At 42.7% G+C, this 221,921-nt stretch overlaps 2 protein-coding genes across 4 annotated transcripts; both read left to right on the forward strand.

Moving 5' to 3' along the window:
- Window positions 1–9,517: 9,517 nt before the first annotated feature.
- ZC3H18 (zinc finger CCCH-type containing 18) lies at window positions 9,518–175,920 on the forward strand. 3 transcript variants are annotated; one of them, XM_056525578.1, is made up of 21 exons: window positions 9,518–9,639; window positions 32,147–32,936; window positions 40,994–41,078; window positions 63,707–63,849; window positions 78,596–78,685; window positions 80,513–80,670; window positions 85,037–85,069; window positions 95,856–95,915; window positions 97,694–97,808; window positions 98,757–99,013; window positions 144,917–145,162; window positions 147,059–147,178; window positions 158,590–158,691; window positions 159,888–160,055; window positions 160,864–161,001; window positions 163,193–163,201; window positions 167,310–167,470; window positions 170,753–170,961; window positions 171,530–171,629; window positions 173,503–173,602; window positions 175,138–175,920. In XM_056525578.1, the coding sequence occupies exons 2-21, from the start codon at window positions 32,160–32,162 to the stop codon at window positions 175,334–175,336; spliced, it is 3,270 nt and encodes a 1,089-aa protein (XP_056381553.1). In that variant the 5' UTR covers window positions 9,518–9,639; window positions 32,147–32,159; the 3' UTR covers window positions 175,337–175,920. The 3 variants fall into 3 exon arrangements, with proteins under 3 accessions (XP_056381553.1, XP_056381554.1, XP_056381555.1); XM_056525579.1 differs by having other exon boundaries at window positions 173,506–173,602; XM_056525580.1 differs by lacking the exon at window positions 163,193–163,201.
- A 23,001-nt stretch (window positions 175,921–198,921) lies between these two features.
- IL17C (interleukin 17C) lies at window positions 198,922–200,626 on the forward strand. Its single transcript, XM_056525581.1, has 3 exons — window positions 198,922–199,064; window positions 199,497–199,831; window positions 200,251–200,626. Exons 1-3 carry the CDS (start codon window positions 199,053–199,055, stop codon window positions 200,486–200,488), a joined length of 585 nt encoding a protein of 194 aa, XP_056381556.1. The 5' UTR covers window positions 198,922–199,052; the 3' UTR covers window positions 200,489–200,626.
- The last annotated feature ends 21,295 nt before the right edge of the window (window positions 200,627–221,921 follow it).

Below are 221,921 nucleotides of genomic sequence, written 5' to 3' on the forward strand. Positions count from 1 at the left end.
TCGTTTTTTTTTTGCTGTCCTGGCACCATAGGGGCTTCCTAAATGCGACATGCCCCCCGAGCAAAATTTGCTCTCAAAAAGCCAAATATGACTCCTTCTCTTCTGAGCATTGTAGTTCGCCCGTAATGCACTTCAGGTCAACTTATGGGGTACCTCCATACTCAGAAGAGATGGGGTTACAAATTTTGGGGGGTATTTTCTGCTATTAACCCTTGCAAAAATGTGAAATTTGGGGGGAAACACACATTTTAGTGAAATTTTTTTTTTTTTTTTTACATATGCAAAAGTCATGAAACACCTGTGGGGTATTAAGGCTCACTTAATTCCTTTTTACGTTCCTCAAGGGGTCTAGTTTCCAAAATGGTATGCCATGTTTTTTTTATTTGCTGTTTTGGCACCATAGGGGCTTCCTAAATGCAACATGCCCCCAAAAAACCATTTCAGAAAAACGTACTCTCCAAAATCCCCTTGTCGCTCCTTCGCTTCTGAGCCCTCTACTGCGCCCGCCGAACAATTTACATAGACATATGAGATATGTGCTTACTCGAGAGAAATTGGGCTACAAATTCAAGTATAAATTTTATCCTTTTACCCCTTGTAAAAATTCAAAAATTGGGTCTACAAGAACATGCAAGTGTAAAAAATGAAGATTTTGAATTTTCTCCTTCACTTTGCTGCTTTTACCGTGAAACACCTAAAGGGTTAAAACACTTACTGAATGTCATTTTGAATACTTTGGGGGGTGCAGTTTTTGTAATGGGGTCATTTATGGGGTATTTCTAATATGAAGACCCTTCAAATCCACTTCAAACCTGAACTGGTCCATGAAAAATAGCGAGTTTGAAAATTTTGTGAAAAATTGTAAAATTGCTGCTGAACTTTGAAGCCCTCTGGTGTCTTCCAAAAGTAAAAACATGTCAATTTTATGATTAAAATATAAAGTAGACATATTGTATATGTGAATCCAAAAAAAATAATATTTGGAATATCAATTTTCCTTACAAACAGAGAGCTTCAAAGTTAGAAAAATGCAAAATTTTCAATTTTTTCATCAAATTTTGGGATTTTTCACCAAGAAAGGATGCAAGTTACCACAAAAATTTACCACTATGTTAAAGTAGAATATGTCACGAAAAAACAATCTCGGAATCAGATTGATAAGTAAAAGCATTCCAGAGTTATTAATGTTTAAAGTGACAGTGGTCAGATGTGCAAAAAAGGGCTGCGTCCTAGAGGTGAAAATGGGCTGTGTCCTTAAGGGGTTAAGGAGGTGGATGCAAATAGTTATCTAGATTTTTCTAGTTGTCATCTAAAATCATGGAAAGCCAATATCCCATACGGGCAAATGAGGCGTATACAACGCAATTGTTCCTCTGACCTACAATGTTCTTCCCAATTAAAGACTCTAGAAAATAGGTTCAGGGAGAAAGGATACCCTGAACCACTTATAAAAGATGCTAGTGACAGGATTTTACAACTTGAACAAAATGACTGCCTACAGGTGAAATCCGCCACTCACGGAGACAATCAAGAGAGATTGGATCTAGCCTTTTTGACTCGATTCAATACCTCACATGGCTACATTAAAAAGATCCTTTCTAAAAATTGGGACCTCATCAAACAGGATCCCATTATGGAGAAAATAGTCCCTAAAAATCCTAGATGCATCTTTAGAAGATCAAAGACCCTAAAAAACCTCATTGCACCATCAATACCCACTAAACAACAAAAAAAGAAATCTACCCCACGGAGGGAGGTGGGTACGTTCTTTGGAGGTGAGGCTATCACAGGGGCCTACAAATGTGGACTTAAGAATTGTAAATGTTGTGACATTATTATGCACAGGAGAACCGAAATTCCCGTAGCTGATTGTAAACCCTATCACATCAAGGAATATCTTAACTGTGCTAGTGGTTATATCATATACCTACTGGAGTGTCCGTGTGACCTCAGATATATTGGTAGAACCACTACGAGTTTAAGACGGCGTATCAATGGCCATAGATTCAATATACGCCATGGCTTCAACCTCCATAGTGTATCTAGGCATTTTAACCTTCAACACAATAGAGATCCAACACTACTAAGAATAACACCTCTTGAAAAGATTCCAAATAATAATTACAAACTACTATGTAATAAGGAGATGTTTTGGATCTTTAAATTGAACACCCTAATGCCCCGGGGGTTAAACGAATCCTTAGAACAAGTATATTGATTCTCTTCCTTTATGCATCAAGTAATTGACGCGTATTTTATAGGACATGCATATATTGTGGAATATATTTGAGTTATCCTTTTATATGGAAGAATGTGGATATATGTGTATGTGCACACGCGTGCATCTACGCGTATGTGTGCATATACACATGGATACATGTATATGTGTATATATATATAATTTGTTATTCTCTTTCTTTTTATAATGTTTAATTAATTACATGCCTGTGATTGAGATGTGATATGTTAGAATATGCTTTATGTGTTTAATGTGATATTTATGTGTGATTATATGTGCATGCGTGTATGTATGTACACTGGTATATGTATTTTCTATGTGTGTATGCATGTATTTGTGTAGATGTGTGCTAGTACGTGTATGTGTGTATGTGTATTTCTAAGTATATGTGAATGTGTATGTATGTATGTGTATGTGTATATATATATACATATGAGAATATGGGTGTGTATGTCTACATATGTGTGATTGAGTGTTTTATGCATTGTACATGCATGTGCGTATGTCCATGCACCTGCATGTACATGTGTACGCTATATATTTATATATTTTTACATTTGTACACTTTTTATATTATACCATATTATTATTGTATGTTTTTAATTGAACATGTTTTTCTTAATGTATTACTTGCCTCCCTTTTTGTAAACATGTCCGTAGGATGGGCGTTTTTGGTTCTCTAACAATTTACCGATAGTTATCTCAGTGCGTTCCATTCTGGAGCGCATCGGGTCGCCGACACGTCTGGTGCGCAGGCGTTGAGTGTTCTATCCATCTCCGCCTGCGCATTGGTGCGCTCCAGCGTGGAACGCACCTGTCTGGAGGGCTGGCGTGTCATCCTCGATCACGTGGTGATTCTCGTCACGTGGTCGCGGGTCACACTGCCGGGACTTCCGGTTTTCCTCCCCTTAGGAGGTAATCACTATACCTCTGGGTATCACGTGATCTATGATCACGTGACCCTGGAACACGTGATCTGCAGGTCCTCAAACCATCCTTTCATTAGAACACAGGAACCAATTAACACTCCTCTACCCTGGACATGGTATGTATTTAAGGGGGCTGTTATTACTTTGTTACGATATATGCCTGAGGAAGGAGGCGATCCTGTAAGCCCTCCGAAACGCGTCGCAATAAACCCTACCCTATCTATCCACGGACCTCCGGGCCTTTTTGTCATACTCTCCTGGAAGGGGATGATGTGAAAGGTAACTGTACCTACACATCTCCCCTAGTGAAGTAAGTTTATCTCAGTGACAATCTGCTATATTTTGGTTTGATTGTTATTATGTTTTATACTGCCTCCGAGCGCTGGTTTTTCCATTTGTTCTTTTGATCCATCACTTTAGGTTTGTTTGGGAGCATATTAGTGGTCGCAGAAATGTCGCAGCAGATGCTTTGTCTCGCGGTGACACGACTCGTTTCTTCCAGGTGTGCCCAGAAGCCGACACTGTAGCTACCCTGGCGCCTCATCGCAGGTCATTGATGATGGACTAACACGACACATAATCTCTGCTCAAACACTTGTGGCACAGTCACTCTCCGTCAACACCCGCAGAATATACAGCACAGCTCGGAGATTGTTCGCTAAATTCCAGATAGACCCTCAGTATTTTTGGCTCACCCAGTCCGCGCTATCCTTAAAGGGATTAGCAAACACCATACAGCCTCTGGGGTCAAGCGGCAACCGGTCTCCGGGCAGCTCTTCAGGTCAATATCACAGTCGCTGGATGGTTTGCCATTTGGGCGGGTTCGTAGTTTGATGATTAAGACTGCGATTTACATGGCATACTACGAGTTCCTTAGGCCAGGGGAGTTTGGTAGAGCTAACTCCTCTGCCACCTTCCTGCGTAAGGCTCAGATTGCCTGGAGTGATAACTGCTATGTCCTCTCAATACATTCCTCCAAAACACTCTCTCCCGGTCAGGTAGATTTAGTGAGATACTTCCCTATCGGCAATGTATGGTGCCCAGTGTTAGTCATTCGAGAATGGTTGGGAGTCATTGACAAGCAAGTTCCAGACTCCCCATTATTCTCGATCTTGGGGAGCCCTATGTCAATCACGGTTTTCATGAACCACGTTCGAGTGTTGTTAAGCATCAGCAGCCTCCAAAAATAACATGCCGGTGCACATTATAAAAAGAATGGGTCGGTGGAAGTCCACCTGTTACTCTAGATACATACCAAATCCGCATGTTGAGATGATGTTGGCATTTAAGCTGCTGGTTTTGTAAGTCGCGCAGTTTCAATAAATACTCACTGCACCTAACCTAATGTTGTCTTTGGGCATATCTGTCGCAGCAGTTATGGCACAACTCAGACTGCTTAGCTCAGGTTAGGTAGGTTCCAGGTTCGTTCTGATAGTTGGCCTGACCACAAGTGGTAGGCTAATCATTAGCCGTATTTGTGGGAGGGGCAGCTTGGCTCCATAAATACAGCCCTCGTACTCACTTCTAGCTGACGCTCTCAGTTGGTCGTCCCTCCCACCCTACCCTTACCACATATTCTACTATCAGGGTATGCCCTCTTTTTAGGCATATCTGTCGCAGCAGTTATGGCACAACACAGACTGCTTAGCTCAGGTTAGGTAGGTTCCAGGTTCGTTCTGATAGTTGGCCTGACCACAAATATATATATATATATATATATATATATATATATTTATAGTTATTAAAAGTAATGAAATAGTCAACCTTGTTACCCATAGGAAACAATCAGAGCTAGGCAACCAGTCAAGAGGATAGGAGCCAATAACAGAACAGCTTTCATTTCTTAAAGGAGTTATGCAGAGGGGGGTTCAGAACTGTGTCCATTGTGTGGGATATAAAAAAATAAACCTTTACTCACCTCCAGTGCTCCCACAATGCCTTCGATGTCCCGCCTTGGCAAGCGATCCGCTGAGCGTCAGTATGACACATTGGGTCCTGGTGCTTACTGGATCCAACAGTTACTCTACAGCTCAAAAAGACGATCGCATTGTGGGATCAGAGCAGGACACTGGAGGTGGTGATGAGAGGCAGGGGCCATATTCAAATTCGCAATATTTCACAAATATATGGACAAATATTCGTCCTATGTTTGTGAAATTTGCATATTTGCTATGTGTGTTTTCTTCTTTTCTATGTGAAAATTTGTAATGAAATTTGCACAGTGCACATGTGCAATTATATCTTTCACCTAAAAGAAAGGAGGGATCAGAGTCTAGTCTGGAAGTGCCAATATTCACATAAATATTCGCATAAATTTGCATTAAAAAAACACGAATATTCATCATTATGAATATATCGCTATATTCTAAATATTTGCGAAATCGCAAAGTGCCGATATTCGCTGTAAAAATCCACATTTAAAATATTTGCGCTCAACACTAACTGGAGGCACCACGGGAGCACTGAAGATGAGTAAAGGTTTGTATTTTTATATCCCACACAATGGGCATAGTTTTGAACCCCCCTCCTCTTCCTGTGGGATAACCCCTTTAACCTGCTCAGGTAAAATATTGGTTGTGTGGTCATATTAGATTCATGTAAAGGGAAAAAAATGCAGTTCCCTATAGTAACGAATCAGATTCCAGATTGCTTTTCAGAGGAAATGGGAAATTAAAGCAGAAACACGATTGGTTGCCATGTGTAACAAAAGTTGACAAACTTCCTTCATTGTGTTGAGTCAATGGCTGACATGCAACCATGGAGGCAGAGCCAGAGCCATCAGTCGTGCACACTGAAACGCGCCAGGAGCAGAACATCTTTGCTGATTGACCAGTCGAGTCCTGTGGTGCTAAGTCTAGTACCTTTAGGCTAGGTTCCCACTACGGAATTTCCGCCTGCAATTCCGCTTTGAAATTGCAGGCAGAAATTACGCTTACTAAAATGTATAGTGTAGTGAATGGGTTACCGTTCACAAATTCACACTTCGGAATTTGTGAAGCGGAATTTGTGAATGAATAATCCGCTTGAAACTTTCCACCTGAAGAATGGTGTTGCTCATTCTTCAGGCGGAAATACTTACGGAACACTTTGCAGTCTATTGGAGACTGTAGTGTCTGCGTGATCCTAGCGCCAACTGATTCAGTCGCTGGCCGCACTTGGAATTTCCGGGCGGAAATTTTTAGCCCGGAGATTCTGTAGTGTGAACCTAGTCTTAGTCTAGGACAGAGATACTTAATTACTTTTTAGAAAAGGTCCCCTTACCTGGGTCTATTATCAGGTAAAGGTCTGAGCTGAACATCAGTAGTAAATATACAGTGCTGTCACATCCAAAAGACAGATGATGTCTTCTATAGTCAGTCATTCTATTTTTTTTCTCCATCTGGCCTAAACCACCCTCACAACTTTCACAATCCACGACTTAATCCTGCAGAATTGACTGTGCATGCATCTTAGACCCTCCGGTTCAGCACCCTCCTCACCTCTATACAAACTGCCCATCCCCAAATGGTAATAATTCCCCCCTGGTGACAGGGTAAGTAGGTAGGTAAGTAGGTCTCCCATTAAATAGATAGGTTTCCTATAAAGTATGTCTCCGATAGCCGTTACATTAGGTAGGTATGTCCATAGTTGGGAAGTTACCCGCCCCCAATAGGCCGGTGCTTCTCCCCATTAGGCTAGGTTTCAACTTGGTTATTTTTCTGGCAGTTTTTGGATATCTGCCACTGCAGTTTTTGAGCCAAAGCCAGAAGTGTATTCAAAAGGAATAGGACATATAAAGGAATAGTGTTGCTCGCGAATATTCGCAATTCGAATTTTATTCGCGAATATCGCATATTCGCGAATTCACGAATATTCGCGAATATAGCGCTATATATTCGTAATGACGAATATTCGTGTTTTATTTTATTTTATTTTTTTTCACAGTACACATCACAGTGATCACCCCTCTCTGCTTCCAGCTTATGTGGTGTAAGAAGGCTCTAATACTACTGTGTGAGACTGGTGTGCGAATTTTCGCATATGCGAAACTTTGCATATGCGAATTTTCGCATATGCAAATTTTTGCATATGTTAATTTTGTATATACAAATTTTCGCATATGTTAATTTTCGCATGCGCGAATATTCGTATATGCGAAAATATAACGAGACTATTACGAATATGACGAATATTCGTCCATATATTCGCGAATTCGAATATGGCCTATGCCGCTCAACACTATAAAGGAAGGACTTACACTTCTCCTCCCTTATGGATACACTTCTGGCAGTTCTCCCAAAAGGGAGGTGATATTGAAATATAGGCGGGCATGTGTAACCAATCACACCAATTGCAGAATGGTGACAGCGGTAATAATACCAACCCAAACTCAACTTTCCCATTTCCTTCTACGGAAAGGCAACTCTGGTGAGAAAAACAAACGCGGCTCAATTGCTGTGAAAGTCCTAATGGAAGAGATTTATCAAAACCTGTCCAGAGGAAAAGTTGCCGAGTTACCCATAGGAACCAATCAGATCGCTTCTTTCATTTTTAAAAAGGCCTCTGAAAACTTTTTCTCTGGACAGGTTTTGATAAATTTCCCCCAATATATTTTGAGGTGGAGGGGTCACATGACATCATATTTGACAGGGAATGTTGGGATTAGCACTATTGTATCTTTGTTCCTCCAAATTATACCCCTGGGGCTCTGGTCTAGGAGGCCCTAGGGAAGTGTTTCCCAACCAGGCTGCCTCCAGCTCTTGCAAAACTACAACTCCCAGCATGCCCAGACATCTGAAGTGTTTCCCAACCAGGGTGCCTCCAGCTGTTGCAAAACTACTACTTCAAGCATATGTTCACATGGCAGTAGTTGCAAAACTACAACTCCCAGCATTCCCTGACAGTCAAAGGTGGGGAAATAGTGCCCTAGAGCAGTGGTCTCCAACCTGCGGACCTCCAGATGTTGCAAAAATACAACTCCCAGCATTCCCGGACAGTCAAAGGTGGGGAAATACTGCCCTATAGCAGTGGTCTCCAACCTGCAGACCTCCAGATGTTGCAAAACTACAACTCCCAGCATTCCCTGACAGTCAAAGGTGGGGAAATAGTGCCCTAGAGCAGTGGTCTCCAACCTGCAGACCTCCAGATGTTGCAAAACTACAACTCCCAGCATTCCCTGACAGTCAAAGGTGGGGAAATAGTGCCCTAGAGCAGTGGTCTCCAACCTGCGGACCTCCAGATGTTGCAAAACTACAACTCCCAGCATTCCCGGACAGTCAAAGGTGGGGAAATACTGCCCTATAGCAGTGGTCTCCAACCTGCAGACCTCCAGATGTTGCAAAACTACAACTCCCAGCATGCCAGGACAGTCAAAGGTGGGGAAATAGTGCCCTAGAGCAGTGGTCTCCAACCTGCAGACCTCCAGATGTTGCAAAACTACAACTCCCAGCATTCCCTGACAGTCAAAGGTGGGGAAATACTGCCCTATAGCAGTGGTCTCCAACCTGCAGACCTCCAGATGTTGCAAAACTACAACTCCCAGCATTCCCTGACAGTCAAAGGTGGGGAAATAGTGCCCTAGAGCAGTGGTCTCCAACCTGCGGACCTCCAGATGTTGCAAAACTACAACTCCCAGCATGCCCGGACATCTGAAGTGTTTCCCAACCAGGGTGCCTCCAGCTGTTGCAAAACTACTACTTCAAGCATATGTTCACATGGCAGTAGTTGCAAAACTACAACTCCCAGCATTCCCTGACAGTCAAAGGTGGGGAAATACTGCCCTATAGCAGTGGTCTCCAACCTGCAGACCTCCAGATGTTGCAAAACTACAACTCCCAGCATTCCCTGACAGTCAAAGGTGGGGAAATAGTGCCCTAGAGCAGTGGTCTCCAACCTGCGGACCTCCAGATGTTGCAAAACTACAACTCCCAGCATTCCCTGACAGTCAAAGGTGGGGAAATAGTGCCCTAGAGCAGTGGTCTCCAACCTGCAGACCTCCAGATGTTGCAAAACTACAACTCCCAGCATGCCCGGACAGCCAACTGCTGTCCGGGCATGCTGGGAGTTGTAGTTTTGCAACATCTGGAGGTCCACAAGTAGAAGACCACTGCCCTAGAGATTGTCTTGAATGTTAGTATAGAAAGAAATGTTACTCTTTCTGATCTGGGAGTATTATTTACTTCCTATATGGTTCCTAACCCTATACATGACCCCAGCCGGTTGTATTGAGAGGATATATGCCTAAAGCTGGACAATGACCCAAAGCTGCCCCTATCCCACCGTACACAGAGGATCCAGCCAACACGTTGGACAGACCTCGGGGTGACGTCACACGCAGCTGTCGGCACGGCACTGGTTAACGCGTGCAGCGAGCAGACGTCGCCGGGTGATGACGTCAGTGAGGCCGCCTGCGCCAGGAGCGGGATCCCGTCACTTGTTGTCGCCCGTGTGTGAGAGAGGAGCCCGGTGTCGTCTCCGGTCCTCCTGCCTCAGGTAAGGTTTGATGTGACGGGGGGGCTGAGTGCTGTCTACTGGCTGGCGCCGGTTCTCTGTACTGTCATGGCCGCAGTAACAGTCCGTAGGAGCCCTTCCTACTTTGGGGGAGGAGGGCGCCCTGTATTTGGGGGGAGGACATGATGGCGGCCTCCTCTGTGCTCAGGATTATTGTTGGGCTTCTTCCTGTCTTAGGGCCTGCAGGCCGGTATGGGGCCCGGTGGGGTTATCTTTTTATGTTGGGGGAGGAGGTATAGAGGTTTGGGGAGGCTCCTGGAGGTCAGTGGAACCTGTATGAGCACATACGCCCCATATTGTGTCTTCTAGGAAGTCCACATGATGTGACAGGAGGATGGCACCATAGGAATGCATCTCTCCCTCCCCCCACTATAAAGCACCTCAGTGATGCTGGATATGTCTGTTCTGTGCCCCCTGTAAGTGACTTTTACCTCTTTTGGTGACGGTGGCCCAATGTAAGAGTTGCCCTGTAATGCCAGCTTCTTGTATTGCCATCCTCCCCCATCATCCTCCTAGTTTAGGTGCTTCCCATTTGGCGGACTGTTTAATACTTCTAGCGACTAGTCCGGCATAGTGGGAGATGTATTATGCAATGGTTCTGATTAATAGAGGTGATGAGGGGCTCTTAAGGGTCCACAGCCATTGTACAAGTACTGCAGTTCTTTCAACATAGGCTACAAGTCTGTACTTGAATATGCCATTCTATTTTTAGCGGGGGTGCGGGGTGCCCGAGCCCTTCCTACTACTAATAGTAATGCTTTGGCTGGCACAAATGGACTTATAGCCTGTGTAAATATTAGAGGAAGTTTGTTGCAGTGCCAGGAAGGACAATCAGAGGGAAAAACTGGTCTCTATGATGGCATCACAGGGTTAGCTCATTCATCCCAGCAGGGACAGCAAAAGAACACACAAGAGGTTAAAAGCCCCTCCCCATCCCTACATCAGTGAACTATGAATAACTAAGCACCAATGATGCTCAAGGCAGAAACAAATAGTCAAAATGACTGAACCAATTGTCCGTTATTTTATCGGGCATTCTGTCAAAATAACGGATATGTTCCATCTTTTATCACCCGTTATTTCATCTGTTATTTCATTTCCATGTTCTGAACATGCACAGTGCAAATAACGGATCATAACGAACGTTAAAATAACGGGCACTAACGGATGTCAATTGTGAACATCCTTCACCCATAGACTTCAATGTTAACATTTTGATGGCCGTTATTCCACCGTTATTTTTGATGGGACAAAAATTAGCGCATGCACTGTCTTTTGTGCCATCAAAAATAACATCCATTAGTCATAATGGGATATAACTGGTGCTGCAGGATGGTCAAAAATCCCATTGACATGAATGGGATATTTTGACGACTGTATTAGGGACTTTCAGACAGGAGTTCATGATGGAAGATTTAGCAGGGTGACAATGGTAGTGTGAAAGGGGCCTTACTGGTACAAGAACAATGTCCATATGGATTAAAATGCTATCTGTGGGGCCTGTCAGTTCACACCAGGAGTGCCATGTCTTCATACCATCTGTATACCTTCATCTGCAGTCTAAGCAAGGTTCACATCTGCGGCAGAGGTCTGTTCGGGATCTCTGTCACAGACTCCATTTCTGACATATAATCACTGAGCCGGATGGTCTGTTGCACAATGGACATCACCAGATCCTGTTGACTCTAATGGGGTCTTTCTGGATTGACCGCTTGCAATATCTTTTTTTCTTCGCTCATGTCCCGTAATTTCAACAGTTTTTGCAAATGGAGCTCGAATGCAGATGTCAACCTAGCCTTAGGGTGCGTTCACACTGCGGAATCTCCACTCACGAACAGACCTCTGTTGCAGATGTGAACCTTGCCTTAGACTGCAGATGAAGGTATACAGATGGTATGAAGACATGGCACTCCTGGTGTGAACTGACAGGCCTCACAGATAGCATTTTAATCCATCTGGACATTGTTCTTGTACCAGTAAGGCCCCTTTGCGCCTGGCGGCCGCCGCCGATGCTGCTTCAGCGCTAGGGCCGCGGGGCACTGAGCAGTCACCATTGACGGCTATGCAGTGCTCGCGGAATCCGTGCAAAGAATGAACATGTTCTTTCTTTGCACGGAACAATTTCAGCAGCAAAATTGTCTGCCCCTGAAATTCTGCAGTGTGAACAAGTCTCGCGGAGACCCATTCACACTGTAGACAAAAGGGTGGGCAAAAAAGCACGGGCCTCCCGCTGCTCCACAGACGTGAAAGGAAAAATGTATAAAGCTTGACTTTTATTCCATCAGATTAAAAACATTGGATATCCATGGTCATAAAACACAAAAAGGAAAGGCAACCAACGCGATTCGAGACTAATCTGGCTCTTAGTCGTGGCACAAAACTATACGGCATGTGCCCCTTATATAGTGTATAATCTAAATGAGCCCAACGGAACCAGGAGACCTTGGAACCGGAAAGTGAATGACGTGTTCAGTCCGTACTTCGTTTAAACAAAGCCCCAAAATACGGACTGGACACTAGGTAGTGGAGTGTGTGCAGGTGGCTGGGCGTCATATAATATCGCAACTAGTGTGCATATGGCCTAATACACATGATGAAAAAATAGTATAGAACAAAAATAACCAACAAGTACAAAAATGCCGGACATATGCTTGTACACTATACATGATTTTTTGGTAACATTACCATCTATAATGACATTATATGACAGTCTTACGTTGATATATCCATGCCATACATTGCTGGCAGAAACGCAAGAGGGTTAGAACAGAATACAAAAATGATAAAGAAGGGAACAAAGGAAGTATTGTATGTTAGTCAAAATAGCGGAGCCGGCACCGGTACTCGACTTAAATGGGTATTCCAGGCAAAACCTTTTTTTATATATATCAACTGGCTCCGTAAAGTTAAACAGATTTGTAAATTACTTCTATTAAAAAATATTAATCCTTCCAATAGTTATTAGCTTCTGAAGTTTTCTGTCTAACTGCTCAATGATGATGTCACGTCCCGGGAGCTGTGCATGATGGGAGAATATCCCCATAGGAACTGCACAGCTCCCGGGACGTGAGTCATCAGAGAGCAGTTAGACAGAAAACAACAACTCAACTTCAGAAGCTTATAACTATTGGAAGGATTAAGATTTTTTAAAAGAAGTAATTTACAAATCTGTTTAACTTTCCGGAGCCAGTTGATATATAAAAAAAAGTTTTGGCCTGGAATACCCCTTAAAGCATAACTTCACTTGTCACTATTGTGGAAAACCAGGACATTTAAAAGGGAATGTAGGAAGCTGCAGAGGGACAAGCAGAATGGGACAGTGCAGAATCAGCAGTACTCTCAGGCAGCATGGCAACAAATGGTAAATTACCAATAGGAAGCAGGCTACCCCGTCCCCATAATGTCTTCAGCGGGGGAGGGTACCTCAGTCCAGATAAAGGGAAATATCTTTGGTGACAATCTCTCTTTTCTAGTGGACACGGGGGCAGCCACAAGTATAATTCAGAAGAAATATGTTCCACAGCATGCCTTGTCACAAAATACTCAGACAATAGTGGGGGTAGAGGGAAGACCTACACATCTCCTCGAAACACTTCCCACAAAAATCACATTCAGAGATCAACAACTTGTCACAAAACTTCTAATGAGCGAGGACATACCTGTCAATATACTAGGCACTGACATGCTCCATGGTCTACTTACTACTAGATAATTTGTTACGATGTTTTGGTATTATATACCACTACTTTGTATCAGAACATTGTTACATTTTATGACATGGTATATGTCCCGTTTATTATCTCCTTTTAGTTCTGGAGCTACTCAGTACAAATTTTGTAAGAAATATATTGAACCTGGCTGATAAAATTCTGCAGTCAATGAGACCTCTATATACACTCATTTATTCAAGATCTGTAATGCATGACAAAAAGCAATCATCTGTTTACTGTCATTATTATGCCCCTATTCATATGTTCGGAGCTTTCAAATATAACCTATTTTAATCTACATATACTGTGCACATGCATATATATATATATATATATATTTTTTGTACTTGTTGGTTATTTTTGTTCTACACAATTTTTTCATCATGTGTATTAGGCCATATGCACACTAGTTGCGATATTATATGACGCCCAGCCACCTGCACACACTCCACTACCTAGTGTCCAGTCCGTATTTTGTGGCTTTGTTTAAACGAAGCACGGACTGAACACGTCATTCACTTTCCGGTTCCCAGGTCTCCTTGTTCCGTTGGGCTCATTTAGATTATACACTATATAAGGGGCACATGCCGTATATTTTTGTGCCACGACTAAGAGCCAGATTAGGCTCGAAAGTTTTATACATTTTTTCTTTCATGTCTGGAGCAGCTGGAGGCCTGTGCCTTTTTGCCCACCCTTTTGACTACTGGATTCCGGGACCCGGCCCACTGTTTGCCTGCCCTACTCTCTGCACCATATGGGACTTCTGTTCATTCGGTACTGCACAGTGGTGAGCTGAACTTGTCTTCCCCCCCCCCCCTTTTTTTTTTCTTCTTCTACCCATTCACACTGATGTTAAGTTCACGCGGTTTGATGTTCTCCTGACGTCCTCTGCACTGCACTTACTGAGAGCAGCAGCTGCGGCACTGACAAGTGATGTCCGGAACGCCACACGTCAGTACCTGCCGCCGCCGCTTATCATAGCCTTTCAGTGAGTGCAACGCAGAGGACGTCAGCAGAACATCAAACCACTGAGAGCCCCTGCACCTGAGCCTGCTGCCGAGATAAGAAGTATGGGGGGGAGGGATAGGGAAAAGTGATGTGGCACAAGAGGTGAGGGAGGGATGTTTTGGCCCAGGGTAAATAAAGTGCCACAGGGGGATGAAATGGCACAGGTGGGATAAAGGGAGGGGGGGGGGGGAGAGAAATGGCACAGGGGGTGGTAAAGAGGGGGAGATTAATTTGCAAAGACTCAAAGGGTAATAAAAAGGGAATGAAATAGCACGGGGGGGGGGGGTGGATCAGTGGGAAATGATGTGGCACTGAGGTTTATAAAGTCGGGGGGATGATGTGGCCGGCAGTTGTACAGAAGCAGGAGAACACTGTTTAAACAGCGGTCTTCTGCTTCTGTGCTGGGGCTGCTGCAGGGGGGTGCCTGGGCTAGTGCTGGGCGATATACCGGTTCATACCGAATACCCAAATTGTTTTTCTGCATGATATGAATTTTTCCTATACCCCTCAAATTAATGAATTATCAGCCGCAGCGCGCTGTACCCACATCTGGCAACTAATCATATGTGATCCGCGGGCAGCTTCTTACATGACAGTGCGCTCAGCCTATCACCGGCCGAGGCGGGGCATCGCTGCGGCCGGTGATAGACTGATGGCTCTGTGACGTTCCCATCCCAGGAAGCAGCATGAGGATCGCATCGTTGGACCGTGAGGACGGTAACGGGGGAACGTATGAAGGTGAGTTAAAGTTTATTTTTGCAGCCTGGGCACAGGATAGTACAGTACAGCCCAGGGGCTATTAATTATCGGGGTGGGGGCGGAGGAGAGAAGCAACGCCCACGGGTCACATGGTGATGGGAGGGGGGGGGGAAATACCGTGGAACCGCCATAATTTACAAAAAATACCCTGATACACATTTTTGGTCATACCGCCCAGCTCTAGCCTGGGACCCTCACTGGGGTATTGGCTGTAAAAGGTAGGGCCAGAAAATAAGCCTGGTTATCCCCTATTGGGAGTGTCTGCTGTTGGGAGGTGTCCCCTATTGGAAGATTTTAATGTAATACTTTTTCTACAAACCCTCCATGATAGCATTAGGTTATTTTTCTCCCGTTTCTTCGAACATCATTGGCTCCTGAGTAGTTATTGATAATTCTCTGATGGCGGGAAGAAGAGGGGCTTTCAACCTCTTGTGTGCTTTTTCCCCTACTAGGATCAATGAGTCAACCTATGTGGTGCTGTTACCAGTAAAAAAAAAAAACAACTGATAACTGCTAGGGATCGACCGATTATCGGTTTGGCCGATATTCACGATTTTGGACATTATTGGTATCGGCAATTACTTTGCCGATAATGCCCCAACCCGGCCCTGCCTCCCCGGCCAGAGACCACCACCGCCGCTGCCCCATTCCCTCCCCCATCCCCGGTTTTATAATTACCTGTTCCCAGGGTCCGCTCTACTCCTGGCTCCTGCAAGCTGCGCAGCGCAATGACGAGTGACGTCCTCAACGCGATGTCACAGTCAGTGCGCACAGTGACAGCTCAGGACGCCGCCGGAGCCAGAAGTAGCGTGGACCCCAGGAACAGGTAATTATAAAACCGGGGATGGGGGAAGGGCAGCAGCGGCTGTTGGACTAGGGAGAACCCCAGCACAGGTAGGGGGAGAGAAGTGGGCGGCGGCGACAAAGTGCCCGCTTTAAATCATTGATCTGCAGCAGCTTCTGCGGGGGGGGGGGGGGGGGGGGCGGCGGCGACAGTCTGGCTATCGGCCTGAAAGGTCACAGATTATCGGTATCGGCCCTAAAAAATCGATATCGGTTGATCCCTAGTAACTGCTACTAAGGGTCGCATGTGCCGTATATTCTGTTACCTTTTATGCTATGCTGACTTAATACGCATTCAAATGAGACATGTGACGTTACCCTAAAGGCGTTATTTGCCCATTCAAATGCCATTTCCTTTTCATTGCCACCTTCATATTTCTATCATATGCTGAATCGGCATCTCACAGAGATACATAAGGGCATTGCCTTCCAGTCTACGGCAAAGCACTGTGGATTTGAGAGGCAGTGACAAAGTCGTGGGCAGTCAAGACTGGAATGGCATCGGACCAGGCAAATAACGTGGTGCTTTGAAAAATGGATCTGTCAATGTGAGTAAGCCTTGCAAAAAACAGCATTGTGCTGTTTCCACCTACAAAATATGCAATTTTCTTAATTTTTTTCTATGTCCCTCTATTGAACAGTCTCTGACAAGCAGTGCTTATAGGCTGCTGTTTACTGAATGTGACGCCAGTAGGAATGAGGATTCCATAGTTGAGACACTATGTGGACTTGCATCTATGAGGTGTCTGTGCTGGTGACACATTGAAGGACTCATCCGATCTTATAGCAATAACTAGAGATGAGCGAACTTACAGTAAATTCGATTCGTCACAAACTTCTCGGCTCGGCAGTTGATGACTTTTCCTGCATAAATTAGTTCAGCTTTCAGGTGCTCCCGTGGGCTGGAAAAGGTGGATACAGTCCTAGGAGACGCTTTCCTAGGACTGTATCCACCTTTTCCAGCCCACCAGAGCATCAGAAAGCTGAACTAATTTATGCAGGAAAAGTCAGCAACCGCCGAGCCGAGCCGAGAAGTTTGTGACGAATCGAATTTACTGTAAGTTTGCTCATCTCTAGCAATAACATTAAATGGTCACTGCATTTCAGTCAGAAGTTTTTCCAGGCAGAATTGACTTTTAGCCTATCTTCAGGCATAAATAGCTGATCACAGGGGCAGTGTCTGGAGCTGAAAGTCTAAGCTCTGTGCATTATATGTGGGGTTACTGCAGCTATGCTCCTATATTGAGGAGAAGGGGGGGGGGGCACTGCTGAATGGGCCAGCATTCTATTAAAGGATACATTTAGGATAAGGAAGTTCCATCATGTACAGTGCTGGAAGAGAGAACAGGCTAAGTAACTACCCACTGAAAATCATTGGCTGTCAAGGAGGAGAGCAGTGGAACTGGCCCAGTGTATTGCTGAATATCAATGGTCTGTGCAACAGTGGCTGCTGAAAATCAGTGTATGTAATGAGCGCTGAGAGTCCAGACTGTACATTCAGTTATGATGGTATGCTTTATTCATTGGGTACTGAAAACTAATGCACTTTTCTAATAGACTATGGCCCAGATTTATTAAAGTGTCTGAGACAAATCTTATATTTTCCCATAGCAACAAGTTTAGAGCTTAGCTTTCTTTTTTCCAGTGCAGTTTGAGAAATTAAAGCTGAGCTGTGATTGGTTGTCATGGACAAATCAGACAGAAAGGAGAAGCGTTTTTCTGATCCTGGACAAGCCCTTTAACACACAGTTATAAGATCTGTGCCTGCTTTTGTTTAGTGGGGATACTCGCTGTTTCCTTCCAGAGGCTATGAGGGGCTTTCATCAATTCTTGTCTCCTTTTTATCCTATTTTAGTAATGAAAAGTCGCCTTGTTTTTGAACTTCCCGTGCCAAATTCATCAAATGTCACATGCTACTTGATGAATTTACCGGCTCCTACACCCATATTACCCGTTTATTCTGCTTTCCAGGGCTGAAATGACATGATGTGAGTTTGTGTGTAAATCACGGTGCTGCGACTTTATTGAGACTTTCAGAGAAAAATGGATCAGTTCCCTCTCAGGGATGTGGAAATTGTATCGCCAGGGACATACAGTTCCAGGCGCCGGGCAGGTGTATTCTTCAGGCATTTAGCCCTGCTTTGGGCAAGCAGGGGTAAAAGCCTGAGGAATTCACATAAAACAGGGCAATCAATTTTATCCTGTAACTAAACTCCTTTAGACTGCAGCTGTGCGTTGCAGCCTATAGCGAGCTGCGCAGGACGACAGCGTCCTGGTGTAGGCACAACAAGGATGCGGTCCAGTAACAATAGTGACATGGTGACGGAGGACAGGTAGCAGGGGATCAGAGAGGAGGGGAGGTTTGGTAAATAATGTGGTAGAGGAGAGGGGGGTTGAGCTGAAATATAATGACACTGGGGGCATCAGAGGAGGCATAATGACATGGGGCGTCAGAGGTGGAAGGGGGTATAATGGCGCAGGGAGCATCAGAGAGGGGGGGTAATATAATGGCACAGGGACATCAGAAGGGGGAATATAATGGCATTGGGGGACCTACTTGATCCCTACCTGATAAAGGGACATACCTACCTGAAGGGGGGAGTACCTACTTAAAGGAATACTGTAGTGCAAAATAACTTATCCCCATAAGTAATAGATCACGGGGGTCTGACCGCTGGGGCACCCCCGATCTCTTGTACGGGGCCCCAGCAGTCGGTATGAAGGGAATGTTCCGTCCCCGCATGACACGGGAGCTGAAATGCCCCATCCATGTATGTCTATGGGATACGGGGGGAGGGCGTGTCGGCCGCCGCGTCATGCGGACAAGCCACCTTCCTGCCGGGGCCCCTTACAAAAGATCGGGGTAGGGATGGGAAGGGGGGGTTCCCCAGCTCTCGGGTTAAGTTATTTTGCACTGCAGTATTCCATAAGGCGGCCTTACTTATCAGGGGCCCTATCCGCCTAATGGGGGGGGGGGGGGGAATACTGGTCTGCCTATCAAGTTTTTATTAATAAAGACCTTATTTACATACTATTTTGGTTAAAATTATTTTGTACCAGGACAAGTGGATCGTTATGATCTGCTCCGTTTTAGTCCCTTGGACAAGTAGTTTTTTTTTTTTCCACACCCCTGGCCCCCTGCATTATAAAGCACTGCAAACAATAGTTCACTTTCAGATATGATCTATAGCAAAAGTTGCAGGGGAAGAGACTTTTTGTGTGACAATTTTAGATTTAAAGAAACGTTCTAAACAGCTTGATGAATTCCCCTCTATATGCTTTTCCAGCATGTTCATTTTTAGCTCCAGCATTTTATGTGCAAAACCTGTTTAGTCTATCAACTCTTATGAAGAACTTTGCAGGCCTGTGAGCAGAAAACACTATACATATTAAAAAATTACAGGAAAGCAGTAACATTTCCACTGGGTGTGAATATACCTTTATCCCTTTTCACAGTTTGTTATATATATATATATATATATAAATACCAGAGTGGTTGCAGCACTTCCAAAACAATGCATGTGGGTGCCCAGCGTCCTAGGTCTGATCGGGACCCCTTAAGATATCCAACAAAAAATGGCGCAGCACTCCAACGAAGTTTCCAAAAAAAAACTGAGTTTATTCACCACATGTTACCAACAGCAATGTTTCAAGCATGCTTGAAAAAGGCTCTAGTGTTGAGCTGAAACGTTGCTGTTGGTAACGTGGTGAATAAACTCAGTTTTTTTTGGGAAACTTCGTTGGAGTGCTGCGCCATTTTTTGTTGGAGATATATATATATATATATAATCTCTCTCTCTCTCTCAAATGTCAGGTCGGGATGTAAGGATCGGGCTCAGAGGCTGTCTGTTACATAAATGACAGGTGCTGGCTGTTCACTACAGCTGACACATGCATCTGCCATCTTAATACTCCAAATAATCCCTGCTTTTGGCCTTCTAACTGCTGTAAAAGCTCTATTCACTGCAATATAGAAGTATATATTTAAATAACGTGTGTGTGTGTGTGTATATATAAACATTTAAATAGAGGGGGGTAATAGGGAGTTTTAGTTTTTTATCAAATAAAAATGAGCAATTTTGTATCACTGTGTCCTTAACATTTCAAAGCAAATGATGTTATTTATTCCACATAGTGTATGCTGTAAAACTAAAATAAAAACCATTGCAGAATTGCTGTTTTTTTTCCCCTTCTCATATCGCCTCTTCTCAAAAATTGATCAAGAAGTAATCAAAAAGTCACATCTATTCCAAAATAATGTTTACATTTTTAGCCTCTGATGTTAATGTATATCATGGTGCCCTGGGGCTTAGTGCACCATGATGTACATATACGCCATGGACATTTAGTGACTGCAGGAGCTGCCCTCGCTTCGTGCACGGTTCTATCAGCAGCCAGGACCTTGCCGCTAATGGCTAAAAATTAAAAATAAATAAGTAAAATAAGCCCTTCTCCCAATTAAAATGAAATCACTTGTTATCTCTGCATGTGGAAATGTCCGAACTATTAAAATATAATGTTAATGATCCCAAAGGGTAAACAGCGCAAGTGTAAAGAAAAATTCTTTTGTCACAAAAATAAGCCCTCATACAGCTGCATATACAGAAAAATAAGAAAGTTATAGGGAAATGTTAACCCCTTAAAGACACAGCTCATTGGTCCTTAAAGGGGGTATTCCGGCCTTAGACATCTTATCCCCTATCCAGTGGTGGGACCCCTGCGATCTCTGTGCAGCCCCCGGTATTCTACATGGAGAATGGATTGGGGATAAGATATCTAAGGCCGGAATAGCCCTTTAAGGACACAGACAGTTTCATTTTTGCGTTTTAATTTTTCATCCTTGCCTTCTAAAATCCATAATTTTCTCTTTTTATTTTCCCATCCACAGACCCATATGGGGGCTTGTTTTTTGCGAGACCAATTGTACTTGGTATTGACACATTTTATTCTCCCATAAAATGTAAGGCTCAACCCAAAAAATATTGCAAATTTTAGAGTTTCGATTTTACGCAGTGCATTTTATGGTTCAAATTACATGTTTTCTTTAATTTGTGGATCAAAACGATTATACCCATGATGATGCCCATGTTTCCATGCTTTTCTATTATTGTACTTCTTTAACCCCTTAACCCGTTAATGCAGTGTTTCCCAAACGCAGTCCTCAAGCACCCCCAACGGGTCATGTTTTCAGGATTTCCTTATTCTTTCACAGGTGACATAATTATGGTCAGTGAGTCAGACATCACCACCACCAGGAAATAGGGCATACGTGTACGCCCTGACGTCCTGGTAGTTAAGGACATAGGGCATACCTGTACGCCTGTGGGAATTCCAGAACCTGCTGTTCGCCGGGTGGGGACTGGACCAGGATGCCTGGGGGGGGGGGCTCCGGATTCAGATCGGTGATTTGCAGCAATTCCGGGTCAAACGGGTCCCCGGTGACCTGGAAAAAAAGAGCGATAGGTGCCGTCCGACACGGCACCTATCGCCCTATAGCAGCAGGAGTGAGGTGGCACTGGTGAAACCTCACGATCGTCCTGATTCGTCTGCCATTACTGGCTGACGAATCGGGATTCCTGCTGTGGGGACGTCCCTAACGGCACCCGCTCTGCCCCTATTCTGGAGGGCGAGAGCGGGTGCCAGGAGTGAGTACCTGGAGTGGGGGCCCCCGAAGTGGAGACATCAGTGGCAGGCAGGGTCCGGCAGAGCAGCAGCAGGAGGTAAGGCTGGCCTCCTGCTGTTGCTTAGCAACAACTCCCAGCATGCACAAAAGGGCATGCTGGGAGTTGTTGTTATGCAACAGCAGAATGCACTACTACAACTCCTAGCATGCCCTTTGGTAGTTGGTGCATGCTGGGCAACAGCTGGAGGCTCATTTTTTCTATGAAAAGTGTGCCGCCAGCAATTGCATAACTACAACCCCCAGCATGCACAAACTACCAAAGGTCATGCTGGGAGTTGCAGTAGTGTATCTCCAGCTTGCCCTTCAGCTATAAGTTCATGCTGAGAGTTGTAGTTGTGCCACAGCTGAAGGCTCACTGGTTTATTTAACTCAGTGTTTCGCAGCCAGTGTGCCTCCAGCTGTTGCAAAACTACAACTCCCAGCATGTATGGTCTGTCAGTGCATGCTGGGAGTTTTGCAACAGCTGAAGGTTTGTCAGCTGCAGCTCAAACTCTCAGCAAGAAACACTCTGTAAACCCCTGACCGTGTGAATGTACCCTAAAAACACGACACTATGCCTCCAGAAAAACAGCCACTGACTGTCCAGGCATGCAGGGAGTCTTGCAACAGCTGGTGGGGAAACACTGCCGTTGGGTATTGGTGGCGGAAGCAAATCCCCAATTAAGGCCTCAATTGCGCATGCCGCTCTTTCGCTTTGGAGCCCTGTCATATTTCAAGGCAACAGTTTAGTGCCACATATGGGGTATTTCCGTACTCGGGAGAAATTGTTACAAATTTTGGGGGGCTTTTTCTCCTCTTACCCCTTATGAAAAGATAAAGTGGGGGTCTACACCAGCATGTTAGGGTAAAAAAATTTTGAAAATTTTACACTAACATGCTGGTGTTGCCCCATAATTTTTATTTTCATAATCGGTAAAAGGAAAAAAAAGACCCTAAAATTTGTAACGCAATTCCTCCTGAGTACGGAAATACCCCATATATGGACGCAAAGTGCTCTGCAGGCGCACAACATAGCTCAGAAGTGAGAGTGCACCATGTACATTTTAGGTCTAAATTGGTGATTTGTACAGGGGTGGCTGATTTTACAGTGGTTCTGATGTAAAACAACAAATACCCACATGTGACCCCATTTTGTAAACCACACCCCTCACGGAACGTAACAAGGGGTATAGTGAGCCTTAACACCCCACAGGTGTTTGGCAAATTTTCGTTAGTTAAATGTGAAAAAAAAATATTCACAAAAATGCTGGTGTTACCCTGTTAGGAAAAAGCCCCCAAAAATTTGTTACGCCATTTCTTCTGAGTATGAAAATACCCCATATGTGGATGTAAAGTGCTCTGCGGGCGAGCAACAGGGCTCAGAAAAGAAGGAGCTCCATTGGCTTTTGGAGAGAGAATGTGTCCAAAAATGAAGGCCATGTGTGTTTACAAAGCCCCCATGGTGCTAGAACGGCGGAAAACCCCCATGTGACCCCATTTTGGAAACTACACTCCTCACAGAATTTAATAAGGGGTACAGTGAGCACAGGTGTAACAGATTTTTGGAACAGTGTTCCGTGAAAATGAAAAATGCCCACACCCAGTTGGGTGTAAATGCTCACTGCACCCCTTATTAAATTCTGTGGGGGTGTAGTTTACAATATGGGGTCATATGTTGGGGGGGGGGGGGGTCCACTGTTCTGGCACCATGTGGGCTTTGTAAACACACAAGGCCCCAGACTTCTATTCCAACGGAATTCTCCAAAAGCTCAATGGCGCTCCTTCTCTTCTGAGTATTGTAGTTCACCCGCAGAGCACTTTACATCCACATATGGGGTACTTGGGGAGTTTTTTTTCTCCTATTTCCCCTTGTGAAAATGAAAAATTTGGGGTAACACCAGCATTTTAATGAAGAAAAAAAGAATTTTTCATTTTCACGTCCAAATTTAGTGAAAATTTGTCAAACACCTGTGGGGTTTTAAGGCTCACTGTACCCCTTGTTACGTTCCTTGAGGGGTGTAGTTTCCAAAATAGTATGCTATGTGTTTTTTTTTGTTTTTTTGCTGTTCTTGCACCATAGGGGCTTCCTGAATGCGAAATGCCCCCCAAGAACCATTTCAGCTAAATTTGCTTTCCAAAAGTCAAATGTGACTCCTATTCTGAGCAGTGTAGTGCGCCCGCAGTGCAGTTGACACATGGGGTATTTGGTAAATATGTAAAATTTGGGGAAAGACCAGCATTTTAGTGAAAAAATTTAATTCATTTACACATCCAACTTTAGCGAAAAATCTTCAAACACCTGTGGGGTGTTAAGGCTCACTGTACCCCTTGTTACATTCCTTGAGGGGTGAAGTTTCCAAAATAATATATATATAATTTATAATACAAACAAGGAATAAGTTGTCCAGCGCTATTGATTCCAAACTATTATACGGACCTGGCTTACAGGTGCAGGCTGCTGGGCTAAATATACAGCAACAGGAGAATACAGCAGCACACTGCTAGCACAAAGATATAGATAAAACATGAGTATATAGATACAACATGAGAAGCTATTCAGCTATGGTGCAATAGTGAGATACTTAGCTTGCAATTTGGCTGCCAAATAGCTTGGACCGTCCCACCACGGCTGAATAGCTTCTCATGTTGTATCTATATACTCATGTTTTATCTATATCTTTGTGCTAGCAGTGTGCTGCTGTATTCTCCCGTTGCTGTATAATATATAATAAAGATATTTGGTATTGGTACGTACGTAAATGTCCAAAATATTATGTTAATTATCCTGTACAGTGAACAGTGTGAACGTAAAAAAAAAAGTCCAAAATTGCTGCTTTTTGGTCACATCACATCTCCTAAAAATGGAATAAAAAGTGATCAAAAAGTCTCACCTATGCAAAAGTGATACCAATAAAATCTACAGATCACGGAGCGAAAAATCAGCCCGCATACAGCCCCTTATATGGAAAATGAGAGAGTTAGAGGGGTCAGAATATTCTGATTTAAAATATACAAATTTTGTTTAGAAAGTTAGATTTTTTTTTAACCCCTTAATGATACAGCGATTTAAAATTTTTAGCATTTTCATTTTTTCCTTCTTTCCTTTTTAAAATCCTTCACTCTTCCAATTTTTCATCAATTTTCCATCTATATGGCTTGTTTGCAAAATTGGCACAAAAAAATGCCATTAACTTTTAGGGGGTTGCAATTCTACGTAGTGCACTTTTCGGTAACAATTACACATTATGTTTATTCTGTAAGTCTATACGATTACAAGGATACCCAATGTATGTTTGTTTTATTTTGCTAGTGATAAAAAGTATAACTTTTTTAACCCCTTAAGGACCAAGGACGTACCGGTACGTCCTTGGTCCTGCTCTTCTGATATAACGCGGGGTTACACAGTAACCCCGCGTCATATCATGGCGGGCCCGGCGTCATAGTGAAGCCGGGACCCGCCTCTAATAGCGCGCAGCGCCGATCGCGGCGCCGCGCGCTATTAACCCTTTAGCCGCGCGCTCAAAGCTGAGCCGCGCGGCTAAAAGTGAAAGTTCCCGGCTAGCTCAGTCGGGCTGTTCGGGATAGCCGCGGCTAATCGCGGCATCCCGAACAGCTGACAGGACAGCGGGAGGGCCCCTTCCTGCCTCCTCGCTGTCCGATCGCCGAATGACTGCTCAGTGCCTGAGATCCAGGCCTGAGCAGTCATCCGGCAGAATCGTTGATCACTGGTTTCTTATGAGAAACCAGAGATCAGCATAGGAGATCAGTGTGTGCAGTGTTATAGGTCCCTATGGGAAAAGTGAAAAAAAAAGGTGAATAAAGATCATTTAACTCCTCCCCTATTAAAAGTTTGAATCACCCCCCTTTTCCAATAAGAAAAAAAACAGTGTAAATAAAAATAAACATATGTGGTATCACCGCGTGCGGAAATGTCCGAATTATAAAAATATATCATTAATTAAACCGCTCGGTCAATGGCGTGCGCGCAAAAAAATTCCAAAGTCCAAAATAGTGCATTTTTGGTCACTTTTTATATAATTTAAAAATGAATAAAAAGTGATCAATAAGTCCTATCAATGCAAAAATGGTACCGTTAAAAACTTCAGATCACGGCGCAAAAAATGAGCGCTCATACCGCCCCATACACGGAAAAATAAAAAAGTTATAGGGGTCAGAAGATGACAATTTTAAACGTATTAATTTTCCTGCATGTAGTTATGATTTTTTCCAGAAGTCCGACAAAATCAAACCTATATAAGTAGGGTATCATTTTAATCGTATGGACCTACAGAATACATATCAGGTGTCATTTTTACCGAAAAATGTACTACGTAGAAACGGAAGCCCCCAAAAGTTACAAGACAGCGTTTTTTTTTTCAATTTTGTCGCACAATGATTTTTTTTTCCCGCTTCACCATAGATTTTTGGGCAAAATGACTGACGTCATTACAAAGTAGAATTGGTGGCGCAAAAAATAAGCCATCATATGGATTTTTAGGTGTAAATTTGAAAGAGTTATGATTTTTTAAAGGCAAGGAGCAAAAAATGAAAATGCAAAAACGGAAAAACCTCCGGTCCTTAAGGGGTTAAAGAAAATTTTGTAGGCTTAAAATTGTTCTCTTCTGAACCCTATAACTTTTTTTTATTTTTCTGTTACGCAGCTCATTTTTTGCGCAGTGATCTTTAGTTTTTACCGGTTCCATTTTTATTTTTAATGGTCTTTTTGATCACTTTTTATACATTTTTCTGCTATATAAAGTGACCAAAAATGTGCAGTTCTGGACTTTAATATTTTTATTTTACTCCATTGTCCGGTTTAATTAACATTATATTTTAATTCAGTCATTTACGCATGCGGCGATACTGCATATGTTTATTTTTATACATTTTATCTGTAAAATGGGAAAAGGGGTGTCATGATCACACCCTATCGGTCCAGCCAAGACATTAGAGAGAGTGTGATGGTGCAAGGGTTAAAGCCGCCAGACCTCTGGGTATCCACTACTAGTCCCAGCAAGTCACCAAATTAACCCTTAGATAAACGTGTTTCCACCAGAGCTGCCTTCAGAAAGGTGAGCTCCTATATTTAGAGATCAAAGACCAGAGCTGATTAATTAAACATTTAATCTGATAAAAGGTATCACAGTGCTATATATATAAAAAATAAACAAATGACATACAGTTACAAAAATATGAAAGAGTTTAGCAAGGCACGTTCAGAAAACAAAAGATGAAGTTCTTTCAGCATGATGGTATAGCCCTCCTTGGGAGTGAGAGTCCAGCTCTTGTCAGCTTTTTGCTCAGCCTTGAACACCCTCAGTCTAGCATTGTTAAAATATTATATATCTGCCTTTTTGGAGGGCCAGGGGGGCATCTCTGTTCCTGGCCCTCTTATCTGGTTGATTATATGATGGGACCAGAGTACCCCTCACATCCTGCTGCTTCAAAAGAGCCTCTGACTTCAAAGGAGATACAAATAAACAGCCAGACCCCCAATAAAATGCAATACACAAACCCACAGTCTGAATGACCTCTCACCCCCAGGTCTTAGGTTATACACAGATACAATAAAAACACATGTATGTTTCCATAATCAGGCCTTGGGCCTGACAAGGGTGTCATTCAAACTTTTATTAGGGGGAGGGGTTATACACACTTATAACATTTTTTTCAATTTTTATTTTTTATATATTTTTTTTTCCCCATAGGGGACTATAACATGGAATCTTTAGATTCCTAACACTGATCAATGCTATGCTATTACACAGCATTGATCTGTGTTATCTGCGCTCTGTTGCTCTAGCCTGCCAAAGCAGTCTGGAGCCACAGAATGAAGATTGGATGGCACTGAGGCAGGTAGTGACCCTCTGGTTCTCCCGATCACCCATTACCCATAGGTCCCACAATCGCTTTTATCACGGGATCTAAAGGCTTAACAGCCTCTTTAATAGAGGGTTAAAAGACTTCACATCCTAATTAAAGTGGAGTCACAGACAATGAATATGCAAATTGAGCAGACACAGACCCACCTCCTGCACACTATTCACTAAATTCAGCAGAGGATCTTCTGAGGGACAAATTTAAGTAAGTAGTAGTAGTGAGAGTCGGCACTCGTCACCTTGGCGTGGTGCTCGTGGACAGGTGAGCAATAGGTAAGTGGAAGGAATCCCGGCACACACAATCTTGGATGCAAATCACCTGAAGTGTTTATTCATCATAAGCGTACATAGTGATATGGCAATTCACAGAACGCGTTTTGGCCACCTCATGGTCTTCAACAACTGATCAGTTGATGAAGGCCATGAGGTGGCCAAAACGCGTTCTGTGAATTGCCATATCACTATGTACGCTTATGATGAATAAACACTTCAGGTGATTTGCATCCAAGATTGTGTGTGCCGGGATTCCTTCCACTTACATATTTAAGTAAGTGACCCCTCATTGGACTGCTGTTTACCCACACTATAACCCAGTGAATTGAGTTGAGTGTGTGTGAACAGGCTGACAGTTTTCTTTTAACATGGAAAATAAAATACTCCCAGCAGGTCTCCTCCATATTTGTGAGGTCAATTGGCAAGTGGCATGCAAAACACAACATTTTAGTAACAATCCCAAAAAGGGCCAACAGTTAAACACAAACTGCTAAGTGTTGCAGAGAAATAATATGAATAAAGTATACATATAAATTTACAGTTTGTGAAAGGAGACCCAAATCAGTATGTAACATCAGAAGTTTACCTTCTTCCTAGCATGAAGATCCAAAATAGATCCCATTACTCCACCTCATTCTAATGTAGGGGTAGGCAACCTTTTGGTATCTCTGTGCCCCAAATTGTTTTCAAAGCCGCTTAGTGTGCCGACAATTTAGGTGTGGCTTGTTGTGGGTGGGGTTTGTGGGGGTGTGGCTTGTCACAGGGTGGGATTTTTCAGAATGTTCCCTTTATATTGCTGTTAAGACCTTATAGTGAGAACAAGTTTTTGTTCAGCATGGATAACCATTTTAATTCAGACCAGCTAAATTCAGACCCTTCCATAATACAGACCCCAGTATCAAACCCCTACATCAGTGGTCTTCAACCTGCTGCCCTCCAGATGTTGCAAAACTACAACTCCCAGCATGCCCGGACAGCCGTTGGCTGTCCGTGCATGCTGGGAGTCGTAGTTTTGCAACATCTGGAGGTCCGCAGGTTGAAGACCAATGCCCTACATGATACAGACCCCAGTATCAAACCCCACTGCATAATACAGATCCCGGAATGAGACCCCACCATTAGGGATGTCCCGATACCATTTTTTTAAGACCGAGTACTGATACTTTAATTCTAGTACTCGCCGATACCAATCGAGTACTTTTTTTTTATTTAATTTTTTTAAAGGGTATCTGTCACCAGGGTGACCCGGTTTCTGGCGCTGCTTACCGTGCTGATATGTGGGTTCCTTGTTGTGTACAATGGAGGCGTCTGCTGTAGTATGAGCCAAGATTTCTCTCTTCTCCAGTGGCACAGTTGCATTTTTTATTCTACCCCACAAATATATATATATATATATATATATATATATGTGCCGATTTTTCTGTGTTTTTAAAGCACCCAAAAATTGTGTGAATAGTAGACTTAAAGGGGTATTCCAGGCAAAACCTTTTTTTATATATATATCAACTGGCTCCGAAAAATTTTACAGATTTGTAAATTACTTCTATTAGAAAATCTTAATCCTTCCAATAGTTATTAGCTTCTGAAGTTTTCTGTCTAACTGCTCAATGATGATGTCATGTCCCGGGAGCTGTGCATGATGGGAGAAAATCCCCATAGGAACTGCACAGCTCCCGGGACGCGAGTCATCAGAGAGCAGTTAGACAGAAAACAATTCAACTTCAGAAGCTAATAACTGTTGGAAGGATTAAGATTTTTTTTAATTGAAGTAATTTACAAATCTGTTTAACTTTCCGGAGCCAGTTGATATATAAAATAAAGTTTTGGCCTGGAATACCCATTTAAAAAACATCCTATTATAGTACAAAAACCTAAAAATTGCTGTGATAAAAAGGGGTTAATTTTGACAATGGCATGACACCCCCCACCCCCAATCTGGTGGTTCCCCACTGAGCTCTTCTCTCCAGCACAGAGACTTGGTTTCTCTGGTGTTTTACTGATTCTTTGGAATTGTTCCCCATAGGGATCAATTATTTTACACTAGAAATGCACCTGATCAGTTTAGTGACGCCCGGATCTCTGTATGTAAGCTGTTACCCAGCCGATCTCTGAATGGAAAAACCACCTGCCCAATGAATTCTGTGGGTACAGCACCTAATGACAGAAGCACCTAATGTATGTGTATGTTGGGCTGGTTGTGTGTAACAGGAGCGTTGTTCTCCCACTAGTTTAAAGGACATCTGCAGCGTTACAAACACTTATCCCCTATCCTCAAGATAGGGGATAAGTGTTTGATCGCGGGGAGTCCGAACGCTGGGGCCTCCGGCGATCTCCTGTACGGGGCCGCGGCTCTCCCAGCATGACATTGCGGCCGGCACGCCTCCTCCATACATCTCTATGGGAGAGGCGGGGAGGCAGCATTCGTGCCTCCCCGCATTCCCCATAGAACAACTCACCATGAGCGCTTATGGCGGTGCCCCGTTAGGGAGATCGGGGGGGGGGGGGTCCCAGCGGTCGGACCCCCCGCGATCAAACACTTATCACCTATCCTGTGGATAGGGGATAAGTGTAATGCCACTGCAGTTGTCCTTTAAGGCAGTGTTTCTCAAGCGCGGTCCTCAAGTCCCCCCAACAGGTCATGTTTTCTGGATTTCCTTAGCCTTTCACAGGGGATATAATTCTGGTCAGTGAATCAGGCATCACCACAGTTATATCACCCGTGAAAGACAAAGGAAAACCTGAAAACATGTCCTGTTGGGGGGGTCTTGAGGACTGCGCTTGAGAAACACTGGTTTAAAGGGGTACTCCGCCCCTAGACATCTTATCCCTTATCCAAAGGATAGGGGATAAGATGTCTGATCGCGGGGGTCCCGCCACTGGGAACTCCCACGATCTCTCATGCAGCACCCCCTGTCATCTGCTGCATGGAGCGAACTTCATTCATTTTACCTTAACTTTAATTCTTGCAAAAACAGCACCACTCCTGTCCACAGGTTGTGTCTGGTATTGCAAATATGCTCCATTTAGTTGAATAAGACAGAACTGCAGTACTACACAAGACCTGTTGACAAGAGTGGTGCTGTTTATGCAGAAAAAAAAGCTGTTTGTTTTGTTTGTTTGTTTTTTCCCCTTTAATCCTGGACAACTCCTTTTAAGGGTAGGAATAATTCTTGTAGCAGAAATGTTGCAGATTTTCACATTTAACTCCACCACGTTAACAGTAGCAGAATCGTAGACAATTTTTACTCCTTTTAGCCACACGCTCCAGGAGAAAAAAAATCATCACACGATTTTGACTTTCAAAATCCGCATAAGTTTATTTGTTTCTTTATCTGCATAATCTGCATTTTGAAATCCGTAGCAGAAAGTTCACAGACAACTCTGCAGCTTTTCTGTTACATGTATACCTATCCTCAACGCCCCCTTACATGTTAGAAAAGATGGAAGGCTGACTGTCTAATGTGTATGGGCCTCCCCCTGTCAGGGAGGAGAGGGATTGTTGGATTTCATCTGACAGACCCTTTTATTTCTTTGAGAAATAAAACACTGGAGGAGTCTGGCAGCAGTTTACCCCTCATCTTTCCATTCAGCATTCATGAATGCTTGGTTATGCTGAATGTTTAGGCCTCTTTCACACTGCCAATATGCTCTTGCAAATTCAGCCGTCAAACTCCTTCTTTTTTTTTTTTTTCATTTTTTGTAATTTTGCCGGTGTATACAGGCAAATAACGGGTCCCGATGGACCCCATTGTATTCAAGCACAATTTTTTCTCCGGCTTCTCTCGAACCTAAAATAACGGGCTTTACACTGCCGGAGACTGCCGGGTTTGATCACTGTTGGCCGAAAGATAGCTGTCACATGTATATGGGCAACTTTATTCTCTTTGCTACAGTTGCATAGTTAAGTACACTTTGAGATAAAGTAACTGGATTTATACTTGCACTGATACATTGAAAGAAACTACATTTCACCTTCTGGATGTAAACAGTTGTTTCCATTCACAGTCCACAAGAAGAGAACTTGAGAATCGACCAAAAGACATTTGGGGGGGATTTATCATTCCCTGTGCCAGTGCAGAGTGGCAATATTCTTTGCATAAGCTTTATTTATTTATTTATTATTTATTTTTTTAAACAAAAGGAGAGTTTTTGAAACATTTGATTATTCAAAGACTGCGCTGGCACAGAAAAATTGTGCAATTTTGCTAGCACAAGGAATGATACATTTCTCCCATAGTTTGTTTTAAAAAAATTACTCTTACATTATCTAAGGTTTATATGTAAACTAGCTGGCTGCTTTACATCATTATCTTGAGTCATATAACATTTCTGACACTCACACTGTTCTCTTTCAGGTACTTCTGACAGATGGCCTCACCAGATAGTCCTGAACGGGACCCACTGTCTCCTGAAGAAATTTTACCTGAGCTGACAGACGAAGAGGAAGAAGATGATAGGGATCAGTCTTCAGACCATGAGCTGGAGAGAGAGGAGGAAGAGGATGATATTGACCATAATGATCCATTAGAAGAGAAGGATTTATCCACTGACTCTAATGAACCCTTATCGGGCTCAGGAGAACACATTTCACCCTTCTCAAACAATAAACATTCCCCAAAACCTTTTCCAGAGGATAAAGCCATTTCTGGGTCCCTCTTAGAACCCCTCCAAGAGTCTCCAGATTCCCCTACAATGGACGAAGGCATTTTGGACATTGCCGAAAAAAATCAATCTGGCTCAGAAGAACACGAGAGACATTGTATTAAGTCTCCTCATCCCTCTGATGATGATGATCACTTGAGTCAGAATAAATCTCCTGGCTCAGAGAGTGAACCAAATCAAGACATTCAACACTTTACCAAAGAGGAAGATGATGACCACGGACGAGGCAATGACCTTCACGACGAAGCTTCTTCTGTAACAAGAGAACTGGATGAGCATGAACTGGATTACGATGAGGAGGTCCCAGAAGACACGGCAGGACCAAACCAGGAAGATGACCAAGAGAAACTTGTGGGTGATGATGAAGATGAAAAAGAGAAAGAAGGTTCTCCACTCAATGAGAAGAAAGAAAGTGAGAAGACTGAAGAGCCGAAGGATAAGAAGGAGGAGGATGATGGAGAAATCGATGAAGGGGAGATTGATGTAAGTGATTTTGAGTTGTTTGGTTCATTCTATTTTACATAGTTTTGTTGTATTTTATTTAGTTGTTTTTTGTCTTGATAGTACATTTTAATTTGTTGGCTTACCTCAGATATAGAACTGGTAGAAAGATTAACCCCTTAAGGACACAGCCCATTTTGGCCTTAAGGACGCAGCCAATTTTAGTTTTTTTTTTGTATGAATATATATTTCTTTTATATTTCCAACCACAGACTAGTATGAGGGCTTGTTTTTTGTGTGACCAGTTGTCCTTTGTAATGACATCACTCATTTTACCATAAAATGTATGGCAAAATAAATAAAAAAATACTATTTGTGTGGGGAAATTGAAAAGAAAACCGCAATTTGGCAAATTTTGGAAAGTTTCGTTTTCACGCTGTACAATTTACGGTAAAAAATGACAACTTGTTTTCTTTATTCAGTAGGTCAATACGATTAAAATGATACCCATGATTACATACTTTTCTATTATTGTACCGCTTTAAAAAAAATCTCAAACTTTTTAACCAAATTAGTATGTTTAAAATCCCTCTATTTTGATGACCTATAACTTTTTCATTTTGCCGTATAAGCGGCGGTATGAGGGCTAAGTTTTTGCACCATGATCTGTACTTTGTATTGATACCACATTTGAAACTTTGAAATAAATTATTATTTATTAAATATTATGTGACAAAAAGCAGCAATTTTGGCCTTGTTATTAAATTTTTTAATGCCATTCACCGAACGGGATCAATAACATTACATTTTTATCGTTCGGACATTTACGCATACGGCGATACCAACCGCGAGCATCGGAGCGATACTCGGGTCATGCGCACCAGGTCCTGGCTGCTGATAGTAGCCAGGGACCCACTGGTAATGGCTGACATCCGCGATCGTGCGGATGTCCGCCATTAACCCCTCAGATGCCATGATCAATATAGATCACGGCATCTGCGGCAGTACGGACACTAAAATGGACTGCCGCGGTGGTCTGATCATCCAGAACAGCAGCCGGAGGTCCCCTCACCTGCCTCCACTGCCTTCCACGGGTCTTCTGCTCTGGTCTGAGATTGAGTAGACACAGAGCAGAAGATGACAGATAATACTGATCAGTGCTATGCCCTATGCATAGCACTGAACAGTATTAGCAATTGAATGATTACTATAAATAAAAGGGAAAAATCCCCTCCTTCCCCCCCCAATAAAAATGTAAAAATGTCAGTTTTCCCCCATTTTACCCCAAAGAAGTGTAACACATTTTTTTTGAATAAATATATTTGGTATCGCTGTGTGTGTGAATATCCGAACCATTAAAATATAATGTTAATTATCCCGTACGGTGAACGGTGTGAACGTAAAAAAAAGAAAAAGTCCAAAATTGCATTATTTTTTTTTTTTTTAAGCAGTATAATAGAAAAGTATGTAATCATGGGTATCATTTTAATTGTATTGACCCACAGAATAAAGAAAACAGGTCTATTTTTACTATAAATTGTACAGCATAAAAACGAAACTTCCCAAAATTAGCAAAATTGCGGTTTTCTTATCAATTTCCCCACACAAATAGTATTTTTAGGTTGCGCCATACATTTATGGTAAAGTGAGTGATGTCATTACAAAGGACAACTGTCGCGCAAAAAACAAGCCCTCATACTAGTCTGTGGATGAAATTATAAGTTATTATTTTTAGAAGGCGAGGAGGGAAAAATGGAAACTTAAAAATAAAATTGTCCTTAAGGGGTTAAGTATCAGGGCACCAGTACTTACATTTACGTCCTGTGTCGTTAAGGGGTTAAAGGAAATACTCCAGACAAAACTAATACTAGGACATAAGTGCCAAGCACGACACAGGGATTCAAAGAAAATCTGGAGACTCGGCCTGTTTTGGCCCTGCACTTTGCAAACCTTACTTTTGCCAGGGGAGTAGTTTATACTCTTCTACAAATAAATGATTGCGTGAAAAGGATTGTTTGAGTAAGAAACTCATTGGCCATTATTACAAGACCATTCTAAAGACTCCAGAACTCTACTGTTAAGAATGATGATGTAGAGGGGAGTGTTGTAGACCCTTCCTGCCAACCAGACCCAGAATCTTGAAAATGAACACTGCTATGACAAATACTGTAGTTTAGCCCCAGTACAGCTGTAGGATCCGCATGCATAATCAGTGGAGAGGTGATGATGATTTTCACTGAAGCACTGCTTCCCCTTTGTGCTGCGAACCCCTCCGATCACACAATTTATGGCCCCTCATACAGAAGCGCGCCTTCCTGTCTTAGCATTGTTATCTTTACCTTGGAGCAGGAATGATACAGAAATAGTCAGAGGCACTTTAAAAACACCATAATGTTCTAAATGGATGTATCCTTTATAGAGGGGTGTATACGGTGGGCTTAGGGGCGGAGTCTGATCTAGGGTAGGGACACAGGCTGCACGATTTATCGCAATCGAATCACGTTTTTTTTGTGGAATGCCATACAACGATTTCACCCTATGAAAAAACATGCGATTATGCGGTGTAACAGTAAGCCACGAGCTGAAGGTTTCGGGAAGCGCGCTCGGAAGCAGACATGCAGATAAATCCCGGTGCAGAGTCGGTCACTGGGCTTTGGCAGCTGCAGGCTCAGCTCTCGATGGCGTTGCCCGGCCCCTCCAGCCCGCATCTTACTGTCTCTCCTCCGAGCAGTGGTCAGCGCTGGGAGGAGGTGACTTAACCCCACCACGGCTGGTCACCATTTATATACGGCTCAGCCGCGGAGTAGGGGTTTATGAAGCGAGTTCAGGAGCTGAGCTCGCTTAATACTGGATAATGCCGGACATCACCGATCCGAGTGATGTCCGGTATTAACCCTTTAGACACTGCAATCAACGTTGATCGCTGTCTGATCGCTTTTGGCTGTCTGGGCATGCTGGGAGTTGTAGTTTTGCAACAACTGGAGACGCACTGTAGGAAAACACTGCTCCATGGGGATTAAAAAAAATTGTGAAAAAAATTAATGTGAATAAGCCCCCTCCCCTAAATAAAAGTTTAAATCCCCTTATTTTTCAAATAAAATAAACAAAAATAAACCTAAACATACATGATATGCATAAATGTACAAACTATTAAAATATAATGATGAAACCGGACAGTCAATGGCGTAAATGTAAAAAAAAAAAAAAAAAAATACCAAGTCCAAAGTTGCTGATTATTGGTTCCTTCTTATAGCAGGAAAAAATAAGTGATCAAAAAGTCTAATCAAAACAGAAATGGTGCCAATAAAAAATACAGATGACGGCGCAAATAAGCTCCATTACTGCCCCGTATATGGAAAAATAAGAAAGTTTTAGGGGTCAGAACGGGACATTTTAAAGGAGTACGCCAGTACAGTAAAACTTTAGATCGCGGGGATCTGACTGCTGGGACCCACCGCGATCCCCTGCATGGCACCCTGGCAGTCACCAGGAAGAGGGGGGCATGCCGACCCCCACACGAAGCATCAGCTGACACATCCCCTCCATGTATCTCATAGAGCTACATGGAGGGGGGTGTTGGCCACCACTTAATGCGGGGGTCGATGCACCACCTTCTTACGGGACTGCCAGGGCACCGTGCAGGAGATCACGGGGGTCCTAGCGATGAAACTCCCCACGATCTAAAACGTATTCCCTTTCCTTTGGATTGGGGATACGTTTTACTGCACTGGAGTACTCCAATCCCCCCATTTTATGTTGGCTATATGAAATGAGGAGATTGGACATGAAATAGGAGGGATTTTACCATTTGTTTATTATATCACAATTGCATATCGAAATTGCAATATTTACCTCCATAATCGCACGTTTTCCACAAATCGTGCAGCCCTAGTAGTGACCCAGGTCTGATGCTGGTCACTAAGCCATCTAGATTTCTGTCACTAGTGATTGCCACCTCTAGGTGGTTAGACGCCACCTGCTGGTCATCTGAAAACCTCTATGGCTACCATGATTGGCAGTTTGACCGTTCTCTGCTATCCATGTTTATTGCTGTGTACATTTTATGTGATCTACAATGGCACAGAGAAGTCCTTTAGAGGTACAAAACTTTAATACATTTAAAAACAAGATGGAATGAAAAGTGATAAATTGACTACTACCCCAAAATGATACATCACCATGCTAAAAACAAGTCCTCACACAGCTTCATAGATAGAAAATGTTTTAGGGGTGAGTAAATAATGTTGCAAAGTTTGAGATGTGTCCAGTGCTAAGAAATGTATCCCCTGTTCGCAGGATAGGGGATAAATGTGTGATTGGGGTCCGACCGCAGGGACCCCCTGCGATCTCCTATATGGGGCCCCGGTTCGGCCCAGGCTGAGCTTCTATGTGAGACGTTTTGCACACAGCAGGTCAGTACAAACATGCCCCCTCCATTCATCTCTATGGCCGAGATGAATGTCGCGTCTCTTCCTCTCCCATAGAGATGATTGGAGGGGAGAGGGTTTTGACGAGCTGACGTGCTGGGTACAAAACGCGCTCTAGCAGCGCCGAGCTGAGGCCTTGTACTGGAGATCACGGACGGTCCCTGTGGATAAAGGGATAAATGTCTTCACACTGGACATATTCTTTAATTTTTTTCAAAAGTTTTAAAATTTCACAAAGACTATAAATCGGGTATTGCTCTTTCTTACCCACAGACGTAAGTAAGCTTGTCAGATTTACAGCACGATGATTTCCGCCACAATTATTCCCCCATTACGTTTTATAGTAAAATGAATTAAAAAGTGCAATTAGTCCTTCAAAGCAAGTTCTTTATATGACTCTCAAAGTAAAATTTTGCCTCTTAGAAGGCGAGGAGAAGAAACAAAGATGATTTTACAGTTGAAAACATATTAGTGCGAGACATTTTCTAATTGCTTTTCTCTCTGTTTCATACAGTCTTTTTCTTAACCATTGTCTCCTCCTTTACACAAAGCTGCATTGAAAAGTTTACATCTGCGTGGTCTTTTTCTTTGGCGCAAAACAAAAAAATAAACTGATTTGTTACACACTGGTCACCAGGGCACCTGAAGGATCCCATTGAAATAAATGGGGTCCATCAGGTTTTGTCATGGTGACCAGCATTTTACTTGACAAAATAGCACAGCGGGCTGCACTTTATCAGGTTTTGTTAAAGGGGTACTCCGGTGAAAACCTTATTTTATTTTATTTTTAATCAACTGGTGCCAGAAAGTTAAACAGACTTGTAAATTACTTCTATTAAAAAATCTTAATCCTTCCTGTACTTATTAGCTGCTGAATACTACAGTGGAAATTCTTTTCCGTTTGAAACGCAGAGCTGTCTGCTGACATCATGAGCACAGTGCTCTCTGCTGACATCTCTCTCCAGAGTAAAAGGAAATCCCCATAGCAAACATATGCTGCTCTGGACAGTTCTTAAAATGGACAGAGATGTCAGCAGAGAGCACTGTGCTCATGATGTCAGCAGACAGTTCTGTGTTTCAAAAAGAAAATAATTTCCGCTGTAGTATTCAGCAGCTAATAAGTACAGGAAGGATTAAGATTTTTTAATAGAAGTAATTTACAAATCTGTTTAACTTTCTGGCACCAGTTGATTTAAAAAAAAAAAAGTTTTTCACCGGAGTACCCCTTTAAAAAAAAAAAAAAACTGACAATATCGACTCCCAACAGCGCCTCCAGCATAAAGGAGAACCCCGGCTTAACTAATAAAAGGAAAGTATTTTGTGCATTTTAACGTGGATGCAAAGTACATGCAGCTATATGTAAAATATATAGTTGTGCCCTCTATGCTGCACGGTTTCTGTGCTTTCCTGTCCTCCACAGATTTTGCAATGCTTCTGCTGTAATGAATCAAAAGTGCACAGTGGGAGACCCCGGAGGAGCCTGAGTCCTACTGTAATATCTGTAAAAAGCAGCATAAATTCACAGAGATGTACATTGACATTATAGAACATCTAAACCTTGTTTCTCAACCAGTGTGCCTCCAAATATTGCAAAACTACAACTTTCAGCATGCCCAGAAAATCGCTTTGGAATTGTAGATTTGTCTGGGTGCGCTGGGAGTTGTAGTTTTTAAACATGTGAAGACACTGGTTGAGAAGCACTTATCTGGAATCTCTGGTTGCCTCTCTGTATATACAGACAACACGGTCCAGGTACTTCACATGTTTCCAAAAGATTTTTGGATTAAAAAATGTGGATAAAAGAAGAAAATGCAATACTTTATTTCAACAGTAGGGGTTGTGCAACCACCAATATCTGCCCTGAAAACCTTTCTATTCCTTTTGTTACCATTAGGTGTCAGTATTGTAGCCAAGAAAACAGTAATTGTATTTAGCACTGTAAATGTTGCTCAAGTAATACCTTATAATATGTAACATGTTATATAGAAAGGTCGCTATTTATTTATTCTGCTCTTGAACCAGTTCTTTGAGCATGACCCGCTCTATGCATATGGGGTCATCACTTTGCTATACGTTACCTGGTTGTCCCATCTGATGTGAAATTTCACGTTTTATAATAAACTAAGGTGTTATTCAACATAAAATTGAAGGCCTATCCTCCTGATAGGCTAGTGTTTTCCAAACAGTGTGTCTCCACCTGTTGCAAAACTACAACTCCCAGCATGCCCGGACAGCCTTTGGCTGTCCGGGCATGCTGGGAGTTGTGGTTTTGCAACAGCTGGAGACACACTGTTTGGAAAACAGTGATAAGGGTGCATGCACACCACGTTTTTGCAATAAAGTTCCTGTATCAGGTTTTTGATGAAAACAGATTCTTCAAAACCTGACTAAACTGTATCAAAACTTGTGAACAAATTTTAACCCATATACGGTTGAAAACCGTATACGGTTTGAAAAATGATGTCCGGTTGCATCCGTTTTTTTTTTTTTTTAAAGAAAAAAGTATATGTTTGTAACTTTTCACTCCATTTTTAATAAAGTTTCACTTGTTTGATTGAAATTCCAAGAAAAAAAACTGCACTAAGTCAAAAACCGTATGGTGATAACCGTATGGAACCGTACGCACATACAGTTCTGTACGGTTCCCATTGACTCCCATGTTTAACAAAAAATAAAAACATACGGTTTAATACAGTTTTTCACCCGGACCAAAAAATATGGTAGACTGCAGTTTTGGGTACAGGTAAGAAAAACAGACAAAACCGTATAAGACACAAAACGGACTAAACCGGATGATGCGTTTTGACATACGGTTTACAATGTTAAGTCAATGCATACAGTTTTCTATACGGTTCCATACAGTTTTAAAAGGGGTTATCCAGGAAATAACTTTTTTTTTACATATATCAACTGGCTCCAGAAAGTTAAACAGATTTGTAAATTACTTCTATTAAAAAAATCTTAATCCTTTCAGTACTTATGAGCTTCTGAAGTTAAGGTTGTTCAAGTTCTCTCTGATGACACGTGTCTCGGGAAATGCCCAGTTTAGAAGAGGTTTGCTATGGGGATTTGCTTCTAAACTGGGTGATTCCTGAGACACATGTCAGCAGAGAGCACTTAGACAGAAAAGTACAACCTTAACTTCAGAAGCTCATAAGTACTGAAAGGATTAAGATTTTTTAATAGAAGTAATTTACAAATCTGTTTAACTTTCCGGAGCCAGTTGATATATAATTTTTTTTTTTCTTGGAATACCCCTTTAACTTGAAACCGTATACGGGAACTTTATGGCAAAAACGTGTTGTGCGTGCACCCATAGGCCATCAGTATCAGATTGACAGAAGTCACCTGACACCTTTGCCAAGCAGCTGTTTAGAGAGGCCATGTAAAGCCTCTTTAATGTTTGCTGGCAGTTGTCCCTGGCCGCACTATACTCTTTGTAGCGAGGTTGCAGTGTTTTTGAAGGTCCTGCAGTGTTGTTCATTTTATGTGACCCCCTCCCCCCCTGTATTGTTTTTCTTTTTACCTCTATATACCACATTGAGAGAGTTTTACACTTTTCAAAGGCTGTATTCTTACTGTGTAATAAGCTGACTGTTACCTGTGTCCATGGAGTTTGTAGAAATCGCAATCTTTCCTTATATCCAGACTGAGTATAATTTTATCTTACAGGATGATGACCTTGAGGAGGGTGAAGTGAAGGATCCAAATGACAGAAAAACCAGACCTCGGCTAACCTGTCGCTTCTTCATGAAAGGTAAAGATCCGACCAGCTCTTGCTGCAAAGCGTCTCCTCTATTGTCTTCTCAGTTCCTACTAAAGTGACCTGCACGACATAACGCTGATGAGGATGCGCTGCCTCCATGCACCATAAAATGTGTGTAACAGCAGATAGAATCACTGTTATTCCACAGTATATGTGTATATATAAAAAAAATTAAATATATATAATATTATTTTTTTTTTTTTTATAAAATTGCTTCTGGCATGGTAAAAGTTTAATAAAATTCCTGGAATTTTTGAGTTTTACTTGAGATGAATAACAATTACCAAAACATTTTAAGTTTCTCATAATAATTATAATGTTTAATAAACTTTTTGTAAAGTTTACTACAATTTTTAATTATTTGTAGATTGTTGCTAGTCAAAGCATCAAAGAATTACTGAGTTTCAGATTTTGTTAGTGTTTTAGGATAGATGGAAATTTTTTTTTTTGGATGTGAGAGGACAGCAAGGCTTGGTTCACGGAGATTCCGCTTCCATTGCGTTGAATTCAGCTGAATTCTGCTGCTCTGTTCACATGGCGGAATTTCCGTGCCAGATGTTTCCGGCACGGAAATTCAGTTTTTTTGTGTCCGCACAAAGAATTAACATGTTCCTTCTTTGCGTGGAGACTGCGCAGAATGCATAGCCATCTGTGAAACGGCGCATTCCCGTGGGGTCCTAGCGCCGGCATTTTATGCTGCCACCCTCAGATTGCGGAATGTCCGCACGGTTATTCTCCATGCACACATTCCGTCGTGTGAACATAGCCTGAAAATGGCACTTCTGGCTTTGCATGCCCCCATTGATGCCATTAACTGTAAAAGATAAATAAAATCAGAATTTAATACTTAGGAGACTTGTGTTTACAATGACGGCAACTGTCTCCCTTCTGGTCCAGACTGCATTCCGTCTGCTCAAAAGCACAGACTTTGGTCTCCTGGCAGGAGACCAAACCCAAGAAGTGCTGTCTGGCCATAGGCAGTGAATAATGCTCACTCTCTACCTGTGTATGAAACATGGAGAGCGAGTGCTATTCACTGCCGAGGACCACACTGCACTTCCTAAGTTTGGACTCCTGCCAGGAGGGTAAAGTTTATGCTTTTGAGCAGACGGAGTGCGGTCTGGGCCAGAAGGGAGACCCCTAGTGACCAGATTTATAAGGCCATGAAAGTGACGTAAAAATATTTTTTTTTATTTGGCAGGGAGTAAATTACAAATCTTATTTTACCTGTTGTATCATATGCAAATAATAATTTTAATGACAGGGCCCATTTAAGAAAAATAACAAAATTCTTGGCCATTAGGCATCTCTGGTCTGTTGACTGCCTGTTAAAAGACTTGTCTCTAGTAACGAATTGACCAGAACACATGAATTGGGGGCAGGCTTTGTTACTGCTCTGTATATGAGCCTGGGCTGTGGATCTGCCATCTGTACGCTTGTCTCTGTTCTTAGATGAACCAGCACTGTCCCCCAAGTGGTTGGGAAGGCGTTCCAAAGCATTACAGTGCACGCCCACTATAAGACTGTACCAAGAAGTTAGTGCAGGTCATCCTGATGACAGATTCTCTTTAAATAAGCACACGGGGATGGGGGGGGTGGTTCCTGCTCAGTGAATCGCTGGCAGCTTGGCAGTGATTGGCTGAGCAGCAATGTGATGTTCTAATCCCCGGCCCTGGTCTTTTTCCTTGTGCTGGGGCTCAATACGTCACATTGCTGCTCAGTCCATCACTGGTCTAGAAGGGACATTGCGGCGTTCAGCGATTTGTTGAGCCACAACATAATGTATTGACCATGGGTTACCAGTAAGAGTAGCACATCTGAAACTGCCGCAGGACAACGGAGGCATGAGGAGAGTAGTGGGGAGGTAAGTAGGCGTATGTTTGGGTTGTTGTTTTTTCTAATAGCGGGCAGAATGGGAATGTTGCTTTAAAAAAAAAATTAATAAAATAAAAGTTCCTGGAGTAAACCTTCTGTAAAATCCTACCTCTTGGAATCGAAGGCCAGAAGGGTACGGCATGGGGCACCTAACAGCTTTGAGATTTTAGATATTATGGTGGTTCTTGTCACCTAGGAGGTTAAACAGCTGAGATCAGAGAGTTATCTCCACTCAAACTGCCTGATCTAGTAGAAAGTGGGTACATTACAGCTCCCAGATGAAGCGTTTCTTTAGGATTTGAAGGGGTATTCCAGGCCAAAACTTTTTTTTTTATATATCAACTGCCTCCGGAAAGTTAAACATTTGTAAATTACTTCTATTAAAAAATCTTAATCCTTGCAATAGTTATTAGCTTCTGAAGTTGAGTTGTTGTTTTCTGTCTAACTGCTCTCTGATGACTCGTGTCCTGGGAGCTGTGCAGTTCCTATGGGGATATTTTCCCATCATGCACATCACCGGGACGTGACATCATCATTGAGCAGTTAGACAGATAACTTCAGAAGCTAATAACTATTGGAAGGATTAAGATTTTTTAATAGACGTAATTTACAAATCTGTTTAACTTTCCGGAGCCAGTTGACATATAAAAAAAGGTTTTGCCTGGAATACCCCTTTAACACTATTTCTGGCATCCAGCTGGAGCTTTATTTGTAATTTTATGTTGATCTGGATAGCTGGAAATACTTTCAGTATTGCCGATTGGCTGAGAGCTGCTCAGGGATTTTCTCACTGCCCTCCTAAAAACACAAATGTTAAAAAATAAATAAATAAATAAAAAGTAATGTGGTGGTAAATGGGCTTTGTTATCTCAGTACAGTGTTTCCCAACCAGGGTGCCTCCAGCTGTTGCAAAACTACAACTCCCAGCATGCCCGAACAGCCGTTGGCTGTCCGGGCATGCTGAGAGTTGTAGTTTTGCAACAGCTGGAGGCACCCTGGTTCGGAAACACAGGCTAAGTAGCATCTTCAGTAGGAACATTTGCCATGAACATGATGTGGCTTTGGATACCATGTGCGGAGAGAAAAAAAAGCATGTTGTTGTGTTTTTTTGTGTGTTTCTGTATGGAAATTGCATTGAATGACTAATCCCAATTGAATGAGGCTTATTTGTAGAGATGAGCGAATTTACAGTAAATTCGATTCGTCACGAACTTCTCGGCTCGGCAGTTGATGACTTTTCCTGCATAAATTAGTTCAGCTTTCAGGTGCTCCCGTGGGCTGGAAAAGGTGGATACAGTCCTAGGAGACTCTTTCCTAGGACTGTATCCACCTTTTCCAGCCCACGGGAGCACCTGAAGGCTGTTCTAATTTACGCAGGATAAGTCATCAACTGCCGAGCCGAGAAGTTCATGACAATTCGAATTTACTGTAAGTTCGCTCATCTCTACTGCTGAGGTATGTAAAGTAAAAATCTACCTCAGGGGACATACCCTCTGATTTCTTATATAAGCAATGGGTTTTTCCAGCTCCTGCATGGGTCCCTATTCTTGTGGCCTGTAACCGGCCTTTGCATCCTTGCCGAGGGTTACCTAGCAGAAGGAACTCCGGCAGCACAGCGTATCTCCGGAGAAGAGTGCCGATCTTGTGGGAGGTCATTAGCTGAGAGTTACATAGCGGAAGTAGCATTTTGGGTGAAGGGATATTCTATCTGGCAGGCCACAGAGTAAGAGATCTAAAATAGGAGGGGCAGAAACCCCAGCAGCACAGAGCATTTTAGGAGACTGGTCCATTTCTTTGAATACATTATTATACAGCCAGTCACTTTCCGTAGCTCTGGGCAGTGTTTTTCCGCTGTAAACGTGTAACAATGCTTGTAATGATTTTTTCTTTTAAAGAAGGATCGAAGGAAGGTAAAAAATGTGACCTCACAGTTCGGGGATTTTATTGACCTGGCAACAACAAGCATTATTTCATAGCTGTGGGAAAAACCAGAAAGCTAGTCATTGCCCTACCTACAAGCATCACGGCATGGCAGACAGGAAGCCTTAACCCCTTGGGGACAGAGCCCATTTTGACCCTAGGGACCAGAGCATTTTTTGAAATTGTGACCACTGTCACTTTAAACATTAATAACTCTGGGATGCTTGTACTTTTGAATTTGATTCAGAGATTGTTTTTTCGTGACATATTCTACTTTATGTAAGTGGTAAAATTTTGTCGATACGATACTTGCATCATTTCTTGGTGAAAAATGCAAAAATTTCATGAAAAATTAGAAAATTTAGCATTTTTCTAACTTTGAAGCTCTCTTCTTGTAAGGAAAATAGACATTCCAAATAAATTATATATTGATTCATATATGCAATATGTCTACTTTAGATTTGCATCATAAAGTTGACATGTTTTTACTTTTTGAAGACATCAGAGGGCTTCAAAGTATAGCAGCAGTTTTCCAATTTTTCAAGTAAATTTCAAAATCAGAGTTTTTCAGGGACCAGTTCAGTTTTGAAGGGAATTTGAATGTCTTTATGTTAGAAATACCCTATAATGGACCCATTATGAAAACTGCACCCCTCAACGTATTCAAAATGACATTCAGAAAGTTTGTTAACCCTTTAGGTGTTTCACAGGAAAGTGGATGCGAAAATTCAAAATCTTCATTTTCATGTTCTTGTAGACCCATATTTTTTATTTTTCAAGGGGTAAAAGGAGAAAAGGCCCCCCAAAATGTGTAACTCAATTTCTCTTGAATAAGGAAATACCTCATATGTGGATGTAAAGTGCTCTGTGGGCGCACTAGAGGGCTCAGAAGAGAAGGAGTGACAATGGGATTTTGGAGAGCAAATTTTGCTGAAATGGTTTTTGGGGGACATGTCGCATTTAGGAAGCCCCTACAGTGCCAGAACAGCGAAAAACACCCCACATGGCATACTACTTGGGAAACTCCACCCCTCAAGACACGTAACAAGGGGTCCAGTGAGCCTTAACACCCCACAGGTGGTTGACACATTTTCAATAAAGTTGGACGTGAAATTGAAAAATAGTATTTTTTTCACTAAAATGCTGATGTTACCCCAAATTTTTCATTTTCGCAAGGGGTAATAGGTGAAAATGTCCCCCAAAATTTGAAACCCCATTTCTCTCAAGTAAGGAAATACCTCATATGTGGATGTAAAGTGATCTGTGGGTGCACTAGAGGGCTCAGAAGGGAAGGAGAGACATTGGGCTTTTGGAAAGGGAATTTTGGTGAAATGGTTTTTGGGGGGAAGCCCCAATGGTGCCAGAACAGCAAAAAACACCCCACATGGCACACTATTTGGGAAACTACCCCCCTCAACGAACGTAACAAGGGGTGTAGTGAGCATTTACACCCCACTGGCGTTTGACAGATCTTTGGAACAGTGGGCTGTGCAAATGAAAAATTATATTCTTAATTTTCACGGACCACTGTTTCAAAAAATATGGCAGTCACCTGTGGGGTGTAAATACTCACTGTATCCCTTGTTACGTTCCGTGAGGGGTGTAGTTTCCAAAATGGGGTCACATGTGGGTATTTATTTATTTTGCGTTTGTCAGAACCATTTTAACCAGCAACCACCACTGTGCAAATCACCAGTTTAGGCCTCAAATGTACATGGAGCTCTATCACTCCTGAGTCTTGTTATGCGCCCGCAGAGAATTTTACGACCACATATGGGGTGTTTCCCTACTTGGAAGAAATTGTGTTACAAATTTTGGGGGTCTTTTTCTCCTTTTACCTTTTATGAAAATGAAAAGAATGGGGCAACACCAGCATGTTAGAGTTAAAAAAACTTTTTTTTTTTACATTAACATGCTCTTGTAGACCCCAACTTTACCTTTTCATAAGGGGTAAAAGGAGAAAAAGCCCCCCAAAATTTGTAGCACAATTTCTCCCGAGTACGGAAATACCCCATATGTGCATTTGAGGCCTAAATTAGGGATTTTCATAGGGGTGTACCCGAATGCAAGTGTTACACTTGCCTCCTCCACCAAAAATATTGTACGCCAGTTTTCCCCAAACAGGGTGCCTCCAGCTGTTGCAAAGCTGCTAAATACTGGGAGTTATTTTGCAACAGCTGGAGGCTCCGTTTTTTTGAAAAACTGGCATACAAGATGTTTTTATTTGGGGGGGGGGCAGCAACAGTGTAAGGAGGTAGTGTATATGTAGTGTTTTTACTCTTTATTTAGGGTTAGTGTAGTGAAGTGTAGTGTTTTTAGGGTACATGCACACGGGCAGAGATTTACAGTGAGTTTCCCACAGCAGCGGTAAATTAGCCGCATCTCAAACTTGAAGCGGGAAACTTGCTGTAAACCCGCCCGCATGAATGTGCCCTGTACATTCATGTGGGGGAAGGGATTGGGGGGGGCAAAACTACAACTCCCAGCCTGCACTGACATACCATGCATGCTGGGAGTTGTAGTTATGCAACAGCTGGAGGCACACTGGGTTAGGTAACAGACTACCGCAGTGTTTCCGCACCAGTGTCTGTTTCCTAACTCAGTGTTTTCCAACCCATGTGCCTCCAGCTGTTGCAAAGCTACAACTCCCAGCATGCATGGTCTGTCAGCGCATGCTGGGAGTTATAGTTTTGCAACAGCAGGAGGCACACAGGTTGGGAAACTCTGAGTTAGGAAACAGACAATGTTTCACAACTAGTGCGCCTCCAGTTGTTGCAATACTACAACTCCCAGCATGCCCAAGCAGCCGAAGGGCATGTTGGGAGTTGTACTTATGCAACAACTGGAGGAGAACAGTATGGAGACCACTGTATAGTGGTCTCCAAACTGTAGCCCTACAGATGTTGCAAGACTTCAACTCCAAGCATGCCCAGATTGCCCAGACAGGCTGGGAGTTGTAGTTCGGCAACTTTACAGCGATCTTCACAGCTGTATGTGGGAATCTGCCGCCGCCTCCACTTGCCTGCGCCTCCTGTCAGCCGATCCCTGGTCCTCGGTCGCCGCGTGAACCCAGGTAACCGGCGGTCCCCGCAACGCCCCCCCGCACTTCGCTGCCATCTTCCCCTGCTCTGCCCCGACATCCAGGGGCGGGCAGAGACGGGGAAATAAACGGGCCCCTGCGATTCGCCGATTGGCCACATCGGCCAATCGCAGGGGATAGGAGGAGGTGGCGGCACACTGCCACCTTGCTCCTATCCTATAGGATGATCGGGGCTGTTTCTGACAGCTCCGACCATCCCCGTTTTCCGGCCTATTGGGTCATCAGAGACCCGATCAGCCCGGAAAAGACTTGAATCGCCGATCTGAATTAGACCCCCCCAGGGACCCTCCCAGGGCATTTGCACGGGATGCCTGGCGGCTAGTGGCGGGGATCGAAATTCCCACGGGTGTACAGGTACGCCCTTGGTCCTTAAGTACTAGGATGCAAGGGCATATCCATATGCCCGTGGTCCCCAACAGGTTAAAGGAAAACTCCGATGCAGCCTCCCCCCCTAAAAAATGTAATGCCATAATGTAGCCCATTAAAATACCTTTTGATGGAGCCCTCAATCGTGTAGAAGGGCCCAGCCGTTTTCGCATTATGTGCCCGGCCCGCGCTGTAAAAACTACATCTCCCAGCATGCCCGCTCGTCACATCCGGCCTGTATCTCCCCTGCTCGGCCCCCTCCAGAAATTATAATAAATCACGCCCCCTCCGCGTTTGCTGAGCTGAGCCTATGGCAGCTCAGCTCAACGCATATATGAATATATTAGTGAGGGGTAGCCGACTCCGGGCTGGGAGGCCGGCAGAGCCCCCAATGACTCATGGGAGGTATGAGTCACCGGGCTAAGTTGCCGGTGGAGCGCTCGGAATAAGCGGTTGAGCGTCATCAAATGCAGGTAAAGGACCCAGCTTCCAGGCAGCGGAAAAATGCAAGAGAAGACCGGGAAAGGGGCCATATGGAAAGCGCAAGTATATTAGAATGCTATATAACTTTGCTTGATACTTCTTTTGCCCCAGAAAAGATTTGCATCGGAGTACTCCTTTAAAGGGGTAAGCCGGGGAAAACTTTTATTTATTTTTTTTTTATCAACTGATGCCAGAAAGTTAAACAGATTTGTAAATTACTTCTATTAAAATATCTTAATCCTTCCAGTACCTATTAGCTGCTGAATACTACAGAGGAAATTCTTTTCTTTTTGGAACACAGAGCTCTCTGCTGACATTTCTGTCCATTTTAGGAACTGTCCAGAGCAGCATATGTTTTCTATGGGGATTTTCTTCTACTCTGGACAGTTCTTAAAATGGACAGAGATGTCAGCAGAGAGCACTGTGCTCGTGATGTCAGCAGAGAGCTCTGTATTCCAAAAAATAATTTCCTCTGTAGTATTCAGCAGCTAATAAATACTGGAAGAATTAAGATTTTTTAATAGTAGTAATTTACAAATCTGTTTAGCTTTCTGGCACCAGTTGATTTAAAAAAAAAAAATGGTTTTCCACTGGCGTACCCCTTTAAGGCTTCCTTCACACATACTTTTAGCTTAGCCTTTTTTTGCCCTGAAAAAACTAAAAAATGTTGTGTTTTTTTAAACTCTCTGCCCATTGGAGTGAAAATGGTCTGAAAAACTGTCACTGGTCCAAAAAAATGCCACTGAAGGGAGCAAAAAAAGTCAAATAAAAATGCATTTTGCCATGTGTCATCCATGTTTTTTTTCCCTACATTGTTTACTCTAGAGAGACTATCCAATGTCTTGCCCTTGCAATACAGGAATATGGGTGCACTACTGTGGTAGATGTATACAATGACATTGGCTATCCCTCAACACTGAAAATTGAGACATTCGCCAGTGTATCCTTATATGAAGGACACACCAGAGCCCGCACACCAACGCCAAGGTTTCTCAAATGGCGCGGGAACTAACGCTAATCCTACCTGTGCGTGATAAGCAAAGCGGGCCAGTGGGCAATTACGGCAGCATTTGGTCGATGTCTTGCCCTTGCCTACAAATAGTATGGCGATGAAGGGGTGAGCACAAGTAAACATAAGCTCACTCAAGCACCACAGCCCCTTTGCACTGTTAAACCACTAATCTAATATTAATGGCCTATCCAGGAGACACCCCATCATCTTTTGCAGGTTGAATGCCCACTTTATGCACTGAACATATAGTGCAAAATAGATTTCAGGGGAACAAAATTGATATGAAGTTTCTAGTGTGTGGTATCCTGATGAATTTGGTGGGGTTTAGTTTTATTCTTAAATTTAAAGAAGCACTATTTAATTATTTTTCCTATATAGTGCAGCATAGGCTATTATTCAAGGGTAATATAGAGCTTCTTGTCAATGACTTGTGTTTACCTTATTAGATGATGTGGTAGGCATTGGGTTTCAGCCACATTGATCCCTTTTCCATCGCTGAAATGGTTTTGTAGTGCTGTCTCAATTTCACATGAATCGTCTGGCTTTGCAAAGAGGAGCTGGAGTCTCATCACTGCTGTCACTGATTTGGCTACAGTTTCTGGACTTAGCCCGGGTGAACAAATTATCTTATAAGTTAGTGTTTTTTTGTTTTGTTTTTTAACTCTTTTTAGAGAATTATTGCCATTAGAAGAAATGATATTTGACCAATAATCACAATTGAGGTGTTTTATGAATATTTTAAATCTTTACCTGTGTCCGCACATCAAATATTTACAGCATTTTTCACTCATTTTTATTGTTTGGTTTTGCTTTAGTTGTTCAAAATTGCTGTAAAATTGACAAGTTTTCACAGTGAGTTGCACAATTGTGGTAAACAATTTGGGCTTATCACTGAAAAAAAAATGCTTTAAAAAAACACAGCCTCACGGAAAATGTATAACTACTATGTATCATGACTCCCTAGAGATACCAGCAGCATACAGATCAGGGTGGGGAGGGGTCTGATAGGTGATGATGTCATCATGTAGTTCACAGGACAGACCACTTCTGTTGACACGTTAAACATCGTTATTTTCTGTGGGTCAGGCTGGCTATAAAAACCCTCCTCCGGAGCACACAGCGGGATGAATCAGGCGCTGAGACCAAGTAAAGGGTAAGGCTGCATTCTCATCTTGTTTTTACACTACGGTTGCTGTATTGGGCTGGGGGAGGGGCAAACTGGGCTCTCCCGTACCTCAGCCGGACCAGCTCTGAACTCCATTCACTTTAATGAGCCGACCGGAGTCAAACGGTGACTCCGGTCGGCTCATTCTTGACCCATGTCCAGTTTTGTGACCAGACCTAAAACCGTAGTATACATGTGTAAACAAACCCTTAGGGGGAGATTTACCAAAACCTGTCCAGAGGAAAAGCAAATTTGATAAATCCCCCCCAGCCCCCCTTCAGATGTGGAATTTGCAGTGAATTTGTACTGTGGCTTCCACTTCATAAATAGTGTACATGGAAATGCCTTTAAAACCTCTATCCACATGTAGCAGCGGTATTACATAGTGAAAATCGAACAAGCTGTGGATTATCTTTCAAATTGGCAGCATGATCATTTGGTGGCAGTGAATACCTTGCCTCTGGGACTTACACCATTACATCACCTTAAACAGGATGATGCTTTTTTAGCAAATGACAGCAAGTCAGTAATGAGGCTCCTTCCCCAAATTGCAGTCAATGTGTATTTTTAGATGATGTTTTACAACTTTGTGCCTCTTGTCGATATTTAGAGGACATACCTGTGTGATGATGCAATATCCTGTCCCATCCTTTATACACACATATATATATATGCTGCTGTGTAGTAGTATCCGCTCTTGTGGCACTGGCCTATGATTCATCTTTTGTTCTGCTGTTTGTCTTCATACAATGGCAGTGATGTCACTCCTGGTTTTTGAAGAGTCATATTTTACCATATTTACAGTGTTCATCTTTTAAATTTTTTATTGTTTACCTAGAGTATTATTCAATGAAAAAGTTTAGTATGTGCATTCTGTTACTTATTTGCCTAACATATCCTGCTGGCTGTGTCTGCCTAGAGCTTATTCTGGTGATTTGCAGGCACTCTACAGCCTGACTACTGGAACCCCCACTGATCACTGGAATGGTGGAAATCTTCAGCACTGCCAGAGCCCTGCAAAATGACCTCCAGCAGGCCACAAATGTGCATGTGTCCACTCAAACGGTCAGAAACAGACTCCATGGGGGTGGTATGAGGGCCCGACATTCACAGGTGGGGGTTGTGCTTACAGCCCAACACCGTGCAGGACATTTGGCATTTGCCAGAGAACACAAATCCACTGGCGCCCTTTGCTCTTTCCAGATGAAAGCGGCTTCACACTGAGCAGATGTGACAGTCTGGAGGTGCCGTGGAGAACGTTCTGATGCCTGCAAAATCCTCCAGCATGACCTGCTTGGCGTTGGGTCAGTAATGGTGTGGGGTGGCATTTCTTTGGGGGGGCCGCACAGCCTGACTGCGATTAGGTACCGAGATGAGATTCTCAGAGCCCTTGTGAGACCATATGCTGGTGCGGTTGGCCCTGGGTTCCTCCTAATGCAAGACAATTCTAGACCTCATGTGGCTAGAGTGTGTCAGCAGTTCCTGCAAGAGGAAGGCATTGATGCTATGGACTGGCCCGCCCGTCCCCCAGACCTGAATCTGATTGAGCACATCTGGGACATCATGTCTCGCTCCATCCACCAACACCACGTTCCACCACAGACTGTCCAGGTGTTGTAGTGAGGTCATACAGGCACGTGGAGGCCCCACACACTACTGAGCCTCATTTTGACTTGTTTTAAGGACATTACATCAAAGTTGGATCAGCCTGTAGTGTGGTTTTCCACTTTGATTTTGAGTGTAACTCCATATCCAGACCTCCATGGGTTGATAAATTTGATTTCCATTGATAATTTTTGTGTGATTTTGTTGTCAGCACATTCAACTATGTAAAGATGAAAGTATTTCATACGATTAGTTCATTCATTCAGATCTAGGATATATATAGATATACAGTGACCCCCCCCCCCCCCCCCCGACCTACGATGGCCCCGACATATGATCAAATCGACATACGATGGCCTCTCAGAGGCCATCGCATGTCAGCATCGCCATACGATGCTTTTTTATGTCCGGGCCATCGCATTAAGTGCTATCCGGCAGCGCCAAATGCTTAAGCTGCTGCCGGATTGCAGCTTAATGTTCCCCGTGTGGTGCGGTAAGTATTACTTACCCCTCCACGATGCTCCGGGGTGCTCTCCGGGTCCAGCGCTGGTCTTCCGGTTTCTTCTCGGCCCACTCTGATGACGTCAATACGCTGCTGCGCACGTCATCCAATAAGAATGGCGTACGCAGCGGCGTAATTACATCGCTACGCAGGCCCAGTAAGGCCTTGCGGAAGACAGCGGAGGACCGGAGAAGACAGCGGAGAGCCCAGCGGAGGCCCGGGATCACCATCGGGAGCGGCGGGGACAGGTGAGTACAGCTTCCTATACTTTACATTGCACGAATCCCTCAACACACGATGGATTCGACAAACGATGGCTCGTTTGGAATGAATTACCATCGTTTGTTGAGGGACCACTGTATATAGATAGATATATCTATATAAAACTCAATAGCCCTCATTTACTAATGTCAACCCGACTTTTTTTGTCGGGTTGTGCGTCCAAATTTGTGTCGCATAGGCCATGCGACACACATTTGGTCACACAACCCGACAAAATATATAATCACTCCGAGTGTTTTTTAAACCCGTCAAAATGGGCGTGGTTATCACAAAAAGGGCGTGTTCCCAACAAAAAAGAAAAAACACACACTCGGAGTATGATGAAAAACTCACAGGAAAACCTGTGAATTTTTCTTCACCAAAACCCGACAGCTCTGAGCTGTCTGGAAATTACTGAAAGCCGAGTGAATCCTACCCCCATCATGGAACAGGGTCTGTTCCATGTTGGTGGTAGTAGTACAGGGGCTAAGGGGTTGATTGCATCGGGTCTCACTTCTGAGACCCGACCCGATCCGATCAAAAGTTATTAAGCAGGGGAGCAGGCGGCATGGTCGATGTATTTTACTTTCATTTTCATTTTCCCCGCCGGGATCCCTGAATGGCCGGTACTGAGGAGCCATTCAGGGATCCCTGTGGGGTTCTCAAATAGAAGAGCTGTGGTGGGGAAAGATATATAGAATCGCTGGGGGTTTTGTATATGTCCCCACAGCTTCTATATATCTTGTCTCCAGCAGCGCATGTTATATATGCCCCCTGCACAGCGCATGTTATATATACCCCCCCCCCCCCCCCCCCCCGCGCACAGCGCTATCATATGCTCCCAGTAGCGCTATCGTTGACAAGCATTTTATTAGCAGAGCATCTCTCCGGGAAGCCGCTGCCCGATGCTCTGCTAATGCTCTGCTTGTAAGTGATAGTGCTTCAGAGGCATATGTGTATAGAGGTGAAGTGTGGACCAGATATATAGTGTTATCTGGTCCCCACTTTGCTTCTGTACACAATCCTCCTGAGTACAAACACCACAGCTGCCCTATGGCCTTCCCAATCCCCGGTGTTATAATTACCTGTTCTCGGGGTCCGCGGTCCTTCTGTCTCCGGCACTGTTGCTGTGCGCTGTGATGCGCAATGACGAGTGACATCCCCAACGCATGTCACAGTCACTGCGCACAGTGACAGCGCACAGCAACAGTGCTGAAGCCAGAAGGATGCTATATATCTGGTCCCCACTTCGCTTCTATACACTTATGCCTCTGAAGCGCTATCACTTACAAGCGGAGCATAAGCAGAGAATCGGGCAGCGGCTTCCCGGAGAGATGCTCTGCTAATAGAATGCTTGTCAGTGATAGCGCTACCGGGAGCTTATGCTAGCGCTGTGCGGGGGACATGTATAACATGCGCTGTGCGGGGGACATGTATAACATGCGCTGTGCGGGGGACATGTATAACATGCGCTGTGCGGGGGACATGTATAACATGCGCTGTGCGGGGAACATGTATAACATGCGCTGTGCGGGGGGCATGTATAACATGCGCTGTGTGGGGGGCATATGATATATAGAAGCTGTGGGGACATATATAACATGCGCTGCTGGGGACAAGATATATAGAAGCTGTGGGGACATATACAAAACCCCCAGCGATTCTATATATCTTTCCCCACCACAGCTCTTCTATTTGAGAACCCCGCAGGGATCCCTGATTGGCTCTTCAGTACTGGCCATTCAGGGATCCCGGTGGGGAATTTGAAAATGAAAGTAAAATACATTGTACAGTGGTCCCTCAACATACGATGGTAATTCGTTCCAAACGAGCCATCGTTTGTCGAATCCATCATATGTTGAGGGATCCGTGCAATGTAAAGTATAGGAAGCTGTACTCACCTGTCCCCGCCACTCGAGATGGTGTCCCCGCCACTCCCGATGGTGAACCCGGGCCTCCGCTGGGCTCTCCGCTGTCTTCTCCGGTCCTCCGCTGTCTTCTCCGGTCCTCCGCTGTCTTCTCCGGTCCTCCGCTGTCTTCTCCGGTCCTCCGCTGTCTTCTCCGGTCCTCCGCTGTCTTCTCCGGTCCTCCGCTGTCTTCTCCGGTCCTCCGCTGTCTTCTCCGGTCCTCTTCTGTCTTCTCCGGTCCTCTTCTGTCTTCGCCGGTCCTCTTCTGTCTTCGCCGGTCCTCTTCTGTCTTCCGCAAGGCCTTACTGGGCCTGCGTAGCGACGTCATTACGCCGCTGCGTACGCCATTCCCATTGGATGGCGTGCGCAGCAGCGTATTGACGTCATCGGAGAGGGCCGAGAAGACACCGGAAGACCAGCGCTGGACCCGGAGGGCACCCCAGAGCATCGTGGAGGCGTAAGTAATACTTACCGCACCACACAGGGAACATTAAGCTGCTATCCGGCAGCAGCTTAAGCATTTTTAGCGCTGCCGGATAGCACTTAATGCGATGGCCCCGACATAAAAAAGCATTGTATGTTGATGCTGACATCGACATGCGTTGGCCTCTGAGAGGCCATCGTATGTCGATTTCATCATATGTCGGGGCCATCGTAGGTCGGGGGGTCACTGTACATTGCTGGGGAGCGGACCATGCCGCCCGCTCCTCTGCTTAATAACTTTTGATCGGATCGGGTCTCAGAAGTGAGACCCGATGCGATCAACCCCTTAGCCCCTGTACTACTACCACCAACATGGAACAGACCCTGTTCCATGATGGGGATAGGATTCACTCGGTTTTCAGTAATTTCCAGATGGCTCAGAGCTGTCGGGTTTTGGTGAAGAAAAATTCACAGGCTTTCCTGTGAGTTTTTCATCATACTCTGAGTGTTTTTTTCTTTTTTGTCGGGAACACGCCCCTTTTTGTGATAACCACGCCCATTTTGATGGGTTTAAAAAACACTCAGAGTGATGATATATTTTGTCGGGTTGTGCGACCAAATTTGTGTCGCATGGGCTATGCGACACAAATTTGGTCGCACAACCGGACGAAAAGTCTGGTTGACATTAGTAAATGAGGGCTAATATGCGCGTGTGCACGTGCGTGCGTGTGTGTGTGTGTGTGTATATGTTCCAGCATCACGTCCAAACGGCTAAAGATATTCACATGAAACTTGGCACACATGTTACTTATATGTCAACATACATAGGATAGGTAATTTAACCCTTACTCACCCCATTTGCCAGAGTCGGGGTTTTTGTTTAAAGTCCCATACAAGTCTATGGGAAACATATGTTCTGCATAACTTCCAAATGGCTGGAGATATTTCGATAATACTTGTTTCCAAGTACCCCCGTTTCCAAGTCCTTAAGGACACAGGGCGTATGGATACGCCCTGCGCATTTCCGTCTCCAGCCGCTAGCTGGAGCGAAGTCGGTGCCGGATGCCTGCTGAAATCGTTCAGCAGGCATCCCGGCATATTGCCCAGGGGGGTCATTATGTCCCCCCATGTCGGCGATTGCCGCAGATCGCTGGACAATTCAGTCCAGAGATCTGCGGTGGATTCCGGGTCAATCGGGTCTCCAGTGACCCGGAATTACTGGCTGATCGAGGCCTTCAGAGACGGCCCCGAACAGCCATTGCCAGCAGGGGTGAGGTGGCACTGGTGCCACCTAACGATCGCCCTGATCCGTCGGCCCGGTTTCCCGGCCAACCAATCAGGGCGCCTGCTGCGGGTGTCACTCCCGCAACCCGCTCCGCCCCTCTTCCGGAGGACGTGAGCGAGAAGAAGACCCCGGGAGCTGGGGACCCCGATCCCCGGCGTCCCTGTTGGGATCGGGGCCCCAGGAGCGACGTCGGCGAGGGACTGACCTGCGCGGCGGCGTGGAGCAGCAGCAGGAGGTAAGTGACAGCCTCCTGCTGTTGCTTAGCAACAGCTCCCAGCATGCAAAAAGGGCATGCTGGGAGCTGTAGTTATGCAACAGCAGGAGGCAGACCACCACAACTCCCAGCATTCCCTTATGGGCATGCTGGGACTTGTAGTTTTGCAACAGCTGGAGGCACATTTTTTCTATGGAAAAGTGTACCTTCAGCTGTTGTATAACTACAACTCCCAGCTTGCACAATCAGCTAAAGTGCATGCTGGGAGTTGTAGTGGTGCATCTGGTGGTTGCATAACTACAACTCCCAGCATGCCCGTTGGCTGTCGGTGACTGCTGAGAGTTGTTGTTTTGCAACAGCTGAAGGCACACTGAGTTAAGTAGCAAACCAGTGTGTCTCCAGCTGTTGCATAACTGCAATCCCCAGCATCCCCAGCCAAAGTAGTATGCCTCCGGCTGTTGCATAACTACAAGACCCAGCATGCCCTTCCGCTGTCCGTACATGCTGGGGGTTGTAGCTTTTGCAACAGCTGAAGGCACACTGGTTGCAAAACACTGAGTTTGTTACCAAACTCGGTGTTTCACAACCAGTGTGCCTCCAGCTGTTGCAAAACAACTCCCAGCATGCACTGATAGACCGTACATGCTGGGAGTTGTAGTTTTGCAACAGCTGGATATTCCCCCCCCCCCCCCCCCCCCAATGTGAATGTACAGGGTACACTCACATGGGCGGAGGATTACAGTAAGTATCCGGCTGCAAGTTTGAGCTGCTGCAAATTTTCTGCTGCAGCTCAAACTGCCAGCGAGAAACTACTGTGAACCCCCGCCCGTGCGACTGTACCCTAAAAACACTACACTACTACACTATCAAAAAATTTAAAAAAAAGTCAAAAACACTACATACACACATACCCCTACACAGCCCCCCTCCCCAATAAAAATGAAAAACATCTGGTACGTCACTGTTTCCAAAACGGAGCCTCCAGCGGTTGCAAAACTACAACTCCCAGCATGCACTGATAGATCGTACATGCTGGGAGTTGTAGTTTTGCAACAGCTGGATGTCCCCCCCCCCCAATGTGAACGTACAGGGTACACTCACATGGGCGGAGGATTACAGTAAGTATCCGGCTGCAAGTTTGAGCTGCGGCAAATTTTCTGCCGTAGCTCAAGCTGCCAGCGAGAAACTACTGTGAACCCCCGCCCGTGTGACTGTACCCTAAAAACACTACACTAACAAAAAATAAAATCAAAAGTAAAAAACACTACATATACACATGCCCCCCTCCCCTCCCCAATAAAAATGAAAAATGTCTGGTACGCCACTGTTTCCAAAACGGAGCCTCCAGCTGTTGCAAAACAACTACTCCCAGTATTGCCAGATAGCCACTGACTGTCCAGGCATGCAGGGAATTTTACAACAGCTGGAGGCACCCTGTTTGGGAATTAATGGCGTAGAATACCCCTATGTCCACCCCTATGCAAATCCCTAATTTAGGCCTCAAATGCGCATGGCGCTCTCACTTTGGAGCCCTGTCGTATTTCAAGGCAACAGTTAAGGGTCACATATGGGGTATCGCCGTACTCGGGAGAAATTGTGTTACAAATTTTGGTGGGTATTTTCTGCTATTACCCTTTTGAAAAATGTAAAATTTTTGGGAAAACAAGCATTTTAGGTTTTTTACGTATACAAAAGTCGTGAAACACCTGTCGGGTATAAAGGTTCACATTACCCCTTGTTACGTTCCCCGAGGGGTCTAGTTTCCAAAATGGTATGCCATGTGTTTTTTTTTTTTTTGCTGTTCTGGCACCATAGGGGCTTCCTAAATGCGGCATGCCCCCAGAGCAAAATTTGCTTTCAAAAAGCCAAATGTGACTCCTTCTGAGACCTGTAGTGCGCCAGCAGAGCAATTATCACCCCCATATGGGGTGTTTTCTGAAGCGGGAGAAATTGGGCTTCAAATTTTGGGGGGTATTTTCTGCTATTACCCTTTTTAAAAATGTAACATTTTTGGGAAACCAAGCATTTTAGGTAAAAATTTTTTTTTTTTTACATATGCAAAAATCGTGAATCGCCTGTGGGGTATTAAGGTTCACTTTACCCCTTGTTACGTTCCCCCATGGGTCTAGTTTCCAAAATGGTATGCCATGTGTTTTTTTTTTTTTTTTTTTTTTTTTTGCTGTCCTGGCACCATAGGGGCTTCCTAAATGCGGCATGCCCCCCAAAAACCATTTGTCGCTCCTTCCCTTCTGAGCCCTTTACTGCGCCCGCTGAACAATTAACATAGACATATGAGGTATGTGCTTACTCGAGAGAAATTGGGTTTCAAATACAAGTAAAAATTTTCTCCTTTTTAACCCTTGCAAAACTTCAAAAATTGGGTCTACAAGAACATGCGAGTGTAAAAAATGAAGATTTTGAATTTTCTCCTTCACTTTGCTGCTATTCCTGTGAAACACCTAAAGGGTTAATACACTTACTGAATGTCATTTTGAATACTTTGGGGGATGCAGTTTTTATAATGGGGTCTTTTATGGGGTATTTCTAATATGAAGACCCTTCAAATCCACTTCAAACCTGAACTGGTCCCTGAAAAATAGGGAGTTTGAAAATTTTGTGAAAAATGTCAAAATTGCTGCTGAACTTTGAAGCCCTCTGGTGTCTTCCAAAAGTAAAAACTCATAAATTTTAAGATGCAAACATAAAGTAGACATATTGTATATGTGAACCCCAAAAAAATGTATTTTGAATATCCATTTTCCTTACTAGCAGAGAGCTTCAAAGTTAGAAAAATGCAAAATTTTCATTTTTTTTCATCAAACTTGGGGATTTTTCACCAAGAAAGGATGCAAGTTACCATAAAACTTTACCACTAAGTTAAAGTAGAATATGTCACAAAAAAACAATCTCTGAATCAGAATGATAACTAAAAGCATTCCAGAGAGGTCCTTAAGGTGTAAAATGGCCTGGTCCTTAAGGGGTTAAAGTCTAATGCAAATCAATGGGAAACATATGTTCCCACATAACTTCCATACGGCTGGAGATATTTAATTAATACCTGGTACTACATCCCTTCCCCTTATCCCCTTACACCCTTCCCTTCAATTCCCTGGTTGAACTTGATGGACGTATGTCTTTTTTCAACCATACTAACTATGTAACTATGTAATATTACGGGTCAGGATATGAGGACGGGATATGAAGTCAAAAGCTTCCTCCTTTGTTCATTTTCCTCCACTACAAAGATTAGGATGGAAAAACCGGGCAACGCCGGGTACTCAGCTACTAATATATGTATAAAACATCTACACTATCCCCTAGACTAGGCTTGTAAAGCTGCACACACAGTGCTGTAGGGTTTCACAAGCCTATTCAACGCCGGGTACTCAGCTACTAATATATGTATAAAACATCTACACTATCCCCTAGACTAGGCTTGTAAAGCTGCACACACAGTGCTGTAGGGTTTCACAAGCCTATTCAACGCCGGGTACTCAGCTACTAATATATGTATAAAACATCTACACTATCCCCTAGACTAGGCTTGTAAAGCTGCACACACAGTGCTGTAGGGTTTCACAAGCCTATTCAACGCCGTGTACTCAGCTACTAATATATGTATAAAACATCTACACTATCCCCTAGACTAGGCTTGTAAAGCTGCACACACAGTGCTGTAGGGTTTCACAAGCCTATTCAACGCCGTGTACTCAGCTACTAATATATGTATAAAACATCTACACTATCCCCTAGACTAGGCTTGTAAAGCTGCACACACAGTGCTGTAGGGTTTCACAAGCCTATTCAACGCCGTGTACTCAGCTACTAATATATGTAAAAAACATCTACACTATCCCCTAGACTAGGCTTGTAAAGCTGCACACACAGTGCTGTAGGGTTTCACAAGCCTATTCTAGGCATACTTGTGCTAAAAAAGAACAGCTTTGTAATCCCATCCTGGAGTTGTCTGTACAGTCTGAAGTGCCCAGGGTCTTCTAAGCTTTGGGGCCGCACCACCTCATTGGCTACGTTGCGCTGTTGCTTTGCAGCACAAGAGAAGCACTTTGCAAAATTTGTATTTATTAGTGTACACATATTAGGTTGGAGAAGAACATTTATTATATTTATTCATTTATTAAATAAATAAATGAATGAATGAAAACACACACATACATAGACATACCTAGATGGGCTGAAACCAACCATTGTTTAACTCAGGTTGAAAAATGGTTCCCAGTAGAAAGGATGTAATGTCATTTTTCAGAAGCATTGCCACTCTATAGCATGGCCATTTCTGGTCTTGTAAGTCAGCCAGGTTCGCTGAATTGCCAAACACTATTCTGTTTGCTCTGCTGCAGCAGGTCCCCCTTTTCCTCTTTGGGCTTATATATAGATTTAGGATGATAGATCCCTGTACTCCATAGTATCCTCTATGCCTCGGCTCTTATATCTGTATGCCTCTGGCTTTCGAATGGAAATCTTTAGTCACAGTCTCTTATATGATGCGTTACTCAGTGAGCATTGAGGCACATACACTGCAATCTAGGTTTAGAATACAGACGCTCATTGAATTCTTTGGGGGAAATGTATCATACATCTAACCAAACTGGTTTTGACTCAAATTTTCTATAGTTTATGCCGGAAACTGAAAATTAAAGTTAAGTAGAGCTGGCATAGGTTTCAGCATATGGTGTGCAAACAGTGGAAGATGTGTCTACCATATCTCACTCCAGCACATTTTTTGTTTTGTTATCATGATGATCATGTGCATGATGCCGTACATTCTCACCTTTGCTTGGTTAGAGAGGGTTAGCGAAATGCACTTGGGCTGAATGCTGTTGTGTACATTTGACCCTGCCCTAATGTCTGTCAGCACTTTCTTTAGTGCCTCTGTCTCCTGTCTCTTCTTTTATTTGGCTGGCTGCAGTCTATGGCCTCATCACTGGGCATGCTGCTGAATTGCTTTATTCTGGTTTTTCCCTTACATACTGTTTTATTTTTAAATATTGCTCAAGCCTTTTGTATACAGATCAGGTCTTCTGACTGGAATTTCTTTCCCCACAAAGTTGGCAATGAACTATTCTTGGGTTCTAAACTAAAGTCCATGCAAACCATGTGAGCTGTTATATTGCTTTCTGGTCCGCCTTTTGAAATGATGTGCCTTGTCGTAAAGCCTTCAGTAAAAATCAGTTTTTTTCCATGTATTCTTTGACATCTTCTGGTATCTTGTCTGTACTCCTGATAAGTTCTGACCTATACAGGGAAAGCTCTCCAGAAGAGGGTACTCCGCCCATAGCCATCTTATCCCCTATGCAAAGGATTGGTGATAAGATGTCTGATTGCAAAGGTCCTGCCGCTGGGACCCCCTGCGATCTCCAGGCAGCACCCGGCATTCTAAACAGGATGTTAAGAATGCTGTCACTCAAACCCCCCACCATAGACATCGATGGAGGGGGCGGGGTGAGACCCCCTCGATCAGACATCTTATTCCCTTCTCCTTTGCATAAGGGATAGGATGTCTATGGGTGAAGTACCACTTTAACGAAGACCATCTTATCCAGACCAGATTTTGTGTGACAGTTCACCATAATGCCCATTCTTGTTAAGAGTAGTCCCATATTTTACTTCTTATTCCCTATCCTCTATCCAATGTGGGACAAACCCATTATAACAATTTTCATTACAATTCTAAATGATCATCTAGACTTTGTCAGACGTGTCCCTGAGTCTGAACTCAGTGTGCATGCCTGAAGACAGTGTACATACCTTCAAGAACAGGAAACCAGTATGGTTGTAAATTCAGTGCTGAATGTGATTGGAGCATAAGGCTTGATGTAAATAAAGTTCTGTGTGAGTGACAGTTGTGACAATGAGATGGTTCTGGAGTTTCCCCAGTAACTAGAGGCCACCATTACCTGGAAATCTCCCAAATAAGTGTCCAGTGCACAAACGGTTAAAAAAAATCACACAGGTTGTTGTTTTTTTTTTTTGTCTATATCATATACATTCTCCATCACTAGGCCTACAGCAATCTCATGACAATTGTGCAAATCACAGTAAAACAATGTCATTTTTATTTCTGATTTTAGAAAATCGCTTTCACCTCATTGCTATTTTTCTTAAAAATCACATTTGAATAGAAGAACTTATCAAAAGCGTGCATAATGTGAACTGAGCTCAACCCACTTATGAGTCTGAGTTCACCCAGGTGAACTACATCATCAGCAGTCTAAATAAATGTGCAGTGATCAAACACCACACCGAATCTCTAACAGAATGTTTCCAGCTTAGTGCTGCAATACAATGTCAGAAGAGTAAATTGAGAAGGAGCAGAGAGAACCAACAAGAAAATGGTGGGGTGTTTTTATAATTTGTATGATGTTTTTGATAGATTGGTGTTTAATATTTGACTTGACACCTCTTAGGTACAGTTAACACACAAAAGGTATTTACTGTACCCATTTTATGTATTATCTGCTACTAACAACCGCTGTCTCTTAGGGAACTGCACATGGGGAATGAGCTGTCGGTTTATACATCCCGGGATGAACGATAAGGGGAATTATTCACTGATAACTAAACCGGATCCATTTTCTACAAACGGTACCTCTGCTGGGGTGGTTCCCCTATCTCAAAACCCTTGGGTAAGTTCTGTAAATTTGTGTCCCCTACCCTGTTCAGTAAGCAGTCATAACTCCATGTGTTTCAATATAACATGCAACTTAAAGGAAAACTGTCACATGTTCACTCCCACACTAACCACAGGTACTGACGGATAGTGTGGGGGACGCTGATTCATATGATCCCTACCTTGCCCACAATCGTCCAGTCGTTCACCCGCAATCTTGGTTTCTCTAAATATGCAAATGTGGCAGTAACTGGCATGGCACGGGCAAGGTTTTCAGGAGCCTAGTGCACTGTGATGTCAACGCCTCCCGTCCGATTACAAATATCCCTCCGGCTCTCCCACTCCCTGCCGCTCCTAACTGGTCTTCACTGCTCATGTAAGGAAGCAGCACATACGCAGCGAAGACCAGTTAGGAGCGGCGAGAGGGGGGATGAATATTTATAAGCAGGCGGCACACTGGACAGATGATGCTGACATCACAGTGCCACTAGGCTCCTGAAAACCCTGCCCATATATATAATATATATTTATATACACACACACACACACTAAGAGTGCCTGTGAACGGCCGGACAGATCCAGGCAAGGTAGGGGTCATATGAATTTGCGTCCCCTGCACTATCCGTCAGTACCTGTGGTTAGTGTGGGAGTGAACATGTGACAGTTTTCTTTTTTATTTTTTTCAAAACAAACTTCATTTTATTATTCCTTGTTATCTCTATTGCAATAGCTACTTCATCATATATTAATAACCCGTATTAGTACCAATATCTTCACATATCATTGAAAAAGTATAAAAAAAAAAACTAAACAAAAAAAAACCTTTACACTTCCCAAATTTGGGTCCAGTGCCCTGTCCGACCCCGTATCCCCCACATCCATACATATTCTTTATGATAATGAACCCCCTTTTCCCTTTCTCTTCTATTTTCTCTCCTCTTTCCCTCTCTTAATAACACCTACCCATTTCAATTCTACAATAACAAGAGAAAAAAACACACACAAAAAATTCCCCCCCTTCTCTCCCCCCCCCCCCCCAATTTCAATATTTAATTTGCAATTTGGACCCTGCCACACCACTCATCACCACCTCCTTTCATTTTCGCAACTCTTCTTTTTCTCCTCTTCCCAGCTGCTTTGACATTTCCCAAAATATATACCATAAATTATATGTTACCTCATTTAGCTTACGTCTCTTGCTATGGTACCCTTACGTGCCACCATCCGTCCTGACTCTCTCGTGATCTGCTGATATGTTTATTGTACATCCCCAGGGCCAACAAGCTCCAGAAGAAACAAATGCTTAGTCACCTTTTTCTTTTCCTTTTCATTTTACAAACTATTATGCAGCTTCCTCCAATTTCTGGAGGAGGCAAGTTTTCATTCATTCATTCATCCATCCATTAAATAAAAGGGGAGCGGCCCACATCCCCACAGCATACATTCTAATGAGGGGAAGAAAGAGGGAAGGGAAATAGAGGAGAAAAAAAAAAAAGTTTTCTTTCTCTTTAATAGTCGTTCAGAATTCCCATCTTACAATTCCTACATTTCCCTATGATCTATCATTAGGGTTACCTCTGGTCGGACAGAGCACCTCCCCTTACAGAGCAGTAATCATCAACCAACCCCTTCCTCTACCCTTCCCCCCCCAAAAAAAAAATCGCCCCCAAAGCAGAAGGGAGAGAAAAAAAAATCCTCCTTTCTGAGATTGCATGGAATTTTTCCAGACCCCCTGCCTTAACTGCCCATCCAAACTAAAAATGTTAGGGATCGACCGATTATCGGTATGGCCGATATTATCAGCCGATAATCACGATTTTGGGCATTATTGGTATCGGCAATTACCTTGCCGATAATGCTCCGCACTGCCCTCGCCACACCGCGACCACCCCCCCGACCCACCACACCGCGTCGCACCCCCCCACTGTAGTACTGGGCAGTATACCGGTATGAACCGGATACCGTTTTTTTTTTCTCCCACGGTATGCATTTTTGCCCATACCGCTATACCGGTCGGGCCCCACCCTCCGAGTCAATAAATTCTGTCCTTCTTCGGGGGTCCTCTTCTCCACTCCGGGCAGGCTCCGGCCTAGTACGCTGCATAGACGCCGCTACGCCGTGACCTCAGGTGCGTCGCTGCGCAGCGGCGTCTATGTAGCGTTACTAGGCCTGAGCCTGCCCGAAGTGGAGAAGAGGACCCCCGGAGAAGGACAGCCCGGACTGGTTCACCCTCCACCCGGAATGCCGCCGGACACTACAGGAAGGATGGATGGCCCGGACCACCCTCTCCGAATGGTCCCTGCAGCAACTGGGAAGGTGAGTCAGGGTTCTGGGATGGACAGGGGTCTGTATATTATACTATACCTACAGTAGGCCCTCCAGCTGTTGCAAAACTACAACTCCTAGCATGTCCGGAAAGCCAACGGCGGTTCAGGCATGCTGGGAGTAGTAGTTTTGCAACAGCTGGAGGCACCCCTAGGCGCGGTGTGGAAGGGGGAGCGGTAACTTATACTGGAATATCGGTATAAGTTATCGGCTATCGGCCCTAACCTTCACAGATTATCGGTATCGGCCCTAAAAAAACGATAATAGTCGATCCCTAAAAAATTAATTATTTTTCGTACTGTAGCATTAAATTCATCAATATTTGGGACTTCTTTAGACATCCATTTTCTAACCACTAAAAGCCTGGATACAAATTGCACTTTTCCTCTTAGAACCTTATCCATCCTTCTTCCTTCAGATCTTCCTCCTCCTATTAACCAGGTTATTAGTTTATCTCCCTCCTCTAACTCTAACCTTTTCTCAGTCATCCTTATTATCTCAGACCAATATTTCTTAAAGGAGTAGTCCAGTAATGAACAAGTGGTGAACAACTTATCCCCTATCCTAAGGATGGGGGATAAGTTGCAGATCGCGGGGGGGTCTAACCACTGGGGCCCCCCCGCGATCTCCTGTACGGGGCCCCGGCAGCCCGCGCGAAGGGGGCGTGTCGACCCCCGCACGAATCGGCGGCCGACACGCCCCCTCAATACAACTCTATGGCAGAGCCGGAGCGCTGCCTTCGGCAATCTCCTGCTCTGCCATAGCGATGTATTGAGGGGGCGTGTCAGCTGCCGCTTCGTGCTGGGGTCGACACCCGATATCTGGCCCGGAGAGCCTGGCCCCCTTACAGAGAGATCGCAGGGGGCCCCAGCGGTCGGACCCCCTGCGATCTCAAACTTATCCCCTATCCTTAGGATAGGGGATAAGTTTTACACCACTGGACTACCCCTTTAAGTATTGGACAATCAAAATACATGTGGAAACCCCATTTCTTCACGATCACATTTTGGGCACTTATATCTTATTAACTTATCTATTTTGTGCCATAAATTGCAGTGTATAGTATAATCTATGCGTTATAAAAAATTGTGTAATCCTATGCGATCAATTTTTAATAATGTTAGAACTCTCTTCCCAAGTTTCTTTCCATTCCTTCTCTAATACTTGTCCTATATCCTTTTCCCATTCCTTCATACTTAAGTGCCTCAACCCTTGATTTTTAGCCTCCAACATAATTTTGTACATCTTCAAAATTATATTTTTATTTGTGCCTTCCCTTTAAAACCTTCATTATCAAACACTCGTGAATTGTTAATTTCTCTTTCTTATAAATTTTTTTTCACTGCTTCCCTTAATTGTATATATCTAAATAACAACATCATATTATTTGGAATTTTATGTTGTGCGCACAGATCCTCAAAAGATCTGAGTTTCCCACCTTCAAAAAATTGTGCAACATTTTAAATTATACTTATCCCAAAACCTCCACTCTTGTACCTCCAATTCCCTAGATATCATATCCTTAAATAATCTTGTGCACTCTAATGAACCTTCCACCTTTTTATAACTTTTTTCATTTGTGCCCAAGCTCTACCCACCATCCCTGCTATGGGCTTCTTACCATTCAACTTTGATTCAAAAAATTCTCCCATATCATCACACATGTCCTTTTTTCCCTTTATCACTTTATCATATTCACATAGGAATCCGCTTCCTTCCATCTCTTTACATATCTTAATTGCGCCGCTATGTAATACAATCTAAAATCTGGAATAGCTAAAGCTCCTTTCACATTGAGCATTCATCCGCTATTAAACATCCGTTTTCTGTGTAAAAATGTATGTATAATAATGTATGAAATAACAGGTGCTAACGCCTGAATAATGTCCATCAAAATAACGGGCGTATTCATCCTTTAAGACCCGTTATAACATTCTTCATGTACAGCTGTTTTACACCTCTGCCTACAGACTCCCACAGCCAGGACTACTACTACTCCCATCATGGAATATACTAGTTTCCATGATAAGAGTAGTAATTCCCTGGCTGTGGGAGCCTGCTGGTGGCTGGGGAGGCTACATTAGTGTTTATACTACCCCCATCATGGAATAGACTCTGTTTTTTAATCTCCCACAGGGAGCCCTGAATGGCCGGTACTGAGGAGCCATTCAGGGCTCCCAGCGGGGTTTTTAAAATGAACATGAGTCGCAGCGGAGACACTAAGTATATTAAAAGCGCTGTGGGGGCAAGATATGTAGCGTTGCAGGGGGGGGGGGGGGGAAAGACATATAGCCTATATATCTAGCCCCCTAGCGCATTTATAATATGCCCCTGCAGCGCACTAATAAAGATATATACCCCCCGCCGGCGCACTAATAAAGATATATACCCCCCGCCGGCGCATTTATAAATATATACCCCCCGCCGGCGCATTTATAAATATATACCCCCCGCCGGCGCATTTATAAATATATACCCCCCGCCGGCGCATTTATAAATATATACCCCCCGCAGGCGCATTTATAAATATATACACACACCGCCGGCGCACTAATAAAGATATATACCCCCCGCCGGCGCACTAATAAAGATATATACCCCCTGCTGGCGCATTTATAAGTATATACCCCCCGCCGGCGCATTTATAAATATATACCCCCCTCCGGCGCATTTATAAATATATACACCCCCCCCCCCCCGCCGGTGCATTTATAAATATATATCCCCCTCCGCCGGCGCATTTATAAATATATACCCCCCCCCCCCCCCCCCCCCATATGGAGGCCGTATCTCCAAAAGAATTTAGATATTCTAGAGAGAGTGCAGAGAAGAGCTACTAAACTAGTACATGGATTGCAGGATTCAGCTTACCAGGAAAGGTTAAAGGATCTTAACATATATAGCTTTCCAGACCAGTTCTCTTTCCATGGCTTCAATTTCTTAAAAAATTCGTTCTCCCAGCCATACCAAACTATTAGATAATACAAACAAAATCTGTGGCAATACTATCATCTTTAGCAGACTAATCCTGTCTGCCATACTAATTGGCAAACCTAACCAAATTTTTATTTTTGTTTTAATCTTTCTCAGAGTAGGCCAGACATTTAATTCCAGATATTTTTTAACATCTTTTCCAACGATTATCCCCAAATACTTAAATGTTTCTCCCTCTCCTATTTTAAATTTTTTGCTGAGATATTTGTCTATCCAATGGCATCAATACAGTTTTATTACAGTTTATGCTTACTCCTCTATTTCATCTTTAACCTGTTCAGGACCAAGGGCGTACCTGTACGCCCTGAGTCCGCTCCCGTTCTATAACGCAGGGCCACGGCTGGGATCCGTGGCTAATAGCGCGCGGCACTGATCGCGCTATTAACCTTTTAGATGTGGCATTCAAAGTTGAAAGTAAATCATTGCCGGTTAGCTCAGGGGGCTGTTCGGGATGTCTGTGGTGAAATCGTGGCATCCCGAACAGCTATGACAAAGCAGGAGGGTCCCTTACCTGCCTCCTGGTGTCCGATCGCCGAAAAAAGTGTAAAAATAAACATATATTGCCTCATGCGGAAATGTCCGAATAATAAAAATATATTAATTAAAACGCACGGTCAATGGCGTACGCGCAAAAAAATTCCAAAGTCCAAAATAGCATATGTGTGGTCACTTTTTATATCATGAAAAAATCTGAATAAAGAGAAGTGTCATTTTTACCGAAGAATCTACGGTGTAGAAACAGAAGCCCCCAAAAGTTACAAAATGGCTTTTTTTTTTTCAATTCTGTCTCAATTATTTTTTTCCCGTTTCGCCGTAGATTTTTGGGTAAAATTACTGATGTCATCACAGAGTAGAATTGGTGGCACAAAAAATAAGCCATCATATGGATTTTTAGGTGAAAAATTGAAAGAGTCAGGGGTGTGGAAATTGTATCGCCCGGCACATGCAGTTTCAGGCGCCGGGCAGGTGAATTCTTCAGGCATTTCACCCTGCTTCGTGCAAGCAGGGCTAAATGCCTAAAGAATTCACATATAATGGGGCAATCAGTTTTGCCCTGTAACTAAACTCCTTTAGACTGCAGCTGTGCGCTGCAGCCTATAGAGAGCCGCGCAGGATGACAGCGTCCCGGCGTAGGCGAGTGCGATGACGTCACTCATCGCGCACCCCTCCCTCCAGACCGAGGATGCAGTCCAGCAACAACAGTGACCGCTGAGCCCCTGAGCCTGGCGGAGCACACATGGGGGCGGACAGGTAGCAGGGGATCAGAGAGGAGGGGAGGTTTAGTAAATAATGCAGTACAGGAGAGGGGGTTGGGCTGAAATATAATGACACTAGGGGCATCAGAGGGGGGGAGGTGAATATAATGACGCAGGGTGCATCAGAGGGGAGGGGGGGGGATATAAGGACTCGGGGCATCGGATGGGGGGGAGATATAATAATGCAGAGGGGATCAGAGGGAAGGGGGGAATATAATGACGCAGGGGCCATCAGAGGTCCACACTTCTTCTGGCTCCGGCGCTGTTGCAGTGCACTGTGATGCGCAATAACGAGTGACTTCCCCAACGTGACATTACAGTCAGTGCGCACAGTGACAGCGCACAGCAACAGCGCCGGAGCCAGAAGGATCGCGGACCCCGGGAATAGGTAGTTATAACACCGGGGATGGGGGGAGGCGATGGGGCAGCTGTGTTGGTTGGACTCAGGAGGATTGTGTATAGAAGCGAAGTGGGGACCAGATAATGCTATATGTCTGCTCCCCACTTCGCTTCTATACACATATGCCTCTGAAGCGCTATCATTGACAAACAGAGCATTAGCAGAGCAGCGGACAGCGGCTTCCCGGAAAGATGCTCTGCTAATAGAATGCTTGTCAATGATAGTGCTACCGGGAGCTTATGATAGCGCTGTGCGGGGGACATATATAACATGCGCTGCTGGGGGCATATCATAGCGCTGTGCGGGGGGCATACATATATATATCTACATGCGCTGCGGTGGGTATAGGATATCGCTGTGCATATATATCCAAAAATCCTTTAGGTTGTATTTATTCACACATCAGGTGCACAAGTGTGACGTTTCAGCCTCACAATGAGCCTCACCTGATGGGTGAATAAATACAACCTAAAAGATTTTTGGAGTGCCGCTTCTTCACTTGTTTACTGGATTTATCCTGGTTTGGGGTCAAGACCTGAGAGGCAGAGCACCCGCTGCTGGCCCTTTTTTATATACATACATACACATACACACACACACACACACACACACACACACACACACACACACACACATATATATATATATATATATATATATATATATATATATATATATTTTACAACATACATGCGCTGCGGTGAGCTTATGATAGTGCGGCGGGGGACAAGATAAATAGAAGCTGTGGGGAGCCAGACATATACAAAACTCCCAGCGATTCTATATAGATCTTTCCCCAACTCAGCTCTTCTATTTGAGAACCCTGCGGGGATCCCTGAATGGCTCCTCAGTACCGGCCATTCAGGGATCCCGGCGGGGAATTTGAAAATGAAAGTAAAATACATTGTACATCGCTGGGGAGCGGAGCATGCCGCCCACTCCTCTGCTTAATAACTTTTGATCGGATCGGGTCTCAGAAGTGAGACCCGATGTGATCAACCCCTTAGCCCCTATACTACTACCACCAACATGGAACAGACCCTGTTCCATGATGGGGGTAGGATTTAGTCAGTTTTGAGTAATTTCCCGACAGCTCAGAGCTGTTGGGTTTTGGTGAAGAAAAATTCATTTCCTGTGAGTTTTTCATCATACTCCGAGTGTTTTTTCTTTTTTGACCGGGTTTAAAAAAACATTCGGAGTGATGATAAATTTGGTCGCACAACCCGACAAAAAGAGTCGGGTTGACATTAGTACATGAGGGTCATTGAGTTTTTATATGCATATATATATATATCAGGCTCTATATGGGTTAAAGCGCAACCAGCAACTTAATTTCATATATTTATACACTAATAACACTAAATTATTAATTAGTTGTTACAGGTACATTTTAACCCCTTCCCGACCCATGACGATGCGGTATGTCATGGGTCAGGTGAGGGGAATATGGCGCGCGCCCGCGTCATAGACTGCATATGGCTGCTGCTATCAGCATCTGACATCTGGCGATAACTGTTATCGGAGCCGGTGATCCCGGCATTTAAGCATTAAATGCTGTAATCCCTGTGGTCTAGGGGACCCATCGGCAGCTCCGCAGTGTAATCGCATGCTGCTGATGGGTTACTGTGGAAGAATAAGCCATCTATTGATGACTTGTGATAGGCCCCTAGGGGGGCCAAAAATGTGTGAGATTGAAAAGAAAAAAAAGTTGAAAAATGTTTTTTTTTTAAAAACCATAAAAAATATCCCCCTCCATTTCCCATTGTTCAAATAAATCACTGTTAAAAAGAAATATGTAAAGTAATAAACATATTTGGTTTTACCGTATGTGTAACTGTCTGAACTATTATGCACGTAGCACAACGATGTTCCTGATCTTGCACAGTGTAAATGCAAAAAAATTCCACACAAAATTGCAGATTTTTGGTCACATCACGTCCCAGAAAAAACGTAATAAAAAATATGCAAAATATATCTCAACTGGCTCCGGAAAGTTAAACAGATTTGTAAATTACTTGTATTCAAAAATCTTAATCCTTCCAGTACTTATCAGCTGCTGAAGTTGAGTTGTTCTTTTCTTTCTGACAACAGTGCTCTCCGCTGACACCTCTGTTTGTCTCAGGAACTGTCTAGAGTAGGAGCAAATCCCCATAGCAAACCTCTAATGCTTCGTACAGTTCCTGAGACAGACAGGTGTCAGAAAGAAAAGAACAACTCAACTTCAGCAGCTGAAAATACCCCATTAAAATCTACAGCTCATGCAGAAAATAAACCCTTATTTTTCATTCATACCATTTTGGGGTACAATTTTAATAGCCTTTTTGGTATTGGGGGGGGGGGGGGCGTGCAATTCTGTCACTATTATTTTTTTTTTAAATGAGTCATAGTAGCTTTTCTCTCCCCATACAGGCAAACAAGTGCGTTGGGCAGTGCTGAACATTCATATGTATGGGGGTGTTAGGTGAAATAGCCATTGCTCTGTGAAATAACAGTTACTGAAAGCGTAAGGTCACCTTCAATACAGCAATAGTAAGTGTAGCTTCAGTTGCATCGAAATTTTGGGTCCATGGCCAAGAAACTCCTCATATCTCAATTCCATTAAGAACCTGTGGTCAATTTTCAAAAATCGGGTGGACAAACAAAAACATAGAAATTGTGATCAACTCCATAAAATGATTAGGCAAGAATGGGTTGTCATGAGTCAGGATCTGGCCCAGAAACGGATATCCATGCCTGGGGGAATTGCAGAGACCTTTAAAAAGAAGAATCAACAATCTATAGCTTTCGCATAAATGTGATGTATTTGTCAAAACTTATGAAATTATGATAATTGTACTTCAGTAAAAGCACAGAAATATCTAGCTAAAATAGTAAAAACCACAATCTAGCTAAAATAGTAAAAACCCCGTTTGTAATCAGTCCCCGGAGCGTGTTCGCTCCGGGGACTGATTACCGGCGACCACAGGGCCGACGGCGTGTAACACCACGCTTCTGCCCCCGTGTAACGTCACGCTCCGCCCCTCAATGCAAGCCTACGGAAGGGGGCGTGATAGCTGTCACGCCCCCTCCCGTAAGCTTGCATTGAGGATAGGGGATAAGATGTCTAAGCACCTGAGGACCCCTATAAAACCTTTGGCCATGACTGTATTTATTACACCTAGATGAACAGTTATTTACAGAAGAGGGTAAGAAAAACTACTTTATCTCACCCAGAACAATAGGATAAGGCGGTAAAAATCCAATACATTAATCTTCTCTCCATTGACCTCCTCTGTCTGGGGGAGAGTCAGAAGGCCACCATACACTTTTAACAGTGGGTTGATCCCGCTCGGCTGGCTTTAGTATAAGGTGTATAGGCACCTTGAGAAGGAACACCTACCTTATTGTACATGATTATTATAATGTATGATGACCCTGTGCCCTTCTGTTATACACTTAATGGTTGACGGGATTGGATGGGTTTAATTTGTTTGTCAATTTATATGAAGCCTCAACATTAGTCTCCCAGTGATTTTTATGCGAATTAGGGGAATGAGAAACATACTTGGCTTCTATGTAGGGTATTTTTTTTTCAAATTGTAAGGATTTATTTGAGGAGCAGATACATAATACAAAGCAAATAAAAGGAGAATAAAAATGAAAGTATACATGAGGACCAGAATGGTCAGCAAATGCTAATAGAACAATATAACAGAGCTTACATAGTCAAGCATAATCACTAGCGCAATGGTAGTAGAACAAAATGGCAATGAAAGGCTGGAGCAGGGCCTAGGGCAACAAGAGAAATAATGTTGTGCTACATAAACAAAGCCAGAAGCAACTTCTCTAAAGGGCAACACAGATAACCGAAAAAGAGGGCCAATTCAGCAACACAGGTGAGCCAGCAAATGAAAAAGAGGAAGAGAGGGAAGGAAAGAGACCACGGGGATCTTTGAGTGTAAGCTGGTGGAAAGAACATGTTAAAAGTGGGCATCAGTGAGCATGAGAAAATCAAAGCAGTGACATACCCCACACACCCAAGGTGCAAATGAATCCCGTCACTGTACTGTATTGTTGGGAGGAGCAAAATTCCGACCAAGGCTGCCAGGTGGTGGCACAATGATCCACATTACTAGGAGCAACAAACAGTAAATCTTCCAACTGCTGAACATAAGAGACCTCGACATACCATTCCACCAAAGTAGGAGCAACAGAAGAGAGCCAGTGTTGGGGAATAATAGTTTTGGCTGGCTGGAGGAGTTGACTAAGCAGGTACTCAAAAGGGACCCGACGGAGCAAAGATGAAGCACTTAGTATAGTGTCAAGAGACTTATGAGCACCACCTGTAAGGATATGGTAAAAACACATAGGTCAGGAAAGGGATATCCCACTCCCAAAGAACAAACTCTGTGATCTGTAACTAGAAGGTGGGACCCAAACGATCAACCAAGGTATCCTGCAAAGAGAAAGAAAGGAGTATAGTGTCTTGGGCAGAGGGAGACCAGATCCAGGTGAGAATGGACACAGTACGCAGGCATAAGCACTAGATAAATATAGTTTACCACCTGGTAACCCAGGACCCCCCTAAAAGCTTTATGTCTAGACAGAGTGAGCCTATTAATTCTAGGGGCCCTTAGAGAACCAAGCAAAGGTACCAAAACATTGCTGTAACTATAGTTAAGTCACATAAACATCCGGAGTCAGTCTGGAGCAAGTACAACAACCACAGCATCAGTGTAATATTAAGCATATTCTACCAAAAAACTATTTCCCTGCATTCCCAAGAGGCCAAGTGAGTGCGAAAGGGGGCTGATATGGGGGAATCATTTTAATAAAACAGTTGTAATACTATGTGGGTGCCAGGTGAACAGGAAAGAAGAGCAGATCAAGGCTACGACATGTCCAGTCAATGAGACCTTCAGCGCTCCAGATTTAGATTAATTCTTTCATTTTCAAAAGTCCTCTAAAAAATAAAACAAGCAATTTGATTGGTTGCTATTGGTGTCTGGTCAACTTTTTTTCTGCACAGGTTTTGCTGAATCCCCCCCCCCCCAAACACACACCCCCCCCCCCAAAAAAAAAAATATAAAAAAAATTAAATTTGCAAGGGGCAAAGAGGTATATTCATGCCCTCCAATATCCACATCATGAATATCAGGGTCCACTCTTAAATCAGCCAACAAGTGTTTTATCACCAAAACATATAGGAGAACAGATAAGGACCATCCCTGTCTGGTACCATTAGAAATTGTAAAGGGATTCAAAGGGGCACCATTGATTTTAACCCGGGTCACAGAAGACTGGTAAAGGGGGTAGAATATATATATATATATTAGTTAGGAGTAGCCGTCCATCAACAACCATAGAGAAAAGGACTATTGCACCCCAGTTGGACACCATTTCACTCAAACAGGTCACTCCCTACAGGACCTCAAAATCAAGATCCTGAAAGGAAACTTCAAGAACACCCAGGAAAGAAAGACATTTGAAGCCAAAATGATAGTTCTTTATGACTCCAAGAACAGAGGACTTAATGTGGATTTAAGCTTCTTATCCCATTATCAAAATTTCCTATAACCTTTGCTAAACTCTCTACCCTCTCCCTGCTCTAACACCATCACACCCCTGCTTCCCCTCCCCTGTCTAAGTCTTATCTTCAGTCTATGGCTCTGTAGTAAAATTGTCTGTCCAGCGTAACCACTATTCTCACCTCTACTCTCCAGCCCCCCCCCCCCCCCCTCATCCTTATCTGTATCTATCGTCCTATTGCTATACAATTTATGGCCCAACTTAATGTCCATTCTCCACTAATGTTGTTTTAACCCTGCATATTTTGTGAGATAGAACCTGTGTTTTCTCCTTGTGAGCTCAGAAATGCTTATGACTTGATAAAGGGAGGAATCCCGAAAGCTTGTCTCTACATAATCTTGTTAGTCCAATAAAAAAGGTATTACAAGATACTGCAACTACCGATGATTTTGCTTTATATATATATATAAATAATATTTTTATATTTTTTTTTTTTTTTTTTTTTTTTTTTACTGGCTGAGTACAAAGAATAATTTAGAATTATTTAATCAATAATAGTATCATGGTAATGGTAGTTATACCACCCCAATTGTGTGGAATGTGTCTTATGTAGAATGTAGTGTCTTAGAAAAAATTGAAGAAAGGATTACAGGAACAAATGCGGGATGTTGCTAACCGAAATATTTACAGTGTGTCTATGCATTTTAGAACCGCACATGTGCATGTTGTTTCCACAATTGCCCTGGTCTGTTATTTTTGAGTTCAACTCCTTAAGGACTGAGCCCTTTTTCCCCTTAAGGACTGAGCCCTTTTTCCCCTTAAGGACTGAGCCCTTTTTCACAATTCTGACCACCATCACTTCAAGCGTTAATAACTCTAAAACGCTTTTACCGAATATTCTGATTCTGAGAGAGTTTTTTTCGTGACACATTCTACTTTATTTTAGTGGTAAATTTTCGTCTTTTCTTGGTGAAAAATCCCCAAATTTCATGAAAATTTTGCATTTTTCTAACTTCGAAGCGCTCTGCTTGTAAGGAAAAGGGATATTCCAAATAAATTTTATATTTATATATATTTTTTTATTCACAAATACAATATGTCCACTTTATGTTGGCATTAGAAAAAATTAGAGGGCTTCAAAGTAGAGCAGCAATTTTCAAAAATTTCAGAAGTGACAGATGTTACAGAACTACAACAACTCCCAGGATGCCTGGGCAGTCTAGGCATGCTGAGAGTTGTAGTTTGGCAACATCTGGAAGGCTACCGTTTGGGCACCACTGTAACAGTGGTCACCAAACTGTGACCCTCCAGATGTTGCAAAACTACAACTCCCAACATGCCCAGACAGCCTTTGGCTGGAAGTTGCAGTCCGGCCTTCCTAGTGGTTGCCACAGTAAAGATCACTTTACTTTCACTTTCATTTCTCCCCCCCCCCACCGTCGTTTCCCTACAGGCCTCCGTCTTCCCCCAACCCCCCCCCCCGTTCTGCCCGACATCCATGGGTGGGCAGATCGGGGGTTTCCATGGCAACCACCTGTCCTGCGCTGCCATTGGTCAGAACTCAGTTCTGACTAATGGCAGGGGATAGGAGGAGATCGCAGCGCTGTGACCTCACTCCTATCCCTTAGGATGATCGGGGCTGTCACTGACAACTCCGATCATCCCTATTTTCCGGATGATCGGGTCACCAGAGACCCGATCAGCCCGAAATTGGAGAAAATCGCATGTCTGAATTGACATGCGATTTTCTCCGATTGCCGACATGGGGGGGGGGGTCTCAGGACCCCCCTCGGCCATGTGCCGGGATGCCTGCTGAATCATTTCAGCAGGCATCCCGATCCGGTCCCCAACCGGCTAGCGGCGGGGGCGTATGGATACGCCCGTCGTCCTTAACTGGTTAATGTGGTTTTTTTTAAGATAGTGGTGTACTGTGCATCTCATGTTTCCTAGTGGGTGGGTTTTCTTCACAATCGTGTATTTATACCTACTGATGCATCTCTTGTTACCATGAACTGGTGTTGGCTCGAAATGTCAGTTTTTTTTCCCTGTACACCTTTTAAGTGTCATGTGTTTGTTTATGTTTATGATTCCTTTGAAGGAAAGTACCATTAGGAACAAATTTTAGAAACATATTTTACTTTAGTCAAGAGTGCCAGTTTTTGTTTGCTCTCTAGATTGATCATGTGGTCTTTTTCTGTTGTCAAACTTTTATGGCCCTGTGGTCATGTAATGCCATTATATCACCACATAATGCAATTATACAAATTTCTCTTCTACAGGGGGCTCCAGCCTCAGATGAACTGCTTCCTCTAATCCAGGACCCTCCAACAGAGAGCGCCTGGGAAAGGGGTCTCCGGCATGCAAAAGAGGTAACATAGTAGTTAAATGGAATTTGTCAGCTTTATTTGCAAACAGCTGCAAACACCACTGGATAGTTGTTAGGGTATAAATGCAAACTGTAAATTTTTCTAGATCTAATAGTGCTTGCAAAAGTTTTTTTTCCTCAGCCAAGTGTAAAGGAAGCTAGTGCCATAGCCTGGCATGCCTCCCTGCTTGCCCTCACCTCCTAGCCTGTCTTGACTGACATAAAGGGCTCTGCAACAGCTATCAAACATTGTTTGCAGATTCCCTTTAAATGTAGCACATGCAGTCACCTACTTGAGGCACCATCAGTTAAAAACTATTACTTCGATGGAGAAAACCATTAATTTTCCTCTTATGGGGTGCAAATTCTTTTGCAATGTAAACATTTTAGGGTCCATTTTATTTTTATGGCCGCTCTATAGGGAAAGACATCTGATGAACCACCTTTTTACGGCATTGCTACAGAAAAATATTGCAGCACTATGAGCTTGTCAATCCTAATTCCCCAGGCTGCTGATACCTCCTTAGCCCTCAGAGCATTAAATGAGGACCAGTAAAGTGTATATATTATTATTATTATTATTATTATTATTATTATTATTATTATTATTTTAATATGCAGTGCTTCTTGAAAGGGAAGCAGTTTTGCAAACATTCCTGACTGCAGGTGTTTTGTTTTCTGTATACAGATCCTGTGCAGACCTATGGCCCAGACTTATCAATCTGCTGGAAACAAAAACTGAAGTGACTCTACCTTAACCAATCACAGCTCAGCTTTCATATCTTCCCGCTCTTCTAAAATGAAAGCTGAGCAGTGATTGATTGTTATGGGCAAAACCAGTTTTGGTTTAAGGCGGATAAATAAATCTAAGCCAATGTCTTTTTCTCCATTCATACTTTTTTGCCATATGCTATATAAATAGATTTATTTATTACTCATATACATTCAGTAGGTTTTAAGTGTTTCTGGCAAAAAGTTGTTAGCTTTAAAGGAGATATCCAGGATTTAAAAGCTTAACTCCTATCTTAAGGATAGGGATAAGTTTCAGATCACGGGGGGTCTGACCGCTGGGACCCCCTGCGATCTCCCGTACGGGGACCCTGCTCTCCGACTGCCGGGGAAGGGGGATAGTGGATAAGATTTTCAATCCTGGATATCTCCTTTAAAGGGGTACTCCGCCCCTAGACATCTTATCCCCTGTCCAAAGGATAGGGGATAAGATGTCAGATCGCCATGGGATCCCCGCTGCGGCACTGCACTATCATTACAGCACAGAGCGAGTTCGCTCTGCACTTAATGACGGGCAATACAGGGGCCGGAGCATCGTTATGTCACGGCTCCGCCCCTCGTGACGTCACGGCCCGCCCCTTTCAATACAAGTCTATGGGAGGGGGCGTGGCAGTCATCACGCCCCCTCCCATAGACTTGCATTAAGGGGACGGGCCGTGAAGTCACGAGGGGCGGAGCCATGATGTCACTCTGCTCCGTCCCCGGTATCGCCCGTCATTACGCACAGAGCGAACTCGCTCTGTGCTGTAATGATAGCGGGGTGCCGCAGCGGGGATCCCAGGGCTCCCCAGCAGCGGGACAACGGCGATCTGACATCTTATCCCCTATCCTTTGGATAGGGGATAAGATGTCTAGGGGCGGAGTACCCCTTTAATGCTTTCATCTCTATACAACTTGCCTATTGGTTTTCTTCTTAGCTTTTTTTTTTTTAAACCAGAATGGTTAAATCTGCTTAAGGTTGTTTACAGGGAGGATTTTAGGATTACATATTTCTATGATTTTACTTTCTGATGTTTGTGTTTTCTTTTCATTTCTTATTCAGGTGCTTAAAAAAGCCACAATGAGAAAAGAGCAGGAGCCTGACTTTGAAGAAAAACGTCTCACAGTTACCATAGGAGAGGATGAAAAGGATTTTGATAAGGAGAATGACTATTTACGGGACTGGAATTATCGGATCACCAGAGAAGTTCGAGAAACTGGGTGTGTACGTCTGCCACAAAGTCTTGCATTTAAAATCCACACTTACAGATGTTGCAGCATATCCACAGCAAAATCTGCAACAATGAGGATTTATTCAGTTTTTTAATTCCCAATTGAAGCCAGTGAAAAAAAGCCTTAATAAATAATTTTAAATATGCAAATTAAACATATCTCACTGTTTGATTAACATGCATGGCCCTGTGCTAGAAGACAAGCCATGTACATCAAGTTAAGGCAGGGAGTGGTGGAGGAGACTTAATAAGCCTCTTTAGCACTTGAACATTGACCATGCTCTAGAGCTGACAGATTCTCTTTAACCCCTTAAGGACTCAGCGTTTTTCCGTTTTTGCCCTTTCATTTTTTCCTTCTTACCCTTTAAAAATAGTAACCCTTTCAATTTTGCACCTACAGACTAATATGAGGGCTTGTTTTTTGCGCCACCAATTGTACTTTGTAATGACATAATTTTACCAAAAAATCTATGGGAAAACACCCCCAAAAAATTTTTGTGGGAAAAAATTGGAAAAAAACATTTTGTAAATTTTGGGGGCTTCCGTTTCTACGCTGTACCTTTTTAAAAATGACACCTCATCTTTATTCTCTAGGCCCATACGATTGTAATGATACCCTACTTATATAGGTTTGATTTTGTTTTACTTTTGGTAAAAATCATAACTACATGCACTAAAATGAATTCATTTAAAATTGTCCTTCTGACCCTTAACTGTATTTTGAAGTTTTTATCGGAATCATTTTTTTTTGTTTTGATTGGACTTTTTGATTGCTTTTTATTCATTTTTTTATGGTATAAAAAATTACCAAAAATATGCTACTTTTGAATTTTTTTTTTTTTTTTTACATGTACGCCATTGACTGTGCTGTTAAATTAACTATATATTTTTATAGATCGGACATTTACTCACGTGGCAATACCACATATGTTTCTATTTATTTTTAATTACATAGTTGTTTTATTATTTTTTATGGTAAAAGGGGGTGATTCAAACTTTTATTAGGGAAGGGGTTAAATCACATTAACTCTTTATTTTTCTTTTTTTTTTTACACTTATAGCCCCCACAGGGGACTATAACATGCAATACCTTGATTGCCCACACTGATCAATGCTATGCCAAGTAAATAAGTGAATTAACCCCTTTCCTAATAAGTTTTAATCACCAATAAAAAATAAACATAACATAATCATATGTGGTACCGCAGCGTGCGTAAATGTCTGAACTAATAAAATATGAGGTTAGTTAAACCACAGGGTAGCATACATATAAAAAAAAAATACCAAAGTCCAAAATTGCACATTTTTGGTTACTTCATATGCTATTAAAAATGTATAAAAAGTGATCAAAAAGTGGCATCAAAACAAAAATGGTACCGATTAAAAACTACAGATAATGGCGGCAAAAGATTAGCCCTCATATAGCCCCATATGCCGAAAAAAGTGATAGGGGGTCAGAAGATATTTTTAAACACAAGAATTTTGGTGCATGTAGTTATAAGTAGTAGAATAACATAAAACATACATAAATTGGGTATCTATGTTATCGTATGGACCTACAGAATAAAGAATTTTACAGTAAAGTGCACTGCGTAGAAATGGGAACCTCCCTTTTTTTTTTCAATATTACCCCACAAATGTATTTGTTTCGCGGTAGATTTTGCAGTGAAATGATTGATGTAATTACAAAGTACAATTGGTGACGCAAAAACAACCCCTTATATCGGTCTGTAGGTGCAAAATATAAAGCTTTTTGACTTTTAGAAGAGGAGGAGGAAAGAACTAAAGTGAAAAAACTAAAATTGGCCTGATCCTTAAAGGGGTACTCCACTAGAAAAAACATTTTTTAATCAACTGGTGACAGAAAGTTACACAGATTTGTAAATAACTTCTATAAAAAAAATATTAATAATTCCAGTAGTTATCAGTTGCTGTTATGATTAGAGATGAGCGAACTTACAGTAAATTCGATTCGTCACGAACTTCTCTACTCAGCAGTTGATGTGTTTCCTGCATAAATTAGTTCAGCTTTCTGGTGGGCTGGAAAAGGTGGATACAGTCCTAGGAGACTCTTTCCTAGGACTGTATCCCCCTTTTCCAGCCCCCACCGCATCACCTGAAAGCTGAACTTATTTATGCAGGATAAATCATCAACTGCCGAGCCGAGAAGTTTGTGACGAATCGAATTTACTGTAAGTTCACTCATCTCTAGTTATAATCCACAGGAAGTTCTTTTCTTTTATTTCCTTTCTTCCTGACCACAGTGCTCTTTGCTGATACCCTTGCTCCTACTCTGGACAGTTCCTAAAATGGACAGAGGTGTCAGCAGAGAGCGCTGTGGTCAGACAAAGGAAATTCAAAAAGAAAAGAACTTCCTCTGGATCATACAGCAGCTGATAAGTACTAGAAGGATTAAGAGTTTTTAATAGAAGTAATTTACAAATCTGTTTTAACATTCTGGCACCAGTTGATTTTAAAATAAAAAATGTTTTCCAATGGTGGTGTTTATCTGACACTTGTCGTGTGCTTGGTGACAGCATTGGGTTATTCAGGCCATATCATGAAGTTATCGGGTAACAGTTTTTGTGCTTATTGTAATGCCAGATGAGGTTTGGAACTCTGCAGTTAAGCCATCAGAGCATTGGCCACTTTTTTTTAATTGAACCAACTTGACTTATTGTAAAGACCAGTTATACATAAGGCGATAGGCAATCGCCAAACTGCATTGAGGACTTATACACACTATGGGCCTCAGCACTTGGTGGCCATGTTCTACATGTAGCTTTACCAAGCATCCACTTGATGGCTGAATGGCTGTGGTTCCTAAACACTTCCACTTTACAATAACACCGCACACAGCTGATGGTGAAAGATCTAGGTCCCATTATACAGCTGATGGTAAAAGATCTAGGTCCCATTATACAGCTGATGGTGAAAGATCTAGGTCCCATTATACAGCTGATGGTGAAAGATCTAGGTCCCATTATACAGCTGATGGTGAAAGATCTAGGTCCCATTATACAGCTGATGGTGAAAGATCTAGGTCCCATTATACAGCTGATGGTGAAAGATCTAGGTCCCATTATACAGCTGATGGTGAAAGATCTAGGTCCCATTATACAGCTGATGGTGAAAGATCTAGGTCCCATTATACAGCTGATGGTGAAAGATCTAGGTCCCATTATACAGCTGATGGTGAAAGATCTAGGTCCCATTATACAGCTGATGGTGAAAGATCCAGGTCCCATTATACAGCTGATGGTGAAAGATCCAGGTCCCATTATACAGCTGATGGTGAAAGATCTAGGTCCCATTATACAGCTGATGGTGAAAGATCTAGGTCCCATTATACAGCTGATGGTAAAAGATCTAGGTCCCATTATACAGCTGATGGTAAAAGATCTAGGTCCCATTATACAGCTGATGGTAAAAGATCTAGGTCCCATTATACAGCTGATGGTAAAAGATCTAGGTCCCATTATACAGCTGATGATAAAAGATCTAGGTCCCATTATACAGCTGATGGTAAAAGATCTAGGTCCCATTATACAGCTGATGGTAAAAGATCTAGGTCCCATTATACAGCTGATGGTAAAAGATCTAGGTCCCATTATACAGCTGATGGTAAAAGATCTAGGTCCCATTATACAGCTGATGGTAAAAGATCTAGGTCCCATTATACAGCTGATGGTAAAAGATCTAGGTCCCATTATACAGCTGATGATAAAAGATCTAGGTCCCATTATACAGCTGATGGTAAAAGATCTAGGTCCCATTATACAGCTGATGGTAAAAGATCTAGGTCCCATTATACAGCTGATGGTAAAAGATCTAGGGCCCATTATACAGCTGATGGTAAAAGATCTAGGTCCCATTATAGTACCAGGCAAGAATTTGGTCAACCTGAAACAACTCATTCTCTTAATCTCACTTTGTAAAGGCAGACTGCATTGGTAAGTGCAGGATGTTCTACATATGTGGCAATAAAACTAAATAAGAGCCCCAATGCTTGTATTCTTATATTATTTCTCTAATATCCTGTAAAAATTGCATGTAGTATGTTGGACCAAAGGTTTCCATAATTTAAATATAATTGGGGAGATCTATGAAACCTGTCTAAGAGGGAAACTGCCTATAGCAACCTCTCTCGGCTCAGCTTGTATTTTATAAAATCCTTTATAAAAATGGTTGGCAACAAAGTTTTGTTTTGGACAGGTTTCATATATATCTCTGAATACTCAGGGCGGTTTTTCATATTTACACATTGTTTACAAGTTTCCATGGTGATTAGTAGTTTATAATATTCTAGTCAATAGCATTTAGTAAAAATGTCCTGTCCTCTTTGTTCTTTCTAGAGAAGTGGAATTTCGAGAAACAGTGACCCATGGGTAAGAATTTTTTTTACTTCTATTTGACTGCGTTGGGTGTCTTTCTGACTTTGCACAGCTGCCTAAAGGGGTTATCCAGGAGTAGAAGAACATAGTTACTTTCTTACATAAAAACAGCTCCACATATGTGGTATTACATCTTGGCTCAATTAATTTCAACAGAACTGAGCTACACTATCACATACAAGCTGAGAAATAATTGCGCTGTTTGTAGACGAAAGCAATTATGTCTTTCTAATCCTAGATAACCCCTAAAGTAAAAGCAGAACCATTCCAGGACATTCTTGAAAACTGTGTCAAATTGAAACATAACTTTTATTATCCACTAAATAATATTATAAGGTGAGTAATAAGATGATTAAAAACACAGTCCCTATGACTGATTTCAGTATCAGAGGTCCTGTTAGTGACACAACTTCTACAATTCACTGCAGCTCAATAACACGCTGCTTAACCCTTAAGTACCAAGCCCATTTTGGCCTTAAGGACCAGACCAATTTTATTTTTGCATTTTAATTTTTTCCTCCTTGCCTTCTAAAAATCATAACTCTCTTATTTCCATCCACAGACCCATATGAGGGCTTGTTTTTTGCGTCACCAATTGTACTTTGTAATGCCATCACCTATTTTACCAAAAAATGTACAGCGCAACCAAACAAATATTATTTATGTGGGAAAATTGAAAAGAAAACTGCAATTTAGCAAATTTTGGAAGGTTTTGTTTTCACGCTGTACACTTTCCGGTAAAAATGACATGTTTTCTTTATTCTGTGGGTCAATACGATTAAAATGATACCCATGTTATATGCTTTTCTATAATTGTACCGCTTAAAGGAGAACTACGGGATTGAAAAATGTATCGCGGGGGGTCCGACCGCTGGGGCCCCCCACGATCTCCCGTACGGGGCCCCGGCTCTCTGGTTAGAGAGGGCGTGTTGACCACCGCACGAAGCAGCGGCCGACACGCCCCCATACACTGCTATGGGAGAGCCGCAAATTGCCGAAGGCAGCGCTTCGGCTCTCCCATAGCAGTAAATGGAGGGCGCGTGTCAGCCGTCGCCTCGTGCGGTGGTCGACACGCGCTCTCTATGCAGAGAGCTGCGGCCCCATACGGGAGATCTTGGGGGGCCCCAGCGGTCGGACCCCCCGCGATCTGAAACTTATCCCCTATCCTTAGGATAGGGGATAACATTTTCAATCCCGTAGTTCTCCTTTAAAAAAAAATCTCAAACCATTTTAACCCCTTAAGGACTCAGCCCATTTTGGCCTTAAGGACTCAGACCATTTAATTTTTACGTTTTTATTTTTTCCTCCTCGCCTTCTAAAAATCATAACTTTTATATTTTAATCCACAGACTAGTATGAGGGCTTGTTTTTTGCGCGACCAGTTGTCCTTTGTAATGACATAACTCATTATATCATAAAATGTATGGCGCAACCAAAAAACACTATTTTGGTGGGGATATTAAAAAGAAAAACGCAATTTTGCTAATTTTGGAAGGTTTCGTTTTCACGCCGTACAATTTACGGTAAAAATGACATGTGTTCTTTATTCTGAGGGTCAATACGATTAAAATGATACCCATCATTACATACATTTATATTATTGTTGTGCTTAAAAAAAATCACAAACTTTTAAACCAAATTAGTACGTTTATAATCCCTTTATTTGATGACCTATAACTTTTTTATTTTTCAGTATAAGTGGCGGTGTGAGGGCTCATTTTTTGCGCCATGATCTGTACTTTTTTTTTATACCACATTTGCATATAAAAAACTTTTAATACATTTTTTATAATTTTTTATTTATAAAATGTATTAAAGTAGCAATTTTTTTTTTTTTTACGTTCACGCCGTTCACCGTACAGAATCATTAACATTTTATTTTAATAGTTCGGACATTTACGCACGCGGTGATACCAAATATGTCTATAAAGTTTATTTTTTACGTAAAACGGACGTTTTACTTTTTTATTGGGGGAGGGGATGTTCACTTTTTTTTTTTACTTTTACATTTTTTTACATTTTTTTTTTACACTTGAATAATCCCCATAGGGGACTATTCATAGCAATACCATGATTGCTAATACTGATCTGTTCTATGTATAGGACATAGAACAGATCAGTGTTATCGGCTATCTTCTGTTCTGGTCTGCTCAATCTCAGACCAGAGCAGAAGACGCCGGGAGCCGGAAGCAGAAAGTTGAGCGCTGCGGGCGATCCGATCGTTCGTTTAAATCGCGCACTGCCGCAGATGCCGGGATCTGTATTGATCCCGGCACCTGAGGGGTTAATGGCGGACGCCCGCGAGATCGCGGGCGTCGGCCATTGCAGGCGGGTCCCTGGCTGCGATCAGCAGCCGAGATCAGCCGCGCTTGACACGGGCATCGCTCCGATGCCCGCGGTTATGCACAGGACGTAAATGTACGTCCTGGTGCGTTAAGTACCATCGCACCAGGACGTACATTTACGTCCTGCGTCCTTAAGGGGTTAACAAAATTAGTATGTTTGAAATTGTCCTATTTTGACCACCTATAACTTTCTAATTTTTCCATATATGGGGCGATATGAGCGCTCATTTTTTGCACCATGATCTGTAGTTTTTATCAGTACCAGTTTTGCTTAGGATTTACTTTTTTTGTTTTTTTAATAAAATGTGTCAAAAAAGCAGCAATTTTTGACTTCTTAAATTTTTTTTTACATTTACGCCGTTCACCGTACGGGATAATTAACAATATGTTTTAATAGTTCATACTTTTACGCACGCGGCGATATAAAATGTGTATTAATTATTTTTTTTACGCTTTTTTAGGGGGTAAAATTGGGAAAACTGACATTTAACTTTTTTTTTTTTTTACACTTTTTAGGTCCCCATAGGGGACTATTCATTGCAATCAGTTGATTGCTAATACTGTGCAGTGCTATGTATAGGACATAGCACTGATCAGTATATCGGTGATCTTCTGGTCTGCTCGCAGACCAGAGCAGATGACCCTGGGAGACGGCCGGAGCCAGGTGAGGGGACCTCTGGCTGTCATGCTGGATGTAGTAACACAATATGGCACTCTTGATCCAGATGGAGGGTGCACGAGTAGGGTCCCAATCCTTACTTAAATACTATAGATGACTCGGCACTCAAAATAATGCTTAAGTGGGATTTATTTCATACACAATCCAAGTAGATAACGTTTCGGTCAAGTATTGACCTTCATCAGATCTGGATTGCTGCGGAGTATAGTGCTGGTTAGTGCGGCTAGAAATGCCGTGAATGGAGTCCTGTGTGCGGCGACCGTAGTCGCTGAAGCGTCTGTCATGCTGGATGATCGGATCCCCGCGGCAGCGCTGCGGGCGATCCGATCGTCCATTCAAACTACCGCAATGCCGCAGATGCCGTGATCTGTATTGATCATGGCATTGGAGGGGTTAATGGCGGACATCCACGCAATCGCTGATGTAATCGGGTTATTAACCCCTTAACGACAATGGACGTAAATGCACGTCATGGTGACGTGGTACTTAGCACACCATGACGTACATTTACGCGCCGACATTATCGCGAGCACCGGAGCGGTGCTAGCGTCATGCCCGGCAGGTCCCGGCTGATATCACCATTTGTTATTATATTACTTAGATATTGGTGCCTATTAGCGTGTATTTAGTCTAAAGTAGAGTTACACATGTTTGTGCCCTAGTGAGGGCTAATAGATGCTCCTTATATGTCCGCAAAACTGTTGTGCACCACAACAGTCACCTGTATAGCAACCCCCAATGCTTGATTAGTGTATGGTACAAACTACAGAGACCCAGGAACTGTCACATTCCAACGTATTTCGCCAATAACACTGGCAAACTGACAGCTTTGTTCTCCTTGAGAAAGCCACAGTATTAGTGGCGAAACACGGTGGAATGTGTTGGTGTCTGATTTTAGTTCCTGGGTCTCTGTAGTTTATACCATACACTAATCAAGCATTGGGGCTAGTAAATAGGGGACTGATGCCACTGTGGTGCACAACCGTTTCACGGACATAAAAGGTGCATCTATTAGCTCTACATTACACTTTAAGCAAATGCTAATAGTCACCAATATCTAAGTGATATAATAACAAATTGAGAATGTAATCGGGTTATTAAGCCGCGTGTTATTGAGCTGCAGTGAATTGTAGAAGTTGTGTCGCTAACAGGACCTCTGAAACTGAAAATCTCAGACCATAGGGACTGTGTTTTTAATTTAACCTTATAACTTGCTCACCTTATATTATTTAAGGTATGCTTTAATATGACACATGATATGAGAAGGATCCATTAACCCTTACAGGGCTATCTGTTCTATAGAAGCACCTTCACATGTATCAGAGGGCCTGATTTGTTGTTGGCGGCTAATAAGACAATTGAGACAGTGGTCTATAGCCAAAAACTGTCCTAAGATATATCCCACTACAGAATTGAATGATGGCCATTTTTCTCACTGAATTCCTTTGTGGGTCAGTGCCTTTTCTGCTCCATGGTAAGTGAAGCAGTAACGATGTGCCGAAATGTATGATTTGTGGGCTTTTACTGTCCGATTCTGCCTTAGGATTAAGCTTGTTCAATCTTTCACTGGAATTCAAATCCTCATCAGAAGTTCCGACAAGTTAACACACAAGATGAAAACCATTGTAGCCAACGGGAGTGTACTGCAAGGCGGATTTCTTTAGTAGCAATGAGCCTTGTAGTTTCACATGAGCCTTCTGACTGCTTAAAAGGTCTTGCTACAGGCCAGAGCGCATACTTGTTTAAAGTAAGAACTTTGTTTTACTACCTGCAAAAAAAGAAGAAGAAAGAAAAGATAGCCAGCAAAACAGCCAAACTCATGGTGCATGCTGTTATGGCATATACAAAATACACACAAAGAAGTTTGCAGCATTACTCTCTGATCATTTCACTATCTGATTATCTTTTAATGTTGCGGCTTAAAGGGAGCCTGTCACACACACAGGGTAGTCCAATCTGCAGGCTTCATGTTATAGAGCAAGAGGAGCTGAGCAGATGGCCATATAGTTATGTTACATTTCAGATCCTTTATTCATGGAAATCTCTGCTCATTCTATGGTTGGTAGTCATGTGGGTGGTCCTTCTCAGTGATTGACAGCTCTCTCACTCATACACAGAAGGCCTTTAATCACAGAATATGACTGCCCAAATTACATAGGCCCAGAATAAGCAGAGTTTTATGTAAATAAATGACAAGTTTTATTGAATCTTTTACCACTTAACTATATATCAATCTGCTCAGTATCGCCTGCTGTATGTTGTACTGTCTGCAGCTTGGACTGCTTTTTCCCACCTCCACAACAGCACCACATGAGGTTGGACCCATTGACCTAATAGGGACAGGAAGCACAGCGAAGAGGTTAAAATCCCCTCCCCTTTACCAGTGCTTTCATGTCCCTATTAGGGCAAACACTCGAGGGGTCTGCTGCTGTAGAGGAGTGGAGTGAACCTAGTCAGTGGATCCATTGGGGCTCAGGCCTTTTTTCTTCCCAGAACTCCATCCTGGTCAGTTGAGTCCCTTTGTTCCTCCATTTGAGAGAGGGGCACTCCAGAATTTCAGGGGCCGTTATGCTTGTCCCACCATGCCTCCTTGGAAGATTCATTCTAGCTCACGGTCTGTACAGGCTACAAGGCCACTCGGAAACCTAACTTTGTTTCCCATGCTAACACTCTTTCAGTGATGTCATTTTAAAGAATTCTTGGGAAACACTTTTCACATATTTAAAGGATAACATTGCAGCAACATATTTGAGATCTTTGCATGTGTAGATGAACCCTTCGGAGCCACATCTAAAAGAGAAAATTCCTAAGGGGCAGGTTATTTTCTCATCCCTGTGTTAAAACAGGCTACAGGATTCCTAGCAGATGCTTTAGCAGAATCTGTTATGATAGCCGCTAAAACAGAGTCTTTTACCAACTCCACTAGAAGAGCCTTTTTGCTCAAAATGTGGTACGGTATCTTTAAAGCAAAATTATGCAGGATGCCATTTAAGGCACATTATGTCTTCATGTCAGCATTAGAGAAGATCTTAGAAGAATCGTCAGACAGAAAGAAAAGCTCTTTTAGAGAGACAGTCAGGCAGACAATTAAAGGGGGAAGAAGTCCTTTCGTCAACCCGGGAATCGGGACGGCTATACTGTAGAGGTAAAGGAAAAGGTGAAGGAAGGAAAGGAGGAAAGCGGAAGAACATAGGCCCAGATTTATCAAAGTTTGTAGAGCTTATTTTCCCGTATATTTGGCGCAACTCCGCTTATTTGCAACTTTTTTCTTTGTTTTCATCCCACCGCTCATCTTGACATCTTGCTCACATAGACGTTTTTGCACTTTTCACTTTCCAGTGCACCGTGATTTATCAACTGCGACTGTCGCAGATCTAGGCGCATCTGATTAAAAAGCTCCAGGAATCTACACCCGTTTGAACCTTGCTTATGTTTCTGCTTTTCTGAATACCTGATCACAGATCACACTGATTTACATCCCCACCTTGTTTCCCGCCCGCACCACACATCTCCCATCTGTCTGCTACCTATTGCAAGACTACAACTCCCAGCATGCCTTTACAGAGATGGCATGCTGGTAGTTGTAGTCTTGTAGCAGGCTGGAGATGTGCGGCGCGGGCAGGTAGGAGACAAGGGGGGGGGTTGTGCCCCCGTCATTAAGTGAGGGTAGCAGGGATAGAATTAGATTGAGCCCGGGCGGCTTCAGAGTGATGCCAGACGGGTTCCTTTAACATATCTCGGCACCACAGAGTTTTTGGAGTTCCTAATGTGTTTTCACATTCCCCGCTGGGTCCCGTGATTGGCCGGGACCGAGCAGCCAATCACCGGACCTGGCGGGAAATTTGATCTTACGGTACGGACTAAAACTCTGCGGCTCTGTTATATGTTAAAAGGAGCCCGGGCTGGCATCACTCTGCAGCCACACAGGACTCCTGCAGATGGGCAGGGAGATGTGTAGGAGCTGTTCCTGCCATCCCTCAGTGCTGTGGTACTCGCTGAAGGATGGCAGGGATGGCTCCTGCACATCTCCCAGCCCGGCTGCGGAAGTCCCGGGTGGCTGCAGTGTTATGTCAGCCCGGGCTCCCTTTGCTACGGCGCCACAGAGTTTATTGTCATTTCAAATTCCTCACCGGGCCTGTGTCACGGGACCCGGCGGAAAATATGAAATTACAGGGATTTTCTGATCACTGCCGGCCAAGGAGTGGAGCGCATTACCGCCCGGTTGTCACCCGTCCCACAAATACAACTCCCAGCATGCCCTTACAGTAATGACATGCTGGGAGTTGTAGTTGTGCGGTGGGGGTGGTTGACAAGCTTGTCACCTGCCACACAGAAAAAGCGTAACACTGAAAAATATCAGCACACCAAACATGTAATGCAAAGTATGAAAAATCTTTATTAAAGGGATACTCCCGTGGAAAACTTTTTTTTTTATTTTATTTTTTAAATCAACTGGTGCCAGAAACTTAAACAGATTTGTAAATCACCTCTATTAAAAAATCTTAATCCTTCCAGTACTTTTTGGGGGCTGTATTCTAAAGAGAAATCCAAAAAAGAAATGCATTTCCTCTGATGTCATGACCACAGTGCTCTCTGCTGACATCTCTGTCCATTTTAAGAACTTTCCAGAGCAGCATATGTTTGCTATGGGGATTTTCTTCTCCTCTGGACAGTTCATAAAATGGACAGCAGAGAGCACTGTGGTCATGACATCAGAGGAAATGCATTTCTTTTTTGGATTTCTCTTTAGTATACAGCCCCTAAAAAGTACTGGAAGGATTAAGATTTTTTAATAGAAGTGATTTACTAATCTGTTTAAAATCATTTAAAAGATGGGCTATAAAATGAAGCCCAAGCACAAATCTAGGGAAGGGCCATGAACCCCCTCACCTAGAGATTGGCACCCGTCCCACACAGTAGAAGGTTAACAAACTCCACCCAGATGATGTATATAGAATCTAGAGTTTACACACAAGATGAAGGTATAGCAATATATCACAATCATTAATAATGTCTTATTATATTAAAGTTATGCTACCCCTATATAGTTGCGAACTGCAGATGATAAAAAACAAGCATCCCAGACTGGGTGAAGAGACCAGTGCGTAAGGGCACGCTGGGAGTTGTAGTCAACCTTTTATTTATTCTCCCCCCCCATTTCAGATCCGTGTATCCTGTGGACTACTTCGGATTCGGTGGACTGCATCGATGATCAGAGTATTTTTATATTCTGTTTAATGTTAATAAAATGGTTAACGCAAGCTTTTGAGGGAGTGTTTTTTTATTTTTTATTATTTGTTTTTTTATTTACTTGACAGGCTTAGTAGTGGAAGCCGTGTTATAGATGGAGTCCATTGCTAAGCTGGGGCTTAGCGTTAGCCCCAATGGATTCCGTCAATAAGATGGCTTCCACTACTAAGCCTGTAAAGTACATTTTTAAAAACAACACGTTTAAAATAAATTTTATTCCCAAAAAAACACTTCTCCACAAGCCCTTGTTAACCATTTTTATTAACATTGAACAAAAAAAACACTGGTCACCGTACTCCTATGAATCTAAAGTAATCCACAGGATACACAGATCTGAAATGAGAAGTAAAAAGAATTAAACCTGAGTTCGTACATTAAGGGGGGAAAAAAAGTGGTAAAATTTTTTTTTAATAAACACACATGTACTTATGTATGTGTGTATGTATATATTAGGGATCGACCAATTATCGGTATGGCCGATATTATCGGCCGATAATCACGATTTTGGCCATTATCGGTATCGGCAATTACCTTGCCGATAATGCCCCGCATCGCCTCCACCGCACCGCGACCGCTAACCCAAAGAGTTGGCCTACAAACTGACCTACAAATTGCAGTAAAACAATCAAATTTGTTCTCCACACAAGCAGAAAGATATTTCATAGGCACTTTCACCATTTCGCTATAAACATTTAGATGGCGTGTGAACATGTAAGAACAACCTGGTGGACACCTTATATAAACTAGAGGGTCCAGAGGTCCAGATCCCCGAAGAGTGCTTCAGTAAGAGGCGAAGAGAACAACAGTCCCAAAATTCATGGGGGGGGGGGGGGGGGAGAGAGCCTAAGCAGGTCCCATATCTCTAACAAATCGAAAAAACTTGAGTAAACGGGTGGCCTTTTTCAGTCGACACACCTTAAACCCAGGTGAATGGTGTTCAAATCAGAAGATCTTCCACAAGATAACTCTCCGCTGGGGTCAACCAGAGATCAACCTTTTTTCCACAAGATAATCAGAAGATTGTTCCATTCTCTTTTTTTTTTTTTAGCTTAAAGAAAGCCCTCAGTTGGTGGATGCTCTATGGCTTTCCTCCTGTTCCTCTTATGCCGTTAGTTCTTCAGATGGTTTTTCAGGGGAAGACCAATGTTGTCATTCTAATCACCCCCTTCTAGCCAAGAAGGGGATGATTCGGCCTATTGAAAAAACAGGCTATAAACTCACCTAATATTAACTAGATTCTGTTATTTTTTTTCTTAATATAAGTGAGCCTTTGAAAAGGGCCTAATAAAGAAGTAATCATACAGAAACCCAGGGCCTAAGCCTGGGGCACAAGATAATTGTGACTAGTGGTTTTAAAATCACTAGTCACAATTATCTTAATACAATAAAAATAAAAGTTATATTTTAAAGGGGGGTTTATCCAAAAGGGATCTTGTGCCCCGGGCTTAGGCCCTGTGTTTTTGTATGATTAATTGAAATTGCAATTCCTTGCTTACCTAGGGGATCAATTGTGTTTGGTTTAATAACGAAGTACTTTTAAAAGTTCAGTTCTCAGTCTTAATGACCATCTGACTCTTACTTACTTGGCTGAACATAGATGGATAAAAAAAATTATGAAAGCTAATTCCATCCTAAACCCCAAAATTTCTAATCTTCACCCTCCTTAGGACCTAAGCATAGTATTAAAGTGTCTAACCTTACTACCACTGGGTCCTTTTAGCAGAGTCTCATTTAAAATTCCTCTTAATAATGTATCCTCAGCCAGTAGGGTTATTGAGCCGCAGGTCCCTTAAAATTAGGGATCTTTATTGGACCATCTTGGAAGATCATTTTTAATACAGAACTCTCCTTTCATCTCCAAGTAGTCTTTGACTTTCATAGGTCTCAAGATGTCAGAACCCCCAAAATAGCTCTTAGATGTTAAGAGTGCAGTGTTTTGCTATATCTCCAGTGCCTTGCATCTGGCTCTTAACCCTTTGTCATGAATTTGGAGAAGGATATATGGAAGAAAACATCGCCAGATGGATCACAAATGCATTCTCCGAAACTTAGTTAGGTTCTCCCTTTTCTCATAAAAGCTCACTAAACCAGATTAGTTTCTACCACTTTGGCAAAGAGGGCCCCAGCTTCCATTGAACAGATTTGCTGGGCTGCTATATGGTCTAGTCCCAACACTTTTTTTTATTTTTTTAAGCATTCAAGACTTAAGCTTCAAGCCAGCCAATACTTGACTTTTGGTAGGAAAGTCCTAAAAGTGGAAGTTCCTTCCTAGTAACTGAGTTGGCATTATTTCTGTGGTGCTGTCATGGAGATGAGGAGAGAACATTAGGATAAGTCTTGCTGGTTCCCCAGTCCTCTTTGACAGCACCAGTTACCCTCCTATTAAAATTGTATTTATGCATATATTATGTACTAAGGTGTACTTATTTGATGTTGAAAGTAACTGATGATGGAGGGAAGGGGAGGGGCGTGTTACCTCTCATACTGTGCTTCCTGTCCCTATTAGGTCAATCGGTCCATCCTCCTTTGGTGCTGTCGTGGAGGATTTGGAGAAACCGGCTTACCGGTAAGACTAATCCTAGTTTTCAATGTGACAGGTTCCCCTATAAAGAGCCTTATGACATTTTTATATTTAAAGCTTTTTAGTCCTAACATAAGTCATTACATCAAGATTTCTGAATGTGGCCAGAAGTGAAATAAATAGGGATATTCATACTACTGTTATGGCTGCTGTATCCCTGGTCATGAATACCTGTTACAATTTTCTTTAATTTTTATTTTATTTTTCTGTGATTTATAATTTTCTAGCTCCTAAAATAAAAAGTTTACAGCGGCACTCTTCACATGTGCAACAACATCCCCATGTGTGTTTGGTGTCTGATCGGCATCTCTGGCTATTATTTACTGTTTAAATGGATTTTGTTCATTTGGAATAATTTATAGTACTTGTCAAGATCTCACATTTTTTAAAACATGTTCAGAGCACATAACAAACATACCCGTGTGGTTTTTGTTACAGTTTGGCCACTTCTCTGCTCCCAAATAGCCTTTTTTTGGCTGCTCACTGTCCCTGCCATTCTCGAAGGAAGAAAGGTCATACATACCCTTGGGCAAGCCAATGTTCGCCTTGATATCTCATGCTCGATCCCCCGCCCCTTCCCCTTCTTGCTTGACCCTAGATCAGTGTCTCCCAACCAGGGTGCCTCCAGCTGTGGCAAAACTACAACTCCCAGCATGCCCGGACAGCCTTTGGCTGTCTGAGCTTGCTGGAGTTGTAGTTTTGCTACAGCAGGAGGCACCCTGGTTGGGAAACACTGATCTAGATAGACCCGTCAGGCAATCAATGCAGGCTGCTGGCTTTGTGAATCCGGCTCTGAACATGACGATTGTCAGCCCAGGAACACAGAGTCCATCTAGTCCCGCCTGCCCTTCCTGTATGTTGTCTCGTCACAGGTAGTGGCCTAGACAAACAGTAAATGTCTCTAGCACAGTATTGTACAGTGTTTGGCAATTTAGGGGGACCTCAATTTACCGTAAATATAGCATTCATTTTCTCTTAAAATTCTTTTTTTTTATCAGAATACAGTACAAAAATACTTATTAATGTTTACTATTACATATAAAAAATCATGACAAATGACAGTGGCCATTTAATCACACAATATACGATTTTCACTATTTATACTTTAAAGGGGTACTCCGGTGGAAAACTTTTTCTTTTCTTTTAAATCAACTTCTATTAAAAATTCCTTAACCTTCCAGTACTTATTAGTGCATGTATACTACAGAGGAAATTCTTTTGTGATTTCTTTTCGGTCACGACCACAGTGCTCTCTGCTGACACCTCTGTCCATTTTAGGAACTGTCCAGAGCAGCATATGTTTGCTATGGGGATTTTCTCCTGCTCTGAACAGTTCCTGACATTACCCAAAGGTGTCAGCAGAGAGCTCTTTGGTTGTGACAGAAAAGAAATCCAAAAAGAAAATAATTTCTTCTGTAGTATACAGTCGCTAATAAGTACTGGAAGGATTGAGATTTTTTAATAGAAGTAATTTACAAATCTGTTTAACTTTCTGGCATCAAAAAAAAATAAAAATAATAATTTTCCACCAGAGTACCCCTTTAAGATCAGAAATCATCATCCTTTCATAGTGCTATAAATCTTTTCTTGCTGGATGGTCTAGCTTTAGTCATTAGCGTTTATCCATGGCCTTTTACCATAACGGTATGGCACTTATTGTTGCAATGCTGTTGTGTATGGCGTGCCACAGACAAGTGACAGTCTAATCTTACCTTTATAAGACATTGGTTGGCTTGGTCTAACTTTTCTATATATTTTCACAGACCTGATCCCTTTGCAGATCCCTATCATGACCTTGATATGGAGAGATACTGGCGTGGAGGGCAGTATGAAAATTTCCGTGTACAGTACACAGAGGCAGAGCCATATCGCTATAGGGTATGTAACTGTTTTATTATCCGTGTCCTCATAGCTGGTGTCTAGTTAAAGATATAGAAGAAAATGTAAAACTTTTTCTGTATTGATGCATTAAAAAAAAAATGTTGTTCTTTTTTTTTTTTTTTTTAAACAATCATTTCTGATATTAATTACATTACTATCCTGTATTCATCCTGAGTAACATAGTACTCAAATAATAAGTAATATAATCCAAAGCTGACTTCACTATTCTGCTGGCGGAGTCACTGCACAGATTTGTTACATTACTGAGCATTTACTGAATTACATTATACTTTAGAGCTGCTCTGTTTTGACAGGGTCACTGTGTGAGTACAGTTTTGCAAAGACAGTGTCCATAATATAGCTTCTTTGCTTCAACACATTGAAAGTGAAACAAAGGTATTGATATGAAGTGTAGAATTTTAGTTTTAAACATTGTTAGTAGGATATGCACATACACTTTGGTATGATAGAAGAGGGACTAACCGAAAACCTGGAAGTGTGATCACTACAAGCAATTTCAAGACCGTTTATACATTTGGTTACTAAGCCATTTTATCATCTCTTCCATAAGCACTTGCTCTAACTACGAGAGCCATTATGTTGAACTCCTTAGATGCGGTGGTCAATTTGTGATTTACATAATCTAAGAGGTTTCTGGGCATCTGTCCCCCATTGGAACCTGGACGATATGTGTAGGTAATGCTTCCAGATTTGAAGCCTACAGAAATGTAAATGCAGCTTTTGATAAGTGACATCTTGAACTGTGTACAAAAGACACTGGTGATGCTGTTTTCTCTGATCAGTAAATAAGAGTGAGTATTACTTATTAACAATGGAGAGTGTAAGGATTTTTGCCTTTTGTTTTCCAGGATTGTTTCTCATATTTTTTCCTCTTTTCTGTATGTTTTTGCATTTGGCTTACTATTAAGCTCTTCTTTCCTGCAGGACAGAGAACGGGAGCGTGATCGTGACAGGGACAGAGATAGACAGCGAGACAGAGACCGCGACAGAGAACGAGACAGAGAACGCCGCCAACGGGAAAGAGAGCGAGACAGAGAACGGGAACGAGACAAAGACCAACAGAAAAGGAAAGATGAATGGGAAAGGGATAGAAACAAAAAAGTTGAGAAAGACAGGCAAAAAGATAAAGACAAGGAGAAGGAGAAGGACAAAACAAGGACAAAGTCTCCACTTCTTCCTAGGTTAGTGGTCTTTATTTGCAGCAAGAAAGTAGTGGTTGCATTATTTAAATCCATTGTATTTAGGATCCGATGGGCTGATCATTTGAATTTATTTACATAGGTTCAACCTGTCATCAACTGATAACTTTATTAGAAGACAAAATACAGTAGCAGTCCTGCTAGGCTAAAGGTGAGTGAATAGCAATAATTAGAGAAAAAGAAGATGCAAGAAAAATGTCCAGAATTAACGGTGAGTAAATAGCAGAAAGTAGAGGAAAAAGAAGATGCAAGAGAATAAATGCAAGAGAGATGATGTCCAGTATTAAAATAACATTTATTTAAATAATTAGAACTGTAATGTGAGGTCTTTAGCAGGGCCCTTGCTTCAGACGGGTCACAAGATATAAATAATAAATATAAACAGGCTAAAATTAAATGGAGATGATAAAAAATACGTGTAAAAGCATATAAATAGGTGACACTTGTAACAGAGTAATTTGGGACATGGAGTATTATAGTCTCTGCGCTATGGTTGGCGCGGTGTGCTGTTAAGAACTATGTCGATACTTCCCTGCATTGAATGGTAGGCAATATTGTCAATGTTCTAGCATTGCATTTTCCTGGTACGGACAGTGCCGTGCCTGTGTAGTGGATTAAATGCCGAGCTGTAATAAGATTCGTAGCAGCGCTGGAAGTCCCCTATTTGTTTCCCACTCTACCCTGTCACCACAGGGCTACTGTATGAGTGGTTTTGGTGGGGGTTATTGCTAAATGTCAATCATGTGCGCATTGCAGCGCTGGAGTCCTCTGGTTTGGGACCCTCTTTACCCTGACAGCACAGGGACAAAATTATAAGTTCCAAGCAGAATGAAAGTTGGCACAATGTGCCTCTTACCGGCAATGCCGATGGTGAGATTTGCTGGGGCTGGCCAGCGGTGCGGTCGTGCTTGGTGGAGCGTCCCTCCAGTTCTCAACTGAGACTGCAATGGCTCCTGGATTGGGGGTACTCCAGTGTGTTCACGGAGGGGGTATTGGTGGATGCAGTGTTAGGCTAGACTAATTTCGGGGAGCCACGTCCCCTTTTTCAATAGCGATGAAAGTGGTTAGCTGAATCTACATAGTTCTTACCAGCACACACCGCGCCAACCATAGTGCAGAGACTATAATACTCCATGTCCCAAATTACTCTGTTACAAGTGTCGCCTATTTATACGCTTTTATACGTATTTTTCATCATATCCATTTAATTTTAGCCTGTTTATTATATCTTGTGCAAGGGCCTTGCTAAAGACCTCTCATTACAGTTCTAATTATTTAAATAAATGTTATTTTAATACTGGACATTTTCTCTCTTGCATTTATTCTCTTGCATCTTCTTTTTCCTCTACTTTCTGCTATTTACTCACCTTTAATACTGGACATTTTTCTTGCATCTCCTTTTTCTTTATTTCCTGCAATTCACTCACCCTTAGCCTAGCAGGACTGCTACTGTATTTTGTCTTCTCATTTCACTATTGGCACATTGGGTTTGTGCAACGCAGTACCCTCGGCTTAGGTTTTTCTTTTTTATGTAGAACTCCCACACTTTTTTTAATTCTTATATAGATAACTTTATTACACATATGGTGTGGTGGTTATGGGGATTGTGTAAGCTTTGCATAACTTTGTGGTGTATTTTTTATTTTTATTTTTTATATCTTGTCTCACATGTATGCATGCTCATAAATATAATATATATTTTTTTTTTTATGACTGACTAGGCCATAAACTGCATGGGGTGCTAGGACATTTTATGGAATCAAGTGTATTTGCAATTAAGATTGTATATTAAGGGACTCCTTTAATGTTAAAGGGCTTGTCCAGTTTAGGAAACCCTTTGTGATATACCCTATTGGTGAATCCTGAGTTAAAGTGATACTTCGGTTTTAAAACAACCGGTACCATAAAGTTAAACAGATTTGTAAATTATTTCTGTTTAAAAATCTCGATCCTTCCAGTACTTATCAGCTTCTGTGTGCTCCACAGGAAGTTGTATTTCTTTCTGGAATTCTTTTCTGTCTGACCACAGTGCTCTCTGCTGAAATCTCTGTCCATATCAGTAACTGTCCAGAGTACAAGCAAATCCCAATAGCAAACCTCTCCTGCTCTGGACAGTTCCTGATACAGACAGCAGAGAGCACTGTGGTCAGACTGAAAAGCATTCCAGAAAGAAATACAACTCCCTGTGGAGCGCTGAATCCCAGCGATTGTGAGGGATTCAACAGATTTGTTTTTAGAACACTGGTTCTCCTCGTGCACGGTGTGGCGGTGGTTGACATGCCCCCTCCATGGAGGGGACATGTCGCTCTGTGCACGAGGAGAGCCAGGGCACCGAGCAGGAGTTCAGTGGTTCCAGTGGTCGCACCCACGCGATCAGACACTCATTTATCTACCAAAGTTCTCCTGTAAGGGGTTAATTAAAACAATGTTTCATATGCTGCTCAGACACTCCACTTCACTCCCCGGCCACCCGGAAGATCCTACCTTTTCTCTGCATAGACTTTTATGCAGTGAAAAGGTCATATCAGCAGGCTGGGGAGTGAACCACAATCCTGTCTGCTTCCATGGCTTTTACCTCATGATGACACCGGGTCTCAAGAGGGAGACCCAGTGCACTCAAAAACTTTTCACATGTCTGAGCAACATAGTCCAACGAAGTCCAATAAATTCTTAGACCTAAACAGGGCCCAGATCTGTCAATAAAGTACTAAAGGGAAGCCAGTGATGGACCACCAGCAGCCAGGTAACCCAGAATGTCGTCAGCATATAGGGAACCTTATTTCAATGCCTTTTATGGAGAGGGCTTGCCTGCTAGCAGCTAAAAGTGGCCAAAAAGGAGAGAAAGTTGGGGCCCTTGCACCATATGACGTTGTAGGGGGATTAGGACAGAGACATCCAAATTGGGTTTCTGGCTCTGGATTCCGTGTACAAAAATTGAACAAGTGCCAGAAAGTGTGGGCCTACATTAGATCTGTGAAGAACCTCCTATAGATCACTGGATTTGGCTTATGTCACACTCATTTTGTATGCTGTTAGATATAAACCTTGGGACAAAAATCAAAGAAGAATTGCGAGACCACCATGAAACATAGGTACAGACAGTATAATATGAACTACACTAACTTTACAGCCCCTGTAGCATGGTCAAATAAAAAAATAAAAAAAAACTGGAATACCCCTTTAAAAATGTTGCTGAGATCCCACAATCACTTTGCTACACAGCAGATCATGTTAACACTGAATTTGCATTGAGTAGCAATGAAGAGTGTGGTGAGTGTAGTGAGACAACTATTTAGAAGCTAAACACAAACTGTACAAATGGAAAGCACGGAGCACTCACCCAGACTTCTCTTGTCAATCGTAACCCTTTATTTTTATATTTCTGTAGCAACAGGGGAGAGGGAAGGTGGAGTGGGAGAAAGACTGGCAAGCCACCTTCCCTCTCTGCTCCACTGTTGCTACAATAATATGAAAATAAAGGGTTACGTCTGATAGACCAGAGAAGCCTGGGTGAGTGCTTCGTGCTTTCCATTTCTACAGTTTGTCTGTCTACATGTTTAACGTGAGCACCCTGTATCGGAGTCTCTATTCATGACATAGGAGATTTCATAGAATTTCTTTTTTTGTATGGTGGTGCCGAGATGTTCTCAACAGTAACTATTTAGAAGCCTACTTTGACTGTGTAAATATTGCCTGTGCTGTTAACTGTTTACATAAACAAACATAGAAGTTAGGAGTAAAATGTAATGCTGCTTTCACTCTATGAGCATTCATCCGTTATAAAACGTCTGTTTTCCGTGTGAAAACGGATTCATAATAACGGATGAAATAACGGATGCTAGCGGATGAATAAATATTCATCCGTTAAGACCCGTTATAACATCCCTCATGTATGGCCCTAACACCTCTGCCTACAGACTCCCACAGCCAGGACTACTACTACTCCCATAATGGAACAGACATATAACCTATGTATCTAGCCCTCAGCACATTAATAATATGCCCCCTGCAGCTCATTTTTATATATATATATATATATATATATATATATATATATATATATATATATATATATGTGTATATATATATATATATATATGTGTATATATATATATATATATATATACACACACACACACACACACACACACACCCCGCCGGCGCATTAATAAATGTATACCCCCCGCCGGCACATGTATAATGGGCCCTTGCAGCACAGCCATCTATATACATAGATCACCGCTGTGCTATGAATGAAAAGCATTCTAGCAGCAGAATTGGCCGACCAGATGCTGCTGATAGAAATACTTTTCATTCATAGTGCAGCGTCGGCATATGTATATAGAAGCGCTGTGGGGGGCAGATAACGCTATATGTCTGCACCCCCCAGCACTTCTATATACATATGCCAACGCTGCGCTATGAATGAAAAGTATTTCTTTCAGCAGCGCATAGTGCCAGCAGCCGGCTGCTGACAATATGCGTTGCTAATAGAAATACTTTTCATTCATAGCGCTGCTGTGGTATAATATATATATGCTGCAGGGGGGGCATATTAGAAATGCGCCCAAGGGCTAGATATATAGGCTATATATCTGCCCCCCCTGCAGCGCTATATATCTTGCCCCCACAGTGCTTTTAATATACATTTGTCCCCCTGCTACTCACAACGTACATTTTTAAATCTCCTGCTGAGAGCCCTGATTGGCTCCTCAGTACCGGCCATTCAGGGCTCCCTGCGGGGGATTTAAAAATGAAAGTAAAAACACACGATACTTCGCAGGCCGCCCGCTCCCCTGCTTAATAACTTCTGATTGCATTAGGTCTCAGAAGTGAAACCTGGTGCAATCAATCCCTCAGCCCCTGTACTACAGCCCCCATCATGGAACAGGCTCTGGTCCATGATGAGGGTTGTAGTACAACCACTAATGTAGCCTCCCCAGCCACCGGCAGATTCACGCAGCCGAGGAATTACTACTCCTATCATGGAAAAAAGTCTGTTCCATAATGGGAGAAGTAGTAGTCCCTCAGCACTGCAGGAGTCTGCTGATGTCACCTCTTCTGAGCATGCTCAGAAGTAATAACGGATATTATAAACCAGGTGCAAACGGAGGACATAAAGGCTCATCCGTTTGCCATAGACTTCAATGTTAAAAATAACGGCCGTTCATTCACCTGTTTCTTGTGACGTACAAAAAATTAGTGCATGTGCCATTATTTCTCCAGTCACAACTAACGACCGTTATTCATGACGGGCTATAGCGGTTCATAACGGGTAATAAAAAAAATCCCATAGACTTGAATGGGATTGTTTAACAGCTGTTTAACATGGGTTTTCTGATGGACGGTTGTAACGGATTAATTTTTATAGTGTGAAAGCAGCCTTAGAGTGCTCACTTGTTTTGTTACTAGCGAAGTTAAGAAAATTGGAAACTAATGTGTAATGTGTGCACCTGATGTCTCAGGGAACATCTCTGGAGATACGCTTACTGGAAAGGTGAAGGATACGTCTTTTGTCATTGGTCCTGCCGTGCTTTCTGGAATATTTGATGTTTTTCTTCTGGACTTGAGTTTCACAATGTTTTTATTGAATTTTATAAACATAAGAAATGTAACATATAACATATTATGACATCAGATGTGTCAGAGTTTACATATGAACATGCATAATAACCTTGACTGGTAGAGCATAATTGTTCATCCAAACAGTGTTATGCATATTCACAAAGGATATATTAGGTCCAAAGGGACCTTAATTGAAATTTGAGAGCAAGATAATAACAATAGGAAGGAAAACAGTAAAATAATGAGTCTCCATAACTTCTACAAAATGCAGGAGTTTGAATTTCTGATGGGCAGCTGTGAGATTCCTGTGCCTGCCTGCCCACCAGTGACGCACAGGCTTCTCCCTGTCACTGTGCATAGGAAGAAGCCTGCCAGTTGTGGGCAATGCCAAATGAATATAGTGGTATGCACAGCAGGCTTCACACAGTAAGTGTGGCTTCACTGTTTTGCATATCGGAACAATTGACAGACCACTGGAAGTGGCGTGTTTGTCCTGTGCCTCTCTCCACAGGGGAAAGCATGATTTCAATGAAAGGTACCCTTTACCGGGGCCCATTCACACTACATATTGAAAATATGGTGCAGCAGATTTGCTGCACTATTCACACATTTCCATCCGCACCGTCCATTCTGCCACAGAAATTCTGGACCCCAGACTTTACCGAAAATATTAACATGTTCATTCTTCTGAAATGCATTGCTGTAATGTGAAGTTCCATAGTGTGAATGAGCCCTTAAAGGTGAACATCTACTTTAAAGGGGATGTTCAGGAATAATTTTTATTTTCCAAAAACAGCACCACACCTATTCTCTGGTTGTGTGTGGTATTACAACTTGGCTCCATTCACTTGAGTGGAACTAAGCTGCAATTTCACACACAACCTTAGGACAGGTATGGTGCTGTTTGGAAGAAACTATTCAGACGCATTTATGGAGCTGCCTCTTGGCAGATAAAGAGCCTCTGGCTTTGTTGTAACAGTAAACTTTCCCATCCTGTGCATTGCCCTTTGTGTTGTACTTTCCTCTGGTTACCCTGCTCATTGTGAACCCGCTTCTCTCATTGTGTGTTTTCCCTTTTACACATGCTCCTCATTCTTTGACAAGTGATCATGACCTGCCTGGCTTGTTTTCTTTTTTTGTTTTTGTCCTCCACAACACTTCCTGGAGATCACAATGACAAGCTTTACTTACATTTCCTAAAAATTTTTGTTTTTGAAATTTGTGTTTGCTAATCCAAGAACTAAGCCCTCATATTCCTGGATTTCAGTCCTTTACTTTATATATAGTTAGTTTCTATGCAGCATCGGATTTTATCAGCGAGCAGACCCACTGCTGATGGCTTTTGCCCTGGCTTTATTTCAATTGAACTCAGACAATTTGACCCTTAAAGGGGTACTACGGTGGAAAACTTTCTTTTTTTTTTTTGTAAACTAGTGCCAGAAAGTTAAACAGATTTGTAAATTACTTCTATTTAACCCCTTAAGGACCCAGCCAATTTTCACTGTAGGACCCGAACATTTTTTGAACATCTGACCACTTTCACTTTAAGCATTAATAACTCTGGGATGCTTTTACCTTTCATTCTGATTCCGAGATTGTTTTTTCGTGACATATTCTACTTTATGTTAGTGTTAAGATTTTGTGGATACTTGCATCGTTTCTTGGTGAAAAATTCCAAAATTTGATGAAAAAATTGAACATTTTGCATTTTTTTTTTAACTTTGAAGCTCTCTGCTTATAAGGAAAATGAATATTCCAAATAAATTATATATTGATTCACATATACAACATGTCTACTTTATGATTGCATCATGACGTTGACCTGTATTTACTTTTGGAAGAGATCAGAGGACTTCAAATTTCAGCAGCAATTTTCCAATTTTTCACCAAATTTTCAAAATCAAAATTTTTCAGGGACCAGTTCTGTTTTGAAGGGGATTTGAAGGGTCTTCATATTAGAAATGCCCCACAAATGACCCCATTATAAAAACTGCACCCCTCAAAGTATTCAAAATGACATTCAAAAGGTTTGTTAACCCTTTAGGTGTTTCACAGGAATAGCAGCAAATTGAAGGAGAAAATTCAAAATCTTCATTTTTTTACACTGGCATGTTCTTGTAGACCCAGTTTTTGAATTTTTACAAGGGGTAAAAGGAGAGAAATCTTCCTCAAACGTGTAACCCAATTTCTCTCGAGTAAGGAAATACCTCATATGTGTATGTCAAGTGTTCGGCGGGCGCAGTAGAGGGCTCAGAAGGGAAGGAGCGACAATGGGATTTTGGAGAGTGAGTTTTTCTGAAATGGTTTTTGTGGGGCATGTCGCATTTAGGAAGCCCCTATGGTGCCAGAACAGCAAAAAAAAAAAAAAACACATGGCATACTATTTTGGAAACTACACCCCTCAAGGCACGTAACAAGGGGTCCAGTGAGCCTGAACACCCCACAGGTATTTCTCGACTTTTTGTTAAAGTTGGATGTGTAAATGATTTATTTTTTTCCACTAAAATGCTAGTTTTCCCCAAAATTTCTAAATTTTTACAAGGGATAATAGGACAAAATGCCCCCCAAAATTTGTAACCCCAGATTGGAAATACCCCCAGTGTGAACGTCAAGTACTCTGTTGGCGCACTACAATGCTCAGAAGAGGAGGAGTCACATTTGGCTTTTGAAAAGCGAATTTTGCTGAAATTGTTTTGGGGCGGCATGTCGCATTTAGGAAGCCCCTATGGTGCCAGAACAGCAAAAAAAAAAACACATGGCATACTATTTTAGAAACTACACCCCTCAAGGAACACAACAAGGGGTACAGTGAGCCTTAACACCTCACAGGTGTTTGACGACTTTTTGCTAAAGTCAGATGTGTAAATGAAGAAAGAAAAAATGTCACTAAAATGCTGGCTTTCCCCCACATTTTACATTTTTACAAGGGGTAATAGGAGAAAATGACCCCCAAAAATTGTAACCCCATTTCTTCTGAGTATGGAAATACCCCATATGTGGATGTCAAGTGCTCTGCTGGCGCACTACAATGCTCAGAAGAGAAGGAGCGCCATTGAGCTTTTGAAGACAGAATTTGGTTGGAATAGAAGTCGGGGGCCATGTGCGTTTACAAAGCCCCCTCGTGGTGCCAGAACATTGGACCCCCCCACGTGACCCCATTTTGGAAACTACACCCCTCACAGAATTTAATAAGGGGTGCAGTGAGTATTCACACCCCACTGGCATTTGACAGATCTTTGGAACAGTGGGCTGTGCAAATCAAAAATTACATTTTTCATTTTCACGGACCACTGTTCCAAAAATCTGTCAGACACCTGTGGGGCGTAAATGCCCAATGTACCCCTTATTACATTACGTGAGGGGTGTAGTTTCCAAAATGGGGTCATATGTGGGGGGGTCCATTGTTCTGGCTCTATGGGGGCTTTGTAAACACACGTAGCCTTCAATTCCGGACAAATTTTATCTTCAAAATCCCAATGGTGCTCCTTCTCTTCTGAGCATTATAGTGCACCAGCAGAGCATTTTACATCCACATATGAAAAATTTTGGGCAACACCAGCATTTTAGTGAAATTTATTTTTATTTTTTTTCATTTTTCCATTCAACTTTAATGGAAATTCGTCAAACACCTGTGGGGCGTTAAGGCTCACTATACCCCTTGTTACTTTCCGTGAGGGGTGTAGTTTCCAAAATGGGATCACATGTGGGTATTTCTTTTTTTGCGTTTATGGCAGAACCGCTGAAAAATCAGCCACCCCTGTGCTAATCACTAATTTTGGCTTCAAATGTACAAAGTGTGCTCTCACTCTTGAGCCTTGTTATGCGCCCGCCGAGCATTTTACGCCCACATATGGGGTATTTCCGTACTCAGGAAAAAAAGACCCCCAAAATTTGTAACGCAATTTCTCCTTTTAACACTTGTGAAAATAAAAAGTAAAGGACAACACTAGCATGTTAGTGTAAATTTTTTTATTTTTTACACTAGCAGGCTGGTGTAGCCCCCAACTTTTTCTTTTCATAAGGGGTAAAAGGAGAAAAAGCCCCCTAAAATTTATAACGCAATTTCTCCCGAGTACGGAATTAGCCCATATGTGGCCCTAAACTGTTTCCTTGAAATACGACAGGGCTCTGAAGTGAGAGAGCACCATGCGCATTTGAGGACTAAATTTGGGATTGCATAGGGGTGGACATAGGGGTATTCTACGCCAATGATTCCCAAACAGGGTGTCTCCAGCTGTTGCTAAACTCCCAGCATGCCTGGACAGTCAGTGGCTGTCCGGAAATGCTGGCAGTTGTTGTTTTGCAACAGCTGGAGGCTCTGTTTTGGAAACACTGCCGTACAATAAGTTTTTCATTTTTATTGGGGGGAACAGTGTAAGGGGGTGTATATGTTGTGTTTTACCCTTTATTATGTGTTAGTGTAGTGTTTTTAGGGTACATTCACATGGGCGCAGGTTTACAGTGAGCTTCCCGCTAGAAATTTGCGCTGCGGCGAAAGATTTGCCGCAGCTCATACTTGAAGCAGGAAACTTACTGTAAACCTGCCCGTGTGAATGTACCCTGTACATTCACATGGGGGGGGGGCAAACCTCCAGCTGTTTCAAAACTACAACTCCCAGCATGTACTGACAGACCGTGCATGCTGGGAGTTTGTTTTGCAACAGCTGGTTGCACACTGGTTGGAAAACCTTCAGTTAGGTTCTGTTACCTAACTCAGTATTTTCCTACCAGTGTGCCTATAGCTGTTGCAAAACTACAACTCCCAGAATGTACTGATCGCCGAAGGGCATGCTGGGAGATCGTTATGCAACACCTGGAGGGATCGCAACTACAACTCCCAGCATGCCGAGACAGCTGTTTCTGCATGCTGGGATTGGCAGTTTTGCAACATCTGGAGGGCTATAAATAGAGACCACTGTACTGTGATCTCCAAACTGTGGACCTCCAGATGTTGCAAAACTACAAATCCCAGCATGATTAGACAGCAAACTGCTGTGTGGGCATGCTAAGAGTTGTAGTTTTGCAAGATCTAGAGTGCTACAGTATAGAGATCACTGTGCAGTGGTCTCTAAACTGTAGACCTCCAGCTGTTGCAAAACTGCAAATCCCAGCATCTGTCTGGGCATGCTGGGAGTTGTAGTTTTGCAACATCTGGAGCGCTACAGTCTCAGACTGTAGCCCTCTAGATGTTGCTAGGCAACTTACCGGCTTCCGTCGGATCCAGGGAGCCGTCCTCTTCTGCCGCACGACATCGCCGCCCGCGCCGATCACCGTAGCCGATCCCGTCCCGCAGCTTCCACTGACGGGTAAGTGGATCTTCGGCATTGGGTCCCCTTCGGTTTCACGTTCTGCCCCACCTATTGTGGGTGGGCAGAACGGGGAAAACAAAAGTAAACCCCCCCCCCCGCCCCCGATCTGCTATTGGTGGTCGCGTCTAGACTCACTCCTATCGCTACAGCGGGATCGTAGGTGTTTTAGACAACCGTGATCCCCCTTATATTCCGGGTCACCATAGACCCGTATGACCCGAAATCGGCGCAAATCACATGTGTGAATTCACTTGCGATTTGCGCCGATCGCTGACATGGGGGGGTCTGATGAACCCTTGGGCATTTGCACTGGGTGCCTGCTGATCGATATCAGCAGTCACCCCAGTCCGGTCCCCGCCCAGCGTACAGAAGGCATATCCCTGTACGGGTTAAAAATCTTAATCCTTCCAGTACTTATTAGCTGCTGAATACTACAGAGGGAATTCTTTTCTTTTTGGAACACAGAGCGCTCTGCTGACATCACGAGCACAGTGCTCTCTGCTGACACCTCTGTCCATTTTAAGAACTGTCCAGAGTAGGAGAAAATCCCCATAGAAAACATATGCTGCTCTGGACAGGTCTTAAAATGGACAGAGATGTCAGCAGAGAGCACTGTGCTCGTGATGTCAGCAGAGAGCTCTGTTCCAAAAAGAAAAGAATTTCCTCTGTAGTATTCAGCAGCTAATAAGTACTGGAAGGATTAAGATTTTTTAGTAGAAGTAATTTGCAAATCTGTTTAACTTTCTGGTAGTGATCGACCGATTATCGGTTTGCCGATATTATCGGCCAATATTCACGATTTTGGACATTATAGGTATCGGCAATTACCTTGCCGATAATGCCCTGCCCAGAGACCGCTGCCCCGTTGCCTCCCCCATCCCTGGTTTTATAATTATCTGTTCCCGGGGTCCGCACTACTTCTGGCTCCTGTGGCGGCCTGCGCTATTGCTGTGCGCTGCGCAATGACGAGTGACGTCCTCAAAGCGACGTCACCGTCAGTGCACACAGTGACAGTTCAGGACGCAGCCGGAGCCAGAAATAGCGCGGACCCCGGGAACAGGTAATTTATAAAACCGAGAATGGGGGGAGGCAATGGGGCAGTGGCGGTGGTTGGACTCAGGACCGGCAGGAGAAGAGAAGCGGGCGGCGGCGGTCTCTGGCCAGAGATAAGCGAGGGCAGCGGCAATGGTGGTTGGACTCAAGAAGACCCCAGGCAGGGGGAGATAATTGGGCGGCGGTCTCTGGCCCAGCAAAAGCCGCTGCAGTTCATTGATTTAACGCGCCCGCTTTAAATCATTGATCTGCAGCGGCTTTGGTGGTGGTGGTGGGGGGTTTAGCCAAAAACTTATACCGGAATAGCGGTATAAGTTATCGGCTATTGGCCTGAAAGTTCACAGATTATCGGTATCGGCCCTAAAAAAAAAAAATCAATATCGGTCAATCCCTACTTTCTGGCACCAGTTGATAAAAAAAAAAGGTTTTCCACTGGAGTACCCCTTTAAATGGGGTATTCCAAGCAATACTCACTGCCCGGTCCACCACTGATTGGGCCAGAAGCCATTTCTTGTGTGCCAAAAGGGAGGCCATCAAATGATGAAGCATTGGTAAAGCAGAATCATCGAAATATTTCAGGGTCAAATATTTGGCTACATTCTGTATATAGGGGAAGGGAAAAATGCATTTTGCTTTGTTCTGTTGAACATATTGGTACTTTCCTCATATTAAATTATGTGCTGTGTTTCCTTGTGCATGACGTCTTTCTTATGTAACAGCCTCGCAGGTTAATTTAAGTGCAAAGTTTAGACTTAAAAATGTAATTTTTTTTTTTTCTTTTTTCTCTGATGACACCGATTAGTGCTTTAATTATTTGGGGCTTTGCCCATCTAGCTCTTAGCATACGCTATGCACCTGACTCCTCTGTATGTGGTCAGCTGATTGGACTGCCATGTGACTGATGAGTGGTGAAGGTGATGGTGTAATCCTTCACTTTGGGTCCTGCGGTCAGAATCTTATGTTTTCTTTATACAGGGAATTTGAAGCTTTGTCAATAAGGCTCCCACCCGAATAAAGACAATTAAAAGGTTTGTCTGGGATTTTCAATCCTTTCCTTAGAATTACCGTATTTTTCGCCGTATAATACGCACTTTTTCTTCCCCAAAATGGGGGGGGAGTTGGTGCGTCTTATACGGCGAAAATACGCCCGAGGCTGCTGCGGGCGAGAGCGAAAAGTCAGCGGTGAGTACAGCGCTGATTACCTGCTCCCCGCCCGCAGCAGCCTCATGACCGCCGGTGAATTTTTCACCACCCACACCGGCTATGTTTATTGCCCAACGCCTGGAACATACAGTTCCGGGCGCCGGGCAGGTGAATTACTAATAACTGTATACTAAAAACCAGGGTGCCTCCAGCTACTCCCAGCATGCCCGGACCGGCAAAGGCTGTCCGGGCATGCTGGTAGTTGTAGTTTCACAACAGCTGGAGGCACCCTGGTATTTAGTATACATGAATTCGTTTTTACCTGCTCTGGCCGGCCCCCGCCTGCAGCCGCACACAGGAGCCGGCCCGGGCAGATAATCATAGGATTTCCTATGCCGGACATCCCTGTGTCCCGAAAAATCTTTTCGGGACATAAGGATGTCCGCGGGTCACTAACCATTCCCCGGCCGATGCTCGTCCTCCTGCGGTCTTCCTGCGATCCTCCTGCGTCTCTATGGTTGTACGCACGGTAAGTCAGTGACGTCCCGTGCGTACAACCATAGAGACGCAGGAGGACCGGAGGAAGACGCGCGCCAGCCGGGGCCTGGTGAGTGACCGGCGGCGCGTAATCTTCAGTGTTCCGGTCACCGCTCCTCCGTTCCCGCCACCTACTGCTATGGTCCATAGGTCATAGCAGTAAAATGTGACACCGGGCCAGAGGAGCGGTGACCGGAACACTGTGGGGGCAGCATACAGCCTCCAGCCGGACACTGTATATGGCTGGAAGCTGTATGTCTGTGGGGGGGAGCTGCCTACCATTGTGGGGGAACTATACTGCCAACTATTGTGGGGGAACTATACTGCCAACCATTGTGGGGGAACTATACTGCCAACCATTGTGGGGGAACTATACTGCCAACCATTGTGGGGGAACTATACTGCCAACCATTGTGGGGGAACTATACTGCCAACCATTGTGGGGGAACTATACTGCCAACTATTGTGGGGGAACTATACTGCCAACTATTGTGGGTATTTTGAGCGTCTTATATGGCAAAAAATACGGTATGCTGTCGTTAAAAGACCCATTCATTTGAATGTATGCGGAGCAGCGCTACCTTAACTAGACGTTACCGTTCCTTCGGTTGTTCTTGGGTGGCCCATGGCAATGTGAGGCACACCAGTTTTACACTGATGGCCAATCCATTATCTACCGTATATACTCGAGTATAAGCCGAGTTTTTCAGCACGATTTTTCGTGCTGAAAACACCCCCCTCGGCTTATACTCGAGTGAACTCTCCACCCGCAGTGGTCTTCAACCTGCGGACCTCCAGAGGTTTCAAAACTACAACTCCCAGCAAGCCCGGGCAGCCATCGGCTGTCCGGGCTTGCTGGGAGTTGTAGTTTTGAAACCTCCGGAGGTCCGCAGGTTGAAGACCACTGCGGCCTTCGACATCATCCAGCCCCCTCTCACCCCCCTTTAGTTCTGTACAGTACTCACCTCCGCTCGGCGCTGGTCCGGTGCTGCAGGACTGTCCGAAGAGGAGGTGGTCAGGTGGGATAGTGGTTCCAGGCTGCTATCTTCACCGGGGAGGCCTCTTCTAAGCGCTTCGGGCCCGGCCCCAGAATAGTCATGTTGCCTTGACAACGACGCAGAGGTACATTCATTGCCAACATACTTCTGCGTCATTGTCAAGGCAACGCCTCTATTCCGGGCCGGAAGCGCGGAGAAGAGGCCTCCCCGGTGAAGATAGCAGCCCGGAACCACTATCCCACTGGACGACCTCCTCACCGGACAGCCCTGCAGCACCGGACCAGCGCCGAGCGGAGGTGAGTACTGTACAGAACTAAAGGGGGGTGAGAGGGGGCTGGATGATGTCGAAGGCCGCAGTGGTCTTCAATCTGCGGACCTCCGGAGGTTTCAAAACTACAACTCCCAGCAAGCCCGGACAGCCGATGGCTGCCCGGGCTTGCTGGGAGTTGTAGTTTTGAAACCTCTGGAGGTCCGCAGGTTGAAGACCACTTAGGGCGGATGATGAGAAGAGGATGATGAAGGGGGGGGGTGTGGGATGATGAAGGGGGGGTGTGGGATGATGAAGGGGGGTGGGGATGATGACAAGGGGATGATGAAGGGGGGGGGTGGGATGATTACAAGGGGATGATGAAGGGGGGTGGGGATGATGACAAGGGGATGATGAAGGGGGGTGGGGATGATGACAAGGGGATGATGAAGGGGGGATGTGTGGGATGATGACAGGTGATGATGATGAGGGTCTGGATGATGACAGGCGGTGATGATGATGAGGATGTTAATGACGGGTCTGGATGATGACGGGGGGATGATGTATTTCCCACCCTAGGCTTATACTCGAGTCAATAACTTTTCCTGGGATTTTGGGTTGAAATCAGGGGTCTCGGCTTATACTCGGGTCGGCTTATACTCGAGAATATACGGTAATTTTTAATTTAGCTTTCTAAATTCTCATGATAGTTCAAATAAGCTTTATTGCCAAATGTAATACATATTAGATTAAGATGTAAAAGAATAAGGGATATGCACAAGGGTAGAGGATTGGCAGTCCATGGCATATCATGGTCCCCTGTGGCATGCACAAGCATATTGTGCTGCTATGCCCTCTGTATTTTTATCTCACCCAGTGGCACGTGTAACTTCTCTGACTTCAGCTACATGGGGAAGGAAGAAAAACTAGTCTACTTAAGAGATTGTCATTCACTGCTGAGTATTAAGATTATCCTCAGCAGGACATGAGCCTAAGCCTTCAAGGTCTCCTGGTTGCACTGCTGGCACAGTCTGCTCTCCCTCAGCTTGTAGGTCTGTCTGATCTACCCCTTTAAAGCAGACTTTAGAGACACAGTCTGTACAAGCTCAGGATGTCTCTTGTTTGCCAGTTTTTCTAGAAATGAAGCCAGAAAGTTAAACAGATTTATTCATTACTTCTATATAAAAATCTTAAGCCTTCCAGTATTTATCAGCTGCTGTATGCTCCAGAAGTTGTGTAGTTCTTTCCTGTCTGACCACAATGCTCTCTGCTGACACCTCTGTCCTTATCAAGAAATGTCCAGAGCAGGAGAGGTTTGCTATGGGGATTTTCTCCTGCTCTGGGCAATTCCTGACACAGACAGAGGTGTCCGCAGAGAGGACTGTGGTCAGACTGGAAAAAACTACACAACTTCCTCTGGAGCATACAGCAGCTGATAGTATTAGCCAAATCTTTATAACTTTCTGGCACCAGTTGATTTAAAAATGTTTTTTTTCCTCCAGAGTACCCCTTTAATCTTTGTGTCCTGTGACATATATTTACACCATAGGCGTGATTTAGGACCCATCATGTGATCCAAGTAGATCTGCCTCCTCCACATTTGAGAAAAAGGCATACCGTATTTGCCATGAAACGCATTGTTTCTTCTAGGAATAAACTGCTGGAATTCTATTCATAATCCTCCTGTGCTTGGAGAAGTGGTTGGCACTTAGGGATCCTGGTTTTTGTTCACACACCTCACCTGACCCATGGGCATAATAACATTTGGGTGATATGCATTATATTTACAGCTCAGTTATGGTGGATCTGAGCCAGCTCCATGGGCAGCCAGAGCTGACTGTAATATACAGCTGGTCTACCTCTGCAGTAGCCAGTTGAACCCAGCCATTTAACCCTTTAGTTGTTGCGTTCAGTAGTGACCCAAACACCTGTGTGGTTGACCGAGAGATTAGGTCAGTGGTTCACTCTGACATCCAGATGCCTAACAATGTCAACAAAGTCTGCCATGTAGACAAGCCTCAAAGTAGTAAGAGAAGCAAAAAAAATAATAAATCTCCAGGTTGATGGTGCAAACTGCTTCCGATAGAAATCTCAGAGAAACTTGTGAACCCGGAGATTTTTTTTTCTTTTCTTATTACTTTGGATCTACGGATCGAGAAGAGCTTACCCTCGCACATCCCGGGAGGCTGCACTGCTATTTATCAAGGCATATAAGGTTGTTGTGTGCCAGACACAACCTTACAAGGTGAGCAAGGTTTCATATACTCACCATTGCACACCTGCACTATCAAACATACTTCTCTATGGGAAGCTCTGTTTTTTTGTTTACTCCACTTTTAGTATGTAGACAAGCCCGTTAGCCCCCATCATAGGCAGGGAATGGTAGGCTGCTAATCAGTGTAAGACTAGAACACTGGCATAGAATAGGTTAACATGGCTCAGTTGCACTTTTCTTCTTTTGAGTTTGTGGGCAGGTGTAGAGCATCATGGGACAAATCTATTAACTTGAAGACTTGCTATGCAAAACAATAGTTCTTAAAAAAGTTATAAATATGATGTAATAAAAAGATATACACCTAGGAAAACAGTTATTCTTCATTTTATTCCTTGTATATATAACAGGCCTCTTATTAGATCACTGAGAGATTCCACTGAAAACAACTGAAACAGACAGGGATACAATCCTGAGTGTATCTCCTTGGGTCCTATTCAAGCCCCCAGTCATAGAAGGCTAACTATATCAGGACAACATTCTAGCTTATGTCATAACTCTTAATCGGAGGTGCTATGACTGGCAAGTTCCAGGGCATGCTTTCCATGATCTAGACCAGTGGTCTCCAACCTGCGAACCCCCAGATGTTTCAAAACTACAACTCCCAGCATGCCCGGACAGCCTTTGGCTGTCTGGGCATGTTGGGAGTTGTAGTTTTGCAAAATCTGGAGGTCCGCAGGTTGGAGACCACTAATATAAGCCTAAATTCTGTCTAGATCAAAGGGGTAGTCCAGTGGTGAAAAACCTATCCTAAGGATAGGGGATAAGTTTGAGATTGCGGGAGGTCCGACCGCTGGGGCCCCCTGCGATCTCTCTGTACGGGGGCCAGGCTCTTCGGCCAGATAGTGGGTGTCGACCACCGCACGAAGCGGCGGCCGACACGCCCCCTAATGCATCTCTCTGGCAGAGCCGGAGATTGCCGAAGGCAGCGCTTCGGCTCTGCCATAGAGTTGTATTGAGGGGGCGTGTCGGCCGCCGCTTCGTGCGGTGGTCAACACGCCCCCTTCCCGCGGGCTGTCGGGGCCCCGTACAGGAGATCGCGGGGGCCCTAGTTATCAGACCCCCCGCGATTTGCAACTTATTCCCTATCTTTAGGATAGGGGATAAGTTGTTCACCACTGGACTACTTCTTTAAGTGAATATTCTGAGCTTTTCTAGAGACAAAAATCCCTGATCATACATATATAGGTGGGTTTTTTATACATGCATTATGACAGATGGACTTGGAGGTTCCATTTTCCTTTGTACTTGTAGGTGAATCCAGCACTTCAGACGCATTATAACGTTCTTTATAATGTAAGGACCATTCACCTTTCCTCATTAGCCTGCTTATGTGACCTAGAATTCCAGGTGACATTTGTTTTTCCTAGGGAATTTTTCTTAACCCTAATTTAGTTATCTATTTAACCCTTTCATGGCACATCCACTTTTCTTTTCTTTTTTTTCCTCCTCACCTTCTAAAAGCCATAAGTCTAATATTCTTTATGGTTTTAGCCCCATTAGTTTTTTGTAATGGCCTCCTTTATTTTACCATAAAATGCACTGCAAAACAAAAAAAAAATGTTTTTGGGGTGAAAGGGAATAAAAAAAAAAAGCAATTTCGCAACTTTTGGATATGGTGGTTTATCTGTATACCTTTCACTGTGCAGTAAAGCTGAAAGCCGGCCTGTTATCTTTATTCTGCAGGTCAGTACAAATACAGAAATGTGCATATTTATATTACATTTATTTTAATTTTTTGCCATACCACTAAATTGGTCAAATGATTATTAGCAATAATCTAATTTATTTCTTATTTTTTTCCTGTACCAGGGACAGAAAAATTGTGTGGGTTTTCTAACACCTAGCTTTGGCTAACTTAGAAGCTTAAAAAATGGTATTAATATCTTAGTGATTTTTTGCACATCTGGAATCAGACCATTCAATAGACTAATCAAGTGTGGGTGTTATTTTTTTAAATAGTTCCTATCTGAATCTGACAGAAACATTATTGTAAAAATTTAAGGGAAAAAAAAACAGCCAACCCCTATACAAGGGCATAAGTGACTGATTATTTGGGGGGGGAGGAGTAGCACTGTACTTGTGTATCTCTGGCTCTTTCATAGAGATGCACATAGGGGGCTTGTCAACCCCACAAGGAGAGCCACCTTGTGTGTGTGTGGGGGGACGGGGACCCCTGTTGAAATCGACACAATCCAACCCCCCCCCAAATCCCCCAAGGAGTTTACCTTCACTGGAACAAAATTGCTTAGGCCAACCCCTGAAAAACAAACCAATAGCATTACTCCTTTTCCACCAAACCTTTTTGCAATGCAGTCAGACATGTCAGGTATGTTCTGGCATTCAAGGGTGTTCCAGGAAAAAACTTTTTTTTTTTTTTCTGGCTCCAGAAAGTTAAACAGATTTGTACATTACTTCTATTAAAAAAATCTTAATCCTTCCAATAATTATCAGCTTCTGAAGTTGAGTTGTTCTTTTCTGTCTGGCAACAATGCTCTCTGCTGACATCTCTGCTGGTCTCGGGAACTGCACAGAGTAGAAGAGGTTTGCTATGGGGTTTTGCTTCTACTCTGGACAGTTCCCGAGACAGGGGTCATCAGGGAGCCCTTAGACAGAAAAGAAGAACTAAACTTCAGCAGCTCATAAGTACTGAAAGGATTAAGATTTTTGAATAGAAGTCATTTACAAATCTGTTTAACTTTCTGGATCCAGTTGATGTATAATTATTATTTTTTTTTTTTTACCTGGATAACCCCTTTAAACTCTTACTTTTTCCCCCTCTCAGTCGATTTTTCCCTTCTAGAACTTCCCCAAACTGACTTGTTTCAGGGGTGGCGCCGTATTACAGTACTACACAGAATTTCTGGGAGCTCTTCAGAGTAACCCATTGGTAGGGACTGGAATTCATGACAATGGGATTGACTGAAACCCCTAATTTCAATGATAAAGAGGTGGTGCCCTTTACTTTTGTACATTATAGGGCACATTCAAACATACTGTATCAACTGTGGATTTGATGCGGTGTTCAGCGATTTGTAATTATTTTACAGCATAAAATCTGCAACAGTAAATCCGTACAAATACAGTATATGTGCATGTGTACCCATAGTGTTCATGTGTCCCCTACCTATTAATTTACGTATCTTTCATATCCATTAAAATAAAGGAAAAATATATGTATATATTTGTCTTGCACATTCTTCCAGTTGAGGTTGCACATGGAACATTCCTCTGTACACTTATAATCTTGAGTAACATAAATTAATTTTCCTCTGTGGCTATTACCAACCTGCTCTTTCTGCATTCCATTCCTGCACTTCACATGAACACTTTATTTTCCAGGCCCATAAGTAATTCAGCGGTGTGACTATTAATAGCCGGAGTTAAAAATGGCTTAGGTAGCTTCTAATTTTAGATATGTCTGTGTGTAATAGAACTTTTGTTTGCTGTGTCACTTGTGGTGCGCGCTTATTGGCCCCAAGGACGCCTGTGACACTTGGACAAGATTGTAAAAAGCAAACAACGATATGAACAGCAGCAGTGCAGTATATCAATGCTTCTAAAGTAGATACAGCAGTGCTACATGCAAATAACAAGTGACAGGACCTTCAGTACACAGAGAGAGGAAAAGCACAGGAATTTTCCAGGGCGCCACTAACATAACTTTGTAGTGTACATGTATATGGGTCTTGCATTATTGGAATAAAAAACAATTTCTGCAAGTTTAAGCTTACTATAAAAGTAAGCGCTATCTAAGTGCGGTTACTGTGGACAAGTAGATACACACACACACAGGGTAAGCTTTGACAAGAGGTGAGAAGGTATACTCGCCTATTTGTGTTGCGTGTCAAGCACAACCCTGGTAATCGCATATGAGAGTGACACACTCAAAAGTTTCCTCGTAGCTTCCCCGCATCCATGCCCAATCATCAATGATAGCGGTATGTCTGTAGAATGCACTTGCAGAGGGACTCCACCAAGTTGTCCACTCTGCAAGGAATAAAAAGCAGAGGCTCTTGCGGCACTTGAGGGGAAAGACCCGTTCTTCGCAATTTATTGTTTCGAATTTTTTTTAAAGTGGTTACAGACAACGCGTTTGCGAGGGGACCCTCGCTTCGTCAGGTCTTATGCAGTAGTGTCACAAGTAGCTGTTTAGATACATATGTACAAATTGGAAAAAGTGCGGGAAACCGTCAGTGACGTAACAAGAATCAGCTGGCAGAGATATAGAATACTATAAATAAAACACTGATCCGATAGTAATAATGATCATGATGCCGCATTATAAACCCTCAGAACAATGAATGAGGTGATGAATAATGCACTAAGAAATACATTAATGAATACCAGAAATACAATAACTGATGCAATCAGAAAGTACCAAAAAAATTACATTTGTATGAGAATAAAAATATAAATGCAAAATACGCAAAGGACATCATAATGTAGCATATAAGACCATACAATGAAACATAATTGTGTGTAGATAAAAATACATGAATAAAAACTATGACCGATATGTCAGTATTAGAGATGAGCGAACTTCTCCGCTCGGCAGTTGATGACTTTTCCTGCATAAATTAGTTCAGCTTTCCGGTGCTCCGGTGGGCTGGAATATGTGGATACAGTCCTAGGAGACTCTTTCCTAGGACTGTTTCCACCTTTTCCAGCCCACCGGAGCACCTGAAAGCTGAACTAATTTACGCAGGATAAGTCATCAACTGCCGAGCCGAGAAGTTCGTGATGAATCGAATTTACTGTAAGTTCGCTCCTCTCTAGTCAGTATATCTTAAAAATACATAAAAATTAGCCCTGGTGTGCGGGTCACCACATCGGGCCGACGTAGACTTGCTATAAATACGCAGCCCCGGTCTGGGGCTGAATGGGAGTCCTGACCTTGCTACAGTGACTTAAATGTTCCCCCTAGCTCTAAGATTGGACATGGGGAAAAGGGAGCGGATTTGCTAGAGTGGATACTAGATGCTAATTGGTTAAAATGAATGTTATGCTGATGGATTTATGGAAGTAGAATGAATGAAGTATGTGTCTAGTAATAGTAGAATTTATGCGGATAGAGTGAATGGAGTACAAAAAAAAGTTTGTGAACAATAATGGAGTAATTGGATGGTGGTCTTTTACATAGGAGGATGGAATATTTGAATGGTGGTATTTTACGTGAGTGGATTTTCCAATTTGTACATATGTATTTAAACAACTGAGGCTGCAAAGACCTGCCAAAGAGAGGGTCCCCTCGCAAACGCATTGTCTGTAACCACTTTTTATTATTTTCTAAATAAACAAGTGTTATATTTATCTTCAGAGCCACTTGAGGTCTCCTTTCTGAGGTCCCTCCATTGGGAAGAATGGGTCTATCTCCTCAAGTGCCGCAAGAGCATCTGCTTTTTATTCCTCGCAGTGTACAAATGGGGTGTGCACTGCATGATGCATAGAGAGGGCTATTAAGACTCCTGCATTTGCAAGGCTGCATTTCACTTGGCTGTTTTTTAAATCTGCCATTGCAGTTTGAGCCAAAGCAAGATGTGGATTCTAAAGGAATGGGAAATATAAAGTCCCACTGGATCCACTTCTGACTTTGGTTCAAAAACTGCAACTTTTTTCCTCCAAAAAGCTGCCAAGTGGAAACCTAACCATACAGTGGGGCAATGCAATTGAGTAGAACGATAAACAATATGGGTTCTGTTGGGTGCCCATCTCAATATTAGGGCTCTCCAGCCTTCTTGAGGTTCAGAATGTCGGCTGCAAATACGTTTTATATAAATAATAATTGGTTACATTTTTTTTATATTTTTTGGTGAAAAAATGTTGTCTTGTCCCTGCAACCTTTTACATGTGTGTCTATGTGCAGACACAAAATACAGGAAGTGAGGGCAGTACAAGCAGGGCTCTGTGCAGGTTCCTGGCTTATCAATCAGCCTGTTGTGTAAGCCGGGGGCCATGTCACAGAGCCTCATTGTACAGAGCCCCCGCTTGTGCTCGGTGCGCAGAGCCCCCGCTTGTGCTCGGTGCGCAGAGCCCCCGCTTGTGCTCGGTGCGCAGAGCCCCCGCTTGTGCTCGGTGCGCAGAGCCCCCGCTTGTGCTCGGTGCGCAGAGCCCCCGCTTGTGCTCGGTGCGCAGAGCCCCCGCTTGTGCTCGGTGCGCAGAGCCCCCGCTTGTGCTCGGTGCGCAGAGCCCCCGCTTGTGCTCGGTGCGCAGAGCCCCCGCTTGTGCTCGGTGCGCAGAGCCCCCGCTTGTGCTCGGTGCGCAGAGCCCCCGCTTGTGCTCGGTGCGCAGAGCCCCCGCTTGTGCTCGGTGCGCAGCTCGGAGCTGAAGGGACAAAACAGAACCTAAATATAAACACACCTTTTAACTAAGTATTTAGACCTCAAGTATTGATTTAAAATTCCAGTAATCCATGATACTACAGAGATTGCAGATATTTTAAGAAATATCTACTATTTGATGTTTAAACATGCATGAATTGTCTGTAGGAGCTTTGCTACATAGGTCCTAGCTTTGGTATCCACCACTGTGACCTCTCCACACACTGGCAGTGTATGCGCTGAACATTTTTTCTCTGACACCCTTCTGCACGGACCCCTTTGCACATACAGATACCAAACACAATGAGCTAATTGTTATTACTATTACTGCTTTGTCACTTGTGTTATTTTTTGAGATGGAAACATGTTCACCTCAATGGAACACAATTTAGTGTAGAGCTGTATATAGTTTTTGTTTTTTCTTCTGCTCAGCCCGGATGTGAGTCATTTTTACCTGCACACCCAAATTGCATAATCTTCCATACAAGACAATATAACAATATTTTTTATTTGTTGTGATCATCAGGCAATACAAATAAATGAAAGAAGTTGCTTCATACAATTCTACTAGATGCAGAGATACATACTTACCTGCAGGTGTGAGTGTTGATCTGGCTTTTAGGAAATAGTATGAAGATAAATGTCTTAGGCTTCATACACACTTTGTTTTTACATTACGGGTGCCGGATCCGGCTGGGGGAGGGGCAAACCTGGCTCTCCCGTACCCCAGCTGGACCAGCGCTGAACTCCATTTACTTTATTGAGCCGATCGGAATCAAGCTGTGACTCCGGCTCATTTTTTACCCGTATCCGGTTTTGTGACCGGACCTAAAACCGTAGTATAACCAAAAATTAGAAAAGAAAAAGCAGAAAGTGATAGCACACCAAAAAAATATATATCATATATCAAAGTATATCTTTATTATGCAAAAAATAGCCATTAATGTTAAAAACATTTAAAAAGGAGGTCCACAAAACTAGGGATCGACCGATATCATTTTTTTAGGGCCGATACCGATAATCGGTGGAGGTTAGGGCCGATAGCCGATAACTTATACCGATATTCCTGTATAAGTTATCGGCTATTCATCCCCCCTCTACACCGCTGCAGAGCATTGATTTAAAGCGGGCACTTTAAATCAATGCACTGCAGTGTCTTTTGCGGTGCCATAGGCCGCCGCCGCCGCCACCCGCTTCTCTCCCCCTACCTGTCAGGGTGGTCCGGGCCATCCATCCATCGTTCCTGTAGTGTCCGGGGGCATTCCGGGTGGAGGGTGAACCGGTCCGGGCTGTTCTTCTTCTCCGGGGGTCATCTTCTCCACTCCGGACGGGCTCCGGCCTAGTACGCTGCATAGACGCCGCTGCGCAGTGGCGTCCGTGCGCAGCGACGCACCTGACGTCGCGGCGTCTATGCAGCGTACTAGGCCGGAGTCTGCCCGGAGTGGAGAAGAAGACCGTGGGAGAAGGACAGCCCGGACCGGTTCACTCTTCACCCGGAATGCCCCCGGACACTACAGGAACGATGGATGGATGGCCCGGACCACCCCCATTACGGGTAAGTTTAAATTTTTTTTTATTGACTCGGAGGGTGGGGGAGGGGTCCGACCGGTATAGCGGTATGGGCAAAAATCCATAACGGTATACCGCCCAGCACTACGGTAGGGGGTGCGACGTGGTGCGGTGGGTCGGGGGGTGCTCGCGGTGGGGGGGGTCAGGGCATTATCGGCTTATCTGCAAGGTAATTGCCGATACCGATAATCCCCAAAATCGTTATTATCGGCCGATAATATCGGCCATAACGATAATCGGTCGATCCCTACACAAAACATCTCGGACCAACCTAAAGCCATAGGGAGGGATCCCTGACTAGCTCTGGTACTCCCCCCACAAACAAAGACACCCGTCTAATATCTATATGTCTAAAAAATGAGATGCAATAATCCCCCTGTGACTTCTGGCCCCAACACAGTATATTCTAAGGTGCACAAATAGCAGCTCTTATGGGTAAACGATGTATACAGTCTGGCTGCAAAAAGTGCAGTTTCTAAGTCAACCAAGTTTAACAATCCATACGCTGCTGCTGCTGCAACAATAAGTAATTCAAATAACCAAGTCACATAATACAATCAAGGGAACATACCTTCAAGGGAAGGTATTTATTCACGCCTGCAGTGTTTTCACAGTGGGGCTAGAGTGAGCTTGTTCGACTCCCCTGTGCAGGGATTACAAGAGCACAGCTGTCAGTACAATAGCCAGACTTCTGCTGTAACTACAAGGAGCAGGGAAATCCTTTACATGACGCGGCCAAATCAGGACTGCTGTTAAGAATGCCTTCATGCCCCTTACCTGCAGCCTGTTGGGGTCTTCAGCCGCAGCCTGTTGGGGTCTTCAGCCGCAGCCTGTTGGGGTCTTCTGCCATACTGTATGGTGAACAGCATAAATTTTAAATGCCAAAAAAATTACAAAACTACTTTCTTTTTTCATGTGGCCAGCAATAAAAAAGGGTAATAAAAATTAACCATTAAGGTATATGAACCAAAAAATGTTCAAAAGTTATGGCACTTGGAAGGTGACAATGGAAAAACTAAAAATATTGCTTGGGCATTAAGCCCAAAAGGGAAGCGGGGGAAGAGGGTTTAGGCAAGAATGGGTTGTCATCAGTCCTTGGGGGGGGGGGGGGGGGGGGGAGAGAATAAAGGGTCTGTGAAGACTGTGAAGGCTGTGCATAAACTTCATGTATTTACAAATAGAAGTATAAAAACATGAAAGGCTGATAATTATCCTTTATTATAGCATTGTGACAAAAAGATACAAAAACAATGAAACGGCAAGCTTTGTGAAAACCAAAATTTGTGTTAGTTTTTAAACCTTTGGCCACAACTTTGCATCGTGTCCAGATAATTTTGCGGCTTCAGAAGATGGAAAAAATGTTGTCTTTGTATTGTAATTGTGAGAGATGTCTGTACTCATCCGGACTCTACTACCTCTATTACAATCCATACCTGCACTTAATATATACATTGACTATAATACAGGCAGTAACTCAGGATCAGTAAAGGGTAAAGTCATGTATGTACACTGTGGGGGAGATTTATCAAAACCTGTGCAGAGGAAGAGTGGCGCAGTTGCCCACGGCAACCAGTTTGCGTTTCATTTTTCAATAGACCTGTGAAAAATGAAAGAAGTAATTTGATTGGTTGCCATGGGCAACTGCACCACTCTTTTTCTACACAAATTTTGCTAAATCTCCCCCAGTGACTCCACCAGCAGAATGATGAGTTGCAGCTCTGGAGTAATTCTGGACCAGAACAAGACATTTACAACGTGTAAATTCAAAGTCAAAATTCAGCTGTGTTGCAGTGGATGAATGGGGTATTCCAGGAATAAAAATCAGGCATTTTTTCTTTCAAAGACAGCGTTTGGGTGTGGTATTACAACTTGGCTCCATTCTCTTCAATGGAACTGAGCTGCAAAACCACACCCAACCTGGAGACAGACAGCAAGAGATCTTTGAAAGAAAAAAGTTCTGTTCTTGATTCCTGGAATACCCCTTTAGGGTCTATTCACACAAATAGTATTCTGCGCAGGATTTCAAGCTGTGTTCAGTTTACATACAAATCTGCAGCAGAAAATCCTGTGCATCAAATCTGCGCAGAATACTGTAGGTGTGAATAGACCCTTAATGCAGCTTCAGCTTTATACACCTATTCCCCGGCCACTGACCTCGAGTGTAGTCTGTAATGACAGAGGCATGTGAGGCAACAGGTATTATTTTATTGCTGCTGCCACAGCTTGCCCAGCGTATAATATTGGCTCCGGTGACAGCAGGGGTGTGTCACCTATTAAGATTGCAGCGTGTTCCTTGTTCATAGTTGGCCAACCTGGGTTTTCACAGGCTTTTCTTGTTGAGACTGTATGGATAACGTAGGACGCAGGGCCGCTCCTCTGATGTCATTGCTTGGACAGACGTGAAATCCTGTTCTTTCCACTTCCTGTTTTCTTTATGAAATAATTGTTTGCAGAGTTTAAGTCCAGCAGCTTGTTTCCTTTTGTGTAAAATGTGGACTGTGTGTTCCAATATGCGACAACACCTCAGCTCTGACGGTCTGGACCCAGTCACTGAGCTAATAATGATAAAGGACACAACATCACAAAGTGAGGCCACTAATCTCTGCACAGGTGCCCAGCGGGATATTTGTAAAGAAATACAACATCCGTAGTCTATCTTACGTCCATTTACTGTAAAGGGGAATAGATTTTAAGGGTACATTCACACATACAGGATCTGCTGCAGATTTGATGCTGTTCAGTCCACAGCAGATCCTGTATGTGTGAATGTACCCTTATAGGAGAGGTCGATTGTAGGGGTCGTGAATAAGTCCTTTGCTCCCAATCTCCACCCTTTCAGACATTGGTCCTTCCCCAGTTGTGCCCCACTTCAATGATTTACACCTGATAGGCAGCCATTCTGTCCTTTTGACTTTTCCCTTTGTGGAAAACAAGGATCCGACAGAATGGAATACAACTTGTCTAACCATTTGTTTCTCCAAGATAAACATGGCTGGAGGTGTCTGACTTATCACAACCATCTCTGGCTTTGTATTAATATTCAGTAAGAGTCCTTTAATTCATCATTGTCTAGAAAGCCTGACAATCAGACACTTGTTTCCAGCATAGAACCACATGAAAGGCTTGGATGGAACGATCCTCTAATTACCCATTAGGAACCCAGCCAGTACCTTGTCTTCTAAGGATTCTCTTACACACAGCGCTTTTTATTTTGAACTGCAGGTGGACCTGATCTTGCCATTATAAACAGTGACACATCCAGGTGGAGCCCGCAATTGTCAGTCGCAAGCACTAGTGTCTGTACCTAGCGCTGCATGTAAGAGTGCCCTAAGAGCTTTATTATTCCATAGACAGAGACAATCTGCCCTTTTTATTGACACGCTTCATTTCATTCAAAATTGCTTTGCGTTGCCAAATTTGGGCTACAATAAATGTATTTTTCTATGTAGCTGTGTGAGGACTCATTTTTGTTCTTTGATCTGTAGTTTTATGAGTAGATAGGACATTTTAATTGCTTTTTAAAATGCCAGATTACAGAAAATTTGCTATTTCTGCATTTGGTATTCTTTTTTATTTGATGTTTACCATGCAGAATTAATAACATATATAAATAATTCAAACCTTTCCGCATGTCACAACCTAAAGTATCTGTCTTTTTGTAGCTTAGATTTTTATTTGGAAAATAGAAAAAGGGAGGAGGTCGAATTCAATATATATATATATATATATATATATATATATATATATATATATATAAATAATATTAAATTTTTTTTTTTTTTACTTAAATATATTTTTAGTCCCCCTAGTGGACTTGCATAAGCAATTGGTCATCAATGCACAGCAAAATCTATTTATTTTAACAATCTCCTTTTACGCTCTGCCTATAGCAGCCATGACAGTCAATTGACTCCCCACAATTACAATGTTGGAATTGGCCTGCATGCGACTTTTAACCACTTAAATTCTGCGATAACTATTGACCATGGCATCAAGAAGTCTAAATGACTGGTATCAAAGTTAACACCTATCCTGTGTGAATGGAGCAAAAATATCAACAAGGGGTTAAAAACCAAAGCATTGATACTTTGGATTGCCGTCACTCTGGCTCTCTAACCTTACCAGTAGCTTTTTTTTTTCTAGAAGACCATCCAGAGTTGCTCCCCAAAAAGATTGTCAGTATGTGTAATATCTTTTACAGAAAATCTGGTCTAATAAAAGGGGTGGTATTTTCATTAATGTGGCTTCACTGTTCCTATGGCCATCCTATGATCCAGACTATTAATACTATTCCCATTACTACTGAAAATGTTTTTTTTTTTTTTTTTTTTTTTTATTAGAGTATTTTGATTCTTAGGATGTAGTAGTTAACCATTGTCTGGATGAGATCTGGCTTATTCAGTAGGTAAATCCTTCTATAGTGAGATCACCAGATATATAAATATAGAAAATTAAATATAGCAGCAAAACATGAGGTGATGTCAGGTTGGTGTGGCCTGGCACAGTGTTGTTTTCTGGGTCAAGAACACTGAGAGCTCAGTGCCAAGAGACATCCACTCAACTTGTTTACTTAAAGGGATAGTATATTCATTGATGTGTACTCAGTGGAATGTCCAGCAGATTGTAATAATTTTTTTTTATTTTTTTTTTACATGCCGGTTGGACCTTTCAGCCACTGTCTTTCTTTATGTATGCACAGGTCTTGTAAACACAGGATATTTCCCCCTTGAGGAACAAGTTTTGAAAAATCTTATCTTCTTATATGACTTGTGTGACGTCATTGTTGCTATCAGGAAAAACACAGATATAATCTTTCATTATAGGAATATTTGGACTGTACAATCTTTCAGTGCTTGTCGTTAAAATGACGGCGGCAGTAAAGCTAAAAGGCACCTTCCTGCATCTCACAGAACATAATTCTAGTATACAGTTTGTATTGTTTTATACAGATTAAAATATGCTTGTTCGACTTTTAGTTACAGCCCAAACAGTTACAAACTAATACATTTTACCTGCACTGATACATTGTAACAAATTAGTGAGGGATTAGTGCTATGAATTGTCTAAACTGTATACTATTTATTTGTAATTGGTCCTGTAAAAAATAGCAGGGTGCGAATGGGGTCCTGCAAGTCCTATTCAGACGAATAGCAGAGTTGTCAAATTTTTCAGCCTCTAAATTTTAACACCAATGTTCTTGATAATGGTGAACATTTTTAAACAAACAGAGAGGTTTATCAAACTATTGCTCCACTGTTCCTCTGCACAAGGTTATATAAATTTCCTCTTGAGTATATTAGAAAACTTTTTGTTGTGCTATGAGTTTCTTTACTTAAGGGGGTACTCCAGCCCTAGACATCTTATCCCCTATCCAAAGGATGGGGGATAAGATGTCTGATCACGGGGGTCCCGCGCCATGCCCCATTCCCATATACTTGCATTGAGGGGGTGTGGTGTGACTTAACGATGGGGTGGAGCCTTGATGTCACAATACTCCGGCCCCTGTATCGTGAGTCATCAGACACAGAGTGATCTTCGCACCGTGAGGCTAATAAGTCGGTGCTGCAGGAGCGTTTGCGGGGACCCCCGCGATCAGACATCTTATATTCTATTCTTTGGATAGGGGATAAGATGTCTAGGGCTGGAGTACCCCTTTAAAGTGTTACTGTCACTTCAAAAAAAACTTTTGACCTGTAACAGGCATGTCAAAAGTTTTGATTGCATAGGGTCTGGGTGTTCAGACCCCTGCTGATCGTTAAACTGAATGAAGTGCTATGCTGAGGGCTGTCCTTCCTATCTCTACAGGCATCATAGACTTACTACGGATTCAGTCTCCCCTAGCAAGACTGGTAGAGAAACACTCATTCTAGCAATCTGTGGGGGCCACTTTTAAAGGGAATCTGTCAATTCTTGACTGATTGACGTATAGGGCTTATCTTCCGGTACCGAGCGGTGTACATCAGTCAGTCAATGCACGCTGGGGTGGAGAGGAAGCATGCATCCTGCAGCTCAGCACCGCCTCTCGGTCCCTTCTGACAGCTGAGAGATTCCCCTCTTAACAATTGTATATAAATTGTATTTAAATAAGACTATTACCAAATATATACATATATATCTTAGTAATATATTGTTTCAAAAACAAGAGAGTACATGATCCTGCAGCTTTTATATGTCAAAATTGACATACATGTCAAAATTAAGGATTATGGAGTTCCACCATAATCCTTAAAAAGGCATCCAGCCATGGACGCGACGGCATTTCGGGGGCGGGCGCACCAGGTGTGGAAAATTAAATACCTAACCATTAGCCACCTACATAGATAAACCAACATATAACGCATGAGCTAGTTGGACATACACATAGACTGCAGCATGCCATGTCTGTCTTTACTCTTTTGTAAAGAAAATATAAACTCCAAGAAAATAAAGAAGCAGAAACTAAAGATCTTCTGACTCGTGAGTGATTGCCCTGTGGGGTACTATCTATGAACTGATCTGGCCATGAACTGAATTTCCCCTGCACGTGTATATACATAGTAGTATATTATCACAAATTAAACTGGCTTCAGCATGATTTTGGGTGATTAACCCCTGACACGTAGTTGTGATTTTCAGTGTGGTGTTGTCTCCGGCTCCTCCCTCTCTCCCAAGACAATGCTTCATGATTTGCTGTCTCGGTAGGTGTGGCTGGATCTTGTCTCTTTGCTCAAGCCCTGCCCCCTAAGTGATGTCATCAATTCTGACCTGCCCTTACAGCTTCATCACCATCTCCCCGTCATATATACATATATGTGCTGATTAATGCCACAGGTAGAGGAGCAGAAAGGGAATGAACATAAAGGGGCTACAACCTCACAGCGCACAATGTTCATATGTTCTGCTCGGGGTGGGAAACTAGCTGGAGTGCTGTGGGAGAGTAGGCAGGGTGGGAGGACTGTAATGAAGAGCTGAGGGGAATTAATGCTATCTAGGAAATGTAGTACTGAACAACTGCTCAACCAGACAGTACATCCAGGAAGTAGAGGACAAAGACGCCCAAACAAATGGATCTTGGGTGGTTTTAGAACTGGGGCAGTCGGGTAAGCAATGATATATGCTTCTGCAGAATATTTTTTACGTGGAAATACGTTTAAAGTGGAAATACATCTTTAAAGCCTGGAATACTCAATTTAAAATATAACAAAAAGTCTAGTATTTTAGCTGACACCTTGTTATTTGATGCTAAAGAAGAGGAGACACGCAAAACAGCATATTGATTGCGTGGTGGCATTGTGACATAAGACGTAACAAGTAACTAGCCGTAAGCATGGCTCTTGCATTTGATTTTGTAGTAGAATCCTTTTACTAGTTACTTGAGCCCATGTCATATCTCTGAACTTCAGGTGCTAAGAGGAGCCTTTATGCTAGTTACAGTATTCAGGGGTCTTAAACTGGTGGCCCTCCAGATGTTGCAAAACTTCAACTCCCAGCATGCCTGGATATGCCCAGACAGCCATTTGCTGCATCTAACAGCTGTCGGGAATGCTGGGAGTAGAAGTTTTGCAATATCTGGAGGGCCACCAGTTTGAGACCCCTGATCTACATGTAGTGGTGCATCTTAGTTTTCTGTTTGCCAATGTTCTGGTCACCTTCTGTCTTTGCGGCCGGTAAAGTATATAATTTAGTGTAAATATATAATTCACTGATCCCTTCCTATATTGGGGCTTATTTTTCTTGTCCCTTTGTACTTACAATAATAACCACAGCATTTGCTGCAACAGAAATTCCCAATTAAACATTATGAGAAATTCCCAGGATATGAACAGTCTATAAATATCATGGCCTAATAATAGAACATTTATGAACCTTAAAGTAAAGGTTTATGACCTCTAAGGTGGAAAGGGCAGCAAAATAATCTTCACCAAGCAATTCAGCTTCTTATAGGTAAATACTTTTGTGTCACATTGATGTCCATAACATTGGTCAAGGAGAAAAAAAAATGCATGGCATTTAAGATGTTATGTAATTTTGTTTATTTTTGGCAGTGGCCAGACACACTGTTACTGTACATTAACTTGTTGGAGACAAAGGGCGTACAGGTACATCCTGGTCCTGTTACAAGGGTTTGAAGCACGCTCACGAGCTGAGTACACTTCAAACCCTGTGAATCCCGACTGCTGTCAGCAGCCAGGACCCAGGGTTAACTCTGGGCACCGCTGCTCAGGCCAATGCCCAGCATTAACCCTTTAGACGCCACAATCAAAGTTGATTGCGGCACCTGAACCGAAAGTAAGTGTCCCAGCAGCTCAGTGGAGCTGATCGGAACCATCGCAATTCTGATCAGCTGAGAGGATGCTGGAAGGGGGCTTACCTGCCTCCTCGCTGTCCGATCGGTGATCTGCTGCTCCAAGCATACACAGCAGGCAGGAGCAGCTGAGCACCAATTACACTGATCAATGCTATGCTATGGCAAAGTCCAAAATTGTGCATTTTTGGTCACAAAACAAAAATGGTACCAATAAAAACTTCATATTAGCTCTCATATAGCCTTGTATGCAGAAAAATTAAAAAGTTATAGGAGTCCGAAGATGACAATTTTAAACATATAATTTTGGTGCATGTAGTTATAATAATTTTTTTTTTAAGTAGTAAAATAAAATAAAGTCTACATAAATTGGGTATTCCTGTAACCATATGGACCTACAGAATAAAGATAAGGTGTCACTTTTACCGAAAAGTGCACTGCGTAGAAACGGAAGCCCCCAAAATTTACAAAATGGCATAGTTTTTTTTAATTTCACCCCACAAATACATAAAATTTTTTGTTTGTTTCACTTCAGATATTGTTCTAAAATAAGTGTCATTACAAAGTACAATTGGTGATGCAAAAAAAAAAAAAAAGCCCTTATATGGGTCCGTAGGTGCAAAATTGAAAGTGTTATGATTTTTAGAACGAGAGGAGGATAAAATGAAAGTGAAAAAATGAAAATTGGCCTCGTCCTTAAGGTCAAAATGGACTTCATCCCCAAGGTTAATCCTCCCTATAATAGAGAGGGGAACTCCAGTCAACAATGTATATGTTTTCCCCAGTATGTACTGGTAGAGAATGGTTTACACAATGACTAGTCATGCTTCGTGTTACCCTCTGTACATATATTTCCCTGTCACAGCGAAGAATTGTCAGACTCTTTCCCTTTTCTATTTGTCTGTTGTAAATGTGTTTTTAGTACTTCTGTAAAGGTGATGTAATTTCCATACCAGAAAAATCCGCTGCAGAAATGTACACCAGGCATTCCTATGTGTGTGTGGGAACTTCCTCCTCATATTCATTGTTTACATTTCTATGCAGAATTTTTCTCTTGTGGAAATACTTTCTACTACCTACTTTTCATTTCTACTAATACTTTTCTATACTTGTGGCATTTGGATGCAGCATTTCATCCTAGATATTAATGCTATGTGACATTTCACACTGAGATCTGTAAAACATATTGCTTCAAATTATGCAGCCATAATTTTACTAGCATGTTTTGGGGAATTAAGGTAAACTCACACTAGACTGATTTGTTATGGAAATATTTGATTTGACTGGAGAAACCTGCAGCATACATTGGCATGCTGTATATTTTAGAATCCTCACCACAAGTCAGGAAAAAAAAAAAATCACATGTACTCTACTGGTACTGTAATTTGCTACAGTTCTGCTGTGCAAAGTTCCTTGAGGAAAATGCAACTAGTGTGCACTTAAAGGGGTACTCCGGTGGAAAACTTTTTTTTTTTTTTTTTTTTTTTTTAAATCAACTGGTGTCAGAAAGTTAAACAGATTTGTAAAGTAAAAGACTATGTGCAGCTCACAACCTGGGATATTCGAGGTTAATGTGGATAAAAATCGGTCCCCACCGATCAAATAATGAAAAATCAAGTAAACAAATTTAACCACACCTCAAGAATACACAATGAATATAAGATGAGACAGTTGGTTCTTGAAAAAATGCAAAATTTAATAAGAGACAGAAATAACGTTAAAACATAGTTAAAACAATCAGAGCATTAATGGTTATAGACTGTCATTGGGCCCTAATGACAACTACCTATTAAATTCTGAGATGGTCCATAAATGTTGGTCCAGAATGGACCGTTAGTCCGGCAAAAAATAGCACAATAGATGTTTCAATGATGGTAGTAGATGACACAATTTTTTTTTTTTTATTATTTTTTTTTTCATTCATTCAATACCACCTTTAAAAAAAATGTCATCTACTACCATCATTGAAACATCTATTGTGCTATTTTTTGCCGGACTAACGGTCCATTCTGGACCAACATTTATGGACCATCTCAGAATTTAATAGGTAGTTGCTTTATCATTTAATCTGTCATTAGGGCCCAATGACAGTCTATAACCATTAATGCTCTGATTGTTTTAACTATGTTTTAACGTTATTTCTGTCTTTTATTAAATTTTGCATTTTTTCAAGAACCAACTGTCTCATCTTATATTAATTGTGTACCCAGTAGGGTGATATTCTTGAGGTGTGGTTACATTTGTTTACCAGATTTGTAAATTACTTATATTAAAAAAATCGTAATCCTTCCAGTGCTTAGTAGCTGCTGAATAATACAGAGGAAATTATTTTCTTTTTGGAACACAGAGCTCTCTGCTGACATCACGACCACAGTGCTCTCTGCTGACATCTCTTTCCATTTTAAGAACTATCCAGAGTAGAAGAAAATCCTCATAGCAAACATATGCTGCTCTGGACAGTTCCTAAAATGGACAGAGGTGTCAGCAAAGAGCACTGTGGTCATGATGTCAGCAGAGAGTTCTGTGTTCCAAAAAGAAAAGAATTTCCTCTGTAGTATTTAGCAGCTAATAAGTACAGGAAGGATTAATATTTTTTAATAGAAGTAATATACAAATCTGTATATATAAATCTGTATATACAAAAACACAGGCTCAGAGGGCAGGCGATCTGCAAGATTGGAAATTCTCACTCCACAGCACCTGTGATGTCACTGCCATTCTCCCACTGACCACTGGGAGCGCTCTATGCAAACCTACTGCAGGGTTCCCTTACTGCTCAGATAACACGTACGCTTCCTAAGTGTACACTGTGCAGGTCTCTATCCACCTGCGCATTATTTCTGCCCAACAGGAGTTACTGTGACTCAATGGACTTTTTTTCAACCTTACACATAGTCTGTACAAATACTACAAACTCACAATTGCACCAATTACAGTCATTTAAGGAGAAGAGGTCGTTTCACAGTTTATGATTTGATATCCTGTTTTTTTCTGTTGCATCATGTTTGTGAAGGATTATAGGTCAGATGGTCACCTGATAATTGTAATATTACATGACATATATCTGATGGTCTATAATGTGGCTGCAGATGTACAGCTCAGCATGTAAAAAAAATATCTATGCAAAGAACATTTTTTAAAGTTAATTTTTTTTGTAATACAGAACTAAAACTTAATAAATTGTATATTGTTGTAATCGTACTGACATGCCGAATAAAGTTGACATTTCAGTTAACTGTATGGTGTGAGATGTAGATAGATAACACCTTATAACATTTGTAGATTTGGCGTTTATTTCACCCTGGAATTGTTTTGGCTTGGTTTTGCAGGACAGATCTGGTAAAATGAGTTGTGCCATTAAAAAGTACACTTGGTTCTGCAAAAAAATTCACGCTGTTGATAAAAAATATATATATATATGACTCGTGGAATATGAAGAGGAATCAAACAATAATGCCAAGAAGGTAATTGGCTATCCTCAAAGAGAAACTGACAGCTTGTTTACCCGCACTAATCACAATATTCTGGGTTATAGTGCGGGTGAACAGCTTTAAAAAGAGAAGTCACATTTATTTGTTAAGTACTTGGCGAGTTATGTCCATTGATATTTTTATTCCTATTATTCTCATGAATATACAAATGTATTCACTAGCCTGTCAGTGAGGACAAGTGCCGCTGCCTTGCTGCACCCAGACGGCAGCGGCGCCTGCAGACCGCTCGTCCCCACCGGCAGGCTAGTGAAAAGGGGAGACGGGCAGTGAATATGGGGAAGGCAGGGAAGCTGCACAATAGGAATACAAATATCAGTGGACATAACTCTGCAAGTACTACACAGATAAATGTGTGTCACCCCTCTTTTTAAAGCTGATCATCTGCACTATAACCCAGTATATTGGGTTTAGGGCGGGTGAACAAGCTGTCAGTTTCACTTTTAAGGGGAGTTATCCAGGATAAAAAAAAACTGCTGTTTTCTTTGAGAAATGGCACCACTCCTGTTTGTTTGGTAATGCATCTTGGTTCCGTTAAAATGGTGTGGCGCTTCATGGGACCACTAAGAAGGTTTTCAGCTCTGGTTGCTGTCATTCATTGCTCACTTCTAGTGGATAAAAAATTTGCCCTGGTTATGTAACTGGGTAGATTTTGTCCTCTGGGAGTATACTATGTAGGTTCCTATTAAGTGATAGCATCTTTGCATCTATGATGGTAAAGCTCTGTTAACACCTTTTCTTGTAGGTATAATCTCCCAATGGGGGAGCTTGATCAAAAACTGTGCAGAAGAGTGGTACAGTTGCCAATGGCAACCATTCAGATTGCTTCTTTCATTTTTAGGATGTGTTTACACTGCAGAATCTCCATTTGAAATACTTCGGCGGTAGGACCACGCGGCACTGCGCCGCCACCATTGACGGTGCAATTCACACTGATGTTAAGGTTCACTGTGCGGAATTCCGCACAGTCAACGTGCCCTTTAAAAAGACCTGTGAAAAATGAAATAAGCTATCTGATTGGTTGCCATGGGCTACTGCACCACTCTTCCTCCTACACAGGCTTTTATAAATCTTCCCCATCGTATCTCCTACCCCCTTCTTTACCTATATCTGACATACAGTAAATGCGTAAATCAAATGTTTGAAAAAAAGCCAAAAAGATAATGCTGTGCAATATGTATGCCCTACAAAGTAATAAATGGTACAGACGTCCTCCTTAAGGTCCAAGTGGATAGATATGTAGGAATACTACGTACGAGGATGGTCTGTGACAGGACATATCAGAAGAGGGGTGGTAATGGTCAGGTAAATAGATGAGGTAACATGCGAGGCGTTTGCCCCTGTTTATCACTGTTTCCGCTCAGGAGTTTATTCTCCTGTTAACAGCCGTCCAGACGTTTTACAGCTGTGATATCTCCATGCCTTAGATGGTGTTACTCGTGTTCACAAAACAATAAAATGTTGCAGTAAACCTGCATTTTAAAGGGTGTGTTCACACATTCAGGTTTTTTAATTGGAATTATTGAATTCAAGGCCAGGAATGGATTTGAAAAGAGAAGTATCAGGCTAGGTTTATATTTATCGTTTGCATCAGTTTTCGTGCAAAAACCTGACCACAGCTAATGCCTAATTGGGTGCAAAAATGCATAAGGCTAAGGCTGGGTTCACACCACGTTTTTGCAATACAGTTCCCTTATCAGATTTTTTATGAAAAAAAAAAAATTCCTCAAAACCTAACTAAACTGTATGAAAACGTGTGTACAAATTTTAATCCGTATACGGTGTGAAAAATTATGTCCTTTTGCATCCGAAAAAAAGTGTACGTTTTTAACTTTTCACTCCCTTATGAATAAAGTTTTACTTGTTTGATTAAAACTCCAAGAAAAACTGCAAAGTAAAAACCATATGGTGAAAACCGGATGGAACCACAAGCACATATGGTTCTGTACAGTTCCCATTGACTCCCATGTTAAAAAAAAAAAAGTGTATACATTTCAATACGGTTTTTCACCCGGACCAAAAACCATGAAAGGCTATGGTTTTTAGCATGGGAAAAAAAAACTGACAAAACCGTACAGGATGCAAAACGGACACAACCGTATGCGTCATACGGTCTTCAATACAGTTCCGTGCGGTTTTCATATTGAAAAAGTATATGGGAACTATATTGCAAAAACGTGTTGTGAACACTGCCTAAGGGTGGGTTCACGTTGTGTTTTTCCATTACAGTAGGTTTAGTTTTGGCTGCATGCAAAAACATTGATGGGATCCATTGACATCTTCCGGCTCAGTTTTTCTGCAGTGAATGGATTCTATTAGGGTGCATTCACATCACGATTTTGCTATAATGTAAATGTTTTTGTATTTGAAAACCATATATAATTGTATAGCAAACTGTATACACTAACCTCCCATTCAAAAATGTACACAACAAGATGTATCTGGTTGTGTAACTTTTTGTACTTGTAAGCTGTAGTCAACCACGGTTTTGTATCCTGTTCTGTCCTGTTTTTCTGTTTACAAAGGGTTTTGTGTCCTTTATAAAAAAAATAAATAAATAAAAAAAAAGTATACCGTTCTTATAACATTGTAATCAAAGGAAACTGCATTGTGCACACAATTGCATACATTTTTGTCAGTTTATCAAAACAAAAACTGATTCAAAACAGGATGGCAAAATGGTGATGTGAATGGAGCCTTATGGAGGCCCGAACAGAGTCTCTGAAGCAGATGTGAGCTCTGCAAAGTGTAGTTGTCTAATAGTACTTTTACAGTTGCTTAAAGGGGTACTCTGCCCCTAGACATCTTATAAGATATCTGATCGCTGGGAGCCCTGCTGCACCCGGTGTTCATTTAGAGCGTTGGGTGCAGCACAGTAGGCTCATTATGTCACGGTCATGCCCCCTCAATGCAAGTCTATGGGAGGGGGCTAGATGGCAATCACACCCCCTCCCATAGACTTGCATTGAGGGGGCATGGCTGTGACATCACAAGCCTCCACCCCGCATTGCCAGTCATCTGACACGGAGCGAAGTTCACTCTGTGCACCGGATGTCTGGGGTGCCGCAGCCGCAATCCCATATGCTCAGGCTATTATATGAAATGTTTAAAAAACAATCTGTGTTATATGTTATCTGTTATAATATCACGATTACTATGTCAGCCGTTGGGGACCCCTGTGATCAGACATCTTATCCACTATCCTTTGGATAGAGGGTAAGATGTCTAAGGGCGGAGTACCCCTTTAAATAACAACTAGAGATGAGCGAACTTACAGTAAATTCGATTCGTCACGAACTTCTCGGCTCGGCAGTTGCTGACTTTTCCTGCATAAATTAGTTCAGCTTTCAGGTGCTCCCGTGGGCTGGAAAAGGTGGATACATTCCTAGGAGACTCTTTCCTAGGAATATATCCACCTTTTCCAGCCCACCGGAGCACCGGAAAGCTGAACTAATTTATGCAGGAAAAGTCAGCAACCGCCGAGCCGAGAAGTTTGTGACGAATCGAATTTACTGTAAGTTCGCTCATCTCTAATAACAACCCAAAGGTTTGTGTCCGACTTGCTTAGTCATTTCCATATTAATACTTACATAGTAATTATGATATTATAACAGATAACATATAGAACAGATTTGTTTTTTTAACAGTTCATATAATAGCCAGAGTATATGGGATTGCGAGCTAATCATTTTAAAATATTAGTAAATAGGAGATGAGTTAATAAGCGCTGATCATTTTCCTGTGATATTTACAGACTACTCACTAAAATAAATACAATTTTAGAATGAAAATATGGATCTCCTTTGTTAGCAGTTACTCTGAGATTCCATTGGGGATGGTTTTCCTTGAGGCCTTTCCCATCTATAGCAGCCTGCAGATGTTGGTCCAATGGGCATGTGACTAGTTATTGATTTGCTGCTGTGAATAGGATGATAGGTGAAGAGCCCTCGGGTCATACACATAGGCAGGGATATTTAGTGTAATCTCCTGTCTGGTGATAACAATAAATAAATTGCATCTCTTTTCTCTCTCTATTGACGTGCTTGTCTATGTAATGCCGGTATTATTTGTCGTATTTCTGCCGGGTGCTGGGGACATGGACGTCAACCTCTATTGTTTATGAACAAATATCTCAAGACTCAGCATGTTTTCTGCCGAGCGCCTGGAGATAATAATCACCGGCCCCGGGTCTGGCTGCTCCACGCTTACGTAGACAGCCAATGATTGACAGCTATTTCCTCTGCTAACAGGTTCACTTTTATTTTATTTTATTTTTTTATGCTGTTTTCCTTCTCAAGGAAGATAAATGTTTTAGTAACTTTCCTCATTCACTAGAACGTCATAACTGAGCGGAGATGTTCATTGTGCAGAGCGCGGCACCTTCAAAGCCCCACTATATCCTCCTTGAACCCATATAATGCTGGCAGCAATAATGACAAATGATCTTCATATCACCACGTGTATGACTCCAAAGAGCATCTGATAGAGAGGAAAACCTGCTACATCAAATGCCTTTTACTACTCCCTTAAGCACCATAAACATGCTTTTTTTTTTTTTCATTGCAAGACAGGGCCAACAGTCCAGTGACAAATTCATTTTGCATGTTTTATTGCTCAAATAGTAATTTTCCAATATAGCAATGGATCGATGCCTATTATGTTTTCCAATGTTAACCTGCTGTACTCTCAGGTGTGCATTCACACGTGCATATTTTCTGCTGCAAATCTGCTTCATTAGATTTTGCTGCCTATTGACTTCAATGGGCAGCAAAATCTGCAGCAAAAATACGCATATGTGAACATACCCAAGGTGGAGCATTTAGATCAGTGTTTCCCAGCCAGGGCGCCTCCAGCTGTTGCAAAACTACAACACCCAGCATGCCCGGACAGCCTTCGGCTGTCCGGGCATGCTGGGAGTTGTAGTTTTGCAACAGCGTGAGGCGCCCTGGCTGGGAAACACTGGTTTAGATAGATGTAGTAAAGGCTGCAGGTTAGAACAATATATTCAGTAACATTTATGGGAGAGTTGCCATTTAAAGGGGGTACTCCAGTGGAAAACCATATTTTTTTTTTTTTTTTTTATAAATCAACTGGTGCCAAAAAGGTAAACAGATTTGTAAATGACTTCTATTTAAAAATCTTAATCCTTCCAGTACTTATCAGCTGCACAGGAAGTTCTTTTCTTTTTTTAATTTCTTTTCACTCTCACTACAGTGCTCTCTGCTGACACCTCTGTCCCCACAGCAAACCTATCCTGCTCTGGACAGTCCCTGATATGTATAGGCAATTCTATAATAAAGAAATTATATGACCAGTCCTCAAGGATAGTGAAAAAGGAAAAAAAAGAAAATAGCAACGGGAAAAAGATTAGAGGTAAAAAGAATGGAGAATAGTAGTTGACAGAAAAGAAATGCAATAGATATCTCAAATAATTATGATAGTTAAAATATAGATAAAAAAAAAATACCTGCAGAATAAATAGCTTAAACAATGATATATATTTATTAAATAAGAATAGTACTGAAACACCTGGGCAGGGCCCTTGCCCAGGTATTAGACAATTGTGCTTTATAAAAAATAGGTAAAAATAATTGCCAACCTATATAAAAAATATAGAATGTTCATAAAAAATAGAGGAATAGTCGCAATTAGAGATGCGCGAACTTACAGTAAATTCGATTCATCAACTGCCGAGCCGAGAAGTTCGTGACGAATCGAATTTACTGTAAGTTCGCTCATTTCTAGTCGCAAGATCAGCCAATGTCCAGAATCAGTATGGTGATTGTAATCTGATTTAGTAGCCACAAGGATTAGAACTGTTCATCACATACAGCTAGTGTGCTGTAATAGCAGCAAAGTGAAAGTAAAATGTCTATTAGATGTAGCAGATGAGCGATACAGTTGTAACAGTTTTAACATTCACTTGAATTGTAACATTCACTTAAATAGAAGAGAGCCGGTTACTATCAATGTAGATGGTAACAATGTAAGAACGTTCAGAGCGGTACCTCTAGACAGGTGCCAGCAGAGAGCACTGTGGTCAGACAGAAAGTAAATTAAAAAAAGAAAAGAACTTCATGTGGAGCATACAGCAGCTGATGAGTACTGGAAGGATTAAGATTTTTAATTAGATGTAATTTACAAATCTTTTAAACTTTCTGGTCCCAGTTGATTTAAAAGAAATGTTTTTTCCACCGGAGTACCCCTTTAAGCAGTTTTAGTGTTGTCTAAAGCTACCTTGTAGGCAATCCAGCATTTCATGCATCTTTCTATGTACACTGCTCAAAAAATAAAGGGAACAATTAAACAACACAATGTAACTCCAAGTCAGTCACACTTCTGTGAAATCACACTGTCCACTCAGGAAGCAATATTGACTGATAATCAATTTCACATGCTGTTGTGCAAATGGAACAGACAACAGGTGGAAATTATAGGCAATTAGCAAGACACCCCCAATAAAGGAGTGGTTCTGCAGGCGGTGACCACAGACCACTTCTCAGTTCCTATGCTTCCTGGCTGATGTTTTGGTCACTTTTGAATGCTGGCGGTGCTTTCACTCTAGTGGTAGCATGAGACTGAGTCTACAACCCACACAAGTGGCTCAAGTAGTGCAGCACATGGTGTCCAGAGCATGGAGGTGCTACCAGGAGGCAAGCCAGTACATCAGGAGATGTGGAGGAGGTTGTAGGAGGGCAACAACCCAGCAGTAGGACCGCTACCTCTGCCTTTGTGCAAGGAGGAGCACTTCCAGAGCCCTACAAAATGACCTCCAGCAGGCCACAATTTTGCATGTGTCCACTCAAATGGTCAGAAACAGACTCCATGAGGGTGGTATGAGGCCCCGATGTCGATAGGTGGGGGTTGTGTTTACAGACCAACACCGTGCTGGACGTTTGGCATTTGCCAGAGAACACCAAGAATAGCAAATTCGCCACTGGCGCCCTGTGCTCTTCACAGATGAAAGCAGGTTCACACTGAGCACATGTGACAGATGTGACAGAGTCTGGAGACTCCGTGGAGAATGTTCTGCTGCCTGCAACATCCTCCAGCATGACCAGTTTGGTGGTGGGTCAGTAATGGTGTGGGGTGGCATTTCTTTGGGGCCGCACAGCCCTCCATGTGCTTGCCAGAGTTAGACTGACTGCCATTAGATGCCAAGAGGAGATCCTCAGACCCCTTGTGAGTCCATATGCTGGTGCGGTTGGCCCTAGGTTCCTCCTAATGCAAGACAATGCTAGACCTCATGTGGCTGGAGTGTGTCAGCAGTTCCTGCAAGAGGAAGGCATTAATGTTCTGGACTGGCCTGCCCGTTCCCCAGACCTGAATCCGATTGAGCACATCTGGGACATCATGTCTCGCTCCACCCACCAACACCACGTTGCACCACAGACTGTCTCACCACAAGAGTACCTCATCAGGAGCATGCCCGGGCATTGTAGGGAGGTCATATGGGCACGTGGAGGTCACACGCACTACTGAGCCTTATTTTGACTTGTTTTAAGGACATTACATCAAAGTTGGATCAGCCTGTAGTGTGGATTTCCACTTTGATTTTGATTGTGACTCCATATCCAGACCTCCATGGGTTGATAAATTCGATTTCCATTGATAATTTTTGTGTGATTTTGTTGTCAGCACATTCAACTATGTAAAGACAAAAGTATTTCATACGACTAGTACATTCATTCAGATCTAGGATGTGTTATCTTAGTGTTCCCTTTATTTATTTTTTGAGCAGTGTATAAGATCAGCCACACATTCATAGTATTCCATCAGCTTTTAACACAAGCAGCTTTTTCCTGTCAGCCGTATTAGCTTCCATAGCGCCAGTATCTGTCAGTTGGCAAAGTACAGTGCCTGCATGACAGTGCGCCTTATTAATCTGTGAAGGGGTCTGATGTGGTACCCAATGCTAGATTTTAATAAATGAGAAACTACATGACCTATATTTCAGTACACATTTTCAGACTTTATCATTTGATATTGGTGGATTGCAATGGGAGTGTTTCAATTGTTTCACCCTGTCAGACAATGGAAAGGGCAGCAAGGTAAAACCCATCCAATGAGGTCACGTAGTATCAAATTCTTTAGGGAAAGCAGATGAACCATGGCACATGGCTGCCAATTAAAGCTGGTGCCACCTGTCTGAATGTCACATCTAGTTCTTGAGCAACCAAAGCCTCTGTGTCCTACAGTGGTCTGTATGCATGTAGCAGAAAAGACCTTGTGAAGATCCTAGGGATCATTACTTATTATGCTGGCTGTTGGGAAAGCTACCTGTGCGCATACATAATTAGCATTTGCATATTGGTGTTTGCAGAGGAAGCGTCATCATGTGTCATCATACTAGTCCTTGGTAGGTGTTGCATTTCCTGCCTCCATCATTAGCCGATGACGTAAGAACTTTCCAGTGACACTTTCCCATTTCATCACACACTCAGGAAACTGTGACACCTGTGGGATCTGAAGTTCCTCTGAACTGCCATTATACAAAGAGGATTTCTGATGTCACCACTTCCTTTATCACTCAATAGTAAATTCTACTGTTACGCTGAGCACAAAGCTCCATTATGTCCACAGATAAAATGTAAAAAAAAATTCACCGAAACTACATGACAAATTACCAAAGTTGCATTTGTGCACTTTACCAAGCAGTAAAAAGTACTATTGCCTTGTAAAATCCACAGTTAAGGGTCCGCAATTGCGGAGTGTTAGAACACCCTTTAATGGAAATCTTCCAAATATGAAAATTGTTTCTATATACAAACTAGTATTCAAACCACCTTTTGTTGTCTCTTCCTAATTGTATGTCTAATAACAGCTTAATAATGAGATATCATAGTGAACTGAGGCTTCCGCGTCATTGGGGCTCAGTAGTCAACAACTTTGTTGCTGCTGTCTCTGATGTCACTTCTGCTCTTTAGTGAATGGACTTACCGCATTCTCAGTGATGCTATTGGTCTTTACAGTCTTGCATCTTACCATTAAATTAAGAAATGTGTTTTTTTTTTTTTTTTAAGAATACACTTAAGTTCTCTTGCAGAATAAGAAAATACTTTAAATCTGTCTTTTTTCTTTTTCTTTCCCATTTCCTCAGCCGTCCTAATGATGCTTCTAAGAAAGATTCTCCTGCTGCAAGTTTATCAGCTGCTAATCCCACTGCATCTGCCGTGGTCCCAAATTTGTCTGGTTCGTCATCAGTTAAAAGGGCCGATGAATGGAAGGACCCCTGGCGTCGATCAAAGTCACCAAAAAGGAAACCAGGAAACTCTGGCTCTCCCAGCCGTGGGCGCAGAAGACATCGTACCTCAGGATCATCCGATTCTGGATCCAATTCATCCAGGTATTTATATGCCCATTTGCTCTGGTTTGGTCCCCTTTAGATCAGTCATTCTGTATTTATTTAAGTAGGTGTACCTACTAATAAGAGATAATTGTATCTCTATGTATGTTGAGACTTCCATGCCATTGTGATATTTATTCAGCCAACAGTTATTCCTCTTGAGAGAAGGGGTAAGTCGCAGCCTGGCACACACAGCTCTGGCACAGGTTTATCCCTGCCAGAACAATAGGCTAGAGCGGAGAAAATTCAACATGCCTCACCCTTCTCTTAACCTACATTATCTGTCTTTGGAGAGTCGGGAAGCTGCCATACTCCTTAGTTTTGGCGGCTGACTTTAAAGAAACCCTATCTTTCTTTTTTCCCCCCCTATATTATGCACACTCTCTATCACTAGTTCTACAGCCCCATCTGTTTTATTAAGACATACAGAGGAAGTGGTCAGTCCTTGGTCAGCTACAGGATGACATAATCACCTACCAGATCGCTCCTGCTAGATCCCACACCCCTCCCCACCACTCCCAGCTCTAGCTGTATGCTGCTTCTATCTCTATGGAATTTGAATATATTGTTCTGTGCAAATCACGATAAAACCATGTAATTTGTACTCCAATTTTTGCAAAAAAAAAATAACTGCCTCAACTCACTCACTTTGGTTATTTCCTCTTTGGGAAAGGTCATGACACTAAACACTGTACAGGGATCTGATGTTGAACGACTAACCCTTTATTGTAGGAGCGTTAAACAGTCTTCCTACAGTCTTGCTGACTTTTTCCAGTAAAAAACATCAAAATAGTAAGTGTAGCTCTGGAGTATAATGCAGTAGTGTATGTACATAGTGAATCCACAAGCAGAACAGTGAGTGCAGCTTTGGAGTCTAATGTAGGATGTAACTTTGTATCTGTAAAGTATAAGTAATGTGTTTACACACTGGCCCAGAATTATCAAACTGTGTGAGAGAAAAAGTGGAGGGATTTTCCCACAGCAACCAATCACAGCTCTGGTAAAGTGAAAGCTGAGCTGTGATTGGTTGCTGTGGGAAAATCCCTCCACTTTTTCTCTCACACAGTTTGATGAATCTGGGCTAGTGACTTAATCAGCAGAATACCTAATGCAGCTCTGAAGTGTAATTCAGGCTGTAACTCCGAATCAGTACAAGATAAGAAATAATCTGGGGGATTTAGCGTGCTAATGCTAAGAGTCTTTTTGTTGCCCATAGCAACCAATTTCAGCTCAGCAATATAAGGAATGAAAGTTGAGTTGTGATTGGTTGCTATGGGCAACAAAGAGAATCTTACTACAAGACAGCTGGATAAATCATGTGTTTACAGAGTAATATTTTTAGTGGAGGTAAATCTAAAAGGTGATATATACCTTAGAAGCATATGGGCATCTGCATATCAGCATGCCCTCTATATATTCTCTATGGGAGAGTCGGAGTGCTGTAGTCCGCTATCACCAGCGCTCCCATAGTCAGTGGATAGATAAATATGAGTGACAGCTATGAAATATCAGACATTCTCCTACCTGTCACATATGAATGGGATCAGATGTCTCCATTTCCTTAGCACAGAACGAAGTAAGAACTGTGTGTAGCACCTAAAATATTCCCCCAGGGAACTGGTTGCAGTTATCTCTGCCCCTAGCAGGACAATGTGAAAGGAAGAAATTACTGCTTCCTGTCACAGGAGGCTACACAGGAAGGGGAGGAGCCATCACAGCTGTCAGTTAAGACCTGTCTGTGTCATCAACAGGTTAAGGAACATTCCGCCACCCCACAACCAACTTGAAAATGGCGAGGAATTGAAAAATGAAAGTGTTTGAGAAATTTTTCATTAACAATTTAAGTTGTAATCTCCTAAATCATTATGATAATTTGTAATTTTTGTTTACTTTCAGATCCTCTTCTCATTCATCTTCATACTCTGGTTCTGGATCCTCACGTTCTAGATCTTCATCCTATAGTTCTTACTCCAGCCGATCTTCTCGACATAGTTCATTTTCTGGTAGCCGGTCCAGGTAATTTAGAGAAGTCTTTTTTATTTTTCTACAAAATTATAAACACGGGGGGACATTTATCAAGAGATTTAGAACTCTTTTCTTGCTTACAAAATTTGCACAAAAAGTCGCATTAGCACCTAATTTTTGTGCGACTTTTGGCTATAAGCAAAAAGCTACAAAAGGGCCTACAAAAGTAAATTTTATTTTTCACTTTGCAGTGGTCAGGGATTTATCAAGTGCGAAAGTCGCACAAAAAGTTACAAGCCCTCCAAAACAGCCCGGGCCTGGCTTACAAAACTGCTTCAGCGGGAAATATGATATTACATCTTTACAAAGGAGCCCGGGCTAGCATAACTCTGCAGCCGCCCGGCTCAGTCTGATTCTATCCCTGCTACCCTAACTTAATGACGGGGACACTAATTTACATACCCCCTTGTCTCCCACCTGCCTGCGCCACACATCTCCCATCTGTCTGCTACCTGTTGGAAGACTACAACTCTTTGCATGCCCTTACAGTGAGGGCATGCTGGGAGTTGTAGTCTTGTAGCGGGCTGTGACTACCACTATCCAAAGGACAGGGGATAAGATGTCTGACCGCGGGGGTCCCGCCATTGGGGTCCCCCGCAATCTTGCATTGGGCACCCACCTCTTTGAGCTGCATGCCGCGCTGCCAGCTCACAAACTTCCGACTACAGGACCGGACTATCGTGATGTCATGACTCCGCCCCCATGTGATGTCACGCCCCGCCCCGGCTATGCAAGTCTATCGGAGGGGGCGTGATGGCTGCCACGCCCCCTCCCATAGATTTGCATAACGGGGGCGGGGCATGTAAGTCAGTATCCCCTTTGGACAGGGGATAAGATGTCTTAGGGCCGGAGTACCCCTTTAAGTTAGGGTAGCGGGGATAGAATGAGATGGAGCTCGGGCGGCTGCAGAGTGATGCCAGCCCAGGTTCCTTTAACATACCTTGGCGCCGCAGAGTTTTTGGAGTCCCTAATATAATTTCACATTTCCCGCTGGGTCCCGTGATCCCGGGACCAAGCAGCCAATCACGAAACCCATCAGGAAATTTGATCTTACAGTAGGGACTAAAACTCTGCGGGTCAGTTATATGTTAAAAGGAGCCTGGGATAGCATCACTCTGCAGCCGCCCAGGACTCCTGCAGACGACGGGCTGGGAGATGTGCAGGAGCCATCCCTGCCATCCCTAAGCACTGCGATACACGCTAAAGGATGGCAGGGACGGCTCCTGCACATCTCCCGGCTCAGCTGCGGGAGTCCCGGGAGGCTGCAGTGTTATGTCAGCCCAGGCTCCCTTTGCTACGGTGCCACAGAGTTAACTGTCATTTCAAATTTCCCGCTGGGACCCCTGTCACCGGACCCAGCGGGGAATATGAAATTACAGTGATTTTCTGAGCAAGGCTGTCCAGGGAGCAGAGCGCATTACCGCCTGCTTCACTGGCTTGCACGACTACAACTCCCACCATGTCCTTACAGTAAGGGCATGCTGGGAGTTGTAGTCATGCAGCGGGGGGTAGGTGACAAGCTTGTGACTCGCCCGCACATCTCCCGCACAACATGACTACAACTCCCAGCATGTTCTTACTGTAAGGGCATGCTGGGAGTTGTGGTTTTGCGGCACGGGAGATGCGCGTGCGGGTGACAGTAAATGTATTAACCTTTTTTTTTTTTTTTTTTTTTTTTACAGATCCGTGTATCCTGGGGACTACTTCGGATTCGGTGGACTGCGTTGATGACCAGCGTTTTTTTTCCTTCTTTCTGTTTAATGTTACTAAAATGGTTAAAGCGGGCTTGTGGGGGAGTGTTTTTTTGGAATAATATATATTTTTTTAAACGTGTTGTGTTTTTTAAACATTTTTTATTTACTTGACAGGCTTAGTATTGAAGCTGTCTTATATGCCTGGGCTTAGCGTTAGCCCCAAAAACAGCTACGATAACCCCCATTTGTTACCCCGGTACCCACCTCCACAGGGGTGCTGGGAAGAGCCGGTACCAACAGGACCAGAGCATCAAAAATGGTGCTCCTGGGTCTAGGTGGTAACAGGCTGGCGTTATTTAGGCTGGGGAGGGCCAGTAACAATGGTCCTTGCCCACCCTGGTAATGACAGGCTGTTGTTGCCTTGTTGGTATTTGGCTGAGAGAAAAAATATGGGGAACCCTATGCGTTTGTTTTTTTAATTATTTTTTTATTTAATTATTTATGCAAAAAAAGCATAAGGTTGCCCCTATTTTTTTCATTCTCGGCCAAATACCAACCAAGCAGCAACAGCCTGACGTTACCAGGGTGGGCAAGGACCATTGTTACTTGCCCTTCCCAGCCTGTATAATGACAGCCGGTTACTGCCTAGGCCCAGAAGTGCCATTTATGATGCTCCAGGCCTGTTGGTACCGGCTCCTCCCAGCACCCCTGTGGCAGTGGGTACCGGGGTAATAATTGGGGGTTAGCGCTAGCTGATTTTGTGGCTAACACTAAGCCCGGCTTAGTAAAGGACTCCCTCTATAACAGTGTTTCCCAACCCAGTCCTCAAGGCACACCAACATTCCGGGTTTTTTCAGTTACTCCATTGGAATAGAACAGGGAAAAATTTAAATCCTGGACTGTTGGTGTGCCTTGAGGACTGGGTTTGGAAACACTGCTCTATAAGATGGCTTCTATAACCCTGTCAAGTAAATAAAATAAAAAAACACGTTTAAAAAAAAAGAAAGTAATTCCAAAAAAACACTCCCCCCAAAATCCCTTGTTAACCATTTTATTAACATTTAAAAAATACTGGTCACTGTTCTCCTCCGAATCTTAAGTAATCCACAGGAAACACAGATCTGAAATGAGAAGTAAAAAAAATAAAAATAAAAAGTTAGTACATTTAGGAGAAAAAAAAAGTGGTAAAACAGTTTAATAAACACACATACGGTATATATCGCTTTTTTTTTTTTTTTTTTTTTTTTTTGAAAGCTGCAGATTGGTGTTCTGAAGTCATTTATTGGTTTTTGCTTGTGTGCAAAAAAAAATTGTATTCAAAAGTGATTTATTGGATTTTGCTTATGTAAGCAAAATTTATCAACCCCTGTGATAGAATTTATCATACATAAGCAAATACATAAGCAAAAGCAAGAAAAACATGCCTACAGAACTCTTATTAAAGCAACAATAACTATCCCCGAGAATGTCATAAGACTCCAAAGGCTAAAAGCTTTACTGGTCTGTCTGGTTTCTGGGAACTGACACTTCAGGCGTGGAGATTTTGTTGGCTCCAGATTTTATCAGCGTCATTGTGAACTGTTTACTATTCGCTAAAGCATTGTGTTATTTATGCAGGATTGTGTCAATGAAGCGGGGAATAGTGTGCAACTCTCCTGGGACCACTCTGTTACTGAGCCACCACTTTATACACACCTGTGCTATCACAGAACGGCAGAATTATAGCCCTTGAAAGGGGTACTCCGGCCCTAAGACATTTTATCCCCCGCAATCTCTCATGCAGACATGTTCGCTCCGTGTCTGAAGGGTCACGACTACGAGGCCGGAGTTTTGTGACATCACGACTCCGCCTCCTTGTTATGTCACGTCCCCTCAATGCAAGTCTATGGGAGGGGTCTCAGGGATGTGGAAATTCCGGGCATGCAGTTCCGGGCGCCGGGCAGGGGAATTCTTAAGGCATTTAGCCCTGCTTCGGGCAAGCACATCACTCATTGCGCGCACCTCCGTCTGGACTGAGGATGCAGACGCGGTCCAGTAACAGTGACCGCCGAGCCCCTAAGCCTGCCGGAGCACACATGTGGCCGGAGGACAGGTAGCAGGGGATCAGAGAGGAGGTGAGGTTTGGTAAATAATGTGGTACAGGAGAGGAGAGGGGGGTTGAGCTGAAATATGACACGAGGGGCATCAGAAGGGGGAGGAATAAAATGACACGGGGCATCAGAAGGGGGGAATATAATGACGCAGGGGGCATCAGAGGGGGGAATATAATGACGCAGGGGGCATCAGAGGGGGGAATATAATGACGCAGGGGGCATCAGAGGGGGGAATATAATGACGCAGGGGGCATCAGAGGGGGGAATATAATGACGCAGGGGGCATCAGAGGGGGGAATATAATGACGCAGGGGGCATCAGAGGGGGGAATATAATGACGCAGGGGGCATCAGAGGGGGGAATATAATGACGCAGGGGGCATCAGAGGGGGGAATATAATGACGCAGGGGGCATCAGAGGGGGGAATATAATGACGCAGGGGGCATCAGAGGGGGGAATATAATGACGCAGGGGGCATCAGAGGGGGGAATATAATGACGCAGGGGGCATCAGAGGGGGGAATATAATGACACAGGGGGCATCAGAGGGGGGAATATAATGACACGGGGCATCAGAAGGGGGGGGAATATAATGGCGCAGGGACATCAGAAGGGGGTGGAATATAATGGCGCAGGGGCATCAGAGGGGGGTGGAATATAATGGCGCAGGGGCATCAGAGGGGGGAGAATATAATGACACGGGGCATCGGGGGGGGGAATGTAATGACACGGGGCATTGGGGGGGGGGAATATCATGACACGGGGCATCAGAGGGGGGAATACAGTGGCTCGGGGCATCAGAAGGGGGGGAATATAATGTCGCAGGGGGCATCAGAGGGGGGGGTAATATAATGGCGCAGGGGGCATCATGGGGGGGGAATATAATGGCGCAGGGGCATCAGAGGGGGGAGAATATAATGACACGGGGCATCGGGGGGGGGAATGTAATGACACGGGGCATTGGGGGGGGGAATATCATGACACGGGGCATCAGAGGGGGGAATACAGTGGCTCGGGGCATCAGAAGGGGGGGAATATAATGTCGCAGGGGGCATCAGAGGGGGGGGTAATATAATGGCGCAGGGGGCATCATGGGGGGGGAATATAATGGCACAGGGGGTATCATGGGGGGGAATATAATGGCGCAGGGGGCATCATAGGGGGGCATATAATGGCGCAGGGGGCATCATAGGGGGGCATATAATGGCGCAGGGGGCATCATAGGGGGGGAATATAATGGCGCAGGGGGCATCATAGGGGGGAATATAATGGCGCAGGGGGCATCATAGGGGGGGAATATAGTGGCGCAGGGGGCATCAGAAGGGGGAATATAGTGGCGCAGAGGGCATCAGGGGGGGAATATAGTGGCGCAGGGGGCATCAGAGGGGGGGAATATAATGGCACAGGGGGCATCACAGGGGGGGGGGGGAATATAATGGCGCAGGGAGCATCAGGGGTGGGGGTAATATAATGGTGCCGGGGGCCCTACTTGATCCCTACCTGATAAAGGGACATACCTACCTGAAGGGGGACTACCTACTTAAAGGAATACTGTAGTGCAAAATAACTTAGCCCCATAAGTGATAGATCGCGGGGGTCTGACAGCTGGGGCAACCCCCCCCATCTCTTTTATGAGGCCCCAGCAGAAAGCATGAAGGGAATGTTCTGTCCCTGCATGACACGGCTGCTGAAATGCCCCCTCCATGTATCTATGGGATACATAGGAGGGGGGGGGGAGGGGCGTGTTGGCCGCTTTGTCATTCGGACAAGCCCCCATTCCTTACAAGAGATCGGGGGAGGGGTTTTCCCAGCAGTCAGGATAAGTTATTTTGCACTGCAGTATTCCTTTAATTGTGTGCTCTTATCAGGGACCCTATCCACCTAAAAGACCTTATTTACATACTATTTGGGTTAAAATTATTTTGTACCAGGACAAGTGGATTGTTATGAGGGACAAGTAGATTCTGCTCCGTTTTAGTCTCTTGGACAAGTATTTTTTTTTTTATTAATTTCCACACCCCGCCCCCTCCCATAGACTTGCATTGAGGGGGCGGGGTGGGGCGTCACAAAACTCCACCCCCTGTATCGCCCGTCATCAGCCACAGAGCGATCCTCGCTCTGTGCAGCTATAAAACGGGGGGTGCTGCAGGAGAGATCGTGGGGGACCCCAGCGGCAGGATCCCCGTAATCTAACATCTTATCCCCTATCCTTTTGATAGGGGATAAGATGTTTAGCGCCGGAGTACCCCTTTAATGATGGCTTTACTTAGCAACAAATTTATTGATGAATACCTCTCATTCTAAAGCAGGTAGATGGGGGCAGGCTTAGAAGTGCTGATCTCTGTGATTGGCGCTTACTTACAGAGTGTTCCCACAGCTTAATTAATCATGCAGGCAGACCACACAAACGATTGCTGACCACCAACTGCTTCTGGCTCTGTATTGTGTGTAGTGCAGATACCAAATAGTTGATCAGTGAAGATGCCGATCAACTATTGCTGGCCTATCCTGTGGATAGGCCATTGATAGTATATTCCTTGAAACACCTGTAAAAACATGGATAAGTAGATAACAGAAGAATAATATTCAGCAGTATGGAACAGACTACAATTATAACTCTTAACCCCCTTCCCGATCCATGACATACATTTACGTCATGGGTTGGGTGGGTGGACATGACGGGGGTCCGCGTCATGACCGGGTAATGTCCACTGCTATCAGCAGCTGACATCTACCGGTAATGACTGACTTCGGCAATTGCGCCGAGGTCCGTCATTTAACTGGTTAAATACCGTGATCTATACGGATCACGGCATTTAAACAATAAATACCACTATTTCCTGGTGTCAAGTGGTCCCATAGCCATCGGGGGGGAGGGGGGGGGGGGATGGTGGCTTGCTGGCTATGGGTTGCTGGGGGAGCCCGAGGTCTTACCTGCTCCTCGGCGTCTTCCCTGGCTCTTTGATTGCTTAGGGCTCACTTAGGCAGCCCCTAGCAATCCAGCACAGATTTCATAGATCAATGTAATGCAATAGCATTACATTAATCTATGTAAGCCATCTGATGATGGCTTATAAAAAGCCCCTACGGGTGCCAAAAAATTTGTGTAAACAAGTTTGTAAAAATATTTAAACAATTCCTCCCCTAATAAAAATTCAAATCACCCCCCATTTTTTTTTTAAATAAAACACTGTACAAACAAAAAAATACACATATTTTTGGTATTGCCGCATGTGTAATTGTCTGAGCTATTAAAGGGGTATTCCAGGAAAAAACTTTTTTTTATAGATTTATAGATTTGTAAATTACTTCTATTAAATAATCTTAATCTTTCCAATAATTATCAGCTGCTGAAGTTGAGTTGTTCTTTTCGGTCTGGCAACAGTTCTCTCTGCTGACATCTCTGCTTGTCTATGGAACTGCACAGAGTACAAGAGTACAAGAATTTGCTATGGGGATTTGCTTCTACTCTGGACAGTTCCCGAGACGCATGTCATCAGAGAGCACTTAGACGGAAAAGAACAACTCAACTTCAGCAGCTCATAAGTACGGAAAGGATTAAGATTTTTTTTATAGGAGTAATTTACAAATCTGTTTAACTTTCTGGAGCCAGTTGATATATATAAAAAAAAAAAAAAAAAAGTTTTTTTTCCTGGATAACCCCTTTAAATTATTATGTTTCTGCTCCTGCACGGTGAACGGCGTAAACGCAAAAACATTCCAAGTGCCAAAATTGCAGATTTTTGGTTACATTACATCCCCAAAAAGTGATCAAAAAACCAGAACTACACAAAAGTGATACCGTTAAAAACCACAGCTCATGGCACAAAAAGCAAACCCTAAAACAGCTCTGTAGGTGGAAAAATAAAAAAAAGTTATAGGGGTGAGAAGTGTTTTTTATATATTTCAATGTTTAATTTTTTTTTTTTTTCTAATAATAAATCGAAACAAAAATTATTCGTTTGGTATCATTGGAATCGTACTGACCCATAGAAAAGATATTGAATGTCAGTTACCATATTTTGAACTCTGAAAAAAGGATTGCCCTACAAAATTGTGCAATTCCATATTTTTTTCAATTTTGCCCTGCATATAATTTTTTTCTATCTTTGTAATACATTGTATGATAAAAAAAAAAAAAGTGAATCATTGGAAAGTCCAACACGTCACGCAGAAAATAAGCCCTAATACAATTTTGTCAGTCGAAAAACTAAAAAGTTATGGGTCCTAGAATGTAAAAAGGAAAAAAACATGAGCCAGAAATCAAAATTTGCTGGGTCATGAAGGGGTTAAAGTACCTGTCTGCTTTGGCAAGCTAAGTGGACTGAAATTGATGATCATTGGGAGTCTCACTGTGTTGATTTGCATGCCGATGAAGAACTGGGATGTCACTTCTTGACACTGATTATTTCTGAAGAATAGGAAATCATATCTGCTCCAAAATCTACAGCTAGAAGAACTCATTTTCACAGAAGTTCTGTGTTTGAAATTTAAACAAAAAAAAAAAACGTGCACTTAGGGACCATGCACTCAAATGATCTCCCGATAGCCTTATGCCAGCTTAGCTTTTCTTTGTTGATTTTTCTGGATATCTGCAGCATTTGACACTGTAGATCAGTTAAGCCAGGTTCACACTACAGGATTTCTGAGTGTGATTCCATTTAGAATTTGGAAGAAAGACGAGACAGAGAGGGTACTTTTAAATACATAAAGGGAATAAAAGTAAAGGAGGAGAGCATATTTAAAAGAAGAAAAACTACCACAAGAGGACATAGTTTTAAATTAGAGGGGCAAAGGTTTATGCAGCAATATGAGGAAGTATTACTTTACTGAGAGAGTAGTGGATGCATCGAATGGCCTTCCTGCAGAAGTGGTAATACAATACAGGAATGTGGGTGCACTACTGTGGTAGATGTATACAATGACATTGGCTAATCCCTCAACACTGATGTTAAAATTGAGACATTCGCCAGTGTATCCTTATATGAAGGACATACCAGAGCCCGCACATAAACGCCAAGGTTTCTCAAAATTGCGCGGGACCTACGCTAATCCTACCTGTGCGTGATAAGCAAAACGGACCAGTGGGCAATTACGGCAGCATTCGGTCGACTCACAACCTCCTCCCAGATACCCTCCAGCGTGACTGAGCACACATGCAGTGGGAGGAGGGAGGCAAGTTGCAAGCCCCACCTGAGTTGGCTAATATGGGTGCATAGCCTCACAGGTGCTACCCTAATGCTGCCTTGAAGATAGTTAAGGTGCATTAATTATGGAGTTTACACACCTCCAAGTATAAAATTAAACAAACAACAAAAAACGTGGTCTCAAATGGCTGGAGGTGCTCAACCCCAATTGCAGTTGTGCATTTATACTGGGGGAGCAGATCCTGCCCTTGTAGTCCGTTGCTAGGGGCGATCCCCAGCATAAAAATGCATACAATGGAGGATGCCTGCAGTGGACTACAAGTGCCACAATAGAATCCTACACCAGATAAACGGTGTGGATGTGTAACAAGCAGAAGTTGTAGCTGCAAATACAGTGAAGGAGTTTAAAAATGCATGGGATAGGCATAAGGCTATCCTTCATATAAGATAGGAATAGGCATAAGGCTATCCTTCATATAAGATAGGAATAGGCATAAGGCTATCCTTCATATAAGATCGGAATAGGCATAAGGCTATCCTTCATATAAGATAGGAATAGGCATAAGGCTATCCTTCATATAAGATCGGAATAGGCATAAGGCTATCCTTCATATAAGATGGGAATAGGCATAAGGCTATCCTTCATATAAGATAGGAATAGGCATAAGGCTATCCTTCATATAAGATAGGAATAGGCATAAGGCTATCCTTCATATAAGATAGGAATAGGCATAAGGCCATCCTTCATATAACATAGGAATAAGCATAAGGCTAACCTTCATATAAGATAGGAATAGGCATAAGGCTATCCTTCATATAAGATAGGAATAGGCATAAGGCTATCCTTCATATAAGATAGGAATAGGCATAAGGCTATCCTTCATATAAGATAGGAATAGGCATAAGGCTATCCTTCATATAAGATAGGAATAGGCATAAGTTTATCCTTCATATAAGATAGGAATAGGCATAAGGCTATCCTTCATATAAGATAGGAATAGGCATAAGGCTATCCTTCATATAAGATAGGAATAGGCATAAGGCTATCCTTCATATAAGATAGGAATAGGCATAAGGCTATCCTTCATATAAGATAGGAATAGGCATAAGGCTATCCTTCATATAAGATAGGAATAGGCATAAGGCTATCCTTCATGTAAGATAGGAATAGGCATAAGGCCATCCTTCATGTAAGATAGGAATAGGCATAAGGCTATCCTTCATATAAGATAGGAATAGGCATAAGGCTATCCTTCATATAAGATAGGAATAGGCATAAGGCTATCCTTCATATAAGATAGGAATAGGCATAAGGCTATCCTTCATATAAGATAGGAATAGGCATAAGGCTATCCTTCATATAAGATAGGAATAGGCATAAGGCTATCCTTCATATAAGATAGGAATAGGCATAAGGCTATCCTTCATATAAGATAGGAATAGGCATAAGGCTATCCTTCATATAAGATAGGAATAGGCATAAGGCTATCCTTCATATAAGATAGGAATAGGCATAAGGCTATCCTTCATATAAGATAGGAATAGGCATAAGGCTATCCTTCATGTAAGATAGGGCCAGGGACAATTCATAGTATTCAGAAGATTGGGTAGATTAGATGGGCCAAATGGTTATCTGCCTAAACATTCTATGTTTCTATGTAGAAATCCTGCTCAGAAATTCTAGTGCAGTAGAATTCCAAAGCTGTCGATGGTATTCCGCTGCTCAGTGCAGACTGTGGGATTTCGGCCCCGACTTTGCCGAAATTCCGCCACCAAAAGAATGATCCTCCTCATTCTTTCGTCATTATCCAAGCAAAATTCATTGCCGTCTTTGGAAAAGGGCACACTTGTAATCTCCGGCCAGAGATTCTTTAGTGTGAACCCTGCCTAGCTCCAGTCAGTATGACCTACTCTGCTGGCCTTAAGAATACTGCTCTCTCTTGGTTTTCTACCTACTGCTCTGACCACATGTTCATTTTAGCTTTTGAGGACTCTCCTTTTTCTTTTCTCACTGATTAGCTAAACTATGAGCAGACTTGGCGTTCAGTACCATCTAACCGTATACTTCACAGTCCATGCAGTCATGCACTTCATGTCTTTATAGACACTGGTTGGCTAGGTGCTTGGCTCATGCAGCTTTGTGTGTAAAACTGGACCATTGTACAAAGCAAACACTTTTACCTTTTGTTTCACCCCTATTTCCTAAAGTAAGTTCTTGTGAGCAATGTGTTTTTTTTTTTTTTTTTGTCTGTACATATAACCCCTGAATTGTAAGGTGCTACGGAATATGTGAAATAAAATATTTTATTTTAGTACCTCCTGAAGCCAGATGAAGGCTACCTTTTATGTTACCTCCATATAGTAACACTTTGCTTGCATGTTGTGTATGTATGCTAAGGCTTTACTCTTGCTGTTTAAAGGTACAACCTTCACTTTGTCTTGCTTCTTTTTTTTTAATTTTTTTTTTAGGTCAAGGTCATTCTCCTCTTCACCATCTCCCTCACCAACTCCCTCTCCACATAAAGCCTCCACTAAGAGCAAAGGAGAACCTATTGCAGCATCTGGCAAAGGGTAAATAAGAATGAAGGGGTTAGAAGGGTCAAATGTTACGGTCCTTTATGCAGAATACTTAACAGCCATCATCTTGGTTTGGATAATGTTTAGATCATTGTTAATACAAAGCATGAACTAGTCTCCAGCAGATATACTAATATATTTTAAAATGAAGCTTTATTAGTATGTTTGGTTAGGTGTACTTGCATGTATAGACAAGACCCTGGGTGTAGCAGTGACCACTAAAATGAAAACTAGACAGCAGTGCATAAAATTTTTTGCATTCTTGTATATAGTATTATATAATGTAGACAATAGCATATGTGTATATGTAATATACACTACCTCTGTGCAGTGAGGACAAGTGGGGCTCTGTGCAGTGAGGACAAGTGCGAGAGGACAAGCGGGGGGCTCTGTGCGGTGAGGACAAGCGGGGGGCTCTGTGCGGTGAGGACAAGCGGGGGGCTCTGTGCGGTGAGGACAAGCGGGGGGCTCTGTGCGGTGAGGACAAGCATGGGGCTCTGTGCGGTGAGGACAAGCGGGGGGCTCTGTGCGGTGAGGACAAGCGGGGGGCTCTGTGCGGTGAGGACAAGCGGGGGGCTCTGTGCGGTGAGGACAAGCGGGGGGCTCTGTGCGGTGAGGACAAGCGGGGGGCTCTGTGCAGTGAGGACAAGCGGGGGGCTCTGTGCGGGGAGGACAAGCGGGGGGCTCTGTGCGGTGAGGACAAGCGGGGGGCTCTGTGCGGTGAGGACAAGCGGGGGGCTCTGTGCGGTGAGGACAAGCGGGGGGCTTTGTGCAGTGAGGACAAGCGGGGGGCTCTGTGCGGGGAGGACAAGCGGGGGGCACACACAGCAGGATGATTGACAAGTCAGGAGCCTGCACAGAGCCCTCCTTGTCCTGCCCTCACTTCCTGTATTTTCCCTCTGCACCGAGACAAATTATCTACATTTACATAAAAAAAAATGTTCTTACAAATGACAGATACACTTTAAAGAAACATTACCATATATTTAAAAATCTTGTATATAGAATTTTTTTCAATTGTTCTAAGAAGATTTGAATGGTAGCAAGATGTAATGGAGACACATTAGTTGAAGAAGCATTTTTCTCTGATAAGATGTATTACAGAGTTTCTTATATTAATCAGTACTTTTTCTTTATGAAACATTGTTTGTAATGACAGTTACACATAAATATTGCTCTTTTGTGTTCAGAGAGAAACTAAATGTGAAGAAGGTTGCAACTCCCGCTGCAGCAGCTGCTGCTGTTCCAGCCACTGCCGCGCCGGCAAAACCTCCAAAACCTGTCCCGGAGGCGGCTAAAACTGGCGACAAAAGAATTGGCCGAGTAAAAGAAGCAAAGAGGAAAGCGCCACCAAGAAGGTACAGTACTAGACTATCTGAAACCTTCTTTCCTCTAGACGTAGAGGCTGCCCCCTTGTCACATAATTGTACATAATAACGCATCATAACCGGCAGATGACCATTGCTATCAACAGCTGACATCTGTCGGTAAAGACGGCCGTCAGAGATCGCTCCGATGTCCGGCATTTAAATGGTCTGGCTTCCCTGGCTCAGTAATTGCTGAAGGCTACTTTTGGCAGCCCTTAGCAATTGAGTACCAATTAGATGGATCAATGTAATGCAATAGCATTACATTGATCTATGTAAGCCATATACCAGCTTATGATAGGCCCTTAGGGAGGCCAAAAAATGTGTTTGGGGGGGGGGGGGGGAGTAAAGAATTTTTTTTTTTTAATATATAAAATAATCCTCCCCCCTCCAAACACCAAAATTGCGAAATTTTTTATCACATTACTTAAAGGAATAAAAAGTGATCAAAAAGCCAGAACTACACAGTGTTACCAATAAAAACTACAGCTCAAGGCACAAAAAAATAAACCTTTAACACTGCTCCATAGGTGGAAAAATGTCAGAACATGGCAATGAACACATTTTAAGTTTTAAAATTTTTTTAAAATATAAAACGAAACAAAAATTATCCCAGTTTTGAATCCTTTCAATCGTACTGACCAATAGAATAAAGTTTCACCGTATTTTGATAAAGTCCAACTTGTCCCACAAAAATTAAACTCTACTAAAAAAGTTATGGGTCTTAGGTGAGGAGGAAAAAACATAAGCCAGAAATCAAAATTTGGTCATGGGTTAAATTTCTTTTGTTACTCTACAGGAGAACTGTAAGCGGTAGCATCAGTGGCAGCAGCTACAGTGGATCAAGCTCCCGGTCTGGATCTCGCTCACTATCCAGATCCTCACGCTCCTCATCTGCATCTCTCTCACCTTCCCCTTCTGCATCTCGAAAATCCAGGTATTATAGCACTACCATACTGTGTTCGGGTTAAGTGGCATATTGCTAGAATATGCCATCACTTTATGATCTGTGGGGCTCACATTCATGAGAATTAAGCAGTTGCTGCGCTTATTCAGTTGTTTTTTCAGCACAATTTCCAGCCATTTGACTGTGCGATACTGTGCTCGGAAACCCCTGCGATTTCTCAGGTTGTTAGACCCCCTCCGATCATAGTGATGTATGTGATGAGGTGGTTATACTCCTATAGACTAGTCAGACTACTTCATAGCCACATATGTATATGTGGGGTTGCTTGAAAGTTTTTTTTCTTATCCTCGCACACCACAAAATGTAAGTGGTGGTGGGTGAGGGTGATGTGATTATAGCATGCAAAGTGTTGCGACCAAGTACTATTGTATGTAAACATTATCAGGTGTTGCACTATCGCCCTTTTAAAATTGGATCTTCCCTATTTGGAAATTAGGAACATATCCCTGCAATGTAGCATAAAATAGGATGAGCTAGTTGTGTGTAGATCAGTCTAATATGAATCCACATTAAAATGGGAAAACCAGGTGATCTGAGAAATATAGGAAGAACCATTCCTACTAGACTAGCCAGGGCCTGGACTTCAGAAACTGCCAACCTTGTGTGCTTTTCACGATTAATGATGTAGAGAATTAAGGTAACGGAAGGGAATCCTGTAAACATATCATCGATGAATGGAGTCATAAAATGCCAAGTATTGTTTTGACAAACAGCTGATGGACATGCTGCGTGCTGCATCAGAGTACAAGGTGCTTTTGCAGGCAAAATTGGATCACGCTTTCTGTCAGGTGTCAACAGTTCAGGCTGAATGTGGTGTAGAGAGCATTTTTTGCACTCACTAGGTCTTCTATACTTATGGAAGGGCAGTAGAGCTTATCTAAGTATTGTGACAAAGTTCCTAGCTGCTTACCCTATGGCAGAAGGACACTATCCTCAGGACTATGCACTATGCTACAAGGGTCGTATAGCCATGAATTGGTTCCTGGAAAAGAACATTGTGGGAGATTTATCAAAACCTGTGGAGAGGAAAAGTGGTGCACTTGCCCATAGCAACCAGTCAGATCGCTTCTTTAATTTTTTTTTTTTGACAGGCTTCTTTAAAAATGAAAGAAACAGACTGGTTGCTATGGGCAACTGCCCCACTCTTCCTCTACACAGGTTTTGATACATTTCCCCCTTTAAGTTTCATTGCCTTCCTGGCCTTCTTCAGTTTCCAGATCTTAATCCTATGAGATGAGGTAGAGCCTGTCAGGATCTTCAACCAGTTAGATTAGTGGTCTCCAAACTGTGGCCCTCCAGATGTTGCAAAACTACATTTCCCAGCATGCCCGGACAGCCAACGGCTGTCCGGGCGTGCTGGGAAATGTAGTTTTGCAACATCTGGAGGGCCACAGTTTGGAGACCACTGCGTTAGATTGAGAAGCAATTTTCTAGACCTTAGGAAGAAGAATTTTTTTTCTTGTAATAATACAGTGTAATAGGAGTCGATATTAAACTGGGTAGGCATCACACTGAGACTTTGTCACATTAGATCCTTACTTGATTGTATAAATATGGCTGGACCTTAAAGGGGTATTCCAGTCAAAAACCTTTTTTATATATATATCAACTGGCTCCGGAAAGTTAAACAGATTTGTAAATTACTTCTATTTAAAAATCTTAATCCTTCCAATAGTTATTAGCTTCTGAAGTTGAGTTGCTGTTTTCTGTCTAACTGCTTTCTGATGACTCACGTCCCAGGAGCTGTGCAGCTCCTATGGGGATATTTTCCCATCATGCACAGCTCCCGGGACGTGCCATCATCATTGAGCAGTTAGACAGAAAACTTCAGAAGCTAATAACTATTGAAAGGATTAAGATTTTTTAATAGAAGTAATTTACAAATTTGTTTAACTTTCCGGAGCCAGTTGATATATAAAAAAAAGTTTTTGCCTGGAATACCCCTTTAAGACAAATTAAGCACTTTCCTTATTGATTGTAAGCTCTTGTGAGCAGGGCCTGACGTTGGTATAAATAAAGATGATTGTTATTCTTATAATCCACCATTGCTGTTTTTGCTCATCATAAATGATTCTTTTTAATGAAATGTATTATTTTTTGGTTGAATAATTTCTTTGTTTTGTATTTTCTCTCTTCACACATCTGGAAATGCAACAACCAGGAAATCCAGGTAAGTTCAGTATAACATAAGGCAAAGGGAGAATCATGTTACAGAGTTTACTCTAAAATGTTATGTTCTACTTTTCACTGGCTTTACCTTTCCCAAGAAATGTTACCTCCTTCTGCACTTTATGCTGTTGCTATACAGTCATGGCCGTAAATGTTGGCACCCCTGAAATTTTTCTAGAAAATGAAGTATTTCTCACTGAAAAGGATTGCAGTAACACATGTTTTACTATACACATGTTTATTCCCTTTGTGTGTATTGGAAATAAACCAAAAAAGGAAGGAAAAAAAGCAAATTGGACATAATGTCATACCAAACTCCAAAAATGGGCTGGACAAAATTATTGGCACACCCTTTAGAAAAAATAACTGAAATCAGTCGCTTCTTACACCTCTCAGCCGGAATGTTGGACCACTCTTCCTTTGCAAACTGCTCCAGGTCTCCCTTATTGGAAGGGTGCCTTTTCCCAACAGCAATTTGGAGATCTCTCCACAGGTGTTCAATGGGATTTAGATCTGGACTCATTGCTGGCCACTTCAGAACTCTCCAGCGCTTTGTTGCCATCGATTTAAAGATCTGGGACGCAAACTCCGCTTTCTGACTCTGGGCTGTACAGTGCAACCCAAAATCTATTGGTAATCCTCAGATTTCATGATGCCTTGCACACGTTCAAGGTACCCAGTGCCAGAGGCAGCAAAAACAACCCCAAAACATCATTGAACCTCCACCATATTTCACTGTAGGTACGGTGTTCTTTTCTTTGTAGGCCTCATTCCGTTTTCGGTAAACAGTAGAATGATGTGCTTTACCAAAAAGCTCTTATCCTGGTCTCATCTGTACACACAACGTTTTCCCAGAAGGATTTTGGCTTACTCAAGTTCATTTTGGCAAAATGTAGTCTTGCTTTTTTATGTCTCTGTGTAAGCTGTGGGGTCCTCCTGGGTCTCCTGCCATAGCGTTTCATTTAATTTAAATGTTGATGGATAGTTCGTGCTGACACTGATGCTCCCTGAGCCTGTAGGACAGCTTGAATATCTTTGGAACTTGTTTGGGGCTGCTTATCCACCATCCGTCCATGCCCAGGGAGATTAGCTACAGTGTCATGGGTTTTAAAGTTCTTGATAATGTTGAGCACTGTGGACAAAGGCAAATCTAGATCTCTGGAGATGTAACCTTGAGATTGTTGATATTTTCCCACAATTTTGGTTCTCAAGTCCTCAGACAGTTCTCTTCTCTTTCTGTTGTCCATGCTTAATGTGGCACACAGACACGCAATGCAAAGACTGAGTGAACTTCTGTCCTTTTTATCTGCTTCCAGGAGTGATTTTTATATTGCCCACACCTGTTACTTGCCCCAGGTGAGTTTAAAGGAGCATCACATGCTTGAAACAATCTTATTTTTCCACAATTTTGAAAGGGTGACAATAATTTTGTCCAGCCCATTTTTGGAGTTTGGTGGGACATTATGTCCAATTTGGTTTTTTTCCCTTCCTTTTTTGGTTTACTTCCAATACACACAAAGGGAATAAACATGTGTATAGCAAAACAGGTGTTACTGCAATCCTTTTCTGTGAGAAATACTTAGTTTTCTAGAAACATTTCAGGGGTACACACCTTTACGACCATGACTGTATTTATGCTCAGTTTTGTTAATGGTGTCAAATTCCATCTTCATAAGTTTTTTTTTCTGTTAGGATATTGGTATAAATTTAGGTGGTTTTTTTTCCATTACCGGTTTATCTTACTGTTTGTCCTGTATTGGAGGTCTTTTTTTTTTGTTGCATTAACATAGCTGGCTGCATTGAGTAGAACACAGTATGCACTTTGCCCAGGGCATTCCAGTTAAAGTAATTGCATAGAAAGCATAGTATAGTAGCAAGCAGAGGTGTACCTAGTTCTCCCTGGAAAGGTGCTAGATTATTATATTAGGTAGGTTGGGAGCCAAGAAGGTAGCTATGTAGGTATGTAGCAAGCGCCCAAAACCGACCTCTAATCTCAAAAGATGCCAGGATGAAAAAAAATTCACACTCGCCTCCTGTCCCATGCAGCAAAGTCCTTCACAATGCAGCCTGGATACATCTTCCTTCCTCAGCAGTGCAGGCATCGATGAGTGACTCCACTGCCCAAATTGGCTTGGCTGAGGATCCGGGATAAATGGCCTGGATCCCACATTAGAGATTAAGCACACACCTGCGCTGGATGGGACCCCTCTGCCGTACCTACGCTTTGGCAGCCTGAGTTGTTTTTTCTTTTTTTTGTTTGTTTTTTCAAATCTGAATTTTTAATTTCTATTAGTATTTACCATTTTAAATAACAAATGTATCCACAAAGAAAAAGTTGGACAGTGAAAATCATGTAGAACGGCACTAGACATATTAAGCACAGTGGAACACAGGCCACAAGAAGACAGCTAAAACAAAAAGAGTAAATATCGATCGTAGTAACAAAGGTAGGCATTACTTCATGCACTATACAAGTTAGGGAAGGGGAGAGGTGGGGGGAGTGAAGTAATTAAGGGGAGAGATATAACATATGGGGGGCGGTACATCCAGAATAACAAATTGTAGGATGGACCCAACTATTTACATACCAGGCAAGGGTTGCATGATGGAGTATTTCACTAAACGGTGCAGGAATGGTGAAGCTGCAGTGCAGTAAGAAAATGCATGTATGAATATGTGAATGAGATAACGAGAGGCCAGAGACAAAAGATACCTGCAGGTTAAGGGGTGTTGGGGAATATGGATTAGGACCCCCTTAGGAAGGACATTATGAAGGACAAGGTCAGGTAGAGTCAGAGGGAAATATTGGCGATGTGGAATAGGTCAAACAAAATGCTTTCTAAGGGGGCCCATACTTTTTTATGGGAGGCGTGCTTCCTCAGTTCCCAGCTCGCCAATTCTTCCATTCTACATATAGGGTCTACTTTAGCTACCCATGAAGCGAACATTGGTGGCGCTGTGGACTGCCAGTTGGCTGGTATCAGAAGCTTGGCGAGCAGTGAAAGATCTCCTTTCTTGGGGCAGAAGCTAGGGTTTGGAGCCTAGAGTAATATGAGAGATGCAGAGACTGGCATTTTCATCTTAGTGAGAGAGTTCATATGATCTCGCACCAAAAAGGTTTGATTTTAGAGCAGGATAAACAGATGTGGGACAAGTCTGACTTGTTTTACCAAAGCGTAGGTATGTCACTGGTAGGAAGGAAAAACAAGTAGAAAACAAGATCCTGGCCTGTCAATATCTGGGTAAATAAAAACGATTGATGAATCATTTTAAATTTCTGTTGAAAAAGGTTGAAAAAAAGACCAGAGTCCATCAAGTTCAACCTATATCCCTAATGAGTCCCTACTGAGTTGATCCAGAGGAAGGCAATAAAACCCTAATACTAGAGGTAAAAATTCCTTCTCAACTCCAAATATGGCATCAGAATAAATCCCTGGATCAACGTTCTGTCCATATAAATCTAGTATACATAACCAGCGATGTTATTACTCTCCAAAAATGACTGACTAGTGATTTGTACAGCGGTAGAATTATTTCCTTGTCGTGGGCATCTATGCCCCTATTGATGCACCCCAACATATCTGATGGCAGAGGGGTGACAGAATTGGCGGGGGAGACCTCAAAGCAGGACAGTAATGTCCATAAGGATAACCTACTCAGCAGGCAGGTCCATCCTCAATTGTGAAGGACAAGCAGAATAGACTTTCTATTCGTTACAATTTTATGTTCTGCTGCTTACTGACAGCAAGAACATTCTTGTTTACTGGAAGAATCTCAGCAAGCAGATGCCTTGATAATGGTGCGAAAATTAAATACATAGGCCCAGATTTATCGATCTGTCAATCACAGCTCATCTTTAATGATACCAGAACAGTTTGGGAAGTGAAAGCTGAGCTGTGATTGGTTGCTATCAGTCTGAGACAGAAATCAAACAGGTTGATACATCTGGGCCATTGTATATTATAACTCCTTAATGTTATCCAATGTAAGTGAAAGGGCAGTTTTTTTTAAGGAAAAACTAGAGCACATAACTTCTCAGTGCAGAAAAGCATTTCCCTGGATTACATGCAGCCTGGATGTGTAATGCAGCGACTGGTGTCTTTTTGCAGGTCTCTCAGTGTAAGCAGCGTCTCCTCAGTCTCCAGTGTCTCTTCCTCCAGTAGTTCTGTGCGCAGTGCTGATTCTGATGACATGTATGCTGATCTGGCCAGCCCCATCTCCTCTGCTAGCTCTCGATCACCCTCTCCTTCACAGCAGAAAAAGGAAAAAGGTAACCCCCAGATTATTTCTACTACTATTACTGCTGCATTCCTGTATGTCATAATTGTATCAGTACAGCGTGCCACATTCTAGTGTTATTGTGTCATACTATATAGAACTATATCATGTGTATAGTGCATTTTATATTATACCGTACATGTTACTCTGTGCCCTCTCCCGTTTGATAGCACTCCTCTTTGCCCTCTCCCGTCTGATTGCACTCCTCTGTGCCCTCTCCCATCTGATGGCACTCCTCTGTGCTCTCTCCCTTCTGATAGCACTCCTCTGTGTTCTCGCCTGTCTGATAGTACTCCTCTGTGCTCTCTCCTGTCTGATAGTACTCCTCTGTGCTCTCTCCTGTCTGATAGTACTCCTCTGTGCCCTCTCCCATCTGATAGCACTCCTCTGTGCTCTCTCCCATCTGATGGCACTCCTCTGTGTTCTCTCCTGTCTGATAGTACTCCTCTGTGCTCTCTCCTGTCTGATAGTACTCCTCTTTGCTCTCTCCTGTCTGATAGTACTCCTCTGTGCTCTCTCCTGTCTGATAGCACTCCTCTGTGCTCTCTCCTGTCTGATAGTACTCCTCTGTGTTCTCTCCTGTCTGATAGCACTCCTCTTTGTTCTCTCCTGTCTGATAGCACTCCTCTGTGTTCTCTCCTGTCTGATAGCACTCCTCTGTGCTCTCTCCTGTCTGATAGTACTCCTCTGTGTTCTCTCCTGTCTGATAGCACTCCTCTTTGTTCTCTCCTGTCTGATAGCACTCCTCTGTGTTCTCTCCTGTCTGATAGTACTCCTCTGTGCTCTCTCCTGTCTGATAGTACTCCTCTGTGCTCTCTCCTGTCTGATAGTACTCCTCTGTGTTCTCTCCTGTCTGATAGCACTCCTCTGTGCTCTCTCCTGTCTGATAGCACTCCTCTGTGTTCTCTCCTGTCTGATAGTACTCCTCTGTGTTCTCTCCTGTCTGATAGCACTCCTCTGTGCTCTCTCCTGTCTGATAGCACTCCTCTGTGTTCTCTCCTGTCTGATAGTACTCCTCTGTGTTCTCTCCTGTCTGATAGCACTCCTCTGTGCTCTCTCCTGTCTGATAGCACTCCTCTGTGCTCTCTCCTGTCTGATAGTACTCCTCTGTGCTCTCTCCTGTCTGATAGTACTCCTGTGCTCTCTCCTGTCTGATAGCACTGCTCTGTCCTCTCTCCTGTCCTATCAGAGGAGTACTAGCCCGCCCTCACTTACTGGACTTTGACCATACTTGTGCTTCAGCTTGGACAAACCCATGATTTTATAAGCCATGATTTCTATAAAAAGGAAATAAATTTTTCTTATGAAGTATATTAGAAAGGTTAATGTTTTGCCAAGATGTACAAAATATTAAGTTTTCAATCTGACAGTGCCCATTTAAGGCTATGTTCACACAGTGGAAAATTCCACTTGGAAATTTGCTCTAGCATCGTCCCATTGATGTCAATGAGATTCTGCTGCACTTTTCACAGATTAATTTCTGAGGCAGATCTTTCTGGCTGCAGATATAAATATTCAGGTGCCCACAGTAAAATTTAACCTGTTCAATGTTTCAGTGGATTCCGCTCTGAACTACATTGCTGTCTATGGAGACTCAGCATTTCCATGCTGTCCGAATACCGCTGCATCAAGTAAATGTGCAAATTTTCTGATGGACATTCGGCCGTGTGAACATGTGGACCCTAGTTAGGCCACATGAACCTGAAGCGGTCATAGATAAATCTGGTAGCACAGTGGCATGCAAGTCAGTGCATTTTTCAAATGACCTTGAGCTGCAAGCAATTTATTTTATCTGTGTGCCAGTGCGGCTGTGGCATTGTCCATGATGTCTGCTGCCCATGATATGGCCTTAGGTTGGATCTTCACCTGACTCCAAAACTGAATTTGAGTACTCCTGTTTCTATACAGTAATATTTTTATCCCTGATTTTTAAATATATGGAAAGACCTCCACCTTCCTATGCATCCCTCAATCACCACCACAGTCATATGGTCTAAAAGAAAAAACTTGGATAAGATTTAGCAAAACTGTTGTGAGGGGAAAGTGGAGCAGTTATCCCGCAGTCAGATTTTACCTCTTATTTTTCATACGCTACTTTCATGAACGTGAAAGCAGCATCCTTAGCACTTGGCTTATATGTATAGGCGCCCCCAGCCCGCATGCAGATAACAGGCTGGATATACAGGTCACCTTGCAAATTTAGCATTGGTACCTACCCAGAAGAAATTTTATGACATGTAGAATGTATAGGAAGCTAGAAAGTACTGATGCCTTTTATCTTTTCTCTCTGTTCTCCTTCCCCCCCCCCCCCCCTCCTGCATGAAGTTGCTGTGCCCCCGCGCACTACCTGTAGCAATGGTGTCTCCCTACGTGAGACTTGAATATATTTTTTTCTTTTGTGTACAATCACTAAGGGCGTAATAAAAGGGGTAAAGTGCCGGCACATACGTAACTAGGCAGCTGATGTAGCGACACACAGGACAGGACTCCACTTAAAGCCTTTAGCGGAGGTGCGTAGCCGAGTAGATAGAGCAATGCAGGAACAGAAGACAGACAGACGCTGCACTCACCAAGAAGGTCTTTATTGCATTCCGGTCATGCTGACGATGACAACAGGCGGGGGAGGTTAGTGGAGGACAGGGGCCCAAAACAAGTTGTTTTGTGCGGCTAAGCGCACTTCCTCTAGCCGGAATGGCGTCTTCCGGCGTCGCTCTCCTATACATAGGGGTGACGTCAGACAGTCGCTTAGTAACCTGGTAAGCATCAAGATCATGTGATCGTAGCCACGGTCACATGATGGACGCACAACAAGTGCAAGACAGCAAAAACAGGTACAAAACCTTGCTATAAATAATACAATAACAATCAATGAACAAACTAAATATGAGGCATAAATAATCAAAAGTTTCACAGGAATGAACCAAACTCATTACGGTCATTGAGACCTGCCTTACCAGTGGCATTTAACCGCACTATCCAACAGGCTTCACGCTGGAGGAGGAGTCTTCCTCGGTCTCCTCCATTTTTAAGTGGTGGAATTCTTTCTAAGGCCAAAAACTTGAGGTGATCGTGAAAGTTTTCTACCGGAATACCCCTTTAAGTGCTAGTGCTCTTATTTACTGGTACCCAGAGTGTCACATTAATGAGTATTTCTAACGGGAGGCCTTTTTTATATGTCCAATACAGCATTGTAATAAGGGGAGCCTGCCCTGTGTCTTTACAGTTTTCTGCCAACAACTTCTTTGTGTAATATTGTTGTTTGATCTGTTTGTAGCCTCTGAAAAAAACAAAAAGGATGACCAGCGGCTTAAGGAGGACAAGCGGACCCGTGATCCCACAGCTGCACCGCCGCTAAAAGCAGCTCCAACAAAACTGCCAAAACCCATTAGTGGCAGCAAAACAGCTCCTCCGGCCCCGGTTCCGCCCCAGGCTCAGAGCGGCTTCAGCGCCCACAAGGAAATTAAGATAACGCTTCTGAGCAAGGTGATGTAATAAGCCCAGCACTGCCAATAGTCATTTGCAGAAGCTGCTAACATTCCTGCAATTTTCTACCTCCACAGGGTTATGTTTCCTTATATACATTACATCACTAATTTATCATCATCCAAAGCAGAAGTGTTCAGCCCGGGATTATTGATTGATATACAGGAAGGAAACCCCATTAAATCACTAGTCTGATGGCAGTAGCTGGACTTTCCTTCTCCCATCCTCATGATAGACGGGAAAGTTTAAAAAATGCTCCAGTTATTTACCAAACAAATTGTAGTTGTAGTCATCATTTGCATTCAAGAGTTAATTTAAATGACAATAACGCTGTAATACCAGTTTAGAAAAAATGTTAAACCGTTAAAAAACATACATACTGATCTGTCAAAAAGTGGCATAATCTTAAAAAAAAAAAGAAATAAAAGCTGCTTGTGTGTAAAGAAAACACACACACACACACTGCACCTTTTTAACAGGATGTACAGTGACTAGATTTAGTCCATGGCTAGTGACCTCTCCTGCATATTCTAAAAACTCACGACACTGTGTCTCTTTATTCTTACAGGGCACGGATAAGGGAAGCAGCAGAAAGCGGTATGAACCTTCAGAAAAGGACAAGCTGGGCTCCCCCCCTGCTAAAAAAGCTAATGTGTCCCCTGAGCGAGGTAGGTTCTGAACCAATATATTAGAGTTAATGTATCATGATGTGGGGCACCAATGTGTGTATGTATGTCTACCAATATTAGGGAGGACAAAATGATGATGTGGGAGTTAAAAAGGTACTCCACTGTAGGGATCGACCGATTATCGGTATGGCCGATATTATCGTCCGATAATCACGATTTGGGGCATTATCGGTATCGGCAATTATCTTGCCGATAATGCCCCGCACCGCCCCCACCGCGACCGCCACCCCCTCGACCCTCCGCACCGCAGCCCCGACCCACCGCACCGTGTCGCGCCCCCCACCGTGATGCTAGGCGGTATACCGGTATGGATTTTTTCCCATACCGCTATATCGGTCGGGCCCCTCCCCCACCCTCCGAGTCAATAAAAAAATTAAACTTACCTGTAATGGGGGTGGTCCAGGCCATCCTTCCTTCATGTAGTGTCCGGGGTCGTTCCGGGTGGAGGGTGGTCCGGTCTGGGCTGTTCTTCTTCTCCCACGGTCTTCTTCTCCACTCCGGGCAGGCTCCGGCCTAGTACGCTGCATAGACGCCGCTACGCCGTGACGTCAGGTGCTTCGCTGTGCACGGGCGTCACTAAGCAGCGGCGTCTATGCAGCGTACTAGGCCGGAGCCTGCCCGTAGTGGAGAAGATGACCGCCGGAGAAGAAGGACAGCCCGGTCAGGACCACCCTCCACCAGGAACGCCCCCGGACACTTCATGAACGATGGATGGATGGCCCGGAGCACCCTGGCAGGTAGGGGAGAGAAGCGGGTGGTGGCGGCGGCCTATGGCCCCGCAAAAGCCACTGCAGATCATTGATTTAAAGCGCCCGCTTTAAATCAATGATCTGCAGTGGTGTCGCAGGGGGTTAAATAGCCGATAACTTATACCGGAATATCGGTATAAGTTATCGGCTATCGGTCCTAACCTGCACCGATTATCGGTATCGGCCCTAAAAAACTGATATCGGTCGATCCCTACTCCACTGCCCCAGCGTTTGGAACATCTTGTTCCGAACGCTGGGTGCGGGTGTCGTGACGTCATAACCACGCCCCTGATGATGTCACTCCACTCCCCCTCAATGAAAGTCCATGGGAAGGGGCGTGGCATTTGCCCCCTCCCATAGACTGGCATTGAGGAGTGGTGTGACATCCCAAGGGGTGCCCACACCCAGCATTCGAAACAAAATGCTCCGAGCGCTAGGGCAGTGGAGTACCCCTTTAAGGAGCTGTTTCTTCCCTGGTCTAGACATCTATGTGCATGTTGCTGGATTCCTAAGGAGGGGAGAGAAGTCTCATTCCATTATACTTAGTGATTTTTGTGTTGTTTACTCTGCATGCCTCCTATAAGTCATCTGTCGGGGAAAGGGTCACTTACTATTTTTGGAATACAAAGTATGTTTAGATATAAGATGTTTCTATTTCTGTCAATTGTGTTTCCAATCTGACCAGAAGTTAAATAAACTGTAATAAATCTGCAACATAAACTGTATAATGATACATTTTATTATAAGCCGTTCTGCAGGTGGAGGGAAGTGGCAGTCTATGTAGAACTTTCATTACACAGTGTAGGATAGTGTTTCCTCTAGCGCGGTCCTCAAGACCCCCCAACAGGACATGTTTTCAGGATTTCCTTAGTCTTTCACAGGTGATATAATTCTGGTCCGTGAATCAGACATCACCACAGTTATATTATCTGTGAAAGACAAAGGGAATCCTGAAAACATGTCCTGTTGGGGGGTCTTGAGGACCGCGCTTGTGAAACACTGGTGTAAGAGGAGAGGGGATGGCACATTTTATATGAACATTCTGTAGAATTTTCATTAAAGCTTTGATGTATGAACACTTGTTTCTTTCTATTATATCTCAGCAGCTGCACGAGATCGCAAACAAGTTGGAAAACCACCATCACCGAAAGCAGATCGCCAGCGGCTGCCCAATCCTAGGCCTCCCCCCTCTCAGCCTGACAGGTATGTGAAAGGTTAAAGGGGTTATTTAGGATTATAAAAGAAAATGGTGTTTGCTTCTTCCTAAAACAGCGCCGCACCTTTCCACAGGTTGTTTGGTATTGCAGCTTAACCCTATTAATTTGCAATACCAGCCCATGTCTTTGCCTACAGTCTGGCCTACAGATAATCCTAGGGTACAGCAGACCCCAATTATTCAATATGCAATGTAAGATCATTAGCTTCTGCATTTTCAGCGATTCCAGTGAACATGTCCTCCACCCTATTACTAAACTGTAATAAACACTGGCATGGCTGAATATTACACAGCGCGTCTACTATTAACAGAGTGAAATATTTGACATGTAGCATGCCGGCACTGCTGACTCGCTGTTCCTGTACTGATGTTTGGAGTTATGTTAGGGCAGAAGTTCTTAACTACAGATAATATCTCAAAGGGGCAACTGGCTGTGTGTGGGGGGGGGGGGGGGGAAGAGCCTGTTAATACGTTAATGCCGGATGAGCCACAGACAGCATGAAATAGGGCCCAGGGCTCTCTATTACACCCATCTATAGTTCACTCTGAAATACTGCAGTGCTTTATAAAATAATAGTTTAAAAACCATTCAGGAATGGAGCAAAAAGTCACTCAGGTGGTCCCAGCCAATATCCCCACCAGAATTGATTTTTAGGGTACGTTCACACGAGCAGACCCACAGCCTATTTTACACTGTAGATCCGCCACCGAAGGAGCGCTGCATGGTGGCTTTACATGTGCCTGCTCGGAGCGGCAATATGCGAGTTGCCGCACATGCACGGTGTACTTGCACACAACGTGGCTGCTCCCCATGCTCCATGAGCTAGGCCGAGAGCTGCCGCGATGTGCCGAGTATACTGCGCATACGCGCTGCGGCTCGCACATCGCAGTGTGTCTACTTGGAGCGGTGTATTGCCACTCCGATAGGAAATGTGAAGCCACAATGCAGGGGTCCTTTAGCGGTGGATCTGCAGCGTAAAATACACTGTGGGTCCGCTCATGTGATACATGTCCCTATGGCATTGTTTCCCAACCAGGGTGCCTCCAGCTGTTGCAAAACTACAACTCCCAGCATGCCCGGACAGCCTTCGGCTGTCCGGGCATGCTGGGAGTTGTAGTTTTGCAACAGCTGAAGGCACCTGGTTGGGAAACAGTGCCCTACGGTGATATGTTTTAGTTTTTTTCCTTTAAGTGTTTTTTAATAAAACATTTGACATGTCATTGAGAAGACATGTGAAAAGTTTTGATTGGTCTGACAGCAGGTAGAAGCCCTCAGGAAGCGTTTCTCTCAGTGTCTCCTGCAGCAAGGAGAATGAGGAGGAGGACATTGCTGGCTGCCTCAGCACTATTAACTGCTCTGAGAAGGTTTAGATCTGTACAGGTTTTTGGAGTCTGGGTGTAAACAGGTTGATATTTTGTGGAATTGCTGTGAATTGTGGGGGTTCCGATGATGGGAGGGGGACATGGTGAGGTGAGGGATTTCTTGTTGTTCTCATTGTAACTCGCTCATTTTCTCCTTCAGGAAACGTCCTGCTTCTCCTCCACCGAAGAGTTCAAGCAAAGTCACCAGCATCCCAGGGAAAGCCCCAGAGGCAGCCCCCTCTGCCACCAAAACCAGCAAAGCAAGCACCTTATCCCGCAGAGAAGAACTCCTCAAACAGCTCAAAGCTGTGGAAGATGCCATTGCTCGTAAAAGAGCCAAAATACCTGGCAAAGTATAGCAGCAGGGCTACAGGCCCCACAGGAGTCTCTAAGACATTTTTTTTTTTTTTTATTACTTGAGCGATACAAGCATCAGTGTGGTCACGGTTTGGAGCCAATGAATTTGTAAAACAAGGAATTCTGCTGTTGATATGTGAAGAAGGATCTAAGTGGCAGATAAAGTGCAACCAGTGATCTGATGCGCTGTCGTCCGTGCTGAGGATTTATTTAGGGTTCATTTTTATTTTATTTTTATTTTTTTCTTGGTTATTTTTATTTTTATTATTATTTTTTTTTTGGTCATACGCCCTGATTCCATAACTGCTGTAAGTCTTAGACTCTGGCTCTGTCTGAGCCCCACTAAGATGGCACAGTCTGCAGTCTCGATCGTCTGATATCTCAACCCCCTCCCTCATTTATTTGATCTTTGCCAAGAATACAGAGGGTTTTATTTGTATGTATTTGCCCATTTTAGTCAGTAAAGATTAGAGGTGTGGCGCAGTGTAAAAGATGATGCGGCGCTCTTTGGTTGGGATTGTCTACCTGTTCATATTTGGGGAGGGGGTTGGGACAGGTGATTTATCCCTAAAATAAAGTATTTTGATAAAACATTTCCTGCTGTTACTTTGTTTATTCATATAGGGGGAGATTTATCAAAATCTGTCCATCAGATTGCTCCTTTAATTTTTCACAGGTCTCTTCAAAAATGAAAGAAGCAATCTGATTGGTTGCCATGTGTAACTGCACCAATCTTCCTCTGCGCAGTTTTTGATAAATATCCCCCATAGTGTCAAATTAATATGTATGAAAAATGGCAAAATTGACAAGACTAATGGCTAAATAACACAGCCCGACTCCAATCTAATACAAGTGCCCTACATCGCAAACTTCCATCTGTGACACCAGTAAATATACACACAAAAGGTGAGATAAATAAAATGCTAAAATTACAAAATGCCACTAAATAATACCTCACCAAGTACTAATCTCAATGTGATCACTTACAGTATTACAAAAATAAAGGGGAAAAAATGAGTCACTTCACAACACTGTACTGAAAATATACATAAATGTTATTAGGATAAAAACCATTTCAACATCTCAAAATTCAAATGCTCAAAATAAAGTAGAAATCCCACTCGAAAGTGAGGGGCGACATTCCATGTTCACTAAATGACTGTATGAATGAATATTCCGTATCAGGGATAAAGTGCAAGTGCATATTAGGTTATATGCAGGTTACAAACAGCTGATGTGAATACTGATCAGTGGCACACTACACCTATATATTACAGTGCTGGTGAGTCAGAAAACAGGAGTTCATTAACCACTTAAGTACCTGATGTGGAATCCGTTGTATGTTACTTCAGAAGTCATTTTATAGACATGGGATGTCGCCCTCTACTTCTCCCTGAGTGGGATTTCTCCCCTCCTATTTATCATACAAATTGAGAGTCTGAAATTGTTTTTATCCTAATAAAATCTATATTTCCAGTATACTGTTGTTCACACAAAGGAATTTGAGTAGAAATGTGCAAGTTTTTAATGACAAAAGCATTCATTGAGATACATTTAATGGGATTATGCTCCAAAGTGCACAAAAAGTATTGATGTGTATTCTGAAAATACTGTATTGGGCCACATTCCAAAACACCATGTAAATATGACTGTAGGCTGGGTTGTTACATCTTAGGCAACCAAAAAACATAGGTAGACTGTTTAGATTGGTGAGCTCTGATGGAGCTATTTAGGAGATTACAATTAAAGATCATGTTAAAATGCAACAAAAACAGTGGAAGCACTGCTTAAGTTTGTGTTCTAGTGCAGCCAAAAATAGAACCCAAGACCGCACATTCAGAAGGGTGACCGCTGGGCAATAAAGTTAAGATAGATATCTATAGATAGATATCTATAGATATACATCTATATATATATATATATATATATATATATATATATATATATATATATATATATATATTACATATACACATTTATTTGTACTTTTTCCCTAATCACTACTACATTACCCCCACCCCACTTTATTTTTTTTTTTTTTTGGCCTTTACAAAGTACAATTGGTCGTGAAAAAAAATCACGCACTCGTGGCTCTGTGGATGAGAAAATAATTGGGGGGAAATGAATCAAAACCTGCGCAGAGGTTGTAGTTATATTGGTTGTTCTGAGCAACTGCACCACTTTCCCGCTGCACAGGTTTTGAAAATATTTTGTAAATGTCTCTTAATTGTAAGGAGTAAAAAAAAAACACAAAAAAATTTAATTTGGCCTGATCCTTATGGGCAAAATGGGCCTAGTCATGAAGGAGTTAAAGGGCTATTCATGGCACATCCACAGAATATACCATAAATGTCTGATAGCTGCATATCCCACAGGGGCCTGGTGAATTGGCTTGTGCACCCGAACTGTATGAATGGAGAGGTGGCTACACACATCTTTGTGGTTCACCTATTCACTTCTACGAGTGTTCTGCAGGGCACAAATGTGGGTTTGTATAAATAAACTTTCTCCAAGATGGAGAGAAATCAGGTGAGTATTAGGGGTGATCAAATAAACAGTACTAAGCACATGTCCATGCATAATGTTCTTAGTGAATGTTCCATGCCTTACGGAGACCTTTTGCTACCTCGGTAGGGTCACATATAGCCTATATGCAGCGTATTACATGCTGCGTGAAATCTACTATGCAGCGGGAAATACGCTGCATATTATCCTATGCGCAGACACAGAGGGCTGCCTGGTGCAGTGAGGTTTAGAGGCGGGCCACTGCATCAGTCATGTTAGCCCCACCTCCAAACCTCACTGCACACACAGGGCTTCCATGGGTAGCCCTGTGTGTCTGCTTATAGGAGAATGTGCAGCGTATTTCCTGCTGCATATATATTGAGCATGACCCTACCCTTAGGGTGCAGTATGTGTGAATGTATGAAAGTGTACCTGTCAAAAGACAGTGATCTGGACAGTAGAGGGATCCTTATAAACCCAAAAATAGACACGATTTTTTAACCAATGTAAATTACAAATATAATATGTTATTATCTACCTACATTATATAAATAGTGTTTGCTAATTACAGTGCCCATTTAACACCTAGAGGAAACAAAACGTACATTTGGGCGCTGTGCCATGGTACTTAGCACTCACACTATGATCAGAACAAGTCAGCAGCCCGGGACCTCATGGATTATGGCATACATCAGCAGTCATGTTAATATCTAGCATTAACCCATTAGATGCCATGATCAATACTGACATCACGGCATCTAAAGCATTAGGGGGACTTTCTGAGACTCATTTGACCACCCGCAGCATGATTGGAGGGATCCGATGAGTCAAGATGGTGGCTAGAGCTCTGCTTACCTGCTCTGCTGCCATCCACTGATACAGTCTGCCTTCTATGCAAATGCATAGCACTGAAGAGTAATAGCAATCAATAGATTGCTATAAATATATCCATGTGTGGACTTTAGAAATGTAGAGAAAAAAGTAATACTTTTTTTTTCATAATAAATAAATGAATAAGCCCCTCCCCCAGTAAACTAAATCAATGACCCCCTTTTCCCATGTTACAAATAAAAAAATGAATAAATTAACATTAAAACTATTAAAATATGATGTTAATGATCCCATAAGGTAAAAGTAAAAAAATATATATGTTCTATATACCAAAGTCCAAAAATGCTGATTTTTGGTAACAAAACATCCCCCCAAATTTTTTTTTTATAAGAGATCAAAAAGCACATATGCTAAAAAGTGATACCAATAAAAACTACAGATCGCAGCACAAAGAATGAGCCTTCATACCGCCCCGTATGTGCAAAAATAAAGTTAGAGTGGTCAGAATAGGGCAATTTTAAACCTACTTATTTTTTTTAAGAGCAGTACAATAATAGAAAAGCATGTAACCATGGCAATAGTTTTAATCATATTGACCTTGACCTACATGTTAGTTTTACCGTAAAATGCTCTGCGTTTAAACAAAAACCCTCAATATTTTTAACCACAGATAATGTTTTGTGGGCTGTGCCCTACATTTTATGATCAAATGGAAGGTGTCATTGAAAAGTAACATCATTTTTTTAACAAAAAAAAGTCCCCCTATGGGTCCTTGGATGGAAAAATATGAGATGAGGTGGAAAAAAAAATAAAAAAAACGCAAAAATGAAATTCGCAAAATGGGCTGTGTCCTTTGACCATCACCATGAGCATATTATAGGTGTAGAAGTGTTAAAGGAAACCTCTGACATTTAGGATGCAGTCTGAACTGCAGGCACCATGTCCTAGAACAAGAAGGGCTGAATAAATTGATTCATCGTTTTCTAAGAAAAGTTTTAGCTTTTTTTTTTTTTGCACTGACAAAGTGCAGCTTTCTGATATTCTGTACAGATAAGGACACTGCATTTCATTTTATAGTAGTTACCACCCTTTAATTTGTATTTTTTGCCCATCAACCACTTTATTTTGGTTTGACATTAGATGTAATATAAATACTTTGTTTCTGCTGGTGGGTGTGACGGTGTTGTCTAAGCAGGTGCCAGTTACCGCAGTGGTTTGGTCGTCACCCAGCTGGATGCGGAGGACACACCTGTCATTAGAGTAGTATCTCCTGTACTCATTACTCTGCCTTTAGTGTGTGTTCACACATTCAGGTTTTTTATTGCAATTATTGAATACAAGGCCAGGAACAGATCATAAAAGCAAACCAAAAAGTATGGGGGTCGGCACTACCGATTGCAATCCGGACAGGATAGATGGTAGGAGACGTAACAGGTGCACTCGGCTGCTCAATCCAATAGGCAGACAGATCAATCAAAGATATATCTCAGAGAATGAAAAGGATGGCACTTTGCAGTGTGGTTTATTCACTTACGGACATCAGCAGGTGTGAGGATACAGAGGGAGCAGACAAATGGAACAATGTCCGTTTCGCGGTAGCACGCCGCTTCTACTGGTTCCTACGAACCACACTTCATCCACACTGTGAAGTGCCATCCTTTTCATTCTCACAGAGCATAAAAACCTAAACTTGTGACCACAGAATCAGAGGAGCAATGGAAGTGGTCTTAAATGCTGAATGTAAAGTATATAGAGGACCAAAAAGAGCCGGCACTGTAGTAAGGCAATGTTCCTTTTAGTGCTGAGGTTAAAAGGGTACTCCGGTGAAAAACTTATTATTATATATTTTTTTTAAATCAACTAGTGCCAGAAAGTTAAACAGATTTATAAATGACTTGTATAAAAAAAAATCTTAAACCTTCCTGTACTTATTAGCTGCTGAATACTACAGTGGAAATTCTTTTCCGTTTGAAACACAGAGCTGTCTGCTGACATCACAAGCACAGTGCTCTCTTCTGACATCTCTGTCCATTTTAGGAACTGTCCAGGGTAAAAGGAAATCCCTATAGCAAACATATGCTGTTCTGGAAAGTTCCTAAAATGGACAGAGATGTCAGCAGAGAGCACTGTGCTCGTGATGTCCGCAGACAGCTCTGTGTTTCAAAAAGAAAAGAATTTCCGCTGTAGTATTCAGCTGCTAATAAGTACAGGAAGGATTAATATTTTTTAATAGAAGTAATTTACAAATCTGTTTAACTTTCTGGCAGCAGTTGATTTAAAAAAAAAAAAAAAGTTTCACCGGAATACCCCTTTAACCCCTTAACAACGCAGGACGTATATTTACGTCCTGCGCCGGCTCCCGCGATATGAAGCGGGATCGCGCCGCGATCCCGCATCATATCGCGTGGGTCCCGGCGCTAATCAACGGCCGGGACCCGCGGCTAATACCACACATCGCCGATCGCGGTGATGTGCGGTATTAACCCTTTAGAAGCGGCGGTCAAAGCTGACCGCCGCTTCTAAAGTGAAACTGAAAGTATCCCGGCTGCTCAGTCGGGCTGTTCGGGACCGCCGCGGTGAAATCGCGGCGTCCCGAACAGCTGACGCCGCGGACAGCTGATCGGACAGCTCTTACCTGCCTCCTCGGTGTCCGATCGACGAATGACTGCTCCGTGCCTGAGATCCAGGCAGGAGCAGTCAAGCGTCGATAATGCTGATCACAGGCGTGTTAATACACGCCAGTGATCAGCATAGGAGATCAGTGTGTGCAGTGTTATAGGTCCCTATGGAACCTATAACACTGCAAAAAAAAAGTAAAAAAAAAGTGTTAATAAAGGTCATTTAACCCCTTCCCTAATAAAAGTTTGAATCACCCCCCTTTTCCCATAAGAAAAATAAAACAGTGTAAAAAAAAATAAAAATAAACATATGTGGTATCGCCGCATGCGTAAATGTCCGAACTATAAAAATATATCATTAATTAAGCCGTACGGTCAATGGCGTACGCGCAAAAAAATTCAAAAGTCCAAAAAAGCGTATTTTGGTAACTTTTTATAACATAAAAAAATGAATAAAAAGTGATCAAAAAGTCAGATCAAAACAAAAATCATACCAATAAAAACTTCAGATCACAGCGCAAAAAATGAGTCCTCATACCGCCCCGTACGTGGAAAAATAAAAAAGTTATAGGGGTCAGAAGATGACATTTTTAAACGTATAAATTTTCCTGCATGTAGTTATGATTTTTTCCAGAAGTACGACAAAATCAAACCTATATAAGTAGGGTATCATTTTAACCGTATGGACCTACAGAATAATGATAAGGTGTAATTCTTACCGAAATATGCACTGCGTAGAAACGGAAGCCCCCAAAAGTAACAAAATGGCGTTTTTTTTTTCGATTTTGTCGCACAATGATTTTTTTTTCCGTTTCGCCGTGCATTTTTGGGTAAAATGACTAATGTCACTGCAAAGTAGAATTGGCGACGCAAAAAATAAGCCATAATATGGATTTTTAGGTGGAAAATTGAAAGGGTTATGATTTTTTAAAGGTAAGGAGGAAAAAACGAAAGTGCAAAAACGGAAAAACCCTGAGTCCTTAAGGGGTTAAGGACCAGGACATTTTACACCTTAAGGACCAGAGGGTTTTTTGCAAATCTGACCACTGTCACTTTAAACATTAATAACTCTGGAATGCTTTTATCTATCATTCTGATTCCGAGATTGTTTTTTCGGGACATATTCTACTTTAACATAGTGGTAAATTTTTGTGGTAACTTGCATCCTTTCTTGGTGAAAAATTCCAAAATTTGATGAAAAAAATGAAAATGTTGCATTTTTCTAACTTTGAAGCACTCTGCTTGTAAGGAAAATGGACTTTCAAAATAAATAAAAAAAATTTGGATCACATATACAATATGTCTACTTTATGTTTGCATCATAAAATTTATGAGTTTTTACTTTTGGAAGACACCAGAGGGCTTCAAAGTTCAGCAGCAATTTTGAAATTTTTCACAAAATTTTCAAACTCAGTATTTTTCAGTGACCAGTTCAGTTTTGAAGTGGATTTGAAGGGTCTTCATCTTAGAAATACCCCACAAATGACCCCATTATAAAAACTGCACCCCCCAAAGTATTCAAAATGACATTCAGTAAGTGTTTTAACCCTTTAGGTGTTTCACAGGAATAGCAGCAAAGTGAAGGAGAAAATTCAAAATCTTCATTTTTACACTCGCATGTTCTTATAGACCCAATTTTTGAATTTTTGCAAGGGGTAAAAAGGAGAAAATTTTACTTGTATTTGAAACCCAATTTCTCTCGAGTAAGCACATACCTCATATGTCTATGTAAAGTGTTCGGCGGGCGCAGTAGAGGGCTCAGAAGGGAAGGAGCGACAAATGGTTTTTGGGGGGCATGTCACTTTTAGGAAGCCCCTATGGTGCCAGGACAGCAAAAAAAAAAAAAAAAAACATATGGCATACCATTTTGGATACTAGACCCCTCGGGGAACATAACAAGGGGTAAAGTGAACCTTAATACCCCACAGGTGATTCACGACTTTTGCATATGTAAAAAAAATATATATTTTTTTTACCTAAAATGCTTGGTTTCCCAAAAATATTACATTTTTAAAAAGGGTAATAACAGAAAATACCCCGCAAAATTAGAAGCCCAATTTCTCCCGATTCAGAAAACACCCCATATGGGGGTGAAAAGTGCTCTGCTGGCGCACTACAGATCTCAGTAGAGACAGTGTCACATTTGGCTTTTTGAAATCAAATTTTGCTCTGGGGGCATGCCGCATTTAGGAAGCCCCTATGGTGCCAGAACAGCAAAAAAAAAAAACCACATGGCATACCATTTTGGAAACTAGACCCCTCGGGGAACGTAACAAGGGGTAATGTGAACCTTAATACCCTACAGGTGTTTCACGACTTTTGCATATGCTTGGTTTCCCAAAAATTTTACATTTTTAAAAAGGGTAATAGCAGAAAATAACCCCCATAATTTGTAACACAATTTCTCTCGAGTACGGCGATACCCCATATGTGACCCTAAACTGTTGCCTTGAAGTACGACAGGGCTACAAATCGAAAGAGCGCCATGCGCATTTGAGGCCTAAATTAGGGATTTGCATAGGGGTGGACATAGGGGTATTCTACGCCATTAATTCCCAAACAGGGTGCCTCCAGCAGTTGTAAAACTCCCAGCATGCCTGGACAGTCAGTGGCTATCTGGCAGTACTGGGAGTAGTTGTTTTGCAACAGCTGGAGGCTCCGTTTTGGAAACAGTGGCGTACCAGACGTTTTTCATTTTTATTGGGGAGGGGGGCTGTGTAGGGGTATGTGTATATGTAGTGTTTTTTACTTTTTATTTTATTTTATTCTGTGCTAGTGTAGTGTTTTTAGGGTACAGTCGCACGGGCAGGGGTTCACAGTAGTTTCTCGCTGGCAGTTTGAGCTGTGGCAGAAAATTTGCCGCAGCTCAAACTTGCAGCCGGATACTTACTGTAAACCTCCGCCCATGTGAGTGAACCCTGTACATTCACATTGGGGGGGGAGAAACATCCAGCTGTTGCAAAACTACAACTCCCAGCATGTATGGTCTATCAGTGCATGCTGGGAGTTGTAGTTTTGCAACAGCTGGAGGCACACTGGTTGTGAAACACCGAGTTTGGTAACAAACTCAGTGTTTTGCAACCAGTGTGCCTTCAGCTGTTGCAAAAGCTACAACCCCCAGCATGTATGGACAGCGGAAGGGCATGCTGGGACTTGTAGTTATGCAACAGCTAGAGGCATACTACTTTGGCTGGGGATTGTAGTTATGCAACAGCTGGAGACACACTGGTTTGCTACTTAACTCAGTGTTTCACAACCAGTGTGCCTTCAGCTGTTGCAAAACTACAACTCTCAGCAGTCACCGACAGCCAACTGGCATGCTGGGAGTTGTAGTTATGCAACCAGCAGATGCACCACTACAACTCCCAGCATGCACTTTAGCTGATTGTGCAAGCTGGGAGTTGTAGTTATACAACAGCTGAAGGTACACTTTTCCATAGAAAAAATGTGCCTCCAGCTGTTGCAAAACTATAAGTCCCAGCATGCCCATAAGGGAATGCTGGGAGTTCTGGTGGTCTGCCTCCTGCTGTTCCATAACTACAGCTCCCAGCAAGCCCTTTTTGCATGCTCGAAGCTGTTGCTAAGCAACAGCAGGAGGCTGTCACTCAGCTCCAACTCCTGATCCACGCTGCAGGTCAGTCCCTCACCGCTGCTGCTCCTGGGGTCCCGATCCCAACATTGACACCGGGGATCCCCAGCTCACGGGGTCTTCTTCCCGCACCTGCTCACGTCCTCCGGAAGAGGGGCGGAGCGGGTTGCGGGAGTGACACCCGAAGCAGGTGCCCTGATTGGTTGGCCGGTAAACCGGGCGACCAATCAGGGCGATCGTGAGGTGGCACCAGTGCCACCTCACCCCTGCTGGCTATGGCTGTTCGGGGCCTTCAGAGACGGGTCCGATCAGCCAGTAATTCCGGGTCACCGGGTCACTGGAGACCCGATTGACCCGGAATCCGCCGCAGATCACTGGGCTGAATTGTTCAGTGATCATCATGACCCCCCTGGGCGATATGCCGCGATGCCTGCTGAGCGATTTCAGCAGGCATCGGGCACCAGCTCCCCTCCAGCTAGCGGCGGGGGGCCGGGAATGGACAGGACGTACTCCTACGTCCTCGGTCCTTAAGGACTCGGAAACGGGGGCGTAGGAGTACGTCCATTGTCCTTAAGGGGTTAATCCTGGTGATGCGTGTGGACGGATGATGCGGGGGTGCATACATATGAAAAAATGATGCAGCCAATGAGACATTCAAAAAAGAGTACAAAAGACGCACTCACCCGGTATTCTGCCAAAAAGGATGTGTGTTTATTCCAAAAGGTACATGGAAATCAAAGGCTCGGTTCGGGGAGGAAAGAAAACATGAGCTCAGCCGAGCTCGTGGAACGACTGTCCCGTTTCGCGGGTTCTCCGCTTGGTCACGCCCCTTAAATGCTGAATGTACTGTCATCTGGCTATATTGGGCATTTTTTAGGAGATAGCTAAGGAAGAAAACAGTGCTCCATTGGCAGAATTGCTCACACATCGCAGAAGAAAAAGTAAGAGCCTTGTGTCACAAGCTGATCAAAAGGCACAAACAAGGGAAAAGAATAATGGAAATGATCGCCACCTTTCTCCTCTGCGTTTTGGATTCACTCCTAGTTTTTGCTAAAAATAATGACCAAAATACTACATGTGAACCCAACCAAAGGCTAGCCTTTCACACAGGTTTTTACCAGTGTTTTTTGTTTTTGAGCCAGTGTATTCAAAAGGAATGGGAAATATAAAGGAAGGACTTATACTTTTCCTTCCTACTGGATCTACTTCTGACTTTGGCTCAAAAACTGCAGTGATGGTTTTCCCAAAAAAAAAACGCCAGAAAAAAACCTGTGTGGAAACCTAGTCTTAGGCTGTAATCACACAGCAGAATTTCCACATTTCCATGTCATTTGGGTGGTTTCGGGCTTGTGCAGAATCAGCATGCGGAAATTATGAAGTGTGAATGGGAGTGCGGAATCCCATTGAAGTTTACTGGGCTTTAATTTGATTTGTAAGCCACATGCGGAATTCCGCTCGCAGAAATTCTGCCGTGTAAATATAGCCTTAAACACACAGCCCTGAGGGTTTTTTGTTGTGTGGTTCTCGTGTTTTTTTTATGCTCTGTATAACTATGTGAAACGTTTCAGATTAACCTTCATCTCCATAATTAATCAGTAATACATTGTAACAATCCCTGCAGGTTCCAAATGACATCCCTAGTTGTGTTATATCTGTAGCTGCAGACTTATTGTGGTCCTCTTGAGAAGTATTGATAATTGACTGTAAGAGGAGCTCCACCTAGAGGCAGCATGCAGAACATATAATAGAATACTAATATCTAATACCAGAGGTTCATGGTTTTATTTATAATAGGTCCTGTCCAATATTTGAATGGAACATAGATTACAAGATCCAAAACTTGTCTTCTATTTATAGTTAAGCATAAAAGCCGCCTGCAGTGCAGTCCCTCATTATACAAATTACTCTGCCCTTAGGAAGTGTTGTCATGAGGCAGAGGAGGCCTGGCTCCAGGTATGTGGAAATGCCAAGTGGTAGGTCACAGTTATTCCATTGTGTTACTATATGACAAATCCTAATCACTGACATTAATTAAAGCAGCAGCTAGGACTGACACCAAGGAGAACACAGCACGAATAGTGGACAGGGAGTTTTCACAGTAACAGAATACATTACTTGGAATAATTGGAGCAAAAAAAAAAAGCATGATAAGGCTGGGTTCACACTATGGTTTGTCATTACGGTTCCCGTATACGGCTGGGAGGAGGGGTGGGCGGGGTTTAATTGCGGCACCCGCACTCAGCCATATACGTTAACCGTAGTTAATGTATTTCTATGAGCCGACCGGAGTGAACCGCAGCCTCCGGTCGGCTGCTTTTTCGGCCGTATGCGGTTTCCCGCCGCAGGCAAAAACATGGCCTGACACTGGTCACTACAGCTAAATTTACTATTAACTAAGACTCCTAAGTCCTTTTCCATGTCAGTCGCCCCAAGTGTGCTCCCATTTAATACATAATCCCAGCCAGGATTTTTCTTTCCCATGTGCATTACCTTACATTTATCAGTGTTGAACCTCATCTGCCACTTCTCAGCCCAAACCTCCAAACTATCCAGATCAATTTGTAACAGTGCACTGTCCTCTATAGTGTTTACCGATTTACAGAGTTTAGTATCATCTGAAAATACTACTACTTTACTCTTCAACCCTGTACAAGGTCATTAATGAATATATTAAATAGGACAGGACCCAAGACTGACCCCAGTGGTACACCACTATGAACAGTCACCCAATCAGAATAAGTACCATTAATAACCACCCTGTGTTTCCTATCACTGAGCCAGTTACTTGCCCACTTGAACACATTTTTCCCCAGCCCGATCCCTCTCATTTTATGCACCAATCTTTTATGTGGAACCGTATCAAATGCTTTGGAAAAATCCAGATATATACGACATCCAGCGATTGCCCCTGGTCCAGTCTGGAGCTCACCTCCTCATAAAAGCTGATTAGGTTAGTTTGACAGGACCGATCCCTCATAAAGCCATGCTGATATGGTGTAAAATAGAAAAGCAAAAGAAGGAGGACGGCGCCTCGTGTAATTCCGATGATATGTATTAAAGCGAAGGATTAAGTAGTATGCTCACCTTGAGTGAACCTTGGGTTCATGCATGTAACCCCTCCGTGTTGGGGTAGTGAGCGGAAGTCCGGAGCTGCAGCCTGCGGGTTGCGGACGATGTCCTCGCAGGGATCGGCAGAGGTCTTGGAACAAAGTACGGTATGAAGAAACAGGAAAAAACCCTTTTCGTCGGCGCTGCTCGGATGGTGCAAAAATGTGGATGGTACCCAGAGTATTATGTAACAATATTTTATTGAAACACATACAATAGGGGGTACAGACAGGACAAGATGCGTTTCGGGAGTGAGCCCTTCCTTTTTCAATTGTGGACATATGCAGTCACTGCATATGTCCACAATTGAGAAAGGGAGGGCTCACTCCCGAAACGCGTCTTGTCCTGTCTGTACCCCCTATTGTATGTGTTTCAATAAAATATTGTTACATAATACTCTGGGTACCATCCACATTTTTGCACCATCCGAGCAGCGCCGACAAAATGCTGATATGGTGTCACACATTCATTTTTATCAAGATACTCCAAAATAGCATCCCTTGGAAAACCCTAAAACAATTTACATACAATGGAGGTTAAACTAAAAGGTCTATAATTCCCGAGGTCACCTTTTGTCCCCTTTTTAAATATTGGCACCACATTTGCCATGCGCCAGTCCTGGGGAACAGTCCCTGTTACTATAGAGTCCTTAAATATTAAAAATAGGGGTCTGTCTATTACATTACTTAATTCCTTTCTGTCTCTATTTTGCGGCTTTTATCTGTTTTTTTTTTTTTATATGTATTTTACATTTTTCTCTATAGCTTTTTAATGCTTCTTCACTGCTGTCCTGTTTTAGTAGTTTAAATGCTTTATTTTTGTCATTTATTGCCCACTTAACATTTTAATTTATCCATATTGGTTTTCTTTTTTTTTGACCCTTTTATTCCCATAAGGTATAAACATCTTACAGTGAGAATTTAAGATATTTTTAAAAGTCTCCCATTTAGTGTCAGTATTCTTGTTTTTGAGGACATTATCCCATTTTATATTATTAAGGGCTTCTCTGAGTTGATCGAACTTTGCCTTCCTAAAGTTCGTTGTTTTTGTGGCCCCTCGAGAGGTTCCCTTATTAAAGAACAAGTTATAATGTATTATATTATGGTCACTATTTCCTAGGTGTCCTTCTACTTGCACATTAGTTACTCTGTCAGGTACGTTGGTTAATATTAAGTCTAGTAGGGTGCCCCCTCTGGTCGGGCTCTGTACCATTTGGGACAGATAATTGTCTTTAGTTATAGTCAGAAACCTGTTTCACAGGACTCCGGGGGAGATTTTTCAAAACCTGTGCAGAGGAAAAGTTGCTGAGTTGCCCATAGCAACCAATCAGATCTCTTCTTTAATTTTTAAAAAGGCCTGTGAAAAATGAAAGAAGCGATCTGATTGGTTGCTATGGACAACTCAGCAACTTTTCCTCTGCAAAGATTTTGATGAATCTCCCCCTCAGTCTCCCAGTTTATATCAGGATAGTTAAAGTCCCCCATTATTATCACCTCATTCTGATTTGCTGCCTTGTCTATTTGCCTCAGTAATTGATCTTCTGCCTCTTCCATTATGTTTGGTGGCTTACAGCAAACCCCTATCAGAATTTTTTTTATTTTTATCTCCATACATTATAATTTCCCTCCCATATATCCTCCCGTAGTGCGGCCTTCAGATTGGACTTTATATAAAGACAGACTCCTCCCCCTTCCATTTGTCTGATCCTTCCTGAATAGACTATAACCCTGTATGTTGACCTCCCAGTCCTCAATCCGCCTTAGACATCAACCACTCCAGTTCCTCAGTTTTATTGGTCAGACTTCTGGCATTAGTCAACATGCAATTCAAAGGTGTATGTTTTTATCTTCCTTTGAAGCCTATCCCTATTAACTATTCTAATCCCTCCCTCCGCTCCACCCCTAGGAATATTAATAAGTCCCCCCTCTATATCTACACTATGTTCCCCCTCTTTGCTGTAGGTTCCCTCCCCCCAGTCCCTAGTTTAAACACTCCTCCACCCTTCTAGCCATCTTCTCCCCAAGCACAGTAAACATCTCCTCTTGAGTCCAAAAATATGAGCACATTTTTAAGAGGTATTAACCCCTATCAACATGATAAGAGATATGAAGGTTCCCTACTTGGTGTGACAGACACCCCCGTTGTAGTGCGTTGCAGCAAATTATTTCTACTGTAATTTATATATATAAAATTCAACGTGTGTGTGCATATATGTGTGTATGTTCCAGCATCACTTACAACCCGCTAAAGATATTAACATGAAACTTTGCACACATGTTACTTATATGTCAACAACAAACATAGGATAGGTGATTTAACCCTTACACACCCCCAGTTGTGAGAGTCTGGGTTTTTATTTAACGTCTCATACAAGTCTATGGGAAATAATTACTGCATAACTTCCAAAAGGCTGGCGATATTTCGATAATACTTGGTCACATGTTACTTATATGTCAAGTAAAAATATATAATAGTTAAATTAACACCTAACCTGCCCCCATATGTGAAGGAGTTTTTTTTGTTTCAAGTCCCATGCAAGTATACAGTCCGGCTGTTAAGCCACACCTTCCCTGCATGCCATGTCCCATCTCACAAAGACATGCCCACCTTTTAAGCCACACCCCTTTTGTTTTCAGTTTACAATATCTTTACCACAACACAGCCCCACCTGAGGACGGGATATGAGGACGGGATATGGGGTCGAGATATGAGAACAAAATATGAGGTCGGAATATGAGGAGGGGATATGGGGTCAGGATTTAGGGATTAGATATGAGGGCAAAAGCTTCCTCCTTTGTTGTTTTTCCTCCCCCACCCCCACAAGGATAAGGTAGGAAAAACCTGGCAGCGCCAGGGACTCAGCTAGTAATCAAATATACAAATTGTCAAGTGAGGATAAAGTGCTATAGAAGTTTGTACCAGGTGAAATTACATCCTACATGTGACTACAGCACTGATAGGACACAGAATCGACAATATCAGAGACTTACAGATAAGGTCTTCTCTATTGTCTTTCCTTTTCTTCTTTATTTGGTCCAAACTACTGTGACTTCTTCCAGCTACATCTTCCCTCTGCAGACTTATGTGACACCTAGACATCATTGGCTTCTCACTTTGTCAGTAGATCCTTACCCCCTATGTGAAGACAAAAATCAATATAACCATGACACCCACTGTGCCCTGTGAATATAACCCTGACACCCACTGTGCCCTCTGAATATAACCCTGACACCCACTGTGCCCTCTGAATATAACCCTGACACCCACTGTGCCCTCTGAATATAACCCTGACACCCACTGTGCCCTCTGAATATAACCCTGACACCCACTGTGCCCTCTGAATAGAATACTACCAAGTTCTTTACCCTCTTAACATTACACTAACAGTCATTGTACCCTATGAATAGAATACTGTCAAACACTGTATTCTTTGAATATACTACTACTATACACTGTGTCCTCTAGTAACACTGTACCCCCTAATAGTCGACGGGCTGGCATTAATAGCCGACTTGCGGCAATTGCCGCGGCCGACTATTAACCCTTTAGATTGCCACTGTGAAAGCTGACAGCAGCATCTAAATGTACCTTTAACTGCTCCCTGGTGGTCCAGTGGGGTGGATCGCCCCCCCCCCCCGGCAGTGCGATTGCGGGGGGCGATCCACTTCTGAGGTAGCCGGAGGGCTTACCTCTGTTCCTGTGTCGGCTGTTGCCTGGCAGGACCAGGCTTTATCAATCGAACGCAGAGCACACAGATCAATGTGGTTCTATGGAACCACATTGATCTGTATGAGTAATCAAAAGATCCCTCCTAAAAGTGTAAGAATAACACATACATTAACCCCTTCCTTATTAAAAGTTTAAATCACCCCCCTTTTCCCAAATTCCATATAAAAAATATATAAACATAATAAAAATAAACATATGTGGTATCGTCGTGTGTGTAAAGGTCCGAACTATAAAAATATAAGATTAATTAAACCACACGGTCAATGGCGTACACGTAAAAAAAATTCCACAGTCCTAAATTGCGAATTTTTGGTCCCTTTGTATACCCTACAAAATGTATGAAAAGTGATCAAAATGTTAGATGAAAACAATCATGACACCGATAAAAACTTCAGATCACAGCACAAAAAATGAGCCCTCATACTACCTGTATACAGAAAAATAAAAGAGTTTTGGTGTCAGAAGAGGACAATTTTAAACATACTAATTTTTGATGCATTTTTTTTAAAGTAGTAAAATAAAGAAAACCTATATAAATTGGGCATCATTGTAACCATATGGACCTACAGAATAAATATATGGTGTCATTTTTACCGAAACGTGCACTGCGTATGATTTTTAGAAGGTGATGAGGAAAAAATGAAAGTGAAAAAACGGAAAAACCTGTGGTCCATAATACTGTGCGCCAAAAATGAATTATATATGGTGTTCCCATAAATTAATATACTGTCTTAACATATAAATTATATACTGTGCCTCCCACAAATGAATATATACTGTGCCCCATATATGAATTACTTATATACTGTAACCCCACAAATGAATACTTATAATTACTAATAATATAATTACTTATATACTCTGCCACCATATATTAATTGGTTATATTCTGTGCCCCAAATATGAATTAACTATACACTCTGCCCCCATATATTAATATACTGTATATAAAATACTTACCTGCCCTATGTTTGCTCCTGTGGCGTTCTTACTAGGTGCCAATCTGGCCTCAGATTGCCAGGTCTGGTACCTATATATAGACCCAGGCAGTGGGGTTACCTAATCTCACACTATGTGATTACAGAGCAGTGGGTACCGAGCAGTGATGTCGGGAGCCACTAATAATCCAATAGTTAATGTGTCCTAATGATGCACTTACAATAGATTTACAGCCAGGGAACCAGATCATGGATCCTGCTTCTCCCTGGTTCGACCAAACTATTATTTTAACAAATGTTTCCTGTAAAGGGGGAGTAGTGCCTGACCACCACCCCTGGGGATAAGTGTCAGATCACAGGTTGGATGGTGCAGTGTGGCAGCGGCATCTCCACCAAGTCTAGTAACAAATAAAAAATAACAGTTTAATCATGACAACTATAAGCTTCCTGTAGACTATGTATTTTTTATGTAAAACCCCACAATTCTAAACTGATTACATAAGGATGACAGTTGTTTCATAAAAAACACCCTCATTGTGCGGTGTCACGCTTATTATTATTCCACTTCATTAACGCCCTGTTTTGTTTAACAGTGGTATGGAAAAAAAAATAAAAAAGTGTGCACTCCCTAGGGAAATGTTATCAATTAAATCAATAACCTTCCACCAATCACAAAGTGCTCACTAATCCTTTTTTGCTTGTGCAAAACATAGGCACAAATAACGAAAGTAGTATGCAGTCTGCTGCTCAACCCAGGTCCTGTAGCATGGCCTGGACTGGCATGGGCCAATATGTAATGTACAAGAAAACCATGGAAGTGGAATGCTGCTGACCAAGCTAAAAAAAAAACAATCAACGAGTTCTAGAGAATATTCCATACGAGTCTTTTTACTTTCTAACCACCAGCACAAAAAAGGACAACGTACTGCAACAATAAAGCTCACACCTTCCTTAGGTCCAGTTTACCTGGTACATACAGTATAACAACTAAATACTAGTAATACTGTTGTATTACATTTTAAGAGAATTTTACCTAAATTAAAAAGAAATCTCCACAAATGTATAACAAGTCTACAGATTAAACCAGTACTGGAGGCATATCTCCCCAAAACCAGTAGCACTCCTGCTTTTGGGTTGTGTGTGATATTATAATAGCAGATGGGTGTGATGCTTTCTAGAAGAAAGCGTATATATTTGCTATTCTTGTATGATTCCTTTATATACATCTGTATGTAAAAAAGCTGATTAATAATCTACATTTGCCAATAACAGGCCTTACCAGTCTTGTCACCCAGTTCATTCATGGTCTATTCACACGTACAGTATTCTGGGCAGATTTGATGCGCAGGATTTGAAGCTGTGTTCATTTAGTTTACATTGAAATCTGCAGCAGAAAATCCTGCGCATCAAATCTGCCCAGAATACTGTACGTGTGAATAGACCCTTAGGGTCCTGCACAGCAGTGACTAGTCTACAAATGGTGGGTAGAACGGGCCTAGAGGGCTTTGCAGGATACAACAGACACTCTATCCAGTCTTTCCTCTGGACTAAATATCGTATAGGTTTTCCAACACCTAACAGTGTATTTTTATTGACACCAATGTATAATAAACAACACATACTGACCCAAGCAGATGTCAACACAGACAGTCTTAGTCCGGTTTCACAAAGGGGTATTATAGGCTTGTGGGTCTGATGACTTGAACTAGCACCTGTCAGGTTTGGCCATGAGACCTGCAGTGAGGCCAGGACATGTACCTATAATACTTATAATATTGGCATTGGGAATCTGAGACCACCAAGCTCCCTGTAACCTGTATATTTGGGAAGTCATTAACCTTCCCAGAAAGAGAAATAGCTGATAAAAGTTTGTCAAGAAAAAATGTGATGAAAGAAATGGATCCCTTTAATCAACATACTCAATATACTGTACAATGGTAAGGACAGTCCAGATCTGCGAAACATACCTTTTTACTGGTAAAATACCTGTATTACTGAAGACTGACTGTCTGATAGCGCCTGATAGCGCCTGATAGCGCCTCCTAAAGTACAAGGAGGTACTACATGTTCTGTACTCTTTACCTGTGCCACAGTTAGATGCTCCTTTGGACACCAAGTAAGGGCGGCTCCATATTACTTTTATAGGACATTGCGTGTACTGTACACAGGGCCGGCGTTAAGGCGGGGCAATTCGGGCAATTTCCCAGGGCCCCCATCCCCCAGGGGGAACCCTGCGGGCAGGGCCGTCGTTAGGGCGTGGCAAACCAGGCAACTGCCTGGGGCCCCCATCCCCCAGGAGGCCCCTCCTGCTAGCTGCTTTTAAAGTGGCCACAGCGCTGGCTGCTTGTTAAACATCAGCAGCCTGGCCGCGGCCACTATAAACCAGTGACCAGCGGTGGGTCCTGCGGGCCCGGACACTTCTCCTCCTCCTTTTTCTATTTTTCATATTTCCTTACCTGGCCGCGCTTGGCAGACTCAGGTAATGTGGTGAGTCTTGTGGGCTGTGTGGATAATATGACGAGTGACGTCTCCTACGGCTCCTCTGCGTGGCATCAGGGACGTCACTCATCATTCCCTGCAGCTCTGGCTGCTTATGTTTAGCAGTCCAGTGTAATGAAGAAAACTGTGCCCTGTAGCGGCCGCGGCTGCAGTAAATGATGAGTGACGTCCCTGACGCCGCACAGAGGAGCCCCAGGAGACGTCACTCGTCATATTATCCACACAGCCCACAAGACCCGCCACATAACCTGAGTCTGCCGAGCGCGGTCAGGTAAGGAAATATGAAAAATAGAAAAAGCAGGGGGAAAGGGGGGGAGCAATGAGCAGGGGAACTATACTGCCAACCTAATGTGGGGGAACATACTGCCAACCTAATGTGGGGGAACTATACTGCCTACCTAATGTGGGGGAACTATACTGCCAACCTAATGTGGGGGAACTATACTGCCAACCTAATGTGGGGAAACTATACTGCCTACCTAATGTGGGGAAACTATACTGCCTACCTAATGTGGGGGAACTATACTACCAACCTAATGTGGGGAAACTATACTGCCTACCTAATGGGGGGGGACTATACTGCCAACCTAATGTGGGGGGAACTATACTGCCAGCCTAATATGGGGAACTATACTGCCAACCTAATGTGGGGGGAACTATACTGCCAGCCTAATGTGTGGGAACATACTGCCAACCTAATGTGGGGTAACTATACTGCCAACCTAATGTGGGGGAATTATACTGTCAACCTAATGTTGGGGGACCTATACTGCCAACCTAATGTGGGGGAACTACAACCTAATGTGGGGGAACTATACTGCCATACTAATGTGGGGGAACTATACTGCCAACCTAATGTGGAGGAACTATACTGCCAACCTAATGTGGGGGACCTATACTGGCAACCTAATGTAGGGGAACTACAACCTAATGTGGGGGAACTATACTGCCAACCTAATGTGGGGGGAACTATACTGCCAACCTAATGTGGGGGAACTACAACCTAATGTGGGGGAACTATACTGCCAACCTAATGTGGGGGAACTATGCTGCCAACCTAATGTGGGGGAACTATACTGCCAACTAAATGTGGGGGAACTACAACCTAATGTGGGGGAACATACTGCCAACCTAATGTGGGGGAACTACAATCTAATGTGGGGGAACTATACTGCCATACTAATGTGGGGGAACTATACTGCCAACCTAATGTGGAGGAACTATACTGCCAACCTAATGTGGGGGACCTATACTGGCAACCTAATGTAGGGGAACTACAACCTAATGTGGGGGAACTATACTGCCAACCTAATGTGGGGGGAACTATACTGCCAACCTAATGTGGGGGAACTACAACCTAATGTGGGGGAACTATACTGCCAACCTAATGTGGGGGAACTATGCTGCCAACTAAATGTGGGGGAACTACAACCTAATGTGGGGGAACATACTGCCAACCTAATGTGGGGGAACTACAACCTAATGTGTGGGAACTATACTGTCAACCTAATGTGGGGGAACTATACTGCCAACCTAATGTGGGGGAACTACACTGCCAACCTAATGTGGGAGGACCTATACTGCAAAACTAATGTGGGGGGAACTATACTGCCAACCTAATGTGGGGGAACTATACTGCCAAACTAATGTGAGGGGAACTATACTGCCAAACTAATGTGGGGGATCTATACTGACAGCCTAATGTGGGGGAACAGACTGCCAACCTAATTTGGGGGGGACTATACTGCCAACCTAATGTGGGGAAACATACTGCCAACCTAATGTGGGGGGGAGGGAACTATACTGCCAACCTAATGTGGGGAAGATACTGCCAACCTAATGTGGGGGAACTACAACCTAATGTGGGCAAACATGCTGCCAACCTAATGTGGGGGAACAATACTGCCAGCCTAATGTGGGGGAACTATACTGCCAACTAAATGTGGGAGAACTATACCGCCAGCCTAATGTGGGGGAACTATACTGCCAACCTAATGTGGGGGAACTATACTGCCAACCTAATGTGGGGGGAACTATACTGCCAACCTAATGTGGGGGAACTACAACCTAATGTGGGGGAACATACTGCCAACCTAATGTGGGGGAACTACAACCTAATGTGGGGGAACTATACTGTCAACCTAATGTGGGGGAACTACAACCTAATGTGGGGGAACATACTGCCAACCTAATGTGGGGGAACTATACTGCCAACCTAATGTGGGAGGACCTATACTGCCAACCTAATGTGGGGGGAACTATACTGCCAACCTAATGACGGTGAACATGCTGCCAACCTAATGTGGGGGAACTATACTGCCAACCTAATGTGGGGGGAACTATACTGCCAATCTAATGTGGGGGAACTATACTGACAGCCTAATGTGGGGGAACATACTGCCAACCTAATTTGGAGGGGGGGGGGAGACTATACTGCCAACCTAATGTGGGGGAACATACTGCCAACCTAATGTGGGGGAACTATACTGCCAACCTAATGTGGGGGAAGATACTGCCAACCTAATGTGGGGGAACTACAACCTAATGTGGGGAAACATACTGCCAGCCTAATGTGGGGGAACTATATTGCCAATCTAATGTGGGGGGAACTATACTGCCAACCTAATGTGGGGGAACTACAACCTAATGTGGGGGAACTATACTGCCAACCTAATGTGGGGGAACTACAACCTAATGTGGGGGAACTATACTGCCAACCTAATGTGGGGGAACTACAACCTAATGTGGGGAACTATACTGCCAGCCTAATGTGGGGGGGACTATACTGCCAACCTAATGTGGGTTAACTATACTGCCAACCTAATGTGGGGAAACTACAACCTAATGTGATGGAACTATACTGCCAACCTAATGTGGGGGAACTATACAGCCAACCTAATGTGGGGGGAACTATACCTCCAACCTAATGTGGGGGGGGGGAACTATACTGCCAGCCTAATGTGGGGGAACTATACTGCCAGCCTAATGTGGGGGAACTATACTGCCAACCTAATGTGGGGGAACTACAACCTAATGTGGAGGAACAATACTGCCAACCTAATGTGGGGCGGGGAACTATACTGCCAACCTAATGTGGGAGAACTATACAGCCAACCTAATGTGGGGGAACTATACTGCCAACCTAATGTGGGGGAACTATACTGCCAACCTAATGTGGGGGGAACTATACTGCCAGTCTAATGTGGGGGGGGGGGGGGGGTTGGATGCCATTTTTGATCTTCAGAACCAATTACCAGATTTTTATTTTTAAATGTTTTTAAGTTATGTTCTCAACATACAATGGTCACCCTGGAACCCAGTAATATTGTAACTTGTGGGGCCATTGTACACATATACATTTAGAGAGAGAGATTTTTTTCATACTTTTTGGCTTTAGTTTTTTCTTTTTATTGCATCATTTTACAAACCAAAATGTCCTCATCCTTTGTCTTGCAGCAAGAGTCATTTGATAGGAAATTCTCAGTGCTGGATTCCCACGGTCACTACATGGAGGATGGGTAGGGGACAGTGCAACCTGCAGGCATTACAGAGATTTGCAACCTGCTTGTAGAAGAAAGGGAAAAAAAAAGTTCAGCTGAATTATAAATAGACGAGGAGGTTGCAGGCAGTGAATGGAATGCAGTGAGTTCTCTTATCCATAGCTCTACCTGCAAGTGACAAGGAAGTAGGATGAGTGTAAAATCAAACTTCCTTTTACGTAAGGAGGTGGAGACTTTTCTGTCCTTACCTGGATTTTCCAAGGGAGGATTCAGGTTTGTATATAAAATGTCAGCGTGCAAGGACCAAGGCAGAATTCAGCTAAGCAATAAGCATCCAATACCAAGATAGAATATTCCACCTGCTGTACCCAGCAAGACTCAGGGGATAGACAGCAACAACCATGCAAACTCTGGTAAGCAGATCACTGTCCTGCTATTTTATCAGTACAGCTAGAGCAATGCTTAGCAAAATGACCATAGCCTGAAATATATTTGGTTTCTGCACATAAAGCAGATGAAGCCTGTTCAGGAATGATGCTGACAATCTTCTGATACAGTCAAGTCTGTTCTGTTTAGCAAAGACAGCAATATAGCTATATAGACCTCTAGAGGCAGCAGGTTGTATTGCACCATAGAAATATTTTCAGCTAAATATCTTAATATATATTTTGTATAATAAATATTTTAGATTTCTAGTAATGTACTCTGTTCATGTAATACACTTTAAATTGGTAGGTTTGTGGTGTTGAGATGTAGAGAATCCACTGAACTTTTCAACAACAGAAATCAATGTATTTGGGGAAGCTGTTCCTTTCTATTCATTTTATTATTTCTGCTTTTTCCAGTGGGTCTTCCTATTATTGTCAGTTTGCTCTGTCAGTGTCTGCTATGCAAAGCATAAGTTCAACAAGCACCATCCTGTCCGCCATCACCCAGAGAGTATCTACTGCTTTAGTGAAGAAGAGCTGGAAAGTTCCCCATCAGAGGTTGTGAATCATTTCGTTAGCAGCAAAATGCGTTGGGACAAATACTCAGCAGTGAACATTGTGAACCACCTGGAGAGCGCTGAGAGGAGAAGGAAAAGACGCAGAAGAGCATCAGTAGACTCCTGTCCAGATTTTATGACTTTGGAAAGTGGACAAGCTATGAATGAGCGTTCCATCTCACCATGGACCTACCGGTACGTATCCTTCTTGGAATTCAGTATAAACCATGTTCAAAAACATGACTTTATAGTAGAGGGTTTAGTGGCTTGTAGACTGGCATTGGGTAGTAGTATATAGTGTTATTGACATCAATTAGCTTTGATCACAGGATACCTATCTGGTTTTGGGCTTGTCAATGGTCTATTTCCATGCTGGAGGGTCTTCTATGTAAGATTTAGCCTCTGTCTGGTCTATGGCAGGTCATTTACAAGCCTTGATACCCCTGGTGTGTAGACTCAATGAAGTCTGTCAAAGCCTGCTGAGAGCTGTAGCTGAAGAGGTGCCTAAAAGAGAGCAGCTGGGACTAGTATATGTCTATTTTTGATAAAGCTGGCCAGTCAGGTGATCACTGTTTCTCCTACATCTCACTGACCTCCACCTTTTATGTTCACAGGATTGACACTGATGAGACTCGGTATCCACAGAAGTTGGCATTCGCTCACTGTCTCTGCAATCACTGCATCAGTTCCGAAACTGGACAGGAGACGTCCTCCCTGAATTCTGTACTGGTCAAGCAGATGATGCTGGTGCTACGCAAGAAGACCTGTCCGTATGAACCAACCTTGTCCACCTTCACCTTGGAATACATAAGTGTTCCAGTGGCATGCACCTGCTCTGTGCCACGTTACTAGGACTAACCAGCTCCTATGGAGACCTGATCCTACAGCCTAACTAGACACCCTGTCGTGACTATGTCACACTAAGTTTGTTTGTTTTAGAACACTACAAGTCTTATTGTCACTTTCCAGAATGTATTCAGGAGAAGTTGCGTATAAGACAATCACCTAAATATTTTAAATTGACTCTCTACAGCTGTAGGGGCTGATCTCATCAGATTATGTAAGGCCCCCTTGGGAGTGTTTTAATTCACAGCTATATGATTGTTCAAATGGGGAATAGCCAGTAAAGCAATTCCCGCTATAAGTGTTGATCTAACGTGAACCTGTATTTTAAAAACCCTGAGACAAAAAAGAATTCTTATTGTTCTGCCTGTATAGTAGATTTTCATCCCAAATGATTTGCCGGTCGAATCCATTCTACATTGACTCATTATGTATATATCATGTTACATTTATTAACCCCCAGTGATCAGCGCCATTTGTAATAACTCAATTCCCACTATCTGCTAACACCCAAAGTCCCGCAGTGTGATCTCCATTTTAGGAAACACAATGAAAGGATACTTTAATAATGTCACTTATTACCATAATGGGTGTGTTCACACATTCAGGTTTTTAATTGTAATTATTAAATACCAAACCAGGAATGGATCATAAATGGAGGATATACATGAATGGAAAGACTGAGATTGAAATACATTCCTGGTTTTATATCCAGTATTTGAAAATAACAACCTGAACGTGTAAACACACCCTATTTCTTCCCACTCGTCTCATTTGGGGGGCTTGTGGTATTTTTTTTTACTATGAGTTAGATTAATATTTATTTAATAATATTTAATAATATTTAATATTTGAGGCTATAATAACGTTTTTATTATTTATTGCCATTTGTCATGTTGTAATATAAAAAAGATGCAGCGCTGTCTGCTGTCAGTCATGCAGAGTGCCTATGTTTATGTTCATCTGTGCTGTGACCATTGAAATAAAGATTTTGAAACAAAAATATCTAAGTTTGTAGCATGCTTTTATAAGACAAAAACATGGGTGCTGTGCTGCGTCCATACATGTTCTATAAGAACCACTATTAGGAATTACACTCAGCATACAATACAGGAGAAGTGGTACTGTGCAGTATCTATACCTAGAGAATAAGAACAGATTCTGAGACTTAAAAAAAGAAGTGGTACTGTGCAGTATCTATACCTAGAGAATAAGAACAGATTCTGAGACTTAAAAAAAGAAGTGGTACTGGGCAGTTTTCTATAGAACAAAGGAGCTTCTTTGAAACACAGCTACTAGGTAATATACTCTTCTTACTATAGTACTATACACTATGGGGGAGATTTATCAAAATCTGTGTAGAGGAAGAGCCGTACAGTTGCCCATAACAACCAATCAGATTGCTTTTTTAATTTTTAAAGAAGTCTGTGAAAAATTTAAGAAGCAATCTGGTTGCTATGGGCAACTGCACGGCTCTTCCTCTATACAGGTTTTTAAAAATCTCCCCCTATTTTACAATTATTAGGTAAATTAGTATTTTGATCATATCTTCATTATATGCATATTTTCTATTGCCAAGCTGTATAAACTTGAATGTTTATTGGATTTAAAGGTGTACTCTGACGGAAGTTTTTATTATTAATAATAATAATAATTATAAAAATTATTATTAATAAGATGGATAACCTGTTTTTTTTTTTATAAAAGAAAAACAAACCTTTAATTACTTTTCACGCTCCTCTGGTGCATCTGGTCCCTAGGGTAGAGATGAGCAAACTTACAGTGATTCGATTCGTCACGAACTTCTCGGCTCTGCAGTTGCTGACTTTAGCCTGCATAAATTAGTTCAGCTTTTAGGTGCTCTGGTGGGCTGGAAAAGGTGGATACAGTCCTAGGATAGAGACACCAGAGCACCTGAAAGCTGAACTAATTTATGCAGGCTAAAGTCAGCAATGGCCAAGCCGAGAAGTTCATGACGAATCGAATCACTGTAACTTCCCTCATCTCTACCCTAGTGCAATCCTCTTCCTGGTGCCAGGGGTTAAAGCGTTACAGTGCAGCTCAGCAAATTGCTGATGTAACGTATTAGCCCCAGCACCAGAAAGAAAACTGAGGCCAGGGGTCAATACATCACATTGCCACTCAACCAATGACTGGCTGAGGCCGAACACCATTTTGGTCAGTGATTCTCTACGCTGCCCTGTGATGCTTCAACCCCCGTCACCAGGAAGAACATTGCACTCGGGACCGGAACAACGATACCAGAGGCACCGAGTGAGCATGGGAGGTGACTGTTTTTTTTTTTTTTTTTTTTTAAGAAACAAGCTGGGCATCTTAAACACCTTTCCACCACAGTACCCCTTTCAGGTGATGTGCATTTGTGTAATAAGGAAGGGTGTGGACCAAGGATGCATGCACTAACCGTTACTTATGCTTGAACTATGTGCCCTCACCTAACAAATAACCACACTGACAACAAAATCAACGTTGCTGAACATAAGGGGTTGGCCACAGCGTTTCTTTTAGAAACAATTCTACAAATACTCAGAATATGCTTCTCCCCTGCCATGGAGGAGCTCATGTACCACCCTACACTTAACTCCAACCCCCACCTAAGACAAACAGGGCCTGTTCCACAGACAAACTGACAAAAATATGTCTATTCCTATGTCATTCAAATGGATTCCATCATGAGATGACGGTTATCTCCGTTCAGCAGCCTATGAAGATAATCAACCCTGCCCATGCACAGACATACCTAGCCATCCTTGAGTTTATGGTTCGGCGAGCCTTCTCAACCGCAACAGCATCCCAAGCATCCTGCCATGTGACCCTTGGCACAATCACAGACCACACTATCACTACTTCCTGGAAAAAAATTTTGGATTCGTTCCAGGTCTGTCCTCATCAAAGTCATTACCTCCAGCATGTATCACAGGAACCACTGGGGAGGAGACCACTCTGGCAATCTTAATCGTGACATACCTAGCCATCCTTGAGTTGATGATTCGGCGAGCCTTCTCAACTGCAACAGCATCCCAAGCATCCTGCCATGTGACCCTTGGCACAATCTCAGACCACACTATCACTACTTCCTGGAAAAAAATCTTGGATTCGTTCCAGGTCTGTCCTCATCAAAGTCATTACCTCCAGCATGTATCACAGGAACCACTGGGGAGGAGACCACTCTGGAAATCTTAATCGCCTCAGTGAGAACCTGTGCCCCACTTTATCCCACCGATACCACGCCAGTGAACCTCCAAGGCACAAAAGCCAAGCGACTTTCTGCTAAGACAACATTCCGCCCTCTGCGTGGCTCAAAAGATAAAGGAATGGCCCAAGAGATACTCTGACATCACTGGCCCACCAGAGCCCCTGCCGGACACAATGTCAGAAATTCCTGGAAGCAAAAATGAGACAAGGCATCAGCAACACTGTTCTCTACCCCCGACAGCCCATGCTCATGTTATCTGCCCATGCTCATGTTATCTGTCCAAAAACAAACCTTCCTGTCATGAAACCGCTCAACCCATAATTTCACTGTCATTACAATGGAAAAAAGCTCAAGAAGGGCTACATTTTGACAGAAACCATTTTTCCCCCACTCCACCGGCCAAGCCTCTGCGCACCAGTCCCCATCCAAAAAAGCACCAAAACCTATTAAGTGAAGAGAGACAACTCCAAACTACTGACCTCTGTTGCCTGCCGGCAGATGTGTCTGTTAAAAGGACCCAGAAAATCATGCCAAACACACAAGTCCCCTCTGAAGGAAGACATAAGGCGGATCCAATGCTCAGGCCTACAGACACCCCTAGTGGTGAGTAAATGATGCCAGGAGAAAACCCGTACCATTGACAAAATGCGACGCACACCAACAATCCTGAAAGGGGCAATAATTGCACAAGGCTGACCTTGTGGACTGCACCGAAACCCTCAAGCAACTTGAACAACTTACATAATTTAGGGACGCCAACTGGCCCCGGAGAACACTGTTGCCTGACCGCTTTTGGTGCCATTATCAGGCTCTTTCACGTATTTGTGGCCTTTGTGCTCCAAACTACCTCAGGTTGTTAAGACAAACAGCAACTATATTCTTCATTATACCTCCACCACACACTGCCACAGTGCGCCTTATGGGCAACATATATGGAGCCCAGATAAGTAAACAGCTTGCAACAACATTCTGGGTGGCACTGTCCTATAATGCACCCAAGGACCACAAAAGCCTACGACCAAATCTTCATAGTTTTGGCTACCCGGGGCTTGGGGTCAGCAGGGTTTTCAGCGTTGACCGTACACTCCTTATCGACTGTATGTTGATCTACGGACACAAGAGACCATATAGCCACATACTGGTTAGCCCATATCTTCTCCCACACACTGTCCTCTATATGGGCACACAGGGGGCTAATCCCACAAAAGAATGCCTCTTTGTAAATACCCATCCTAACCGTGGAATACAATATGTTTTGTTGCAAATAGTCAACAGGGTTGTAAAAAAACGGGTTGAGGAAAAAAAAGGTGCAAATTAGCTGCCAAAGATTTGGATCAAGATTTGAATCAAATAAAGATTTGAATCAAACGTGCAGCTACTAGGAACCCATTACCCTCCAGTTTTGTCATATTCTAGATCTGAAAACTACCTGGAAGAAGTACAATGGGTGAGATTTATCATACTAACAAGTGTGTGTGTGTGTGTGGGGGGGTGGGGGGTAGTGGTGAACTTGGCGCACATAGGCAAAAAACAATCAATCACTTTGGGATAACCATTTTGTATGTTTCCTCCTCTCCTCTGCGACTTTTCTGCACAAAAAGTCTCAGTTGCTACTTTTTGTGAGACTTTCTAAAAGTGCCCTCCAAAAGCATTTTTGTAAGCCAGGTCTGACCTGGCTTAAGTTTGAAACTCTTTTAAGGGGTTTGTGATTTCTTTTTTATGCCTATGTGTGACATTCGGACTTCATACATTTGTGACCACTGCAAAGTGAAAACTTAAAGTTGCTTAGGTAAGGCTCTTTGGTACTTTCTGCGTACCCACAAAAGTTGCAAGATTTTTGTGCGATAGGCATAAGCAAAAATAAATAAATAAATAAATTTAAATGCAATGATAAATCTCCTCCAATGTGTTCAATGCTCAGAGACATGGTCAAGGAAAGAAAGATTGAAACCCGTCCACTACTAACAAGACACGTAAGTTGAAACATCAAAACTGGACCATAAAATATCTGAAGACAGATAGCTATGCAGTGTAAAACTTTTTTGGCCCATTTAACCTGAGGAAAAGAAGCAGTCTAATAATTATGCAAACCTTGGTGTATAGGGTGTTCATGTCTTCATCTCCTTACCCCAACATACAGAAAGAGAAGAGAAGCAGTACTGAATAGTGTCCATACAAAGAAAATAATAGAAGATATTTAGAATTATACTCAGTATAGAGAACAAAAAATTGTACAGTGCTGTGTTCACATATACAGAATAACAAATATTGAGAACGATACCCTGCCAACAAGTAGCACTGTGCAATGTCCGTATATGCAGAATAAGAGGAGATACTGAGATTTACATCCAGAAAATACTGTGCAGTGTCCATGCATGCACAACAGGATCAGCTATAAATAATTACGTGCAGCATACAGGAAAAAAAGATATACTGTATTACTACTCATTGTCGATACTAGGGATGAGCAAATCGAATCTGATGAATCCAAATTTGTTACGAATTTCAGGAAAAATTTGATCGCACGAATCGCTTCATTAAACTCCATATAGTACTATCCAGGCTCCAGGGCATCTAAGATGGCGGCTCCACATGTCAGGACATGGGGCCAGGTACTCTGGGAAGACGGGAAGATCGGTAGGCGGGATGACCCTGAATCACATGCAGCCTATCAGCAGCCAGCCACCCCTGTGATGTCACAGCCCTATATAATCGGCAGCCATCTTGCAGCCAGTCACATCAGTGTTTTATTGCAGAGAGAGAGAGAGAGAGAGAGAGGGACAGAGAGCAGTGTGTGTTGCACAGAAAAGCATTTTTACAGCAGCGATTCACCTCAAGCCCATATCCAGCCTAGAAGCACTGAAGGGGAAGGGAGAGAGATAGAGAGAGAATGTGCAATTTTGGGTGTGCTGCGGCACTAGTGTGTACAACAACTGAAAAGATAATAGTAGCCAGCCAGTTAGGGTGAGCAGAGCATTTAAAGCCATAATCACCTGCTATTAGTGCCTAATACTGGTTGAGTAGCGGAGCGTATTGTCCTCTATTAAGTGTAACCTGTGCGTACATAGGTGGTGTACGATTTTGTTCCTGTTAAAGTCTTAAGGGCCTAGTTACTGTGAAAGGCCAGCCAAAAGTACACACCTGCTGGTGTTGTAGACAAATATTGTTTTAAGCGTAGTGGAGTGTATTGTACTCCCCTCATAAGTGCACACCACAGACGTACATCTACATGGTGTACCATTTGGTTCCTGTTAAAGTCTTAAGGGCCTAGTTACTGTGCAAGGCCAGACAAAAGTACACACCTGCTGCAGTTCTAGACAAATACTGTTTGAAGTGTAGTGGAGTGTAAGTGCATAAGTGCATACCACGTATGTACATAAGTGCATACCACGTACATACATCTACTTGGTGTACCATTTTCTACTTGCCAAGAAGGGAATTAATAGGGTGAGAGTAGGGCCTTACAGGGGAAGTTTTTACCCCCACCTGCTACAATCGACAATACGTTGTTCCCTTTCACCTTTTCAAGGAAAGTGTTACTCATCTTAAAAAGGGCGGCCCCACACAGGAACCTCTCTCTATTTCCACCTAAAAATCCTGGGAAATGGCAGTGTTTGCAGGTGGAAATAGGGAGAGGTTCCTGAGTGGGGCCACCCTTTTTTTTAGGAAGGGAATTAATAGTGCGAGAGTAGGGTGCTTACAGGGGAAGTTTTTACCCCCACCAGTTACAGTGGCCCATACTTTGTTCCCTTTCACCTTTTAGAGGTCTTTGCATAACATCAATACTTGATGGTGTAGGTGGCACATTGTGTTTTTTGCACACCTTTCCTTTTGTTAAATAAAAATGTTAGGTACATATATTTTATCCTAAGAATATTATTAAAAGTTAAGTTTTACGTACTGCATATCCTCAATAACACTAACACTTTTACAAAAGAGACCATTTTCTTCTGCCTACCTTCCTCAGCTACTATTCTGATCCTGCCACCCACCTGATGCCACACATCTGATGCCAAGTTCTCCTTTTTTCACCCACCTTCGTCACTGGGTACTGGTATAGCCACCCACTGCCCCACTCTGTCACCGGGTCACTTTCAGGACTCCTGATGCGGCTGATGCCACCTGCAGGCTGTCTTATTCTGCCACCATATGTTCTCCTCATGCTGATGCCACCTCCAGGCTGTCTCATTCTGCCACCAAATGTTCTCCTCATGCTGATTCCACCTCCAGGCTGTATCATTCTGCCACCATATGTTCTCCTCATGCTGATGCCAGCTCCAGGCTGTCTCATTCTGCCACTATAAGTTCTCCTCATGCTGATGCCACCTCCAGACTGTATCATATTGCCACCATATGTTCTCCTCATGCTGATGCCAGCTCCAGGCTGTCTCATTCTGCCAATATATGTTCTCCTCATGCTGATGCCAGCTCCAGGCTGTCTCATTCTGCCACCATATATTCTCCTCATGATGATGCCAGCTCCAGGCTGTCTCATTCTGCCACCATATGTTCTCATGCTGATGCCAGCTTCAGGCTGTCTCATTCTGCCACCATATGTTCTCCTCATGCTGATGCCACCTCCAGGCTGTCTGATTCTGTCAACATATGTTCTCTTCATGCTGATGCCAGCTCCAGGCTGTGTCATTACGCCACTATATGGTCTCCTCTTGTTGCCGACAACTCCAGGCTGTGTCATTCAGCCACTATATGGTCTACTCATGCTTCCGCCACCTCCAGGCTGTGTCATTCAGCCACTAAATGGTCTCCTCTTACTGCCGCCAACTTCAGGCTGTGTCATTCAGCCACTATATGGTCTCCTCTTACTACCGCCAACTCCAGGCTGTGTCATTCAGCCACTATATGGTCTCCTCATGCTTCCTCCACCTCCAGGCTGTGTCATTCAGCAACTTTATGGTCTCCTCATGCTGCCGTCACCTCTAGGCTGTGTCATTCAGCCACTATATGGTCTACTCATGCTTCTGCCACCTCCAGGCTGTGTCATTCAGCCACTATATGGTCTCCTTATGCTGCCGCCAACTCCTGGCTGTGTCATTCAGCCACTATATGGTCTCCTCTTGCTGCCACCAACTTCGGGCTGTGTCATTCTGACAGATTATGGTCTCCTCATGCTGCTGCCACCTCCAGGCTGTCACTGTGCTGCAATGTTGTCTCCTCATGCTGCTGACACATTAAATAAAACTTTTTAGGTTCATCTATTTGAAATCTTCAATTTAAATGTTAAAAAATAATCTTTTCAATAGTGAGGCCCTATGGTCTTGTCAGGCTGTTGCCACCTCCAGGCTGTGTCATTCAGCCACTATATGGTCTCCTCATACTGATGCCACCTCCAAGCTCTGTGATTGTGCCACTCTATGACAGTCATTCTAATTTGCATGTCATACTGAATAACAGTATTATTTCACCAACACAGCACACTCCCTATGCATGCTAGGGCAAGACAAAGTGTTCTACACCCCTATTGAGGCCAGAACTAGCCATTTTTAACAGCGATTTTCTAAAATTCGCTCAACTCTTGTCAATACATACAGAATAAGAGGAGTTGCTGAAAATGATACCCTGCATATGGAACAAGAGAAGTGGCACTGTACAATGTCCATATATACAGAATAAGAAGAGATACTAGAAGTTACACCCAGTATACAAAAGTAGAATAAGGGTAGGGTCACACATGCCATATTTTGCTGCTGCGTATTTTCCTACCCATTGAATTAAATGGATAGCAACATACGCTGCAGAAGATATGCAGCAAAAGAGGGCACCTGTTGCCCCAAGTTTTTCAAATATTTTTATGGCCAAATTTGAAGAGCTTTTTTTTCTATTCCTAACCATCTAATTTTTTATGTGAAATTGTAAAAAAAAAATAATAATGGGTAAGATACGTGGACGATGTCTTGTCTTCTTGTTATGGACAGGTCCACGGGACCTCTTGGACAAGTATGTCAAAGAACTGAATGAATGTTATGAGTTAATAGAGTTTACTTTGGAACCATATCTCAAACGGATCCATTATTTGGAAGGAATAATAGCATCTACCTTCATTAGGAATGAAGCAGATAGGAATAATTTATTATTAAGGCAGAGATGTCATGCGCCGCAGACTTTTAAAGGGATTCCAAATAGTCAGTTTATAAGAGCACGAAAGGATATGCAGCACGACAGAGGAATACATTAAGAACAAAGAAATGTTGATAAAGAAGTTTGTTGAAAAAGGGTATAGTGAGGATACAGTAAGAACAGTAGGAGATAAAGTACAGGAGATTCAGAGAGAGATTGAGACAGGGGAATAAGGAGAAGAAAGGTAGAAATTATGATATTGTGTATATTTCTACATATGATAAGAAATGATTAAGAAAATTGTGACAAAATATTGGGGGTTGTTAAAAGCAGATCCCAAATACGGTAAAATGCTTGGTAAAATTCCCCGATTTATTTACAGATAAGGGAAGTCGTTGGCGAATCATCTGGTGAGAGCAGATATAAAGAAGAAGAAAATGTCTAAAGAAAAGTTTTTTGGTGCTAAAAAGAAAGGGACATTTCCATGTTTATCCTGCCGTAATTGTAATAGTATTATTAAAAGTGATCATCCATTGCGTGTTCCATCCATTGCGGGGGAATAAGTTTACTGTTAAAGGGTGGTTTAATTGCGACACCAAGCAAGTTGTATACTTATTAAAATATCCATGTGGCAGGATATACATAGGACAAACAATGAGGAGTATTAAATTCCAGATTAGCGAACATCATAGTGCAATCCAGAATATAATTAAACCACTTGATAAAATGGAAGTTTTAAGTATGGAGAGACAGGGGTAGCCAGACATTTTTCTGAATGTGGTCTTCAAATCAGGGAGTTACGATGGATGGTCATTGAGGAGTAGAAATGAGCGAAGTTACAGTGATTCGATTTGTCACAAACTTCTCGGCTCGGCAGTTGATGACTTATCCTGCATAAATTAGTTCAGCTTTCAGGTGCTCCAGTGGGCTGGAAAAGATGCATACAGTCCTAGGAGAGAGTCTCCAGCCCACCGGAGCACCTGAAAGCTGAACTCATTTATGCAGGATAAAGTCAGCAACTGCCGAGCCGTCAGGTTCGTAACGAATTGAATCTTCACTCATCTCTATTGAGGAGGTCCGCGGCACAACCAAGGAAGGGGTTAAGAAAAGGCTCCTACAGAGAGGTCTATTGGATAAAAACTTTGAATTCATTAAGCCCGGATGGGCTGAATGAAATGTGTAATTTTAGTGTATTTCTGTGAGCTAACATCTTTATATTATTCCGAATGTTATACGGAATGTTACCTTTTAAGAACAAATTGATATCTGTGTGATTTTAAATGTGGAATTTCTCGTTGCAGAAGTCATGTGGTCACGAGGAGTGTCAAACGCGCTTAGTTGGAGCACCCTGGGTGAACATAATTTGTTTTGTACATACTTTTTTGATATCTATGGACACACCCGGGTGCAGATAGGTCACTTCTATTTCTATTGGATTATACCCACAATGCGTTTTTCGTTAGGGGCGGTTTTTCAAAAATGCAGAAAGCTGTATCTATGGCATATTTCACCCAATTTGTGGAATTTTTCCTCCCATAGACCTCCATAGGCTTACAAAATATACATTTATAAATGTGTGTTTTAGGGGTTTTTTTTGTGTCATTTTTTTTTCTGACATTCGTCAATAGAAATCCTTAAACTAGACGATTAAAGAACCACATGACTTGCAAATAGAAAAACTCAGATTAAAAAAATGCCACAAAAACTTGCCCCCAGCAGCCAATCACATCTCAGCTTATACCTTTCCATAGCGGATTATAAAAGCTGAGCTGTGACTGGTTGTTAGGGACAAGATCTCTCCAGTTTGTCTCTCACACATTTTGATAAATCAGGGCCATTGGGTGAGATTTATCGAAACCTGTGTAGAGGAAAGGTGATGGAGTTGCCAATAGCAACCAATCAGATTGCTGTTTTCAGAGGCCATTTAAAAAAATGAAAGAAGCTACCTGATTGGTTGCTATAGGCAACTGCACTATTTGTTCCTCTTCACAGGTACTGATAAATCCCCCCATTTGTGTTTTGGGGAGAAAAATTCAGCGTAAACTGCATTTTGGAGAACAGCGTAGTTTTCTAAAGGCGAAATAACGCTAACAAAAATATGTGTCAAGGAATCCTTACATAGCAGGAGCAGCACTGCCTTCATTATTATGAACTGCATTCACAATACACTGGACTCCCCCTTAGTCCCTGGAAAGCATCGTTTTTTGGAAAGCAGAAGTGATCTGTGTGGACGCCCACATTTCACTGGAATAGAAACAAAGAAAACACCTATTTTTGTTAGAAGTCAGGCATGTTTTTCTAATTCTGTATAAGGGTAGGGTCACACAGGGCAGATACTAAGCGTATTTGACGCTGCGAAAAATCTGTCAAGCAGCAGGAAATACGTTGTGTCTGTGCTAGGAGCAGACACAGGCTTTCCCCAATACAGCCCTGTGTTTGCAATAAGGGTTGGGAGTCGGCTGCGCGTCACAGATATGTCAGTGTGCACGGCTGGCCTCCAAGCCTTATGTGACCCTACCCTAAGGGTATGTTCACATGTTGCAGGTTTTCTGCAACTGATCTGCATCACATTTGCAACTGATTTTAACAAAGTGCGGCTAATTAGCGATTCTGCAGCTATTCAACGCTAGCCTGCTGTGAATTAACAAAGTTGCATTAAAAATGACAACTTGATTGGCATCATATAACTTATTGATAACATTTTATAAAATAAATGTTTGGGGGAGGGTTAATGGAAAAAATGTGATTTTGTTGCATTTTTTTTTGGGGGGGGGGGGCATCTTATGTTTATGCCATTCAACATATGGTAAAAAGTTTTAGTAATTTGGCACAATAGAAAAAAATTTTATTAAAAAAAATAAATAAATAAAAATAAAAGGTTTTGCCACATTCCACGATCGATAACTTTTTTTTTTTTTTGTGAAGGCCACTGACTGACAAGAAAACTCACATTCACCTACAGGGCTACCAATGGGGTAACAGAGTCCCACAGTTCTGTTACATGCCGCAGTCATTTTTGTCAGATTCTCAGTTCCTGGCAGTTTACGTGTATGGGTGGTCACTATGGGGTTAATTGACAATGTCTGATCTATAGGGGCCATGATGGGGAAGAAGACCCCAAGTAATTATAAGCAGCAGGTATCAATTCTTGGGGTGAATCCTTGAGAATACTGTTCAGTGATTTTAATGATAATACATTCAGGTGAAATTAAAACATAAAGTACAAATTTCCCATGAGCACATTGGAGAGACCCCTCTGAGAATCACCCAACAGAAAACTGGTAATTATACTGCTCTAATAATGTTTCCCTGTCACATTTCTCACATTGGGACATCTATTGAAATCCACTATGTTAGGTCATTGCTGGGGAAAACAGAGACTCTGTGTGACTGTGACATCCAGTGACCACACAGGGTTTATGGTTTCACATTCATTTTCAACCCTATAGTATAAAGTGGTCATGATATGGAATTCAGGTCATGTGACATCTAGATAATAATAACCACAACCATCATCATCCTTGTTTTCCTTCCTGCTTTCTACTACTGAGACAAAGTAAAATTAATTATTCCCCATGAGAATACCAGGATACAAGGAGCCAATATTATTACCATCATGCCGTCAACAAACAAAACCCAGAATACCAAGGCCAATACTAATAATGCCACTATACAAGGGACAAGTAACACCACCACACCCTGATCACATATCACTACAGCAAGGTAGCTAATACCGCCATACTGTTTCCAAAGAGAATACATTATACAGAGACCAAAAATACCCCATATAGTAGTAGATACCAGCACTATACTGATCCTGCCGACTGTATTAGGGCTCATTCACGCATGTGGATTTCTTTTTAAACTTGCAGTGTGTTTCCCACTGCAAGTTTGAAGTTAATAGGGTCAGATTTTCAACATCTGCTGTAGCCAGGGCGTAGAGATCCCGCCCCCTTTCAGTGTTTCCCGCTGCGAGTTAAAAAGGAAATCTGCTCATGTGAACAAGCCCTAAGAGACCGTATAAATTCAATGACTCACAGAGGCATGTCCTTTTGAACTCTTCTCCTTTTATTCTCTATTCAGCCTAGACCACCAGGACTACTTCTCCTTGTTACTACTCCCAAATGGTAATAATGCCTCCCTTGGTACCAAGGTCTCCCTTTAGGTAAATGGGTGTTAGCAGTATATAGATAGTTTCCCCAGTAGGTATATAAGTACCCCCTGTAGATACCTAGATCTCTCTGTAGGTAGATATCCCCCCCCCCCCCCCTTTCCTGCACAGGCCGAAATGTCATGTGAGTCAAATTCAAAGATTCTGAACTGATGTAAGTTTTCATGCTCATTGGTCAGTGCCAATGACAGTCAGGTGGACAGTCATTGGCCACTAATAAATGCTGACTACTCACTGCTCCACACACTGGGGGAGATTTATCAAAACCTTTGTAGAGGAAGAGTGGTGCAGTTGCCCATAGCATCCAATCAGATTGCTTCTTTCATTTTTCACAGGCTTCTATAAAAATGAAAGAAGCAACCTGATTGGTTGCTATGGCCACTGAACCACTCTTCCTCTACACAGGTTTTGATAAATATTCCCCACTGTGCCTAAGTTGAACTCATGGCTCATTCACATTGCCATCGGGCTCTGGAGCTCTGTCGGCGAGTCCATCGGAATTATGGAAGTTTAGCGGGGGAAAAAATAGTGCATGCATTCAGCGCTAAAAAAAAGAGGCCTTAAAGGAGTAGTCCAGTCCTAAAAAAACGCTGGGGGCCCCTGTGATCTCCTGTATGGGGCCCCGGCAGCCTGTGGGAAGGGTGGCGTGTTGACCAGCGCACAAAGTGGCAGCCGACACAATACAACACTAAGGCAGAGCCGGAGATTGCCAAAGGCAGCTCTCCGGCTCTGCCATAGAGTTGTTTTGAGAGGGCATGTCAGCCACCGCTCCGTGCGGCGGTCAACATGCCCCCATCCCGAGGGCTGCCGGGCCCCGCATAGGAGATTGAGGGGGGCCCGAGTGGTCAGACCCCCCGCAATCTGAAACTTACCCCCTATCCTTAGGATTGGGGATACGTTTTTCAGGACTGGACTACTCCTTTAATGGGACGGAGCACAATGGCAATGTAAACTTAGCCTTACTCAGGGCAAGGGTGCAGCACTGTCATTTACATATCTGCCTAAGACATACTGAGTTTTGCAACAATGTGTCATTTCCATCTGGAAGCATTCTTACTTTTGTCAATAATTATATCACACACACACACACACACATACAGTGGGGATCAAATTTTTGGGCACCCCAGGTAAAAAATTTTATTAATGTGCATAAAGAAGCCAAGGAAAGATGGAAAAATCTCAAAAAGGCATCAAATTACAGATTAGACATTCTTATAATATGTCAACAAAAGTTAGATTTTATTTCCATCATTTGCACTTTCAAAATAACAGAAAACAAAAAATGGTGTCTGCAAAAGTTTGGGCACCCTGCAGAATTTATAGCATGCACTGACCCCTTTGCAAAGCTGAGACCTGCCAGTGTCATGGATTGTTCTCAGTGATCATCTGGGAAGACCAGGTGATGTCAATCTCAAAGGTTTTAAATGCCCAGACTCATCTGACCTTGCCCCAACAATCAGCACCATGGGTTCTTCTAAGCAGTTGTCTAGAAATCTGAAACTGAAAATAGTTGACGCTCACAAAGCTGGAGAAGGCTACTAGAAGATAGCAAAACGTTTTCAGATGTCAATATCCTCTGTTCGGAATGTAATTAAGAAATGGCAGTCATCAGGAACAGTGGAAGTTAAAGCAAGATCTGTAAGACCAAGAAAAATATCAGACAGAACAGCTCGCAGGATTGTGAGGAAAACAATTCAAAACTCACGCTTGACTGCACAATCCCTCCAGAAAGATCTGGCAGACACTGGAGTTGTGGTACACTATTCCACTATAAAGAGATACTTGTACAAATATGGTCTTTATGGAAGAGTCATCAGAAGAAAACCTCTTCTACATCCTCACCACAAAAATCAGCGTTTGAACTTTGCAAATGAACATATAGACAAGCCTGATGCATTTTGGAAACAAGTTCTGTTGACCAATGAGGTTAAAATTGAACTTTTTGGCCGGAATGAGCAAAGGTACGTTTGGAGAAGAAGGAGAACAGAATTTAATGAAAAGAACCTCTGTCCAACTGTTAAGCATGGGGGTGGATCAATCATGATTTGGGGTTGTATTGCAGCCAGTGGCACAGGGAACATCTCACGATTAGAAGGAAAAATTGATTCAATAACATTTCAGCAAATTTTGGATGCTAACTTGATGCCATCTGTGAAAAAGCTGAAGTTAAAGAGACTTCTACAAATGGAAAATGATCCTAAACACACCTCGAAATCCATGGGGGATTACATCAAGAGGTGTAAACTGAAGGTTTTGCCATGGCCTTCACAATCTCCTGACCTCAACATGATTGAAAATCTATGGATAGACCTTAAAAGAGCAGTGCGTGACAGACAGCATAGAAATCTCAAAGAACTGGAAGACTTTTATAAGGAAGAATGGGCAAAGATACCTCAAACAAGAATTGAAAGACTCTCACTACAAAAAGCGTTTACAAGCTGTGATACTTGCCAAAGGGGGCAGTACAAGATGTTAACTCTGCAGGGTGCCCAAACTTTTGCAGATGCCAATTTTTTTTGTTTTCTGTTATTTTGAAAGTGTAAATGATGGCAATAAAATCTAACTTTTGTTGACATATTATAAGAATCTCTAATCTGTAATTTGATGCCTTTTGGAGATTTTTCCATCTTTCCTTGGCTTCTTTATGCACATTAATACAAATTTTTACCTGGGGTGCCCAAACTTTTGATCCCCACTGTATATACATGGTGGGCCATTTATATGGATACACCTTAATAAAATGGGAATGGTTGGTGATATTAACTTCCTGTTTGTGGCACATTAGTATATGTGAGGGGGAAAACTTTTAAAGATGGGTGGTGACCATGGCGACCATTTTAAAGTCGTCCATTTTGAATCCAAATTTAGTTTTTTCAATAGGAAGAGGGTAATGTGACACATCAAACGTATTGGGAATTTCACAAGAAAAACAATGATGTGCTTGGTTTTAACATAACTTTATTCTTTCATGAGTTATTTACAAGTTTCTGACCACTTATAAAATGTGTTCAATGTGCTGCCCATTGTGTTGGATTGTCAATGCAACCCTCTTCTCCCACTCTTCACACACTGATAGCGACACCGCAGGAGAAATGCTAGCACAGGCTTCCAGTATCCATAGTTTCAGGTGCTGCAGAATGGGCAAAACAAAAATTGGAACAGGACCCTCAGTTTACGCAGAAGATTTTGTTCAGTGATGAGGAAACTTTTATGTGAATGGTGAAGTTATCAAACAAAACCACCGCTATTGGTCTGACACTAACCCACATTGGATAGATCCCTCCAAGACTGTTGGAACACAAAAATTGATGGTATGGTGTGGTATATGGGGTACAAAGATAGTGGGGCCATTCTTCATCAATGGAAACCTCAAGGCCACTGGATATGTGAAATTGCTACATGATGATGTGTTTCTCTCTTTATGCACTGAAGCTGGCACGTTCTCTGAGTTTTTCCAGCAAGATGGTGACCACCACATTATGAGTGACAGGTCTGAGCATTCCTAGATGAACAGTTTCCTGGAAAGTGGATTGGTCGTCGAGGGCCAGTTGAATGGCCCCCAAGGTCTCCTGATCTGACCTACTTAGACTTTTATCTTTGGGGTCATCTGAAGGCAATTGTCTATGCTGTGAAGAAAGGAGATGTGCAGCACCTGAAACTACGGATACTGGAAGCCTGTGCTAGCATTTCTCCTGCGGTGTATATAGTAGTATATACGGATACTGGAAGCCTGTGCTAGCATTTCTCCTGCGGTGTTGCTATTAGTGTGTGAAGAGTGGGAGAAGAGGGTTGCATTGACAATCCAACACAATGGGCAGCACATTGAACACATTTTATAAGTGGTAAGAAACTTGTAAATAATTAATGAAAGAATAAAGTTACGTTAAAACCAAGCACATCATTGTTTTTCTTGTGAAATTCCCAATAAGTTTGATGTGTCACATGACCCTCTTCCTATTGAAAAAACTAAAGTTGGATTCAAAATGGCAGACTTCAAAATGGCTGCCATGGTTACCACACATCTTGAAAAGTTTCCCCCCTCATATATACTAATGTGCCACAAACAGGAAGTTAATATCACAAACCATTCCCATTTTATTAAGGTGTATCCATATAAATGGCCCACCCTGTATAAGCTATTCCTGATCCTTACATGGGCTGACAGGATCCTGGGAATCAGTGATCCTTCCCTGTCATAGACAGTAGATGGTGCTTGACACAGCATCAAAGTTCTGTAAGGGAATGGTTGTTTTGTGCACATTGTGGTTCCTACCTTGGCGGGCAGGATCTATTATATTGTGCCAATGTCACTTGGCACATCTTTCCCTTATACAGGGATTGATTCTGCTAATGAGACGTTGTACGACCAGTCCCTAAACAAAATATATATATATATATATATATATATATATATATATATATATATATAGCCCTGTAGCTGTGCTTTCATCCTGTGAACTTTCTTAACTTTGCAACATTGTCGCTTTTTCTTTTCACCTTCCATAGCTACTAACTGACACATCTGTTATACAACTGAGCAAATAGTAGGACATAGTCATATGTACTGGGAGATGTTCTGTTGGGGACATTTCCTTGAGAAATACAAAATTTATTTTAGTCTGCTACCACCAGTATGCTGCATATTTTTTAACACAGCAACAACAAAGTCATTTTTTCAGTGACAATAATTTTTTTTTTACAGTTTGCGGAAAAAATACCATTCAAAACTATCTCAGAAATTAAAAACTTTGTGACCCACATTCACAATGAACCTATAGATGAATACCTTTAAGGAATCTTTTGAAAAGGGGGTGACTTCTGGGGGTGCGGTATGATTCTGACAGCAAAAAACCCTTGCAGGCATGTAGTGCGGCCTATAATTTCTATAATGATGTCCTGAAAGCCAAATGGTGCTCCTCTCCTTCTTGGTCCCGCCACACACCACAACTAAATATGGCCCAAGCGGGGACATTTCTGCACTCAGGACAAACGGAGTAATATACGTTCGGGTGCATTTCCTTCTTTTCACACACAATGTAAAAAAAAAAAATATGTCCAACAAATGAGGCATTTGAGGAAAAAAAAAAAAAGCCAATTTCTATTTTTTCAACTGATTTGTATGCATACCAGTCACACAAAAAAGACTCAAAATACTAACTATTGGTCTAAGTGAATAATTTAGGGGGGGGGTGAAGTTTCCAAAATGGGGTCAATTGTGGGGGTTCTGTAAGGTTCTGGCAGCTAAAAACCTTGACAGGCATGAGGTGCGGCCTACATGATGTCCTGAAAGCCAAATGGTGCTTCTTCTCTCCTTCTGGGTCTCACCATGTGGCCAAGCAACTAAATATGGCCTAAGCAGGGACATTTATGTACTCAGGACAAACGGCATAATATAAATTGGGGTGCATTTCCTTCTTTTCACACGCAATGTACAAAAAATATGTCCCAGAAATGAAACATTTGTGAAGAAAAAGCTCATTTCAATTTTTTTCCATTGAATTTGTATGCATAACAGTCACACAAAAAGGACTCTAAGTACTTACTTTTGATGTAAGTGAATACTTTAGGGGGTGTACCTTCCAAAATGGGGTCACTTGTGGGGGTTCTGTAAGCTTCTGGAAGCTAAAAAATCTTGGTAGGCATGAGGTGCGGCCTACAATCCTTTCAGCCTAAAATGATGTCCTGAAAGCCAAATGGTGCTCTTCTCCTTCTGGGTCCCACCACGCAGCCAAGCAACCAAATATGGCCTAAGCAGGGGCATTTCTGAACTCGGGACAAACAACGTAATAAAATTTGAAGTGCATTTTCTTCTTTTCACATGCATTGTACCAAAAATTTGTCCCACAAATGAAGCATTTCAGGAAAAAAAGTAAATTTCAATTGTTTCCACTGACTTTGTAAAAAATCCTGCCCAAAAAATATTGTGGTAAAATATTCGCTATCCCCCCTAGTGAATAAAAAGCTTTAAAAAGCTCTGTATCTTACCTTTATTCTTGCTCACATAATGCAATCTCCCAGCAGGAGAAAGTGGACATTTCCCAGTAGGCATGATATCACTGAAGCCTGCTGGGGGACCGCATCTGCCCTCACATTGTTGCAGTGCTGTCATGAATAGAAGACTACAGGCACTGTGCAGCTTTCAATGAGGCTCTATGCATGTTTCAGTGAGGCTCTATGCATGTTTCAGTGAGGTTCTGTGCAGCTGTCAGTGAGTCTCTGTGCAACTTTCATTGAGGCTCTTTGAAGCTTTCAATGAGGCTCTTTGCAGCTTTCAGCGAGGCTCTATGCAGCTGTCAATCAAGCTCAGAGCAGAGAAACACTTACAGAGTTTGGTCTCCTGCCAGGCTGGGAGGAGACCAAACTCACTGTATTAATGAGTGCCTCTGGGAACATTTGTGCCTCGGGGAGTGGTGATCTAAACTCACTGGGGATGGCCTCACTGAATAAAAGCACAGGCACTAACCTATTCACCTTTTGATTCCCGTCCTTTTGGCTAGGGTCAGAGAAATGTTTATAGATCCATCCGGGCAGTATATCTGCACTCATTAATATATATTTTTTTATCGTCACTGTATCACTTTACGTGTTGTGTGTTCAAATGATATGGCAGGGTGTGGTAGCCCTTCTGGGTGTCCCTTCCTGGCGGTCAAGGGGGAGGTGTGTGTGGCCATTAGGTTCCGCACCTCCCTGCAAAAACCCAGGTACTCCTGCATGGGTAGGGGTAGGGTACAGACCATTGAACGGCTCTACGAGCAGATACCTTGGTAAACACCTAGGTGGATGCCGGGAGCATTTGAGGTCCCTTAGTAGCTTCAACGTAAAGGGACATTTAACCTGCAACCTTGCAGTTGCCTTTTGGCCTGGAGGGGAAGGGTAAGGTTTGTTTGGGGGCCTCTCTCCTTTTTAAGAAGGGCTTGCAATAGACCGAATCCTTTGTGCATGTTTTTTTTAGTGTAACACGCTTGCACTTTGGGTGATTGAGAGCATGTTCCTCAGCTCTTAGAAAAAGGAAAAATAATATGTACACAGTCACAGTGCAGTTTATCAAGATTATTCTACTTGTATCCCAATAATTGAATCGATATAGCTGCTACCTAAAGAGTAGCTGAGTGAAGGAAGTATAAAAGGTTTGCTGCTGGAACAGCAACTTGTGTATTTCAGGTACTGAATGCCTAGGTAACTGTGTTTTGGGGATAGAGGTGGAACTTAGCCTGTTCTAGTTAGTTAAGCCCTGGTAATGCAGAGGCATATGTGTTGCTCCTCATGTCTGTCATTTTCCTCTAGACTTTTTGAGGCCTTAGGCGAAAATAAATCTGAGGCCTCCCAAGCGCGATAAAAAGAAGAAAATAAAAACTACACCCCTCACAGAATTTATTAAGGGGTACAGTGAGTATTTACACTCCACTGGCGTTGGACAGATCTTTGGAACAGTGGGATTTGCAAATGAAAAATTAAATTTTTCATTTTCACGGACCACTGTTCCAAAAATCTGTCAGACACCTGTGGGGCGTAAATGCTCACTGTACCCCTTATTACATTACGTGAGGGGTATAGTTCCAAAATGGGGTCACATGTGTGTGTAGGTTCCACCGTTCTGGCACTATGGGGGCTTTGTAAACGCACATGGCCTTCAATTACATCCAAATTCTTTCTACAAAAGCCCAATGGTGCTCCTTCTCTTCTGAGCATTGTAGTTCGCCCGCAGAGCATTTTACATCCACATGTGGGGTATTTATATACTCAGAAGAAATGGAGTTACAAATTTTGGGGGGCTTTTTTCCTATTACCCCTTGTGAAAATTAAAAATTTGGGATAACACCAGCATTTTAGTGAAAAAATAAAAAATTTTCATTTTCACCGAAAATTCTTCAAACACCTGTGGGTAGTTAAGGCTCACTATACCCCTTGTTACATTCCTTAAGGTGTGTAGTTTCCAAAATGGGGTCACATGTTCGTGTTTTTTTTGGGGGGGGTTTATGTCA

The sequence above is a fragment of the Hyla sarda genome, chromosome 6, assembly GCF_029499605.1.
Source record: "Hyla sarda isolate aHylSar1 chromosome 6, aHylSar1.hap1, whole genome shotgun sequence".
Taxonomy (NCBI): domain Eukaryota; kingdom Metazoa; phylum Chordata; class Amphibia; order Anura; family Hylidae; genus Hyla; species Hyla sarda.

Excerpts from the sequence above, each read along its gene's own strand:
- ZC3H18 (XM_056525578.1), top strand. The coding sequence starts at position 32,160 with ATGGCCTCACCAGATAGTCCTGAACGGGACCCACTGTCTCCTGAAGAA. Across the intron at positions 78,686-80,512 it reads GTCTCCGGCATGCAAAAGAG|GTGCTTAAAAAAGCCACAAT; the intron begins GTAACATAGTAG and ends TTTCTTATTCAG. Across the intron at positions 85,070-95,855 it reads CGAGAAACAGTGACCCATGG|GTCAATCGGTCCATCCTCCT; the intron begins GTAAGAATTTTT and ends TGTCCCTATTAG.
- IL17C (XM_056525581.1), top strand. Across the intron at positions 199,832-200,250 it reads ATCTCACCATGGACCTACCG|GATTGACACTGATGAGACTC; the intron begins GTACGTATCCTT and ends TTATGTTCACAG.